The sequence below is a fragment of the Rhynchophorus ferrugineus genome, unplaced genomic scaffold (assembly GCF_030347505.1).
Source record: "Rhynchophorus ferrugineus isolate W39M unplaced genomic scaffold, kcgeb_rfMv2 rfM10, whole genome shotgun sequence".
In the NCBI taxonomy this organism is placed as follows: Eukaryota; Metazoa; Arthropoda; class Insecta; order Coleoptera; family Curculionidae; genus Rhynchophorus; species Rhynchophorus ferrugineus.
Genome location: NW_027472589.1, coordinates 6343594 through 6587386, shown reverse-complemented (window position 1 = coordinate 6587386; position 243793 = coordinate 6343594). Strand labels below are relative to the sequence as shown.

The 243793-nt window shown below is 33.6% G+C and overlaps 10 protein-coding genes and 1 long non-coding RNA gene across 21 annotated transcripts in view; 5 read left to right on the top strand and 6 right to left on the bottom strand.

The window, feature by feature from the left end:
• Positions 1-4417: 4417 nt before the first annotated feature.
• Positions 4418-5036, bottom strand: LOC143203676 (uncharacterized). The gene is made up of 3 exons (XR_013007399.1): positions 4691-5036; positions 4576-4627; positions 4418-4491 (listed from the first exon to the last, which is right to left on the bottom strand). It is a non-coding gene; the product is annotated as an uncharacterized LOC143203676 (long non-coding RNA).
• Positions 5037-17297: 12261 nt separating this feature from the next.
• LOC143203696 (serine protease HTRA2, mitochondrial) lies at positions 17298-22216 on the top strand. Of its 3 annotated transcripts, XM_076415941.1 has the most exons (9): positions 17298-17739; positions 18037-18257; positions 18340-18524; positions 18610-18793; positions 19040-19253; positions 19313-19415; positions 19601-19744; positions 19792-19933; positions 21710-22216. In XM_076415941.1, the coding sequence occupies exons 1-7, from the start codon at positions 17393-17395 to the stop codon at positions 19637-19639; spliced, it is 1293 nt and encodes a 430-aa protein (XP_076272056.1). In that variant the 5' UTR covers positions 17298-17392; the 3' UTR covers positions 19640-19744; positions 19792-19933; positions 21710-22216. The 3 variants fall into 3 exon arrangements, with proteins under 3 accessions (XP_076272056.1, XP_076272058.1, XP_076272055.1); XM_076415943.1 differs by lacking the exons at positions 19792-19933; positions 21710-22216 and having other exon boundaries at positions 19587-19740; XM_076415940.1 differs by lacking the exons at positions 19792-19933; positions 21710-22216 and having other exon boundaries at positions 19313-19545; positions 19601-19691.
• Positions 22217-27697: 5481 nt separating this feature from the next.
• On the top strand, positions 27698-29841 carry LOC143203695 (zinc finger protein 639). 2 transcript variants are annotated; one of them, XM_076415938.1, is made up of 4 exons: positions 27698-27895; positions 27948-28670; positions 28722-29160; positions 29324-29841. In XM_076415938.1, exons 1-4 carry the CDS (start codon positions 27788-27790, stop codon positions 29740-29742), a joined length of 1689 nt encoding a protein of 562 aa, XP_076272053.1. In that variant the 5' UTR covers positions 27698-27787; the 3' UTR covers positions 29743-29841. The 2 variants fall into 2 exon arrangements, with proteins under 2 accessions (XP_076272053.1, XP_076272054.1); XM_076415939.1 differs by having other exon boundaries at positions 27712-27857; positions 27931-28670.
• Positions 29836-32124, bottom strand: LOC143203693 (uncharacterized). Its single transcript, XM_076415937.1, has 7 exons — positions 31727-32124; positions 31425-31670; positions 31032-31374; positions 30825-30979; positions 30570-30774; positions 30248-30517; positions 29836-30192 (listed from the first exon to the last, which is right to left on the bottom strand). Exons 1-7 carry the CDS (start codon positions 32034-32036, stop codon positions 29904-29906), a joined length of 1818 nt encoding a protein of 605 aa, XP_076272052.1. The 5' UTR covers positions 32037-32124; the 3' UTR covers positions 29836-29903.
• Positions 32125-32304: 180 nt separating this feature from the next.
• On the top strand, positions 32305-41142 carry Ars2 (Arsenic resistance protein 2). Of its 6 annotated transcripts, none has more exons than XM_076416161.1 (17): positions 32305-32434; positions 32585-32789; positions 33159-33293; positions 33672-33857; positions 37069-37135; positions 37197-37362; positions 37416-37610; positions 37675-37944; positions 39056-39198; positions 39262-39383; positions 39436-39621; positions 39686-39821; positions 39887-40045; positions 40105-40459; positions 40524-40692; positions 40752-40850; positions 40908-41142. In XM_076416161.1, exons 2-17 carry the CDS (start codon positions 32668-32670, stop codon positions 40990-40992), a joined length of 2595 nt encoding a protein of 864 aa, XP_076272276.1. In that variant the 5' UTR covers positions 32305-32434; positions 32585-32667; the 3' UTR covers positions 40993-41142. The 6 variants fall into 6 exon arrangements, with proteins under 6 accessions (XP_076272276.1, XP_076272274.1, XP_076272275.1 ...); XM_076416159.1 differs by having other exon boundaries at positions 33648-33857; XM_076416160.1 differs by having other exon boundaries at positions 33138-33293.
• Positions 41143-41617: 475 nt separating this feature from the next.
• On the bottom strand, positions 41618-43291 carry LOC143204324 (leukocyte receptor cluster member 1 homolog). Its single transcript, XM_076416915.1, has 3 exons — positions 43134-43291; positions 42978-43077; positions 41618-42918 (listed from the first exon to the last, which is right to left on the bottom strand). The coding sequence occupies exons 1-3, from the start codon at positions 43154-43156 to the stop codon at positions 42040-42042; spliced, it is 1002 nt and encodes a 333-aa protein (XP_076273030.1). The 5' UTR covers positions 43157-43291; the 3' UTR covers positions 41618-42039.
• A 476-nt stretch (positions 43292-43767) lies between these two features.
• RhoGAP1A (Rho GTPase activating protein at 1A) lies at positions 43768-53168 on the top strand. Its single transcript, XM_076416150.1, has 17 exons — positions 43768-44182; positions 44759-45006; positions 45068-45349; positions 45951-46104; positions 46159-46257; positions 47611-47790; positions 47845-48023; positions 48081-48228; positions 48292-48414; positions 48468-48656; positions 49235-49426; positions 49493-49691; positions 49746-49993; positions 50861-50979; positions 51047-51186; positions 51245-51491; positions 51541-53168. Exons 1-17 carry the CDS (start codon positions 43886-43888, stop codon positions 51767-51769), a joined length of 3273 nt encoding a protein of 1090 aa, XP_076272265.1. The 5' UTR covers positions 43768-43885; the 3' UTR covers positions 51770-53168.
• A 1527-nt stretch (positions 53169-54695) lies between these two features.
• Positions 54696-157262, bottom strand: Pxn (Peroxidasin). Of its 2 annotated transcripts, XM_076415493.1 has the most exons (18): positions 156824-157262; positions 86434-86649; positions 86177-86248; positions 70790-71025; positions 68981-69286; positions 68657-68929; positions 67878-68002; positions 67676-67819; positions 67417-67617; positions 67109-67359; positions 63067-63469; positions 62793-63013; positions 61505-61628; positions 61184-61449; positions 59061-59300; positions 58505-59005; positions 55079-55288; positions 54696-55018 (listed from the first exon to the last, which is right to left on the bottom strand). In XM_076415493.1, the coding sequence occupies exons 1-18, from the start codon at positions 156997-156999 to the stop codon at positions 54856-54858; spliced, it is 4128 nt and encodes a 1375-aa protein (XP_076271608.1). In that variant the 5' UTR covers positions 157000-157262; the 3' UTR covers positions 54696-54855. The 2 variants fall into 2 exon arrangements, with proteins under 2 accessions (XP_076271608.1, XP_076271607.1); XM_076415492.1 differs by having other exon boundaries at positions 68657-69286; positions 156824-157248.
• Positions 157263-167875: 10613 nt separating this feature from the next.
• LOC143203394 (E3 ubiquitin-protein ligase ZNRF1) lies at positions 167876-207797 on the bottom strand. The gene is made up of 5 exons (XM_076415511.1): positions 207306-207797; positions 206679-206914; positions 170079-170174; positions 169854-169959; positions 167876-169794 (listed from the first exon to the last, which is right to left on the bottom strand). Exons 1-5 carry the CDS (start codon positions 207452-207454, stop codon positions 169737-169739), a joined length of 645 nt encoding a protein of 214 aa, XP_076271626.1. The 5' UTR covers positions 207455-207797; the 3' UTR covers positions 167876-169736.
• Positions 207798-208160: 363 nt separating this feature from the next.
• On the top strand, positions 208161-218437 carry Ent3 (Equilibrative nucleoside transporter 3). 2 transcript variants are annotated; one of them, XM_076415508.1, is made up of 11 exons: positions 208161-208299; positions 208402-208702; positions 210337-210491; positions 212551-212679; positions 212741-212815; positions 212874-213100; positions 213155-213347; positions 214276-214483; positions 214538-214758; positions 214819-214937; positions 217790-218437. In XM_076415508.1, exons 2-11 carry the CDS (start codon positions 208512-208514, stop codon positions 217937-217939), a joined length of 1668 nt encoding a protein of 555 aa, XP_076271623.1. In that variant the 5' UTR covers positions 208161-208299; positions 208402-208511; the 3' UTR covers positions 217940-218437. The 2 variants fall into 2 exon arrangements, with proteins under 2 accessions (XP_076271623.1, XP_076271622.1); XM_076415507.1 differs by having other exon boundaries at positions 214276-214487; positions 214542-214758; positions 217790-218091.
• A 4523-nt stretch (positions 218438-222960) lies between these two features.
• Positions 222961-243793, bottom strand: part of LOC143203393 (uncharacterized) — a 22442-nt gene continuing 1609 nt past the window's right edge. The window contains exons 4-7 of the mRNA XM_076415510.1: positions 234575-234654; positions 226835-227152; positions 224205-224281; positions 222961-223196 (exon numbers count right to left, since the gene is read on the bottom strand). Of these exons, the coding sequence (XP_076271625.1) occupies positions 223091-223196; positions 224205-224281; positions 226835-227152; positions 234575-234654 (581 nt within the window). The 3' untranslated portion in view covers positions 222961-223090. The remainder of the gene's footprint in view (positions 223197-224204; positions 224282-226834; positions 227153-234574; positions 234655-243793) is intronic.

The following is a 243793-nucleotide window of genomic DNA, read 5'->3' as shown; positions in this document are numbered from 1 at the left end:
TAGTATAGGTTTCGACCCACTGTAGGCGAAAATACTGTTGCAAAAATAATTAAATAAATAGAGAAGAAACGCAGCGAATTAGAACTTATAGTTGCTACTGGGGCATACTGTGAATACAGTAGCCTATATTACATAAGAGAAATAGACAAACTAGAAGAAAACAAGGTAATTAGTATAGGTTTCGGCCCACTGTAGGCGAAAATACTGTTGCAAATATAATTAAATAAATAGAGAAGAAACGCAGCGAATTAGAACTTATAGTTTCTACTGGGGCATACTGTGAATACAGTAGCCTATATTACATAAGAGAAATAGACAAACTAGAAGAAAACAAGGTAATTAGTATAGGTTTCGGCCCACTGTAGGCGAAAATACTGTTGCAAAAATAATTAAATAAATAGAGAAGAAACGCAGCGAATTAGAACTTATAGTTTCTACTGGGGCATACTGTGAATACAGTAGCCTATATTACATAAGAGAAATAGACAAACTAGAAGAAAACAAGGTAATTAGTATAGGTTTCGGCCCACTGTAGGCGAAAATACTGTTGCAAAAATAATTAAATAAATAGAGAAGAAACGCAGCGAATTAGAACTTATAGTTTCTACTGGGGCATACTGTGAATACAGTAGCCTATATTACATAAGACAAATAGACAAACTAGAAGAAAACAAGGTAATTAGTATAGGTTTCGGCCCACTGTAGGCGAAAATACTGTTGCAAAAATAATTAAATAAATAGAGAAGAAACGCAGCGAATTAGAACTTATAGTTTCTACTGGGGCATACTGTGAATACAGTAGCCTATATTACATAAGACAAATAGACAAACTAGAAGAAAACAAGGTAATTAGTATAGGTTTCGGCCCACTGTAGGCGAAAATACTGTTGCAAAAATAATTAAATAAATAGAGAAGAAACGCAGCGAATTAGAACTTATAGTTTCTACTGGGGCATACTGTGAATACAGTAGCCTATATTACATAAGAGAAATAGACAAACTAGAAGAAAACAAGGTAATTAATATAGGTTTCGGCCCACTGTAGGCGAAAATACTGTTGCAAAAATAATTAAATAAATAGAGAAGAAACGCAGCGAATTAGAACTTATAGTTTCTACTGGGGCATACTGTGAATACAGTAGCCTATATTACATAAGAGAAATAGACAAACTAGAAGAAAACAAGGTAATTAGTATAGGTTTCGGCCCACTGTAGGCGAAAATACTGTTGCAAAAATAATTAAATAAATAGAGAAGAAACGCAGCGAATTAGAACTTATAGTTTCTACTGGGGCATACTGTGAATACAGTAGCCTATATTACATAAGACAAATAGACAAACTAGAAGAAAACAAGGTAATTAGTATAGGTTTCGGCCCACTGTAGGCGAAAATACTGTTGCAAAAATAATTAAATAAATAGAGAAGAAACGCAGCGAATTAGAACTTATAGTTTCTACTGGGGCATACTGTGAATACAGTAGCCAATATTACTTAAGAGAAATAGACAAACTAGAAGAAAACAAGGCAATTAGTATAGGTTTCGGCCCACTGTAGGCGAAAATACTGTTGCAAAAATAATTAAATAAATAGAGAAGAAACGCAGCGAATTAGAACTTATAGTTTCTTCTGGGGCATACTGTGAATACAGTAGCCAATATTACTTAAGAGAAATAGACAAACTAGAAGAAAACAAGGCAATTAGTATAGGTTTCGGCCCACTGTAGGCGAAAATACTGTTTCAAAAATAATTAAATAAATAGAGAAGAAACGCAGCGAATTAGAACTTATAGTTGCTACTGGGGCATACTGTGAATACAGTAGCCAATATTACTTAAGAGAAATAGACAAACTAGAAGAAAACAAGGCAATTAGTATAGGTTTCGGCCCACTGTAGGCGAAAATACTGTTGCAAAAATAATTAAATAAATAGAGAAGAAACGCAGCGAATTAGAACTTATAGTTTCTACTGGGGCATACTGTGAATACAGTAGCCAATATTACTTAAGAGAAATAGACAAACTAGAAGAAAACAAGGCAATTAGTATAGGTTTCGGCCCACTGTAGGCGAAAATACTGTTGCAAAAATAATTAAATAAATAGAGAAGAAACGCAGCGAATTAGAACTTATAGTTGCTACTGGGGCATACTGTGAATACAGTATGCCAATATTACTTAAGAGAAATAGACAAACTAGAAGAAAACAAGGCAATTAGTATAGGTTTCGGCCCACTGTAGGCGAAAATACTGTTGCAAAAATAATTAAATAAATAGAGAAGAAACGCAGCGAATTAGAACTTATAGTTTCTACTGGGGCATACTGTGAATACAGTAGCCAATATTACTTAAGAGAAATAGACAAACTAGAAGAAAACAAGGCAATTAGTATAGGTTTCGGCCCACTGTAGGCGAAAATACTGTTGCAAAAATAATTAAATAAATAGAGAAGAAACGCAGCGAATTAGAACTTATAGTTTCTACTGGGGCATACTGTGAATACAGTAGCCTATATTACATAAGACAAATAGACAAAATAGAAGAACATAAGGAAATTAGTATAGGTTTTGGCCCACTGCAGGCGAAAATACTGCTGCACAAATAATTAAAAAAATAGAGAAGAAACGCAGCGGATTAGAACTTATAGTTTCTACTGGGGCATCCTGTGAATACAGTAGCCTATATTACATAAGACAAATAGACAAACTAGAAGAAAACAAGGTAATTAGTATAGGTTTCGGCCCACTGTAGGCGAAAATACTGTTGCACAAATAATTAAAAAAATAGAGAAGAAACGCAGCGGATTAGAACTTATAGTTTCTACTGGGGCATACTGTGAATACAGTAGCCAGTACTACATAACAAAACTACAGCAAACAGAAGAACCCAAGGAAAATAGTGTAGGTTTCGATCCACTGTAAGCGAAAATAATTCTGCCAAGGCATTCATTCAGTAGCCAATATTACTTAATAGGACCTGAGTAAATAGAAAAAATTATGAAAAGTAATGTTTGTTGTGAGCCACCGCAGATGTTAACACTACTTCAAATATAATTAACTAATACTTCAGGAAAGGAAATGCAAGAAGTTACGACGCATAGTTTGAGTTGAGACCTAATGTAGATGCAGTAGCTAAAATAAGCTCATAGGGCTAGAGAAAGAAGTTAAAAAAATTACTATATGTTTCAGTCCAGTGTAGGTACTGCAAACATAATTAACACAAGAGGTAGAAACGTGTTACATCTGCAGCTAAAAGAGAGTTTATCTCTCAGGCATGCCTTACAGTAATAATACCATAATTATAACACCAAGTCTTCTATGTAAACAGAAAATTATTAAAAAATAAACAGATATCAAACACTAAATAAAAGTATGATACTAATAATCGTAGATAGGAAAACTTAAGAGGTTTTATTAAAACAAACGAAACAAGCCACGAGCAACAACAGAATGCGAATTAATTATGAAACAAAAAGATATAAGTAGATATGAAAAGAACAAAATGATGAAATAATAAATTGGAAAAATGGAGCGGAAAACTTTCAATGTTGACTTCAGGATGTGTATCAAAGGTTTAAAGAAAAAAGAACGACATATATAGAGATATTTGCATAGAGTGAAACGAAATAAAAATATTTGTTGTACATAGGAATATGAGCGGATGAGATAAGAAACTTAAACACTAAATAGCAAGTTTCTTCTTTGGTAGCCAAATTTATCATCGAAGCTGGTTAAAATTCTAACTGCAAACAAAATAAAAAGTTATTATTTACATTAATAAATAACTACTTTTAATAGAATAATAAATACTTTTAATAGAATACCCACCCTGAATAGCCACACCTGATAGGTAAGGCCTCGAGCGCATTTGCTTCAGCACCCAAAGCGTGAAGAATCGGCCTCAAGAGCGGACGTTAGCCGCCCCTGATGGCAAGGGCCTCGGGTGCATTTTCTTCAGCACTCAAGGCACGACGAATCTGTGTCAAGGGTGGACGTTAGCCACCCCTGATAGTATGGCCTCGAGTGGGTTTGCTTCAGCACCCAAAGCGTGAAGAATCGGCCTCAAGAGCGGACGTTAGCCGCTCCTGATGGCAAGGGCCTCGGGTGCATTTTCTTCAGCACTCAAGGCTCGACGAATCTGTGTCAAGGGCGGACGTTAGCCACCCCTGATAGTATGGCCTTGAGTGGGTTTGCTTCAGCACCAAAAGCATGAAGAATCGGCCTCAAGAGCGGACGTTAGCCGCTCCTGATGGCAAAGGCCTCTGGTGCACTTTCCTCGCCACTCAAAGCATGACGAGTCTGTGCCAAGGGTGGACGTTAGCCACCCCTGATTATCCCTCGACGATCTTCGTACCTACCTAGAATAGAAAAACAAATCATCATAAATATCTTCAATATAAATCTTTTTAAATATCTTAAATCATACCTTAGTTCAAATTCAATGAAACATTTCTTCTCATATACTCCCGTCACTTATTCTCCACCAACACCATCACTCTAAAACCAATAAATGAACCGTAAATATCGCTTATACGACTTAAAGCCAACTAATAATACATAATGATATATAATGATACTTACCATGCACTATACCGTATCACTATTGCTCAAATCGCGTGGAAAGTTGATATCCCTGAATCAAAATAAATAACATCACTTAAAATATCTCGATATATTTTTGGTAAAATTAACTTACCACACGAAAGTAGCTTAACTGTAAAGGCACTACAATAGTTCACTAATTGTTCATATCACTCGCGTATCCCGAACCGCGAACTAACGAGAACTATTTCACTTGTAAATAAACCGAATCACTACGATTATAGCAAATCTATTCGAAATGAACGGACTGCACCTCCACAAGGAGTGAACTCCAGGTGGTTATGCAGCTCAGGCCTTACTTTCCTATGTTATAGTGAAGCAAACCGAAATTTGCAACACTATAACTGAAAAACCTTGTCCTAAATCCGTCCCGAATAGATCGCATTCATCACTCCCGAAAAAGGTTTCTTACATAATGATAACGACAACGGAAAAGCGAGATCACGTACCTGAAACAGAAAAGACGACTTCAGTATACACACCACGACACTTACTGCAAAAGAAATGTAAAAAAAGATATAACAGAAAACTAAAACATTCCTGAATGTTAAAATCGATTTTTCTACTCGTACAATCTCTCTTTAATTTGAATTATTTCTACGTCAAAATATACACATTATACATTATATAAGAATTAGAACATATGTTATTGAAATAAATTTATAATTATATAATATCAAATCCATTTCAATTCATCAGGCTTATGTTTTGATAATTTGCTGTTATTTAAAATATATGCGTTGTTAAACTTACCTTTATATTACCTTGTACGGACTTTTTGAATGTACCTCTGTCTGAAACAGTCAATGGTAAAATAATTTTAAAGTTAAAGTAGATAATGGTGAATGAAGAAATGACTACTTTATTGAATTATTTCTCTCTTCAATGTCTTCAGTGTGGATTTATTTCTTTTTTTGTCCTTCGAAATTATATCTCTTATATCTCAATAGGGCAAGCTGCAAGAAATGTTGAATTATAACATTTTAATTAATGTTTCTTAAAATATATTATTCAAAGGATACTACTATTCAAAAGATACATCCGGTATATTTCTGGACCGATTCTTAGTAACCTAAAAAATATATTAATATGTTTTTCTTCCTTATAATTGCCAGATGGCATTCAAACACAGAGTGTATTGTAATTTATTCCTAAAAACAAAACAATAACAATTAAAGACTGACTTTGATAATTATATGATTTATAAATATATTTGAAGTAGTTACTTGATAATATGAAAGTATATTCTTCAGCACCTAAAGCACGACGAATCGGCCTCAAGGGCGAACATTAGTCGCCCCTGATGGCTAAAGCCTCAGGTGCACTTTCTTCAACAACCCAGGACGAATCTGTGTCAAGGGTGGACGTTAGCCACCCCTGATAGGTAAGGCCTCGAGCGCATTTACTTCAGCACCCAAAGCGTGAAGAATCGGCCTCAAGAGCGGACGTTAGCCGCCCCTGATGGCAAGGGCCTCGGGTGCATTTTCTTCAGCACTCAAGGCACGACGAATCTGTGTCAAGGGTGGACGTTAGCCACCCCTGATAGTATGGCCTCGAGTGGGTTTGCTTCAGCACCAAAAGCGTGAAGAATCGGCCTCAAGAGCGGACGTTAGCCGCTCCTGATGGCAAAGGCCTCTGGTGCACTTTCTTCGCCACTCAAAGCATGACGAGTCTGTGCCAAGGGTGGACGTTAGCCACCCCTGATTATCCCTCGACGGTCTTCGTACCTACCTGAAATTAAAAATCGAACTATAGTAAACATTATAATATTGATATTAAATTACCACTTTTTTATTTTAACTTATTTTCAAAACAACAAATGATCTCTTACCTTATATTAATGTCAACGAAGTATTTCTTCTGGCTTATCCAAATGATTTCTTTTGCGAACACCATCACTATCACACTGAAATTAAATATTGGACCGAATAAATTTAAACAGTAAAAACTTTATATCAAATTATACATATTAAACACTTAAAAAGTTATTACAAAACTACTTTCGTTGATATCAATTATGTTGCGAACAATAAAGCTACTCATATATTAACGCAAAACTCACCACAAATCATATTCATATAAAAGTTGAGATATTCGGCAACCAATCTCCGACAGGTGAAGTAGCGAAGCCATCGCTGCACATACCGGACAGAACTTCCTTTATTTTTCATCATATACGCGAGTCCCGATATGTACCGATCGCGAACAAAACAAATTAGGAATGTCAATCCATACAGAACTGTTGACGTAATCGCGAATCTATCCGAAACGAAAAGACCACACCTCCACAAAGAGAGAACTCCAGGTGGTTATGCAGCTCAGGCCTTACTTTCCTATGTTATAGTGAGGCGAACCGAAATTTGCAACGCTATAACTGAAAAACCTTGTCCTAAATCCGTCTCGAACAGATCGCATCACTCCCGAAAATGATCATTATATTGACGACGTATTATGCTGAGAAGTTTCTCATAAGATCAACACACCACGGGACGAAGAGAGGCCAATCTGAAACAATAAGAAACGGGTATGAAAATCAATTAAAATAAAACAATTGAGTTTTAAATTCGGGATAGAAATCTGCAGTATCCGAAATTAATTTTCAGTTGAGTTTTGCTAACTACGGAGAGAAACACAAAAGGTATCATCAGAACAGTCACAACATAACGAAACCGACGCAGTAAACAGGCTAAAATAAATAATTTTTTTTTTCATCAACAGAAGTAAAATATTGAAAGCACTGAAATGGATGTACATCAGCTAGGCTAAAAAAACCCACAATGATAACAGTAATAGATAGCAGAGCCAGTTTAAAAACGCATAAAAAAATAAACTAAAAAATATACAATAAATAAAGAAGTAAAGAAAGGACGTGCTGGAAGTGGATGTGAAATAAACAATATCAGATGGTGAGCTATTAACATATGCATTATAAAGTATATTCAAAGTTTTTTTAGTAATGCATCATGGATATTTGTGACGTCGAGATATTGCAATGTTGCCGAATTAACTCTGAGTTTCAGTACAGTTTGGCTTTGACACACACAAAAATTAACTAACTAAATAAAATAATTGAACAAAAATATTATGAAATATAAGTTATTTTAACATTATAGTAAATCTAATACATATATAATCGAAGGACTTAAAACTACAATTAAAACACAGCTATAATAGTTTGTAGGTTAGATTTGTTTTAATTACATTGGACTCTTTTCCACACCACCCACGAGGTAGAGTTTATAGACGCGTTTTTTATGTAGTGGTATACACCTGGAGGCCTAATCCACCTAATTAACAATTGTATATCTGAGAAACGTATTTTACTTTCATTCGAGAGCATATTTACTTTTTTCATTTAGTTCTTGTTTCCTTCAATGGTGTGTTTACTTATCAAGTCATCTTGAATTCTGTCTAATGCAGACGTATGCAAAATTCTTGAAAGTAATAGTGACAAGAAGTTATAACTCTAACCTATAAACTATTGTGGTTGTATAAAACTGAAGTTGTAGATGTACTATAATGTTAAAGTAAACTATATTTGATAACGTTTTTGTTTTAACAATTATTTTAACAATTTCAATTAACTAAAACTCAGAGTTGATGCAGCAACATTGCGACGTTTAGACAATCTTGAATATCATAGGGTTATAGGTCAGGAGGTGAAGACAATATAAAAATAAAGAACCAATTAATAAGACCGATCGTGAAGTATGGCGCAAAGGTATTGAATATGCTAAAAACACTACTGTTAGAGAGACGAATAAAAGAAAGATATTGCATAAATTAGATTTGTTGAAAAAATATAGCTGCCTTAGTTATACTTTTCAACACACGCATAGAACAGCTGTGAATATAAATACAGCAAAAGGAAATGAGTAATCATCATAATATTCGGATGACCTACATATAATAATCACTGACCTTATAATCAATAAAGAATATAAACTAAGAGTAGTGAAAATAAGTATATTAAAAGCAACACTAGAACGAATAAAAATTGTTGAAAATAAATACAGAATACGAAATAATTATGTAATACGGAAAGAGATTTTGTTGATTTCATCAATCCACCGTACTTTAGTCACTGAATAAAATATTTACTGCATCTGTAGTTCCCTTAACCTTTTTTCCTCATGCATATTTCCTCATTATAACATGGTTTTGTTATTTTAAGCTTATTATAATTCTAAGTCTTTTGCATTCTCCCTTTATCTCTTTAGCAAGAAAAATAAAACAATCAAGAGTAGCATATCTGGAGAGAAGCGATCAGAGAGGTGCTCCGAATATAATAGAAATGATGTCAATAGGAGACATGATAAATAAAGATTAAGTTGGTTAGCTGAAGTGAAACATAATTTATTAGAGATAATAACAATATTTGATGGAATATAATTGAAAATGCATCAAAAATTAAATCAAAAGACAAGAACTGAACCAAAAAACTTTTGAAGTGTTTATTTATGAAGCAGCCATACTATTTCATTAAAAGATATTAAGATTAAAGACACTAGCACTTGCCACATCTATTATAAAAGGATTTACAACAAATATTAAATCGCATCGAGTATATTTGTAAGCAACCTCATGTCGTATCCTTACCTTATATAATAATGGTAATTTTGACACCGAAGACAAAGACGTTCTGCACAGCAAAAAAAATTGAAGACCAGAATTTGAAGCCAGTACTCGATGGTGATCCATGTAAAACCCAAGAAGAACATGCAGAATTATTGAGAGTGACACAAGAAACCATTTCCAATACCTTGAAGAACATGGGAATGACCCGCAAGCTTGGATATTTTGTGTCGTTTGAAATTCTAGAATTTTTTGAATTTTTAGGCAATGAATGAATAAATAAATATGTTGTAATAAATCGGAAAACGCTCGAATGAAATAACCAAAAATTACATGTCGGATCGGTGACACAAAATATATAAACAAACCTAGCAGGTAGCCGTGCGGGTCAAGAATGTAGCTCGCCGACGATAACGTATTGGAATCGAATCTTACCGGGACTTAAAAGGTATTTTAAAAAAGTTTATAAAATAAAATAAAGGATAGTGTTTGTTAATATGTAAAAAGTGAATGTTTGTTTTTACCTTTGAAACGATATTAAATCGAAAATCGCGTGATTACAACATTATTAAACGAAGTTATTTGATTTTAAACAATATTTTGTGTTACTTTCGGTTATTTTCATATTATTGGAATTATTAACGAGCTACGGCAAGTTTGGATAAAAAACGATTAAGAATAGCGTGTTCGCGTAAAGTTATGATTTATATTTTTTGCAGAGAAAATAAAATAAATGTGCCCCCTTTATTGGTAGGTACATACAGCTGTGAAAGAAAAACCAGACATACGTGAAAATTTTATCCGAATATAAATTAACAAAATTCGAAAATAACAAAAAGAAAAAAAGTATAGTCTGTTTAAAGTTATTTTGTAGGCACACCAATTAAATTTGTGACATCAAAACGTCGCAATATTGCCACTTGAACTCTGAGTTTTAGTTCAATTTGGCTTTGACATAGTACAACAAAATTCTAATCTAAATAAAATAATTAAAAATGTTATCTTTATTTTAACATTACAATACTTCTAAAAACCACAGTTAATTATACAGCCACAATAGTTTATAGGTTAGAGTTATAACCTCTTATCTGGCAACCGGACAACCTTGACAGGCTCACTATATCTCTTTTTAATTAGAATAAAATAAGAAGGAAAATATTGTCTGATTCTAAAACGTATTTACAAATTGCGATAGGCAATACATTAAACATCTTGAATAGACTATATATATATATATACATTTCTTAACAAAGTATTAACCGAATATTGCAGGCAATATATACGTTAATTTGTGCATCAAGACTTAAAATGAATATTGTACAGAATATCAACAGTTATAAAATGGTTTGACAGAATTATAAGTGAAACACGTGGGGCATGAATAGTAGACAAAGTAGAAAGCAATAAATCAATAAATACCTATTAAAAACAACCTAAGGATGAGCTATCTGCAAGGGAGAGATCGAAGAATGAAATAAATAAGCAAAGAACAATGCAATTTTACTTAAAAAGTTAGGAAAAGAAATTATTCTTTTAACCAGTCTGGCGTATTCATAGTGTTTGTAATATATATTTTAGATGAGAATTATGGATAAAAAATAAGGACTATATGAATATATAAATGAAAATATGCAGGATTTAATATAAAACTAACTGGAAATTTGCATGGATGGAAAACATAAGACAAATAGAAGAAATTATGAATTACTAACAGTACATTTGTAAATATTTAAAAGCATTGATAAATATTAAGGTCTTTAATGATTAATACAATAAGAGATGTGACTATATGACAAGTTATTCTTTCAAGAAATTATAAATTATTAACAGTACATTTAACAGTACACCGTAAATATCGCTTATACGACTTAAAGCCAACTAATAATAATAAGAAAACATAAAGCATAAGACAACAACATTGCGACGTCTTGACGATCAGACATTGCGACGTTTAGACAATCTTGAATATCACAGAGTTATAGTATCAGGAGGTGAAGACAATATAAAAATAAAGAACCAATTAATAAGACCGATCGTGAAGTATGGTGCAAAGGCATTGGATATGCTAAAAACACTACTGTTAGAGAGACGAATAAAAGAAAGATATTGCATAAATTAGATTTGTTGAAAAAATATAGCTGCCTTAGTTATACTTTTCAACACACGCATAGAACAGCTGTGAATATAAATACAGCAAAAGGAAATGAGTAATCATCATAGTATTCGGATGACCTACATATAATAATCACTGACCTTATAATCAACAAAGAATATAAACTAAGAGTAGTGAAAATAAGTATATTAAAAGCAACACTAGAACGAATAAAAATTATTGAAAATAAATACAGAATACGAAATAATTATGTAATAGGGAAAGAGATTTTGTTGATTTCATCAATCCACCGTACTTTAGTCACTGAATAAAATATTTACTGCATCTGTAGTTCCCTTAACCTTTTTTCCTCATGCATATTTCCTCATTATAACATGGTTTTGTTATTTTAAGCTTATTATAATTCTAAGTCTTTTGCATTCTCCCTTTATCTCTTTAGCAAGAAAAATACAACAATCAAGAGTAGCATATCTGGAGAGAAGCGATCAGAGAAGTGCTCCGAATATAATAGAAATGATGTCACTAGGAGACATGATAAATAAAGATTAAGTTGGTTAGCTGAAGTGAAACATAATTTATTAGAGATAATAACAATATTTGATGGAATATAATTGAAAATGCATCAAAAATTAAATCAAAAGACAAGAACTGAACCAAAAAACTTTTGAAGTGTTTATTTATGAAGCAGCCATACTATTTCATTAAAAGATATTAAGATTAAAGACACTAGCACTTGCCACATCTATTATAAAAGGATTTACAACAAATATTAAATCGCATCGAGTATATTTGTAAGCAACCTCATGTCGTATCCTTACCTTATATAATAATGGTAATTTTGACACCGAAGACAAAGACGTTCTGCACAGCAAAAAAAAATTGAAGACCAGAATTTGAAGCCAGTACTCGATGGTGATCCATGTAAAACCCAAGAAGAACATGCAGAATTATTGAGAGTGACACAAGAAACCATTTCCAATATCTTGAAGAACATGGGAATGACCCGCAAGCTTGGATATTTTGTGTCGTTTGAAATTCTAGAATTTTTTGAATTTTTATGCAATGAATGAATAAATAAATATGTTGTAATAAATCGGAAAACGCCCGAATGAAATAATCAAAAATTACATGTCCGATCGGTGACACAAAATATATAAACAAACCTAGCAGGTAGCCGTGCGGGTCAAGAATGTAGCTCGCCGACGATAACGTATTGGAATCGAATCTTACCTGGACTTAAAAGGTATTTTAAAAAAGTTTATAAAATAAAATAAAGGATAGTGTTTGTTAATATGTAAAAAGTGAATGTTTGTTTTTACCTTTGAAACGATATTAAATCGAAAATCGCGTGATTACAACATTATTAAACTAAGTTATTTGATTTTAAACAATATTTTGTGTTACTTTCGGTTATTTTCATATTATTGGAATTATTAACGAGCTACGGCAAGTTTGGATAAAAAACGATTAAGAATAGCGTGTTCGCGTAAAGTTATGATTTATATTTTTTGCAGAGAAAATAAAATAAATGTGCCCGCTTTATTGGTAGGTACATACAGCTGTGAAAGAAAAACCAGACATACGTGAAAATTTTATCCGAACATAAATTAACAAAATTCGAAAATAACAAAAAGAAAAAAAGTATAGTCTGTTTAAAGTTATTTTGTAGGCACACCAATTAAATTTGTGACATCAAAACGTCGCTATGTTGCCACATAAAATCTGAGTTTTAGTTCAATTTGGCTTTGACATAGTACAACAAAATTCTAATCTAAATAAAATAATTAAAAATGTTATCTTTATTTTAACATTACAATACTTCTAAAAACCACAGTTAATTATACAGCCACAATAGTTTATAGGTTAGAGTTATAACCTCTTATCTGGCAACCGGACAACCTTGACAGGCTCACTATATCTCTTTTTAATTAGAATAAAATAAGAAGGAAAATATTGTCTGATTCTAAAACGTAGTTACAAATTGCGATAGGCAATACATTAAACATCTTGAATAGAATGAGAAAAACTTTGAATAGACTATATATATATATACATTTCTTAACAAAGTATTAACCGAATATTGCAGGCAATAAATACGTTAATTTGTGCATCAAGAGTTAAAATGAATATTGTATAGAATATTAACAGTTATAAAATGATTTCACAGAATTATAAGTGGAACACGTGGGGCATGAGTAGTAGACAAAGTAGAAAGCAATAAATCAATGAAAACCTATGAAAAACAACCTAAAGATGAGCTATCTGCAAGGGAGAGGAGAGATCGAAGAATGAAATAAATAAGCAAAGAACAATGCAATTTTACTTAAAAAGTTAGGAAAAGAAATTATTCTTAAATTATCGGTCTGGCGTATTCATAGTGTTTGTAACATATATTTTAGATGAGAATTATGGATAAGAAATAAGGACTATATGAATATATAAATGAAAATATGCAGAATTTAATATAAAACTAACTGGAAATTTACATGGATGGAAAACATAAGACAAATAGAAGAAATTATGAATTACTAACAGTACATTTGTAAATATTTAAAAGCATTGATAAATATTAAGGTCTTTAATGATTAATACAATAAGAGATGTGACTATATGACAAGTTATTCTTTCAAGAAATTATAAATTATTAACAGTACATTTGTAAATATTTAAAAGCATTGATAAATATTAAGGTCTTTAATGATTAATACAATAAGAGATGTGACTATATGACAAGTTATTCTTTCAAGAAATTATGAATTACTAACAGTACATTTGTAAATATTTAAAAGCACTGATTAATATTAAGGTCTTTAATGATTAATACAATAAGAGATGTGACTATATGACAAGTTATTCTTTCAAGAAATTATAAATTATTAACAGTACATTTGTAAATATTTAAAAGCATTGATAAATATTAAGGTCTTTAATGATTAATACAATAAGAGATGTGACTATATGACAAGTTATTCTTTCAAGAAATTATGAATTACTAACAGTACATTTGTAAATATTTAAAAGCATTGATAAATATTAAGGTCTTTAATGATTAATACAATAAGAGATGTGACTATATGACAAGTTATTCTTTCAAGAAATTATGAATTACTAACAGTACATTTGTAAATATTTAAAAGCATTGATAAATATTAAGGTCTTTAATGATTAATACAATAAGAGATGTGACTATATGACAAGTTATTCTTTCAAGAAATTATGAATTACTAACAGTACATTTGTAAATATTTAAAAGCATTGATAAATATTAAGGTCTTTAATGATTAATACAATAAGAGATGTGACTATATGACAAGTTATTCTTTCAAGAAATTATAAATTGTTAACAGTACATTTGTAAATATTTAAAAGCATTGATAAATATTAAGGTCTTTAATGATTAATACAATAACTTTAATATACATTTCCAAATTGTAAAAAATAAATTACCTAATATATATTATATGTATTAATATTATATAAAATTATATATTATCATTATATGTATATTATATATATATATATATATATATATATATATATATATATATATATATATATATATATATATGTCTATAATATAACGGTAAAGAATAATCTGAAGTTGTTATATTTCTGAAATTAATCTTACTTGTAATCTTGTGTAGTTACACTACTATATTTTGATTACTTAAACATAAATGGAAATTAGATTTAATTAAATGCAATTTAAAAATGTTACTAAATCTTTATTCTTATGTTGTTAAGTAAGTGTTGTTAATATGTTTCAATATACAGACATGTTATTCTAATTAATTTTATATACCAAATACATTTCTGATCATCTACTAAAAGTACTGTGAAAACAAATTTTAGTAACATATCGTAGTCTTTATTCTATTGTAAGAGAAACGTGATTAATTTAATACAGGATGACCGAATTTCGACCACAGACCGATCTCTAGTTATTACCAATAAGCAATGTTCGCTTTTTTTTACAAAAAAAAAACTGAAAAAATCGTTTCAATTCGTAAGTATAGGGACTAGCACGAGCGACTCTCATTTTTTAAACCCAATTGACTATCATATCATTGCATCTTGCAAATGGTCGACATTATTCAACCAACAAAAGGTTATTTTCTCGAAACGAAACAATTTATATTGTACGGGCGACATTTACAACTCAATAGCGGTACGAGAAAACGCATCCACTCGAAAGTTCATTTCGAGCTTTTGTTCGGTTTCCACATCGTAGAGGCCTCATTCAGAGACTGCATCGTACGCCGTCGTACACAGTCAGTTTCGAAGACGCGCCAGAAATTCGCAGTCTCGAAATCCCGGTGGTACCTGTTACCGAAATTGTATCCTTTTCATTTATTGTTGGTTGGATAATCTCTATTATTCAGGGACCGTTTGTATTCTATGTCTTCTGGGGGTTTCTCCCTTTTTTTTTTCATTCGAGAAACGGGTATTGTTCAAAGTTCCGGGCGCCACTAACTCTATTTAACAATACGAGTATTGACCAACGAACAACGCAGTAACAATACCACAATACTCTGCCTTTTTGTAGCTCAGCTTTTGAACTATTACTGAAACACAACAACTGGCTGACACCCTATAGTGACAGAAGAGTATTTTAAATTAAATTTTCAATGTCAGATACAATACGTAATCTATTGATGATTCTTTGGTAAAATAGATCATACATACAACAACGAAAATATCGTGACCACAAATAAAAACTCTTATCTTATCATGAAATAAATTATGTAGAACTACAGGGATCACAAATCTATCAATTCAATGTTTTATAAGAATCAAAAGTCGTCGTATGAGTAGCCAACCCGAAATATAATTGAATTATTATTAGTTTTATTGAGTATTAGTGCGCAAGCACTCAACTAGCCAGTCGTATACTAGATCTTGTTCACTTCCCTGTAGTCTGAAAAGCCAAAGAGAAGGTCTGCTTGGCTATATTCTTGGATCAAGTAGGCGAGAAACTATTCAGAAACCTGAACTAGTAGCACACAAAAATGTATGGGACATATTTAGTAACCTATATTTATTTATCCTTAAAAATTTTAGCAGGTCGATATCACAGAAACGAAAGGCATGTCTTAAAAGCGATGGATTTATTATATTCGGCTGATTGTTTAGTTTTTCTCTCTAGAAAAAATGTATATTTATTACTAATCCGCTGTACTATAAACGCCAATTAGGCCAAGCATTATCCTCAATCAAGACAAACTTACACAATTGGCCCATTATTCAATAAGAGTCGTTCTACGAGCAAAGACCTTTGTTTGAAACATGGCGTAGTGCGCGTGCACCCAGAGACGCACTCGAAAATTGTTCTAAAAATTACCATTTTAATAAGGTTTATTGATGACAGCGCTTCTTTCTTAGAAATCGTTCTTGGCGAAAACAGTTGAAATTCTACCTACCCACTACGGTTAATTAAGGAGTTGCATGGATTTAAAAGTTAAAAATAGTCTCATTCGACTAATTATTAACTTATATATGATACTATCCTGTTAATATATATGTTAAAATGTAAGTTGGTAGTACAACTACTCAAAATAGTTATAATAAATAATAATGGATCTGACAAATCGCATTCACCATCCACCCTGAGTGTACATGCTCCCTAATATAATTTTAGTGTTACTAACACTTGCCTAGAAAAGATAGGGAAGCAATAACAAAAGATATAGTAGCGCTCATTAATAAATAATATATGCCTTCAATAAAAAAGGAAATAAATATTAAGAAATACACAAGATTAATTTATTAACAATGGTGGTATTGAAACAACTACATCAAGAGACAAGGCAAGAAAATTAAGAAATGATGAAGTATATAGAAAAAGATACTGAAGTGTGGAATAAAAGATGAAATTATAGTCTTTGATTTTGTGTAGTGAGGTCAGGGGAGGAAAAGAAGGTATATAGTTACCAGAAAACATAAATATACTAGAAGAATTAATAAGAGTCAAAAGTCTTCATTATTGTCGAACCAAAACGTCTCCTTGACGTCGCTGTCATTCAATCTATCATGTTCCCACTACTCCAATAGACCAAATTCTCGATAAACAATCCAAATTCCCAGTGCAACAAATATCCCCGCGACCGAATGTACCAGATCGTACCCTGCGGCTTGCTGAAGCCGTCCGCCAATTTCCTCAACAAGAACTTTTCGAAAGTCCTGTCCACCAGAAAATACGCGACCGAAAACTCGAAGAAAAACCCACGACGCAAGAGGAACGATCCGCTGTCCAGCACGCTGACGAAATTGAATCTTCTCGGCACCATCGGCATTACGTCGGCCTTGTTGGCGTCGTACGTACTCGTCAAGAATTCCCACCGCAAGGACGAAGATGGAAATTTGATGGATACCGCCTCGTTTCAGCCGAGAATCATGGACCAAAATTTACTTCAAAAGCAACCGGAAATAATTGACGAGAAAGAGGAACACATGAGGTAACGATGTAGCAATCTAACTGAATTTTATTTTAATTAATTGGAAATAAATATTGATAATTATATTTCCCTGACCAAATAGTAAATCTGTAACTAAAATAACTAGTATAACTAACTTCACGTAAACTGACACTAACCTTCCTGTTATTGAAAAATAATTTTCTAGCAATAATTCCAATAAAGTCCTTAAACCAGATTCAACTGAAATTAATAGTGATTAATATATATTAGTTAAGTGATGGTGAAGGTGGAAATTACAAAGATAGTACCATACCATAAAACTTTAAAATTTTGCAGGAAACAGTACAACTTCATAAAAAAAGTGGTGAATAACTGTGCAAGTGCAGTATTCTACTTGGAACTAAGAGACCCGAATATCAAGGACCCAGAAACCCAACAACCAATCATCATGTCGAATGGCTCTGGCTTTATCATAAGCGAAGATGGATGGGCGTTGACTAACGCTCATGTAGTGTTGAACAAGCCCCATACTACAATAACAGCAATTATGAGAGATGGTAAGTTTCTTCCAGTACAACAGGAGAGATACAAAACACCATATAGTGGGACAGAAAAGAAATGCAAGAAATCATTTTTCAGGTCGAAGATTCAATGTAAACGTTGAAGATGCTGACATGAATGTAGACCTAGCATTATTAAAACTGGAGGCAGAAGAGAAACTACCTAGTTTAGATTTTGCTGAGTCAGGCGACACTGCTGTAGGAGAATGGGTTGTAGCACTTGGTAGTCCTTTATCACTTAGTAATTCAGTAACAGTTGGAATTGTAAGTTTATGACATATAGTTTAAATTATAAGTAAATATTTAAGAAATCGTTCAACATTAATCAAAACTATGGAATAAATTACAGATCAGCAGTGTTGACCGACCAGCTGAAGAACTGGGATTAAAAAACTATTCTATGACATATATACAAACTGATGCCAGCATAACATTTGGAAATTCTGGGGGACCTCTGGTGAATCTTGATGGCAATGTCATCGGAATAAATAATTTGAGATTAACATCTGGTATATCATTTGCTATTCCCATTGGTAAGTATTTACACAGTTTCAGATATAGTATGAATAATTATATGAATAATTATATGTTTATAATGTGCAATGAATACATTAATTTATTAACTAAATGAGATTATTGACTACTAATAATTAACACTCAATCATATTATGGTGGAGGAACCTTATTATGTTTTAGAAAAAATGGTGAAGGAATTATTATAATATTCTTATTACTAATTAATGTTTTATCCTCAAACTCAAAGCCCTAATTTATTTTAGAGTATGTAAAGAAATTTCTACAAAACACTAAATACCGCATGGATAATTTATTAATGGGAGGAAACAGAGCTCTCAAGACCTTATTCGGTATAACCACCATCGCAATAACTCCAGAGATGTTAACTGACTTGAGAAAAGAAGACTCAAACATACCAAAGGACTTAACATACGGACTTTTGGTCTGGAAAATAATTCCTGATACACCAGCAGAACGGTATTTAAAGTTTTTTGTTGACTCCAGTTTTCAATTTATTATTTTCTATGGGTTTTTAGGGGAGGCTTGCAAGTCGGTGATATAATTACAGAAGTCAATGGAATACCCGTTAAAAAACCCGCTGAATTATATAACTTTTCTTCAACGAGGACATCATTAGAAGTGGGTATTATAAATAAAGGCCAACACAAGAAAGTTACATTAACAATCGATTAAGAATATCTGTGAACTTATATAATATAATTGTTCTTATATTCCAAATAATCAAAACCACAAAAATAAACTAGTATACGTATGGCATCTTTTAATTTGACTAATAAATTATATCCTCAGAATTATTTGCCTAGGGATTCCCACAGGTGAAAAAGAAGAACAGGCACAAGTGAGGTTATGTTAAGGACTCTTTAATTATGTAATCATAGGATAAAAAGACTATATCGAATTAAAGCACAATGATATACTGATTTCCTAATCACCTACATGAATCTCAGGTAATAGTATTGAAAGTATTTTATTTTTCTAGTTTTATGTATTTTAGGTTGATGGGAAAGATAATCTGCCTAAAACGCCTGCATGTATTAACGAAATAGCTTAAAACAAGCTTAATTCTGTTGGGAAAAATTTTAGAATAGAGGTCATAAAATGTTAGGTCAAAATGGAAGATCGATAAAATTAAAATGGTAAGAATTACTGTTTGTTTCCTAATTGTTGCATAAAGAGATATTACAAGAATCCATCTAGTGAATCTTAAATCAAAAAATATCATTAAAAACAGAAATTCTGTATACGAAAAGCAATATGAATATATAGGTGCTCGTAAAATGCATTATGTATTACAGCATTGGAATGCTTTAGGTAGTAAATATATAAAGGCCCAAAAAATATCACTCACAATAATAATACAAAAGAATCAATTATATTATAGTGATTTACATAAACACCTAAAGAAACGTATGCCATGGTGTTAGCGAAAACCAGCCTAAGAAAGAAAAATACGAACTGTGCACAGTATAATAAAATATAAAGTAATAAAATTATAATATTTGATCACAGACAACGAAAGCATATCTAAGTGGAATTCTCAGTATAATGAATGAAAGCCAACACCATAACTGATGAAAACTGGTTTTGGTATTCTTATTTCAGTTATGGCAATATTATAATTATATATATATGGAAAATAGTTAAATCCCAAAAAGATATGGAAAAAACATGTAAAAACTTACATTTAACTGGCTCTACCACTTCTGAGAAATCTTGATTTTGAATAACAATGGCCTCAATGGAAAATACTGTCTGGACTGCAAAAGTGTCTTGTTGATGAAAATAAGCACTGAAAAAAGAATACCGCATTGAAAAACATTATAAACTGTAAGAACTTTTTTTATAAAATAAAATACATAAGCCACATTCAAAAACTGAGAGAACCGCCGATCATGGCGCGAAATTTGTAAAAACCGCGAAAGTTTGAAAAAACACAAGTATTATACTCACAATACCAATCAATATATAGGTGCAGGTCTAACAACAATTTCAAAACTGTTTTCTATAAATTTGGAGGGCATTTTCTTTCAAAATATTACTATAAAGCTACACCGCCCCACTAAACAACCTGTTAATAATGACGCCGACGCTTAAAATAAAAACCGCGGTGTTTTGTTTTTTAAAATGACATTATTGAAAGCAAAGCCTCCCTGGATGCCTTAGCCGCCTATGATAGTATAATCACAGGTATTAATGTACAATTAATTTTAATTTTATTTCTATGGAAATATAATATTTTATATATATTAATTAATAAAGAAGCATAATTAGACAGAAATATATATGGAATATCTAGTTATTTACTAATATATTTCTTATATAGCCTAAGAATTATTGTTTTTCAAGTGCAATTTCCGATTTCATATAAATAAAAATATATGGAAATAATCAACAAAACAACGTGATATTATGGCGAAGGAAGGTTTATTATATATTTTAAAGATATTTTAATCTGTCGTTATTAATAAATGTTTTATTTTATAAATATCTAAACTATCAGAACGTAAAGTTAGGTATAGAGAAGAGTAAGTGCAAATTATATCAACTAAATAATTTAAAATTATGAAGTAGGAATTTTTGTTATTTTTTTTTAATGATGAAGAATCTTTATAAATATTAAAGACATTTTTACAAAATACTGAATATCCTATTGATTATTTATTAATAAGGAAACGCAAAGTACATAATCAGTATATTAAACCTACTATACCAATAACTTGAAAGTTAGTTGTAGTTGACCCATTTGTGAAAAGAAGACAGAAACGTAACCTGAATATTAAACATAGAGAATTCAAATCTGCAAGATCTTATTATATCTATATGTGATAAGTGTGCATGTAAATCAACCATTTGAATAATATTAAAGTAAAATAATATCGAAATCGTGTTTTCTCTCTGTTATCTCTTTTTAGGTTGCTGAGGAAGATAATTTATAAGAATGCCTGTCAACATGGATAAAATAGCTTAAGATAAGCTAATTCTATTAAGGAAAACTGTTGCGGCTAACAAACTACTATACAAAAAATGCAGTAACTCAAAAATTGAAATATTATAATAGCAAGAAACATTAGAAGTTTGTTAATTATCAAAAAAGATCATAATAATAATCGATCTACTGAATCACAGAAAGACAAATTGTTAGAAATAAACCTGTGGTGTGCGAAATGCTATACAAATATTTGATTACTCTTATAAAGTATTTTATATTACTGCATTAAATAAATTGTTAATATAAATATAGAAACTAGTAAAATAGCAGCAATAATAATACTGTACAATAATTAAATAATAATATATCATAGAAAATTCTGATGGTAATGTTAACATGTGTTGAGATGAGAATGAATGCACATATCAATGAAATAAATACCTGAAAAATGTATAGAATATAAAAATATATACAAGTTTATTTAAATATACTTCTTGTTTTCAAAGAAATCATGGCAAATAATTTAGATAGTACATCGGGTAAAAATTAGCAGGCATGACATACACCCCACATAAATAATGACACCGATGGAATACAGGAATGCCCTATTTGTCTTCAAACTTTGAAATATAAAAATCTTTAAAATGTCATGTATATACTTTCGATAATCACAGTAGTAATCATACAATCAACATGTACTGACAAAAATTGTTCGATGAATAATTCATTAATATTATTATTTTCTCTCATCTGTTATATACATGGAATAATCATAAATATGTATGAATAATAATAGGACATGTTAAAGACTTACATTTGACTAATTATGTGGCATCTGAAGAAAACTGATCTTCTAAAACTCGGTAGTACCAGTGTTCTGGGAAAAATATCTGTCTGATGTTAGAGATCTAGAAAAAAGAATACCCCATATGAAAAATGCTATAAAAATTATTAATTATAAACCTAAGCAAACCCGTAAAACTACATTTTGATGGTTTAGAAAATCGCCGATTATGGAGCACCAAGAAAACCGCGAAAGTTTGGAAGAACATAAATATAATACTCACAGTGCCAACTAATATGTACGTGCACGTCTGATAACAATTTTAAACATGTTTCCTATAAATTTAGAGGGCATTTTCTTTCAAAATATTAATACAAAGTTGCACCGCGCCACTAAACAACCTGTTGATAATGATGGCGACGCTTAAAATAAAAACGGCGGTGTTTTGTTTTTTAAAATGACATTATTGAAAGCAAAGCCTCCCTGGATGCCTTAGCCGCCTATGATAGTATAATTCCAGGTATTAATGTACAATTAATTTTAAAGAGATATTACAAGAATCCATCTGATGAATCTTAAATCAAAAAATATCAATCATTAAAAACAGAAATTCTGCATACGAAAAGCAATATGAATATGTAGGTGCTCTTAAAATGCATAATGTATTACAGCAACACCATAACTGATGAAAACTAGTTTTGGTATTCTTATTTCAGTTATGGTAATATTATAATTATATATATGGAAAATAGTTAAATCCCAAAAAGATATAGAAAAACATGTAAAAACTTACATTTAACTGACTCTACCACTTCTGAGAAATCTTGATTTTGAATAACAATGGCCTCAATGGAAAATACTGTCTGGACTGCAAAAGTATCTTGTTGATGAAAATAAGCACTGAAAAAAGAATACCGCATTGAAAAACATTATAAACTGTAAGAACTTTTTTTATAAAATAAAATACATAAGCCACATTCAAAAACTGAGAGAACCGCCGATCATGGCGCGAAATTTGTAAAAACCGCGAAAGTTTGAAAAAACACAAGTATTATACTCACAATGCCAATCAATATATAGGTGCAGGTCTAACAACAATTTCAAACCCATTTTCTATAAATTTGGAGGGCATTTTCTTTCAAAATATTACTATAAAGCTGCATCGCCCCACTAAACAACCTGTTGATAATGACGCCGACGCTTAAAATAAAAACGGGGGTGTTTTGTTTTTTAAAATGACATTATTGAAAGCAAAGCCTCCCTGGATGCCTTAGCCGCCTATGATAGTATAATCGCAGGTGTTAATGTAGAATTAATTTTAATTTTATTTCTATGGAAATATAATATTTTATATATATTAATTAATAGAGAAGCATAATTAGACAGAAATATATATGGAATATCTAGTTATTTACTAATATATTTCTTATATAGCCTAAGAATTATTGTTTTTTCAAGTGCAATTTCCCATTTCATATAAATAAAAATATATGGAAATAATCAACAAAACATCGTGATATTATGGCGAAGGAAGGTTTATTATATATTTTAAAGATATTTTAATCTGTGGTTATTAATAAATGTTTTATTTTATAAATATCTAAACTATCAGAAGTTACGTATGGAGAAGAGTAAGTGCAAATTATGTCAACTAAATAATTTAAAATTATGAAGCAGGAATTTTTGCTATTTTTTTTAATGATGAAGAATATTTATAAATATTAAAGACATTTTTACAAAATACTGAATATCCTATTAATTATTTATTAATAAGGAAACGCAAAGTACATAATCAGTATATTAAACCTACTAACCCAATAACTTGAAAGTTAGTTGTAGTTGACCCATTTGTGAAAAGAAGACAGAAACGTAACCTGAATATTAAACATAGAGAATTCAAATCTGCAAGAAAATATCTGATTATTATATCTATATGTGATAAGTGTGCATGTAAATCAACCATTTAAATAATATTACAGTAAAATAATATCGAAATCTTGTTTTCTCTCTGTTATCTCTTTTTAGGTTGCTGAGGAAGATAATCTACAAGAATGCCTGTCAACATGGATAAAATAGCTTAAGATAAGCTAATTCTATTAAGGAGAACTGTTGCGGCTAACAAACTACTATACAAAAAATGCAGTAACTCAAAAATTGAAATATTATAATAGCAAGAAACATTAGAAGTTTGTTAATTATCAAAAAAGATCATAATAATAATCTATCTACTGAATCACAGGAAGACAAATTGTTAGAAATAAACCTGTGGTGTGCGAATTGCTATACAAATATTTGATTACTCTTATAAAGCATTTTATATTACTGCATTAAATAAATTGTTGATATAAATATAGAAACTAGTAAAATAGCAGCAATAATAATGCTCTAGAATAATTAAATAATAATATATCATAGAAAATTCTGATGGTAATGTTAACATGTGTTGAGATGAGAATGAACGCACATATCAATGAAATAAATACCTGAAAAATGTATAGAATATAAAAATATATACAAGTTTATTTAAATCTACTTCTTGCTTTTCAAAGAAATCATGACAAATAATTTAGATAGTATATCGGGTAAAAATTAGCAGGCATGACATACACCCCCACATAAATAATGATACCGATGGAATACAGAAATGCCCTATTTGTCTTCAAACTTTGAAATGTAAAAATCTTTAAAATGTCATGTATATACTTTCGATAATCACAGTAGTAATCATACAATCAACATGTACTGACAAAAATTGTTCGATGAAAAATATATCGATATTATTATTTTCTCTCATCTGTTATATACATGGAATAATCATAAATATGTATGAATAATAATAGGACATGTTAAAGACTTACATTTGACTAATTATGTGGCATCTGAAGAAACCTGATCTTCTAAAACTCGGTAGGACCAGTGTTCTGGGAAAAATATCTGTCTGATGTAGAGATCTAGAAAAAAGAATATCCCATATGAAAAATGCTATAAAAATTATTAATTATAAACCTAAGCAAACCCGTAAAACTACATTTTGATGGTTTAGAAAATCGCCGATTATGGGGCACCAAAAAATCGCGAAAGTTTGAAAGAACATAAGTATTATACTCACAGTGCCAAGTAATATATACGTGCACGTCTGATAACAATTTTAAACATGTTTCCTATAAATTTAGAGAGCATTTTCTTTCAAAATATTAATACAAAGTTGCATCGCGCCACTTAACAACCTGTTGATAATGATGGCGACGCTTAAAATAAAAACGGCGGTCTTTTGTTTTTTAAAATGACGTTATTGAAAGCAAAGCCACCTTGGGTGCCTTAGCCTTAGCCTATGATGGTATAATAATTCTAGGTATTAATATGTTATTAATTTTAATTTTATTTCTATGAAAATGTAATATTTTAATAAATAATATTTAATAAAAAGGCACAATTAAACAGAAATATAGATATAATATCTAGTTATTTACTAATAAATATATTATATAACGAAATAAATATTGTTTTTTTTTCAATTGTCATTTCTTATTTGGTATAAATAAATGTCATGGAATAAATCAACCAAACAAATTGATATAATGGTGAAGGTAATTTTTATATTATTCTTCAAATGTTAAAAAATTATTTAAAGATATTGTCATCTGCGATTACTAATAAATTTGTTATTTTATTTTATATTGAAATATATATAAACATTAACAGTACATGTGAAAAACTTACATTTAACTGATTATATGGTGGTGGATATGGCTCTGGTGTACCAATGTTCTTGCAAAAATATCTGTCTGATGTAGATAACTAGAAAGAAATAATTCTCCATATAGAAAATTCTGTAAAAATTACTAACTATAAAGCTAAGCAAACTGCTAAGACAACATTTTGAAGATCATGAAAACCGCGAATTGTAGGGCAGAACAAAACCCGCGAAAGTTTGAAAAGCGATATGTTATACTCACAATAGCAAGGAATGAATAGGTAACGTGTGATAAGTTTGTGAAAATATATGTAAAGCTGCACCACAAACAACTTGTTGATAATGAGGAAGACGCTTAAAATAAAAGCGGATGTTTTGTTTTTAAAAATGACATTACTCAATGCAAAGCCCCCTTGAATATCATTTTGAGAAACGCCGCCTATAAAAAAATGCTAGGTATTAACGTATATTTGAATTTAATATTTCTATGGAAATGTAATATTTTTAACTTATATTTTCTATTTAAATATAATAAAACAGCAATATATAGGAAAATATGACCATATGTATATTACAAAATATCTTATACACTTTGTAATATATCGAAAATGACCCTTATTATTAATATGAATTGGACGTTAATTTTACTTCTATAAAAATCTTAATTTTTAATATAATTAATAAATGAATCATGCGTTTAATTTCCTTTGATGTATTAGTGCCCCAAGAGAGAATAGTATATTCACAGATGTAAACTAAAACTTCAAGCAATATTATGGCGAAGTAGTAGTATAGATTTATAGATATGTTGAAGAAAATTTTATTCTTGGATGTTCACCTACCATTACTATTAGTGTATTACTATACTTTAAAATATATAAAAGGCTTTTCTATAATACACTCTACACCTCCTGGATAACCGGGAAATTATAATACTGAATACCTTATTAATACAACATATCATTATGGTGAAGGTACTTATTATATTTCTATAAATGGCGGAGGAGCGTTTATTAAAACAACTTGGTCAATTATTACTATTTATAAATTTTTATTTCAAAATGTATTAAATAAAGATTGTTAATATTATCTATATTAAAATATGGTAACAGCACCTATGTAAAAAGTGTAATTAATGTTGAGGCACTATTACATTGAAAATCTTTTTTTATATTTATGTATTTGCTCTTTTTTTGATTATTAAGAAAGATACAATTCATGACATGGTAATAGAAAGGCATTAACATTTTCTATTAATTGTTTAGTTCAGTTCTGTATATTTTTTGGGAATTGAAGGAGATCTGCAAGTATAATCACGAATATCAACAGAATACTCGTTTAATAACTGGGAATTATATATTTTTCTTAAATATGTAGATCCGTAGTAGTTGATTACCATTTATAAATTTGCGCTTACAAAAGAAAATTAGTCTGCTTATATTAATTTAATTTGAATATTTATAAATTAGTTATATGCAGATGGCAGTGATTCCATCAGGTCATTACAAAAAAGTCAAATGCAAAGGCAAGTGAGGTTATGTCCCTATTTAAATTTATTTATTCTGTTTTGAATTTTCAAGAAAATGGATATTTTAAATGTATGCCGATTGTGTGGAAAGGAAAAATCGTTCTTATTATCTCTATTAGAAAATGGTGGTAATACCTACATGAAATCTCTAATTAATGTTGAAGTAACATAGTATTGGAAGTGTTATTTCCTTTTTAGTTTTTTATATATTTCAGATTGACGAGAAAGATGGTCTGCCTAAAAAAGCCTGTATGATTTGTTGGAATAGCTTAAAACAAGCTTATTATATTCAGCAAAATTTTAAAGAAGCTGATAGATTATTACATGAAAAATGCAATGGCTCAGAGATTACCGTGATTAAAATAGGGAGTGATAGTAAGAGTTTATTGATTACTAAGGAAAGACACAATGAGAATTCACCTACTGAATCTGAGGGGTATAAACCAATCATTAAAAATAAATGTGCCATGTGTGGAAAGCAATATAAATATTTAACTACTCTTAAAAGGCATTTTATATTACAACATGCAGACAGTTTTGGTAATAAAAATACCAAAAATGAAGGAACATCTGCAGTATTAAGTAATAATCATAGTACAGAAGAAACAAAATATCATGAAACTAACATGAATATAGCTGGAGATAATGATGATTGCATGTCTAAGAAAGAAGTAAATGAACTGAAATGTACAGAATGTAGTAAAATATGTAGTAATAAAAATGTACTCCTTGCTCATAAAAGAAATCACATCCAAATGGAGTGCACAGTGTGTGGAGCAAAAGTTGGTAGATACTACTTACCCATCCACATGAAAAGTCATACCGATGGTTCACAGAAGTGCCCTATTTGCCAACAAGTATTAAAAAATAAAAGAACTCTAAAATTTCATATAGATACTGTTCATAATTGCAATACCAATCATACTAATAGTCAACAGGTAATGATAATAAGGATTCATTTAAAAATATTTCATATTTTTTTGTTTTAGATCTGTTATGTATGTGGAAAGAATCTTAAATGTGCGAGGATATTAAAAAGGCATCTAAGAAATTTACATAAAATTGGTTATACAAAACTGATATCGAAAGAAACCCCATCATCAAGTCCCCTAGAGTACCAGTGTTCGGAATGTGGCAAACAGTTTTTGGACCGTCAAAAATACATGTCCCATTTTAATAATCATCGGAAAGAAGAATGCCCTATTTGTAAACAAACTGTATCTCGTTTTAATTACACCAAACACGTTAGATTACATTCGGAAGGTCCGGAGAATTGCAGATTGTGCGGCGTCACTTGTAAAAACAGCGAAAGTTTAAGAGGACATATGTATTATACTCACAGTACCAAGGAATACACATGTAGCACATGTGATAAGTGTTTCAAAAGCAATTTTTATAGAAAAATGCATATAAAGCTTCATCATACAGGTGAGCTAATTATTATAGTCATGGCTACGTTTAAAATAAAAACTAATTTAGTCTATTAAAATTCCGTTATTAAAAGCACAGCCTTCTTTGATATTGTAGTAACCAATGATAATGTTTTTATAGAATATATTTTTTGGAATAATATAATTAAATATATTTTTAGGAGAAAGAAATCATATCTGCGATTATTGTGGGAAAGGTTTTATCACTTTGCATCACCTAAAAAGCCACATCAAAATCCACCATTCTCAATCCAAGCCATACACCTGTATTAGTTGTGATAAATGTTTCACGAACATCAAAGCCCTTTTACAACACGAGCGTAGACATTCGCCGGAAGGTAATTATACCTGTGGTATATGCCTGGAAAAGTTTGCGAAAAAAACTGATCTACGAACTCACAAGTCAGCACTACATAAAATTGTAGAGATGAAGAGATGTGAGTGTATGAAGTGTGGGAAAATATTTTCTAGCGAGTTTGCTTTAAAGAAACATATACAAAGCAATCATGGGAATATAGAAAATCCTGGTGAAAACTGTCGAGAATCACAGTTAACTAATAATTTGGTCAGTAAAAAGTGAATACGATGTCGCTCAAATGATATCTGTTTAAAGGAATGAAATACAAATGATATTTAAAAACTAGATTATAAAAATTAATAAATAGGTAATATATATGTAGTATATCATTTTTATTAAAAAGAATTATACACAATTTCAATTTGTATATTAATAAATAATATTTATAATGAATCTTCAATTGCTTCAACCAACACTTCATTTTGTACTTCATATGTTTTCACAATCAGATCTGACATGGCTCCCTCTTCGACACTCACAAAATCATCTTCCATGATAAAATATTCCTCTTCCAGAACTTGCCCGTCGATCAGAGTACCAGCCTCGCCGTGGACAGCTTCAAACTGATCAGTTGCTTCGATGTCATCCTCATCTATAGGCGTCTCATAGGATTCAGTCTTGTCATTCATTTGATCAGTTTGCTTTATTTGGTGTTTGTTTTGTAGATGGAATCTAGGCGAAATAATCGGTTAATTCTCAGCGAATGTATCAATATGGAGGTACTTACTTTAATATATCTTCATCCGCAAAATTTTTAATACAATAGTTGCATTGAAAATCACCGGAATGTGTCATCAAATGTACTTTTAAATTGTGCATCTGTATGAAGGTCATGTTGCAATATTTGCAATGATATGGGCGCTCACCCGTATGTAAAAATTGGTGTTTCTTCACTTCGCCCAGAGATCTGAATTTTTTATCACAAAATTTACAGTCATATGGCCTGGCTCCTGTGTGGGTTAATTCATGCCGCTTAACCGAATTCTTGGTGTAGAAACTATAAAAGTAACATTGATTTTTAACTATATGTAAGTATTTTTTATTATTACCTTCTAGGACAGTAAACACATTTATAATTCCTTTCATTAGTATGAATTTTCATATGATAAAACAATCCGCTCTGATAATGAAAACCTTTTCCACATATAGGGCAAATCACCAGAGTCTTGTCTCTGTTATGGATTTGTTTATGAATATCAACCTGATTTTTTGTGTAAAACCATTTATCACAAATATCACAGTTATATCTTCTACCTACAGGTCACAACTGTTAAAAATTGTTGAAAATTTGTTAAAATTACTACCTTGATGTTTACTCATATGATATGCTAAACTTCCATAACTCGAAAATATCTGGTTGCATATGTAGCATTCATGTTTTCCAATCTTATTTGTTTTGTCCTTACTAATATTAATAACATGAGCAGTCTTTAAGTGTTGCAACAATTCTTTCCGTAGTCTAAAATATTCAAATTGAATATAGCCATTTGCAAAATAGATATTTTACATACGGAAATTGCTCTCCACAGACATAACACTTAGCACTTTTCTTTTTACCACAATTTTGAGCATGTATTTTAGCTTTTGGCAAAGAAAGCATGAGTTTACCACAAACAGGACATTTATATTTCATGTTTAAATCGATGCTTGATATATCCCTTTCATTATCTGTTTCAGATGTGAGATTTTCAAAGTCATTTTCATCAATATTATTAACCATAATAATATTACTATCAAAATTGACATTTTTTGGCTCTTCAGTTTGTATGTCCTCAATTTTCTCTTCTTGTTCTTCTATGATTGTACTAGCATCATTATTTACTAAACTTTCATTGTGAGTTGATTCTTTAACAGCTATCAAAAGAAAAATATAGAATAAGAATGTTATTTTCAAATCTCCCTACCTTCATTGACTTTTTCAATAACCAAATGAGGTGGTTCAACACTCAGCTTTGGTCTGTAATCTTTGTTTACATAAGAAGCAGTAATGTTTGTCCCTAAATTGTCAAGAAATGCATCATAGTTTTCAACCTTTTCATCATCATCTTCTACAATTAATACATTTTGTATATCAAATTTCTGTGATCCTACCACTATTTCCACAGAAGCTTCCTTATCTTCATTATTAGTGGCAGTTACCTGAGTGGAGCCTGAAAACAATCAGGTAATGATCGATGTTGAAATATTAATATTTTCAAGTACTTGCAATTTTTTTCTTTCTCTGAGCTTTTAAAACAATTTTTCAATTGTTCTTGCGATTCTTTATACTGAACCTTTAAATCATAAGAAATCTTTAAGAACTCCCTACACATCGCGCACATTGAGTTGGGATATTTCTTATCCTTGTCAACATATTCATCCATAACTAGTTCCAAAGCATCTAAGAGTGTAGGGCTCGTACCTAATTCGGGCTTCAAGGGAGATATTAATTCCGTCATTGTACCTACAGTTTGCGTCAAACATATTCGACAATTAGTTTGTAAATTAAATTTATTATATCTTTTCACATATTTCATTTTAGTTTCTTGTCATTAAAATCAAACAATCACTAAAACAATTACAAAAACAAGGAGGGTTAAATATAATATTTCTTCTTCCTTAGATGTCAATACAAGAAACTAGGGATGCAGAAAACTATCAACAGATTAATCTATTTAAATCGATATTATTTTAATATCGATACTTCTACCATTTATATCTAAATTAATTGAAATGATGTTTGATTTAGCTCTTTCATTGTTGCCAATCGTAAACAAAGTTACTTAATGTTGCCACCTTTTAAATATTCTGACAGGTCTGTCAAAATATATTCTGTAAAGCTTGTTAGAAACGTCTTTTGACGTGTCCTGTGCTCTTATAATTTTGTAATTTTTTTTAAAAAGTATATAAGTCAATATCAAATATATTTATACATGTAAGTAAATTCTAAAGATGTTTTAATATATTGATAAAAGAAACTAATATTTAATGAAACAAATCTGGATATCACAATTGATGTATACTTGATTTTTACCTACTTTCTCTTTATATGTGAGTTATTTTACGCTAAGTATTTGTTTTTTAGGTAAAACAAGTTACAATTTGCAATTTTATCATAAGTAACTACTTTTAAGAACTCTAAAGCCGATTTAACTACCTAACCTAAAAATGGGCGATAGCGACGATGAATATGACAGAAAAAGAAGGGACAAATTTCGAGGCGAAAGGGCAGAAGCGAGTTATAGGGGCGCAGAACGAGTAGCCCGACCGAGAGATGATTGGCCTGAACGGTAAGTTATATATGTGCCGTAGCTGTTGGCTTCATTGACATTGTAGTAATTTCAAGTTCCTTCCTAAGTTGTTTTTGTTAGTAAGTTAGTGAAGTTAACTTAATTATGATTAGAACATGATGTTGAATGTGGAGATCTAATTTATTGAGAGAGTATTTTAGTTAGTATAGCCTTAAACAAATATTCAATGATTTTCAATAATGTGTTCTATATTTAATATGTATATGGTACTCTTGTAATTATCTGGATATTTTATTTTGAAAATAAATAATTTATCCACGCGAAGGAATTTTAAGTTGCTATAAACTTTGGCTGAATGTTGGCTTTTTTTCTTGAAACCTCATTTAGTGAGACTTGGTCTCGACCCAGGCCGAGAGAATATCGGCCAAGAGACCGTGGATATTCACCCAGTATGGAACCATCACCGAAGAGAATACGCCACGATTATTATGGAGGCGAGGGATATTATAATCACTATGCTCCTTATCATCAAGCAGCTCACAGGTGTGTATATATTGATTATTTAGAGAATGTTAATTTTACTTTGATGTTTTGCTAGTTATTCATGTTGGTTTTTCTTATTTTGGTTAGTATTTTCTTATTAAAGGATATTTTATTGTTTCAGTTTCCTTTTACCTTGAAACAATAAATTATTAAAGAATTAAATTAGATGATTATAGTATGATATAAACATACATTTAAAATTTTATTATTTAAGACAATGCATTAAAGAACAATACTAATATATAATTCGTTTGATTTTGTTATGTTAATGTGATTTTATTTCTTTAGATTTCCTTTTTTTTGTCAATTGTTCAATATTAACCAAAAGTCTGATTAACTTATTTGCTCCCTTAGTTTTCAACGAAGTTTTTTCTTCAGAGAGCCCCCAGGCGTGCCTCAGATTGAGGGGCAACAGCCTCCTATGATGTCTTTCAAAGCCTTCTTAGCTACTCAGGATGATAACATTTCGGACAGTGAAGCTATCGAAAAGTATAACGACTACAAATTAGAGTTTCAGAGACAGCAGCTGAACGAATTCTTTGTCGCGCATAAAGATGACGAATGGTGAGTGTTACACACTTTTGAGGATTTACTGCATAATTTGTTGTAATAATGATTCGAAGCAGCAGAATATAATATATATATATATATAGAAATGTGAGGTACTGCCTAAATTTATAAATACAAAGGAATATATGTTAGCTGTATGGAAAAGTAATTCACTTTGAAAATATTTAAATATATCATTTATTCATCAAAAATAAGCATTATTGGAAGGAACAACTTTTAAAAAACAATACGTGTTTTGCACATCCCAGTTTTCTGGCATAGCCCAGTTAATTTTCCAATATTTTCTCTATTTTCTTGACCTTCTGGAATTATTAATTTGATATTAATCAAATTAAAAATAGATGGGTCAACAAATGTAATGCTTACTAATAAAAAAGATAGATAAAGATATGAGGCATTGTTTTGTATTCTTTAGTTACTTCATACTTATATTTTTATTATTATACGCACTATTATACCAAGCAAATGCCCGAGAATGTTAAGCTACGATTACACTGGATAGCAGAAAAAATTCTGTCACTGGGTTTTTACTATTTACTAAATTTTTCTTGTACTTCCTCATTATAATAGCTAAAATAATTTTCTTAAAAAATATATTTATTAACAAAACAAAAATCATTTGGTTTAGAGGGGAAATAGTTCTTAATAGTAAATTTTATTGTTGTAACCAAAAGGTTGAACTTTGACATATTTGAAATAATTTTGTTCACTTTGATTTATGGATTATATTTCGTCAGTTAGAGGTAGTCAATGTTGAAAATTCTGATTCTATGTTGTGCTCTGCATCATTTTCCTTCAGTGGAAACTGCGATTATGGGCAATATTCAGTATGAAGATATAATGTTTTTTTTTTATTCTCCTCCAAACTACTACTCATCTGCCTCTATAACATTTTCTTAAGAACTAATGTGAGCGGAAACTATATAAAACAAAACTTGTCAAAGTTAACAACCATTGAAAAAAGCACAATAAAACTTTTTTAGTTAAACGTTTGTAGTAGGTGTTGTAGCAATATTGAACTTCAATGAATCTACAATATTGTAATAAAAACATATAAGTATGAGCAATGCCTCTTTTTGTTAGTTGGCCAGTCACGATACTACTTTTTCGATGTAATAGAATTTTTTAAATATTTTTTCATAGAAAATCTTCCAGTGTTTTATTATTACTTTTAAATAATCAGAGATCTAACAGTATCTTTAGGTATACATAATGTAGAAAATGTGGATTACTATTTCACGCATCTGATGTATAGATAGAGTATTTTTGTTATATGAACAAGATAATAATCATATTTTGAAGACTATTCCGATGTTTCCTCATCAGTTCAGTATAATCAGGCTATGTTTGGAGAATGGGTATAAGTATTGTATAGGTATTGTTTTATGTTTTATGGTATTTCCTTAGACAAAAGTATTATCCATCACAAATGTGTTTTAAAATTTAGGCAGCTCACGATGTATACGGATCAGCAACACCGTTCCGCTAAAAGTAACTAGGAAAATTTAATGTAAATTTGTTAATCAAACAAACAAGCAACCTGGTCAATAAAGTAACCCAAACCTTTTTTCTGCAGCATCGTAGTACACACCGAGCCGCACAAATCTGGCGTCGATGCAAAATATGATTTGCACGTGTGTGTATATGTGATAGCTCTATTCGCGTTTTTTAAACTCGTCTAACAGTATTGAAACAGAGCTCGAAATATTGTGGATTTTCGTTTTTCGTTTTGTGAGACGTGCGCGCAATGCACGATCTCCCGCGCGCTTTTGATTTTATACTGGGTAATAGATGGCAGGTGAGATGATTAAATAAGTCGTCAAATGACAGGTTTTTGACACACATTCACTTAAGGCCCCCATGGGCGCCTGGGCGACTGGATGCGTGACTGCTTGTCGTTTAATAGATACAAATTTGTTTCTTGGTTCATCGATACAGTGTAACTAACAGCTATTATACGGTAATCGAGACATTTCTCACAACACGAAATGAAATAATTAAAAGTAAACAAAACAATAACATATCAACATTTATATTGTATGTTATATAAATAAGATAGTTATTCACTTACCTTTTATAAACACACTGAGAGCAGTAGTTTCCCAATTATCTGTATATTTTTGTTCGTCTATATATCAGGCCCACAAAGCCTTTGATGTTACATCCCTACTCTATTGCTTGTTGCATATATACAACTATGTATGGAAAGGTTAATGTTGTATTCTAACTTTTTCCTTTTATAAAACATCGTCATTACGCTGATATATACGAGGCGTCTCAAACAAAGTTTATATTTATTTTGCTTGTTGGGAGAAAGCAACGAATTGGACGGGTTAATCAATATTCTGATCAACATCTGTAACGATCCTAACTCATCATTTCGGAAAACCTGAAGCAGCCCCGGAGCGATCATGTCCCAATGAATTGAGTTCAGTTCAGTTTTTTCTCAGTCGGGTTGCATATAGAAAAATCCCCTTCATTCTCCTAACGTAGTCTGGTATAGGCACCGGCATTGGTGCAGAGCAGTAAACGACTTCTTCAACCAAATGATATGGTCAAGCAAGACGTAGCCACGTCACACACGGCCAATACGTCTCTTATACGTTTCCCGGTAAATTGATCCTCAGGAAAAATGGCACAAAGTGGCCTCCATTCGGTCCTGATTTAATCCCCAGATATTTTTTCTTGCTATCAAGAATCTAAATTTAACGCTAATAAAACTTCCCTGACGCATTTAAAAGAAAGTATCTGTCTGAAAACGGCAGCCATAGTGGAATCTGTCGACCGTTCATAAGAAATAAATACATACCCAAATTGTCTAATATTTTAACATTTATAAACATTTTTTCGATAGACTTTAGAAAAATCAATCCACTAAATGTAACTTTTCTTTTGAGATACCTTCTGTCTTCCCATCATTTGCAAAATTAGGAAATACATAAGATAAACCAAGAAAATGGAACCCTGTATATGTGAGAAACTAAAAAAAAGCGCAAACTTGTATCTATTAAGGGATGTCCCAAAAAGATTTTTGAATAATAAACAATAACAGCATCAAATATACTTATGTGTCTCAAATGAATGTCATTTTATTATTCATGAATTTTTAGAATGCAAAGTGGTGTGGCCGTTTTTTTCTATTTCCTGCGATCCGCTTCTTAATAATCTCGTATTTTTCTTCTCTTTTCCCTGGAATTTATCATAGGTTCAGAATGAAATACCACCCAGAAGATTCCGTTAAAAGGAAAGCCGAACAAGCCGCCGCTTTGCAGGTAGGTTTATCATCGTTTAGTTGGGTGTGGAACCGTTATTTCATTCGCATTTTGATTCTAGAGAAGACTATCGGTATTCAACGATTTATTGAAGGCGGGAAAGATCGATAGCACCGTTATAGATTGCTCTCAGACGACCAATCTCCTGAAGCTTTTGGATACCGTTGTCATTAAACTCGAGGGCGGTAGCGATGAGGACCTGGAACTCCTGGAAAAAGAATATGAAGGTATGCTATTCATCGGGTCATTCGGTACTGTTCACCGTAACGGTTGATTTCAGAAATGGAGGCGAAGTACAGGGAGCAGAAGGAGAAGGAAGCGGCCGCCGAGAAGGCCAGAGAGGCGAAGGCCGCCGAGGACGCGAGGAAAAAAGAAGAGAGGGAGGCCGAAGAAATCAAAATAAAACAGGAGCAGGATGAGAAGAAAACGAACGGGGAGGAGATCGGCGACAAGAACGATGAAGACGATAAATCGGGTAAGTCGTTGAGTTGATTTCGATTGAGACCGTTATGGTTTACTATGAATCGCCACGTATCCAGATAAGGAGGAGGGAGAAACGGATGACCGACTGGAGAGCGAATCGAATGAACCAAACGATCAAAATGAGGAGGAGAAGGAGGACGTCCAGGAGGAACAAGAACCGGAACAGAAAGATGAGTCGGTCGAGGTTGATGATGACAAACCCGACGAACCGACAGAGGCCAATCCTGCGGAGGCTAATGAGGAAAAGGAGGAGCCGAAAGAGGTAGAGGAGCCTGAAAAGAAAGCTGCGAAAGACAAAAAGAGGAAGCGCTCATATTCAGGTAGTGGTATGTACATCTTATCTTATATTTGAGTATTAAATGTGTAAATGATTTATGTCTTTTAAGAGGGGAACGCTTTTCAAGGATTTAGAATGAGTCATATGTGATTATTTCTTTCAAAGGTGATAAAATAGCCCTCAGTCATTTTATCATAACATAAAAATGTTTGTTTTAATAAAATGGCGCCTCTGTAAATATATAGTTCTATTCCTAGTGATCTCTTCTATTGAAATCAAATAACAGGGGAAAGATTAACCTATACAATTAAAAATGATATTAAAACTCAAACCACTTACCCACCAATCTGTGATCCCAGATGCTTGTAGTAAGTCTTCAGCGTCATCGGTCATATTTTCTTCTAACTGATGCAGTTTTAGGACTGTGGCTTAAATTGCTTTAATGGCTTTTGTCTAAACAAAAATTCTGTAGTTATTTTCTCCGCTCATCCGTGTTTTAGGACAAATCATCGTGTTAAACATTTCGTTAGTGTTTTTACTATGCCTTCTCAAGCGTCTTAATTCATCTATATTCTCAAACGAATTAAATCATCCCTAGATAAATATTTGTTTCACTTACATTTGCGTCTGCGTCTCAACATAATATAAATGAATATGGTGTCCACTATCGTGATTTAGACTACTTCCAGTTTAATTCTTAATAAATTTGATATTCCATTAAACTTGTCAGCAGACTCAGATCACCAGCAATTGTATGCATCTAATTAGAAGTATCTTACTTAAACACTTTAATAGTCTGGTATCTGTATCAGAATCTTGAAGTATTCAATATGCCAGTATAAGAACCATTATCAATTGATAATTAGATTATGTTAAAGCAGATTGTTTCGTTTGGAAAATGATCAATCAACATCATATACTTGTTTGGTAAACCTGGCATCTTACAGGGGCCTGAAACCAAAAAATGAACAGTATTTGAGACAAGAACAGTTGCTGATGGAGAACAATGACGTCATTACTTGAAAGCTTGTCAAAACACTTGGGTATCAAGTACTTGAGACGCAGATACTTCTTGCTAATAATCCACTTTTGAAATTACATTTTAAGAGAAACAGAATATTTAATTACGAATCTGTTTAATATTGTTTTCGCTCTAATAGGAAGTAGCAGTTCATCATCAGGCTCTAGCAGTTCCAGTGATGAAGAGTTGGAGGAAAAAGAGGAGAAGAAGGTCCAAGAAAAAGAAAAAAAGGCCGAGGAAGAAGACAGGACTCAGAACAATGAACGAGTTATTGTCGAGACGGTAAGGGTCAATAGGTTTTCGCCTGTATATTTAACAATCAACTTATCTAACTCCTTAAATTAGATTGAGCTTGTATCTGATGATAAGCCAGAGAAACCCAAAGCGCTGCATAAGACTACTTCAATTTTCTTGAGAAACCTGGCTCCTACCATCACCAAACAGGAAGTAGAAGCCATTTGCTCGAGGTATTGCGGTCCATCGCCCTCGTGGGTGTATTGTTAACGTTTTATTTTTTAGATATTCCGGTTTTCTTCGGGTAGCCCTGGCCGACCCTCAGCCAGAGCGTAGATGGTTACGTAGAGGGTGGGTTACCTTCAAACGAGAAGCGAACATCAAAGAAATTTGTTGGAACTTGAACAATATTCGATTAAGGGAATGCGAGTTGGGAGCCATCGTTAATAGAGATTTAAGCAGGAGGATCAGGTAAGGATGGATGTTATCACTTAGCGCTGAGACTGAGAGCTTAACGTGTATTTATTTATTGTAGGCCAGTAAACGGAATTGTAGCACACAAACAGGTGGTGAGATCCGATATAAGGATAGCTGCAAAGGTCACCTTGCACTTGGATTCCAAAGCTAACTTGTGGGTGGAGGAAGATGAAAAGAAAGACAAGCCCCAACAGGTAAACAATATTTTTTCGTGCTCTGGTACAATTTTTTATTATTGCCTAATACATTTTCTTGGTAGACATTTGGATTAGTCTCAAACAATCCCGTACTTCACAATATCACTGATTATCTTATTGAAGAAGCCAGCGCTGAAGAGGAGGAACTCTTGGGCTTGGAACCAACGTCAGAAAATCAAGAAACTGTGTCTACGGTCGATCGTGATGAAAATTTGATCAAGGTAAGTAAATAATTATAATATGGTCGATTCGTTTTAATCTACTTATTGAAAATTGATAGGTTTTGGACAGAATCATATTATATCTAAGGATTGTGCATTCTGTCGACTACTACAACCATTGCGAATATCCGAATGAAGACGAAATGCCGAACAGGTGCGGTATATTGCACGCTAGGGGACCACCACCCACGTCTAAAACTGATATGACCCAATTTATCGGCGCCCCCGTTGAGGCCAAGATGTCCAACTTCTTACCGGAAAAACCAAAAGAGGATAAAGACAAGAACGAGGCTAAACTGGTATCTATGGCTTTGAAAGACGTCGATACGGAGGTGGATAAGTTTGTTCAGGCCAATACCAGAGAACTGTCGAAGGATAAATGGTTGTGTCCATTATCCGGAAAGAAATTCAAGGGTAAGTTCGACTGTAATTTTTCCCGAAATTCGCCGGCCGTATCAACTCATCACTTTCCTTGCAGGGCCTGACTTCGTACGCAAGCACATATTCAACAAGCACGCGGAGAAAATCGAAGAAGTGAAGAAAGAGGTGGAGTTTTTCAATAACTACCTGAGGGATTCTAAAAGGCCGATGCTGGCTGAAGCGCCACAACCCAAGAGAGAAGAAGCGCCATCTTACAGCCATCAAAGGTACGGGAATGCGTTTATATATTTTCCATAATTGTTATAGCCCTTTCTTTTGTTTTCAGTTATGGTAGTTATGGGGGATTGGGTGGTTTCAGCAGACCTCAGCCTTTTTACAATCAGGGTTTTACTCAAAGACCGAGAGGTTACGCTCCAAGACCTAGGTAAAACGATAAACCGATCATATAATTTGAATAACTTATCTCAACGCGATCTTCCAGAAGTGGACCGGGAACAGACTTTGGTAGACCTATCATCCACTACAGAGACTTGGATGCTCCTAGAGAACCAGAAGAATTCATTTAAGATACCACTCTATCTTATTAGTTAACAAATAGTCTAAAAGCCAAGCAAAAAAAGCCCGTTTATCATTTCTATGTTTGTGAATAATTTTTGTATGTTTGTTTTTTTATTTGTAATCGACTTTATAAATAAATATAATAGATCCATCGTGTAGTTTCGTATTTTACTTTACTCTCCCCTAACTACTTTTCTTTACATACTTCTTTTGTATGAGTGTGTTACCGAATTCCTGAATCGCTGGGACGATTTTGATTATATTTGTGCTTGAGAGGGGATTCAGTGAGTTTTCTTCACAATTGGACCCATTTAAATAAATTTATTATTTTTCAAGTTGGTTCTTCTCAAAATGCTTGCAAATCTCATTGCCTGTACAACTATTTCAACGGAAAATCGATGAGAGAATTGTGGCTATTTTGGAACCATTTATGTTAAATCACAGTGTGTTTGTATTAAGCGTTTATTTTTGTTCAAATACAAATGTGTAGTATTGTTATTGCCTTTTAATTGCAGATTTAACGTGTAACCGTTTTTTATTCTTGAAATAAAATTGCTTTAGAGTAAAATAAAACTTATTTGCTTATGCCTTAATACAATATGGTAAAGGTACTAAATAAAACAATTTATATCCAGTGAAATAATTTATATATTTTCTCATGGAAAACCCAATGGTTGGGTGTAGCTTAATGAAAATGATTTATTAGTGATTACAGATAAAAATAATCAATGTTATTATTATTCTTTAACCTTCTAGTTTCTATAACAAAATCCTATGTGAAGTTTCTCTTGTGTCTTTCTCTGTTCCAGCTTTTGGTCTTCAAAATCACTAAGAGACCTAAAGGTAGTGTCGTTAAAGCTTAATGTAGAAGCCATGCTTTGACCACATCATATGTTTGTTCTTTTATTGGATGTTTAGCTCTTGTGTTGGATAAAAATGATCTATATTATTATTTATTATTTGGAGACAATTTCATAGTTAGATACAGAGTATCAGCATATTAGAAATCTGCATTTCATGAAAATAAATAATTTTATAGTAACTACTAAATTATATCACATATAGTTTTGTTTTGCTAACTCTGGATTAAATTGTGAATTATATTTCCTCTTTGGGCCTTTTGTTTCTGAAGGCTTTTCTTTTGTGCTGTCACCTCGTATCTTAGATAAAAGTGCTTCAGTTTTTCTTTTTTCTTCCTTCTCTCTTTGAAGTCTCTCTGCTCTTAATTGTTCCAATTTTCTATGCGTTTCTGCCTTCCTCAGCTTTTCATCCTCAGAATCACTGTCTGAGTGATTCTCTTCTGGCCGAGGGGGTGTGTCATTGGAGGCTGAAGATGAAGTCCTACTTCTGCTTCTGTGTTTCTTCTCACTTTTTTTCGATTTTTTACTTGCATGTTCTTTCTTTCTCCTTTTTGGTTCTTCGCTAGATTCTCTTTGATGTCTTTTTTTCTTTTTTGATGACTTATATACACTCTTATTTGACAGTAATGATTTATACTCTTTAAATTTAGATACAGTTTCTTCATTATGATTGGATTTACTTATGTTAGTATATTTTTTTATAATATTCAAGGGATCCTCACGAGTTTTACTCTTAAGATTTACTTCCCCTTTATTATTTTGTAATCTTTCTGGTAACACTTCATACCAACTCTTTTTGCCTAATGCCTCATTTGTATCTTGTCCTAAATATGTTAGATATCCTATTTGTTTCTCATATTTTTCTTTTTCCTTTTTAATTTCCTCATCATGCTCTTTATTTGTTTTATTCTGATTAGCAGTACCCTCTTCTAGTTCTTTAAAAAAATTAACATGTTCAGTATTTACTGATACATATGATGATGTAGATTCATTTGAATCTAACGGAATGAATGTGTCTGTTGCAAATTTTTTACGTGACTTCTCAAGTAAAAATTGTCTTCTAGCTTCACTTTCCTGAAAATTAAAAGGCATAGATATATATTTATTTTAAAAATATAATTGAAAATACTTACAGCTAATTTGGCTCGTTCTTGTCGAACCCGTTCTTCTTCGGCTGCTTTTGCTTCATCTTTACGGACTCTGGCGATGTTTTCCTTAGTTCGAACGTGCCATCTGCAATATATAACAGTTAATTCAATAGAGAAAAAGCCAATATTTTATAAACATACCTTTTTTTGGGTAATATATTCATTTTTAAAAATAACTTGAATATTAATTATATATAATAAACGTAAAGTATTATTTTATATTTTCTATAACTCATTGACAACAAACGTAACAATGATACATAACCTACAAAAAATATTTCGACAGCTGACTAGTTCAATTGTCAGAGATAATAACCATATATAATTTTTTTTTCTCAATATCGACGAGAAAAATATCGATATATCGGATTGCATATTTTTAAATAAATATCTATATATAAAAAAAAATTCGTTATTTTTTTGCAGTATATTAAATAGTTTCCTTATAATGTTTAAGAAATATATTTTTTTAAAAATATATATCGACCCAAAATATCGATATAAATATATATTGATACATTTTCGGCATCCCTAGTTACATATATTCTTTTTTATAACAACCGATATAATAAATATATATGACAAACATAATACAATATAATATATAACAAATATATATATATATATATATATATATATCACTTTATCATACACATCATACTTTATCACATAAATTTAACTAAAAAAAATAAGTTTGACCACTAAGTAGTTTAATCTCTATTGCATAACGATTGGTTATTAAAACTAGTTTCCTTTCCTTCGGCCTCTTCACAACATTGAATGAAAATTATCTGTCATAAGAAATGTCAAGTGAGTGTCAGTTTTAGACAAAAATACTTTTATAGTTTTGTGAACTGTGTTTTATTAGAAATTATGTAGAAAAGTGTGCGAAGATGAGTGTTTTTGGTGATTTTCAACAGGTGTGGCTACAAAGGTTTCCAGAAAGTCCTCTTCCAGGCGCTTGGGAGGAAGATGTCCGTGCAAATTTAGCTAAGCATAAACAAAAAGTCGCCCTGTTGAAGGAAGAACTGGAACATGAAGAATTCTATGTTGAGTATCTTGAAAGATTACTTTCGGATGTTGAACAACACAAGAAAAAATTAGCAAAGGAGAAGGTTCCTAATGAAGATGGGCAGTCAGAACAATTGGGTGTTGACGCGAACGTAGGTGGGGAGGATTCCTTATCAAAGGTAAATATTTATCTTTTTTCTGTTTTGTGCAATTGGCTAACGAACAATTTTTTACGGTAAATGATTATCTAGTGCTGGTTTAGCAATGTACGGTAATTCACATTTCACAATTACCTGAGTCATCCAGGAGGAAAAATAAATTTGTATGGAAACATGGAAGCAAAAGAAAAGTGATTTCTTTAACGTTTTTTTTTTTATAAATTATGTATGATTCATTGATTTTCAAGATAAATATTTCACATTACATTATTGATATATCTTATTTTATTTTCTAACAATCAATAGGAAATATGAATTAATTTTTGCAAAATACATGACTGAAATCATAAGTATTGTCTAGAGTGTATCAGTATATAATTTTCTATTCGAATGCTTGTTTATAGTTACATAATTTACACCATATGAATATTTAATGTTTAGTTTTTTTTATTTTCAACGTCAATGTACTTATGAAAATTAAATATTCAGGTATGGTAATATGCCTACTAAATGTTCAAACAGGAATTATCAACATAGCTATTGGTGTATTAATCTTTTGTTTGTATAGACACCCAAATAAAATATCTGTCTTTTCAGAGAGCATCTCTTGACTTATCATTGCCATCCCAAGAGAATCAAATTAGCAATGAATCATTTTCTGCACATATGTGCATAAATGAAATATCAAAAAATCTTAAGAAATCTCAGTCAGACATCTCAGATAAAACTGGTTCTGAGGCTGAAACACCTCAAGATCACGAAGCAACATTTGTTACTGTAATAGAAGTTAACGGATTGAACAAGAAAGATGGAAGAGATTCGCCTTTAACAAAGAAACCCCCAGTGTAAGTTAGATTCATTATTAAACAGTAAGAGAATGTAATATCGATGCGTTATCTCCTACAGGATACCAGCTAGGCCAGATTCCTTAAAAAATACACTTTTTGATACCAATAGAAGCAATAGCGGATCGGTATCGTCCAGTTCAGAGATTCTTAACAATCCCGACGAGCCGTATTACGATAGCGTTGCTCCCGAGGAAGATTTTCTGGCCAGAAGTACCAATTCGAGTACAGAAAATGTTTTCGGATCGAGCAGCACCCTGCCGTTGGATCTCAAGACTCAGCATTCAATTGAGCCTCAAAGCCCCGGTGCCTCCAACTACGTTAATATAGAGTATTTTATACAGTAAGTACATTAATTATTATATGAAACGTTATTTTTGATTCCAAATGCTAATAATTTTATTATATTTTAACTTAATTATTTATTATTTTTTTAATCAATGAAAATCGTTTTGCGTGCATGTATTTCCTGAGATGTGAAATCAGCAAGATATCAGAGGTATCTAAATCTGGCCAGTAGGGTCTATGTTGCAATAATTTATAGTTTAATTCAAATATTTTTGCGATTGTTTCTGTTTTGATAAAAAACAATTTTTTCTAAACTTTAAACCAGGTCTTTTTGCACGAATTCTTATATGCGTCAAGTTTTTTTTACTTATTTGGTAGTAATCCACTCACACAATTATTGTTGTTCAAATTTCAATAATATTTTATGTAAAGTTGTAAAACATAAACTGATCTTATATAACTACATATCGGCGACTGTTCTTGGAATTTTTAACCATAGACAGGATACACAAATCTAACCAATACATCTGTTGTATCTCTCGCTTATTTCAGAAGAAAAATGTGTTATATGTCGTTATTTAATTGTATAATTTTAACAATTATTCTGTGTGTTTGATGTTACTTTTACAGTTTATATTTTTATGATTGTTTTTTAGTAATCCTAAAAAGAATGGAAATGATCATAGCAGCAGTGAAGACGAGCAGGAAGAACAAGGGCCACTAAAAAGACCTACTAACGATAACAGTTCGTATGCCAGTTCAAGTTCGTTAGAATCCACAACACCCGCAACCAGAAGGAAATATAGCCACGTAAATTACGGAGTGATTAAAAAATAAGGATACAATACAATTGATATTTTTTAGGATGGAGATTCGTCGGGTGACAAAATGTACAGGAGTATTTTGGGCAATATTATTGATAGCGAAACGAATTACGTCAATTGGCTCAGTGTTCTTATCAAGGTAAGTTGTGAGAAACATAAAAAGGCTTGATTTATCGAAGTTTATTTTATCCTAATTACTAACCGTTTCCACTGATTTATTAAAATTATTTAATATAACTTCACTGAACAAAATCAAATGGTTTTAGTTTCTTTAATCTTCCTACTAAGCTATCATTGTTTAGGGGCTGGATAACCTCAACATTTATGTGCCGCTTGAACCGCTCTTATTCTGATTCATTTTTCTGTTCAACATTATATTTTGGCAATAGCTTTTTGTAACTTTTCGCCAATGCCAAACTTTGTCGGAAGATTAAAAAATATATTGCAGAACAAACTTTATTTTCTTCTAGTGATTTCTTCTATGATTCTGGTGATTCTGAAAACCTGATCAATTGTGGAATGTTATTTCCTGAAATAAAATGGATGATCCGAAGTACGATGTTTTTTCTCAATGATTGGTTTTATCCTTTTCAAGGGAAGTTTTTTGAATAATTTGGACATTGTCAGCAGTATTGATATTGGCCTGTATAACTGTTTCATGAGGTGACTTTCCTGATTTAGGAATCATAATTGCTTCCGTAATAACACCTTCCACAGTTGTGGTATGTATTGTAGTTCGAATGAAGCATTTATTAGGTTAATGATATTAATTAGTGCTTTTCTTGGAACTTCCTTTAATATTTTCCAGGTAATAAAATTAAAACCAGGAGCCTTTCATGCTCTAACCAGACTGCAATTATTTACAGCAGTTTCTGATGACCTAGAAATCCAGCAGGTCTGGGATTTTATCTGGACACTTTGGCCAATATGTGGGATTATCTGTCGAAATAGTTCGCCATACAACCATATGCCCGAATAGCCCTTAACAATTCCCCAACCTTTCTTGGAATTAGTCTCAATTCCCAATTTGTATGTTTGACAAATTCTTAGATTTTTCAATTTTATGCTGTTTCGGTAGGCTATATAAACCGGCTACTTTGATGGCGTCGTTCTTAGTTATAATATTCACAGCTCAGATATGAATTTAATTTCCTCAAAATGATGAATGTTTTCTTTTATTTATTACCGCATTTCCTCCTTTTGCTGCGTTTTCTGGATGATTTCTCCAATATGTTTTACAGACTCTGAATTTAGCAAAAGATTGCTTGGTAAAATATATTTCTGATATCAGGCATGAATATATCTTGCTTATAACAACAACCATATATTTCCACTGAAAACAATGTCGGTTTCTGTACTGCATCCAATATCTCTTAACAGTATCATATTACTCATAAGCCATCCTGTGTTTATGGCAAACTACTATTTTTAGGAATGTTTAATATGTTTTAACTCGATAAGAATTACATCGATTATTCTTCGGAAATTTCAGTACATGAAGGCCATCCAAGCGACCGTGGGCACTTCCCAGCCTATCGTTACCGAGGCAGAACTGAACACGATTTTCTACAAAATTCCCGAGCTCCACTCGCTGCACGAGAGCTTTCTGGAAGCTCTGAAGAAGCATTCGCAGAAATGGGACACGCGAATCGGGGATCACTTTAAGATAATGGTAGGTTTTTTTTGTTATCGATATAATTACGTTATTATACCTAATTTCGAATAGGCCTCAAACATATCTTTGTATGGCGCCTTCCTGAGTAATTATGGACAAGCGTTGGACACCATCACTAAGTGTTGCGCGAACAACGTGCAGTTCGCCGAGATTGCTAAAAATGTCACGTGTAAGGACCTTTCTAATCAGCCTATTACACTTGAGGATCTTCTCTACAGGCCAGTCGCGAGGTCAGTGAATCTTTGTTTATTTATATTAATGAGCAGTGTTTTATAATGATTTCATAGGGTACAAAAAAACGCACTCGTCTTACACGATTTATTAAAATGCATCCCAGCAAGTCACCCGGACCACAATAGTATTACTGACGCGTTGAACTTGACGCAGAACTTCCTGGACCAGTTCAACATGATTCATACCAAATCAATGTTCCCGGTTAGTTGTAGCACTTGAGGTTACACACCCACATAAAGAATTAAATTACGTTTTATGTTATAGTCGAACGATAGAGCCCAAAGACGACTGGTGAAGAATTCCTTTATCGTCGAGTTTGTTGATGGCCATAGGAAGTTGAGGCACTTGTTTCTGTTCAATGATGTCATAGCCTGTGCGAAATATAAGGTAATGGGAAAGAGTACTTGGCCGTGTTACATAACAAGTTGAGTTGTTTTCAGTCGTCGGGGAGAAATGAAAAATACACCTTTGAGCTGAAGTGGTTCATTCCCGTTGAGTGTATCATGATTTTGGAGGAGACCACTGCCAATTTATACGAAATATCGCAGTCGAACATCGTTGCGTTAAAATCTCAAGCTGCCAACGTTCGAGACCAGTTGAGACAGGAGGAGAAACTTAACGAGGAAAAGGTATGTTTGTTTATGGGCGTAGATGGCCGACATTTCAACAAAATTTCGACAAAAGCAAGTAAATTAAATATTTACAAAATATTAAACACATTTATTTAGCTCTAGGATATAATAGATAACAGAATAATGAGTTGAGAAAAAATAATGTCCGGTTTTTCCATGTTTTATAATTCATGCGGAATATCGGGCGTCTTTTGATATGCAGTCTTATTATGGCTTATGCAAGTAGGTCAAAATGGTCTATCTAATTTCGTGCCTTTATGTGCCTTTTAAGCCTATGTAGTATGAATAAAAGGATATTATTTATTATTGATGATCATAATGTCTAATGCAAATGTCTTGCCATTCGCAAACATATATTGGCCAGTAAAATATCTTTATCTTTATATGTAGAAATAAGACATTTTACTATAGAGAATAACAGTATTATCTTGGTAAATTGAGTAGTTGGAATTCTAAATGAAAGGCTGCATATGGCATTCTTTGTTTTCCATAGCAAGTTGCTAACTTATTTAATGAATGAATTACTGCTCACCTTTGGTTGTTGAATAACCATTTTCTCCACTTATGTTTTCTAGCATCGATCAAAAGCGAGTAGGGGATCCGATAAATTTAGAAAAAGATTGATGGAACTCGAGAGCCAGCTGGTGTTGGTATCTCCGAATCTGGTTTATCGTATCAAGCACCGGTCGCATCCGCGCATCTATGCGTTTTTCTTGTCGAGCGATTTCGAGAGGACCCAATGGGTTGAAGCTATCCAAACGTTACAGGTAATGCAATAAATGCTTTCGTCGTGCGGTGTGTTCTTCAAATTGTGTGTTTTTTTCTTCACATAGAGAACAGAACGAACTGGGAAGGTACTGAATAACGTACAGTACAGCATGTTTGAGCTACAGACGTGGATCACCGCGTGCAGACAGTTTTTGAAGACCAACATGGGATCCTACCTGTTGAGGAGCGGTAACGACGAAAGTCTTCTCGTCGGTGATCTGCACGTTCATATTTTCGACATAACCGGATTGGATTACCCTTGCGGTGCGTCATAAAAAGCCCTTTAACGATCTTGTTTGAAATCACATTTTCTTTTAGATCTCTATGTGTGCTTAGAAGTAGATTTCTATGGCCACTTCTTCCAAAAAGCCAAAACCAAAGTGTCGAAGAACTCGATGACGCCCCACTGGAACGAGAACTTTGTCATCGATCTGGAGGGATGCGAGAACCTGAGAATCCTGGTATACAGAGAGAACCAATCTCACGACCAGCTATTCGGCAAGCATACCATGAAGCTGTCCAGGAAGTGGTTGAATGAACAAAAGACAGTCGAAAGACAAATTACCGTAAGTCGTTGTTTACCCAGTATATTGTTTGGTTTTTCAATAAGGACGAGTCGATGTGGAGACGAAATGAAATAGCACTACGCCATTTTAGCAATACGCATCAAACAATATTGTCTTTCTTGTACTAGGGTTTATTGTATCATTCGTCTTAAATTTGGCAATCAGAGGTTGGACAACCAGCAGAGGACTGAAGGATCACTGCTTTACTGTTTTTTTTTATTTAGTTTAGTAAATTATATTTTCCATTTGATCTGCTTGTCGCCTGTTCAGGTTCGTCCATCGATCGATGGACGAACCTCCAAGGGAAGACGATGAATGCTTGATTATTAAGTTTTTGTAAATTTTAGGCCTCGTTGCATTAATAGCAATTTAATTTTCTCGCGAAATATCTTAGTCTAATTAAATCTAACTAGTCTTTATCTCGTTTTAATAGTTTTGTGACTTCAGTGTCAGTCTGTTTTGCCAAAGAGTTACAAATTACAACCACAAGCACTATTCTCTTGTTCCTTGGAGAATCATCACTGGTAGTTAGCCAGACTTAAATTTGATAATGCTGAATGTGCCAATTTCCCTGTGAATCTGAGTGTTCCCGTACCATGAACCCTTCAGGGCCTTATTTGCGCTTTTGGTGCTTGGCTGTCCGATTTGGAAAGGTTTGTTTTGTGTCTGGTCATCAAGGTCTTGTATAGAAGAGTCTAATAGTAATTGCTAGTTTGCTGCAGTAGATCGCCTGTTATGTAATGACTGAATAATAAACAAGTTAGCCAAACAGGCGAAATAATAAACTCCGCGGAAAACAACATTGACTCGTTCCAATTAAGAACCCATTTAGAAATGTTTGTGTAACGTTTTCTTGAAATAATTTAGATTAACGGATCTGTGTTGAGAATGGAGCTTCGTTTCGCTCCTTGCGAGGTAAGTTTAAGGCGGGTTCCTGCCGGGAAAGTCGGTTCCCTATTTGGAGAAAAATTCCACGTTGTCTGCAAGTAAGTTTATGATACCATTTTCGGTAAAGAACACCATTATTAACCATTTCTCTATCATCATCGTTAGAAGACAAAAGAGGGACGTTCCCTTCATAATAACGGCTTGTATCAGGGAGGTGGAGAGAAGGGGAATGTCGGAGGTCGGAGTATACAGGGTCTCCGGCTCGGCCAGCGACATACTGAAGCTGAAAAAGTCATTCGAGACGAGTAAGATCACTGGCATCTCGGGTAACCGTTACTTTTAACCGGGGCGGGATTGTTACAGATTCCTACGAGGCCGAGCAACTTCTGAAGGAGGTGGATATCCATTCAGTAACTGGTATACTGAAACTATATCTACGCGAACTGCCAGAGGCCCTCTTCACCGACCAGCTCTATCCGGAACTGCTGGAGGCGTTCAACCAAAGCAACGGGAACTTGATAAGGAGAACGGAGTTGTTGAAGTCATGTCTTGAGAAGCTCCCTAAAGAGAATAGGTTTACGATACAGAGAATATTGGATCATCTCATAAAGTTCGTATTTATATGCGGTAGTGTCGTTTGTTCTATTTCTTTGCTTTAGGGTTCACGCCTACGAGGATGATAACAAGATGTCCCTACACAATTTGGCAACAGTTTTCGGCCCGACTCTGCTGCGTCCCGCGTCAAGCAAGGGCGACAGTTCCAAGAAAGACGGCCAAAAGCAGCGAGAGAGTTTAGCCACGGGAACTGTCGACGTGATGGCGCAGGCGGGCATCCTGTACTGTTACCTGCAGGATCTAAACAGTACCCAGAGAGGGAACAGGAGGTAGTTTACCACCTGTCGCGACCCCTCTATCGATTTCCAGTATGTAACATGTACCTTTCCGTTAAGCTAAGTTTTTTTTAATTTGAGAAAACATAACGACTGTGTTACATCATTGCTTCTATGATGTTAGAAATATTCCACTAGCCTGTAGGTTCACTATTGAAAATGTGTTTAATGCAACTGATAGATGAGATGGTTAAATACAGTACAAATTTACACCATCGTGGCAAAATATACATTATATATTTTGCTTGTGACAATTTATGTCTGGTTAAAATATCCTAGCACCACACCAGATAATGTTCCGACATGATACGGACCTAAACTTTGTGTTAGTAATTTGTCTTAGGGTAATTTATCATGAGCTTTATAGTATTTCCGTTTAGTATTTATTCCGTGAGGTCTCGGACGCAGTTTCAAACATCCACCGGCCAGCGTCCCATTATCTGAGTGTAGCGCCGGAGTTTCTGTGTTGCCAAATTTTTCCCTATCTTCTAGGATAAGAGCTAGTTCAGTAAGATTGTCTTAATAATTGAGGATAGCATATCTAATGCGGCAGATCAAGATGGCTGAAACCAGTACAAATTTGTACCATCCTAAACGTTAGAACTAAACACATGCATCGAATTTGAATTCTAGTCCAAAATTGATGAAGTAATGTTGAACAAAACGAGTTGCAATAAGGATAACGATAACTTCTAAACAAATATCTAGTCAAGTAGCATTTTCATCAAGCGATTCGGGATATATCCGGCATTAGACACTTTTTTAAAAGGAAATTCCATACCAACCTAGTTTTAGGATGTACAATAGATTTGATTCTAGACGGCATTATAATATATGCGATTTTTTATACTAATATTTTCTAGATTAACTGATAACTATAACTGATATATTTATATATATTGGTTTAGTATTCTGAATACTAGAGCCAGCCCATATATCTGTCTAATATATCCTGTGGATTCCACAGGTGGTGATAAATCTGTTTAGGTATTTTACATAATACATATGTCTTCTAATGGGCTGCGTTTGGTGTTATAACTTCGCCGATATGCGTATAATAGCAACACGAGGCGGTATAGTTCTTAGTAAGTTCTATTATAACTATTAGGTCTTAGTAAGTTGTATTATTACTATTAGTTATTAGTAAGTCTGAATTATTTGTTTCCATATGGGCGTATTCTTCGCCTATTGGGGTAACGCCTAAAATATCATTTTCTTTTGTGTATATATAATAAGCGTGTGCTTCGCTTCCCTATGTCCAACTTTTTTGTATATGTGCGTGTGAATGTGTGTATTTATTAACTCAACCATTTGACGTAGTGGTTACACCTTTAATGTAAACTTATATTTTATATACATTTTGTAAACTACAGTAGCAATAAATCGATTACCTGTTATCTCTTTTGTGTGTTTTCATGATACCAATCCAATCATCGTCGAGAATTCGCTATGAATGGCTATGAAAATTTGTTAATTTTCTACGCCAATTCAAATTTTTTACACGATAGGGCTCAGCCAAACCTAGTAGTTGCGAAGATGCCGCATTGCAATGTGTGTAGGAAGTTCTCTCTACTAAGAAGCTCTGTAGCCAGTGTACTTATTAAACCTGGAGCATTCTGGTTATTATTTGTTCAGAGAATTGCAGCTTAGGCCGAAAGCTTTTGAATGTATAGTCTAAAAAAGCATGGTATAGAATTACCAGACTGTTACATACACTATTACCCAAAAAATAAGAATTCATTTTTAAAGGTCGGTTTAGTTTGAATTGAGCATGTTATATTGTTCCATTCAATTTGTACTAGAGTCATAACGTTTCAGCCAATTATAGGATTTTAAGGGAATCATGTCAGCTTTAGTAGGATGATTATATTCATCATCCACTGTAAATAGTTAATCAGCAGAGTATGAATCTTATGATTTACTGCAGTATGCAAAGATTTTTATGATTATATGTGATATATCTTAAATCTTCTAAGGGCGAATCAGTTTAATAAATATTTGTAAATGATGATGGTCACAAATACATTGGCAAGCTTTCTAGACTGGTGTTAAATTAAATCCCTTCATTCAGCGGTGGAAGTAGTTGTTGAGAAGGAGAGGGGTATATTTCTAAACATAATGGAACACTTTAATGAATCCTTTTGGATAAACCTGATGGAGAACCCGATTCTCCTATTTAGTTTTTGTTATCTGCATTAGTAAATTGTGCTTTTGTGTGGAATGTTGAGGCTTCGTCTTCAAGGATTATAAATTGTAAAAAATACTAGTTTTTTAGTCATTTATAGTAGGATGCTCAAAAATCATTATATAACTTAATGTTACTACTGAAATCACTGTTAATTTAAAGGTTATAGTGGTTTCAAATGACTGCAGGCCTCAAGAAAGTACCATATGGAAAGAGCCCATTTTAAAGACAACGACAAATTGTACCAAAAAGGTACAAAAAAGCATTGGACTAATCCTGATGTATCCCTCTTGAGAATAACTTGATAAATAAAGAATTTTCTTTAAAGCTTTGTTCACTTATTGAGTGCTGTATCCTCAATCCTTATATTTTGACCAACCTTACCACAATTTTTAAATTACTAAGGTGTATTTCTTTTCATTATTGATGAACCACTATGAATATATGAACTGATACCTAACTAAAAGGTTTATGTAGTATTCTGATTACTTTCTTCATAATTGGCGCAATGAATGAACAGGTTGTGTTGCTTGGGATATGAGATTAATAACACCTTCAGATTTTTTTAAGACTTTTTATTTTATCTCGTTATATCAGATTGTTAGAGGTAACATTACAAAAGCATCGATTTTAGTAACTACTAACATAACGTCACTTGTGTTAAAAGAATTGTTTCTGTACGGGAAAGGGGGATAAATGGCACATGGTTAAAGAGAGAAATCGCTAACAGAAACAGGCATTGTTAGATATTCGGTATATATCCCGAATTATATTACGTAATGTCTAATCAGGTAAGTTCTAATTCAGATGTTATAAGTACGTAGGTGAACACTCGGATATATGCTGATTGGATTCGTACAAAAATACATACATACAACCGTACTTTATTTGTTAATAATTTAAAGCTCGTCCAGTTTCCTTAACGCTAATCCTAACTTATCCTCCAGGTCCGCGACCCGCTTCCTCAGACGGTGGATCTCCTTGTCGTGTTTCTCTTCGCTTTCCGCGTTTCTTCGACTTCGCGCGTTCAATCTACTGATGGTGTTCAGTTGTCCGGTGAATCTACACAAAATAAGGATGGTACCAGTGAGGATTATGTAGATAAGGAGATGAATAATTTACCGGCAATCTGTGCAACACTCGCTCCATAATTTGAGATCGACTTTTGGAATTTCCTCGCAATTAATAAGGCCTCCCTGCAGTTCCGGCAGTATGAAGACGTCTTTGGTGATCTTGGTGATGTTATCTCCATTATCGCACAGCACCTGAGCCAACGAGTACTGTTTGATTTGTGTTAGCTGCTCGGGTTTGAACACCAATGGATTTTCATACCTGGAAAATACGATCACTGTACCTCATGCATAATTCTTCCGCGCCCTTGGCAAATGTTTGTATGTTAATTCCTCTCCAATCATAACAATAATGTTTTTATAATTTTTATATTTTAAGTTATACAAGTTTTTGAGTACAGTTCGGTCCCGACCTTCATAGAGTCAAGACGTGTTTTTTCGTATTGTTAACACTGGGCGCGACAATCCTAAGAAAAACAAATAAGCCCAATCTTACCAACAAATTATACCGACTGGGACAAATTCAGATTATACTGAAGGAACAAATCAGTTTAAAAGTAAGACTTAAAAGTATAGATGATCTTGAGCAACAAACCAAACAGACGAATCAAAAGATAAAAGAATATAAACAGAATTGCTTTCAAAAATACGTAAGTGAATTAAGCTCAGAAGCAGATAAAGATTATTCGCTATGGAAAATAACACGAAGATTAAAAAGACCAATTATTCGAGTATCGCCAATTAAAAACGATAGAAATGACTGGGTTCGACGCAACGATGAAAAAGCTGAATTGTTTACACAATACTTAGCTAACATATTTCAAACTAATGATATAGAATCTAGAATGGATACATCTCCTGTTTATCAATCCGATGTAGGTCTAAATCTAATTTATCCATTGGAAGTTGCTAATGAAATTGATAACCTCAATCCTAAAAAGCCACCTGGAATAGATGACGTTTCATCTGGATTATTGAAAGAACTGCCACGAAAAGCAATCATCATGTTGACACATATATTTATGCCTGTTTACGACTGAAACATGTTTTGGAATGCTTTAAAGTGGCACAAATAATTATGTTCAAGAAACTTGACAAACCTGCTGAACAAGTCGAATGTCACAGGCCTATTTTGCTGCTACCTGCAATATCAAAGCTATTTGAGAAACTGATATTTAAACGTGTTAAACATTTGGTAACAATACCAGATTTCCAGTTTGATTTTCGAAATCACCATTCAACAATCGATCAAGTGCACAGAGTACCTGCGGCTATTGAAAAAGCGTTTGAGGAAAAGAAATACTGCCTTGCAATATTCCTGGATGTCTCACAAGCTTTTGATCGGGTTTGGCATTTAGGATTAATCGGTAGGATAAGTAAATTGTTACGGCGTAACTATAGTCAATTGCTTGAGTCATATCTTTTCGGAAGAGAATTTAGTCTCGCCCGAAATGGTAGCGTCTTAGGACCTCTCCTATATCTGCTCTACCCTGCTGACATCCCAATAACAAAAGAAACCCTGCTTGGAACCTTTGCTGACAATACAATTATTATGGCAAACTATATATCTGCTCAGGGCAGTAGAAAAAGTACAAGTGGCAGTCAACAAAATCTACAAATGGACGAAAGATTGGATAATTCAATTTAATAGCTCCAAATCAGTTCATGTTAATTTTGCATTGCGGCGAAATAATAAAAACTTAATTATATCACTCAATGGACGCCCGATTTGTCAAGTAGAATCAGTTAAATACTTCGACATCCATCTTGACGGTGGATTAAATTGGAAACATCATGAAGAACTGCAGGATGGCCTGGAAATCAAGTAGATTTACGAAGTTATCCAAGATTTCGTCTCAAAACACGAAAGAAGATTACTAAATCATACTAACGTGGAAGCAATACAACTACTGGACAACGCGCGGGATATCAGAAGATTGAAACGAACCAAACCATTCGAACTTATATAAAGTGTATGCCTTTAGTGTGAACTATATCTTAAGTTATTATAATTTTATAATTGAGGAATACATATTAATGTATTTAAAGTTACAAATGAAATGTAATAATAAATTAATTTATAATTAAGATTGTACTAACTATATCTAATAAAGATGTTATAAAAAAAAGAAAAGTTTTTATGTAATTTTTCCGTCCCCTTGACAATTTTTGTTATGTCAATTCCTTAAAAATAATCGCAGGTTAATGAAAATCCCAGGGATTACTTACATTTTTCCGTTGATTTGAATGGTGGTACAATAATGTTTGTACAGTTTTTATTTTTTAAGTTATACAAGTTTTCGAAAAATTCTAAAACAATTTAACGAGGATTTTCGTTTCTTTTACCTGAAAATACTAAAGTTGAGAGTGTTTTCCTCATTGGAGGATTATAAGAGTTTTCTGTACATAGCTCGTTAAATAAAACAGCCAATGTACGTAATCAAAATCAGCACGGTGCAATGTTGTCGCATCAAATCTAATTTTTGATTGACGTTTGTCGGTTTATAACCTCTAATTGTAATTACTAATGTTTTAAAGAATTTCGCACACAATTGACAATCAGGCGAATTTTATAGTATCTTGTATTCGGTTACGTGTTCGGACGCATCGGGCAGCGTTGTATCTCTTTTTAATTAGAGTCAAATGGGAGGAAAATATACGGTCTGATTTTAAAACTAATTTACAAACTACAGTTGGTAATAAATTGACGAAGAGAAAATAATAGAAAAAGATATAGTGAGAAAATAAAAGGATTGAGAATAAAATTGTTATGGTATATGTTGTAGAAATGACGAGAGAGACATTACAAATATTATTATAGGAAGTATGACAGTAGGAAAAAGAAACTCAACTCATCTTTTGATGGTGAAATGAAAAACATAATTAGTGTGGGGAAATGTTTACTAAAAAAACTGGACAAAGATTAACTTTAAAAGATATAGAAAGTTGTTTTAGAAGTGGCCATAGTAGTTGCTGAAGTGAGTTCACTGCTATTTTGGAGGGACTACAGATATTATATAGTCGTAAAGATTTTGCATGTTCAAAATAATAGCCCTTCTTTCAAATAATCGCATATGAATGAAAATTGCATAGTTTTTAAATAGTTATACCTTGAACCGAACGATAAGTGTTGTAAATATTGTTATACAACTTTTGGGTTTTAAATTTTAACTAAAAAAACAGCGAATGTCTTAAGAATCAGGAATTCTAAAGCAATTTAACATGGACTATTGTTTCTCCTGTTAAATATCTGTTCTATATCGATATATGAGACTATTCCTAATATGTAGAAAAAGAGGAAGAGCCATTGGCTGTTCAAAAGCTCATATAAATACAGTTTATCTATTGTTCCAAAGCCGAAATCCAGTTACTCGAATTAAAAGTAATTCCTAACATATTTCACCTAGAAGAACATATATTTTGAGTGTATTCAATGGGACTTGTGATTGAATGGAGAGTAACAGATGATGGGACTTACCAAAATCTATCACCGTCCCTTAGTTTTCTAAACTGTTCCAGGAGCAGGCACTTGAACAGCGGTCCCACTCTGCCCCCCTCCACGGGATCCTCCAGGATGCCACCAACGAAGACGTCCACGTTATCCGGATGCCCGTACAGTTTTTCCATCTTCTCGCGCACTTCGTCGTCCGATATCTCCGTCGCGAAGTCGTCGAAACTGGTCACGTTCTTCATCCCGCAGAAGTTACGGAACGCCACGTATCCCGGGAGGGCGTGGTCCCTGGACCGGTGGATGTTCATCGCCGCCAGATCTAGAGCCACCGCGTGAGCCGTCTTGAACAGCTGCTCGGTCAGTTCCGTGTTCAAGTTCTCCCTGGGCATCTTCTTCTTGGCTGCCGTGACGAACATGCCCCTCAACAGGGGGTCAACGCCTCCTTCCTCCACGATTCTCCAGGGGGAGAAGAACGCTTTGTGTAGCGCCAGATGGCCGTCTCTGATTGGCTTGAAATCCCAGTCATACCTAAAAGGGATATTCTGTAATTTACTCTTTTAATTCGCCTCAGTTGGCGACAAACCTGTGCAGAATCGGATTGATGAGCGTGTGACCGAACCGAAGAGCGGCCGTGGCGAAGACATTGGAGATGCTTGGGTTTATTTGGGGGTCGTATTCCTTGTAGTCTCCGAATTCTTCCATCCCCTTGGACCCAACCACGAATCGCAGCCAATGTTTATAAGTTATGTGCTGGATAGCGGCTCCGACGATTTTTCTTGCTTCATAATAGATCATGTCACTATCCCAATGTGGGTTCAAATATCTGTAAATTGATACGTATAGATACTTTCTATCTTCATGTTAAAACCGTAAAGCACAAAAGTGATATCTGTATATAGGTTAGTAATATAATTAGTCAAGAGATGTCAGCAAAAAGAAATGATGGTCCTAGCCGGTAATCGGCAAACAGTTTCCTCCTAATTTTGCGACGTTGCCATTTTTATTTTGACCCTGGCGCTGGTAATGGTAGCAGTTCTAGAATGTCTATATCTGTTTATAGTTTATTCATTCCTGTACCGTTCATATTTCTACTATAAATCGTAGACAGTAATGGATAAACTAGTGAATAGTGTCCAGAAAGCTTTTGTTGTAAGAGTGTGAAGAAGAAGTAACTATTCAATTTCGATTTTTATTTTACAAATTGGATTCAATTTTATACGAAATTCATCATATTTTTGGCAACATTAACGCTACGAAAATAAAGGTTCAGGTAAATTCCACAGCTCTATAGCTCGTTGATCATATAGAGTCATTCCATATAATTAAAATTGAACAAGAAACATTGAAGTTTGACTCGCTTGAAGAGTTTTAGCGATTTTACCGTTCAATGAGTTGACCATTGGAATCTGCGGTCGAACTGGGGACCGAGGTATGATACTTTCTGGAGCCTGGGGATAGGGACTTTATCAATTTTGAGGCGTTAAAGTTTGTGAAAAAAGCGGTATCATCTGCATAAAATGCTGTGTGGGAATGTTTGTGGTGTGGTAAGTTAGCCATGTAAAAGTTGAACAGGGCAGAGGCTAGTGGAGCACCTTGCAGGACTCCTCAAGCAGCATAAAAGGTTCAGTTCAACCTCCGTTCATTTCCGATTTATACATCTTAATTCAATAAAGGGCCGTTAATGGTCAAAATTAGTAACTATTTTGAAAACTAGAACCAATTTTAAAAACGGACTGCTGATTTGGATTCATTCCATCAATTTGCTTTTTGGCTGTTCGTGTCCAAAATCGTGTGTAGTGCGTAGCGTATATTCTGAGTATGATAAAAGGCCAAAACATACAGATACACCTTACAGTTTTATTTGTGATACAATTGTAAATAAGTTAGTGGAACTTTGGTTAGTATTTGCAGACATCTGATTTGCCTGCTGGTGTTTTGACAAAAGGTTGGACTAAAATTTCGATTTTTTTATATCACGCCTATAAATTAATTCGAAAGGATTTACAACAGATGGTGTTACTGTGTATTACATCGCATCGGGTATTTTTGTTGGACCTAACCAAAGCCTTTGACAAGGTTTGGCGAAGAGTTAGTGGCGAAATGCATCCGATTGGGTCTACCCGATGACTTAACAGCTCTTATCAAATCATTTTTGCAGGACGATCGTTCCAGGTGAATATTAATCATTGGCGATCGCTATCGACAACAATTGATGGGTTTGAACCGAAAGCTGCGTGAAAAACAGCCGGAACACAAGCAAATACACAGCAATGTTTTTCTTCAGGATGACAACCCTCGACCACATGTTGCAAAGCCGTTGAGAACACATTTAGAAACATTAAAATGGTGCTAACAAATCCGCCGTATTCCCCAGACCTTGCCCCTTTTGATTACTACTTGTTATGACATATGAGTCGTGACCTGTCTTAGCAGCGCTTCTCTTCTTGTGAAGATGTCAAAAAATAGGTCGATTCGTGGATAATCTCAAAAGATACAGTGTTCTTTCGGTATAGAATTTGTAAATTACTTGAAAAATAGAAAAAAGTATCGACTATCGACGCCCAATACCTTCAATAAAATACATTGTAACGATTTTTTAACAATAAAGTTTCAAATAAAAATACCTTCAAAACTAATTTATAGAACTGATAGATATGCTCCGCATAAACCATAGACCTTTTATCATTTTCGTGCTAGTCTCCGTACCGTAATTCAGTAGCCAGCCTATTATGCTCCCTCATCCAGATGGTATGCATGGCGGTTAAGCCATTCTGCTCGTTCACCCTGATATCGCCGGCAAGGAAACAGTTGACGTCGCTCTCGGATAAGTTCCTCCTACAGTCCATTCCCTGACCTCCGGCATACGGCAACAGCGCCTTCCTCCCGTCGAATATGGGCCCTTCTTTGAGTTTGCCCAGCGGGGCGTCCAGGTCTCGAATTTCCCTGGCTAATTCTTCGGAGAAACCATAGACCTGTAACACGTTCGTATACAATAACATTCCGGATTGGTTCCCGCGATTGAAATACCATCGAAGCGTCGATGTATGAAGTGAGTTGGTTTATCTGTTCCCTGTGTTGGACCTCGTTGAAAAATATGGACGTCATTCCGGATCCACAGATGGCGCTGGTTCTGACAAAATCTATGCAGCGTCTGTGGAAGGAAATCGTTAATATATACGTGTCAACACATGGGCTGGAAAGTCCCGGGCTTAACGCATAGATGGGGCTAGCTGTATTGCACTTACCACTTTTTCAGTTAGTACTAACCTTCAAAAGATGTTCTACTCATAAGTTTGTGAGTTATTGTAAGAGTGACACTATTGATATTTTCAATAATGGATTAAAACAATTTCGTGTTTTAAATGTACACTGCTTCTTGAGGGGAAAAATGCAATTCAAGTGAAGCAATGGCTTGAAAGTGTTATAAGGACTTCGCTCTCCATCGGAAACAACAATAAAATGTTGGTTTGTTGACTTCGAACGTGGTCGTAGAGACACCGATGGTGCAGAACACAGTGGACGTTCAAATGAGGTGGTAACACTGGAAAAACGCCAAAAATATCCACAAAATCGTTTTGAATGATCGAAAAGTGTTGGTTTTATATTACATGAGCATTTGACTATGAGAAAGCTCTGTTTAAAGAGGGTGGTGCCGCGTTTGATTACTGTTGACCAAAAACAAGAACGTGTTGATGATTCTGAGCAGTGTTTGACCATATTTAAACGTAACAAACCGGCATCACCTCACTCCGGAATAAAAACGTTGGTCATCCGAGTGGACAGCGACAGGTAAACCCCGCCCAAAGCGCCTGAAAGCACAACGATAGGCTGGAAAGGTTATGGCCTCGGTATTTTGGAATATTCATCGACTATCTTGAGGAGATAGCGTTACTGGAGCGTTTGAAGAAAGCATATGGCAAAGAAATTTTTTTTTGTTTCATCAAGACAACGCACCGTATCACACGTCAATCAAAACAATGGCAATACTACATGAATTGAACTTGCTGAATGCTCCCACATCCACCGTATTCGCCAGATTTGGCTGTTCGCAGACCTTAAAAATAACCACCGGCAAGAAATTTCGCTCAAATGGAGTGGAGAGGAAACTGAGGCCTATTTTGAGGCGAAAGATAAATCGTTCAGCAAAAGTGGCATTGAAATGTTAGAGCGACGCTGGAATGATTGTGTGACTCTTGATGGAGATTATGTCGACGAATAAAGCCAATATCGGACAAGAAAAAGCGCGTTTTCTTTGTTACACCGCGGACTTTTCAGCTCACGTGTTAGATTCGGTAAAACGTCATCATCAACATGCCTGTTTGTTATCCTAGGATCATCCTCCGGGACATCCATGGGGTAACAGGGAGCAGCGTAGTCGCAGGACTTCTTGCAATCGATACCGTCCCAAGTTTCCGAACTGACGCTGGGAAGGGCGTGATCTAGGTCATGATCCAGGAACTGTCCCCATTGCATCACCATGTGGGTAATTTCTTGATCCTGGGTGATGGTGGCGGTGGATATTAAACTGGTTGAGACCTAGAGTTGCGCGTTTTAACATACGGTATTATTTTGGGTTTTTTTGTTTTTACTTTTCTCGAAGCAGGCTTGGCGTAACCGTTGTAAAGGCGCTCTTTGTCCCACCCGACCGGCTTGGCGAACCCATCCTCGTATATCGGTTTCAACACCCTACGGAAACCCGTTAAACTGGCGCCCCACGTGGGATGCTGCAAGTTGTTGCAGGTTCCGTCGATGCTCCTGTACTTGGAATGGAAGCACATATCCGAACAGTTGTTTGTGTGACGGTGAGTGGTACAACCGGACAATCTGGCTATGAGATCCAGCTTATCCGGTGAGAGGATTTCCCTGTAGTTGAAGTCTTTGGTCTGGTTCATGTTGACGTGCCCTTTCTGGATGTGCTTCCTGATATTGACCAGGGTTCTTTCGTAGACCTCGGCGGCCCTGGCTAGTTCTCGAGCAGGCGCGTTTGGATATCTAAAGAAAATACCTTCATTATTAATTTTATCGTACTAGTCATAGATATGAAAAGGCTCTTTACTCATGACATTGTGTTCTAAATTAAAAATTTGAATTTGAGATACACTTCCGTACTAGCAATGAATGTTCTAATTTCAAATAAAGATAAACTGCCAGAGCTTTGGCGTATAGTAGTATCTAGCAGTTATAGTATCGATAAATGGAGATATGGAGAAAACAAAGACTTACAGATTTAGAAACAATAAGTACATAGATTTATATATAAACAAGATAAATATTTACTTAAATGCTAAAATATATTTTTCGGCTGCATTCCTCGACATATCTCAGACTTTTGATGAAGTATGGCACACAGGGTTGCAAATTAAAGAATCTCCTCCCTCATTCACATTTCCATCAGTTATAAAAATATTATCTCACAGATACGGCATTTCACTATAAAATAAGACGATGGACTAATTGAATTACAGCAACTATCTTCAGGAGTTCCGCATATGAGTGTACTGGGCCCGATACTGTACCGCTTACAAAAATCACCACTGTGACAACATATGCTGACGACATAGCCATCTTAGCATCTCACGAAGAACCTCCAAATACATCTTGATAAAATACAACTATAGCTGCAGACATGACGTACGTATAAAGGCAAATTAAACAAAATCTACACATGTAACATTCACTCTGTGTAGAACATGCTCACTAGTCTGATATCAAATCTAAATAGTCTCAAGCATTCGAAATATCTTGGTATGCATCTGGACCGACACTAAACCTGGAACTTCAAACATGCTAAACGAATACTTGAATTTAAACTTATCATTAAATAACAAACTATCGCTATATTAATCAATACTTTAGACTATTTGGTCATATGGAGAACCTAAATCTAACTATGGAGAACCGCTAACAAGTCTAATATAGCCATCATGCAATGGTTGCAAAGTGTTGATACATCGATATACCTGCAAAACTCATATTGATTGCGATTCAAAATATTTGTGTTAAGTACTTTACAAGAGTGTTAGTGTTTTCGCTAATCAGTTAAGTCTTCGACATAATAGTGAAGTCCGTAGACTAAAACTTTTCACACCATCCAATTTGGTTTTAGGACATATATAGATTTCAAAAATAACCTTTATAATTTAACTAACTACTTAAGATAATATTTTACACAAGAGGTCAGTTAATAAAGTGATTTTCTACATGTCATGTACATATTCTACTCATAAGAAATTATTATTGTCCACTGCGTAGATTGTTGAACCACTAAGAGTAATGAAAACATTTCCTCCAGTCAGTTATGATCAAATTTTCATCTTCTGACTGAACCAATATAGTACTCTAACAAGACTAATAATAATGAATATTACAGAAACAATGCCAATAAAACAAGCCAAACAAAAAAAACTATATAGAAGAATTGGAAGTATTAACAGTCATATTAAGAGCAATTACATTAGCAGAAAACTAATACAGAAAGAAAATCACGATGTCGAATTGCTTATTGTAATTTGTAGATTGTTCTTAAAATCAGACAATATTTTATTTCTATTTTCATTCTGATTAAAAAGAGATACAATGCTTACTATTACGTTGAAGTATGTAAACGTATTAGCCTACAAACGTCATATAGTTGTCAAACGTCTACGCAATTCTTTCAAAATATGAATGACAATAATTACTGCTTATAAATCGGCAAACGTTGTTATGGTACTTTGCTTGTTTTGATATATTTCAATTTGTTGTTTGTTAATACTCTGATTGAAAATGCTGAAGCCATTAGATTGTCATTTATGTCACTAAGAATCCTAACCTACAAACTTTTTTGACTGTGTAATTAACTGTAGTTTAAATCTTTCGGATAATATATGCATTAGATGTACTAGATGTTAAAATAAATGCAATTGCAAACGGGCTCTATAAGCCCGTCAAATAAAACAGCCTATGCACGTCATCGAAATGTATGATGACAGCACCTAGTAATATTCCCGCATCAACTTAGAATTTTGGTTTACGTCATGGAGAAATAGAGATTTAACTTCATAGGAAATTTTGGTGAAATGTTTCGCGACGTCCAACATGTAGATGTCGCTACCTTTAACATATTACTTATTTTATTCGCTATGCTAAGATCCGCGACGGGATCTGATTGGTTCATTTCGTTCTACGGTTTGTTTATTTTGTGATACATTTAAACTTTCCTTTAAGTACTTATGAACAACTTGTGAACAACAGTGATGGTGAAAATAACACCACGAGTCCAGAATATGAACAAATGTAAGTGGATCAAAATCAAAATGATATAGAAGGTAAATTGAAGAAGTCAGTCACTTTTCTGTTCATAATTGTTACCGTTAATTTCTAAACTGCCTCACTTTATTTGTAGTGCCTATTTCCATCGTTCTAGGTCCACAACCAGGGTGTTTGAAGTAAGTATCATCGATATTTGAACAAACACCAGAAGGTAATGGTAAAGTTTGTATTCATTCAGCCAGTATCCCCCTTTCTGCTCATTCTTACCCTTAATTACTTGACTCTATAACTTCAGTCCAGATGTTCCTAGATGAGCAAACAAAGTTTTACGTTGTACCGTAGTGTACATCTCGGATTATTTAGTAAAACTTTTGAAAAAAGAAATTAAGTGTGACATACAATTATGAATAAATCAGTGAACCCACAAACTGAGACTGATTCTATAGAGGCAAGACAATATCTGGTGCAGTAGGTCAATAGGTCTTTGAGCTATGTCTTATTTTATTCAGCGATTTTGCCACGTCGATAATATAACGAAATTTTTGTCAAATGTTTAAAAAGAAGTAAATTTAAAACCCTTCGCTTGTACATTTCATAATGATCTTTGGGATAAAATATTAAAAGTACTAACAAGGTACAAGTACAAGAAACAACAGAATAGTAAGAGGGAAAGACTCAAAGTTTGGTTTCAGTATAAGAAAACAAAAAGACAGCACTCTGATAGATCCTATTAAGTTGATGGCACTAAACAAATATGAAAAAGAAAAAAGACGGAAGAGATAATTTTGATTTGCAATGCACCAAAGTTTGTTGTTATACCAAAGTTGATATATATATATATATATATATTGTATATAAATTTACATTATATATTTATATTTAGTTGAATTTTATTTAATGAATTTATTTCAGAAAAAAATTGTTTTTTATTTAAATTTCATTGGTCAATGAAACACGACGTCAAGGCTGTCACGTGCCAAACATTACTAATGAGCCAATCAAATGTTTTCACAGTAAAATATTTTTCTTACGGGTGCGGATGATACGATATGGACATTTAAATTGACCAATTAAATTACTTAAATCGCCCATTATGGCGCCCTCTGGATATTGGGCAAAGCAGAACTTTGCGCCAGAGTTCCTTATTGAGTTACATCTCTATTACTGTATGGTTTACGTTTACCGGTTCATAACCACTAATTATTAGCATGTATTAAAGAATTTTGTATATATTTCACAACCAAGCGAATTTTACTGGCTGATTCGGTAATTACAGATGTCCTAAATACAGAGGCAGTTACAAACATTGTTAAAGTTGTGAATGGAATAGGATGAGAAGGTTTTTGAACATTACCACAGTTTTGAGTATGTTATACGAACCTGATGATTCTGAAAAGTTCCGAGGAAGAAGGGTTTTTGTTATTCAAGAAGTTCTTGATGGTATTGTTGATGGCCTTGTCGATTTCACTGGAAGCTTCTGTGAATGCTATCTTGATGAACCTATCTCCGATGTTACCGACTGCCCCAGTCGATACGACTGGGTCTTTGACTGTTATATAACCGGAGGCTGAGTCTCTGCCGTGCTCATTTTGGGCGATGCATTCGTACCTGCCTTGATCTTCAGCTGCAACCTGTAAATATGTACGTGAGTTATCGATGACGGACTTTTTAGCGCAAGAACTATCGACCTTATAAATATACAGGTTACCAGTCAGACTGATTTTGAATCTACCGGTTCTCTGCATCCTAGCCCCGTCTTTCTGCCACGTAATGCCGGGATTGGGGTCACCAACAGCCTTGCACGGTAGTTCAATAGTACTGCCCACCAAAGCCTCGATGTGGTACGGCTTGTAGACCAATCTAGGAGGCTTGGTGTTGTATCCGGAGACCTGAACGTCACGGGATTTGTCATTATCTCATTCGATTTATTTAAAATCGAGTCATTACCGTAACTTTGGCGCTAACTTCTCGTGTACCTATCGGGTTCCTAGCCTCGCAGACGTATAGACCGGAGTCCTCCTCCTTGGCGTAGGTGATCTGTAAACTAGTTCGATCCGCGTTGTATACCACACGCTCATCACTAGGAAGGACCTGAAAATAGCAATTGTTTTAATTCGCTTGGTTTTTTTTAGTAATCAGTAATAGTCACCTCCAAGTCATCCTTAAACCAAGTTATTTCAGGAGTAGGCGTTCCCGATGCCGTACATTCTAGTTTTATCGAAGATCCCACAACGGCATCTACGTTTTCTGGATGTATGGTGAAAATAGGAGCAACTGGAATTGATAGAATAAGAAGATTGTAGCCATGGAATATTGTCGATCTGGTGTATGTGCCAGATTTGCCCTATTTTATTAATCAATTGTATATCGATTAATTGATATAATAATAGGAATATTCCTAATAATAGGAATATATTCATCAGTGTATTACGGGCGGTATTATGAAAAATGCTTAATTTATTGTTGTTTAAAATAGGAGTAACTGGAATTGATAAAATAACAAAATTAGTCATTGAATATGACGGATATGGTGCATGCGCTGGTATGTGCGATTTTACTCAATGCAGATGCTTTAGTTTATATAATAGATATATAATTATTTTCTTGTGCTATAAAATATATTCATCAAGATATTATGGGTGATATTATAGAGAAATACTTAATACCTTGCTGTATAAAATAGGGGCAACTGGAATTGATAGAATAACAAAATTAGTCATTGAATATCACGGATATGGTGCATGCGCTGGTAAGTGCGATTTTACCAATAACTAATTGATATAATTATAACTACATGTTCATAAATGTAGATGCTTTGCTTTATGTCATGGAGAAATAATGAATTTCTTCTTGTATAAACCAGTTCCCAGATATAATCTCTGTTTTATTCATATGGTGACTAATCGATCTCATCAACATTTAACTCACCATTAATTAAGACGTTGGCGTCAGCGAAGACGCGCCCGTTATAATTAGAGGCTTCACATCTATACGTTCCGTGATCGGATGGTTCTATTTTTCTTATTACAAGGCTACCGTCCGGGAGGATGGTGTATTTCGGTGAGGGTGGTATTTGGCGTCCGTTCTGCGACCACGTGATTTGGGGGGCGGGGTATCCCGCGGCCTGGCATTGCAGGAGGACTTGGGGAGTGTTCAAGTTCACGTTGACAGTTTTTGGGGTTCGTATGAGTTTGGGCATGTCTGAAATACGACGGTATAAAGACGAATACTGTTCTAGAAAGTGTGTTTTACCGAAGTTGTTGGCTTCTTCGTTCTGTCCCGGGTACACCACCATCCTGGCCGGCCTCGAGCGGACCTCGCCCTCCGGGTTCTTCGCCAGGCATTCGTAGAACCCGTTGTCGCTCTCCTCGGTGTTCTGGATCATGAGGGTTCCGTTGTCCATCATCTTGTATTTCTCGTCGTCCGGTACCAGTTCCTTGTCGCCTTTCATCCAGACGATGGTGGGTTCCTCCTCGCTCTGCACGATGCAGGAGAAGGTGGCCACGCCTCCTATGGTTATTTCCAGGTCTTCGGGGCTCTTGAGTATTCTGGGTGGTTCTGAAATAGTTGTAAAGTTGCAAGATGATTTTTAATGAATTTCGGAAGATTATTAGTTGTAATAGCTAATAGTACTTATTGAGTGTTAAATATCTGTTTTATATTAATAAAAGAGCCCATTCCTAATATGTAGGAAAGAAGAATAAGAATACCTAATAGAGGACGTTGTAGTCTAGTTTAGGCAGCTGTTCAAAAAGTATAAGAAGATCGCAATATAAATAAAGTTTCTCTCTTATTCCAAAACCTAAAGTGATGATATTAATTATCCCCAGTCAAGGATTAAAGGTAATTCAAAACATTAAGTTGATAAAAGAGTAATTACGGCAGACATCTTCAGAAAAAAGTCTGCGGTAAATTTGGGTATATTTTGGAACAATAATAGCGGATCAGGAGGCGTACAGGAGGCCCCAGCCTCCGAAAAGTCTCTCAGATCTCCTACGAACAATCTGAAATAAAACTTGATATTATTATCAGAGCATTCAACTCTCCTTAAGCTAAAATCCTGGATCACCTAAAACGCTACCTCATATTTCAATAATTTGATAGCTTTGATTGGATCACGATCGTTTTCTCAGTCAGGATGTTTAGAGTTCAATAAGAAGCTTGCTCGGCAATAAAAGAAACAAAAGCTGGTGTACCAAGCAGGTGTGCAAGGGTGTGTTTTGGACCCTGTTCTTTACCTACTCTATACATGTGACATACCACAAATTAAAAATGTTACTATAACTATATTTGCTGATAACAGACATTGCGATACTTGCTATTGGAGGCAATAGTGAAGAAACAACCAGAAAACTTCTGCAGGCAAGTCATTATATAAATAAGTGGACAGTCAATGAGAGTAAATTAGTACATATTGAATTCAGCTACAACCACACTGTTCATATACCAATAAATATGAATAATACTATTATCCAATTCAGTAACAATGCTAAGTATATTGGGATGAATCTTGATGCAAAAATTCGTTGAAAGAAACATGTCAAAACGAAAAGAAAATAACCTGAATTAAAATTTTAAAAAATGTATTGGTTATTTGGAAGAAACTCTAAATAATCAGTACATTATAATTTGTTGCTGTCCAAGCAAATACTGAAACCTGTGGAAATTAGATATGGAGGTAGTTTGCGAGAAATATCATCAAAGAATAAGAATTAAGATAATCATAACAAGATATGAGGAAAGACCCATTCTCATGTTAACATCCAAGTGCTGCAACTCTTAGACAATACTAGCAACTAGCACGCAGATTCAAGAGAACCTAACCCTGTGATCTTGCATGGTTGAGTAGTGGACTTAATACAAGTGGTACTATTGAAAAGTGCTACTAACTTTTATTTTATTAGATATTAAGTAAGGTCCAAGAAAAGTACAAGTTTTTAAGTCACTGTACACTAGTAACAATATATTAATAAAGATATCATTCTAATTATGGAATGAATACTTCTATTACCAACTGAATATACCGAATTATCCAGTATTGATACACTTTTCTCATCTTACCACAATGGAAATATTTGTGATCCATTCCGATGATGCTTTTTCCGTACATTTCGGTGGGAGACGCGCAATTGGCCGACACCTGCATCATGGACTTGTCGTGGGTCATCATCTTGCTGAACCAGGCCATCTTGCAATCGCATATCAAGGCGTTGTGGTCCAGACGCAGCCGTTGAAGCTTGGGCAAGTTTCGGAACGCACCTTTTGGTATACTCTTGATGTGATTATTAAAAATGTACCTGAAACAATAATCAGTTTCGATGATGAGGAGAAATTATAGAATTACAATCGTTAATTGTTCGTATTAAATTGATAACATTTGGTTTTTTGTTACTTTTACAGAAGCGTTCTCACTGTTGAGTATCATATATCCTATTTCAACTTAATAAAATGATAAGTTACATTTTCTTTTGATCTTTTAATTTCAATAATGTTGTGTTTATGTCTTCTAACTACTTATTTCTAGTATGGTTTGTAGATTTTCTTTAGTTGTTTTTGATGGATGGAAAATGTTTACAAAACTAAGAACAACTTAATCTAGGAATCTCCATCTAAACCGATGCTTAAATTGGAAGAAATATGTACTAAGAAAGCGTAAACAGCTTGATCATAACGAAGAACATATATGGACCTATGAAATTCAGTTATGAGAATGTTCGAAGAGAAGTAATAACTCTCGTAGAAATCCTGAGACAGAATGCTACAAATTCAATGTGGGAGACAGGGAATGGTAGCAGCATTCAGAGCTTGCTGAAGCGCTTGAGGACATCAAGTGACTGTTCGACAAGTAACAGTGTTCCAGTCTCTGTAAAAAGAACAGGAGGAGACATTGTGGAGTTTAATTTATAAGAATTCATATTGCATTGATAACACTTGGTTTTGGTACTTTTACAGAAGCATTCTCACTGTTGTTGATTTTTTATTTCAATAATGTTGTGTTTATGTCTTCTTACTACATATTTCTAGTACTGTTTGTAAATTATCTTTAGTTGTCTTTGATGGTTGACTTTTATCAATTTTATTTTTATATATTATTGTGCATTCTGAAGATATCTGTTCAGTCCAATGATTTTATGGGCCACACGGAATATATCACAAATTCAATGTCAGGTCGTTGGCAGTGATTTACAAATTAAAAAAAAAATGCTTTGAGCGGTTTGATGTTTAATTATATATTGTTGCTGAATTCGGTATATTTAATGGCGTCTAATATGTACTGAAATGACTGGCACTCTTAACGCTGAAACAATGATAAAATACTGCCCAACACTATAATTTCTATAGTGGTGACACCTTGCAGTAAAATTCACTTCAATAATGTAACAAGCAAATTTTTATCGTCAGTTTGCGCTAAATAAATGAAAAAAAATCCTAAATAAAGATGTCTGTTCAGTCCAATGATTTTATGGACCACACGGAATATATCACAAAACTCTGAAATCCTGCAATCGCAACATGAAAGGCGACGTAGAAACGAGAAAAGCTTCACCGTCAGGTCGTTGGCAGTGATTTACAAATTAAAAAAAAACGCTTTGCGTGGTTTGATGTTTAATTATATATTGTTGCCCAATTCGGTATATTTAATGGCGTCTAATATGTACTGAAATGACTGGCACTCTTGACGCTGAAACAATGATGCTGGTAATTTTTAATTAGTAGTTGAATGTTTTATTGATACGGCAGCTCCGGGGTGTACTTTCGAATCTGTGTTGTCAATTTTACGACCTATGTGGCTTGTTATTACTGTAATAGTTCGTGTTCGAAAAGCTTATATTATGTTTAGGGTGTGGACACCTTTGGTTTATTGTTTTTACTACTTAATTGCCATGGAACACGACACTTCTCTGCTATATAGTATCATAAAATAATTTTATAACCATTAGAGTTGAGTATTTTCATAATGAATGTGGGAAGTGTTGCTCACTCAGCCAGGCGTAGCGTCATTGATCGGAGAGGATGATAATCAAAAAGGGCAATGTCGGGTGGATATTTCGGATAGTAGTGAGCGTCGGTAATTACTTTCCGGTGTTCGTAGGAGATTCCACTAGCCATAAGTATGCATTATAATGTATGGTTTGATTCATATATCACTGTATCCTTCTGACATTAGGATCAAAACGGCACAAGTTACGTTTCGCCAAAATAACCTGAAAAGATGCCTCTTTAGCACGCATTACTTTTCTTGTTTCATCAAAAGGAAAAAGCCGTTGAAAATCATCGTTTGCTGATAGAGTGGTATTCAAATGTGGCAATTTCATCATTCAGGACATAGAAATCAGGAAGAATTCGTGGAAAAGCTAAAGTCGCAATTTGAGAACAATGGAAAAGATCTAAAAGATGGAAAAATGGGGGCTACGTGAATTGAATAACGGCCAATCAAAAAATCGGAAATTGCTCAAAAGTATGAGAGGACATCGACTGCAAGACCAAATCGGTTTGGTCTCAAGACTAGGTTGGTGTTGTAGTTATGAAGTGTTGAAACTTGTAGAAACAGTTAATACAATACCTAAACCTCTAAACCTTTATCTATTTACAATATTATTTTAACTACTATGAACTTATTAGTTAGAAGTTGGTTCCGAGCCTAAAGAATACAAAAATAATAATATAATTTTGTGACATATTTTGTGTATATTAAATTACGAACAAAACAAATCTGGTTTGTTTCTCGGCACTGATTTCAAAGTGATTAGTTAGTAGTAGTTAAAATAATATTGTAAATAGTTAAGTAGGTTTAGGTAGGTATTAAGCTACATTGTGTGTATATAGTAGAATATAAAATACGTGCAGAAGATAAGTTAAATAAGTTTTTTGTTTATTTTTATTTAGTTATTACAACGATTATTATGTACATATTTTATTTTAACACGTTTTTTTTTGTGGTTAATCTAAGTTTGATTATTTTTTACTTTTTAGTGAGTTTCTTATTTATTTTTTGAACTCGGTTCAATTTTTTTTGTTAAAATATTTTATTTTATTAAACATTAAGTAAGGGTCTTTCTAGATAAGTACCTAGTTTAAGTTACTGTAGATACAAAATGTAAGTTATTCGTTAAAAAAAATAATAATTAATTAATAAATAATCAAACTTATACATACTATACACAATTTAGCTTAATACCTATCTAAACCTCTTTATCTATTTACAATATTAATTTAACTACTACTAACTGACTACTTCCAAGTCGGTGCTGAACCCAAACAGTTGTATTAACTTAGATTTGGTTTGTTGGTGATTTAATTTTTTGTGTCACAAAATTATATTCTCATTTTTGTATTTTTTGGGTTCGGCACGGACTTCAAAGTGATCAATTGGTAGTAGTTAAAATAATATTGTAAATAGTTAAATATAAATTTAATTTTTTATATAAATTGTGTGTATATAGTAGAATATAAAATACGTATAGTAGATAGGTTAAATAAGGTTTTTGATTATTTTTATTTAGTTATTACAACGATTATTATGTACATATTTTAATCTAAAATGTTTTTTTTGTGTTAAAAATCTAAGGTTTAGGTCGGTATTAACCTACATTGTGTGTATATAGTAGAATATAAAATACGTGTAGTAGATAGGTTAAATAATGTTTTTGATTATTTTTATTTGGTTGTTACAATGATTATTATGTACATATTTTATTCTAAAATGTTTTTTTGTGTTAAAAATCTAAGGTTTAGGTAGTTATTAAGCTACATTGTGTTTATATAGTAGAATATAAAATACGTGGAGAAGATAAGTTAAATAAGTTTTTTGTTTATTTTTATTTACTTATTACAAGGATTATTATGTACATATTTTATTTTAACACGTTTTTTTGTGTGTTTAATCTAAGTTTGATTATTTTTTAATTTTTAGTGAATTTCTTACTTATTTTTTGAAGTCGGTTCAATTTTTTTGTTAAAATATTTTATTTTATTAAACACTAAGATCATTCTAGATATGTACCTAGTTTAAGTTACTGTGGATACAAATTGTAGGTTATTCGTTAAAAAATATTGCGAACACCGAGGTAACCCTACTACGTAATAAATGGGAAACAAAATCGTGTTGTTGACAGTATAACAAACACACTCATTCAATATTTACAAGATAAAGACGGACTATCGACGAGATTTTTCCTCTAATAAACATAAGACATAAATTAAGTCATATAGCTTAAGTACGATGTTTGCTTGACCATGTTTGAAATAAGTGTGATCTTCACCAAGCAGCGCGGGCTTATACCAACACTCATTGATGATAGTTTCGTCTTTGTTCAACAGATTACGCTATTTCGGAGGAAGATGGAAAGCAAACACAATCATCGAGGTGCCTAATAAGGGAAGAGCAATAATAGTTTAGCGGTACAAACAGCTATTATAGTCTCATAAATATTAATATACCGAATAATGAATGACCGAACATGTTCATAGTAAGATTAAGAACTGTCTAGTATTTTCTCCTTTGTTCTTTTTTATAACAACGTTTAAGGATACAAATATTTTCGAGTATTAATAGTTGGTGACGTGAAATTCCTCCAGTTTTGGTAATTAAAAAAAACATTTCTTGATAACAAATGAAACTTAACGACTATTTGAAGTACCGACTTCAGTGATCAGTTGGTGGTAATTAAAAGTTTGATTAATTTTTAATTTTTAGTGAGTTCCTTATTTATTTTTTGAAGTTTTGATTTTTTTTTTGTTAAAAATGTTTTATTTTACATTTATTATTGATTCTCTTACATACGAGGGTCACTATTTATATTTCGGGAATAGGAAAAAAACAAATAGTTAAGCTGCGAATATATTTTTATTGTTTTTCAAAATTTTTTTCAAAAATTTGCATACGCTTAAATCAATTTTTAAAGCATTTATTCCATTCCGAATGAGATATCTTCAAAACATGATTTTGAACGCAGTTTATTCTTCACGGATGAAAACAAAAAGAAGTCATTGGGTGCCAAATCAGGGCTGTACGGCAGATGACCTATCAATTCGATGTTTTGAGTGATCAACTAGTCTCTTGTTTGAGCCGATGTGTGAAAGCTCGCATTGTGGCAAACACATGGTTGTGTACCAATCAGAATTTACTGTTCTACGATCTTCCAGAGGCACTGTTGCAATATGACCAGTTTTCCCGAAGGAACAGGCCACCATTTTGTTTGAAGTTGTTCGTTCGCGAACAATTTTTGTTGGATTTGGTTCATCTTGCAACACCCATACAGTCGACTACTGCTTACTTTCGGGCTCATACGAATATATCCATGATTCGTCACCTGTCACGATTTTATAAACGTCTTTCGAAGAACCGCGATTGAATTTCTTAAGCATTTCTTTGCACCAATCGACACGAGCCTTTTTTTGAGCGATTGTCAAATTGTGTGGGATCCAACGCGAACATAACTTTCGCACAGCTAAGTGTTCATGTAAAGTCGCATATATGCTGATGGAACTAATACTTAGGGATGCCTCAATCTCACAATAGGTGACATGACGATCTTACTTAATCATTTCGCATATAGTATCGACGATTTCTGGCACAACAGCCGATTTTGGAAGACCTTCACAAAACTTGTCGGACAGCGAACTACGACCACCATGAAAATTTTTCTTGAAATATTATAGATTTCTTATTTGTATTGAGTGAGCAATAGCAAAGATCCAATTTTATAAATACATTTTTCACCAGTATATTAACAATTTTATTCCATTCAGTCGTCGAAATCTCGCCAGCCTGTTCCTGATTGACCCCATTAAATCACGAGAGAAAAAATCCGAAACATTCGGGGCGTCGGATTTGTTCGATCTAGACCAGAATGTTAAAAATAATTTATCGGTCTCGAGTGTTATTGATAAATGCTCGTTCCCCGCTCGTCTCAATTAATCACCGAAAAATTAATATATACTTCAGAACGAATTAATTGTTGTTTATAAATATGAAAAAAAATGGCCCGCCTTATATATGGGACGCGATACATCATTTTGTATCGCATATGGCGCTGGTGCTGGTGATGTTTATGATGCGAGCGATAAATGTGAATTATTTATTAGCTGGCAACGTTTCGAAGGTCCATATTTGATAAAGCAATTGAAGTGCATTAAGAAACTATTCGGTCTCGTGACTGTTGGTTCTGCGTCTCATGCCGTTTCCATATATGAACGCAAAGAACGACTTGGGGCGCGGACTGGCCGAAATATGGACGCATGAAGGTCGATTATGTACCAGGTGTATCAGAAAGTCACCTTTATTTTTATAACTGTTTGTAACTTTTGGCTGATGCAGTGGTATTATCTCCAATGGCTAGTTATCATGGCCAGATTTCAGTGTCATCTAATGTAAACGCAGCAACAATATCTTCATTGAGTATCGGCAAGTCAACATTGTACAGCAGATAAAGGACTCGTCTTAATACAATTATTTGGGTGTTATAATCAAACCATATTTTGTTAAAGTACAAGAGGACATCTGTTGGCTATACTGATGACTAAAAAGGACATTGTGATGCCATTGCCTTAATTCTAATTTATAATCACCAGCCAACATCGATAGAATTCATAACACCCGACATGGCGTACACCGTGTGACGTTAATTTTGGGTATCATATTTATATTCAGCCGATGCAAGCATCACGTGTTCCTTAATGACAGACCCATACGTTATGCGACCAAGTCACACGGCTCCATCTGTTCGATGGCCAAGGCCGTGAGTCACGGGTCGCTCTCGCCTGAGTGTCGGTGACGAAAAGTGAGATCCCGAAACGGTTAAATCGTATTTCGGATGACCTGCGAGATCGAAAGAACCGCGCCGCCAAGATACAAATCGGAGTTTTGTAACCGTCGGTTAATTGGACCCACCACGGGACTGACAACGCGCGATTATCGGGGTTACGTAACCACGTGAGCTATACTTCCTCGCAGGTCTTCGAACTCTTATGCGAAAACGTATAAATAAAGTGTCTTGTGACTTGGTGTTTATCAGGAATAATAATTGATATTTATTTAAAACAATATGCAAAATATGTGAACGCAATGTCCAAAAAATATAAAGCGGTATTCTAGTCTATGAATTTGAAAAAATCGATTTATTTTCATATTTTCAAAACTTAACGATTAGCACAAAAAGGTTCCTGGTCTTGACGACCTTTTCATCAGAAAAATATTAAAGGAATTTTCAAAAAAAAAACACTAATTAAGATCATCAACCTAATAAAATAAATGCACCATTCAGACTACAATATATATTACAACTGTGGAAGGTAACTGAAGCAATTATGATGCCTAAAACCAAGAAAGCCACCTCATAAAACAACTTCATGCCGGCTAATATCACTATCGCTGATAATGTCCAAATTATTTGAAAAACTTCTATTGAAAAGGATAAAACCAATGTTGAGGAAAATCATATTTCCGGATCAAATATATATCGTATATAAGTGAGCAATAGTTCTAACAAAAAGATGCCTGTTCTAACTTGAGGAAAATACAAGCATGTGTGCCACAGGAAACTGTATTGGGTCCCGTCTATCTGCTGTACACTGGAGACTTCCTTACATTCATTGAAAAATTTGATGGTACATTTACAGATGACTGGCAGTCCTAGCCATTGGAGATCATATTAGACAGATAATACTGGACAGAAAAATGGCGTGTCAAAAGTGCATTTAGGTGGAGGCTACATGTTAACAGGAAATGTGAAGAACCCAAGTTGATGTACAAAAAGCGTACTGGTTATTGGGTAGGTATTCAGCACTACACAGTATATAATCAACATATTTTTCACCAACAAACAGCAAGCTTTCAAATCAAAGTAATGAGGAATGCTCTTAAAACCCCTTGGTAATTCATAAATAGTGATCGACATAGAGACTTGGAAAGGGACATCATCAACGAGGCCGCTAAAAAAACTCCTCTTAACTTGAGTCATGAACAAATACTTCTTCTCCATGTCAATAATGAAGCAGTTTAGCTTCTCTGACAAGAGCTGATGTAGTATGATGTTATTGCAGAAGCAGAGCACAGCGCTAGTGTACAGTAAGATGATGGAAACTAAAATATAATGCGAAATATCTTAGATTAAGTATTGTTTTTAACCAGGCTATTAAAAAACTTGCCTTGATTTGAGACATTAACAAAGAGCTCTTCACCATGTTGAGGCATTATAGAGAGAAAAAACCTAATACTGATACACCAGTTTGGGTTTATTAACAAACATTCAATAACTGACCAGGTGCATAGAGCAACAAATGTAATTGAAAAAGCTTATGCAGGTAAAAAGGTTCAGCTACATTATTTGATGTAGCACAAGCTTTCGTTAAGGTATGACATGAGGGTCTTGTTCATTAGCTACAGAAAATTTTACCGAAACAACACCTTGTCCTATTAAAATATTACTTTACAGCCAGAAAGTCAAACAAGAAGAAGTCTACTGTACAATAAAAGAAGCTAAAGCAGATGTATCACAAGGAAGTGTGCTGAGGCCAATTATTTACCTATTCTGCACGTGTGTCGGAGACGATAACGAAGAAACCACACCAAAATTACAACCAGCAAGTGATAATATAAATAAATGGACACAAACCTGGAAATCAGATCGCACAAGCACCAATAGCAATAAATAATAATATCATTCCATATAGCAACAATGCTAAGTATCTCGGAATAAATCTTGATGCAAAACTTCGCTGGAAGTAACATAAAGAAAAGGAAAGAACTGGAGTTAAATATAGAAAAATATATTGGTTAATTGGAAGAAAACCACAAATATCAGTACATAGCAAATTGCTATTATATAAGCAAGTATTGAAACCTATGATGGTTACTCCGGGAAAAGTTATATCCTGCCTTGAGAAGTATTGTCTGATTACTTACGCCGAAACCTTGATTCTTCCAGTTATTAGGTCAAAACCAGGAGCTTTTTAGCATTGATTTCTTTATGTATTGTTTGTTTTACTTCCTTACCAGTAAATTTCTCATGTGGCAGATCCATTTGAAACGGAGTGGTAAGAAAGTTAACTATGTTATTTTCTTCTGTTGTGGATATTTCAGATGGGTACGGATTAAATATTGTTTTTAAATGTTTAGATAAAACTTCCGCTTTATCTTTATCATTCCTAGCCCAGGTATTGTTGTCAATTATATATATATATATATATATATATATATATATATATATATATATATATATATATATATATTTTTTTTTTAATTATTTAATTAATACATTGTTACTAGTCGTTTCCATCTAACTTACAATTTGTCTTTGTGCTAACTTAAATCTAGGTATATAACTAGGAGGACCCATCGGCCCTAACTCAGTCTCTGGTGAAATAATGTTTATACATGTCACTGCTGAATTTTTTAATATATGCACCTCATTACACAACACTACACAAGATCAGATGGTTTGATTCTTTTGAGTCTGTGTCCTGTTTTGGTGGTATCCAAAAGTTGCTATTCTCATGAGAATAGTCTTTCCTCATGCCCCCTTGAAATTCTCCTGATTTCTTGACTGACTGTGAGTATCTGAAGGTCTCGATGTAGGTAATCAGTCCTATAGTATTTGGGTGCACCCACAATACCTCTCAGGACTTTGTTCTGAAAAATTTGTATTTTATTAATGTTGTTACTCTTTGCAGAACATCCCCATAATTGAACTCCGTATGTTCACATAAGTTTCAGTATTTGCTTATATAATAGCAATTTATTATGTACTGATAATTGTGATTTTCTTTTCTTTTCTTCTTTATATGTTCCTTCCAGCGAAGTTTTGCATCGAGAGTCAATTATAATGGGTGGATTATGTTGTTGAGGTTTTTTAATCTTTTTTCTTACTTTCCAGAGAGAATATTCCGTTGCATCAGTTGGCGTTAAGTTTCCTAAATAGTTTTGAATTCCTTGATTTTGTTTCTCATTGGCCAGTTCTTTCAGCTCTTTTGTGGCCTTGTTGAATTTTCTTCTGTTCTGATTTCTTGACAAGTTTTTCGCAGTTTTCTGTTTTCGGCAATTTTTCGTTTAATTGTAGATGAAATATAATTAAACTTTTGATATGTCACGTTATTAGGAGTTGCGTACCATGCGGCCTCTTGTATAGATTTTGTTATATTTTTTGCTGCTATTTCTGTGTCTCTTTCTGTTTTGAGAGGTAAATTTAGAGATATTAAACTGTCTAATTTCTCTCTAAATTATGGCAACAACATCATGAGCTAGTAAAGAGAGTTTAGAAGAATTCTCTTTTTCTTTATGGTATTTTTTCTACATTTCTGTGTCAGATAGTTCACCTAAGATACCAGAAATGGTAAAAGTAGTTCGTAGGAGAAATGAAACCGGGTTAGATGATGATAAATCGGGTATTGTTCCGACTGCAGCGCTTTATCGCGGTGGATTTGCGTCGCGGAACGCTATAGCCGTGGGAACAAAGGCCCCCGAAGACTTTTCCATCGTGAAAAATAGAATGGACCGGCCGCGAGCTACGGGAGTGCCGCCGTTGTGACGCAATCGGCGGGGCGTTACGGTCGAGAGCCGTTTTCGGCGGCGATGTTGTTTTGTTCGCGGCGAAATTTTGACAGGCGCGGATCTTTACAACGATAATTGTTTACCGTCCGTTGACAATAACCCCATTGTTCCGAATTATAAGCGTAAGGGTCACCGTAATGACTTACTTCCAATCAAGAGCGAACTGTTCGTAAGTCAGACGTCGTTTCTTTAACTATGTTACGAATAAACTTGTTTGTTATTCAATAATGAACGACTGTTAACTATTTGGTGTTGATTTGTTCTTTAGGCCTTAGTAGCATAACCCAACTCTTAAAAAAATTATAATGATTGGGCTAGAAGCAATAAAGGCAAGGCTGACATTTTCTCAAAAGGTGTAAAGGCAATAGTACGTAGCAAAAATTATTCTCAAACTAGGAAAAACATCAAAAATGTCACCTCCTACTGGCCTAAGAGGTCAATTGAAAAGTCCCCGGCCTACCATGGTAAAACACATTTTTTTGGCAAAATTAGTTTGTTTTATTCAACATAATTCCCTTCAGAGGTGATGCACTGATTATAGCGACCCTCCAACTTTTCGATACCATTTTTGTAGTAGGATTTATCCTTTGCTTCAAAATAGGCCTGAATTTCGGCGATCACCTCTTCATTCAAATGACGAAAATTTCTTCGCAGTGAGCATTCTTTGATATCTAAGAACAGGAAATAGTCGCTGGGGGTCAGGTCTGGAGTATACGGTGGATGAGGAAGCAATTCGAAGCCCAATTCATGGATTTTTGATACGGTGCATGGTCTTGGTGAAGCAGCACTTTATTTTTCTTCAAACGCGGCTGTTTTCGGCGATTTCGTCCTTAAAACTGTCCAATAACGCTATGTAGTAGTCGGTGTTGATGGTTCTTCCTTTATCAAGGTAGTCAATGAAAATTATTCCATCCTCATCCCAAAATACACACGCCATAAACTTGCCAGCCGGCTGTTGCGTCTTTCCACCCTTTGGAGCGGGTTCATCGTGTGCAGTCGACTCGGATCGCTGTCGATTGAACTTCGGAGTGAAATAATGGAGCCACGTTTCACCCATTGTCACATGTCGATGGAAAAACTGGGGTTTATTACGGTTGATCATCTTCAAACATTATCAACTCGTCGTTGTTTTTAGTCAAAAGTGAGCGTGCGCGGCACCCACTTCGTACAGAGCTTTCTCATACCCAAATAATCTTGAATGATATGATGTATACGTTTAGTTGATATCGCTAGAGTGTCTGCTATTCATTCAGTTTCAATTTACGGTCATTTTAAATATTATCGTCAGTAACAACCTCTTTTGAGCATCCACTGCGTTCACCTTCTTCGGTGCTCGTTTCACCACGTCTAAACTTATCATAACAATCCTTGGTGGTTGATTATTCTGGGCCTGTGTCCAGAAACTCGGCACCAAGCCAAGTTTTTTCTTCAACAGTACTTTTTTCCTTCAGAAAGTAACATTTTATCCACACGCGAAATTCCTTTGTATCGATTTTTTTCACAATAACAAAAGTTGCTTCACTCAAAATGCTATAATTCACAAACTAATGATTCGACAGCTGTCAAATTTATACATGCATCTTTTGAGGGTTAGGGCTAACTAAAAAACATATGTATTTAATTGTACTAGCGCCATCTATGTATCAGGCTGGGGACTTTTCAATTCACCTGTTGTAAGTTTACTTTATACTTTATACCGATAATCTCAAACGTTTCTAATAAATAATACATAAAGAGGCTTAAGAAGAAATAAGGAAGATTATTTCAGAACATCAGTTTGGTTTTCGTAATAAGCACGGAACTATAGAACAAATGCATAAACAAAGTAATATTGACTTAAGTGCCGAAATATATTGTTCGACTGCATTCCTGGACATATCTCAGGATTTTGATAAAGCATGGCACACGGGGTTGCAGGTTAAATTAAATAAACTCCTCTCTTACTAACATTTCCATCATACAGTTACTAAAATCTTATCTCACAGATAGATAGACATTTTATTATAAAACAAGACGATTAACTCACTGAATTACTTCCAATATATTCAGGAGACTACAAAAATCACTACAGTGGCAAGATGTTCAGACGACACGACATATTAGCATCTCAGGAAGATCCAACAATAGCATCAAAAAACCTCCAAATACAGCTGTTACTGAAGACAAGGCGTTTAAATCAAATGAAACAAAATCTACCCATGTAACATTTACGCGTGGAAGAAAATACCCATTAATGAATATTATATTAACTTCGCCAAGTTGCAGATGCTAAATATCTAGGCCGGCGCCTAATCTGGAAGGACATATTTAATAAATGAAAACAACTTGGACTTATATCAATATCTTATTACAAATGTATTGGCTTATGGAGCGCAAATCCAAGGTATTATATAACAAGGTATTACTATTTCTCTCTCTATTCATTAATATAATTATATATATATATATATATATATATATATATATATATATATATATATATATATATGATAATATTATAATTCATATAATATATAGATTTTGGTCTATATAAGTTTTGATAGCATCAGTTTTGTTATACAAATTTTAAGACATTTATGCTAGGATAATATTAATTTTTCAGATATTTCAAAATTATATATTGAAGAACATTGTCACTGCATCTTGTTATAATTTATTGGAAGCAGTGACGTCCATTTGAAGGTCTCGACGCTAACAGACATACAATAGACCAAAACACCAGCAGGATACTGAAAGTAAGTAAGAGTTAATTTTTTTTAGATGGGTTGGGTTAAAATAAAGACTATAATTTAAATAAGGTCCAACTCATTTGTCCTTCACCAAAAGATAGCATTCAACATCCATAGTTCCACATCAGATAACAATAAAGCCCACAAATTAAACGTATATCATGTCATGTAGATCGAGTTAATTATAATCAGGATAGAAATCTTTACGGTTGAAATATACGGTTCTTCAATTCAGCATCAGCTGAGTTGGTTAAAAACAGCATTATCTACAGCACACAGTTTACGGATAAACTTAGGTAGAAAAACTTCGATACAATCTTCTAAAATATACGATATGGTTTGCTGTATCGGATATCATTAGATATTTACTTTCGTATTTATTTTTCGATCTGTTTCAGGCACATCTCACAGTCTCACGCAAGTTAATAGAAACTAAATATATAATAAAGATATTTCTTCATGGACTGTGAAGTAATTTAAAGAGACTTGTAATAGATAGTGTAAGATCTGGTGATTTCTATATGTTTGTCACAAATGTCTTGATCAAAATAATGGCTTAGAAGAGCGACACTTTAGGGCATTGAAAAAAGGAGACGACTAAACTCTTTGTCTGGAAAAAATGTCTGTTTGTTGTATCTCTTCAATTATTTTAATTTTATAGTCAGTGCGAACTTCAGGTTTTTCCAGGTTGTTTGAACGTTTGATTGTTTTACTGAGTTTGTAGAGGATCAGACATCAGTTATACACTTTGAAATTCATAATTAATACACATAATTAATAACTTTGATACTTTCGCGCCCAATTTCATCATTTCTTATCTGTATACTGACGTTATATGGTACAGCTAAGTGATTTCTTCCTGAGAACTTTTATTTTCTACTGAAATAATATATTTTTATGACTTTCCATCTCAGTTTTTGTCACATTTGCACAGATGGAGTAATGAGTGCTTTTCATCGTTATAAGTTAATCTAAGATTATCTCAAGATTTCTTTTGGCTTTAATGTATGTTGGCACCTGTGTAAAAGTTAATATTTTCATTAGGAATGCATTTTCCGCTTTTTGTTTCAGATTCATTAATATTTGTTAATTAATGTTAGATTATAACAAATGTTTAACTACCTAGTTCTGACTGATTTAACACGAATACTGTTAATAATAACTGTAGATAGTACCTGTCTTATTAATCATAAACGATTAGATTGATGAAGACGTTTATTATGAATTATAGATGTTATAGTTACAATTATTGGTCTTCAGCGTTTAAAGCATTCGAAGACCGACTGTAATTCTTTTGTTGCGTAATTTTTTGTTCCAAAAAATATTATTTTGTATTGCGTTAGATATTATTGTAGCTGATAATACCGCAGGATAATTTTCTGTTTTTCTGATCTTGTTTTTTGACCATTCTACTCAGGCAAAACTTCTTGCAATAACATGTCTTTCAATTTATTTAATCTATTTTAGCAACTGGCAATATACTACACATTGCTGAATGAATATTCTGCTTGGGTGTCGAGGTGGATTGTTTTCCTAAACTAATGCATGACTTTTTGCGTTTCGAATTGTCATGGTAGATCCACCTTTCTTTACCAGCCAAAATGTGTCATATAAAACTCATCTGTTTTTGTCTGGAAAACAATGAAACCGATATGTTAAAATATTTTTAACAAAAAAATTGAACCGACGTCGAAAAATAAATAAGGATTTTACTAAAAAGTAAAGTATAATCAAATTATAATTTTAACACGAAAAAATAATAAAATAAAACATGTACATAATAATCGTTGTAATAACTAAATTAAAATAAACAAAAACCTTATTTAACCGATCTACTACATGTATTTTATATTCTACTATATACACACAATTTAGCTTAATACCTACCTAATACCTGTTTGGTTTCGGTTTAGGTAGGTGTTAAGCTAAATTATGTGATCGCAGAGACGATGACGGAAGCGAAGAAAGACCGTCGTTGTAAAGCAGAACTGTTTTAAGGTCTCCTTTTAATTAATTTATGAATAGACGATCCTTTATCCTCCAGGAACTATTCCCAATATTATTTTCACTTTCATCATACCAATATACATATAAAATAATCATAACAGTTTTATTGTTGCAGACCAGTGCCATTTATCGACGTTTTAAGATCATTACAACGATACTTACAGTCGATCCAAATTCGGCAGATTGGAGAAGGTACTGGCTTTGAACTCGTACAAGTCGTTGCCGTGTAGATACCTGCGAAAATGCACCATATAGACCGGATATCAACGAATTCCCGAATGGAAAGCCGACACCCGACAAAGATAACCGCCACTGGCACCGACGTCGTATTCCAAGGGCTTCATCTTCGATTACCGGGCATGTGTTCGACTTCAGACCGGTCGGAAACAAAAAACTATAGTCGGGAAAAGACCACTTACAGCCTCTCGAGCCGGGCGAGATGGACGAAAGTGCCGCTCTCGATGTCGCTGATGCGATTCTTGTACAAGTAGAGGTTCTGCAGGTTGTGCAGGCCTCGGAACGTCTCGTTCCTGAGCCGTTTCAGGTCGTTGTTGTTGAGGAGCAGGGTGATCATCCGCTGGGCGCCCTGGAAAGTGCCGCTCGGTATGTCACGGATTCTGTTAAAACGCAGATCCCTGAAAAGAGAAATGAAGTGGATTAAAAAAAAATGTTTATTCCTATCGTGTTATATTTAAATATCAGAGACCCGTTAACTTAGATAAATGAATACTATTTCAATTTAGTTTGATTATGTATGAGGTTTTCATAGTTTTCAAGCTAGTATTCCGTTAAGAAATAAATCTAAATCTACTATTTCTCTTTAAAAAACTATTCATTACGATGCAATTACAATTATCAATATTTTAGGCCAGTTAATGGAATTAAAACTTAACTGAAAACAAAATCAAACTTATATCCATAGATAACAGGTCAATTGAAAAGTCCCCGGCCTGACACATAGATGGCGCTACTGGAATTACATCCATATGTTTTTAGTTAGCCCTAACCCTCAAAAGATGTGTGTATAAATTTGATAACTGTCGCATCATTAGTTTGTGAATTATAGCATTTTGTGTGAAACAACTTTTGTTATTTTGAAAAAAATGGATAAAAAGGAATTTCGCGTATTGCCGAAATATTGGTTTTTGAATGGAAAAATACTGTTGAAGCAAAAACCTGGCTTGATGCCGGGTTTCCGAGACACTGCTCCAGTAAAATCAACCATCAAGGATTGGTATGCTAAGATTAGACGTGGTGAAATGAGCACCGAAGACGGTGAACGCAGTGGACGCTCAAAAGAGGTTGTTACCGACGAAAACATTTTAAAAATTCACAAAATGATTTTGAATGACCGTAAATTAAAACTGAATGAAATAGCAGATACTCGAAAAATATCAATTGAATGTGTACATCATTCACGAATATTTGGGTATGAGAAAGCTCTGTGGAAAGTCTGTGGGTGCCGCGCAACCTCACTTTTGACCAAAAACAACGACGTGTTGATGATTCGGAGCAGTGTTTGAAGATGATCAAGCGTAATAAATCCGAGTTTTGCATCGATATGTGACAATGGATGAAACACGGCTCCATCATTTCACTCCGTCATTCGACTGGACTGTACACGATGAACCCGCTCCAAAGCGTGGAAAAAAACGCAACAGTCGGCTTGCAAGGTTATGGTGTCTGTATTTTTGAATGCGCATGGAATAATTTTCTTTGACTACCTTGAAAAAGGAAAGACCATCAACAGCGATTTTTACATAGCGTTATTGAACTGTTTGAAGGACGAAATCGGCTGCTGCTTCACCAAGACCATGCACCGTGTAAAAAATCCATGAATTGGGCTTCGAATTGCTTCCTTATCCACCCTATTTTCCAGATCTGGCCACCAGCGACTGTTTCCTGTTCTCAGATCTCAAAAGCATGTTCGCTGGGAAGAAATTTTTATCAAATGAAGAGGTGATCGACGAAACTGAGGCCTATTTTGAAGCGAAGGACAAATCGTACTACAAAAATGGTATCAAAAAGTTGGACGGTCGATATAATCAGTGTATCACCCATGAAGGGAATTATGTTGAATAAAAAAGAAATAATTTTGCCAAAAAAATCTGTTTTACTATGGAAGGCCGGGGATATTTGAAATGACTATTTTTGTATTATGATATATTCATATAGTATTAATGTGTTTTCTTTGAATTTAGTTTTTCACACTACCAATGTGCTCTAAATGTTTCTTGTATGTAGGGATTACTTTCTTGTAGCTCTATTTTCACCTACTAGCACCGATTCATTTGTCATACTTCAAACATATACAATATTGTCTGCATCAATGTCAGTACCGATTCCTTGCATATTCATTATCAACCGTGTATGCTTACATAACCTATTTCTATAATCATTAGGAACTATGATATTAATATTGACATAAACAAATTTAATATGTGTGCCATTATATGAACTTACTTTAACCTAATTTTAATTATGTTTTCGAATGAATTTTGTCCCATTAATATATAGTTTGTTAACAGGCACTGGGATTAATATGAAAAACTCATAAACTCGATTTGTCATCTCAGATTCCCTATAGTTCGTTCATTTCTTCGATTACCAATAAAAAAAGTTAATGTTTTGTTAGTTTTTCTGAGTATCATTAAATGTTCGCAACTATACGTAATAAATTCGCAAGTAAGTGATAACATAGCCATAGAATTAGCAAATAATAAACTTAACCAGAACTGACCATTACCATTCATCTATACACGGTTGGGTAGTATTTGAATTACTTGTAATTGAAATAAGCATTTGAAACACAAATACTTATTTTGTGTTTGTATTTCAAATACCTGACGCTGATGTATTTTGTAATTAGTATTTCAAATGGATATTTCAATATATCGATATTTAAAAAACATCGATATATCGTTTTCGTTTCATAGTAATACATTTTATTAGTACTTCATAGTAAAAAATTTAAGCACCTATAATGGGGATGGTATAATGGACCATTATAACACCGTCATGATATTGGACGTAGCGAAACTTTTCTCCGTATTGAATTCCCTCCATTACTCTCTGGAATAGTTTCGTTGAACACCAAGAAACATTAGAAATAGGTGTTTCTGTTCTTTGTACTGGTAATTAGAAAGAAGAAACCGTTACAACACCATCTTTATGATAATAAACCCGAGAGAAAGCAACACAGACTGGGATAAACACGTTCAATTAAGACAAATAACATTATTGCATTTCTAAATTAAGTCACTGATGCAAGAGCGGATCTGAACAACAATCAATCGCCGATTGCGGATCGAATCTCGACAATTAGCGCTTATGTAACGCCGAACGATCTAACGAAAACGAATCGGCAGCGATGAATGGCCGAGCGATCGGGTTCCGTCCATAAATATCACACGTCGTGTACTAATTTACGACGATTTCGTTCGGTAATTGGTCGAAATCGGGTAAATTACCTCTGAAAAGCGTGTTACGAGATCGGTTCTTTGTCTGAGCGGGTGTACGACGCTGATATTTCCGACAGCGGATATCCCCGACCGCTATAGACACAGTGGATAATAAAATACGAGAAAGAGTAGGTCTCGTCGTTATAAATGTCAAAAAGGTATGTTTACTACCTTTTTAGTGTCGGCAATCTCTGCTTGTTGGTTAATTTCATCAATATTCGTATTGGGTGCTTGCCACTATTTTATTCAGCGATATCTGTTGGTTAACATGGAAGTATCCGCGTAAATCACTGTTAAACAATCTAGCCTAACTGTCAAACTCGTCAACTTTGATGATGATTTCTCCGCCTAAAATAACCGTTTTCCATCATAGAGTAATATATATAGTATTAATAATAATTAGTATAAATAATTGTATAAGTAGTAGGTAAAAGCAATGCTGGGCCACACGCACATCCTTAATCTAGCCAGCTTGGGTTGCTTCTTCCAACGAAAGCGACGTCTGTTTTTTTATTTCCGCTTATACACTCTATACAGATCGCTTTTGAGAATGAAGATGCATTATAATCAAATACTAGTGATTATAATTAAGGCACAAAAATGCTGATTGCACTCAATGTCAGACACACAAATGTACCGTCATAAACAAACCATAGAAACAAACAATCGGGTTATAGAAATTAGCCAATCAAATACCTTTGTAGAGAAATTCAAATGAACCAATCAATAAAGTGGTCTCAGAGCCATCATTAGTTGGACCACGCAAAACATTTCCTCGGTTTCGCACATTTAAGTAAAACCTTATATAGTCTATGTTCTCCATTTACTATTATTGAATTATACAGTGTATACAGACTCTAAGATTATTCAATTGAATGAATAAACAAAAACAGATGTGCCGCAAGGCAGCATTTTGAGTCTTGTTCTTTTCCGATGTCTTTTAAGAAATCTAAGTTATCACAAGTAATACTACACACTACAGATACTACAGGAACAATTACTAACTTAATAACTTACATCGAGACCTTCGGATTCCAAATGTCACGGGGGAATTAGGTGATTAGCGAGAAGAGGTGAGGAAAGTCTCGACTCCCACATAAATATCGAAGTTCTGCAACTGGTCAGGGTGTAACGCCACCAAAGGCGAATTGAAGTAACTTCGTTTTATAGCCGTATACTACTGCAATCTGTAGACGTTTCCATAGAGGGATACGAGGGTCACTATTTATATTTCGGGAATTGGCAACACTGTTGTCATGTGGGTCTATCTGACGGTTCCACCGTAAAGTTTGACATTTTTGACGATATACGTACTCAGAACATTTCGTCGCATGGACGCTATTTGTTTATTTTATATTTAGTTGAAAGTTTCGTCTCGGCAAAAAATAGAACTGAATCGTGAACATTTTCGTGCGATGATTTTTTACTATTTTCGACGTGGATTATCACAACAAGAGTGCATCAATCAACTTAATTTGACTTTCGGCGATGAAGCTCCACCGTGTATCGCTGGTTTAGTGAATTCAATCGTGGTTGTGGTTCGCTGTCCGACGAGTTTCGTGAAGGTCGTCCATAATAGTCTGTTGTGCTGTAAAACATCGATGCTGTGTGCGAAATGATTAAGCAAGATCATCATGTCACCTATTGTGAGATTGAGGCATCCCTAAGCATTAGTTCCACCGGCATATATCCGATATCACATGAACACTTATCTGTGTGAAGTTATATTCGCGTTGGATCCCACACAATTTGACAATCGCTCAAGAAAGGGTCGTGTCGTTTGGGCAAAGAAATGCTTAAGAAATTCAATCACGGTGCTTCGAAAGACGTTTATAAAATCGTGACAGGTGACGAATCATGGATATATTCGTATGAGCCCGAAAGTAAGCAGCAGTCGACTGTATGTGTGTTCCAAGATGAACCAAATTTAACAAAACTGGTTCGCGCACGAAGCACTTCAAAGAAAATGGTGGCCTGTTTCTTTCTTCTGCCTCCAGAGGATCGTAGAATAGTAAATTCTGATTGGTACACAACCATTTGTTTGCCAGAAGCCTTTGGTGGAATAATGAAAACGAGCAAGAGACGACGGATTGTTGTTCATTATGACAATGCGAGCTCTCACACATCGGCTCAAACAAGAGACTATTTGTAAACTCAAAACGTCGAATTGATGGGTCATCCACCGTACAGCCCTGATTTGGCACCCAATGACTTCTTTTTGTCTCCATCCGTGAAGGATGAACTGCGTGATCAACGATTTTCATCGCCCGAAGAAGCTATTGAAGCGTTCAAAAATCATGTTTTGAAGATATCTCATTCGGAATGGAATAAATGCTTTCAAAATTCGTTTGAGCGTATGCAAAAGTGTATCGATTATCGTGGCGAGTACTTTGAAAAACAATAAAAATATATTCGCAGCTTAACTATTTGTTTTTTTTCATATTACCGAAATATAAATATGGACCGTGGTATTATGGAAATTTGGGTTGAAACAGTACCATTTCTAACATTTTCAAAGGCTATCCATCTGTTTTTTGACTACCTGAATGGTGAACGAGTGAGATGGGTTGTTTTTACCCTCAATGTCGCTTTTACCCTCGGTATCGCTGTTGAACCAATCGCTTCTTCTTTTCAAGTAAATTAATAATTTTTATTTTCTAAACCTTTTCACATATTTTAACTTGAAACATATGTAAATTGAAATGTAACATATTTTCTGTTTCACATTAAACTCGTGTACTATACGTTATTTTAAAATTAAATTAAGCCGCCGACAGTCCACGTCGTCTGCAGATTCGATTTGTCTGTCTGGCAGTTCGGAGTGTGAGGTTTAATTGTTGTCATAAATTCGGCCATTGAATTGATATATACGAACCAATCCTTTGAAAGCGAAAAAAGTTAGTTCTTGAATGAGCGGCATTCGTGAACACCGTCTGGACCATTCCAACAAAAAAAAACGATTTTAATACGTGGCCTTTCTGGATTTTCCTCTGAATAGTCTATATTGTAATCATTGACAGCACATAAAAAATATCTAGTTTTATTTAGTCAAAAAATTTGTTTTTTATTTTATTGAGAAAGTTCTTAGCATTTGGAAAGTGGCCCAAATCATTATGATTCTCAAATCGGGGATAAAATCACAAGACGTCTCTTCCTAGGGTCCTATAAGTCTGTTACTTGTGATATCCAAAGTTTTGGAGATATTATATATGACGAGGCTCAAAATAATCCCAGAAAAAAAGCCGTGTTTCTCTGTAAAAAGCTCGGGTGTATTTCTTGATACATCTTAAATTTTTGATACCACTGCTGCAAGTTTCTGTGTCATCCGCAATTCCAACTACTAAAGTAATATCTCACAGATAAACATTTTACACTGAGACAGGGTAACGAATACACTGAACTACATTTAATATATAGTAGATTGCCAAATTATCAGGGACATTAACTCGTACATATACGAGTAACAAATTAGATTTGTTTTGTTCGTAATTTAATATCGTGTATATGACACAAATTGTATTGTTTGGGCTCGGCACCGACTTCAAACTGATCAGTTGGTAGTAGTTAACATAATATTGTAAATAGACACATAGGCTTAAGTAGGTATTAAGCTGAATTGTGTGTATATAGTTGAATATAACATACGTGTAGTAGATAGGTTAAATAAGGTTTTTGTTTATTTTTATTTAATTATTACAACGATTACATGTACATATTTTATATTCGAAGCGTTATATATACATATATATATATATATATATATATATATATATATATATATATATATATATATATTTTTTTTTTTAAAGTCTCCTTTTACCAACTATGAGTTTATCTGGACCGGGCCTAAAGTTTAACGTGGGCCCCGAACGACGGTCCTCAGCATTAAGCCTACCGACTGGCGAGTGACCAACTTTAGAAATCATCCCAGAAGACATCCGGTCTTACCCAGCCTGGTTACTGGCGTGACTGGGATCATTTTCCTTGTCGGATTTTATACTCTTGCCTAGAACATTCACAAATTTTAAACAGTCACAAACATAAATTTACGACCATGCCCCAGCAGGATTCGAACCCGCGGCTATCGTAACAGTAGGAGGATCGTCCCATCTCCTTTACCACTGCGCCACCAAGCCGGCTTTTATAACGTTTTGTTTTTGTTTTAAATATCCAAGTTTAATTATTTTTTTACTTTTTAGTCGTTTAGTTTTATTTTGAAGTCGGTTATAAATTGATTTTAAATATTTTATTTTTCTCTTTTTAGTGTTAGATATTTACTCGATAAATTACGCAGTTATTTTATTCAATACTAGCGACCCGCCCCGGCTTCGCACGGGTGCAATGCTGATACTAAATTAAATACACTACAGAAAAAATATGAACGTTGTATAGAAAAACATAGCGGCCCGCTCCGACTTTGCACGGGCATAAAATATATATGCCTATGTCACTCAATGAAAACATGATTAAAATCGATCCAGTATTTTTGGTTCATTCATTACTGCCCTTGGCCTGCACGCATTAAATTTGGAGTAAAACAATTCCTCTTCCCCTATACTTACTATGAAGATTTCCTGCTATCTTTGGAATATCTAAATTCATACAATTTTTATTACATTACACATTTTTAAACGCAAATTTTAGATTTGTAATATCTCCGAAAATATTTGTTTAATTTACATGCTGTAAGGAACCATATTGATCTATATTAATTGCACACTGTATTTAAGGTACTTAATTCGTTAAGGATTAAGGCCGTATTGCTTAAAATAGCTTCGTAAATAAGCCATTTTCTCACGTAAAAAGTAAACAATAAAAATGGTTAATGTGGGTTATCCCTAAAAGATAAACATATACCATCGCGGACTTTTTGTAGACCTTTTTATGGTGTACAATACTGTAGTACATTAATTTGATCTAACTCGTAGGGTTAGGCAGCGTTTTTGCTAATTGCTAAATTAGCCTAAAAAAATAGGTTAATTTACGACATCACGTTAGAAACCTCTAAAATTAGCAATGTTGCCTTAGTATATTATGCATGTATTATACATATAAACCTTCCTCTTGAATCACTCTATCTATTGAAAAAAACCGCATCAAAATCCGTTGAGTAGTTTTAAAGATTTAAGCGCACATAGGGATATAGGGACAGAAAAGGCGACTTTGTTTTATACTATGTAGTGATTACAATGGGTAATAGGAAAAATAGGAATAAAAAACAATGATTGAAAATAAGGAACGATTAGTAGTGATTTGACACATGTTCTAACCAAACTGGAACAACACCAAGAAGCCATTGCTCCCGCCGGGAATCGAACACACGACCTCCGTTTGGGAGCTGAACGCTCTAACCATTATACACCACCCATCGAAGTAGTTGCCGTCACGAGTTCAGCAATAACACTAATACACAAATATCAGATTATTTTAGGCAAAAAAAATATGTGAAAATATTGTACGTGTCTTTGAAATTTGAAGGTTTCACTCGATTCGCCACCGCCCCCCCCACCCCTTTTTCTCAACAGATCCTGATTTGGTTCCAGTGGGACCATCTCGGAAGTGCATTTTGAAAATCGGTCCATAATTGACGGAGAAATCGGTGAACATATATTAAAAATATATAGAGTCGAATATAGAACTTGCTCCTTTTTTGAAGTCGGTTAAAAAATATCGAAAATAACGAATTTGAAAGGCGTCAAAACATCATGGCGACGATTATGACGCGAATCTGTTTTCTTTTCGATATTTGCGGTTTCATTCAAACCGACTGTTCTGATATTAACCCGGCATCCTCGAAGGACATCGATTGGACTCGCTCTACCCACACTTTGTTCTTATGCCGTCGGTTAGCTCGTTATTCCGGTAAAGTGATGTGGCACTTCTTTTTTGTTCTGTTTCACGCCGATTTCAAGCTGAATTAACTCGGAACACAATCCAGCGTAACCGTAGATAAGTGTCCGATCCGACTTATATTTAGCGCCATCAACATTCCACGCTCGTTTCGCCACCACGCACATATTTTTTCTTCGTTCTGTTTATCTCGACCGTTACTAATAAATTATTAAATTTGATCAATCCAATTGCTTAATCTTTGTTAATTGCGATTTGATGTTAATGTAAAGGCGTTTACGAGATGTTTCAACGCTGTATGTTCCTGGTAAATATCTTTGATATATTATTACAAGCTAGATGGCTCGATTAACTTCGTGTCAGCTGCATCTATCTTGAAAATGTCCTCCGACAATAACAATAGCTATCAGGTGTTTCGTCAGGTCTGATGCTGATTCGTTTGGATTAAATAGTTGTTGATGAAGAAACGATTTTAGTTCTTGGACAATAGTTCGAAATTCGAATTATAGTATTGAACTGTAGTACTAGCAAATGGGGTACTACTAGCAATACTGGGGTACTTACTACTAGCAAATCCAGCATAACAGGGCAATTGAAAAGTCCCTGGCCTGACCCATAGATGGCACTAGTAGAATTAACTCCATATATTTTTTAGTTAGCCCTAACCCTCGAAAGAGGCGTGTAGAAATTTGACAGCCGTCTAATCATTAGTTTGTGAATCATAGCATTTTGAGTGAAGCAACTTTTGTTATTGTGAAAAAAATGGATAAAAAGGAATTTCGCGTGTTGATAAAATATTGCTCTTTGAAGGGAAAAAATACAGTTGAAGCAAAAACTTGGCTTGATGCCGAATTTCTAGATACCTCACCAGGAAAATGAACCATCAAGGATTGATATACTAAATTTAGACGTGGCGAAATGAACACCAAAGACGGTGAACGCAGAGGACGCCCAAAAGAGGTTGTTACCGACGAAACCATTAAAAAAACCTTTTTTTGCAAAATTCAAGCAATTATCTCCGTCTTTTTCTCTCTCATAATTTATACAGCAAAAGGGTTTGTACATCTTCGTCTGGCATCACCAATTGAAATAAAAAACAGTAGTAATAACTATTTTCAGTCGCTAGTTTTCTGAGTATCGACTGTTTCGACTGTTTTCAGTTGATAATTCCCAACGCTAGATACAAGCTATGACATGCGTAGCGTTTAAAACAAAAAAATTAAAATTAGTGTATTTTATGGCATGAAATGACGACTTGTTGAACGGCGACACAAAACGACACTGAGGGTTTAAATCTATTATAACATAGCCCAAATTCCTAACTCTAGATACCTCTAGTCTCATAAACACACAGTCTTGTTCCTTTGATGCAAAAGGTTGTATCAGTCGCATGATATAACACTTTTCTTCTAAAGACACGACCAAAGGGATGTAAGTGGTCGTTATTAACTTACCATGGCATTTTTGCTTATACTTTCATTTTGTAATTTGTAAATTCTTATGATTTTTATGTACCTTTCTTTGTTAATTGTTTTTGTTGTGCAGATTCAATGTATTCTCTTATTGTCGTCACTACTAAGTACTGATCCCTTCCTATTTTCACGTCACACTAAACATGGTAATTTGGTATACAAAACATGGAAAAAAGCATCATCGGCGAGGAGGAATAATTCTCTCTACCAACATATGTTCTAAGATTTATTGTTCATTTAAATGTAAATACTTTATTTATTGTTTTTTCCATTTTGGAAGCAAATTGCAGAAACGTATAAACTTTATTATACATCCAGACATTATTTAATAACAATAGAGACGTAACATGAATTTACAATCATCTGTTGGTCATAATAGTGTTAATACGCATGGTAATTACTCTTTAACAATTCCAATTATTTATTAATAACAATTATTAAAGGTTCTCGCAATTGCGTTCACGTATAACACATTATTAACGATAAACCTTGATGTAATCGTAATGCGTTTGAAGTTCCATTTCAACTATTCTATACTGCACGAATTGCTATTTTTTTACGCAGTCGTACGTATGGTGATAATTGCTTTTCGGCGCCAATAATTTCGAGATAAACTCAATAATTGCACTAATGTATTTCGCCAATAAAAGTCCCATGTAATAGCTGCATTATAGTGTCATTTTTCATAGGTATGCAGTTGATACAAAGAGCAAATCTAGTTTGCCATTATATATACGTGTACTAGGTGATTAGTAATAAATTGTATCTTAAAATTAATTAAATATAATGTCTTATTTTAGGGTCTGAAAACGATCATAAATCAGGGGGAGTTAAATCTGGCTAATAGGGCGAATGTTGCTGTAATATATATTTTAATTCGCTGATTTTCGTCTTTTGTACTACGAGAGAAGGCTGTTTTATTCATTAAATTAAACGTTTCTTGCATACAGCTGATTCAAAAGCTTGCAATTGTTTATTGTTTTAGTAATTCGGGTGTAATCTACTAACTAAATTCCTTTTATATTCTAATAGTCGTTTGAATTAATATTCTATTACAAATTAGTTTGTGTAAAAGCGATTTATTTTTTAATATAATTTTTTAAATTCAAAACGAACAAAAAAGAAACACTTGCGGTTCGAGGAGTTGGAAATCTCAGAATCGACCGTTAGAAAGTTTAAGTTAGGTAATTTGATATTTTATTGGTGTGTTTTATGGGAAAATTGAGATACGGGTAAAGAAACTAAAAGAGCGTGATTGTCACCTCTGCTTGATTGGGATCTGCCATCCTTGCAGACACCTAGCACCAAAAACAATTGCCATAATTGGCAACATGTTTAGCCCCTCCTCGAACTGAAGTTGTCAAATGTGATAACGTAAGATGCTCAAGGGATTTTCAAGCTCTATGAAAGTCCGTTTATGCAGCCGTAACCGTCAGAGTAACTACGTTTTTCAATCGTGCCGATTATACAGTGTTTTATGCTGCACAACCCGAGTTCTTCAAGTATTCATTTATGTATTCAGTTTTCTATTTATTTATCTATTCAGTTACCTATTCATTTATCTATTCAGTTATCTATTCATTTATCTATTCAGTTATCTATTCATTTATCTATTCAGTTATCAATTTACTCTGAACATTCCCCGCTATTTACTTATTTAATTATTATAACTCATAATCACTATAAATCAAAGGTAATAGTTTTATGGTTGCAACTGTAAATATAAATTGTAGCTATCTTATAAACCAGAGGCTAATGCCAAAGTGGCCAAAGTTTCTGATGTGTAGTTATGATCTATGGATAATTTCAAGCATACATAAACTCCACTGAAAGTGGTTCCTACTGGCTCTTGATGGCAGCGTTATCTAGCGTGTGGCTTTTAGCTTTCTCTCTTGTACGCATTGCACGTCCATCATAGCTGGAGCTGGAGAAGTGAGTGCACTAGTAACAGTACTGTTCATTTGTTAATTTGTTTATTTATTTTAAAAATTCAGTTTAATCCTAGCGAGGCCTACAAACCTTAGTGATAGTAGATCTCGCGCTTTATCCCTTGATCACATTGCACGTCATTGCTAGTGTTACGATATAAGCTGGTACGTCGTGCTATCCTTTCGTACCGTGTGCACATATCATACTTCATCAAGCATAGTTTATCATTGCTATCAAATATCGCTATTGTCTTTCATTATTATTCTGTTATGACACGTTTAGGCAATGTTATCACTATCGGCACTGAAAACTCAACAGACCGACGTACAAATTTAGTTACCAGTCAATTGGCCCTAATTATCAGTATCATCACGGGTGTTAATCAACCTGGCCAATAATTCCTTTAATAATTATACGGCTGATTTAACGTTCTTTATATCTTACTCTTTTTCTCGAAAATTGGTTGCCCAGGTACTTTTTTTCAGAACTGTCGCCCCACTATTTCCTCAATCGACGTTTCCTTTTTAACTTTAGTTTAATCGATTTATTGTTGTTTGTAAGTACATTACATGATGTTTGTTTTATTGTGTATATATTTTTCTGTAACTAAAATAAACAAATGTCCTTTAAAAATAATTAATTTTTTTAATTTATGCCCACATCGTAAAATTCGTTCTACATTTGTTACTAAGATTTTAACAAGCGTATCTAACAACATGTCATATTTAAAAAATGACCTAATGTTATATAATGAATTATGGAATAAGATTTCATTGAACATCCTCTCTTATTCAACCGGTAAAAATAAAACGTTTTTTAAGAGTGTGTATGAATGTATTCCAAGTTGACAACAAATGTAAAACTTCACACATGTATGTAATTAGTAAATTTATATCATCAATTATGTCACAATGAACGAGATTAATAAAGCTTTTTCGATTTAATGGCCAGAACTGTTAATAGGCAGTTCAGGCGGCAGTACCGACAACAACAACCAATATAGGACCTAAAAATAGTGAGAAATTAGAAATTATATTGGGTCCTAGAACTAACGCGATAATTAGTATTAGGTGCTTTTATCTGTTCTCAAAATTTATTCAGATACTTATTGAATATTTTATACAGAAGATTGCTTAATGAAGTGATTTTCTACATGCCATGTATATATAATATAGACAGAAGAAATACTTATTGCCAATAGGGCAGATTGTGGACTTACGAAGAGTAATAAAAAAAATGTGTATATTAACAAAAAAAAAACTTATTGAGACACTTTCCTATTTTGCCTGGCAAACTATCTATAACCAGAAAGATGAATTTATTTTTTTATTTTTCCCTCTAATGTAAATATAAATGTCTCGAAACATCAAATGCCAAGCAGTTTCAAAATTATTTTTGTAACATCTTTATTAGATGCGCTTAGTACAATTTTAATTTACAATTAATTTATTACTACATTTCATTTGTGCTTGGATTAATTAACAAGCAAAACGAGTGCGAGGAAATACATCAATATGTATTCCTCAATTATAAAATTATAATTACTTATAGCTACAGTTTACACTAAAGGTATACACTTTATATAAGTTCGTATGGTTTTGTTACCTTCAATCTCCTGACATCCTGCGCGCTGTCCAGCAGTCGTATTGCTTCCACGTTAGTATGATTTAGTAATCTTCTTTCGTGTTTCAAGGCGAAATCTTGGATAACTTCACAAATCCATTTGATTTCCGGGTCATCGTGCAATTCTTTGTTGGTTACGTAGCGATAGGCATTGATAATCAATCGAAGAACCTTGTTTTGACAGCGTTGTATGACTAGTTGATTTGAATTTTTAGTGCAACCCCATATTTGCACCCCATAGGTCCAAATTGGCTTTATGATTGTATTATAGATCAACCTCTTTGATTTTAGACTAAGTTGAGAGTATCTTCCGGCTAACACCAGTATAGTTGTTTTATTTTGGTTCTAATGTGTTTTGCTTTTTGTCTAACGTGATATTTTCAATTTAATCTACCGTCAAGGTGAAAATTTTTTTGAGGGTTTAAAATGGGTTTTCGTCCAAGAAATCTTACAGCTGCTTGCTCTACCTTTTTTGATCATCCAGATCATTTTTGGCCATTGACATCAAAATTATTACTTTTAAATCATTGAAATCAAAACCAACAAATGGGATATCACCACCACCATCGTCATAAGTTTCTAAAAGTGTTTGAGGTCGATAGGTTAGCTGTATACAATAGATATAACAATGGACCAAGAACACTGCCCTGCGAAACACCCGAATACATTGGGGGTAGGTCAGTGTATTCATCACCCTGATTGACAATGAAATGTCTGTCTGTGAGGTACGATTTCAGCAGTTGAAAGTGCGTATGGGGCAAAAGCTTTTTCAATTTAACATGCAGTCCAGTGTGCTACACCTAGTCGAAGGCGTGAGAAATATCAAGAAATACAGCGGAGCAATATTTTTTATCGTTTAAGTTTTTGTTAATTTTTATAACTAAAATAAAATGAGAAGGAAATACAAATTTCGACAGACAATACATTAAATATCTTGATGACGTATGTATAAAATTTCTTTGGAGAGACTATACCTCTTTTGAATATCTAGATGATTTAACAAAATATTTTGTAAGAAAAATAAATTTAGCTAATCTACCTCGAACCAATAACCATAAATAGAGTAACTAACGGTTATTAGTTGCACAATAAAATTAATTAATGACAGTACCAGCTACTGGATGTTGATGTAGACGTGAATTATGATGGAGTAAACCGCCATTCTACGTGCCCGTTCTATCAATAAACTACAAGAGGAACGAAACACTGGAACAGTATCAAATAGATTAATTAATCGCATAAAAAACCGACGAGAATTTATCCGAGCTACATTTTCAGACGTTTCCCATGACCGGCCGGTGAGTTTGGCTCCGGGCCAAAATCGAAAACGTACCTACCGTAACCTTGATACGAAATGTATCTCTTCTAATTTTTATTGGCAAAACACGTCAATCTAGTAGCACTGTCTTACATATATGTATGTAACTCCATCATTTACTACATGAATAAATTGTGTGCCATGATTTCGTCGCTAGCAAACCGTTGGGTTGTTGTGAAATTGAAAAACGATTATATAAACTGAACGCAATAAGAATTTCAGAAATATATTTAATATGGTAATGTTGATTCGGTGTATGATGTGACGAAACAACCAGAGTCCGGATTTCAAGGCATTATTACATATTTTATAAATAGATCTATGTTTGTTGTAATGACACATGTCAAAATAATCGGATTTTTTTTCAAAATAACATGTTGATTTACGGTTATTCCGAGTTCGAAAGGATCCAAGTAGTGATGGGAGCTATCTACTATTTTACTACTATACATATATATATATATATATATATATATATATATATATATATATATATATTTTTTTTTACTGGCTATTTTCTACTATTGACTGTTTTCAGGCGCTATTTTCGGTCCGACTGATTTTTAACGTACTGGCTCTGTCATTAACAAAAATGTATTCAATTTATGCTTTCATAGAGAGATTTATAGGTAATATATATATATATATATATATATATATATATATATATATATATATATATATATATAATTTAAAATTTAATTTAATAAAAATAATTTTGACTATTTTTATTTAATTTTTGTTACAAAATATTGCATTTTCTTTATTTATATATAAAGCTATTTAATAAAACATTTACTTTATTTAAAAAGCTCTAGTAATTATTACGCGATCATTTTTAATTATGTTATGAATTAGTTTTTTTTCTATGATTAGGTATATGTTTAATTTTTATTTAGTATTTATGGTTATTGTACATCTTTAGTTTTTAGGTTTTATTTAAGTTATATTGTATTTTTGTTTGTTTGTTTGTTCAAAAAACTGTTGTTGTTTAAAATGTCAATTTGTTGACCTTTAGAATGTATTTCTTGCTTAAAAATCTTATTCTATTGCTATGAGGAATTGGTGGCCGACATTAAAAATCCCTTTCAACTACCCACTGTTTGTTGTATTAACCCGATTTAGCAACATTGGTAGTGTTTATTTATTCGTAATAATATATATGCAAAAAAAATAACCAAAATATACAAAGAAACTCTGATACTGATATGATTGAATGATTGGTTAAACTTTCATTCAACAGGCATGTTTAAATCTTAGCCGTTTGCGTTTATGAACTTGTTTTTCAACTCTGCACTGACAGTGGCACCTTAAATGAATTCCTAATACGGTCTCAGAGAGAAAAATGATAGACTTTTTCTTAAGACTGTAATGACGTCCAAGTCTCGAAGCTATACAGATGGATTGACAAGAAGGCTTTCAAAAAAGCTCCCCCACACCTACCATCTTACCTACCAGCTCAGCCAAGTACTTGAACTAATGCGTTTGCTGTTTGTAACCCTTGTTAACCACCCACCGATACCAATGTCTTCTATACCTACAAACCAACATCATACAATGCAGCGTGAGTAAAAATCCATAAGATCATCTCGGATCTAAGAGAAAAAACGTCTTGCCGATATTATTGTAAGGAGTAACCAGTGTTTCTATCACTCTGTAAACTTCAAAAATGACAGGGAATAGCCTTTGTTGTGTCAAGAAAATAAGGCATTCGCTACATTCGCCACGTCCGAAAAGAAGGACACGAAAATCTTTTATTGTCCTATAGTCGTCCTTCAGAACTCGAAAATATGTATATTGTAGTATTATCAGATATTGTTACCTCATAAATTTAATAAATTAGCTAAAAATCCTTCATTTTCTTGCACACTGCTCTTCATTCTCTGTATTTTGCACTAAATATAACTACCCGAATTTTTAGTACACCGTTCAATGTTAATTATGAGATCTATATTTAGAATAAACAAATTAAATTGCAAATATAATGACCGCGGTGTATTCAAAATGGGCGTACTAATTCATATGTCCTTCAGAAATAGTTGGCAAGCGTATAACGTGAACCGAAAAATGGACATGCAGATTTTTACCAGAGTTCTTCGTTTTCGTGTATGATATCATACTAAAATTCTCAGTTGTATTGCAATAAAAACACGTTTTGGTAGTTTAATTTACTATATAAGCGTTTTTTTTCTGAAATAATATATGTTTTTGTGCTTCACCAGAAATAGTAACTGCAAGAAAAGCTAAAAAGTTTGCTTTCGAATAGAAATGCTCGTGTCGGCATTTTAAAGCAAACGATTAAGTATCAGTGCGGTGAAAAACTAGCTAAATGTAAAAATCGTTTATTTCAACATTACCATCATACGTTATAGGTTACCATTATACGTATAGAGTTTTTCGCATCGTTAGCTGATATGGCTGAGCTTTCTGCGACATCTACTATTGTCTAAACTCAAGCAAAATTGCCTCAAGGACATCGTGTTATAACGTAATTGGGGAAATTTAAAGGAGTGCTTTCAAATTCTCCATGTCTTCGTTGGTTCAAAAAAATATTGACCTGTAAGAAACACTTACAAGGAAGAGAAGACTTGGGACTATTATTTAAGGAGTTATTACAGGTTTTTGACTAAAATGAAAGCCCGTAGCTATAAACTTATTGTAGTTAATATAGTTAATTTGAGAAGATTATTACTGGTTATTTCACAGAAGTCAATTTATGTAAATATATAAAATGATATTAAACAAACTATGAATTCAATTTTAATATAGCAATATAAAATTAAAAATTTTAACAATAACTTATATTATAATCTTCTGCACCTAAAACTATATTATAATGATTTTGAAAACTTTTTTTTTGTTTTTTTTTTTATCACGCTATCCTATTGTTATGCCTGTATGTGTCTTTAATATGTTAGATTTAATTTTACTTGCATTAATCTTATTTTTATCTCTCATTGTTTGAATTACTTATGACTTTATAAAATATATTATAATATAAATCTTTTTGTTTAACCTATTTTATATTGATTGGTAGGCAATTTTATATTTTTAAATTCGCGCCAAAACCACCTTAGTCCAACATCTGCTATGGATTATGTTATAATCCTGATCTACAGTAATCTTTCAGTACAAAACCTGGTACCATCTGTCTTTCCTCACTCATTCAAGTTAGCTAAAACGCAATAAATATTAAATAGATAAAGAACAATTTCGAATTTGTGTATTGTTATTTAAAAACATTTAATACAAACTTTAATTTTCTGAACAGACGTCATCACATCAGACAAAAAACGGAGCAGAACTGACTCAAAATCAAATAACTATACTGGTTAGTCTGAAGATACTCCTAATTTGACCTAAGATCAAAGAGATTTCAGTTTTCATTCAATTATCAAACCTATTTGGGCTTGTAGGGTGTGAATATAGCGATCCAAAGCTCCTAAAACAAAGTTTTTCCTTTAACTAACAATGATTTTCATTACCTAATCAAAGGACTGCACAGTGACCCCGATATTAAATTAATCTACGAAGTTATTCAAGATTTCGACTTAAAATATAAAAAAAGTTTTGGGAAATATATACAGACGTATTTTTCCTGCACTAGTCTAACTTGTATATTGATACATGCTCAACAGAACAATAGTAATAAATTGTTTTGTTGTTTCCCAGTTATACATTTCTGTACGCAGTTTAAGGCGAATTTTGAAAACTGATTTGAAAATGTTCCCGTACTAAATTCAATTAGTCCAAAAATTGCCATCGAGAGATCTTGATCAACAAGTTGAGTACAGTAATGCAACCCTAAGGCTGTCCAATGAACAGAACAGTTAGTTTTGGGAAACACAGAATCCTCAATTAATTCATGAAACACCATTTACTAAAAACAACTGTATGGTGTGGTATTCATGCTGGAAACATCATTAGTCCATATTTATTTCAAAATTACCAAGGTGTTGCAGTTACTGTTACTGCTGAACGGTACCAAGACATGATTCGAAATTTTCTTGTGTCCGAAATGAAAGAGCAAGGACTAGAGGACATGTGGTTCAGCAAGATAGGGCCACAGCACACACAGCTCGTTCAATAATTCAATTATTGAATGACGTTTTTCCACGAAGACTAATTTCACGAACTGGCGATTTATCATGGCAAGCCAGATCTCCGGATTTAACAGCAACAGACTTTTTCTTATGGGTTTTTTTTAACAATAAAAGTGTTTATGTGAATAAGCCCCCAACGATTCAACATCTTAAAGACAATATTGGTCACGAAATTGAAGAAATTCAGCCTCAGATGTTGCACGATGCCATGAAAAATGCCTTAAAAAGAACCGAAAGTTGCATAACGAATCGCGGTCACCATTTAGCCGATATAATTTTTTAATCATAACGAAAAAGAAAGACCAAATAAACTTTTTATGAAAACCAAACTTACTTATGTTTTCTTTGAGCAAACTTATATGCAATCAAACTGGTAGCGGGTCTTTTGCCCTACGATGTACAAGCTGCAACTAAAATAATTCTAAACGCTGAAGTCACCAAATAATTAATGCACTAGTGCTGTAATTATTACAATTGCTCTTTACTGGTGAATATTATGTTAAATGGAGTTTTATTTGATACTCCAAATGATCTGCTAATTTTTTAGGCAAATTTTTAACATCGCTCATTTTGTTAATAGGTTAACTGAATAAAAACTAATTATAAACATCCAAAAGTTCATTCTTGGATGAAATGGTCGATAGTCAAACGAAATCTTGGCCAATCTGGAGACTTACTGAGTTGGTGGAAAATGAGAAAAAAATTAACTACCTGATAATAATAACATCCAGCTGTCATATCAACAACACCAAACATATTTTTAGCGGGCACACTATTATTTTCACAGCCCGTAGGTGTCCGTGCTTCTAAAAATAGTCGACAATTAACAAAATAGTTTAATTTACATAATAAAAGATGTGAAACCATTTAAACAGTACCATCCAGGAAGTGAAAAAATAAACACGCCTCCATTTTATAGCGTTAGAAACGTTATATAATCGGTTCAGGATTATTATTACTGTCGACTGATTTGATGTGTTACCCATCGCGTTATTTATTTTATTTTCGGCTTTTTTGCTGTTATGGCTGGTTTTGATTTAATTCTTTTTTGATGTTTTAACATAAATACCGACAACCGTTATATATATATTATATTTTTAATTTCTGCTTGATTATATACTTCGATTTCAAAAAATTGTTCACATCTTGAGATATTTCTATCATTCTCTTCTTGCAGCGTTTGTCAGCTACTGATATTCAGTGATAGATTGTTTTTTAGTATGGCCTGCCGCAATTTGTAAATTCGTTTCAGAATCAAACAATATTTTCCTTCTCATTTTATTCTAGTTAGAAAGAGACACAAGATTGTCTGATTAGTTCGAGCACGTAAACGAATGAGCCTGTCAAAGTCGTTCAGTTGTCAGACGTATGCAAAATTATTGAAAGCAATAGTGATAAGAGGTTATAACTCTAACCTATAAACTATTGTGGCCGTATAATTAACTGTAACTTTTAGATGTACTATAATGTTAAAATAAATTATATTTGACAATTTTGGTTCAATTATTTTCTCTAGATTAGAATTTTGTTGTATATCAATACCTAACTGAACAAAAACTCAGAGTTGACGCGGCAACATTGCGACGTTTTGACGTCGCAAATTTAGATGATGTATGTACAAAATAACTTTGAATAGACCATAACTGATATTTGGTATTAATTTCTTTTATAGCCAGATTATTTGGTTAAATGAATCATGTACATATACATTGAAACAGTCAACAAACTAATAATGTTAATTGACTATTTTAAAATACGACATTTTAAAATAATATGAATATGAAAAAAAAGACAGATGACAGAGAAATTATTTCAGATCAATTCACATCATTCAATTACATTATCTATGCATTTATCCGCAAATAATCATTGGTTGCAATAATAAAATCTGGTTTCTTGGTCTGGCTCATGCAACAACGACCTTGTAAACTGTTTTCATTTTTGTCAGTTTAAAACGATTATAAACAAAGTTGATTTAAACTGGATTTTGTTTATACTCTCGTATCTCATTTCGTTTTTAAATACATTAGGTGATTATTTTTACAAGTATACTTTTTTAATTAACATGTTGCACTATTTCAAATATTATTATTACAGTGAATTGCTACTTGTTGTCTCGCTAAAACTCTATAACGATTATATAGATTTGGATAATTCAGGTTTTGAAATATTTGTAGAAGTTCAAGAAAAGCTTATATGGCGATTCGTCGAAAAGTAAAAAGGATAATTTTGTTTTACCATTATTATCAAGCTGCGACATAAGATACAGATCCTACAAATTTGTGAGCGATAGGTGTGGTAGGATATTAGGATATATATGTATATATATATATATATATATATATATATATATATATATATATATATATATATATATATATATATATATATATATATATATATGGTGCCTCTTACTAGTATTCAAAGAAAATGTAGATAACGAATAATGTCAAATTGTGATAAGCATATATTTAGGCATAAGGAACTCCATAATAAGTTTCGTAATATCTTAACATCACGACTTGGTGTGCTTTATACAATTAATTTACATACAAAGTTGATCTTCAGTGACCCGAAAGTAACTGTTACCGACTGTTTAAGTTTGGAAGTTTTACCCCCCATTGTTAAATTAGTACGGCCGAATAATTACCTGACTAATGGATTATTAATCACCATAGTTTCGTTGCAAGTCGTCGAAATTTAATTTATGAAAGGCGAATTAACATGAAAGCAATTAAAATAAAGGACAATGGGGACAGTACATTAATAACTAATAGAAACATAATAACATGCATTGCTTTTGCTGTTTAATTTTAATAATCTATTGCCGAAGCTTTTCAAACACTTTTAGAAACTTACGGTGATGCCGCTCCATCATATTCCGGTTGTCGATTTTGGTTTCAATGATTTAAATGTGTTGATTTCGATGTTAATGTTGAATAATAGCTGGGAGGACTGATTGATTGATATTGTTAGTTATTACTATTATATTGACTTATTAACGAAAGCGCGTTATAAGTTCGAAGGAATCCCAAAGTAATACGCACTATAACAATAACGCAGTTATGTTTTGAATTTTAAAAAATCATATAAATATTGAAACAAAACAAATATCTAAACAAAGAAATAAATAATTAAATTGTGTATAGATAAAAGTCATCTTAAAATGAAGCTATTTATGGAATAAAATTATAATTTAAAATAAATATTGATTTTCTTGAGCAAGTATATAATTCGCAGGCATGACTTCCTCTCATAGTTAGTAATTTTTGAGTTATTGACTGATATTATTGGTTTAAAGTCTTCCTTTAAGGTTTAGCTTTAGTCTCTAAAAAAGCTTCAAAAGACTATCAACGCATACCAAGAATAATTAACGACAACGGAAGTTAAATACCCTCCGTCAGTTGCGCGTTCTAAGAAATTATAAAACAATAAGCTAATTAACAGTTACAATGTACAGAATTTTAAAAAAATCGGTTAAATAGGTCAACAATGAAACCTATACAGCAAAAATCGAGACAAGACAAATAACTGGACAAGCAAATAAATAATAACAATTTCTATGGATGAAAGTCGTCCTAAAATAAGGAAATTGAGGAAATCTAACGATTTAGGTAGGTTTTGAGGCAAGAACAAATCCTTCTATGAATCAGGTAAGTCATAAATTTATCTGACAGTTAATAAATTTCTGCATTTTACGAAAACATGGGAAACTCTCAGTTCGATATATTAGGAATGAATGGGTGAATTGGCGGCAGTGACCATTCAGTAGCCTGTTTAATATTACTTGCAAATCTCTATTCCTTAAACAGGTAGCAGGGGAAAAGAAGTGCTTTTTAATGGTCCCAAGCTTGTTTTCCTCCTCCAACAGGTCCTACTGAAGCTGCACCAGGCTATCTTACGATGTATAAATGGGGGAAGATCTTTATAATAGACGTATTTATAGTTCATTGACCGCATATCCAAAAATGATCATTTTCTGGATGAAAATCTCGTTTAAACTCAAAAAAAACTCTCAACAAATGAGCAGCTGATGAATCATACGTTTATGTGTGATGGGGGCCTTGAACAAGAAAAATGAAGATGAAAAGCCTTAATTAATAAGTAATCCTGGGAAATTAACGTAAACCAGCCCAGTAAAATTTCAATCATAATTAATGAAGTATAATAACCGATATATCTTCGTAATTAATACGTGATGGACACACAAAGCAGCAACATTTTCGGCTCTTTATGATAATTAATAATATTCGATATAATAATATGAAGCCGTCGTAAAAATAAACAAGTTCACAAGACATGTTAGTCGTCGCCTTTCGTTTGTTTTCTCGTCCAGTTCAAACAAAGTATATAGACGCGGAATGGAGTGAAACTTCCAGACTCTGTTTGCGAACGAGTGCGAGGCGAATGACCAGCCGAGTATTGGCCGTGGTCCAAGCGCCAAAAATGCTCTAGCGAAGGCCTTGGTATACACAATTTCTTTTTATATATACATTTTTCTATTATCAAAGCTGACGCACCGAACGCAGTCCATCAATTATGTCGAAATGTTTATGATTTCACCACGATTGTAGTTTGTTCGTATACAGCGCGAGAGTGAGGCGATAATGACAGGGAAACGATGAAAGTAATTAAGGAAGAAAATGATGTATGAGGTTATACTGGCAGTATTTGTAATTCATTTACATTAAAAAAAATGTAATTTATAATTAGTAATAGGTCAATTGAAGAATCCCCAGCCTACCATAGTAAAACACATTTTTTGGCAAAATTAGTTTTTTTTATTTAACATAATTTCCTTCAAGGGTGATACACTGATTATAGCGACCCTCCAACTTTTCGATGCCATTTTTATAGTACAATTTGTCCTTAGTTTCAAAATAGGCCTCAGTTTCGGCGATCACCTCTTCATTCGACGAAAATTTCTTCCCAGCGAGCATTCTTTTGAAACCTGAGAACAGGAAGTAGTCGCTGGGGTCAGATCTGGAGAATACGGTGGATGACGAAACAATTCGAAGCCCAATTAATGTATTTTTGACACGGTGCATTGTCTTGGTGAAGCAGCACTTTCTTTTTCTTCAAATGCGGCCGTTTTTCGACCATTTTGTCCTTTAAATAGTCCAGTAATGCTATGTAATAGTCGCTGTTTGATGGTCCTTTATTTTTCAAGGTAGCCAATGAAAATTATTCCATGCGCATCCCAAATACAGACGCCACAACCTTGCCAGTCGACTGTTGCGATTTCCCACGTTTTGGAGCGGGTTCATCTTGTGCAGTTCACTCGGTTGACTGTCGATTGCACTTCGGAGTGAAATGATGGAGCCATGTTTCATCCATTGTCGACGCAAAAACTCAGGTTTATTACGCTTGATCATCTTCGTGGCACCCACTTTATACAGAGCTTTCTCATACCCAAATATTCGTGAATGATATGATGTACACGTTCAGTTGATATCTTTAGAACCCCTGCTATTTTATTCAGTTTCAATTTACGGTCATTGAAAATCAGTTTGTGGATTTTTTAAATGTTTTCGTCGGTAACAACCTCTTTTGAGCATCCACTGCGTTCACGCGTCTGGTCTTCGGTGCTCATTTCATCACGTCTAAATTTAGTATACCAATCCTTGATGGTTGATTTTACTGGCAACATCAAGGCAAGTTTTTGCTTCAACTGTATTTCTGTCCCTTCAAAAAGCAATATTTTATCAACACGCGAAATTCCTTTTTATCCAATTTTTTTTCACAATAACAAAAGTTGCTTCACTCAAAATGCTATAATTTACAAACTAATGATTCGACAGCTGTCAAATTTATACACACATCTTTTGAGAGTTAGGGCTAACTAAAAAAATATATGTATTTAATTCTAGTAGCGCCATCCATGCGTCAGGCCAGGGACTTTTGAATTGACCTGTTATTTATCTACAATATTATTTTAACTACTTCGCCGATTCTCGTCAATTATGGACCGATTTTCAAAATTCTTTTTTTTGTTCAAAAGTGTGTGCTTCCGAAGTGTTCCATTGGAACCAAGTTAGGATCTGGTGGGGAAACGGGGGAAATCGAAGGAAACCGTCAGTTTCAAAGGCACGTACAATTACTTCACATATTTTTTTATTTAAAATAATCAGATATTTGCGTATAATGTTATTCCTCCGAGCCCAAACAATACGAAAATAATAATATAATTTTGTGACATATACACAAAATTAAATTACGAACAAAATAAGTCTAATTTGTTGCTCGTACCGACTTCAAAATGATCGGCGTCAGTTGGTAGTAGTTAAAATAATATTGTAAGCAGATAAATAGGTTTAGGGAGGTATTAAGCTAAATTGTGTGTATATAGTAGAATATAAAATACGTGTAGTATATAGGATAAATAAGGTTTCTGTTTATTTTTATTGGTTATTACGATTATTAAGTACATATTTTATTTTAAAACGTTTTTTTTTGTGCTAAAAATCTAAGTTTGATTATTTTTTCCTTTTTACTTAGTTCCTTATTTATTTTTTGAACTCGGTTCAATTTTTTTGTTAAAAATGTATTTAAAGAACGCAAAACGTCGTTTGGTAAATTCGTTGCTCCTCCTTATTTCATAATTTAAAAATCTGGGTAATTAATATGATTATCTGATATTTTATTTCTATTGTAGGAATGTTCGTCGGGTCGGTCGGTCGGTCGAAATGTGTGGCTGCCGCTACGATTATTTGTCAGAACACTCACTACTATCTTTGGAAGGAATTTGCACGGGAACTAAAAACACTGGTTGAATCAAAGTTGTTTATTTCAACTTGCGATTGATACATGTGGTCGATGGGAGGATTGACAGGATATTAGGTTAAGGTGAAGGAAGTACGGTAGCGCTGTGGAAGTGGTACTGTTACAGGGGGACGGTGATAAGAAAAGGGAGCGAGACGTCGTCGTGATGGTCTTTTATACTCCAGAACTGCATGGTACCAATCCACCGGCGTTGCCAACCTTTGTAGTTGTTGATGGTGAATTGGTGGTGGCCTAAAGGGTCGTGGCGGTCGCCACATAACTCCCCTCCTAGTGGAACAGCCGTGGAACGTACCTATATGTGGTGCAAGTTCCGGAATGCACCCGCAATCACGCAAACAAACGCCCGGGGACTGCTGATGAGATGGGGATCCCAACCTGAGCGAGGAGTTTTACGGGATCAGCTGCCATCGGAGCTGTAGCAGGACGTCGTTCGTCTTGAGGCGTTTAGCTTTGTTTGAGGGTACCTGTAAATATGTTACGTGTCCCGTTTCGTGATGCGAGGGTGCTCATGTGTTGCTGGTATACATGATGGGCTTCTGTGGTTTTCGTCCATCAGGCTAGTCTCGTGGGATGTCGTCGATCACGTGATGTTGATGAGTTCTGTTCCTCGTGCTATCCTTCCATGCACGTGTCAAGCACCTGTCGAGTGGCTTATATTGAGTCGATTTACCTGTTAGGCACTTTGATCACGTCGGGGTCACCAATTGTAGGAATGTTCGTCGGGTCGGTCGGTCGGTCGAAATGTGTGGCTGCCGCTACGATTATTTGTCAGAACACTCACTACTATCTTTGGAAGGAATTTGCACGGGAACTAAAAACACTGGTTGAATCAAAGTTGTTTATTTCAACTTGCGATTGATACATGTGGTCGATGGGAGGATTGACAGGATATTAGGTTAAGGTGAAGGAAGTACGGTAGCGCTGTGGAAGTGGTACTGTTACAGGGGGACGGTGATAAGAAAAGGGAGCGAGACGTCGTCGTGATGGCCTTTTATACTCCAGAACTGCATGGTACCAATCCACCGGCGTTGCCAACCTTTGTAGTTGTTGATGGTGAATTGGTGGTGGCCTAAAGGGTCGTGGCGGTCGCCACACTATATTTTAAACATTGCGAAGTAATATTAGCTACAAAACCGATCGAAGAAAACATCTCTATACTTTTCATCTTGATATAAATGAACATTAATCTATGTGTCACCAAATATGTTTACAAATTATTTGCTTATTTAATTACACTCGAGACAGCCAGTGATGGATGGCATATTGATGGCCAGATACACTCTTGATTGTTTTTAATTGGAATATTGAGTTTCATCCCTGTCGATAATAAGGACAAGCGTTCGGATCGATGTTTTATTTATATAGACCCATTGAAATCGTCTAAACACAGATATGTTCTGCAGACACGTCGGAAATGCATCACTCAGGAAGTCTATGAAGTGTGTTTTATTATTAGCATAAGAATATATCTGTTTTAAGAATGCCGTATATACATTACCGTTCAAAAGTTTGGAAACAAGGTTGTTTTAGAAAAAAGTGATGAAAATAAAATCGATAAGTTATGATTTATTACACACATATCTTCGACCAATATTTAGTTTAAGTGAAATTAATAAAATTGAATACATTTTTCGTTAGATTTTAACCTCGTCGAAATGACTACTTTTATTTTTATTTACCTTATTGTTCACAAATTTTGTTCATTCTTTTTATTGATTTATTTAAGTGTTCGAAGCCTAGTAGCAGCAGTGTTCGAAGTGTAGCACTTAAGTAAGTATTCCCACAACTATGCTGAGCTCGATTCTTCACTGTTCTATCAAATTCATATTAATTTCATATGAGAGATGTCCAGCGAGCATAATGACCACTTCATTATTTGCGAAATTTCTTCGTCTCGTTTTCGATCTAGGAACCTCAAGGGAAGCCAAAACTTCTTTATTCATTTTTTCATCAATTTTAATCGTATACTTAACAGTCTGCGCTTGACGGTCTGCTATACTACACGCTTCTGAAGCCGCTTTTAGATCCAAAAATCTGATATTTGGGACTTATCCCTCCATAGTATATTTTTCCAGTTTTTTAGGCTAGTTTTTATGTGTTTTAGTCCACTTCAGTCTGCTTCTCTTATGAGTACTAGTTGGTTTCGTTTCTTTAGGTGTTGAGCATACTCTCAGGTCAGCAGACAGTAAAATTCTCTTGTACAGTTATAGTTGAAACTTGCTGTTCTCGTGTTTCATTTAGTTCTCCTTTGTAGTAAATTTGGGACGTCCAAATCCATTTCGGTCTTGATTTCCTTCAATAGCGCGCTTTCTTATAAGAGTATAATATACCTTTGCTGCAATTTGGCGAATATATTATCCTTTCTGCCTCGAAATGTATATAGCACTGCCACTGTTTTTGCTCCATTCTTGCCATTACATGCGCTTATGAACTGTTGTAACTATTATATGAGCGTTACACTTCAAACTTTAAATCAATAGTTCTTGATATTGTGAACTCATATTATATAGATTAGTCTACATTGAAAATAAACGCAATGACTAAAACCGGAAATTCTAAAATATCAACAATTGGCGGTATAGTAACCTTTGTGGTTATAAAACACGTGTACTGGTAATCTTGTTGATTATTGTTATAAGCACGATTATAGACATCACAAACTTCAATACCAACAGGTTTATTTAAAGATTTATTGCAGCATTTTTATCGTGTCAATAAAAAATACGGTGTTTCCAAACTTTTGAACGGTAGTGTATGTATATATGTAAAGTAAATAATGTAGGCTAAGAACGTAAGAGTTTAGTACCATTCAGCTTATGCAAAATACCGAATATTTTAAGATGTGTCTGACAATATATATGAATGCTGTCTGTTTAAGTCTGAATTATAATCTCAACAGAATATTATTTCGTGACTGAGACATTAAATATGAGTGACAGTATCATACTTTACATGTAATACAGTAATAATAAATTGATAATCTAATAATAGACTGACAGATTTGCAATTCAAAAGGCATATAAATATACTAGAATCAAAGCTGTTAATTGTATATATATATATATATATATAATGATTACAGGTACAGTCAATGGGAAAAGGGATATAACGAATTGAGATGCATAGATATCTAAACATATGAAAAAAAAGTCTGGATATTGAATAAAGTAATGAAGAAAATACGTGAAAAATTCAATACAATAGGAACAATTATTTGCTAAAAAAATCAATAAATGATGCAATCAAGCAAGTATGAATTATTATTAATTATTTTCCCTGAGTATTTTTAGGATTTATTCTTTTTGAGAAGTGACAGTGAAGTGCGTAGACTAAAACACCATCCGATCTGATTATTGGACATATATAGATATTAAAATAAGCTTTAGAATAAGACTAATTTATTAAAATGGTATTTTATAGATGAGATCACTTAATGAAGTGATTTTCTACATGCCATTATTGTCCCCTGGGCAAATTGTAGAACTACTAAATGTAAAATTTGTCTAATTGGATTGTTTTTTCTGTTGTCATGATAATATGTTAGTTCTGAACAGAAGCAACACACGAAGTACAATCTTTGTTATCTTTGTACTGGCTACTAATTTATATTGTTCAGTGCTTAATAAAAGTGATAGGAAGATATTTAAAATTGAAATATTGAAATACATTTTTTTGTTGTTTACCATTTTAATAACCAAGAAAACTGACTCGTCCTTTTATTTAAATGTACTTCTAGATGAAATGAATTAAATCATAGAAACTATATTGTTCTATTAGTTCAAAATTGACAAAATTAAATATACCCTATAATATATATGATAGATGTTTATATGTATTTTGATCAGCCATATCAACTGGTGAAAGTATCAACGTAAACAATTGTTAAGTGGTGAAATGTAGGGTCGTTCAGATGTCGATTAACGTTTCACGAGCGAGAGCAGCCAGGGTAATGACAGTATACACAAAACGTAGTAAACAAATTGGCTGACAGAAACCGACCAAGAACTGGTGCAACTATTATAAAACTTGGACACTTGATGGTTGGAAGTATGTGGTATGGTCCATTGAATCATTACATTTATAGCGATCGCTACGACACTTTAGGCCACCACGCTTTCACCTATAGACAGTTCAAAGGTTGGCAACGCCGGTGGATTGATACCATGCGGTTCCCGGCTATAAAAGACCACCACGACGACGTTTCGCTCTCTTTTCTTTTCTCTACCCCCTTGTAACAGTACCATTTCCACAGCGCTACCGTAGTTCCTTCACCTTAACCTAATATCCTGTTCCTGCCCACTTCCTACCGTCAATCATGGAGGAAGTTCCGTTATGATTTTAGATATTCAGAGTAGAGAACCAGTTTCATTTACATCACCGTCCGGATTAATGAATGAATATCTCAACATCCTCAATGTTTAAGTTCTTACTATGACTAGCATATTGCTGTCATATTCCAAAATGATAGTGCACCCATACATGCAGGCAAAAAGGTCAAGTCTTGATTTCAGACTTCAGAACAATATTCCGTTGAAAATTATTCAACCACTTTAATAATGAGCAGATTAAGTTCAAAGTCAAGCAACTGTACAAGTTGGTCGGAAAATACTCTCAACTTGACCTAAAATCAAAGAGATTGGTTTTTCAGCCAACCAGAGAGCTAATTTGGACCTATGGAGTGCAAATATGGGGTTGTACTAAGACGTCAAACCAATAAGTAATCGAACGCACCCAAAACAAAGTTCTACAATTTATTACCAATGCTTATCACTACTTAATCAACGAAGAGCTGCGCGATGACCTCTAAATCAAATGGATATACGAAGTGATCCAAGATTTCGCCTTAAAACTTGAAATAAGTTTGCTAAATCACAGTAACGTGGAGGCAATACAGCTACTGGACAACACGCAGGAAGTTAGAAGATTGAAGCGAACCAAACAACACGAACTTGTTTAGTGTTTGGGGTAAATTGATACGGCTCGGTGAATGGAGGTAAAACGAAATGAAACAGTGGTATTTACATTATGTGCGTTATTTATTGGCAATATAAAAAAATGTAAAAAAATACAAATAATAAAACGGATGACAGCGGTGTTACCTGGAGACGAAGCTTGGGCAGTCGATGGTGGCACGTCTAAACCAAACGATGGTCGGTTACTGAATGGCGGAAATACCCTTCAATAACATCCCAGATTAACGTCTCGGGGTTGCCAGCTATTCGTTATCGTGTTCTAATTGTCGCTGCTGGCACGCCCCGCCCGTGTTCAACATCTGGGATTATATTTCAGGGTACTTTGTTGACCGTTATTCCACGATGTAAAATTCGACATGTTTCAAAGTCGCTACAAGTGTATAAATGTATTCTTACAGTATTATTACAGTATTGTATTATCAGTAAAGACATTTGTCTACGTTGGGTGTTCATATTATTTTATCCATCCCCTGTATATATAAACAAGACATATCCAGATATATATGATCTAGAACAACTACGTAAGAAATTCTTCGAAAAAACGATAATAGTAACTGATATTATAATAAAATAGTGGCATACTTGCTGTCAGTTTCTCCGTAATAAATCAGGAATGTTAAAAATGTAAATAATTAGTTAAAACGGCAAGCGGTGTGACCTACATTTAATATTAATTTTTGATTTATTTTGTTTACTCGAGCCAGTTGGCCTTATCTAGCGAGCGGATACAAGTTCGATAATTTTCTCCTTAATATGTCATCTATTGACAGGCTGTTTACATCAAAAATTATATAACATTGTTTTAATTGAATTAGAATGATAATCAGTTATGGTTACAGGGTTCATATCGTGGTATTGATGTAATGAGTTGTTCTGATATATCTTATGATAGCACAGTAATAGGACTGTTTATCGCTTTGGCAATGGTCGAACTGACCAATACTTCAGAGTCAAACAATAAGGTACCTATTCTGATTCGAGAAAAATACAAGCAGGTGTGCCACAGGGAAATTTACTGGGACGAGTGATTGATCTGCTGTAACCTCAGACCTACATTCAATGAAAATGCTATTGCTACATTTACAGATGGAGATAATAACAGAAAAGTTAGAAACAGCTTTTGACGAAATACAGTGCTGGGCAGAAAAATAGCAAAATAAATCAGTGCATATTGATTTCACCAACAAATTATCTTGGCATGACCCTTGATGTTAAACTCAGATAGAAGCGACCACTTACCCAAGAAAAAATGTGAGGAACTAAAGCTGTAAAATTATTACAAAATGTACTTTTTACTGGGTATATATATATATATATATATATATATATATATATATATATATATATATATAATATATTTCTGCCTTACCAACTAGTCTTGAAACCAGTGGTGCCAGCAGCGACAACTAGAACACGATAACGAATGGCTGGTAATCCCGAGACTTTTATCTGGGATGTTATTGAAGGGTATTTCGATCATTCAGTAACCGATCGTCGTTTGATTCAGACGTGCCACTATCGACTGCCCAAGCCTCGTCAACAGGTAACACCGCTGCCAGCCTTTTTTTATCATTTGTATTTTTATATTTTTATATTACTCCAATAAATAACGGTCACATAACGTAAACACCACTGTTTTATTTCGTTTTACCTCTATTCACTGAGCCATATCGTTTACCCTACACCAGTGTAGACTTGTGGTGTTTAACTCTGTAGTTGTACCATCTGGAATAATATAAATATTATGCAAAGATTCCAAAACAAGGTACTACCAGGTACCGTTGATGCTCCATGGTGCGCATTCGTAACGATAATCTGCATAAGAACAAGACTAGGCAAAATAAACTTCTCTTCTTGGACATCCTCCTTCTTATATATATATATATATTGTTCTATCTATTGTTCATCTCATCTAGTGACCAACAAAGGGGTAGTGGAGGTAAAAATATTGGCAAGGGTATAAATCCAAAAAGTGTTGACTACAGTACAAAAGGATTATTACCGCAAGGCCAATCAACATTTACAGAGTGTCAAATTGTATTGCCCTTCAAAAACTAGAATTGTTCTTTCAATATGAATTGTCAGACCAAATAGATAATCAGACCCCTTCATCTAGTGTACTATTTAAAGAGGCACAATTTAATGTTGGTGATTAATTATTTTTCAACAAAAGATTTTGTAGATACCTCTAGGAATAATATTTACAGGATTTTCGAATACACGTGATTGTTTTCATAAAATAATATTATAAATTCGCACCGGCTAGAGTTTCGTCGTAGTTTTCCAGTTGCCACGGGCTTTAGACTAAATATTCTCGCACTTCCTAGTGAGAACAACATCGTTCATGGAGTATCAAAGTTTAAGGGGATATTTTAGTCCCAGAATTTGAAAGCAAAATATTTTTTTTTCCATATCATAAAAGTTTAACCCTTTAGAAACACGCCATTAAGAGAAAATTTAAGTTATTCGGAAGTTATAGCTGTTTTAGTGACGCGGCACCTAATCTAAAATTAAAACCAAATTTAAAAGCATTTAACATGCTATTTCAAGTTCTAGTGAATCGATTTAGTTGAAATTCGGCGCGAGCCTCTTAGCTCTTAAAGCAAGTTAGTTTCGAGTTTTGAAGTTTAGTTTTTAGATTCCGCTTCACCAAACAGCAAAAACAACCGTATCTTTGAAAATAATTTAAATTTTGATAAATCCTCTTAAAGGCATGTTCATAGAGTTTTCTGCTATAGAAAATATGAAAAATCAAATGTTTTTTTTTACAAATTTCTGGACTAGAATAACCCCTTAAAGAAACAACGTCCGATCAACTGGCGAGCGCGAAATGCGTATTTTTAAAACGATATCCTTGAAACTCAAAAATATTCTGTTTTTAAGAGGCTTTCGTGCTCTTTTCTCGCTAGATGAAATAATATTGTTGAGTATTTATATTTAATGGTTGAAAATTCGGAGAAATGCAGTTTGAGCTTAATGTAAACGTAAGTCTGCTTTTATAATTTTTAATTCAGATGTTATTTTGCGCGATGACAGTGAAGTGCGTAGGCTCAAACGCAAACTGCCATAAAAACTGATTAATAGACACATAGAGTGATATATAATAATCTCTAGAATAAGTTAGAATAGTATTTAGAATAAGATTTAGATTATAAGTTGTACAGTAGGTCACTTACTGAAGTGATCTACTACATGTCAGGATAGTTATATTATATAACTGAAATCATATAATAATACTTATTGCCCACGGGAAGATTATTGGCGTTCTAGGAGATTAATTAAAAAAGAGGTTATTTTTAATATTTTTCTTGAAGGAATATATAAAATGAAATACGTTAATTATTTTATAGAAATACAATCAGAACAAATGTGAGCAAACCTATTATTATGACACCGAAACTTGCAAAACCGTCAAATAAGTTAAAGTCTTATCGATTGATTTTACTGGTACCTCTAATAGCTAAGATCTTTCAAAAAAAACCCAACTAAATAAATCTAACCTAACATAACTGTTAAATTCGATGGTTTTTGATATTAGTCCACAACAATCTTCGACATTACAGCCTAAGCCCATCAAAGTCAAACTTATGGTGATGCTGCTCTCTCATATCTTAGTTATCGGTGTTGGTTTCAACGATGTAATAGTAAAGATTTTGATGTCGATGACAAGGAATGGCTCCTAAGACCAAACAAGTTTCAAGACAACGATTTATTGGGCGATTTAACATAGATCAAACTTTCAGTTCTACCAATATCACGGTTTCATTGCTTGTCAAGCAAACAGAAGGGGTTTCTGTGTAATTTTCTTCATATTGTGACTGCCGATGAAATGTGAGTCTTCTGCGATAATCTCTAGCGCCAAAAATCATGGATTAGTCCAGGTCGCTATCCACAATGACACCAAAGTATGTTTATGACCATGAATATAGTCTTGTTGTACTGGTAGGATCAGTAAGACTAAGCAAATTTTTAAAGTCGATTGAAGCTGTTGCTGTACAAAACATTCAGCAATGATCTATTACGGTCAATTGAAAAGTAAAAAAATTTGGCAAAATTAGCTTTTTTTATTCAACATAATTCCCTACAAGGGTGATACACTGATTATAGCGACCCTCCAACTTTTCGATAACAATTCTGTAGTACGATTTATCCTTTGCTTCAAAATAGGACTCAGTTCCGCCGATTACCTCTTCATTCGCCAAATATTTCTTCCCAGCGAGCATTCTTTTGAGATCTGAGAACAGGAAATAGTCGCTGGGGTCCAGATCTGGAGAATACGGTGGATGAGGAAGCAATTCGAAGCCCAATTCATGGATTTTTGTCATAATTTTTACTGACTTGGTGAAGTAGCACTTTCTTTTTCTTCAAATGCGGCCGTTCTCGGCGATTTCGTCCTACACACGGTTCAATAATACTATGTAATAGTCGCTGTTGATGGTCCTTCCTTTTTCAAGGTAGTCAATGGAAATTATTCCATGCGCATCCCAAAATGCAAACGCCATAACTTTGCCAGCCGACTGTTGCGTTCTCTAACTGATTGATAACTGATTGGACTTCGGAGTGAAATGATGGAGCCATGTTTCATCCATGATCACATATCGACGCAAAAACTCGGGTTTATTATGCCTGGTCATCTTAAAACACTGCTCTGAAGCATCAACTCGTCCTTGTTTTTGGTAAAAAGCGAGCACCCACTTTGCACAGAGCTTTCTCATACCCAAATATTCGTGAATGATATGAGGTACACGTTCAGTTGATATCTTTAGAGTGTCTGATATTTCATTGAATCTCAATTTACGGTCATTCCAAACATTTTGTGGGTTTTTTAAATGTTTTCGTCGGTAACAACCTCTTTTGGGCGTCCAGTGCGTTCACCGTTTTCGGTGCTCGTTTCACCACGTCTAAACATAGCATACCAATCCTTGATGGTTAATTTTCCTGGGGCAGTGTCCGGAAACTTAGCATGAAGCCAAGGTTTTGATTCAACTGTTTTTCTTTTCTTCAAAAAGCAATATTTTTCAACACGCGAATCATTCTTATCAATTTTTTCACAATAACTAAAATTGTTTCACTCAAAATGCTATAATTCACAAACTAATGATCCGACAACTCAAATTTATATACGCATCTTTTGAAGATTAGGGCTAACTAAAAAACATATGGATTTAATTTTAGTAGCGTCATCTATGTGTCAGGCCGGGGACTTTTGACCTGTTATTGTTCACTGTCACTGTGTAAATGAACATACAACAATTGAGCATAATTCGCCATATATTTGTTGTAAATATAAATTATATTAAATAACAAAACGCAAATTCAACAATACTGATTTATAATTACTATAATATATGTTTAATTGATTGTGAATACAGTATGATAACTGCATTAACCATTTATATCTATAAATAAGGATGATTGTTGTTCTCCGACCATTCTAACCGCACATGCAGTTGTTAGAAAGCAGAGACAGTTTTATGGCTTGATTTTGCTTCATGTTATGCACCACATATTTAGCCTGGGCGTGCATACGTATTCGTGAAACATAACCCAACCCTGGATATATATCACGTAAAATATTACAAAGATGAATACCAGTTCCACTTTTAATTAATTTAAATTTTCACGTAATGTAAACAATGACAAATGAGAAATGATATTGTTTTAAAAGAACATTTTTTTTCGATATTTTCAGATTTATCTAAAGCAGATGAAATTTCGCGCTTTTTTAGTCGAAATATTACAGAAGAGTTACTCTATATCATCCTGCTTAGCCGTCAACCTCTTTACCTGAAGTTAACATCCCCAAATCGACAAATAGAAATTTCTCAGTCTGTATTACTATTTCAGAAGAGACATTTTTTTGGATATTCTCGGAAATATCTGAAGTAAAGTGAAACCGCGAATTCTCGACAGTTGCAGAATCTCGTATGAGATGTACAAAATGCAACAAACACGATGTGTGTTCGAAAAGAACCAGGAATTTTAAAACTTCATTGATGCTATTGTAGGAATGTTCGAATTGGAAATAGTATCAATATATCATTTCGACTCGAAGAGCACCTAGCAAAAAAGTACATATTATCAACGGTTTCTTGAAAACCTATAGTTTTTGTTCCTTATCGATACGCATAAGAAAAATATCGATAGTCTGAAAATAATGTCGATATTTTACACGTTTGTTATGCCGAAGATCAAAAAACGTCATTGATCTGTAAAATATATCGATTTGTTGATGTCCAACAACTGTCTGAGAGATCATTGAGACGATATCTTTTGTAATTTTTCTTCATCTCTTTATTGTGTTCCTAAAATCGTTCACTCTGCCTTTCAAAGTGGAGACTAGAGCACGACGGGATAGCGCCGGCTGCGATAGAATAAGTCAACGAAGAACCGGATGATGTTATTAGCCTAAACTATCGGCCAGACTACTAATATATCTATTATCCGAGAGACGAAGAATGGAGGACCATGGAATTTGGGCGTTCTTGATTTTAAGAAGCGAAATGCTCGGTGTAAAACTCTTCTTGTAGAAGAAGATGGCCTGGGTTTTCTGTGGGTTGACTTGGGCAACGTTCAGAAATGTAAACACTGGGTGTTAACATTTCCGAAGTTACAGTTATTTCTGGAGTATGCCTTGGATATACGATGCTACCATTAAAGAAGCAAAATAAGCAGTGTTGTCTGCGTAAAAAGCTGCTTCAACTTGTGGTTAGGTCTCTACGACGACCGATGGTTCGGTTGGTATTCCCAAATCCAGAAAGGTTCGGGGATAGCAAACCTGCTATGTTCTCTTCTAACAGACTTCACATCTCCATCAAGTACTTATTTTACAAGATGTTAATTCGGTCCGTACTCCTCTACGGATCTAAAGTCTACTTCAAGTTTGTTACACCCAACCAGGTGACACGGCTGCAAGTTTTCCAAAATAAGCTCCTCGGGAGAGTTTTAAACGCTTCATGGTTTGTCAAAAATAATCAAATTCACAAGGAATCGCCTGGTTTTAGGCCAAAACAAAAAAATCAACGTGTGGTCTCCCACTTATATCTGAAAGGAAAGGGATAAATTAAGAGGGTGCCAGTTGGGAACCTGTGATATAATCGAGCCGTGTAGACAAACTAGATGGCAGATGACATTCAAATTCTCCATCAGTATAGAGCAAAATTCTGTTACCTTAGCGACTACTACATCTTTTAAATGGATCTTTCAAACGATCAATTCCTGCTAGTTTTTTTACGTATTGTATGTCAAGACAGAGATTATTATCGAACATATTCGTATATATCAACACACGGCATAAATAAACAAAAGAATTACGTTTCTAATTATGCTTATCTGCTACCGATTGTTTCAGTAATGAGCTCCGAACCCGATACCTCTTGCCCAAGCGATACTATCTGACATGTCCGCGCTGACATATATATAACTCGCCGGCTGAATGAATCCAATCAATCAATTTTAACCCCATACAATCGGTTAATTATTTAAAAACGATAGCGTGTTAAAAAAAATGGATAACAATCGACGCCCGAGGCGTAACATTAAACGGTTAAGGAGATCTTGATCTTTGGGCCGATATTATAGCCGAGCCGAAGCCGTAAGTAGGCCTCACTGTTGCCATTCGAGCCGGTAATCGAAAGGTCATACCGGCAAGCCCAACACGAGAACGCCTTTCCCCTCTTTCTCACTCTAACACACACGCACACTATCGCGCCTCACTTCCTGTCACCTAGTGGAACTTATATCGACGGGCCTTTTTTCGGGACCTAATTTTCTCCGCGTTCTGCGACCTTGAGAGATAATGAACTCCGAATGTACGGGATCTTTCGGCGTGGAACTATTTTTAAAGTAGTTCTTGTTTTTTGTTTTAAAATGATTAATATGTCATACAGGGCAGTGTTGTTGGCCCATTGTTATATCTATTGTATACAGTTGACCTACCGACCTCAAGAAACACTACTGTTGTAACATATACTGACAATACAGCGGTTTTATCATCACACGAGGATTCAATATCAGCCACAAGAAACCTCTAACTTCATATTAACAAAGACGAATTGTGTTTGAAAACGTGGCGTATGAAAGTAAATGAGACAAAATCTACCCATGTGACATTCACTCTTTGTAGAATAACTTGAATAATCATGAACGCAATCTATAAATCGTAAATCTAAATTATCATTTGATAACAAGGTTTTGCTGTATAAGTCAATACTTAGGCCCATTTGGACATGGTATTGAATTGTGGGGTACAATTAGCAAATTTAACATAGCTATCCTCCAGAGGTTCCAGAATAAAGTGTTGCGAGTCATCGTCGATGCTCCATATTACATCCCCAACAAACTGATTGATATTCCCTTAGAGCCCATAACGAGGTTTGGTGCGAAGTACTCTGAAAGACTATTAGTGCATCCCAATGCACTCGCCAAACAGTTAAATGTGCTCGATAACAGAGTAGTGTATAGACTCAAACGCAAACAACCATACGAACTTTTTAATAGACACATAGAGTGAGATTTAATAATCTCTAGAGTAAGTTAGAATAGTCTTTAGAATAAGTTAAGATAGACTTTAAAATAAGTTAGAATAGCATATTATAAGTTGGACAGCAGATCACTGAAGCGATCTTCTACATGTTAGGATAGTTATATTATCTAACGGAAAACATTTAATAATACTTATTATGTCCACGGGCAGATTGTTGAAGTTCTAAGAGATTATTAAAAAATAATTAATATGTCAACTGTTAGAATGTCCTGACAAAGCGTTCCATATAGCTTTGTGTCATTTTAATTTTTAATGCTTTCATATAAGAACAGTGTGTAAATTGGATTGAAAATCAGACAGTATTTTTCCTTCTTATTTTGTTGTAGTTAAAAGGTCTCTAGACGAGACATGGATATTTTAAAATGGTATTCTGAGCCATGTTTACAAAAGTTAAAGGAAAGAAGGTAAATTTGGTTTTGTTAGTCATTACTATTTTTTAATAATTCATTGCAGATATATTGTTCTTCATGCTGGAAACAGGAATGGTTTTAGTCCTAAACCAGAGTACCTCCAAGTCCAAGAGCGTCCAAGGCAATCATTAATTATTTTTGCACACTAGTGGAAAAGATCTCAACAGGTGAAGTGACAGAGGATGTAAATTAAGGGGTGGATTGCAAAACATAAAGTAAGTTTTGAAGATACTATGCTAAGAATGGAACTATTTAAATTTAAATAAAAATAAAAGTAGGTCAAGATAGTTGAACAATATGACCACACATGGTTTTCTTCCCTATCACTGCATATTGAATTCAATTGAATTGATATGGGGTGTGGCAAAGAATTACTACAATAGACATGCAGGTTGAGAATGATATACAAGTAGGAACTGTTTGGCATCTGGAAAGAAGTATTGTTTACAATACTACCTTTAGTATGGACTCCATTAGGCAAACATCAACAAACAGACATCAGAAACAAGACAGGGTGATGAGAGTTGAAACTGTAAAGAATCGTATTGTAGAGTTTGACAGATTTGTGTGCAATAGATACATGTGTAATTGCTAGGAATATACGCGAGCATGTATGAGTAGAGAATAAATATTAATTGTTTGCAAATATGTCAAATGCACTAGGGAGAATGCAATGATTAAATCTAATTTTATCAAGAAAAATATGCAGCGGTAGTAACAGAAGAAATTAAGGAGAAATACAGTGACAGAAAAATTCCGTGACAAGGAAACACTGCAATGAATGAAACAAGGTAAATATGCTAAATAAAATAAAATACACTTGGATATACAGCAATTGTAATTATGTGGATTAGGTGGTAAGATTAGAGGTTTAGGGTAAATGATGTGGCTCGGTGAATGGAGGTAAAACGAAATGAAACAGTGGTATTTACATTATGTGCGTTATTTATTGGCTATATAAAAAAATGTGAAAAATACAAATGATAAAAAGGTGGCAGCGGAGTTACCTGGAGGCGAGGCTTGGGCAGTCGATGGTGGCACTTGGTCTAAAACAAACGCTAGTCGAGTACTGAGTGACCGAAATACCCTTCAATAACATCCCAGATAAACGTCTCGGGGTTGCCACCAGCTATTCCTTGTCGGGTTCTAGTTGGCGCTGCTGGCTGCATTCGACATGCCTCAAGGTCGCTACAGAGGATATCACTATATAAAAAACGGGTCTACAATATGTAAATATTTTTTGTTTTTTTTTATTACTCTTCGAGTGTCCACAATCTGCCCTATTGGCAATAAGTATTTCTTCTGTCTATATTATATATACACGGAATGTAGAAAATCACTTCATTAAGCAATCTTCTGTATAAAATATTATCTTAATTAATTAGTCTTATTCTAATGCTTATTCTAAAGTCTACATATGTCCAGTAATCAGATCAGGTGGTGTTAAACGTTTAAGTCTATGCACTTCACTATCACGTCGCATATTTAGCTGATTAGCAAGTACATTGGGATGCACTGACACTCTTTCGAAGTACTTCACACAAACACGTTGAATTACACTCGTTATAAGTTCTAGAGGAATATCGCGTTGTATCACTTTATTTGAAATATAGTACGGAGCATCAACAATGGCACGCAACACCTTATTTTGGAACCGTTGAATGATGGATATATTAGATTTGCTAGCGGTACCCCATAGTTGAATTCCATATGTCCAAATGGGCTTGAGTATAGACTCATACAGCAATACCTTGTTATCTAATGATAACTTGGATTTGCGCCCAATGAGCCAATACATTTGATATTATTTTAGTCCCAGTTGTTTTCGTTTAGAGAGTATGTGCTTCTTCCAGGTTAGGCGTCGATCTAAATGCATACCAAGATATTTAACATGCTCTGCTTGGGGGAGTTGACGATGATTGATATTCATTGGTGGACATGTCCTTCTACGCAGGGTAAACGTTATATGCGTAGATTTTGATTCATTGGCTTTAATGCGCCATGTCTTCAACCATAATTGTATTTTCTCCAGGTGGGTTTGTAGGTTTATTGATGCTGTGACTGGATCTTCATGGGATGCTAAGATTGCTGTATCGTCTGCATATGTTGCCACAGTAGTTATTTTTGTGGTGAGCAGATCAGCCGTATACAGAAGATACAGTACTGGACCCAGTACACTACCTTGCGGAACTCCTGAATATATGGGATTTAATTCGGTATGTTCATCGCCTTGATTTACAATAAAATGTCTGTCAGTGAGATACGATTTTAGTAGCTGATAGTCCGGGTGAGGGAGAAGTTTCTTCAGTTTAACCTGCAAGCCCGTATGCCATACATTGTCAAAAGCCTGAGATATGTCTAGGAAAGCAGCCGAACAATATCTTTTGGCATTTAGGTCAGCGTTTATTTTGTTTACAAGTCTATGCACTTGTTCTATATGTAAATATAATAAAACACACTAAATAGACGAAACCAAGACTGACCACTGGGAATGACGGTGCAGCATAATCTTAAGATTATAAAAGTGCTTGATGGGCCTCGGCAGCAAATTCTTTGAAATAAAACAAGAAAAATAATCTTGAGAATTCATTTTTGACCATTTTATTGCTAGAAAATATAATTCTGATCGGTAATTTCTGTTTCCTAATTAACTAACAACTAATGACGTGATGAACCATTAATTTTCCCTGAAATGAATTGCATTTCTTTCTTTCCTCCAAAGCCAGTTCAGTACATAATATTTGCTCTCTAAGGCTTAAATTCATTTCAACTTTTCTTACGTCGTGATGATAATACTTATATGCATTTAAGAAACAATATTGCTCTTTAAACTACGAAACTCCTTAAAGAACTCGTTATGACTGAAAATTGTTGGAGTAAGGCAGCACGTGCTGTTTAATTAAATGATAAACAATTTTTCGTTGTTGAAGAACTAAAAAATGTTATCCAAAATGAATGGAAAAAGTTTCATCAAAGTTATCTTAAAACCTATATGAAACGCTTTTTAAATGACTTATTGAATTTGTGAAAAATAGTTGTAATATGTGTAAAAAAAGATCGACGAAAAATCGGTGATGTGCTAAAGTTTTGTCGTGGTCCGCACGCAACATCTATTGTGTACGTTATTCGGCCGGCGTTGCTTCATCTGCCGCATTATCGGGATAGATCGACCGCGAAAAACAATTGATCGCGACGAGCGGCACCCACTGCGCTCCGCGACGACCCCGTCCGAACGACAACGGAAAATAAACAATCACAAGTAATTGGGAGGTCATAAAAAATCGTTCAACCAGTCGCTAATTGCCGCCTTAAATGGTTATTAATTTACGAGGGACCCATTCGGATCGTCAGCTTCGTTTATTATTCATGACTTAAACAACTTAAATATAGGGCGTTAAGTAATCAGACGGATTCGTCTCTTGGAAATGGCCACGAAAAGCGGGCTTCGTCGATAATGAGAGGCGAAGGCCGCTGTTGTTTGCATATGTCCACGATTTCGGTTTAAGGTCTGAATGGGTTGATGAATAAATGGTTTAGCATCTCGTGAAGATCCTTGTAGATGTCTCGGTACGGATCAGTTTCTGTTCAGTTTTCATTTTAATTGCCTACACACTTTATTCGCCATTTCTCATGAAAAACATAAGAAGTCACGAAGGTGAATAAGCCGCTAGAAGTAGCGGCTTATAAATTTGCTATTGATAATCTCGAAAGTTTTTGATAAATTATACATGAAGAAGCTTAAGAATATAATAGAAAAAAAATTATACCAAAACTTCAATATTGGGTTTTGTAATAAGCACAGAGTATAGAACAAGTGCATAAACAAAATAAATATGAACTTAAATGCCAAAAGATATTGTTTGGCTACATTCCTAGACGTATCTTAGGATAAAACAAGACGATGAACTCAGTGAATTGCATCTAATCTATTCAGTACACTATATCTCCTATATATAGCCGATCTACCGACCACAAAAATCACTATTGTGGCAACATATTCAGACGACACAGTCATCTTTAATTGTCAACTGAGGAAGATCCAATAACAGCATCAAAAACCTGCAAAAACACCTTGATAAAATACAAAAAAGGCTGAAGACATGGCGTTTTAAAGAAAATTAAACAAAATCTACCCACGTAACATTCACTCTGCGTGGAAGAACATGACGACCAGTGAATCTCAGTAACTGTAAACTTCCCCGAAATCGAAGATGTTAAATATTTTGGTTTGCAACTGGACCGACGACCAATCTGGAAGAAGTACATACTTTTATTTTTTTTTAATTTCCGTATTGGCCTATCATTTTCCCAACCCTTCTGATTTCATATTCATTCTTCCCCATTATTTTAACACAGCTTAACTTGAATTTATACAATTCTGATATGTTTGATATTCAGTTATTATTCTGTGGTTGTAAATCGTACTCATAATTTTTGCTTTATTTTTATTTGTTCTTAACTCAACCTGTTGCTGTTTTTTGTATGGAATTTTTACTATGTATTATCAAGAATGTCGATTGTTTTGTCTATAGATAATTAATCATTCGCGTAGACAATTATTTATCCTCTTTATGAACTTCATGACTCAAAAACAGAGCAGATCAAATTTAAAATCAAGCAAATCTACTAGTTAGTCGGATGAAAATCTCAACTTGGTCTAAAATCAAAGATATTGGTAGATTAATATCTGATTATTTTAGATAAAAAAATATGTGAAAACATCGTACGTGTCTTTGAAATTTGAGGTTTTTCCACGATTTCCACCTCTTCCCCTATCAGATCCTAACTTGGTTCCAACGGGACCACCTCGGAAGCGCACTCTTTCGAATAAAAAAAGAATTTTGAAAATCGATCCATAATTGACGAAGAAATCGGCGAATACATATTTAAAAAAATATACAGCCGATGATAGAACCTCTTCCTTTTTCGAAGTCGGTTAAAAAGTGGTAAAATTTGTATCTAATTCATTTAAAATATCTTATTTTCTGTTAAAATTCCCATCAATCCAATAAATAACACTCAGTATACCATCAGTACAGTTGAGACCATCAGTGTGTACATAATGAGGTATAACTTCAGATAACAGTCTAAGTTTGAAGATTGTTGTATGGAAATAACTTGAACATTCCAGAAAGTATCTATTGTTAATGTTGAAAAACAACAGGTTGCATTAAAAGACATTCATTTTCAAAGTACTTATGTAAAAATACTTGGAATGGTGATAATAAATAATATGTTCGAAAAAAGCCTGAAATGAATTGACCAGACCAAAGTTTTAAAATTGAATACTAATAAATGTATGTTAATAAAATGATACTGTATATTTAAATTGAACATATATTCACTAAGAGAATACACACTGAGAATGATAAGTGTCTCATTCTTAGAATCTTTATAAATATAAATATTGCATTATTTATCAAACTAATCTCTATATTTGGGATAAATGATTTTAAAAATTATTGGCAATAAAGAACGTCAATTTCGCCACAATTTCCTGTTGAGAATATAAAGTTCACAGAATATAGCTAGTTTTTTTTTTCATGTTAAATCGTTAGTAATGAATTATTTTTATGTATAAATACGGATATGGAAGTTCTAATTATTTATGATAATTATACATTTTGTAAATGAGTGGACATTTTATTTTAAACAATATTTCCAGTATTACCTGGTGATTCCTATCCCTTTTCTCCAGAAGTCTCATACCTCGGTCTCCAGTTCGACCGCAGACTTCAATGGTCTGCCCAAATCCAGCACGCCATTTGCAAAGGAAATGGCGTGTACAGCCTATTATTTCCTCTACTCTGCAGAAAAAGTAAACTCCCAATCCCACAGAAAGCGACTCTGTATAAAATAATAGTCAAGTGCTTTGTACCAATTTCTTTCAACAAATTTGGAAAAACCACAACCTATTTGTATATCTAATAAATATCTGACCATTCCATTTCTGTATATCTGTAGTATATGGGTTTATAAATATTTAAGTAAAAGACAACTTTCATTATTTAATACCGAGAACCTAGCCAACGCCAAATATGGATTCATCGTATCTGATGACCGAGCTTCGTTTGGTGAATATTAAAACCGATCCAGCGTCTGAATTTTAATTGTTTAAAGTACGAACTTTCGGCTGGTAGACAGACGGTAAATGTAAAATATCTGCCGTATTAAACTGTCTATAAATTATTGAGTTAAATCCTTAATAACCCGAGACGTTCCGGGTTGTGTAGATCGCGTTACTCACGCTTCGCATATAAAAAAAACGAGTATTTTTATGACGTTAAGCACCGAAAGCGTCGGGGATTTTCTTTAAGGTCTTACGGTCCTGGTTAAAACCGGCACCACTACTGCGCGCTATAAATAGTGGTTATTAGAATCAACTCTAAACCGGTGTATTATTTTAATACTTGTGCATGAGAAGGATATGAGCTGGATAATTATATACAATATAGACCTCTCTATGAAGGTTCTGAATAAGGAAACAAATAGTTCTTCTACAATAAAAAGCTTCTTTAGACAGATAATCGAAGAGAACTATTCAAATCATTTTATCATCTATGCGGATGGTTCAAAACGTGAGAACTTTGTGGGTGTTGCTTATACGTCTAGTCTACTCGAGAGACACTTTTGGCTTCCATCATTGACTAGCATTTTCACCGCGGAGCTGCTGGCTATATATATGGCCCTATTTGCCTTGGAAGAACCACAGATTAGCGAATCCATACTAGTAGTATCGGATTCTATGAGTTTAAGATCGGCAAGGACACCCTCTGGTCACATACATCAGAGAGATACAGACAAAGTTACAATTTAGGGGAGTAAGAATCCTCTGGGTCCCCTCCTATAAAGGAATATCTGGAAATGAAAGAGCCGACCATCTGGCAAGTAGGGAAGAGGAGTCGATCAAGTTAAATGAACTGTTTAGCAAAAAAGGTGCCAAAGTTTATACGAAGGGCCTAAATATGCAATTGACCCAATTAAAATGGAACCTTCTCATAAGAAACAGTAAATTATGGGAAGTCAAGAGAATCTTTTATCAATCGATAGACCATAATAGCATCAGTACACTGCGAATGGGACACTGTAAACTGACACATGAATATTTGTTGAAGGGACAAAGCCCGCCCTTATGTGATTTATGCCAGATTCAACTTAGCATCAGACACATCCTACTGGACTGCCAAAAATATGATGATTTGAGGAGACAACTTGAGACGCTGACAACACTGGAATAATTGGTCCAACCTGAGCAACTGAATCTGCTGATTGACTATCTAAAGAACATAGACCTACTTCAACACTTGTAACATACATTTATTATTGTGTAATTGAAAAATTTTATTGTATATATTCTACTGTTCATAATCTACTGTGTAGTATTTTAAGATGTTAATGTTCATATAATGTATTGTAATTCACCCTAAATAGCCCAAGAGGCTGATGGGTATAAATAAATAAATAAATAAATAAATAAATACAATGAATAATGAATACTGTTATTTTGGACCAGAAGGCTGTAGTTTGATCCGAAATAACTGACAGGATCAGACTTCCTACGAGGTCTGCATAAGAATGATCAGTTCAAAGCTTCATTAACAATTAAGTATATTCTGGGAAACGACAGAAAAATTAATATGTTCATCAAAACTTGCATTATCCAAACAGAGTTTGGTCTAATACGACTGTCTGAAGACAAAAACTAGCCATGTAACATTCACTCTTTGTAGAAGAACATGTCCACCAGTGAATATCAATCATCGTCAACTCCCCCAAGCAGAGCATGTTAAATATCTGGGTATGCATCTCGATCGACGCTTAATCTGGAAGAAGAATATTGTTAGTAAACAAAAACAACTTCGACTGAAATTATATCAAATGTATTGGCTCATCGGGCGCCAATCAAAGTCATCATTAGATAACAAGGTTATATAGAATCCAACTATGGGGTACTGCAATATATCATATAACATAACTAATATATCATATAACGGTTCCCTCTACAACCTATAACGAGTGTTGTTCAAAATGCTTATGTTAAGTACTTTAAAATGTTAGTGCACCTCAATGTGCTCGCTAATCAGCAAATATGCGACGTGATAGTGAAATGAATAGCCTAAAATATTTAACACCATTCTATCTAGTTATATTAACCAATTAAGATGATATCAGGTGTACTAGAAAGTCATTACCGTTTTTTTTTCGGAAACAAAAAGACATTCTCAAACTGTTATGTCGAGGGCATTTGAACTACTTTCAAACCATAGTAAAAATAAATATTGCCCACCGACGTATACAACATAAATAATAAGAGCACCTTTAAATATAAAGACACAACACAAACATTTCAAAAACAAAAACATAATTTTAAAAAGTATTGTAAAAAGTATTGGAAATTTGATTCTATACATCTTGCCCATGTTACAGACAATTTATCAATGCATTGTTGCATGTAAAAACTGTTTGTCCTTTGAGCAAAAGTGTTCATCGAGCCATTTTCTAACTTCTTCGAAATTAGCTAGGTACTGCTCTGTAAGCGCGTGTCCCATTCGTACCAAAAGTTAATAGTCGGACGGGGCAATGTCTGGAGAATACGGCGGGTGTGATAAGATACAAGTGCTTTCAACGCTTCTTCTGAATCAGATTTGTTATATTAGAAGTGTCTCCGGGCCCATTTTGGATGTTTTTCGATTAATGAATACTTCAAATTGATCATTTATTGTCGATAGCGATCACCATTAACTGTTTTACCAGGTGTCAACAGTTCGTAATATACCACGCCACTCTGCTCCCACAAAACACAGAGGATTTGTTTTTCAACCAAAACGATTTGGCCTTGGAATCGATCGGCCGGCTTCGCCAGGTGACAACCATGATTTTTTGCGCTTAGTGTCTTCAAAGTAAATCCATTTTTCATCACCGGTCGCTATTCGATGCAGAAATAACTTCCGATCATACCTTCGAAGCAGCATTTCACAGAGTTTTTTCGATTTTCCATTTGCCTGTCATTCAATTGATGTGGCACCCATCTTTCCATCTTTTGGACTTTCCCTATTGCTTGTAATCGTTTCTTGGGCCACATTTAATACTTATGTCAATTGTTTTTGGGAGTTTGAGTTGGGTCTCCAGCCAAAAACTAATGTTTCTACCAACAAACGATGACTTTCGGCGGCTTTTTTCGTTTGATAAAATAAAAAGTAATGTGTGTCTCGAATGCACCTGTCCAGGTACGAAACTTGACATTTTCAGAGGGATATATATCTACGAAGGCGTTACTTTCGCAAAATAGAACATGTATAGCTTTGAAGCTTGATGTCAGTCGAATAAAATCATATAAGTGTCAAATCATAACATTGCATACTTATGCCTAGCAACATCTGTTAGAAAAACCGGTAATTAATTTCCGGTACACCTGTTATTATCATTTTCTATCTTTCCCTGATCATCAGTGCGGATATCACGTGATATATCTCGCCGCACATTGGATTGCCTTCGACGGCCGTAGTTAGCTCGTCTTTTCCTTACCGTTGTTAATAATAAATGTGAAATACATTGACAAAGTACGTCAATAAACAGTCGCTACCTATTTGAATTCGATTCTTGGTAAATATTTACTCGACCGCAGTTAGAATACGTTGGTATTCATTGTCATCACTTGATTTTGACTTTCACTTGAATTGTTTTTACTATTTTCATCGCAATCATTATTTTCGCACCATATAAACCTTCCCTGGACTTATAAACAAAATTAGTCAAATAGGTCCAGACGTACTCGAATGTTAACGAGATTAAATTTTTTTATATATAGATTATGGTAATACAGATATGACATTATAAAATATCTCATAATATTAATGTTACTAATAACAATATATATTATTATGACATAATCATAAACATTAATTGACAAAACCCAAATAATCACCACAGCGAAATTATTTTTCAAGGTATCGCGTGTTCTTATTTTTTATCTATAATATCTTTATTACACATATACACAATTATTTATATATAATATTACGGTACCAGCATTTTTTTCAACAACTAATATTTATTACATATTATTGCGTAAAATACCCGTATAAATGAAGCAGTTACAGCTCACACGTGTATATTTAAGTGAATGGTTTTTATGTCAACCGTAAAATGTTTGAATTACTCGTTTGAAAGCCTCGTAGTCCTCAGTACTGTATAAATAACAATTCAACTCATATTCACCTCCTTAAACGATGCCCCAATACCAGGGGACCCGATGCTATTACCAATAATATCAACAAACAAACAAACACGCATCTTCGCTTATACCGAACATAAGACTTATTCATAATGAATCAAACAGTCCCGGTATTTATATAAATGTTTCCGTTCTTTTAACTCCGACCAGCTCATAACAAGAAACACGTTTTGTAAGGATGCCTTGTATTATAGGCCAGCCGAAGAATTCCTCCGACCCGGTGTAATAAGATGAAGAGGAAAAAAAAACTAAAGAACGAAAATAGAAGGCGTGGAGCGGAACAAGCGTAAAAAAAATCACCATTACGTCGCTTTCTATGGTACTACCACATGTCCGACCGTAATAAAGAACCGCTGAATGAATGGTCTTTTTATATCGACCCACCTGATTCTTTGTTGTTCGCGTTCTCTTATGTGAGGCTCGTTTCGCGCGGCCTTCCTTGACTCTGCGTTTGTCGTTCGTTCTCGTATTTGGTTTCTGATTGATTTGAAACTCGCTGGTCAATGTTAAAAAGCTGGGTTCGCTTCGGGAGTAGTTGGGAACAATGATGGATATTTTTGACCTAGACTTATTCTTACTTTCATTTATATTTTACTATTGAATATTCATAAAGCATTAACTATCTCTATAGGTCGAATATGGAAGCCAGTGTCATCAGCCAATTTTTTGCGGCTCCTTCCCATATAAACAAATTGAACCCTATACATAATACAGTTATAAGGCTAGTCCTGGGTATATTCCAGTTAAATCTAGTATGGAGCATGTACTGCGAGGCCAAAATGTCCCCTTTGGAGAACAGACAGAAATTAAATAAAACTTGTGCTCTCGCCGTCCTTAGAGAACTTTCTCAATGGCTTCCATAGCAAAGTGCCTTTTATAACAGATCAATTGAAAAGTCGCTGGCCTAACACATATGTTCTTTAGTTAGCCCTAACCCCCTGAAGATGAGTGTATACATTTAGCAACTTTTGTTATTGTGAAAAAATGGATAAAAAGGAATTTCGCGTATTGATAAAATATTGCTTTTTGAAGGGAAAACAGTTGAACCAAAAACTTGGCTTGATGCCAAGTTTCTGGACACTGCCCCAGGAAAATCAACCATCAAGGATTGGTATGCTAAGTTTAGACGTGGTGAAATGAGCATCGAAGACGGTGAACGCAGTGGACGCCGAAAAGAGGTTGTTACCGACGAAAACATTTAAAAGACCCACAAAATGGTTCGGAATGGCCGTAAATTGAAATTGAATGAAATAGAAGACACTCTAAAGATATTAACTGAACGTGTACATCATATCATTCACGAATATTTGAGTATGAGAAAGCTCTGTGGTAAGCGGATGAGGCGCGAGCTCATTTTTTATCAAAAACAACGACGAGTTAATGATTCAGAGCAATGTTTGAACATGATTAACCGTAATAGACACAAGTTTTTGCGATATGTGATAATAGATGAAACATGGCTCCATCATTTCACACCGAAGTCTAATCGACGGTCATCCGAGTAGACTGCACACGATGAAGCCGCTCTAAAGCGTGGGAAAACGCAGCAGTCGGCTGGCAAGGTTATGACGTCTGTATTTTGGGATGCGCATGGAATAATTTTAATTGAAAAAGACGGACCATCAATAGCGACTATTACATAGCGTTATTGGACCCTTTGAAGGACGAAATCACCGAAAAACGGCCGCATTTGAAGAAAAAGAAAGTGCTGCTTCACCAAGACAATGCACTGTGTCTCAAGTCAGTGAAAACGATGGCAAAAATCCATGAATTGGGCTTCGAATTGGTTCCTCATCCACCGTATTCTTCAGATCTGGCTTCGAGCGATTATTTCCTGTTTTTAGATCTCAAAAGAATGCTCGTTGAGAAAGAAATTTTCGTCGAATGAAGAGGTGATCGCCGAAACTGAGGCCTATTTTGAAGCAAAGGATAAATCGTACTACAAGAATGGTATCTGAAAAGTTGGAGTTTGTTCTTTGTTCCTTAACAATCTACAAAATTAGCAAATTTTACCTATAATTCACTATACACGCGTATCGTGCCCTGCTAAAATTCTCTGTTAAGTAATAAATAATTATAAGTAAACATATAATTAACAAAAAAGAAACACCTAACCACTACAACACCAAACTGCACGTTAGTCGACAGCGGCTTGTATTAATATATTAATAAATTCAAAAAATAAACATATCTGAGCCATAGAACAAAACCAAAAGCCAAGACCTCAAGATGACGGATGAATTCCTGCCAAAACGAAAAGTCCTGTCGAAAAAATTCCTTTGGCGACCAATCGAATCTAAAATTAAATACGAATGATTTCGGTGGCTTTATATCGACAGCAAACAGGTTGAAAACCGCAGATTAAAGACCGACACCGACGAAGTATGATCATATTAAAGATTAATATCTCGCTTAACATTTTCACTGGCTCTGCATTTAAATTACGCGCCTTCATTGTTGTCGCTCATCGGTCGTTGGGACGTTTATGTCAATTTGAAGGTCCACGATTGATTTAAACGAGATGAATTTAGGAAGGAAGTGTCCTTGAGAAGGTAATTCTTCAGACTTCAAAACAGAGATAATGTTATTCATACCGCTGTTTTATTTTTGGAGATTGTTATCGTCGATAAGCTCATTTGCATTATATATAGAAAGATGGTTAACAATGATTACACGACTACTGGTTAAACATATCTTTGATCTATAACATCTTCGTTATTTTGTATTTTGTGTTGAATCGGTTTGATGGAATATCTAAATTATATAATAAAATGCAAATATCGTTTAAAGTACATTTAAATATCCATTAGATATGAATCACTCCATTGAATTTCAGAATATTAAATACTTTGATTTATACTATATATTTTTATCTAACAGCATACATATCGCGACTAGGTGACAGAACAGAACATAATAATGCACTATATTATTTGATAAAAACAAAATAAGAACTGCTTTTTTTGTAGAATTACGTATTCTTACTTTTTATCTATAATATCTTATCTTTATTACCTACATACACAATTATTTATCTATAATACCCGTCTACAGCATTTGCGTATAGAACATGTGTACCTAATTTGTATTGTTTTTATACCTAGAAATAAGAATAAGAACAAGAAATAATTTTGTTAATAATGTTGAAAACCAACTCTATATAAAATTTGCACCTAAAAATAATTTATTAAAAATAACGAATTTTCATTTATGATTTATTTGTCTTAAAATAGTGTATAAATATTTAAAAATGCACAGTTTTATTTTTCCTGTTATGTTTAACAGAAGTTTCTCTTTCTCTCAGCCACCAAATATTCCGAATTTATAATTCGGAATATACAGATAAAAATTAACTCCGTGATGGATGGCTATCTTGAGAGAGTAGTTGATTTTCCAATAAAAGAGACAGGTACAGGTTTTTTTCCTGTATGGGATATTGGAGCGGATGTCGATGGTATATCAGAATAAGATGTTTTCTTTGCATTATTACCTTTCAGTTGATTTTTATAATTCGGAATGTACAGATAAAAATTAACTCCGTGATGGATGGCTATCTTGAAAGTCTGGTAGATTTTCCAATAAAAGAGACAGGTACAGGTTTTTTTCCTGTATGGGATATTAGAGCGGATGTCGATGGTATATCAGAATAAAATGTTTTCTTTGCATTTTTACCTTTCAGTCGACTTACAATGCAAAAATAACAATCTGTGTGATGGTCACTTGGTTCGCTCCAAATTATTGGCACTGCAAACTTCATTGCTATTTTTTCATCTCTATATCAGCCTACAATAAGGCGTAAAACATAACTTGATGAATGGTTCCATACAATAAAAAAAGAAAATAAAATAAACTCACCCTCCAGAACATATCTGCAAGAGTTACATGATACATGTGCAGGCCATTTTTGTCTTCACTTTTAACGGGTAATAGGTCGCTAGAAATACGACCCACCGCCCTCTTATAACTCTTTAGCCTGCGATAGCATATATATATATATATATATATATATATATATATATATATATATATATATATATATACTAAGTAATACTCATGCGCAAGAATGAATTTTAATTTTTTGTAGACCGGAGAGATGAGGAAACGTTACTTTAAAATGGTTAGTGGAAACCATTCCTCAAAACATAACCAGTGGAACCATTAGGGAAGATTTGCATGTCATACATAAGAAGTACCAAAGATAAGGTCAGAAGAATATTCAATACGGACAAGAAGATTAGAGCATTCCTACCACCCTTACAAACCAAGGTCGAGTTCATAAATGTACAAAAAGTTACAAAATTCCTTGCCACCAATGTGAATATCTTTACAAGCGACAAAAGATCAGAAAGATAGATGTACGACGGAAACATTCTAATGAAGTCAATAAAAAGGAAAAGCGGGAAGCATTAGAAATCGATATATATATATATATATATATATATATATATATATATATATATATATATATATATATATATATATATATATATATATATATATATACATATATATATATAGTGATTGACTGCACTGAGTAGCGCTAGTTTGCAATTCTTGGATTCTTGGGATATTTTTCGATTTCTAATGCTTCCCGCTTTTCGTTTTTATTAACTTCATTAGAATGTTTCCTTCGTACGTCTGTCTTTATGATCTGATCTGATCTGTGTGTATGAGCATCCATCCTGTATCAGAACAATTAGCGAACAATTAACAATCTGAATTGGTCTTTGTAAATAGTATGGTATTCCCCAGAAGACAAAAGGATTTTGCAGAATGGAGTTCCCAACAGAACAAAACAGAAAACACCCAAGTCCCGCCCTCAATCGACGACCCAACGAGACGGTCTCTTCTTCTCCGGGCTCCCTCGAATAGCTATGTCGTCAACTGTAAATTGTCAATCACTCGAATAAACCGTAAATAATTACGTTAGTTTCTATCATTTTACAACGTGATCATCCTCAATTCTTGCATATATGTAGTATTTTTCATACAGTTTAATTCGTAACGAGACTGTTTAATTCATAGAACAAAATTAACCAAAACCTGAAGAAGGCAGATGATATTCTGCTGAAACGTCATCAAGACATCAAAGGTTATTTTAAGATCCAAACGCTGATGAAAGGCTAAAATACTGTTGCAACATATATATGTATATTCTGTTATATTCTTCTAACTTCTAACATTTTACTACGCTCTAAGGAATACTGTTGATGTGTCCTGAACAGTCCTGGTACGACGAACTAACAACGCTTAATTAGACAAATACAGGCTTCAGTACAGCCAGCTGAAGCCCAATCCGCATTATCCGCTTTATCTGCCCGATCCGACGCCTTGTCAATAACGCTGGATTTAACCGGCATATCATTAAGATTAGTGATAGAGAGAATGTTTTTGAAAGTGTTGAAAATCACCGTGATTTTTTCTTGATATCCCATTTATGTAAATAACTGCAGATATTATATTTATTTTCCTTGGTGTTCTTATCATAAGTCATGAGGATATTTTAAAATTATTAATATTATGATAGATATATTTATTGAAGGCTTATCAATATCAGTTTTACAGTGATACACCAGCTGTGTCGATAATTCATTCCCGTTTCGTTCACTAAAGTAAACATGTTATTTATAATAGCTAATTAAAATTTATTTTTTCATAGTATTGGCCATTTGATTCTATATACATCGCCCATCTGCCAGGCAACTCATGGGTATCGTTCCAAACGAACATTTTTTCCTTTGACCTTAACCACTCATCAAACTGTTTTTTAACTTCTTCAAAATCGGCGTATTCTTCTGCAGGGTAGTGATGAAACCAGGCCTGGAGAGTACGGCTGGTGTGATATAACTTCCCATCCAAGTAATTTAAATACTTCTCTGGTTGATTTTGATGTATGAGACGTCGCGTGGTCATATCTTTCAGAGTATTGCTAACGTTTTTCTATCAATGCACGGTTCAAATTAAACATTTCTTGTCGCCAGTCAGTATTAACTGTTTCTATAAATTTCTAACAGTTTATAATGTATGTCAGCAATTTAGTCAGCCACGCCAGGTGATAACCATTCATTTTCGCTTGAGATATGCGAGTAAAAACCCATTTTTCATAACCGTTACAATTTCATGAAAAAATTACCCCCTTTCATACCTTTGAAGCACCATTTCAGTGATGATTTTCCGATTATCTAACTGCCTGTCACTCAATTCGCGTGGGATCCATCTTCCCATTATTTGTAATTGTTCACAAATTGTGACTCGATTACCATTTCTGCAAATTTTTTTTTGTGACATTGTCAACACAATGTCACACATCATTGGTCTTCATCCAATAACTCCTGCAATTCGGCAGCTTCAAACCATTTCGGCCTACCTGGACATTCTTTGTTTTGAACGTTATATGCGCTTTTATATATATGTATAGCATCAGTCTGAAATTTTGGGGCCATAAAATTAACTGACATTAAATTTCTCCAATTTCGAAGTTATGGAGAGTGACTGTGAAGTCGTGTCATTAAAACTAACGGTGGTTAGACGGCATTTCCAGAACAAAATACCAAGGGCTTCTGGGATTCTTGATGGACATTGTTCAAAACACTACCGAATCATTGAATCATCAACCAATTTTGAACTTCTAACAAAAAGTCATGTATAACAGTAATACTGATGCTAAAAATTTCCTATAGAGACTTGAGAACGGTAAAAACGGTAATTTGCCTTATTTGAGTAGCCCATCTACTTTTGCCACTAGCTAGAACATCGAAAAGTTAACAAGAATGTGCTCGAAGATCACCATGTGAGCATCAAGGTGTTAGAAGCTGTTCTTCATGTTTTATTCGGATTTGTATGACGTGTTAGCGTGAATGCTGCAAAGAGAAAGAATTTGTGGAATAAATAACATATTATTGTTGTTGAGGAAATGTTTCATTTTGGCGAAAATATAAAAGAAAGCACTATTCACGGAAGAGCGCGTTATCTAAGAATGAATTGAATATTGAGTTGTCAAAAGAAGAATTTGTAGAAAGAGTTGAAGAATGTTTTAAAATTGATCTATGAAAATCATTTAAAATATTAGAAAGGGAACTGTTGTAAAGAATACTTTGGAAAGAATGAAATAAGTTGCATTTTGACCAATTTTTAAAAAGTTACGAATATCTATGTTCATGATGGGATTCAACCAACAACATTCGTGGCAACAGTATAAGGGAACCTACTTTTCTTACACCACCAATACCAAAAGAGCATTAACTTATTCAAAAAAAATTTTTTTTTACTCTTTGAGATTCCACAATCTGCCCTATAGGCAATAAATATTTCTTATGTTTATATTATATTTACATGGCATGCAGAAAATCACTTCATTAAGCGATCTTCTGTATAAAATATTACCTTAATTAATTAGTCTTATTCTAAAGTTTATATATGTCCAGTAATCAGATCAGGTGGTGTTAATTCAAAAATAATGTTTCTTTTGTAAGAATTTTGTATAAATTAAACTTATTTATTGCTGGAAGATACTAGGTTGTAATTAATTAAAAATTATATATGTAGGCCCAAATTACCGTAGTATTACGAGATATATTTTTGAAAAAAAAACATATCAGAAGCTCATTATGTAGATTTTATTACCTACACAAGGACAGTCGTGGCCAAAAATATAGACAATAATTGCTATAATATCGATAATGGATTATGTAAATTTAATTTTAGTAAAATAGTCGTTGTTTGTCTATATTTTTATAAACATTAGCATGTTTTAATAGTTTCTCGTTATTATGTTAGCCCAACGGACAGAACGTGAAGTGAATGGTAAGCGTTATTAATTGTTTATCACTGAGGAACGGTAGGGAACAGTTATAACATCTCGCCGCTTTTGTTTTTAATTATTTCCTTCGACTAGATAGTATATTTCTTAATTAAAATAACTTTGGGATTATTCACAAATATTTATAATTATTATAATCTCGTTTAACAGATATAAACTAGTAATATAAACATTGAAATACCAAACCAGAGTAAAAAATTACAGAAATAGTTTGAGGTTTGGTTCTATTTTTTCATCACTTATTCCATTATAGTAAATATACTATATATATGAACATTAAACAGTGAAATAATATAACGAAGTATGAACCAGGCCTATGTCAGGAGAGTAAAATCAATCGACAGCTCCATTGATCATATTACTACCGAGAAAATTTGTTTTTAAGAAAGTTTAACAACCTACTTTTTATAATAACAAAAAAAATTGATGTATTGATTAATTATTAGTTTTTAATGAGTTATACAGAGTGACTTTGTACACACGTCATCTAAATTTGTGATGTCAAAACATCGCAATGTTGCCGCATCAACTCTGAGTTTTAGTTCAGTTGGGCTTTGATATACAACAAAATTATAATCCAGACAAAATAATTGAACAAAAATGTTATAAAATATAATTTATTTTAACATTATAGTACATAAAAAACTACAGTTAATTATACAGCGACAATAGTTTATAAGTTAGAGTTATAACCTCTTATCACAATTGGTTTCAAGAATTTGAAAATTTGTTCACACATTGTGTCTCCTTTTAACAAGAATAAAATGAGAAGGAAAATATTATCTGATTCTAAAACGAATTTACAAACTGCGGCAGGCAATACATTAAACATCTTGATGACGTAAATAGAAAACAACTTTGAATCGACTATATAAAATGGCAATATAATATGTTTTTGATGTTAAAATTGAATTGAGAAATCATTTAAACTGAACCTTTAATACCTGATGATCCACTATATTTGTTAGATCTAACCTTCAGAGATTAATTTTTGTTAATATATTATTCTAGTCGTTGCCAACTAACTTACAATGTGTTTATATATTGATTTAAAACTAGATACATATCTGGTAAGACTCACTGTCCCATACTTAGTCTTCATAAAATAAGTTAGTGGCATTTTTCAGTGCTTTTATCATTTAGTATACTTACAACACAAGATCACACGGTTTGGTTCACTTGAGTTTAGTGTTGTCATCATCTGTCTAACATCTGTTAGGATCTGTTTGCAATTCATTTTTTGTATTTTAATTCAAACTTTTTTCTCTTCTTTTTGATATGTTCCTTCCAATGAAGTTTTGCGTCAATACTCATTCGGTAAGTATTTAGCAGTGTTACTGTATGAGATAATAGTATTATTCATATTTATTGGTATTTAAATAATGTAATTCATTGTAGGTCACATCACGTTATATAAAAAGCACAGAAGTCAAGCAACTGTAGTGGTTAGTCGGAAGATATTGCTTTATCAGTCAATCATAGAGCCAATGGACAATATGGGGTGTAAATATGGGGTTGCACTAAGATATCAAACCAACTAGTAATCCAACGCACCCAAAACAAAATTCTACGATTAATTATCAATGTTCATCGCTACGTAAGTAACGAAGAGCTGTACGATGACCTCGAAATCAAATGGATACATGAAGCTTTATGAAGTTAAATATTAATCCCTAAAAATGCTAACGACTCTAAACCACTAATATCTTGAGGAAAACTGTTTGCGATTGTTACATTGTTAAATGAATTATCATACTGGATACTTTCAGTCATGTACCATTAAGATTTTTTCGTTGCACTAAGACATCAAACCAACTAGTAATCCAACGCACCCAAAACAAAATTCTACGATTAATTATCAATGTTCATCGCTACGTAAGTAACGAAGAGCTGTACGATGACCTCGAAATCAAATGGATACATGAAGCTTTATGAAGTTAAATATTAATCCCTAAAAATGCTAACGACTCTAAACCACTAATATCTTGAGGAAAACTGTTTGCGATTGTTACGTTGTTAAATGAATTATCATACTGGATACTTTCAGTCATGTACCATGAAGATTTTTTCGTTGCACTAAGACATCAAACCAACTAGTAATCCAACGCACCCAAAACAAAATTCTACGATTAATTATCAATGTTCGTCGCTACGTAACCAACGAAGAGCTGTACGATGACCTCGAAATCAAATGGATACATGAAGCTGCATCATATGGATACACAAGCACGTACTGCTTCGGTAACCTTTTATGAAGTTAAATATTAATCCCTAAAAATGCTAACGACTCTAAACCACTAATATCTTGAGGAAAACTGTTTGCGATTGTTACATTGTTAAATGAATTATCATACTGGATACTTTCAGTCATGTACCATGAAGATTTTTTCGTTGCACTAAGACATCAAACCAACTAGTAATCCAACGCACCCAAAACAAAATTCTACGATTAATTATCAATGTTCGTCGCTACGTAACCAACGAAGAGCTGTACGATGACCTCGAAATCAAATGGATACATGAAGCTGCATCATATGGATACACAAGCACGTACTGCTTCGGTAACCTTTTATGAAGTTAAATATTAATCCCTAAAAATGCTAACGACTCTAAACCACTAATATCTTGAGGAAAACTGTTTGCGATTGTTACATTGTTAAATGAATTATCATACTGGATACTTTCAGTCATGTACCATGAAGATTTTTTCGTTGCACTAAGACATCAAACCAACTAGTAATCCAACGCACCCAAAACAAAATTCTACGATTAATTATCAATGTTCGTCGCTACGTAACCAACGAAGAGCTGTACGATGACCTCGAAATCAAATGGATACATGAAGCTGCATCATATGGATACACAAGCACGTACTGCTTCGGTAACCCTTTATGAAGTTAAATATTAATCCCTAAAAATGCTAACGACTCTAAACCACTAATATCTTGAGGAAAACTGTTTGCGATTGTTACATTGTTAAATGAATTATCATACTGGATACTTTCAGTCATGTACCATTAAGATTTTTTCCTATTTATATCAATTATTGTAATTGGAAGCCATTTTACCGCTATCGCAATTAGAGCAATCGATCAATTTACACAACAGCTTCATTAATTCAAACATTGACACCAGCATGGGTTGGTTGATATGCCGTATATCGCACGAGGCGACATTAAAGTTAATTTAAAAATTAAAAAATAATTGAAAAGGGTATTACGTGTGACAAGGCGATGAGATAAATTTTAAAATGCCATATATCAATTTTATTAGTTGTTATTCTGAAATTAACAAAACTATTGTTGTTAGATCGGCGGTGAGAACAAGTTAGGCGATATTTCTTTTACATATTACAATATTACTGCATGATTATTAGAAGAGATACATAATATAAATATATATATATACATATATATATATATATATATATATATATATATATATGTATATATATATATATATATATATATGTATATATATGTATATATAAGCTTGAATACGTACACACTATATAATAAAAAATATATAAATAAAATAAAACTATTTTGATGGAGTTGCTGAATGTGCATGAGATATTTACCTTGCCTTTACAAACTTCTCTACAAATAAAAATTTCACTTAACTTTACATAATTGTTAATAAATCTTGGTTAAGTAGCATTGTGCCACAATATATTAATTTCCAGTAGCAAACTTTAATGTATAAATCTTCTTGTAGTGTAGTCATTTCAATTTTCAAGTTTTTGACATTGATCCATTTGAATATATTTTGGGCTTTAACTCCGGCCAATGTTTTCACAACAATGGCCCATTTGTTTGTAACAAGGTGAAAAATAGGTAAACTTTCTAAAAAGCAGTATATGTATATAAATATGCAGTATATATATATATATATATATATATATATATATATATATATATATATATATATATATATATATATATGTAATTGTATACATTCCAGGCAAAAATAAGGCTGAATCATACACTACAAACGCTTAATCCAAATAATTTGAGATTTTTTACATGACCTATCTATTTTTCAATAAGAACTTGAAACTTCTTGAAAGGAAAACTATGTATCATTAGTTTGCTTTCTGGTTTACGGTTGGTTACACTTGTTAGAACAAATATGCAGTATAACGAACTAATTTTGTTTATAATTTAATCATTGAAACGCAGAAAAATGCTAAGAGCATTGTTATTTACTTCTGCAACAAAATGAACCAATCAAATGCCTTTGCTAATCTTAGCATAGCGATTAAAACAAGAAATATGTTAAAGGTAGCGAGATCTACATGTTGGACGTCGCGAAATAGTTCTCCAAATTTAGTAGTTTAACAAATTGAACGAGGTATCGTTGCAAAAAGACCAGCAATACCGAATAAGACACAAGAAATCATCCTCTTGCACTATAACACTTAGCCACACGTAACTAGAAATGTGAAGGATGCAATGTTTCATATCAAATGGGAAGTTTTGCCGCAGTTAGCATACTCACCATATATATAGCACTCTGAGTATCAGTTGTTCAGATCGAGGTAGTATGGCTTGGAAATTCTCAAGACATGGTATCACCATGTTGGCAGAAACATGGCAAAAATTGTAGCAGTTTTTCTTAGTATTTTTCTGAATATACCGGAAATAAATCTGTTGCTTATTCAGTTCATATCGCAGAGTTCAAATTATCTTCATGCTCCATAATCATACGGAGCAAGATATTGACGGTGGTACACAAAAACAGTGGTTAGTATAAAAACTTGGAAGAAGCTTGCAAGAAGAACATTTTGCATAAAATATTAGTAAACGCCAAAACGATACTTCTAACACCAGTACATTTCAAGTTAGGACAAATTATTAAACAATTTGTAAGAGCTTTGACTAAAAGCCGGTCCCCTCAATATCCAAAAATGTCTCGATTTTCCAATATATCTCACACGACGGTTTTCACTATCAGTTAACACGCAACATCAATATTTACGAGAACAATAACGGATTTTGGACGACCTTTACGAAATTCGTCGTTAAAAAAACGTCAGTAACAACAGTAATCAATAAATCATAGATAAACAGTCAGCCTTGATGGTGCTTCATCTCCAAAAACCAAATTAGCTTATCGATGCACCGCGTGCGAGTTAATCCAGTTCGAAAGTTGTACAAATAATGGCTCGAGATTGTTTATAGAAATCTTTAATTCGATTTACCAGAGACTAAATTTGAAATTATTCGAAAATACGAAGGAGCTACAATTAGTACATGTAAGTACAATGGTTATTGATTAAATAGTGCACAAGTCTTCTTTATGTCTATACCAGCTAAGAACCATGAAGCTTAAACTCGCTAAAATATGTCATTAATAGCATTAAATAACAGCAGAATTAGTTGGTGTGAACATCGGTCGTAAAAGAAGTAAAACACCTAGTTGTACCATACCACTTGCTACAAAAAGTCTTGGTTCTGATTTTATGCTAACTAGAGTGTGTATATCCTGAAACATGTTATTTTATGTTCAATTCATTATATTGTACTTATGTATTCGCTACATCCTTCAGTTATAAGAAAATATAGTATAACAGGTAAATTGAAAAGTCCTCGGCCTGACACATAGATGGCGCTACTAGAATCAAATACATATGTCCATATCCATATTTTTTAGTTAGCCCTAACCCTCAAAAGATGCGTGTGTAAATCTGACAGCCGTCGTATCATTAGTTTGTGAATTATAGCATTTTGAGTGAAGCAACTTTTGTTATTCTGAAAAAAAAATGGATAAAAACGAATTTCGCGTGTTGATAAAATATTGCTTTCTGAAGGGAAAAAATACAGCTGAAGCAAAAACTTGGCTTGATGCCGAGTTTCCTGATACTGCCCCAGGAAAATCAACCATCAAGGATTGGTATGCTAAGTTTAGACGTGGTGAAATGAGCACCGAAAACGGTAAACGCAGTAAGCGCACAAAAGAGGTTGTTACTGACGAAAACATTTTAAAAATCCACATAATGATTTTGAATGACCGTAAATTGAAATTGAATGAAATAGCAGACACTCTAAAGATATCAACTGAACGTGTACATCATATCATTTACGAATATTTGGGTATGGGAAAGTTCTGTGCAAAGCGGGGGCCGCGCGAGCTCACTTTTGACTAAAAACAACGACGAGTTGATGATTCGGAGCAGTGTTTGAAGAGTCAAGTGTAATAAACCCGAGTTTTGCGTCGATATGTGACAATGGATGAGACATGGCTCCCATCATTTAACTCCGAAGTCCAATCGAGAGTCACCCGAGTGGATTGCACACGATGAACCCGCTCCAAAGTGTGGAAAAACGTAATAGTCGGTTGTCACAAGTCAGTGAAAACGATGGAAAGAATCCATGAATTGGGCTTCGAATTGCTTCCTCATCCACCGTATTCTCCAGATCTGGCACCCAGCGACTATTTCCTGTTCTCAGATCTCAAAAGAATGCACGCTGGGAAGAAATTTTCATTGAATGAAAAGGGAATCGCCGAAACTGAGGCCTATTTTGAAGCAAAGGACAAATCGTATCACAAAAATGGTATCGAAAAGTTGGACGGTCGCTATAATCACCCTTGAAGGGAATTATGTTGAATAAAAAAAAACTAATTTTGACAAAAAAATGTGTTTTACTATTGTAGGCCCGGGACTTTTGAAATGACCTGTTATTTATGAGTTTAGAGCAATCATATATACTTTTTTACAAGTTTGATTTGGTATAACCAATGAAGTTTGGACAAGATTGTTATTTTATGTTTATGCTTTTATAACTTATTTTTCGATAGAAAATGTCTTCGAACTTCTTTATTTGTTCATAATCCTGAAGATATAATCGTATGTATACGATATATAAAATAGGTCGTAATTGATAATGACAAAAATACAGATTTTGTCTCAGATTCAAAAAAATATTTGCCAACCGTCTGAGAACACCCTCTTGGCTGTCTTGGTCTTTCTGATGAAACATGATATCACCCAGTTTGAACGTCCACTTTATGACTCAGATGTTTCTCCAAATTTCATTCTCCTCTCTCAACTGAAAGGAGACACGAACGAATGCTACCAAGACCAGTTTCTGACCCCCAATGAGCATTCAATAATTATCAAAGTCTCTGGCAATATTAATATATTTATTAGGTTGATACTTTTTCTTAAATACCAAAACTATATGTTAATTTTCAGATAGCTTAGCAGCTAATGAATCAATTGTTTGTAGGCATTTACATAGGATGAGAAAGAAGAAATGAGGAGAACGTTGGCAGCATGTTAATTAAGTGTTAAATATTAAAACAATATAAACAGTTTCATTATTTTTTCAATCTCAATCCCGTTACTTTTCGAGCAGACCCCATAGAGCCCAAACAGTAAAAAATTTGATTCAGAATATAATTCTGAACTTTAATTACTTTGAGCATATCCAAAACAAAAATTTCAAAACTTGTGACAATTTTTCTATTCCTAATAATTGTTGATCGACCCTTGTAAAAACAAATAAACCTCTTATTATCCTCAGTGTTAATTAACGACCGAAAAATCTGAAAAACCTTCCAACCAATCCCGGTAAACTCGACATTATCCGAAGCACTTTAGATAAGTTTATTGAAAACGCAAAGAATTATGTCCAGATAAACAACACTAAATATATTATATTCATATTTATTCCCAGCATAAATTAGGGCTTTATTATAATTAGTGACATTATTAAAACGAAATTTATTGTACGCGTAAGATCGAGCCAGCTGGGAACTTGTCCGATTAACAACTGAACAGAAAAGGGTAATATCGTAAAGATTTTTTTCGTTCTTTTGGAAATCGTTATTTAAATTTTATCGTCTATGTGTATATATTATATATATATACTTTTTATATGGAAATATCCTCCGTGTTTGGACAGAGTTTTATTTATATATACAACTCATTTTTATATTCGATCAAAATATATGAATATATTTTGTCGGAGGGGTCTTTCGTATATCAGTTTTTTATTTAGATTCATTCATATAATTTTAATATATTTTTCGGGTATTTTTATATAGTTTGTTATTATTTTCTTTCTATTGTTATGAATGATTTATGGACTAAGTTCAATAAGTTTGTAGAGCACCTTTCATAACTATATATAATTATATTAGTTATAAGATAACTTATCTGCTATACAGCTAAAGAACCTAGTACAAGGGTTGCATAATAAGTATATAAGTAATAATAACAAATAAGATTAAGATTTTAAGAGAACTGAAGCGAAATGTATGAGTATTCTGCATCTTTATCATATTTAATTGCGTTACAATTTATTGTTTTTAAAATATGTCACATAAACTTAGAAAAATTACTTGGGAGGAAATAACAATGCGCTAGAGTGCATCTGACTGGTGCTATACCTCTAGTGGATGCCTGTTTCTTTCAGGTATGCATTATTTTTTATTAGTTCTTTTACTGATATTTTTTAATTATTTAAAAATCACTTGAGTACAAAATATAATGATGGTAAAAAATCACTAATTATCACATCTATATATATTTAGAAAAACTGCTGACAATTTTTTTATCTCTTGAATAAAAATAAAATATGTTCCAAAATATATAATTGCTTTATATTCACAATATATACATTGAAAATATGTTATATACACTGACACCTATTCATTGTTTGAAAATATACTTTTCATTATATAGCTTAAAAAAATTGTTGTACAAAAATTATTATACTATTATTGGATTCAACATAAAATTCTTCACAATTCCTGCAAATTCCATGAACCTGCAATTACTTGAATGGAAATGATACCAACATATTTGAGAATGGCAAAAAAATCGCAAATTTTCTCGACTATATATATATATGGAAAAAGCGCCAACATTTTTGAACTCTCATATAAAGATCTCAACTCTTAAAATATACGTATTATGGGGTAAAAGAAACGAAAATCCATGTTAAATAGCCTTACAATATTTAATTTTATAACTATGTAGTACAAACCGAAATCCATTGATTTTTACAAAATATGCTTTTGTATATATGGCGCTTTGTCTTTCATTAATCTGTGATTATTGGGCAAAAAATAGCAAAAACATTTGGAAAATGATAAAAGTATAGTCCTGTTATAACACCCAGCGACTTATTTTTAACCGACTTCGAAAAAGGAGTCTAATATACTAATAATAATTCTATGGTTTATACAATTAAGTTTTGCATTTGCTTATCTAATAACATCATAAAAATTTAATGAAATATCATGTTATATTGTCAAGATTTAAAAAATGTTATAAAACATCACAATTTACGTAGATATTTTTATCAGTCTACTGTACGTTGTAATATATCATTATATAATTACATATATATTATTTTAACAGCTTCAAGTTCAAAATATACGAAGAATTTTTTAATGTAAATCTGCAGTTACTCATATTCATATTATTTCTGATATGAATTAAATGTTATCTTCTATAATTAGTTATTTTTTGTTCAGTAGATCCATTTTTATTAAAAATATCTTTTCGGTGCTACAAACTTATTACGTTAGATAAAAATCAGAGCAAAACAGACTCAAATTCAAGAAACTGTATTGGTTAGTCAGAAGACACTCCCAACTTGACCTAAGATCAAAGAGAACGGCAACTATAAAGTCTATTTGAACTTATGCACTAAAACATCAATCCTACTAGTAATACAATGATACCAAAACAAAGTTTTTCAATTGATTACCCATGCTTATCGCTACGTAACCAATGAAGAACTGCACGATGACCTCGAAATCAAATAGATTAGCGAAGTTATCCAAAATTTCGTCTTAAAACATGAAATAATTAACTACATCACAGCAATATGGAGGCAACACAACTAGGGATACCGAAAAAAGATCGATATATGGATATTTTTTTCTAAAATTAAATTCATATTTTTAGCCAATATTTATCGATATTAAAAAAAATTAAATATATTTCGTAAACATTATAAAAAAACAATTTAATTATTTTTAATTAGCCTTTAAAATTAGTACTTAATTTTAAAACTTTAGGTGTATTCTGGCACTTAATTTTTAAAGGATGAGTATATTTTAGTACTTACTTGTAAGGGTTTATTAAAACTATCAATAATATTATCGATATATCGGGCCGATACCCCTAAACACAACTACTGAATAAAGCAAAGGAGAAGAGAAGTGGAAGTGTTACTCTTAATTTTAGTTCAACTAGTCTAATTTAATTTTAATTTGGGAAATACATATACATATACAACTGAACAACAATAAACAATGTGTAAATTAAGATTGCAATAAGCATACCTAACGTCACTACATAGTATAAAACAAAGTCGCCTTTTCTGTCCCTATATCCCTATGTGCGCTTAAATCTTTAAAACTACGCAACCGATTTTGATGCGGTTTTTTTCAATAGATAGAGTGATTCAAGAGGAAGGTTTATATGTATAATACATGCATAATATACTAAGGCAACATTGCTAATTTTAGAGGTTTCTAACGTGATGTCGTAAATTAACCTATTTTTTTAGGCTTATTTAGCAATTAGCAAAAACGCTGCCTAACCCTACGAGTTAGATCAAATTAATGTACTACAGTATTGTACACCATAAAAAGGTCTACAAAAAAGCCCGCGATGGTATATGTTTATCTTTTAGGGATAACCCACATTAACCATTTTTATTGTTTACTTTTTACTTGAGAAAATGGCTTATTTACGAAGCTATTTTAAGCAATACGGCATTAATCCTTATCGAATTAAGTACCTTAAATACAGTGTGCAATTAATATAGATCAATATGGTTCCTTACAGCATGTAAATTAAACAAATATTTTCGGAGATATTACAAATTTAAAATTTGCGTTTAAAAATGTGTAATGTAATAAAAATTGTATGAATTTAGATATTCCAAAGATAGCAGGAAATCTTCATAGTAAGTATAGGGGAAGAGGAATTGTTTTACTCCAAATTTAATGCGTGCAGGCCAAGGGCAGTAATGAATGAACCAAAAATACTGGATCGATTTTAATCATGTTTTCATTGAGTGACATAGGCATATATATTTTATGCCCGTGCAAAGTCGGAGCGGGCCGCTATGTTTTTATATACAACGTTCATATTTTTTCAGTAGTGTATTTAATTTAGTATCAGCATTGCACCCGTCCGAAGCCGGGGCGGGTCGCTAGTAAGATATAATTTTAAAAAAATTAAAAAAGGAACCCTACAAAAATAATTTGCATTGTAGTTTATTGTAAATGTATAATACGTTTATTGTTCTGGATAAGAAAAAATTAAAATCTCTTGTCTTGTTTAACGTATATAAAAGTGGAATATGATAATGAATCTGTTATTTATGTAATTTGTGTTTATTATTTGCTATATTACACGATATATTAATTACCCAATGTTTGATGTAACAGAGATTGGGTTTGTATTTAAATATCTCGTAAAATGACTGTATTTGCTGAACTTATTCACTTGTTTAGTTCAATACAAAAAGCTAAACTGACTATATAATTTAACATGGTAGCAATTATGACATGGTCAAAGTGTATATTAATATAGTGAATATAAACTTTATTTTGTGTTAAAATTGTTATAAAATTTATATGTCTTTTATATTTAATATATTCTCAAAAATATTTAATATATTTGCATATATATTTTGTTATAATTTGATCAACTTCTAATCTTTTCTCTTGTTTAATATATGTTTAAAATTGGAATACGATAATGAATCTGCTATTTATGTAATTTGTGTTTATTTTTTGCTATACGACACGATATATTAATTACACAGTATTTGATATGACAGAGAATGGGTTTGCTTTTAAATATCTCATAAACTGAATCTTTATTAGTTCAATAAATTCAGTTATTTCGTTCAATAAGACGAGTAATTCCATATTAAATATATTTTATATATCTTAAAATTTTATTAAATATGTTATATATTTTATATTATTTTTTGTATATTTAAAATATATAATTATATATTGTAAATGTAATATCATATATTATACATTTTTTTGTTGTATGATAATTTGTTATATATTGCTATAATTTATTGTATGTTTTTATGTGTTTGATTATTAAAAACCGTTATGATTTTATTGTTCACATATATATCTTTATCAGTGTGTATGGTATGATTTAACATTATATAATAACATCTAATTGTAGCCGTATTTTAATTAAGTTGGTAACAAATAAGGAATATTAGGTGGAAAGAGCATGAAGGAATTTAATTGTTGTTATTGTTTTAAATTAAAGAAAAAAACTACTTACAATGTTGATGTGGTCTGTGAAAATTTGGGAACTTCCTTGAGGTTCAATTGCATACACCGCACGGTCCTCCTGAAGCAGTAACAATTCTTCGGACAGTTGGGCCCCACATACTGTCTGTTCTGGACCAGGGGAGCCGCCAGCAACAGCAAGAAAACCAGCAGGTGCATTCCCGACATCGTTCGGACGAAACCCCGTTCGAGTCCACCCGCGCGTCACCACACCACCCGGGACAACGGCGATCGGTCCGAATAAAATGCACCAAGTCGGCAGGAAAGGTTCCGACACGGTCGAAAACGTAATTTTTTTTCGGTTTGCGCCCGTCGCCACGGCTCTCTGTCGGCTTCCGGCGTCTGACTGAGAGAGAAAACTTCTCACGAAAGTGAGATTGGCGCGCGTCCGCTCGCTCCACGACGTAAACGGAGATTGTCGAGCTGGGAGTGATGGAAGGTGCGGAAGGTTCTCTTCAGCTACTATCCGAAACCCGGCAAGGGTTGTAGGACCGACTCAGGACTGTCCAGAGGTCATTTACCAGAATGTAACAAACAGCCAGAAGACATAGATTTCCGTATTTTTTATTATAACTTTTTTCTATTTAATGTTAATTTTGTAATTGCATTTAACATTAGACATGCTCAAAGCTATACAAAAGGCATGCTTTGCTATAATTAACATACAAGCCGGCTTGGTGGCGCAGTGGTAAAGACGATAGGACGGTCCAATTTATGTTTGTGATTGTCCTAGGCAAGAGTGTAAAATCCGGCAAGAAAAATGATCCCAGTCACGCCAGTAACCAGGCTGGGTAAGACCGGATGTCTTCTGGGATGATTTCTAAAGGTGGTCACTCGGCAGTCGACAGGCTTAATGCTGAGGACCGTGATTCGGAACCTACGTTAAACTGTAGGTCCAGTCCCATAGTTGGTAAAAGGATATATAAAAAAATAACATACAAATTAATATACAAAAATATTTTTAACAAAAAAACTGAACCGACTTCAAAAAATAAATAAGGAACTCGCTAAAAATTAAAAAAGAATCAAACTTATATTTTTAACACAAAAAACCCGTTTTAAAACAAAATATGTACATAATAATCGTTATAATAACTAAACAAAAATAAACAGAAACCTTATTTAACCTTTCTACTACATGTATTTTATATTCTACTATATACACATAATTTAGCTTAATACCTACCTAAACCTATTTATTTATTTACAATGTTATTTTAACTACTACCAAATTATCAGTTTGAAATCGGTGCCGAGCCCAAACAATACAACAGTAATATAATTTTGTGAGATATACACAAAATTAAAACATATTTATCTATTTGCAGTATTATTTTAACTACTACTAACTGATCAGTTTGAAGTTGGTACGAGCAACAAATTAGGTTTGTTTTGTTCGTAATTTTTTTTTTGTACATGTCACAAAATTACATTATTTTGTGGTCAGCACCAACTTCGAAGTTAAAATAATATTGTAAATAGATAAATATGTTTAGCTAGGTATTCAGCTAAATTGTGTATATATAGTAGAATATAAAATAAGTGTGGTAGGGTATTACAATGGGTAGGTCAAGTAAAGGTGCAGTCCATATGAAGAAAAATCGGAATAAGGAAACAATGATTGAAAATAAGGAGTGCTTCAAGCCCCGGGGTGCGCTACCTAACCTAGGTGATTTGTCAAATGTTCTAACCAAATTAGAACAACAAAAAGTTCTCCCGCCAAGAATCGAACCCACGATCTCCGCGTGTGAGCCGAACGCTCTAATCATCACACTATAGAAGCAGTTGCAATACTTCTACGGCTTCTCATATGATATGGTTAGCGCTTAAAATGCAAACTGATCGGCTTTTGTAGCGAACGACTTTCGATCTTCCGTCACATTAGTTCAGCAATAACATTATATTCAAATATCTGATTACTTTAGATAAAAAAATATGTGAAAATTTTGTACGTGTCTTTGAAATTTTAGGATTTCCCTCGAATTCCCCCCTTCCCCCCAAATGATCCTGACTTGACTCCAATGGGACCACTTAGGAACTGCACTTTTTCGAATAAAAAATAATTTTGAAAATCGGTCCAAATTGACGGAGAAATCGTGAACGTAGAACCTCCTTTTTTGAAATCTGTTAAAAATACGAAATATTTTTAAGACGTGTATTTAAATAAAGAGATTTTTTTATTAATTACATCTTACATTAAATATATATATTGTATACATACAATATTGTATACAATACAATACTTGTATTAATATACAAGTAAAACATTAAAATAACAATAATTTATTTAAGCTAAAGTTAAGAATACACATAAGCTGTAAGTTCGTGTGCTTTGGTTCGCTTCAATCTTCTGATTTCCTGCGTGTTTTCTAGTAGCTGCATCGCTTCCACGTTACTGTGATTTAGCTGCCTTATTAAGCACTACAACAGCCATTTTGGATTTGACCCTGGTACTGGTAGAAGCTATCTTTTCTTGTTTATAGTTTATTTGTTCTTGTACTGTCCATATTTTGGTTATAAATGGTAGGCAGTAATGGATAAATCGTGGATTTGTGAATATTGTCAAAATAGCTATTATAACACATTTAATGTGAACAGATGTATGAGAACATTCCATCCAGGTATGTATCCATTCAATTTTTATTTTAATAACGGGTTTCGCAATAAGCATGGGACTATAGAACAAATGCACAGACTTGTAAACAAAATAAACGCTGACCAAAATGCCAAAAGATATTGTTCGGCAGCTTTTCTAGATATATCTCAGGCTTTTGACAAAGTATGGCATACGGGCTTGCAAGTTAAACTAAAGAAACTTCTCCCTCATCCGGACTATCAGTTACTAAAATCGTAACTCACTGATAGACATTTTATTATAAATCAAGGCGATGAACATACCGAATTAAATCCCATATATTCAGGAGTTCCGCAAGGTAGTGTACTGGGTCCAGTACAGTACTTTCTGTATACGGCCGATTTGCCCACCACAAAAATAACTACTGTGTCAACAAACGCAGACGACACATCAATCTTGGCATCCCATGAAGATCCCAGTCACAGCATCAATAAACCTACAAACCCACCTGGAGCAAATACAATTATGGTTGAAGACATGGCGCATTAAGAAGTCAATGAAACAAAATTCACCCATGTAGCGTTTACCCTGCGTAGAAGAACATGTCCACCAGTGAATATCAATCATCGTCAACTCCTCCAAGCAGAGCAAGTTAAATATCTTGGTATGCACTTAGATCGACCCCTAGCCTGGAAGAAGCACATACTCTATGAACGAAAACAACTTCGACTGAAATTATATCAAATGTATTGGCTCATCGGGCGCAAATCCAAGTTATCATTAGATAACAAGGTGTTGCTGTATGAGTCTATACTCAAGCCTATTTGGTCATATGGAATCCAACTATGGGGTACCGCTAGCAAATATGATATATCCATCATTCAACGGTTCCAAAATAAAGTGTTGCGTGCCATTGTTGATGCTCCGTACTATATTTCAAATAAAGTGATACAACGCAATATTCCTCTAGAACCTATAACGAGTGTAATTCAACGTGTTTGTGTGAAGTACTTCGAAAGAGTGTCAGTGCATCCCAATGTACTCGCTAATCAGCTAAATATGCGACGTGATAGTGAAGTGCGTAAACTAAAACGTTTAACACCACCTGATCTGATTACTGGACATATGTAGACTTTAGAATAAGACTAATTAATTAAGATAATATTTTATACAGAAGATCGCTTCTGAGGCAGATTGTGGAATCACAAAGAGTAAAAAAAAAGAAAAAAATTAATATTGCAAATTGGATTCAGTTCTATACCAAATTCATTATATTTTAGTAAAAATACAGATAAATATGACTGGATGTCCTTTATGTGAGTAAATATCATCAAAATCAGAGCTCGTTGATCATATAGTCAATCCACAGCATTTAAATTGAACAAGAAACAATTTGGCCCGCTAGAAAATTTTTAAGGTAGGAGTTTCTTATTTTGATAAGAATATTACTACTTCTAAATTTGAGTGTAGTCGATCAGGAATTGATAAGAATTCATCACTTTTAAGTCACTGCCGAATCCAGACAATACAAAAATAATAATATAATTTTGTGACATATACAAAAAATTAAATTATCAACAAAACCAATCTAAATTAATATAAGTGTTTGGGTTCGTCACCGACTTCAAAGTAGTTAGTTGGTAATAGTTAAAAAAATATTGTAAATAGATAAATCGGTTTAGGTAGGTATTAAGCTAAATTGTGTGTATATAGTAGAATATAAAATACCGACAGTAGATAGGTTCAATAACGTTTTTGATTATTTTTATTTAGTTATACAACGATTATTATGTACATATGTTATTTTTAAATGTTTTATTTTTTGAAGTCGGTTCAATTTTTTTATTAAAAATATTTTTAATGTCTATGCTTGTTCACAAAACCAATAAAACCTTGGTCTTCTTTACCATGTACTATATTACCGTTAGTAACAAGAAAAAATCCTTGAATATTATTCGTAAAGCGCTGTTCTTCGGTCTCCCGCTATTGGCAGTTTTCGTTTGTCCATCGCACGTAAATATTCCGACAAATATCCGCGAAAGCCGTAAAGAAGGCAGAAGAAAATCTGATCACGTGCCTTTTCGGAGTCTCGCGTTGTCTGTCTCTTTCGCGCCTACGCGTTTAACGGCTCCACGTTATTTTTAATAAAGAAAAGAAGCTATTCCTCGAGTTCGCGTTAATAGAGTTGGCAACACTCAGTATACGTTGCTGTTGTAAAATTATAATGTTATATTCGCAGATAATTTAGTTATTACCAAAATCAATAAAAATTACTATCTATCATGAAGCCTTCTTCAAGCACATGTTTTATATTCAATATATATATATATATATATATATATATATATATATATATATATATATATATATATATATATATATATATATATATATATATATATATATATATATATATCTGTGTGTGTGTGTACAACGAAAATTTTTTGGTGCAAGAGTATGTTAAAATATAGAGAGACTATTTGTTTATAACCACAACAGTTATATTAACCTCGATTTGTCTTTTTGGTAATTTAATTTTTATCATATACACATATACATCAGAAAATTATGTTATTATTTTTGTTTTGTTTGGGCTCGGCACCGACTTCTAAGTGATCAGTTGGTAGTAGTTAAAATAATGTTGTAAATAGATAAATAGGTTTGGGTAGGTATTAAGCTAAAGTATGTGTATATAGTAGAATATAAAATACGTGTACTAGATAGGTTAAATAAGTTCTATGTTTATTTTTATTTAGTTACTACAACGATTATTGTGTACATATTTTATTTTAAAATGTTTCTTTTGGTGTTAAAAACCTAAGTTTAATTATATTTTAATTTTTAGGGAATTTCTTATTTATTTTTTGAAGTCGGTTCAATTTCTTGTTAAAAATATTTTATTTTTCTCTTTTTAGCGTTAAATATTTACTCCTTAAATTAGGCAATTATTTTATTAAATATTACATTGGGTAGGCCAAGTAAATGTATGAGGAAAATAGGAATAAAGGAATAATGATTGAAAATAAGAAGCGCTTCAGGCCCCAGGATCCACTGACTAGCTTAGGCTATTTGACAAATGTTTTATCTAAACGACAAAAAGTTATTGACCACGCCGGGAATCGAACCCGCGACCTCCGTTTGGGAGCTAAACGCTTTAACCATTACATCAAACAAGCAGTTGTCTACAATATTTCTACGAGTTCTTATATGCTATAGTTAGTACTTAAAAAGCAAATTGAATGACTTTTGAACTGAACGACTTCCGATTTTCCGTCATATCAGCTCAGCAATAACATTATGCACAAATATCTGATTATTTAAAAAAATGTGAAAACTTTGTACATGCTTTTGAGATTTGAGCGTTTCCCTCAATTAAGCGGACAACCGTGATATGAACGATATAATTAGCTTTTTGTCATTTAACTGTATTAACGAAGTGTTGATAAAAATACGGAAAAGTACTAATTTTGATTGATTTTTTAAGACAAAGTAAAGGCCAATGGATCTTCCTACAGAAGAACCGAGTTTTAAGTCACTGTAGAGACACATTGTAAGTTAGTAGGCAATTTTATTGAGTTTTTCTATAAAATGTCTTTGTAAAAGAAGCCCGACTCATAGTTATGTACACAACGACCAAAAAAAAACCATTTTTGTTTTCATGTAAACGGCGTTATGAGGATGACCATCACGTAGACTGGCCCTTGTCTACATCGACAAATTCTACATCGGGACTTCCTAGAATCGCCCTCGACCATCCGAAATAAGAGGTTTCACGCTTGTCTAATAAATAATGAACCCACGAAAACTGGCCTTTATTTCGGGCACCGAGACGGCCTTTTAAGATTATGAAAAAATATATTTAGAGATCGAATTAACGGAGGTCGCATTGTATAATGAACGTTAATATATTTCGTTTGGAGGGAATCCTAATGAAGCGTAAATCGTTCGCGTTATTTATTGTTTCGTTGCAGGAATTGGGTCTTTGTTAGAGATTGATAACATTAAGAAAACATCGCTCAGTTGGTGACGAGGGTTCAATAGTTCAGAATCATAAATATCCAGGCAGTTTCTATTGTTTAAGTATTTATATTTACTGTTAACTCATCGAAGTTTTTTCTAAATTTATTTATTAATTTATTGCTATTTAATAATACCATCACACCAGTTTGGGTTTATTAACAAACATTCAACCATTGATCAGGTGTATAGAGTAACAAATGTCACTGAAAAACCCTAGGAAGATAATATAAAATAAGGTATGATCTGCTATATTCTTATTCCTGCTATATTCCTAGATGTAGTACAAGCTTTCGATAAAGTTTGGTAAGATGGCCTCGTTCATAAATAACCTGCAGAAAATGTTACCGAAGCTACATACTAAACTATTAAAACTTAGAGTCAAATAAGAGAAAACCCTCTACAGAATAAAAGAAGCTAAAGCAAGTGTACCACAAGGAAGTCTATTAGATCCAATTCTTTACCTGGTCAACATATGTGACGTACCACAAAGGGAAAATATCAAAAGAGCTACATTTGCTTTCAAGAGTAAACTTTGTTATTATATCTAGCAGAGACGAATTACCAGCACCAACAATGAAATAAATGTTTATATTTATAGAATTAGAATTTATAAGCAAATAGGCTTAATGATTATTAATTCCAAAACAACTAGGCAATGAGAACGACGGAATGAACGAGAATGGAGCAGAAACGTCCTGAATATGCCACAAGACATAGCAGAGTACTTTTTGTGCAACTACACTTGATTATACGTTGTTAGATTAATTAAAAGTGTATAGCAATCGCTGCGTGACAATGAAACAATATTAACATCACTTGTTTCCAGCAACAGGATCTAATTCAGATGAAGAACTATGAAAAGTGGTCAAAAACTGGTCGGCTTTAACATATATACAATGCTTCCAAACAGAAGTCGGAATATTGTGAAAAAGTGGTAGAAACGCATCCCAAAAGAATCCAGACACTCCTAACCTGGAGAGGGTAGGATCACAGATCAAACCATACGAACTTGTATAGTGTATAAATGTTACTCTTAAGTTTGGTCTAATTAAATAAATATTGATGTATTTATCTCGCACTTATCCTGTTTAGGCATCGATGCCAGTAGAACAACAGAAGAATAGTAATTAAGATTCTAATAAGCATATCTAACGCAAGATGTGGAAAAAGTTTGAAGGAAAGCAAATAATTACAGGTCTTTGTTTAATGAGCCTTTTAGAAGTCTCCTCTAGAACCTTTCAGGATCAATTGATTTAAGTAACTGTTAATGAATGAAACATCAAATATTTTATGATTAAATTAAGTCAAATTATTCATAATTACATTATATGATATCCTATTTAATATAGGATATGCTATAATTAATTTAATTTTGCAAATAAATATCTACGTTAAGTCTTAATGAAGGCTTGTTATATATAAAAATAAACGTAGAGGAAATAATAAGCAATTTTAGTTTACCTAATTCAGATTTTTCGTACATAAATAGTTCATTACTTATTTTCTCTTAATAATGAAGATAATAACATAGATCAATTAATGAAGAATATTTTTATTAGGTCATATTTTAATTTATTAAAATACATATAGATTAGTATATTAGTCCATATAGATTTATATATGTTTATTATAAATATATATATATATATATATATATATATATATATATATATATATATATATGTATATATATATATATATATATATATATATATATATATATGTATATATATATATATATATATATATATATATATATATATATATTTAGGGTAAAAATGATGTGGCTCGGTGAATGGAGGTAAATCGAAATGAAACAGTGGTGTTTACATAATGTGACCGTTATTTATTGGCAAAATAAAAAAGACCGCTATTCCACGATGTAAAATTCGACATGCCTCAATTCGCTACATATATATATATATATATATATATATATATATATATATATATATATATATATATATATATATATATATATATATATATATATATATATAATGATATCTAGCTCCCAGTGGTAGATACAAAATATTCTGGTAAGTTCTTTCTGTCAAGATGTTGGTTTAAGTTACATCCATAATATCTGAAAGGGTCGCAGAGACTATCACGGACACTATTTATTTTTATATCTTAATACTTAAATACATGGTCATAAAATAGAAATCAGCTGGCCGACAGTGTTGAAAAGAACCTTTTTGTGTTCTTCTTTATTGGTTTACGATACCAACAGTGCTATGAGATGGAGGGTAAGATAGCTGTTCAACGCCCCTTATTTTTCATTGCTTCTGTATTATCATCTTCATATAACAGTGGTATCATTTGATTTATATATAATCAAAATGAAATAACGTAATTTTCTAGAATAACTTTTCATATAATTGCTTTTAACGTTTTTTCTCAATCAATGGCACTGAACGACACTAATTCCTAAACTTGTTGCTTCAAATTTAACAAGGTGGCGATAGGATTTCAAAACTCAAATCATCAAAATTGCATATCCAAGTAACATATATAGAAACAAGGAACCACACTTTTGAACAAGAATTAGCAATCTCGCAATCAGAAATCGTCATACCCCATATCTAAAAGACTTAAACCCATTATAGAAGAAAACGAAAAAAGCTAATAATCACTATTAATTTCATAACATTCACCATTTACTAAGTAATACATCACACTGCCTATCCGCGGCAACCCATATTCCATGAAGGAGGGAAATTATAATTTTTTATCAATTAAATTGTATAAATAAAATATCAAATGCGGGCGCATTCACCATTTCGTAAAGCTAGTAGTTCAAGTAATAATTTTATTATATATGTTTGCAACAAATTACTTAGAATGGGGATTGGATATTATTAAGAAACCTTCTGCCTAAATTGCGAAGTATATTGCTACGTTTTATGGGGTATTAAACTAAATGCTAAATCTTTATAACTGAGATTATGGGATACTGTTTAATGTCTTCGGAGCTATTTCAATTAATAATTTTATGACCACTGTAAAACAACTGTAAATTCTGGTTACCTTTAAGAAGCAGCAATGTTCTATTGATGTATAATTAATTTTATGTCTTGAGATAATCATGTAGCATAATACGTACTTAGTGTTTTTTGTTTATTTTTATTCTTCAGACAATGTTCTAACCCATGAGAGAAATATATTTATTTTAAATATATTTAGTGGTTGTTTAATGAGAAAATGTTACAAATTACTAATGAAATCGTAATTTATTGACAATTATAAATCATAAAAAAGTCTACAATACCAACATTGAGTAATATCATAAATGCTTGTTTTTAATATCAACAATTTTTATCCGAATACCATAACATATTTTATCGCAAAATATAAACGTAGGATTAAATTGTTAGAAATGCGTTTAGTCATAAAAAATAAGGATTCGTTCATGTATTACTTTAATTATCAACTTCTCGTGGATTTTAGTAAATGGTGAATGTGCTGGTACATGTAATAAAATAAAACAATCCCTAAACATAAACAGATAATCTGACGTTCACTATAACAAAAAGACGGTAACATATATCAAAATGTTATTTCATTTGTGTGAATACACCAACCATCTTTATCGAAATAAAAATGTCATTAATAGCTTAATAAATGGTGAGAAAATTTAACAATAAAAATATTCTTTTGGAAAAATATTACTTATTCGACTGATATTTATTGTTATGGTGGTAAATAAAAGTATGCTAGGGCACACAGATATGTTGCAAGGACACATATAATAAAATTATTTCCACAATAAAAAAATTAATTGTATACAGCATGTACATAAAACTTGTGAATAGTCACTTTTTTTAACTGATAATATAATCATCTTATAATTTAACATATTTGAAAACAAGCTATTTCTGTATGAATCAATACTTAAACCTATTTGGTCACATGAAATCCAGTAATAAAGTATTGCTAGCAAGTCTAACGTGACCATCACTCAATAGTTCCAAAGTGTAATAAAGTGATACAGCGCGACATCCCTTTAGAACCCATAAAGAGTGAAAGTAGTAAGGGAAAAATATCCTACTTATTCAAATTCTTTTAAACACAAATTCTTCAATTGTGCTACACATACGAAATAATTTTTAATTGTTTTGTATTGTGTCTAAAACTGTCCATTCAACTTTTAAGTCAATCCACAGACTATTTTTTTAATTTTGTGAACAAAAATATAAGTAAACTAGATGTATGTAAGTAAAAAATAATTGAAATTGTCTGTTTTTATCAAAACTTTAGAGTAGTAAGTACATAAAAACACTCACCTGTTAAAATGCAATGTTATACAAAAATATATCAATACGTTGATTACTTTCAGAGTTGAACATTTTTGCCCAGGTCTTAGTAAATGGTGAATGCGCTGTCGTTTTTATTTATTAAATTATTGTAGGGAAAGGACTCTGGTAATAGGTAACATAAAAAAAACTGTTTGTAAATGTATCACTTTATTTTTAATAAACTAGTGACTATTATACCTATGTAAGGGTAATTAACATTTCATACTGGAAAATATGGCACTTCTATCGAAGTTTGCAAAAAGGAAATCTCTCTTTTCGCCGTCTATGGCGCATTATTTGTCCCGATTCGTGGAAGGACTTTAATCAATGTGACAAAAATCAGAAGAAGCCTTCGGGAAATCTCGCTTGTCGTTCGAAAAAAACAAGGTTTTAAGTATCTCCGGAAACAAAACAATTACAACGTTTTTATCAAGCAATCGGCGAAATTCCCCGTACGAAATATAACGCTAGCTAATAAATAACAACAGAAAAACCGGAAAGCAAACCTAACTTCAACTATCGCAGTTCCTTGGATCATCGGCAAGACACCAACAAAGGAATCAATCAATCAATCGTCACAGTATTTATTATTTTAGCACCTCGTCCTTCGTCTTCACCATTTCAGTCACAAAACATTGTCCAACAAAATGAAAAATCAACAGTAAAACACATGCTTCAGTTCATGCCGTTATTCTTATATTTAACAGTTTCATCGCATATCAAAATAACTTCTCCAAATACAACATTAGCACTAGTTTTTTTAATCTTTTTTTTTTATTATATTTACTTTAGTTGTTGATATCCGAATAATTTTTATTATAGTACAATTCATTACTTAAAATGTAATCCCAACAATAAAATCTTTGGAGAAATATAACTTAATTTACGTAAGTAGCGTTTGGTATAAAAAAACACACCAACAGGATACCTGCATATTTATTTGCAGTGTGTTCCCAAAGGTACCAGCCTTTATATATTGCTCATTATCAAAACAAACGAAACAGCCTCTTAACAACCATTAATTTATATTTAGAACACAAAAATATAATGATTTTAAATTGAGTCTTAGTTGTTGATGATAAAAACAATTGAGAAGGCCACAGGCAGGTTTTTGACCAATATTACAACAATAGTTGGTAACTGTAAATAATTATTTTGGTCCCAATACATTATATCTAACACTAAGATTAAGTTTGAATTACCAGCAGTTTTAAATATGGGAAAATAATGAAATGTTATCACATCAAAATTTCTAGTATTTTGTATATTTGTAGAAATGATAATCAAATAAAATTTGGTCGCAGTTGGCTTTTCTCGGTAATGTTAATAATTGTTTTCCTAATAACCTGAGTCTCGTGCTTTTTGAAGGTGTCGCTTAACAGTTACGTACACAAATGAAGATATATCTCTCCAAGAGAAAAGTAGCGAAAAACAGGTCAAACAAAACAGAATCTCGATTAAGAGAAAATATTTTCTTTAATTAATAAAACGTAACAGTGAAAATATGACTAATATCGATTAATATCTACATATGACACAATTTCCTCCGCGTGTAACTCATTAACGGGAAACAGAAAAATGGCTGCCCATTGGCGGACGTCCTCTCGGCTAAAAGAAAAGGGTAAACAAAACAAGGGGGAAACAAGTCACTAGATGAACCTCGCCCGGCGTAACGCAGTTTCGAGATAGAAAAGCTAAGGAACCGTACCCGCCAATGGTCGTTCAAATGTGGTTCGATCTTCTTCGGTGTGATATGCTGCGATATACCAAAGACAGCACAAGGTTGTTAGAACTGGGCCCCGGGTCTTTCTCTAACTCGGGGCGGTACTATAAATGTTTTTTTTTTTGTTTCATCTTCATCTGGTTTATTCAGTCTATTCCATTTAGATTATTAGTTCATTTTACACCTAAATATTTATACACAATATGTACAGAGTCTTAACGAAAACGTAGTGAAACGAGCAACTAAGGAGAACGGTGATGTGAAGCCCGTGCGGTGGTCGAGCTTATTGCTAATCCCCTGGATGTTCTGGACACGATCTGTTCACCTCGAACCACTGGTCTATACATCTGGAACAAACGAACGGATTAGGGACAATGTTATACGTCATAATGCAGCTTCAGCTTACGTTTTGTGATATATACATAAGCAGGGCAGCCTGGCGATGACGTCTCCTTGGCTCAGTTCCTCCAGGCATATGACGCATTCTCCTTTATCGTCAGTCAGAACGTCTTCTGCAACGTGAGAAAGGAAAGGGGGCTTGAGTGGGGCTATATATATATATATATATATATATATATATATATATATATATATATATATATATATATATATTGTGGCAACGTCGACTTACCGTTGTAGGAAAGGCGGGGCTTGGTGAGGCACATGACAAGATGACATTCAATATCATCGGGAACCACGAACTTGCTGCATACGGGACATTTGATGCCTGAAAGAAAACGACCACTGTAAGCTGAGTGATGTTACTGGATTGGTACAATATCAGTGTCAGTTGGACAAAAATATATTTAAACTACTACTATGTTTGATCTTTGATTTATACATTCAGAAATATATTGGCTAGGTTTGTTCAGTTATACTTTTACCTTAACATTGATTGAAAAATCTTTTAATTATGAAACGACACGTTTATTTTTGCTGGGAGACACTGAGAAGTAATGTGTTTTGCTAATTGCTGGAGGCTATTTTAGGCTATACAACGCTTTCGTGCAAAATGCATCTATGATCGCATAGTATATATAGGTGTAATTTTTTGCACAATTTATACCTATAACTTAATGAGAATTAAACGATTCTATCGATTTTGATGGCTTTGTGTGTGTGTGTTCTTCTGGATTCCAAACTGGTTTATGATGAGGGGCTGCGTAGATTTGTTATCTTTTAAACATTTTTCATACTGCTATTTACGACATGCTATCGTGTTTTGTTTTTAAACTTTTTATTGTTATTTTTATCAGAAAATATTGTTTCAGTTCCATTTTTATAGTAACTAAAAAACACTTTGGATTGTCAAGTATGTTTTATGACAATACTATGATGATCAGTAAAATAATTACTCATAAAGTACTTATATAGTATTTATGTTTTTATTACATCTTTCGGTTCTAAGGAGATAATATTTTCTTAGAAAAAAAAACTAGAAATAAAGGATTTAATGATTCCCTATAATTTAATAATAAATAATTAAGGTAAAACAATACATATATATATATATATATATATATATATATATATATATATAATGCCTCGCTGTGTAAACATTTCAAGGAAATTAATCGACTATTTCCTAAATTTTATGGGCACAAATACATGGAAGCCGATTTTTAATATTTATAGCTTAACTTTATAAAATTCATATAAAAGTTTAAAAATATAATATATTAAAATATGTCCTTAATCTTTAATATTTGAAAACAAATTAGAACAATATTTGAGTAAGAAAATTAGTTAAATTTCTTGCCTCTTTCTTTTTTTAGAAGAGAGCCGGAAGACACCCTCCGTAGATCCCCCCGTCTATTCAGACATTCAGAAAGTTCCAACAAATCTCAAACAACTGCCAACAATGTCTCTAATTGAAAAATAAATGAAAAGAAACTTACATATAACGTATCTTCTTTATATGTGAGTAACTATCCCTTAAACTCAGAAAAAGTAAAAATGATTCTAATTTGGTCTATTTTCAAAGTACGACTTATTTCTTCATCCGGCTTATTGGCCAGATTTATCTCCCTTCCTCTTCTGACTTTTCTTAAACGAAGAGAAATCTACACGTGAAAAATTAATGTAGAGAAAGAAGTCAAAGCAAATATCAGCCAGATCACATCAAATTTACAAACAGTAATTGAGATTGCGATCTAATAAAATTTTAATATTCATAACGTTTCTATAATTTACCTGTTTTAAACATGGCGAATTACTTATAAATTTTAACCACCAGTTAAAATATTATCTCGTCCAGTGGGTAAAACCAGAGAGAAATAAATAAACCTTTCGCCGGATATAAATGATGAATTATAAAGCACTGGCTATCACGACTGCACAACTAACTTAATAATGTATTATTTTTGACAGCAATAAGCGGAGTGCTCATATAAACCAAATAAAACCGTACAAAACCAGTCACTCTACGTTACGGAATAAAAAAACACGGCATCAAGAACCGTGATGGACGTATAATATACCTGCTCATGGAATAAAACGTGTTAAGGCACTACCACTGTCTTGCAATAACAATAAAGCGATTACATAACTGATAGCAAGTCTGAGTAGTCATGATTATTAAAAAAAAAACAATAGAAATAATTCTGATTATAATAATTAAATGACTCACTGATTTGTTTATGAATTTACGATAATGTCATTCATTTTGATGCCATCAATGATTAATATTTCATTGCTTGTTGCTTGTAAATCATTAAAATAATTGTTCTTCCGATATAGGGTTTTTATTTAGAACGATGAAAGGATAATTCTATTCGTGAACGTTAACAAATCATTATCAATTTACGAAAATTATTGAGAAATTATTATATTGAAGTTAACTTGCTAAATAAATATGTAGAAGTGCCAAATTTGACGTAATTTTTTCTAAGAGGATCCTCAGGTAATACAGCTGCGTGGTATATGGAGCTTCGAGATATATAAAGAATGGTTAATTTTTTTTTAGTAAAATTGAAAAAATAAAAATAGAACATTAACAGGGGCTTCTATTATGTTAAAAACGTGCAACATTTCAATAAAGGTAAGTTATGGTGAACGAATTCAAACAAATTTCAATATGGGAATACTGGTTATATGTTACTGGATGCCTGTGGGAGAATTAATGGACGAAGAACACGTTGTAAAAGTATTCAATGCTAGTCTAAAATGGGTGGGTAAACGTATAACAAAGGAATAAATGATACCATTAGATTGAACAGGAGGAAGTGTAGAAAAAACTAATATTGATTCGAAAAAATTGTAACAATGATGAAAAATGAAGAACATTAGAAGAACAGAACATTGAAGTAAAAAAAATATTATAATGTAAATTAGAACTAAGGAAGATCTACAAAATATGTAGAAAAAAAAAGAAAATAATTAATGGAGAACGAACCAAAAATAAAAGAAATAAAGGTAACACAGTTTAATGTGTAAAAACATAAAGAAAAAGTTGATTGCACACGCACAATGAACACAATGAACAATGAAAAAAAAAGCATCAGTCTTATGAAACATTAAAAACAATACATGATAAATATACAGAATATGGTTAGATATAGCAATACATATTTGTTGCAGGTAAGACTAGAGAAGTTTGTGGAGTTGTTAACAAGTAAAAAAATGGACAAAACTATTCAGTGAGGATGTCGGTAGTTAACGATCTAGTGGTATCTGACGAATATTTTGTTTTAGTGATTGTTCAATAGCAGAAACTATTACACACCAAACTCACATACTGTATTCACCAAACATTGTTCCTGTATCTCGTAAAGTATAACTAATAACATCTCAGTAAGAATTAATCTTAGTTTTAAAGACTAAAATTCATCAAATAATATTCAGAAATTAAAGGAAAAACGAATTATTCTAATTTAACCCACCAAAGAGATGGATGCCAAGGTATTTAGCTGATTCTGCTTGACGAATCGGGCATTCGCCAAGTGATATAATTAGGTTTATATCTGTATTTTCCAGTCCCTACTCCATTGGTAGAACTTGTTGACTGCCAATTGCATTTTTCAATATGGAAATACTGGTTATATGTTACTGGATGCCTGTGGGTGAATTAATGGAGGAAGAACACGTTGTAAAAGCATTTAAAGCTAGTCTAAAAAGGATGGGTAAACGTATAACAAAGGAATAAATGATACCATTAGATTAGATCTACAAAATATGTAGAAAAAAAAAGAAAATAATTAATGGAGAACGAACCAAAAATAAAAGAAATAAAGGTAACACAGTTCAATGTGTAAAAACATAAAGAAAAAGTTGATTGCACACGCACAATGAACACAATGAACAATGAAAAAAAAAAAGCATCAGTCTTATAAAACATTAAAAACAATACATGATAAATATACAGAATATGGTTAGATATAGCAATATATATTTGTTGCAGGTAAGACTAGAGAAGTTTGTGGAGTTGTTAACAAGTAAAAAAATGGACAAAAACTATTCAGTGCGGATGTTGGTTTTAGTGATTGTTCAATAGCAGAAACTATTACACACCAAACTCACATGCTGTTTTCACCAAACATTGTTCTTGTATTTCGTAAAGTATAACTAACAACATCTTCAGTTTTACAAATAAGAGAAACTCTGTATCAAAGTCTAAAATGCATCAAATAATATTCAGAAATTAAAGGAAAAACGAATTATTCTAATTTAACCAACCATCGAGATGGATGCCAAGGTATTTAGCTGATTCTGCTTGAGGAATCGGGCATTCGCCAACTGATATAATTAGGTTTATATCTGTATTTTCCAGTCCCTACTCCATTGGTAGAACTTATTGACTGTCAATAGCATTTTTCTGCAGCCTTAGGCAGATATATATCTTTTCCAACAACAACCTCACCAATAATCATAAAGCTCGAGTTTGATGAAACATATCGGATGGTCTAAAATCTTCAGCAATATCTGAAGTATCAATAAAATTAGTCGCTGTAGCAAAACCTATCGCAAAATACCACTGTATGTGTTGAACCATCGAATAATATTCATCTGTTACCACAAAACAACAGAAGAGTTACACAAACAATGTCTGGGTTGGAATGGAATGTACTTCTCTCTAAATCATAGTTATGTTTCAATTAACAAATAATTTAATATGAACTACGATGTCTAACGTACAACAATAGCGTAGGATTAAGGAAAATATTTACGAATGAAATAAGTTTATTAATTTCTCCGAAAGTTGGTGTTCAGTGAAAAGAGGTTATGTATATAAAAAAAACATCGTCATGATTGTTATAAATTGTAAGAAATCGATACAATCGAGGTGTTATTATATAAATTGCGGCCGATGTTCGATTTTTTTTTTGAATCGTGACTAAAGGTCATGTCGCCTTTATATAACAGTGACGCTAAAACCGCCGCCATGCCCATTATCCATCAACATATTTTAACTAGATCGCTTTCTAATAATTAATTAGCTTATTCATGTATGTTGTGATCGTCATTTTCAATTTCAGCACAGGAATATGTCGACATTTTGTAGCTAATTCTTGTTCTGAACTGAAAACTTGACTATTTACAGTGCGGCAACCACTTGAGTTTTTTTAATTATATTTCAGAGTATCCTTTTTACCAACTAGGGTTTTTCTAGACTGGACCTACTCTTTAAGGTGGGTTCCGAACCCCGGAGATCACCTCTGAAGACATCCGGTCTTACCCAGCCCGGTTACTGGCTTGACTTAATCATTTTCCTTGTCGGATTTTACATTCTTGCCTTTCTGGACAATCACAAACATAAATCTACGACCATGCGAAGGTTGTCACGCTGAATAACAACATTGCTGTGTCTTTACTCGTATTCCGCCGGTTTTCAGCACTGTGTTAGGTTTAAACGCATTAATTGTAGTCAATAGCGATTCTCATTGATGGTTTCGTTAGGTTTTAGCAGCTTATAGTATACCACATCAAGCATAATTTATAATAGCAAATTAAATGTGAAGTAGTTTTTTTTTGGTACAAGATTTAATTTGAACTATTAGAGATAACACGAAATCTTAAACAGTGAACAGGAAGTAGGTTGTAAAATAATATAAGTAATTTATTTGCTCCTAGTTCATTAAATCATTCGGTACAACAATTACGCAGTATTCGTCAAACTGTTATCTCGGCTTTTCAAAAATTATCGAGTTTATTAGTATCAGAATAAAATTTAAAAATACGAAGTATGACGACGGATAATAGCAATCCAAGCAAACAAAGATGTAAACAATTAGCTATTGAGGTGAAGATAGGGTGGTATAATTAATATATCATCAGTAGTACATATAATTATACCTCAATGTTATTTTCTCTGATTATTTCAAACAATTATTGTATATATAGGAGTACACACTCCGCTCAATCTTTTAGTTAACTTCCATGTAGTAAAATGGTAAAAATCTTCAGCATTTCCTTCAGTCCTAATATTCTTTTTTTCTTGTTCCGAATAACCAGCTAGAAAGAACCAAATGGTCTTTTGCTGATGTCGCTTCGGGTTCGGATAGTGAAGTGTTTTGCGGGCGACAGAGACCCTGGGTTACGACTGGGATTGTCGTAGTTTGTTTACTACCGAGGTTTGTGGATGGGTAGGTATTTGATCAAGGTGTTGTCGAGTTCTAAGGCGCATATGGAGAACTATACACTGAGCATGCTCTTGAAACTCTTCACGAACGGGATGCCTGGTTCGAGGGGAGTGTTGACGTTCCTCAAAAACCATGGGGCATTGTAACGCGCGGATTTTTTTGGTCTGGAACACTTGAATTAGTGCAAGTTGTCTTTCAGAGACGTACCTGTACCACACCTGTGCTCCAAAGAGACAGACTTTTATAGTGTCGCTTTCTGGGGGATTGACAGTTTATTTTCTCTGCAGAGGAGTGGGAAGAGACTGTACACCCCAATGCCTTTGCAGATAGCGTGTTGGATTTGAGCTGACCATTGGAAACTGCGGTCGAACTGGAGACCGAGGTTTGATACCTTCTAATACTCTTCTAATAGTCCTAATATTCTTTCAAATTATTATATCACCTTCTTCAATGTCTTCAACGTCATATTGCATTTGTAAAAATAATGTCGTCGTTACCTTAAATTATTTTTCTATAAGAATATTCCTATCCCATGAAAATGTCTGGAAAGAGTTAAATTACCAGTCAAGCTCCTTGAAAATTCTTTGACAGTCTGAATTTGCAATTCATTGTCCTTGACATTTCTTGGATCTCCGGACAGTTCTTTGCTATTGACATCAAAATCACCACTTTCAAATCATTGAAACCAAAACTGTTTGTTGGGCTTCGATAGCGGATTCTTTAAAAATCAAACAACAAAAGTAATAGAAGTGGAAAATGCAATTTTGAACGTTTAATTCGAGCTTCGCATTCTCATCAGTATCACTAATTAAAATACGTGTAAGGACCTAATGTTTTTTCGAACGTCTGTTGCTGTTACAAATTAGTGAATTAGTCGTTATTAGTTACATCTACAATTTTCAGGTTTCTTGACTTCCGTATCTTATCACCATGACGTTGAATGATCAGAAAACATGAGCATAAATATATTATGTTACTTTGATAGTTTAAGCAGAAACGGTTAAATTGTTCTAAAGAAGAGTTAAAAGTAAATCTACTAACTATAACACAAAGTATTTGGAAATAAACCGACATACAATTTTCGTATTTCCTGATGCCTTGAACAAAATAATTTGTGTAATTACAAATAGAGGTGAAGAAATTCGAAGGCCAATTCATTAATAATTCACTAAATACGTTGTAGTACAACAAGCGATTATAACTCTCAAACAATATCTGTCATTTTATGGGACATTAAATTAAAAGTTCAACGATAACTCGGCCAGTTACACAGCCAGATAGTAACAGAAAGAAATAAATTATTTAGCGCTGCATTAGATATGAGTTCATACTGGAAAATGCTCTGCATAAGTATTAGTATCGATTCGTTTTTGTTCCTTGTTGAGTTCAATTCGTGGATGTCATGGAAGCAAGTGGGTGACAATGAATCAGTGACTATGTAAATGATTTAAATAAATAATGGATATATATATATATATATATATATATATATATATATATATATAGTTAGAAAATTATAAAATATATAATATTTATTTCCTTTTTCTTATGATTTTTCTCTGTATCAATTTTTCATATCTATGACAGTTATAGAAACAAAAACAAATAAAAATATTAATATATGAAATAAAAGTGATAAATAGACGAGTATATTATATAAAACGAAAACACAGAAAAACTACAACAAATAAAAGAAATGAAGTGGCAGGGAATCAAAAGAAAAATATTTAAACTTTTTAATAATTGTGTGATTAAATAGTCTTAATTTTCTTTAGTTATGTTTTCTACATACACGCCTTCATGTCTTTAATTTGAATATTTAATTTTCATAAAAATCAGTTGATCAAGAGACAATGGTTAAGGATAATCTAAGGATATCTCAAATGAGGTAATAATTATTGTGGTGAATAAAACCTTTCAGATACAGAATTTCACTGTCAGAAACTAGAAATATGTTGACCGAGTACTATACGTTAAATTGCCGGCTTGGTGGCGCAGTGGTAAAGGCGACAACTGGGGCTGGGGCATGTTCGTAAATTTATGTTTGTGATTGTTTAATATTTATGATTGTCCTAGGCAAGAGTGCAAAATGCGACAAGGATAATGATCCCCGTCACGCCAATAACCAGGCTGGGTAAGATGTCTTCTGGGATGATTTCTAAGTTGGTTACTCGCCAGTCGGTAGGCTTAATGTCGAAGACCTTGGTTCACGTTAAACTGTAGGTCCAGTACAGATAAACCCCTAGTTCGTAAAAGGATACTTGATGACTTTCATTTGCAAAATATATTATAAAGAATTAATAATTAAAGAACAGTTAAAATACTGACCGAGAAGCAACTCGTATGGATATCTCGAATGAAGAATTATATCTTCACAATTTTTGCGGTGCATTAGATTTTTTAGTTGTAGAGTTCAACCGTCGGGAACTAGAAATATGTTGACTGAGTTAAAGCATTGTTTAAGCTGAAAGTCTAAAGATGTAGCCATAATAACTGTGATTGATAGTCAAGATTGAGAGTCCTAAGAGCAGGATATAGGTTAAAGAAAAAGAACATAAATCACAATATAGATGTTCTTACATGTTTCAAATTAAAAATGTATGAACGTTTTTTATATATCTGTTTGTATGCATATACCGACTTATTTATGTTAATAATTTTTCTAGGCATTTGTGCACGTAAATGTTTCTTAACTAATTATTAATATTTCCATATTTTTTACTTTTTGTGTTCTATATTTTATTAGGTGGTTGCGTATTCTGGCCAAAAAGTGGTATTTCAAATTCCAATTTAACAGTTTTATTCAGTTTTAACAACTCGTAATGCACAACACCTTGCTGGTCCCACAATATGCACGGTAAGAATTTGGCCATGAATATTCCGTTTTGGTGTCGATCTGGATAACTCTCCCGGACTAACCGATGACCTTTGAGCTAGATTTTTTCGCCAGTAATCAAACCGCGATGTTGGAACGTTTTGAAATGAGAGTGTTTGGCCTTAGTTTTTGTCCAAGAAGACTTACAAATAATTATCTTCGAACCGTTAGGGTATTCCAGGTCGTTCTTGGGACTTGGAACGGAAACTCGACCGTTGGGATATGACGAAACAGCATCACCATAAGCTAATAAAATGTTTGGAGGGCCTCAGTATCCGACTCTTTCAAATCAGTCAACAGAAGTAAGCGTCTGTATGAACTGAATAATACTAAATGGAAAACTAATATTTTATTTATTTCGCATTTTCACCAATAGGTATCACTGATCGAAATACGCGCTAGTACCTAATATTATTCTATATCTGCAGGCTTTATGTTTTCTATAACCTCTCTGTATTATTATTATTATTGGTGCATATTTACTACTAATAACATATGTACTTTGTCTTGCTATTATCGCATATCTTGACCACTAATAAATATCTCTGTACATGTATCTATTGACGAATCTATTAAAAAACAATATTTTGACTTTATGTAAAGGTTTCGTTACTATCACATATGATTACCATAACAGTTAGATACCATAACGATAGCATACATATATCACAATAAGTTATGTCCAGTATGGACACATCGTTAATTGTCGCTATTATGATTAATATTAAATAAACGATATATTTACCGTAGACAACTCTATGAAAAGGCTGACCGTTGTCCTGTTCATCTTCAGGCAAACACGAACCGATCGTGACGCCCATGGCCGTAGGACTAAAAAGGTTAAAGGTCGAATCTACAGATACTAAACCGCGATATTGGGATCGTGTGTGGCATTTGGACGAATATCCGTGCCTGTACGGGGGTTTATGCTATCGTGTACCCAAAAAGAAGCTCGTCGACTAAGTAAACTCGACGACACTCTCGATAATTACGGTTGATCGGTTTGTGTCGGTCGATCGGTGAACTTTACGCCGACCAAAAACATTTCGCCACTTGTTTACTATCTGGCTGGAGGCACGAAAATAGGACGATACCGGTCGGGTCGGGATAACGGTAAAGGTTACGGTGGGAATTTTTGGCAACCGATACACACACTCGCATAGCACGCTGCAAATAGGCGTCCGGAAACGGAGTCGTCCCGTGGCGTCGCGATGCCTCTCGAACGCCGGCGCTAACTTCTCGATATATACCGCGTACCAAAAATTAACCTACATTAAGTCTTTTAACGAAAATTGTTAACAGTGAATAATTACAAACTCATTCAATTGATCCTTTTTATATAACAGATGCAATTGTATATAAATAAATACAGGACTTTTGTTTTAACAGGTCAATTCATAATAGACAGTTTTTTTTAGTCAATATAATTCCCTTCAAGGGTGATACACTGATTACAATTTTTCGATACCATTTTTGTAATACAGACAAAAAGCAAAACACATTAGAACCAAAATAAAACAACTATACTGGTTAGTCGGAAGATACTCTCAACTTGATCTAAAATCAAAGAGGTTGATCTATAAGATAATTATAAAGCCAATTTGGACCGATGGGGTACAAATATGGGGTTGCACTAAAAATTCAAATCAACTAGTCATACAACGCTGTCAAAACAAGGTTCTTCGAATAATTGCCAATACCTAGCTTTAGTGTAAACTATAGCTATAAGTTGTTATAATTTTATAATTGAGGAATACATATTGATGTATTCTCTCGCACTCGTTTTGTTTGTGAATTAAACCAAGTACATAAAAAAAGTAGTAATAAATTAATTGTAAATTAAGATTGTACTAAGCGTATCTAATAAATATGTTATAACAAAAAATGGTAGTACGATTTGTTCTTTGCTTCAAAATAGGCCTCAGTTTTGGCGATCACCTATTCATTCGACGAAAATGTCTTCCCAGATCTGGAGAATACAGTGGATGAGGAAGCAATTTGAAGTTCAATTCATGGATTTTTGCTATCGTTGTCACTGACTTTTGACACGGTGCATTGTCTTGGTGAAGCAGCACTTTTTTTCAAATGCGGCCGCTTTTGGGCGGTTTCGTCCTTCAATCGGTCCAATAACGCTATGTAATAGTCGCTGTTGTAATGGTCCTTCCTTTTTCAAGGTAGTCAATGAAAATTATTCCATGCTCATCCCAAAATACAGACGCCATAACCTTGCCAGCCGACTGTTGCGTTTTCCCACGCTTTGGAGCGGGTTCATCGTGTGCAATCCACTCGGATAACTATCGATTGGACTTCGGAGTGAAATGATGGAGCCATGTTTCATTCATTGCCACAAATCGACGCAAAAACTGGGGTTTATTACGCTTGATCATCTTCAAACAATGCTCCGAATCATCAACTCGTCGTTGTTTTTGGTCAAAAGTGAACTCGCGCGACACCCACTTTGCACAGAGCTTTCTTATACCCAAAATATTCGTGAATTATATGATGTATACGTTCAGATGATATCTTTAGAGTGTCTGCTATTTCATTCAATTTCAATTTACGGTCATTGAAAATCATTTTATGGATTTTTTAAAATGTTTTCGTCGGTAACAACTTCTTTTGGGCGTCCACTGCGTTCACCGTCTTCGGTGCTCATTTCACCACGTCTAAACTTAGTATACCAATCCCTGATGGTTGATTTTCCTGGGGCAGTGTCCGGAAACTCGGTATCAAGCCAAGTCTTTGCTTCAACTGTATTTTTCCCCTTCAAAAAGCAATATTTTATCAACACGCGAAATTCCGTTTTATCCATTTATTCACAATAACAAAAGTTGCTTCACTCAAAGTGCTATAATTCACAAAGTAATGATCCGATTGCTGTCAAATGTAAACACGCATGTTTTGAGGCTTAGAGCTAACTAAAACATATGGATTTAATTCTCGTAGCGCCATCTATGTGTCAGGGCGGGGACTTCTCAATTGACCTGTTATATGTTATTTTGTACAATTATACAGTAGGTAAGTGTAACTGAGTTTATAAATATTCATCATAATATAATCAGTGTATATTTTGTATTAAACAATACATCACACTATATTTTATATTATTTACCCAAATCTTTAAAATTATAAAATAACAAACGAGTATTTTTCACACCACTTTTATATGTATGTTTGCAATAAAAATGGTTTATTATCAACGCATGAATAATTTTAATATCTACAAATTATCTGACTCAGGTGCCATAGCTATAAATTCGTCATGCAAGCTATTATAGTATTAGATATTAAATTATAACAAATAAATGTTAGACTATTCTATTTTTGTGGTATTAATTTAATAATTACTGTTATCATATTCTCTGTGGCTATTTTTGATACAATTCAGGGAAATAAAGACCCAGTATAGATAGAGTGAGTCCTTATAATTCATATGGACCAGGTATTTATAAAGATATACCCTTCAACATCACTTATGGTGTCACAATTTATATACAAGCCATTACTATATTGTATATTTATTTTCTCCCTTTTTGATATTAAGCTAATCTTGATAACTTTGCATTGATTTGGCATAAAGATATTTGCAAACAGTGGGTATGGGAGGCACATCCAGTATATCCAAAGAAAATTCTTACTTTAAAAGCCTTGAAAAGCTTTGAAGCACTGGAAAAATTTCTTTGTTATTTTATGAAAGCAATTCGAGACTATTTTAAGAAATATAGTCTGAACTACCTTTTCGGCATTTTGTGCAATGGACATAAATCCATACCATCGTGGTAAAAATCGTAGAATAGAAAGTACAAAGAGGCTGAAGATTGTGAGATTAAACTCTACTTTTGTAGATAGGCGGATAAATAAGATACACAATTACACATCTTTTATGTAACACGAACTTTAAGATTTTAAACTTCTATTTGTAAAAATTAAACTTAAATACATAAAGAGAATATCTAGAAAATATTCTAGTAATTGGTAATCTCAAAACCGTTATCGCAAAATTATTTTTAAAAGTTTAACGTTTATCGCACTCTTTTGACCTGGATATCTGTGCAACTGTATGCGATATTATAAGAACTTATTAAATAAAACGTGTCAGATACACAGATCATAAATCAATAATAATTATCACAGATTATGATGTAAATATTTTCGTTATTTTATATCAGAGCGTTGTAATAAAATAGTTAGGGCGTAATGATTGGGTGAATTATTGTTATTGTGTACTACACAATTCGCTTTAGTTTTAACTTGCGTTTGGAATAAGGATGGAAAGATCATGTTAAAATAATACCTTTTAAAAGGTAGTCAATGAAGAGTCAAGAATTCCACGCGCATCACAAAATACAGACGCCATAAACTTGCCAGCCGACTATTGCGTTTTCCCACGTTTTGGAGCAGGTTCATCGTATGCAGTCCACTCGGATGACTGAGGATTGGACTTCGGAGTAAAATGATGGAGTCATGTTTCATCCATTGTCACATATCGACGCAAAAAGTAGTGTTTATTACGCTTACCTTCAAACACTTCTCCGAATCATCAACTCGTCGTAGTTTTTAGTCACAGAGCTTTCTAATATCGAAAAGTTCGTGATAGATATGATGTACACATTCAGTTGATATCTTTAGAGTGTCTGCTATTTCATTCAGTTACAATTTACGGCGATTCAAAATTATTTTGTGAGTTTTTTAAATGTTTTCGTCGGTAACAACCTCTTTTGGGCGTCCATTGTCTTCAATCCTTGATGGTTGATTTTCCTGGGGCAGTGTCCGGAAACTCGGCATTAAGCCAAGTTTTTGCTTCAAATGTATTTTTTCTCTTCAAAAAACAATATTTTATCAATACGCCAAATTCCTTTTTATCAATTTTTTTCACAATAACAAAAGTTGCTTCACTAAAAATGCTATAATTCACAAACTAATGATCCGAGAGCTGTCAAATTTATACATGCATCTTTTGACGGTTAGAGCTAACTAAAAACATATGCATTAATTATAGTAGCGCCATTTATGTGTCAGGCAGGGGACTTTTCAGTTGACCTGTTATCTCCTAATAATCTACGAGCTAATATAACTTGTTGGGACATTTTAGTTGTGCACTTGAACACTCAAAACAATGGTTTAAATGATCTGAATCAGGAAAAAATTCAAAAAATCTAATGTTTAATTGAGCAACAATTACGACAGTTTCAAGGTTCATTTTTTTCGTACAAAAGCGTTTATATTTCGATAATAATCGCATTGTAGTAATAGTAACTGAAATGACTGTGGTAAACGTCAACTAAATTGCCAAGTAAACAATGTTCCTGTGCGTGACCAACTCAATCATTTAGCAATCTCGAACAGGGGAAAAAACACGGGCATAAATAAATCCATTTCCCCGAAATTATAGGGATGGGAATAAGAAATCTGATGAATAAGTAAGATATAGAAAAATGTATAAAGAAAAGTGAAGCCCCAGATAAATAACAAGAAATATACGCTACTATTAGGCATTAAAAGAGAATTATTTGTCGATAATGTGTCGAAAGAACGATATTGGCCATGAATATACTGCTTCAACGTGGAAGGTTCTCTTGGGCGAACTAATGATTTTGTTGTTTAAAATTGTCGTAATAAATCCAGTTTTCATCGCTAGTCACAATACTCTACAGAAAACTGTTGTTGGTACCTGGCAAGCAACGAAACCACGGTGTCAAAACGGTTCGAAATGTCATTTTCAGTATCAATTCGTGTAATGGTCATTTTTCCTTCGTTGGGGTCTTTGCTATCGCATGTAAATATGTCTGAAAATTCTTTGAGATTTTGAGCTAGGTTTTCAGCCAATAAGTCTTGCAATTCATCGTCTTCGAACTTTTTGGTCCTCCAGGCCGTTTTTTGTCATTGAAATCAAAACCACTTTTAAGTCGTTGGAATCAATTTCAGAAATGCAATATTAGGAATTCCATGATTAGCATTTATGTTTATTGAGTATTGTTAAGTCATAATACGGAATTAAACTCTGTTATTACATATAGGTTTAAAATTTTATGGTTTGTACAAGGACATTGATGTTCACCAATAAATATCCCTGATCAAAAAACATGCAAGTACCTAATATATACCCATTTTATACAAAATATTTATATCTCTATTAAAAGTATGGTAATATACTTATAAAAATGAATTCTTATTAAGGCATATAAAAAAACTACTGCATTTTTATCATTTCCAGAAAAATACAGAATATACATATACGAAACATATCACTCTTATCATCACGCAAAGAAATAAGAGTAATGAACCTGAAACAAAATTACAGACCTACAATAGCAGTAGTTAATATATGTAATTTAGTTTTCGCCTCTCTATACAGTTTAATTTAAATACTGGACATCTTTCGATATTCCATCATCATTAACAAGAGCTTTAACGTTGCATTAGATCTAATTTCAACATTTTAAGACAATATTCATTCGTTAACTACCATATTCGTAATAATAAAAAAACACACCAGTGATATTTAAAAATTACTAAAAAAACTTTGCACATCTTTTAAATATAATGGCAGTCTACCAGTATTCCCCATATAAAAATATAAAAATCAGAGGCTAAACCATATATATACATACATATATATATATATACATACATATATATATACATACATATATATATATACATACATATATATATATATATATATATATATATATATATATATATATATATAATAAATATAAATATATAACATTTGGAACACATTGTATGCTAAAATTCCTGGAAAGAAACTTGGTCCGCAGATGAAATATATATATATAATATACTGCTTATAAAGCCAATGAATTGGTACATCTTATCTGCCAGGTTTAGTTCTCTCTGACTTCTAGCTCAATGATTTCATTTTTAAAACTAGGACTATATATATCCGGACTAAACTATATATATATATATATATATATATATATATATATATATATATATATATATATATATATATATATATATATATATTAAAGATACTAAAGGGCCTTACTTCCTGAATATCTATGCTACATGTTCAACAATGAAACTAACAATTAAAATGAAAAAAAAACTTTGAACAAATCACAGTTGGCCCGATTTTGGGAATAAAAGTCTGATTTTAGTAAAAAAATTGGACAAATTAAAAAATTAAAAATCACCGCAGTATTAATAACAAGACGTTTTCGAGTTCCTTATTAACACAGTTTAAAATCCCATCGGTTATAATATTAAATCTATTTAAATTGTTTCCCTTGCATTTGTATCGAAATGTAAAAGCTACGTAAGAAAATGTTCCAATAACCTTCGCCGTTGCAGTCTATTCTAATTGCAGCAATTTCAGTAATGGCATTAGTTGGTAAATAAAGTTTTATTACGTCACCTCACCCACCTGCCCGTTTATTCTTTTCCTGCAACACGGTGGAAATAATATCCAGTTTAAAATATTCTCGATACATTTACTTGATAATTAATATAGGTTTATATAAGTTATAAATAAAAAGAAAACAAATTCGCAGTTTTACAGTATGCTAGTAACAAAAGAATATCATCGGGTGGAAGCGGTATCAACGAACTGATGTGTAGACATATTCATACTTTGACCTTGGTGATGACCAACTAAATATATCGAGACGGAATTAATTTGCATTTTTAATGTTTAAACTTTAAATAGAATATTATTGCTAAAGGAATTTTCTATTGTTCCACCATTGTTAAAATAAGTTTTACATATATTAAATCGATACAGATATGACGAAAAATGGTTGCCAATTGTGGAAGATTATCTTGACATATTATTTGTTAACATTTATGTACAGGAGATAGATAAAACAATTTGAAAACAAAGTCATATGGTATATCAGATTGTATTCTCATTCATAAAACTAGTGAGATTCGCAGTAGAATGAATATCTCGTCTCAGTGATGACGTTCTTACTATGACTAGCATATCTCCCAAACACGGCCATATTCCATAATGTGGTCATAAACACAACCAAAAGGGTTAACTCTTGGTCTGAGGAGCATTAGAACATCAACAAACATCTCCCTGGCGAGCACATTACTCATGTCTTAACATAACTGAATCATTATGGAGAGTTTTAGAGGACCGAGTGAGTAGATGTACATCTCCGACGTCATCTAAACAAAGTGATTCAAAACATAGTGATGAGAGGTTATAAACCGGCAAATATTATTTTAATGCTTCGCTTGTTTTGATAAATTTCAAATTGCTGCTTATTGTTACTCTGATTGAAAATTCTGAAGCCAGGCAGAACAGATTGCGTCCCTAATCAGTTACTTTGAACAGTAAGAAGATAATGGAGGCACAATCTTGCCAGTAAAATTTGTTAGAGAGATAAGTATTTTTACTGTTAAATATTAATTTGTTTGTTCAAAATATTTTTAGCGTGTTGCAGCTGCACTGAATATTAGTATAGACATCAAAAAATTAGCAAGAAAAAGCATATAATAAAATGAAGGAAGACTTATTGTTTCAATTTATGTATATAGATGAGACATGGATATTTCAGAATGGGAAATATACCCAACAGTCACTCATGACAAGATGATAATAAAAATAGTGTTATGACAACAAAAGTTGATAGTCATAAGAGTCGATAACATTTATTAATTCATTGCAGATATATTGTACCTCATCCTGGAAACAGGAATGGTTAATAACAGCTTCGGTTTGGATGAACTCCATCAGACACATTGAAGAAGAAATTGACAAATGATGAAACTTTCTGAATATGATATGATTAAATTCTGCCAAATTGTAAGACAATGTCATTAGAATGGAAACAGGTAGGGTGTAACAGATTTAAGTGCACAGATATGTGTGTAATTGTTCATAATGTACATGAACATTTTGTTAAAATGTGTCAGGAGAGAAAGAATAGCAATTGTTTTGCAGATATGGTAAATGCGTTAAGTAGAATGCAATGATAAAATCTAATTTTATCAAGAAAGATGTATACAAGTATTAACAGAACAAAAAAAGGGGAAATACAGTGATATCAAAATGTCTTCACAGATAAACACTGTACCGAAGGACACAAGAACTAAGCGTAAAAGGTAAATATACTCTCTATAGAAGTAAAGCATATTACTTGGATATACAATTGTAAATTAGGCCTCCAGGGGATACAACTACAGACACGCCTAGAACTATAACTCATGGGTGGTAAAAGAGTTCAATGTAAATATAATCAAACACAACCCCAACCTACAAACTATTATAACTGTGTACGTAATTGTAGTTGCATATATATATATATAAATATATAATATATATATATATATATATATATATATATATATATATAAATATATATGTATAAATGCATTATATTTACCATAATGTTAAAATAAATTATATTTGATTATGTTATTTAGATTAGAATTTGGTTGTATGTCAAAGCCAAACCGAACTAAACTCAGAGTTGATATGGCAACATTGCGACGTTTTGACGTCTGGTATCCATATTATTTTTTCCATCCTCTGTACACACATCGTTATTAGTGATATCTCTTTAAAAACAAGTCGAAAGTTTTATTAGTCATTATTCATCATCTTCATTTCACTGCTCAATTAAAATTTAATCGATTGCGCATCATTTGGAATTCGTACTTACTATTTTGTACGTTGAAACGTAAAAGTAAATATATCATTAGAAATACTGTAAAAAATATTCCCTGTTACAGTCCATTCTAATTACGGTAATTTGAGGTAATACCACAGTTGGTAAATATTATTTTCTTACGTCAGCTCCCTGTTAATCACAACTAATCACCTCGTGATCTACTAAATATTAAATAAATATATTTCGATTCAGATATTTCAGGAAAAATTAATCAGAACCTTGTTTAGTTACCAATTTATTATATTTGCAACACGTTAGATTACACATATATAAATATAACAATGATTGTTTGCAGTGAATTGTTCAATAAGTTCGTTGAACACCATTTACTCATGAACAGTAGTAGTTATAATTAATAAAAATTAATAAAAATATAATTAATAAAAATATTAATAATTAAAAATATTTTTAACAAAAAAATTGAACCGACTTCAAAAACTAAATAAGGAACTCACTGAAAAGTAATTTTTGACAGTACTTGCATTTTTAACACAAAATAAACAAAATATGTACATAATAATCGTTATAAGTAGTAATCGTTCCTGTTCTCCGATCTCAAAAGAATGTTAGCTGGGAAGAAATGTTCGTCGAATGAAGAGGTGATCGCCGAAACTGAGGCCTATTTTGAAGCAAAGGACAAATCGTACTACAAAAACGGTATCGAAAAGTTGGCGGGTCGCTGTAATCAGTGCATCACCCCTGAAGGGAATTATGTTGAATAAAAACAAACTAATTTTGCCAAAAAAATGTGTTTTACTATGATAGGCCAGGGACTTTTCAATTGACCTGTTACTCCATGAACAAATGGAACCAGTTGTTGATATATTTTCTCTTTGTGTTATAAGAATACTTAATGAATGAATCTAAAAATACAGGGTTACCGTTAAGTAAGTTTCTGCTGAATATTTGGGGTGGAAGTCTATAAACACCAGTGATAATGGCTGGAACCAAACATGGAGAGCATATATATTTGATGATCTGGTAAAAACTTTGTGGTTTACACTAGAAGCTCTGGCACATCTGCCATATTGACACTATATCACCACGTCTTTTAGAGTGACGATCCATTTTTAAATAAATAAGGAACGAGGATGGTTCCAGAAGATTCCTGAAAATGCAATGGTGCCCGGTGAAATTCTTGAGCACCCCTCCCACTCACTACAAATTCATTCAATGCTAAGGCATCAATTTTTCCAAGATAATTTATTATATTTGTAAAAATTACTTGTTTTTAACACAAAATCGATTAAAACAGTATAAATCACTCTACAAGTAGAACAAAAAAAAAATGTTAAAAAGCTGTTGAACCGTACATTCCTAATAAAATCGTCGAAAGTCATCGAAAAACCTAATCCTCACGATCTTATCGGGCCTGTCGTTGGGCGAATTCCACATTACAGTTCTTATAACCGAGGCGATAGCACTCGATGAAGTGAATTGCTACTATTTTTAATTTCTCGAACAAAGCACTCAACGCGTTAAAACGGATCATATAGTCCGTGTTATTTTTAGAGAATTGTTCGCGATAGAATTATGAATATTGGTGAACGTATTTTTTTTCGCTAACCAAAACATTTCGAATACGTCTCACGAATGTTGGAAGCTTCGGAATGTATGTTAAACGGACAGGAAACGAGAGACCTATTTAAAATATGTTATTGTGTATTGTATCTCGATGATTTTTAACCATTTCTTTAGCTCATAATTAGCGTTGGGTAGTCAAAAAACTAGCGACTGAAAATAGTAATTACTATTTTCAGTCAAATGCACGGTTCGACTGTTTTGATTTCTATTCGTAATGTCAGACGAAGATGTACGAAGCTTTTCCTGTATAAATTGTGAGAGAGGAAAGGACGGAGATAATTCCTTGGACCAGTTAATTTTATGTGCTTATATTTTCCAACGGTAGTATAAGTGAGATGGAGATGTACATATTCCTTCGCGTATTAACTTTAAAAAATATTAATTACTGAATACTATTAACATGCAATTAACAATTTCATTTTAAAGGAAGTAGAATTACTTTTATATTTCATGTTCTGTGTATCTGTAAAAAGGAATAGAATAATACCCCCAAATGTTTTATCGTATTTTAATATGTTAATTGATATTCTTAAATAATTTGCTATAATAAATATAGACAATACAATGGAACTTAAACAAAAACTAAAGATGTACAATAACCATAAATACTAAATAAAAATTAAACATATACCTAATCATACGAATCCATTACATAATTAAAAAGTATCGCACAATAACTATAAGAGCTTTTTAAAAAAAAGTAAATGCTTTATCTATTATAGAAGGGAAATATTTTTTAACAAAAATCTAGAGAGTAACCGAAACATTACCTATTATTCCCATAAAACGGTCAAAAGTATTTTATTTTTTATCATTCACAATTTTAATCTTTTTACATTAACAATCTTGAAAAATATCGTTCCAAAATGCTGCTATATTAATATAAAATATATTGTTATTTACACGGAAACTACCAAAAGAAATCTTAAAATTGTATATATTACATATAAATCTATATAAGCATAAATTGGGTACATTATTGTCAAGGTTGCAGCTAGGACGACAGAACCAGAACGTTAAAAATCAGTCGAATGAAACTAATAGTAGTATATGACTGAAACAGTCGATAGTAAATAGTAATAAAATCAGTCAGACCGAAAATAGCATCTGAAAACAGTCGATAGTAAAAAGTAGTTAATTACTAAACAGTCGATAGTTCCCAATGCTACTCATAATCTATTATTTTTCAGAAAATTGGATTGCATTTGGCAATTCGTGTTGCAAAGTCCTACATGATATAATTTTTTTATTTAAAATTTTAAATTTTTTTTCATTGTTTATTAAAACTAAAAAAAAAGTGTAAGATCAACACTGGCTTCGAAATTTGTCTAACAACAGTTTTTTGAGCATTATACAAAGTTGTGCTTTTTTTGCTGCCAACAGTGTCTGGCGTTTAATAACAATTCCTTAAAAATGCGAAAGCGGGCATTATGATTCATACGTGAGCATTTATCATTAAATGTAGCCGAAAATTATTCAGAGTTAATATTTAAAATACACGTGTTTTATCTACAAATACGTGTTGGCTTAGTTTAGTAGTAGAACAGACTTTTAGGAAAACACCGATATATTTAGTAACACACAATGGGTTCAATCATGTTGAAAAATAAATAGTGGTGATTCTGATGGCGATGGTGATGATGATAAAGAATAGTTACATTTTTCTTTATAAATAAAATTAAATTGAACGAGTGTTGTTATTTATATTTTTAAATAATGAAAAGACTCTATACTTTAGATTATTTTTTGAAGTATTTTCCTTCTCTCAATACAGAGTTATGCGAAACCCAACGTAAATAAATTTTTCACCCTAAATATTCATTCAATATCTTATTAACCCTTCACGAGTTAACTCAATTTTTCTCGACGTGACAAAATTGTGCTCAAATGATGAAACGTTCTCAGGAAGGTTATGGTTAAAAAGATCAAACTTTCAATTGGAAACGTCAGATGGAGCCTAACACCACTTCGTACCGTATTTAGTGACACAACGCATTTATATCAACTTTTATTGTTTTATTTAGAAAATAGTCGTAAGTGCTACGGAGTTAAATCAGACTATAGACTAGATATGAAAAATGGAAAGAAAAAAAATTACTATGAATACACTGAAAGAATATACTGTGGCATAATATTATGGACCAGGAAGGGGTACCTACAGGGTTACGAAAACTGACAATACTTTAACTGAATCTAAATGAAGGAGATGTAAGAAATTACAAAAGTGCAAAATTGTTATTATGGTAATATATTGAAGTTGCGGTATTGAATTGTGAACAATTTTTTCCTACCTCTTGCTTACGACCTAGTTCTTAAATAGCATTGGACATTTCACCAAACAATATAATCGAAAAAATCGTTTTGAATAATCAAATGATTCAATTGCAAATTTCGATTATTAAACTTGTTTTTTAACCAAAGTCTAAAAAATCGCTTTCAAAACACATATTTGTCTATTGTAATCTCATAATGTATCTAAAAAAAATCTGGGTCATGATAATCGATACATTTTGATCATATTATTTATAGTCAAATAACAATAGTTTGTACCATTCTGTTACAATACTTCGTACGCTGTTGTGACCTAAACGCTTTCTTTTTTGCTCTTTTCTGACCATTCTCTTCTGCAGAAAAAGCGTTGTTTGTGTCCCAAGATCCCAGGACAGATTCCCAGGACTCTCTGTGATGTTATTTAATTTTTTTTCACTATTCAGGTTACTTTTTTCTACTGCTACTACCCTTCTTAACTCACCCTATACTACTGTTATTCGTATATTTTTATCACAGTAGTCCCTCTATTCGGTCTAACAAACACATCTTTAGAAATTAGACTTTACACATTAACATGCCGAAGTTACCAGAAATATATTGATACCTATAGTTAGGTGGTGAGTACCACAAAGGCCTCGCAACCATGGCGTAACAAAGACAACAGCCAGTAGTCGCTGGAAGCCAAATCTGGAGAATACGGAGCTCCATTCATTCGAAGTTCAATTCATGTAATTTTGCCATTGTTTTGATTGACTTGTGACAGGGTGCGTTGTCTTGATTTAAGATGTTAGCTAACTCACGCAACTTCACTTTTCGATCACTCAAAACGATATTGTGGATTTTTTTTATATTTTCTGGTGATACCACCTCATTTGTCGTCCATTTCGTTCTGCATCATCGGAATCTCTACTACCCCATTTCAGCAAACCAACGTTTCACTGTTCTGTTTGATGGAACGGAGTCCTAATAATACTTTTCAAGCCATTGATTCGCTTGAACAGTATTTTTTTCCTATCAAGAAGCAGTGTAAAATAAAACACGAAACTGTTTTTGGTCCATTATTTTGAAAATAACAAAAGTAGTGTCATTCAGTAGCAGAATAACTTACAAACTTATATATAACGTAGAATATCATGAAATTTTAACAGCTTTCTTTTGAAAGTTACTACTAACTAAAACAACGATGAAAACAATAAAATTAGCGCCATCTATGTGTTGGGCCGAGGGCTTTTCATATATGTTATAACGTCCCAGACCCAAATGTATTCAGTGTTAATAATTAATAACTAACGATATTAAGGCGATTTTCCGTCAATGTCTGGCTGATCAAAAAATAGTTTGACTCAAAAAATTAATATAGTTTACACACATCTGATAACAACAATGAATATGTTATTATTATTGTTCTTATAACGAATAAAAAAAACCGATGTAGTTCACAGTGCTATTTGATATCTACGTCGCACTTTAATAATACGCGAGGACAAAATCCACCAGCACCTCGTTATACGATACAAAAAAACCGAATGTTTCAAGCCAGTTAATGTCCATAACTTAATAAATTAAATTTCTTAAATATACGTATAGAATATTACACACATCAAGAAATATCCATGAAACCAATGTAGGCAATAAATTAAAATTAGAAAGTCTATAAATAAAGCAATATTAAGAAAGACAGAGAGAAAGAACGATTGTGTGCAGTACATGTGGTACAATACTGATAGGTTAATATATGTTAAAAGAGTAAAGGTAGACAAACAACAAACTGAACTGAAACTCGATTTTTTTTATTAGACAATCGACTGGTTGAAAATAAAATAATTGAAATGTGACTTTAAACTATAAACAAGTAAGACTAAACATGTTTTATCAGTACTTAATGCGAAACGTTATTAATTATTTTTAATTATTTATCAATAGTACGACTCGAACTTTGTCAACAACAAGAATATAAAGTCATAACTCCTTACAAGGACCTTGAAAATACCAACCGAATAATCTTATTTGTATGAACCGTTTTTGAAATAAAAAGGACGTGGGGATAAATATTGACGTGATAGACATATAAAAAATGTGATTGGTACATAAAATTGTACTATGAGTTGAATAAATAGTTTATAAGCAACAAATAAATGACAAAAACAATTCATATAAATGTTTGCAAAACTATTTTCGGCTTAGTGTTGACATTGGCTGTTATAGGTTCGAAAAATAAGAAAAAAAAGATGAAGACTCAAGCCATGTACATTACAGTATCTTACAAGAGCTGGAGAATTTTGAAGAAGGAATAGAATACAAAATACGAAAGACCTTGAATTTATCAATCCAATAGGACAAAGACAAAGAACGACTAGCAATAAAGAAATTAGAAAGGCTTGGTTGATGGAAAAGTTGCTAAAGTAAATGAGAAAGATCTAGACAAAGCTAAAAATAAAATGATTTGAAAATTAATATACAAATGTTATTATTTTGTATCAGGTTATATACGTGTGATATGTGAATGTAATGAATTTGGCAACTATCTTTTTATAAGTAAATATTATAGCCAATTATTAATTTTTTTATAAGCTAATAAAGTAAGGTAATGTACCTTTTATATTTTAGATTTCTTAGGGAAAAAGAAGATGAAGTGATATAAATATGAGGTCAAGTATTAGATAAGTCTTGAGATATAGTATACTGAACTAGATATAAAACGGTTTCCGGATTTGTGTAGCTAAAAAATTACATATTAATACAATCCAGAACTTTTTCATCGAGACCAAGAGTTAGAAGAAGTTACATTCGAATATTTAGGAGATTCAATTTCAGAAATATTTCCAATTCAATCAGAAGACTGAAGAGAGCACAAACTTATAACCATGATAATCTTAGTGCAGTATATATAGTGTATTCAAAGTTTTTTTGTACATACGTCATCAAGATGTTTAATGTATTGCCTGCCGCAATTTTCAAATTCGTTTTAAAATCAGACAATGTTTTCCTTCTCATTTTATTCTAGTTAAAAAGAAACACAATGCCATCTGACTAGTTCGAACGCGTAAACTAATGAGCCTGTCAAAGTCGTCCAGTTGTCAGATGTATACAAGAGGTTATAACTCTAACCTATAAACTATCGTGGCCGTATAATTAAATGTAGTTTTTAGATGTACTATAATGTTAAAATAAATGATATTTGATCAACGTTTTGATGTCACAAATTTAAATAACGTATATACAAAATAACTTTGAAAAGACTATAGTAGTAGAACTCTACTGAACAATTATTGGCTGAATCCTTTATCAGATTGTAATAGTAGTCATGTCATATCAATAATGTTAACATAAATAAAACACAATACATAACAGCAGAATGTAATAAATTTAATGTAGATCAGTACTGACTCAATGATAAACATTAAAAAATTATACATCTGCTAAAATATTATCACAAACGTGGATATCTTCAGGATGTTTATGTTATTTAAACAGTTTAGTTACATTACCAAAAAATTATAATGTAAATATTTTAGGATAATTCGAGCATATATTAGAAATCGACAATTTATTGAAGTTGTAGACATTATTTTAACGAAATCCAATTGGATTTTGTCATTTCAAACAATCACAACAGAACGCAGTTATTTGATAACTAATAACACGAAATGACCAATGTTTTGTTTTATAATATACACAATAATCGAGATACGCTGCACCGTAATAATTGTTTTGAAACTATACCACTAAAAACATATTCAAACAGCGTTTCCAATCGCTAGTTGTTGCTTTTTTGGATGTCATTTGAAAGACGTCAATATATATTATGTTTATTTTTTATTTACCTGCGATTTTTGTGTTATTTTATGTAGATACATTGACATCATGTTTAGTTTTATTATCTAGGTTAAAAATATGATTTAAATCGGGAAGATAAGGATCAAAAATAATGCCAAATGTTCACCAGCATCTTAATGTTGAGGTAGTAACATTGTTTCTCAAAGTCTGACGGCTTAGGATAGTTAGTCCAGTATTACAAAAGAACACTGCGATTTCGTGTAATGGTACAGCGTATACCAAAGGCTATTTGCTAACCAGTTTCCTTAAAGCCTCTGTAAGCAGACCATTTCATCTCAGCAGTATATCAATTTTTTTAATGATAATAAAGGATCAAGGCGTTCAAGAAGGCTCCAGAGATCTTCCAAGACATCTTCCCTCATTCTAGACCACCTTCTACCATGTAAATTCATGAAAAAATTATTCGATAGTCGTCATTTTAGTTTGAAGGCCACAGCGGAGCTTCGTGGAAGAATCATTTGTGGATTTTGAACGATTTTCCCGATATATTGTAATATTCCTAGAAGGAGTGTGAATATATAACGGAGAGAGCATACAAATATTATATCGAAACTTGGAAAAACCGTTAATACGACAGTCTGTACTAAACGTATTTTAAAGTCAACGCAATATTTTTTATAATTAAGTTGAACTTGAGTTGTTTTAGATAACAATTTTTGCACTTTTTAAGGAAAACGTAAATTACAGAGTACTCCATTTTTTCCACTATTAGGAAATGTTATAATGCTGTTTTCGAACAGAAGAACCTTTTGGCACCTAGGTACGACTTCGCATAATTCACATTGTCTACATTTACTTTGCAATTATCTAAAGACTAATATCTAAAGACTAGAGTAATATACGCTTGGTTATTCAATAAGTTCACGCAGCAACATCTATTCGTTAATGGATGATTTTTGGACTAATCGGAGACAGAAACAAAGAAAATAATCTTCCTGCTCGTCACCGAATTAAAATTAAAATTTAGACGCCTTCGACCTCTGGCAAAAATTCGGCCGGGGTCCGTGCATTATTTTCCTCGTATTTGTGGTATTTCGCTACTATCTTTCTCCAGATTCGTTCAGGTTGCCCTTTGGTCCTTTTCCTTTCCATCCTTGCCTCCCAAACTGTCTTAACCAGTTTTATTTCTTCCATGCTCTTTCAATGATTTCCTCCGGGCTATTCTTGTTACTTTTCTCACTTTCTGAGTTTCATTTCCAATCTTGGATATTATTTCTCTTATTTTGTGTATTTCCAGTTCAGCTTAACTTGACATATCTTCTTTATTATTCATAGATCTTATAAATGTTATTAACAACATTGAACTTAGACCTGCTTGAGTTCTAAAAGTGTTTTCTTATTGTTTATTGATTTTAGTCGATTAATTGTTGTTGAGCTAATATAGATATTTATCATGGTCTGACCAACAAGAAGACTCCAGCTAATTATTCCAGTGGTATAATAGAACATTATGCAACTTAGTGTTATTGCATTTCAGTAGTATATCAAGGTTTTTCTAATGATAAAAAAGAAACAAAGTGGTCAAGAAAGCATCAAATATATATTTTTTTAGTTCTAGACGACCTTCTACCATTTTAATTAATGCGCTTAAAGTTCTTCCTTGTCTTAATCCCGTTTGATCTGATATCTTTTCGTCAATTTTATTTTCGCAGAGAAATCTCCCTATTGTTATTGCAGTCCCTTTTGTTAGCCTTATTATGTGATGGAACAATAGTACCATTTGCCATTCTTGTGGGTTTCGTTCTTCTTCCCACAGTCTATTGTAAATTTCTAATAATACCTCAAATGTTTTTGCCCTTCTCAACGTTTTCGGTACTATTATATTTAGGCTTACTGTTTTCCTGTTATTCAGTTTCTCATGCTGTAAGTCTCACTACATTTTGTAATTCTTTTTAATTTATAATTAATTAATATTTAACGTAATATTTTTATATCTTATTGATCGAGATGTTTTTGCGCATATTTTGTCTTTTATCAAGCAATTTCTGAAAGTAATCCTTCCTCTCTATTACTTTCTCATCGTCTCTTTCTTACACATAGACGATACCCTATAGTTCCCTCTACATTATCCTTAAAACATTTTTTTTTAACATAAACAAGCCAAAATTAAGAGGTCTAAAATATCGAATTACCAGATGTGGTAGTCAGTGGAATATTAGATATTTGGAACAATCTATGATTTCCTTGAATGGTACTACATGTCTTTGACTGTATTTTAAGGGAAACAATCGAGTAAATATAAACAAATAAAACTGGCTTGGGAAAATGGACCGAACATGTTACCATTCATGGTAATTATTTCTGCTACTAGGTATCCGCAAAGGTGACAAAGCCCAAACTAAAAGGAAGCGGCAATCTCGCCCAATTTCCTTTACATTATCGTTCAAACCCTTTAAAAAAACATAAACGACCCAAAATTAAAAGGTCTAAAATATGGAATTACCAGATGGAGTCGAAAGTACCGTCGATATTTTGCACGGTCTATGATTTCCTTGAATGGTACACGCGTGTTTGTATTTTAAACAGACAAAATAAAACTTGCTTTTACATAAATATGAGTGCATATAAATTCTAAACATTAATGAAACAACAAAACAGCACAAAGCCGGTATCCATACGGACCTGGCAACAACGCGCGGTACTTACTACGTGACAAACGAGACCAGCCTCGTGTAATTGCAAAACGAACACAGATAAAGCGATAGCCGTTACGCCAAAAAATCAACTCTATTTACCTCTCTCGTTGAAAAGCAGGTTCCCCATAAAGTTCCGGTGGTAGTTCTTCTCGCGGACGGGTTCGCGATGCTGCCCGCTCGAGAAACTGCTTCCCATCTTCACCGGGGGGGATACGCGAGAAAACGCACAGACAAAGAAAGAACAGCTCCGCGCCGGAGACACGATCTCGCCGAATTCGCAATCGAAACTCGCGCCTCGTACACACGCCGATTCCTGTTGCGTGTGTGAGTGTGCGAGCGTGTCGTTGACGCTAATTACTCGGCCGATTTTCTCCACACCACGACGAACCGATCCGTTCGGCCACTTCCGATCAACTATCGCGACGAAATACAACAGCTAAACCGTCCGGGACGATAACCGATCTCCTTCTGTTATCCGCACCGAGTGCAACGTAACTATTCATTCGTGGATTCGAAGGAGGAAAATTATATCGCCATTGTTCTCCTTATCGGCGGAGATGGGAGAAAGGACGAGGGAATACTGCGGTCCCCGTCTTATCTTCGGTAAATACCATCGAAGATGTTTTAAAAAAGATCCTCTGCGGCACGACGTTTGTTTAATCATTTGTGGATTTGTGTTTACCGATTAAGTGGACCCCTTAATGAGTCAATATTATAAATACATTAGGTTGTATGGCCAGAATTATTTTTGTATATTTATCAATGATTATCTCGTGAAAAAAGGTCCCAAAACACAAGAACTCGAATTCACTTCGCAATGAAAAGTAAACAGACATTAAATCAGGATAATTGAGTCGATAAACATTCAATGTTTATTACCAATAAACGTCCAATAAAAATGTTTATTAATAACATATTTATTAATAATTTAAAATTATTAAATAAGTCTATTTAATAATAAAAAGAAGAATAGAATAGTGTCAAATGCAAACGCAAAAATATTTCTTATTAGTCTTATAAATAGTATAGTTCTAAAGTTACCCCTATTATAGTTCTAAATGATTTTATAGTGAAAAATCGGTATATAGTATATTCAAAGTTTTTTTGTATATACGTCATCAAGATGTTTAATGTATTGCCTGCCGCAATTTGTAAATTCGTTTTAGAATCAGACAATATTTACCTTCTCATGTTATTCTAGTTAAAAGAGACGATAAGTTTGAACACGTTAACGAATGAGCCTGTTCAAGTCGTCGGGTTGTCAGACGTATGCAAAATTCTTGAAAGCAATAGTGAAAGAGATTATAACTCTAACCTATAAACTATCGTGGCTGTATAACTAACTGTAGTTTTTAGATGTACCATAATGTTAAAATAAATTATATTTCATCAACATTTTGATGTCACAAATAGTAATACTGATAAGAGGCTATAACTCTAACCTATAAACTATTGTGGCTGTATAATTAAATGTAGTTTTTAAATGTACTATAATGTTAAAATCAATTATATTTGATAACATTTTTGTTCAATTATTTTATTTAGATTAGAATTTTGTTATATGTCAAAGCTAAACTGAAATAAAACTCAGAGTTCATGCGATAACATTGCGACGTTTTGACGACACACATTTAGATGACGTATGTACAAAATAACTTTGAATAGACTATATAATTGTAGCGACCTTGAGGCATGTCGAATTTTACATCGTGGAATAACTGTCTACAAAATACCCAGAGATAAAATCACAGATGTCGAATACGGGCGGGGTGCTAGCAGCGCCAACTATGAAATGATAACGATCTTCTGGCAACCCCGAGACGTTTATCTGGGATTCTATTGAAGGGTACTTTCGATCATTCGGTATCTGACCAGCGACCAGAGTTCAGACGTGCCACCATCGACTGCCCAAGCCTCGTCAATAGGTAAACCCAGCGCCGACCCTTTTTATCACTACTATTTTCCACATTTTATTTTATATAGTCAATAAATAACGGCCACATAATGTAAACACCACTGTTTCATTTCGTTTTTACTTCCATTCACCAAGCCCTAAATAATGTATTCGAAGTATTGTCCATCTCGAAAGAACGATGTATCTTTTGTGGCTATCCAGGACTTCAAATCCTCATCTTCTATTAATTTTGGCTGTGCAGAACGCTTTCGGTCTTCGGTATCCAAATCACCACTTTTAAAACGTCTCAACCAACATTTACATGTTGAAATCGATGGAGCATGGTTGCCATAAATTTCACACAGCATTGGATGACTTTCAGCCGCCTTTATCTTCAAATTACATTACATTAAAAAAAAACTTCCCGCAAAAGCGAGTTACTCTGTATAAATTCAGACATTTCCAATGTACTTAAAAAAAAATAACTACTTGACGTACCAATAAATCTGATGAAATACTAAAATAAAAGCATTAGACTATATATCATCAGTTGTTCTCATATTTTTAGCAATGATTTTGGGATGATTATTTCATAAAAAAAATCCAAAACTCGAACAAGAACTTGAAATCACTTTATGCTGTTATAACGTTACACTGTTGCGTCTTTAGATAAAAAGATAAAAAAGGTATAGTATAGAAATAGACAAAGTATAGTTTAGACTATAATTAGACGTGTGTATAAATGATCCTAGAGACTTTGTCACTTCTTCTAATCAGTTATCTGCTCCAGCTATTTAGAACTCTAGGAAATCTGCATATTTGTATCTTCTTAAGCGCCATTACCAACATAAAACAAATTATTTATATTCAAACGAAATCGCAAATTACAATGCACGGGCCACGGTTAGTTATATATTGACCATTCGTATGAAAAAAAGAGAGTAAGACATCAATCACTCTCTGAGAAGAATCAATAAAACTTGACATTCATCACACAAAATTATTTTAAAACAATTTTTGTCAGAAAACTACGATAAATTTTACGATCCTTTGTTCGGTGCGACGTGGCTATATCCGACATAGTAATTGGTGTAGTTGAAGAACATTATCTCCACAAACACACGATCACGTTTGAATGCTATTAGTTTGACATGAAAGTATTTTCCGTTTTCATACACAGTAATTGTTAGTTTACAGTTAATTTTCATAAGCAATATATACACAAACATCTTCAACGTATTTAACATTTCATTATTTCGATAAAAGTAGATTTTTACTGGGCAGATACGTGATATTCGATCGTATGAAAATAGTTAAAATCAAATATTATGTAAACAATTCACGATTGATTCAAAATTATTGAAGTTTAACTGGTCTAATGTTGCTATCTTAATATTGCTATTGCCTAAAGCCATCATCATTCAGGTCATTTGTACATTATAAGTAAAATATTACCGCAGAACTATTGTCAACTGCTGGAGTCATATCTTTTAGGACATAATCTATATTCTCGAACTCTTAACACTTAAACCCATTTCTGCTGGAGTTCCCCAGGATAGTGTCTTGGGACCACTCCTGTATCTCCTCTATACTGCTGATATCCCAACAATAAAGGAAACAGTAATTGGAACAGTTGGCAACGACACAGTTTTTATGGCAAAAAACATATGCTGCCCAAGGCTATAGAAGAAAAAGTACAAGTGGTACAAGTACAATCAACAAGACCTACAAATGGATTAGAAACTGCAAAATACAGCTTAATAGCTCCAAATCTGTTCTAATATCACTTGACGGATGCCCGCTCATCCAAACAAGATGAGCTGAATACTTCGACATCCATATTGATAGTAAGTTAAATTGGAAACTTCATGCTAGACATAAACCAGATCAGACGCAAAATCATGCAACCAACTGGTATCATCCGACTGATACTGTCAAATTGACCAAAAATCAAAGAGATTTATTTATCAGTCAATCATAAAGCCACTTTGGACATATGGGGTTCAAATATGAGGTTGAACTAAATCATCAAACCAACTAGTAATTCAACACTGCCAAAACAGACTTCCTCGATTAATTACCAATGTTTATCGCTACGTAACCAACAAAGAGTTTGGTTAGGGCATTATAATTCGGCAAAGCCTTCTAGTGAATTGTAAAGTATTTTAAGATAAATTAGATAAGTAAGTAACATTCATCAAGAAATATGTACGATAAGTACCTATTAAATATTATGTGCATTATGAAATCATGCACTTTTCTGTAGTAAAACAAACATTTCAATTATCAGACACCCTCTGATTTTTAACAATGGAAAGAGAGAAAATATTGTCTTAGACTGTGTTAAAAGTAACGAGATTGTACTGCATTGTAAATCAGTTCATAACATAAAAAAAGAACTCGTTAATTGGAAGAAAATCTAAATGAGGATGTTCTGCGAGAAGTAATATCAACATAATACAAGCAATTCTGAAGAAGTCCTGAGAAGTATTGTGGATGCACCCAGATACTATAGGAATAAATACTTACACTGGGATCTTGGAATTCCAACTGTCACAGAGGAAATTAAGAGATTCGCAACAAAACACGAGGAAAGACTCCACTCCTATTTCAACACCGAGTGTTGCAATCCAACCGAACAAGGGCACAGGCTCAACAGAAGAAGTGTACTAGATGGTAAAAACACGGAAAAGTGCTACTAATTGGTATTTTATTTTATTTCATCGAACACTGAGTAAGCCAGTGATCCTTCCGAGATAAGTATAAAGTTTTAAGTCTCCGCAGGGACTAATTGTAAGTTAGTCGACAACGGCTAGTAATAATATATTAATAAATAAACAAAGTTAATGACTTTAAAACCACTTGTAACATTTAAACCTGATATGTCATCGTTATTGCAAGAGTTTTTGGCGAGAAACAATATTACACATAAAATTGTATTACTCATTATAAAAAATATAAGTACACGCTTGCTTCAGATAGTACATAATTCTTATTTCACACTGTACCATTAAAATCATTTTCTAGCTAACCACCCCACGTCGTTGACTGACAATGACCCTCCTTTCATTCCGCAAAATAGAGAGAACCCTTTCCGAAAATAGTTCTGTATTCCAATAAACAAAAGCGCGGGTTGTGCCAATTTGTCCGAAGCGTCTATTGATTGGCAGTGGCGCTCCTCGCAGAAATAAAACCGGAACATTAACCCCGATATCCCGTACATAAAAGAAAAATCGCTATATATAACCCGGCAAAAGCAGATGGGACACCGCGAAGAAATAACAAATACGAAAAGAACGTGTAGATCATCGGAACGGCAACAATGACTTCATACGCACGGTCTAATTGCCGATTTGCTTATTATTATTATCATCATCATTCTCGACGCCGCGAGGGGGATTCTTCCTCGAGCATTCTCCTATTTTTAAAACCGCCGAAAAGTCCGACGCGTTCTTTGCCTGTAAACAACGCGGGATTCGGGATTTCTCAGAACCGAGCCCGCCACAAGTGTAAAATTAACATTTTTCAATGTCACCCAGTACGCACAAAGATCTTAACAGATGGATACGGCGAAATTGTATGTATCCAGATGTGGTAAATCACCAAAATCAAAAAGAATATAAAATTACATTAAAAAAGGGTCTGGATATATAACAAAACAACTATGTCAGTATTTTGTTAAAATGGTTGGTTACATCAACAGATACGAAGAACAATTATTGGAGCTCAAAAATTGGAGTTCAAAAATGCACTGATGCTGAAAAAACTTTATAACTCACAATACGTATACAGAGTGGCATACTTCAAAATACGCTTTCGATGATACATATTTAAGACTCAAATGTCAACAAACCGGCACAAAAAATGCACAACATCTGGCAACAAAAATATCGATATTCAATATTTTTTTCCGTATCCCTATCAAATACAGAAAAACGTATTAAAACCTTACATATTTCGCAAAAATTTTATATAACTGATAAAAAAATATATAGGCCGTCAAAAAATCAATTATAATAAAAACCTTTTTAAATTACCGCCTGTATTTGTACATGTACCTTCCACCAGGTATAATGTGTAACCAACTGGAACTCTTATCTCTATCAATGTTTGCTTATTCTTACGAGACTTGTTCATCACCCAGTTTGGTTAGAATAACAAATATTTGAATATTTTCACACGTTTTCATGTTTGCCTTAACTATGTTATTATTTATGCGCTCGTTTCAGCCACATTAACATATTGCACTGTTCGCTTCATATGTCGCCATATCGTTAGCAACATCTTAACCGACTCCTAATATTTCTTTGGTCTTATCACATTACGGACCTATCTGTTCTCACAAAATAATCGGCTTATCGTTCGGCGACCGACCTAGAGATAGCGAAGGACCCCCGAGACCCGCAGGCCTTTTTCAGGCTAACTAAGAAAATCGCATCTGGTGGGTATTCCTAAATTTATCCGTTCGAAATATGCGAGACATTATTCGTCGGACGGCCTTGGGCGTAGGCTTGCGGTGTTCCCGGTTATTAAACCCACCGAGCTAAAATACTTTCCGATGGTAATAATGGATCTGCAACGCCTACTTTGATGTGGGCCATAAACGTAAACTTTCTAAGATGTTTAGGGGGGTATTACGGTCTAGAAATTTGAAAAATACTCCGAGCTCGAGAGGAATTTTCAAAATTGGGATTATTTTCGCAGTTCACTCAGGTAGACGTTGCTGGACTACCTGTGGACCCTCGTCATATTCAACTCAATAAATACTCAGAAACTCAAAACAATAATGGACCATTAAATCTATGAAATTTTGCTTCAAAGCATAAACACGTCGGAACAGGAATAATCCTAATTGCTAATTATTTAGCTGTTATCACTTTTAAAGTAGGCTTCCACTGGTTGTCAAAACTAGAACAACTAGTTTAGCTTCAGAACTTCTGAAAATGTTGATGTTAAAGAAGAAAACCCATATATGCCAATATCTGGACTCCAGTTAATCAAATATGTGAGTTAACTATCATACTATTACACTCCCAGCAACTTTATCAACAAACTTAGACCACTAGATTAAAATACCTCCTTAATTTCAACTATTTTCTGTGGACGATAATATTAAGACCACAACAAACTCAAAAACCAGACTAAGTCGTATGATGCAAAGCCAAAAAAAGAGAGACTCACCACTGCCATACAATTCTAACATATCATTTAATATTTCTTGGTCCATTGATAAAAAAAAGTCAATAATCCCGCAAAATATTCAAAATAAAACGCTATAAACACTGTTCATCAATCACTAAATTCTATCTATTAATTCGATGGTTAAACGCTGCCATATATAAGAAAGATAAGGTCCTAAAAATATTTATAAACATGATATATGTGTATAAAAGAAAGACCCAGACATATATTAATATTAATGTAAGAATCCTCGCGAAAATCATAAATAATTAATGGCGAAGTTATCAACAGTACATAAAAGATAAAGAGACTGGTGTTAGACAGTGTTTATGTGCAGTGTTACAACTTTCAATAAGAGTAGTTTATCTTTAAAGGTAATGACATTTCCATTTCCCTAATTAAATTTAATTAGGTTGCTTAATTATGAGAGAAAAAAAAAGGAAAAAATCCAAAGGTCTAAAGAACGATTCTAAATTGATGACACACAATAGCCATACGCTGAATGTGAATAATTAATAATATTTCTGTCCATTAGAACTGTGTTTTAGTTGTGTCACCATAGCGACACATTAAAAAAGCGTCCTTGAACAAAATGCATAACGACAATGTTTGATAAATTATTTTATTGATTTTACAAGGTCCTCCCAATAGAGCATTTAATCTACCTATTGGCTTTTGATGCCACCATGGTTTACATGACTGAAATGGGAAGAAAATGCGCTCACCATTCAAGCTCCATATGTGACCGGGCAGGGAATGTGCAGCATAAACTCTGGTGAGAGCAGCCGCAGCAGCATGCCCTATAAAGCCTCCTTGTGCGCCCTCATCTCCGGCACTGCTATCAGTATCAGCCCCTGGGCTACCGGCCATGGATCCCTCTCCCAAATTTGGCCCTCCATTCTCTGCACGATGTGATTCGGTACCTGAGTTGCCATGAAGATCTGGTACACTTGATAGAGATCTAGAAACAGTGGAAGAGAATATGAAATACTAACCATAGTTTTAAAATGACATATACTAAGTTGTTGTCTTAAGTACTTATTATTATCCATGAAGCACGTTTTAAAATAGCAACAAAGCAATGGCAAATCTGTACAAGGTGTTTATATTTGTTCTAATATTGAATATATATATATATATATATATATATATATATATATATATATATATATATATATATATATATATTGTTGTTATTTTCAATATTGAAAGTGAAAGATAACACTACGCTTTATCTCTGAGTAGGTAAACTATCTCAGATAAAGTAGAATATAAAAATAACAAATAAGAATATGATATTAAATCGTGTCGTAAAAACTGCCAAATAACAAGGTTACCAGAGCGGTACTCACCGTGCCCGTTGCCTATCACTTTCCATTCCCAAAGACCTCATAAATCTGAACCCCGGGGGGGTTACCACCTCGGTGCTGCTGCTGGTCGAAAAGGCTCTGGTCCGAGGACTTTGCGAACCCCCGTTGGCAGTGCTCAATTTCGCCCCCATGGCTAGAGTAGCGTAAAAAAAACTTCCTCGGAAAACGGTCGGTCTCACAACACACCGCACGCTACATATTCCGTATCGTTTCGCAAAATAATTCGCACGAGCAAAAAGAATCCGAATGAATATGGTCGCTTGTTCCAGTACATACCATGAATTCCACGCGATTTACCGAATAAATACGGCTTGTTCGTGTTACATTTTACGGCCAACCGGCGCGGCGAAATATTAAAACCGAGGATATTGCTTCAAATCAAGTTGTTAAACGTCCAATCTTATAAAAATAACGAAAAAGTATCAAAATTTTGACATTTGCGATATATGATAATCGGCCATGGCGAGACTGTCAGCGGGGTTCGTCGCACAGTACAAAGAGGGCGACACTAGCTTAACTTATATATTTTGTATTACTGGTTATCCACAACATAGTGTATTTTCATATTCATTTTCGGTTTTAATGTGTCTAACATTTATTTAAATAACGCAAAAAACGAAAACAAAAATTTAAATTTAAAGATTTAAAGTTCCCAAATCATAAATTATTACAGTAATAATACAAATTGTAAATAATACTAGAATAAATTTATTTTAAGTCAGTTGGGAAAAGTATAAATTATATAAAATATGCAGTGACAATTGTTTTAGAATATCCTACGAGTGTCATAATAATATTTAAAATTGAAATAAATACATTGCGCGCATACCGGGATGCAAAATCAATAGTCTTCTATCGCCAGTGACGTCAGAATGGTTAAACGACCGCTATACCTTGACAAAAATCCATAAAGCTGAAAGTACGAAGTAAACATTCGGAAAATGAAACTGTAAAATTCCTTCCAGACAAACAGCACGTAAGTTTAATTGAATATTAGTCTCGAGCAACCGTATATAGACTCTCGCCATAAATCAGAGTTATACGCTAACCGATATCGTTTTGTTTTGGACATTTTTAGTGTCGGTCTCCTTGCCAATAAACAACAACATGTAAACGAATATCGATTCTTAAGCTTAACGTACAAATCTGACTATATTCAACGGGAGATAACATCAGAACACGGTGAAAATGGCCGATGAAGCGAATTTGGACGCTCACGGATATTCCAAGCTGGTGGGCAGACCCAGGAAGAGAGCCAGCGACGGCTTTTCCAGCGCCAGAGCCACCTTCGGTAACATCTCGCCTCCCATAGATTCTTTCAATGTTATCTATTTGTCGTTTGTGCTTGGTGGGATGGGATTCTTGTTACCATATAACAGGTAATATTTTAATTGTGTATACGGGGACTGTGAATTAATTTTGAAGTATTTTCGTGTACAATTTTGTGAATTGAATGAATCGTGTTTATTATGTTATTTTTTGTAATATCTATCTTTGCTAGTGATTGCATTTTCCTATTCTTCTGTTATTCTGTATGTTGACAATGGGCAGCGTCTGGAAAATAGGTCTAGTAAGGGTAAAACTTATCTGTATACAAATACGATCTGGCTTTTTTCGGATGAATAAGGGACGTTTGTTTTCAATTTGTTTTGCTGGACTAAGAATTTTCTGACTTGCATGCTGTTTAATATTATTACAAGCTATATAACAAACTGATAAAGATATCTTCATGTTGAGTCAATGACTATATATTCTGAGCTGTGTTTTAATAATGCTTTTGGAGTAGAGGCAAATAGGACATGTGAAGGTTCCCTTTAAGTTTAGGCACATGAAGCTGATTCATCATATTGTGTTACAGATCATGGGAAAGTCTGTTTAATTTTGGCTGCCTTCGCATAGTTGAGATGAGTGACTTGTATGAGACATTTGGCCTTTGGAATCTTTGAGGTTGAAGGTTATGTTATGTTGATGGACAGTTTGGAATGCTTGCGTGTTACTCCTTGGTGTTTGAGATGTTCTAAACTTTTCTCCTCAGATCAAACGTCCTTACTAGAAATCACCTCCTTGCAAAAAAAGTGTGAAGAGTTACCTATACTTCTATATTATAGGCCTATAAATTAATTTTAAAGGATTTACAACAGATGGTGTTACTGTGTATTAAATCGCATCGGGTAAATTTGTAACCAACTTCATATTGAAGCCTCTCTGACAAGCTTCACTTTTTAGTATGTGTCATTTCATCAAAGTGTAAACAAAAAATGTTTTCAGTGCGTTGAAAATGTCTGATTTTTACCGAGTAAATCGCATTTGTCAGAAGTTTAATGATATAGGCGGCTGAACATTACCTATCTTTGCCATAAAAACAGTCAAAAGTATTTTACTATTTATCATTCACAATTTTAATATTTTTACCCTATTACATTACAATCTTGAAAAATATAGTTCCAAATGCTGCAATACAATATATTGTTATTTACAAGCAAACTACCAAAAAAGTCAATAAAACTATATATATTACATATAAATCTATGTAGGAACGTTAAAAATCAGTCGAATGAAACTAGTAGAACCAAAAATAGTAACTAAATGTACGACTGAAACAGTCGATAGTAAATAGTAACAAAATCAGTCGGACTGAAAATAGCGACTGAAAACAGTCGACTGAAACAGTCAAGGTGAAAGGTAGTAAAATCAGTCGAACTAAAAATTGCGATTGAAACAGTCGATAGTAAAAAGTAGTCTATTACTAAATTGTCGATAGTTCCCAAGACTAGTTAATATATATTAGTACAATATATGTACTAATTTCTTTCAATAAATGCCTTTAATGCGTAGAAATAATCAGAATACATGTTAAAAAGTTCTTGAGGTCAATTAGTCTAATCTCTATATCTCTCATTCTATGATATAGCATAGGTTAGGCGACCTATCGTGTTTATTTCGAAATTAATTCACAGTCCTACTAAACCACCTGACTTTGGTATCATTTGTTAACAAAAAGTTTTTATCACAGCTTCATAATGGCGATGGATTACTTTAAAGTAAGATATCCAGGAACACCGGTCGTATTCGACATGTCTCTCGTCTATATAGTGGTGGCCCTACTCACCGTCCTCGCCAATAATCTTCTGGTGGAGACCTTCTCCCTAAACTCGCGCATAAACTTCGGTAAGTCCATCATTTAACTCATAAAAAGAGACTACAGGGAAGCGAACAAGATGGAGGATATAATTGGTTCGTTCTGCGCACGCGTGTTATGATAAAAAACATATGGTTACCCTGATTTTATGGTTTATCACTAGTTTTTTTCATTGATAATCGAAGATATGAATAAATTACAGGGAATTTAAGTTAAAAAGTTGATCCTATGAACATATATTAATTCTAGTGTATGTTATATATTACTGGTATAAAATTAATTTAAAAAGGTAACTGAATTTTTTCTTATTATTTAATTATTACATTGTTACTAGTCGTTTCTGACTAACCTACAATTTGTTTTTATTATAACTTAAATCTAGGTATATAACTAGGACGACCCATCGGCCCTATCTCAGCCTCTGGTGAGATAATGTTTATACATGTCACTGCTGTATTTTTTATTATATGCACCTCACTACACAAGATAAGATGGTTTGATTGATGAGTCTGTGTCCTGTTCTGGTGGTATCCAAAAGCTGCAATACTTCAATATTCTCATGAGAATGGAGTCTTTCCTCATGCCCCTTAGCATTTCTCTTGATTTCTTGACTGACTGTGGGTATCTGAAGATTTCGATATAGGTAATCAGTCTTATAGTATTTGGGTGCGCCCACAATACCTGTCACGACTTTGTTCTGAAAAATTTGTATTATATTTATGTTGCTCTTTGCAGAACATTCTCATAATTGAACTCCTTATGTCCATATATATATTGCCACTTGACTGTTGTAATATTCGTGAGGCTTCTTCACTATTGTCTCCGACAGCTATAATGGCAGTGTCATCAGCAAATCTAACAATCCTAAAATTCTCCATCTGTGGTACATCACAAGTGTAAAGTAGATAAAACATTGGTCCCAGTACACTTCCATGTGGTACATCTGCTTTAGCTTCTTTTATTGTAGAGTAAACTTCTTCCTGTTTGACTCTAATCATTCTGGTTGTAATGTATGATTGTAATAGTCCAGTGTGTTTTTTTAGTAACATTTTCTGTAGTTTATGAACAAGACATTCATGATAAGCCTTATGATCGAAGGCTTGTGCTACATATAAGAATATAGCTGAGCATACTTTTTTACTTTCGTAGGTTTTTCCAATAACATCTGTTATTCTGTGGACCTGGTCAATTGTTGAATGATGGTTAATAAACCCAAACTGGTGTGCTAGTGTTAGATTTTTTCTCCCTATGAAGTGTAAAATTAAAACAGGAAATTGTTTTTGATCCATTGTTTTGAAAATAACAAAATTACTGTTACTCTTAGCACAATAACTCACAAACTTATGAGTAGAATATAAGAGCTTTCTTTTGAAAGTTGCTACTAATTAAAATAGCAACGAATGCAATAAGACTAGCGTCATCTATGTGTCAGGCCCGGGATTTTTTAGCCCATGTGTTAGAGTAGTCTTTAAAGCTCATCGGTTTTACCGCTTCTTTTCCTATTTGTAGTCAATTCGTGGACGACTGGTCCCAACGGTTGTTGATGTTATGCCGAGTTAAGGCTTTCCAGGGAGTTTATCGACTCAGAAACAATTACTATAAAAAAATTTTTGTACAATTTTGTGCAATTTTACAGCTTTGTAGATGATTGATATTCTAGACGATGAGGGTAATTTCAAGTGCAATAGCAATAGTTTGAGATAAAAGAAATGGTAATTATCTATCAGTTTTCATTTGGTTGAAGTGGTAGCCAATACTGTGGGACCTATGATGTCTCTTGAGAAGATTCCTTATGGAGGGATCAACAGTTACAGGTAGTAGTTGTCAGGGATTTGATAGGACATTCCAGAGATAGATGATCACAGACTGTGCAGATCGTTAATTTAGATAATTTTAATTGGATTGTGATGAATTGTTTTTCAAAGAGAAACGACATCCTTAGATAAACCTACTTATCAATGAATTCCGGGTATATACACAATAAAATCCTTGTTATTAAAGTGCCTTGTATCTGCATCTCGCATCTTGTCACGTTTCGTTTTAGTCTCATAACAGCGCCAAAACCAACGCCGGCTCCACGTTTTCCAGGTTACGTGATGTCGTTCGTCACGCTCATCTTCGTGGTGGTGTGCGAGGTGTGGTGGGAGGCCTGGGGCACCGCCACCTCCTACACCGTCAACCTGGCAGCGGTGGCCGTGGTCTCTGTGGGATGTACAGGTATTGTCGATCCATTTCTTAAACACTGACACGGTATCTTGACGCAACGCTTTTAACGCAGTTCAACAGTCGAGTTTCTACGGCTACACCAGCATGTTGCCGTCGAAATACACCCAAGCGGTGATGGTAGGGGAGAGTAAGTCCGACCGCCGCCCGGCGGAAACCCGGAGATAATGTAGTGACGCGATTTCCAGGTACCTCAGGCGTCTTCACGTCTATCGTCCGGGTCATAACGAAGTTCATCGTCAACGAACTGAGAGGCAGTACCGTTTATTTCTTCACGGTGTCCGTGTCCACGGTACTGACCTGTTTCGCCATGTATCACCTGATCAGGAGGTCGGATTTCATCCAGTTCTACATAGCGTTGTGCGAGCGAGCCAAAACCAGGATCACCCTGGAACCCACCGAGGATGCCGGACTTGTAAGTAAGGAAAATTCACGAGGGGCCGAGAAGAAAGGACATTTTCGTGCTTAGATTGAGACTAGTGATGCCCAATATGGAATCCTGAAGCTACAAACTAGTCCCCCACCCACGGGCATCCAGTTGAGTTTTGCGAACCCGGCTTACGAACCGTCGGCGCCGGTACCAACGTATAAGGTCGAGGACGTGGTCGTCAGAGGGCGCCATAGCGTGAGCGCGAACACTGTTGGTATAAATGCGTTTAAACGTAAGTCTTTCAACTATATATTTTTTATTACATTAAATATGCCCAGTGCAAGTTTAATTTACAAGTTAATATGTAGGATGGGGCAAAAGCCCCGCTACCATTTTGATTGCGCGCCATCTTTGTTATGAGACGTGTTTATGTGATGTGATGTTTCGCTTTAACTATTGTGTTGTGTGGACGTCCAAATTTTATTACGGATAAATATACCCCACAATAACGAGCGGAAATAGTGACAATATTTATTGATAATAACCGTTCCATTGCTAATGGTAACGTGACTTTTGCCCCACCCTATATTACTATTGTTCTGTTGTCTGTTGTACTTTCCAATTTCTAGTCCACTTGCGGATCTGACACTGTCTTTTGCAGTTTTTCTATAGCTTTAACTTCTAGACAGTCATATGTCATTTGTCAGGATGACTGTTTCTTTGGCAAATGTTTTGAGAACCGCTAAATTTTTATTTCAAAAAGCTACGATCCCAGTCATTGATAATAGACCCAACAGTAATAATACTAGGTAACAGTTTGCCCATTTTTAAATGCTTGTGAGATGACCAGTAACAGCGTGGAGCAATGTTTTTTTTCTTCAAGCGCCTTTTCAATAGCCACTGTCGTAGAAATTAGTTTAGGTATCTAATGTGTTTGTGTTCGGTGTTACTACATGTACTTTGTGGATTGTTGAGTGATGATCTCGAAGTCCAAACTGGAAATATGGTATTTCTGTAGAAGCATATATATAATTGTTATTTTAATCGTCCAATATGGATTGCGCCAACTATCAAGACAAGCTATTTTCATTATATTTTTAATTTTCAATATTTATATAGGTTGTTCAACACGTCTTTTATTCAATAAGATATCATACTATTAAACCGAGTACTTAGTAAATACTGATTTTTTGAAGAAATTAGATCACGTACTGTTCCAGGTGGTATCCAAGCACGTTGGGAAGTGACAAAATCCACTTACCCGTACATGATTTCGATATGTCTGGTGTATTTCGCCACGTTATGTATCTACCCCGGCGTGGCTTCGGAGATAGTGAGCTGTACCCTGGGTTCCTGGATGCCAATCTTGATGATGGCGTTGTTTAACGCGTCAGACTTGATCGGTAAAATGATCGCCAGCGGGGCTAGGTACCTTGCGTCGATTCGACATCAATAACGATCACCAACAGGACGTAATTTCAGGTACTGGACCGGGTCGAGGTTGGTGAAGTGTTCGGTGATACGACTGATACTGATTCCGCTGATGATAATGTGCGTAGCTCCGAGGCAGAGCCCGAAGTTCTCTGCGGAGATAACAGCATTCATCTTTTCCGTGATGTTGGGGTTGAGTAACGGAATCCTGGGAAGCGTCCCCATGATACAGGCTCCTAGCAAAGTGGACGATAGGCATCGAGAACTCACCGGTAAGATTCCAGCAAATTTAAAGCTTTTTCGTGCGGATATCGAAGTGATTTTTCCGATAGGAAACATGATGACCTTGATGTATATGTTTGGGTTGGCGTCTGGCTCTCTGGTGGCGTATTCCATCGAAAACGCATTGGGTTCCATTGAGGAGCATCGATGTGGACCGGTACCATTCAAGGTAAGACTTTTTTTTTAAATTAAAATATAGAAATATGGATGGAAATATAGTCTGTTCAATATAAGAGGGAAGTCACGTCATCAAAATGTATGTTGCAAGTTTTCGCATCAGCTTTAACTTTTAGTTTATTTTGGCTTTGACATATAATACAATTCTAATGCAAATAATGCTAAATATATGATTTATTGTGGATACAAGTGCCAATGTATAAAAGAAGGAGAACAACTAGTAGAGGGCGCTGTAATTTGTATCGAGGCTGTTCGAGATGGTATAAAAGACCAGCGATGTAAATAAAGTTTCACTCCAAACTTGCCGAAAAAGCGACATTAGACGTTTTAGACAACTTCACAGACGCACACCACAGAATCCCGAACGAACAATTCGGTTCCCGTGCCAAACATCCAAGCTTCCATCAAGCTGCTTGCGTCGCAGCAACAATCGACCAGGAATTAAGAAAAGGTCGCAAAGATGGAGCCCTCTTTTTACATGTTTCCAAAGCTTTCGATCAAGTATGGCCCTACTGTCTTATTCTCAAAGAAAAACAGCTTGGTCTACCGAATGACCTAATCTCCCTGATATATTCATTCTTAGACGGTCGGTCCCGCAAGGTGCTCCATTAGCCCCAGCCCTATTCAACCTCTACATGATTGATTTTCCACTCCACAAACATTTCCACACAGTATTTTATGCAGATTATACCGCTGCTTTTACAACCGTTTATAGTCCCGACGCTATTCGCGACAGATTTCAAGTCCAAGTGAGCCAGGCGATTTCGTGGTAAAAATTCTGCCGGCTGCAGATAAACCCGAGCAAAACTCAGGCTATTCTGTTCCACCGCAAGAAGGAGTTCCGCGCCTATCGCCTCCAAATTGATAAAGTCTCTATACCCTGGCTCCAGAGAGTATCATATCTTGGTCTCCAGTTCGACCGCATTCCAAGTGTTCCATTCCAAAAAAGCCTTACTCAATGCCCCATGGTTTGTGAGGAATGTCAAAACTCACCATTTGTGAAGAATTTCACGAACATGTTCAGTGTAAGGTTCTCCATATGCGCCTTAGAACACGACAACACCTTGATTAAATCCCTACCCACCCACAAACATCGGTAGTAAACCAACTATGACAGTCCCAATCGTAACCCAGGGTCTCTGTCGCCCGCAAAACACCTCACCATCCCGAATCCGAAGCAATATCAGCACAAGACCACTTGGTTCTAGCTGGTTATCATGGAATAAGAAAAAAAAGTTTCTGTTTTGTTCCAAAACCATAAATGGTGTTATTAATTCCGTCCCGTCCCGAACCATAAGTGATTCATAACAAATAAGACAATTAAACAAAAATAATATTATCGAATATTATTTATTTTAAAATTATAGTATATCTGATGTATATAATATCGAGGGACTTAAACTACAGTTAATTATACAGCCGAAAAAGTTTCTAATGTAGGCCTGTTTTAATATATTTACATTGAAGCAGAGTTTTAGTCGCGTTTTTTTTATCCGGTGGTATGCCCTGGTCAGTTTTTTCTTCAGTGTTTCTGATGTTCATCCAACACTTCTCTCTGCAAGTCCAGAAAGTTCCTTATTGTATGTTATTCTCGACCAGCATGGCCATTATAATAATACATTGCAAACAAATTTAATGTTATTCTAATTTTTAGCTTTTTCCATTATCTTTTGTTATCTTTACGCTATTTTTATTATCGTCTTCCTAATGGCCCAATGTTCTATTTTGAAATATCTGAGTTTCATCTGGGATTATGAAATTATATAACGAATCTGCCTTTAATTTGATGATTACACATGCTTTTGGATTAAAAGCAATATCTGGAAGTTCTATTAGCCTTCCTCGCGTGTTTTCTTTAAACCTTTTAAAACTAAAATGACCTACATCCTTCAAAGACCTGCATATTCCTGAGTTTTGTAAGAATACTTCCCAGATTAACAGATTCCTCTGAAATAATTGTGTTAAATTATGATTATACAATGGGATACAAAAGGGACTACTCATTATATTGTTCCTGTTCGAAGTAACTGATTAAATACTGTCTGTCTTTATACCGTCTGATTTTACACGAATTTACAAACGGCAATTGACAGTGAATCCGACATCATGATGACGTGAGTTCACTGCTTCTTTGGACGAATTTTCGATGCTCTTATTAATTAGAAGTCTGCTGCTGGAGCCCATCAAACATACTTAAAAATATATGGCGATGTCAATGACTAAGTCAAGACAAGATCTCAATGATTGACAAAAAACCGGCCTAGAGAACCAAAAAAAAAACAAGTAATTGCTGGGCTGGAAATGGAAAGCAGGTGCATCAAATATGCAAGCCCAGCTTAAACTCATGACAACGCTCGGCCACAAGACTGGTGGAAAATACACTGTTGCAGCTTGAATGGGAAGTTCTCTCGATACGAAAAATGGTAAAAATGATGGAAAATAATTTGATTAATATGTATTGTACCAATTTTTCTCGACAAATGCCTTTTAAAGTGAAATAACGATCAGAATACATGCAAATACCTAAGAGAATCATCAGAATAAAAAATTATATCATGTTTTATCAACAAAAGCCATTTTATAGTGAAAAAAAAATGATTAGAATACATTCAAACGCCTAACAGAATTCGTAAGATAAAAAATTATACCAATTATTCTAAACAAGTGCCTTTTAAAAGTGAAAAAATGATCAAAATACCTGCAAACGCCTAACAGAATCCTTAGGATAAAAAATTATACCAATTCTTCTCAACAAATGCCTTTTAAAAGTAAAACTGGGATCAAAATATATGCAAGCACCTAACAGAATCCTAAGAATAATAAAATAAACTATTATTTTTCCAGGTAACGCCTCTAGTTGCTCTCAACTCGACGCTGGACCAGACCCACCCCTCCACCACCACCATGGTGCATCTCCTCTCCACGCTCTTTCCTTCCACGTCCACAATGACGATAATCAACGGGGAGAACTCCACGGAGACCAGTCTGATTTAGACAATGGAGGGGTCCTCCACCGCACCTCCAAGGATCGCGGATGGCCATGGTGCTGTGAACGATACAGAGAATGATGTTACTCGTTAAGTTCTCACGATATAGCTTTAATCGTTATGTTTGTTGGTCGTTCCACGAGACTTCAGATCAAATATCGTTTCGACGTTACTTTCGTAGAGCTCTAACGCTGGGGGGAACAGAGCACGAGCGTCTCGCCATCTCCCCCTATTCTCCCCCCATAGCTTCAGTTGTCGCTTCCGAGAAGAAAATTCTACGTTGATCGTTCCTCATTGATTGTCCCCTCTTTTCGTAGAGACTACTCGAACTCGAAGCATATCTTTTTCTATAAGGGAATCTGCAATTGAATGTGAATTTATCGAAAAAAGAAAAACTAAACAAAAAAAGACTATACACAATATACCAAAATCAACATTCATATATAAAAAATGGGCAAAAATACTTTTATTGTAATATTACAGAAATATATATATATAAATATCACACCCGCTTTTTCTAGATTTAGAAATCCTTCCATGAATATATGAAATAAAATTTTCTTAATATATGCAACCAGAAAATCACTCAAAACATTAAAGAAAGATCAACCGAGTTCTCGTATGCTTGTATTTAATTCGTATCCTAGTTGGGCATAAAAATTCTGATTTCAATAAAGGTTTGAAAAGTTTTTTTGTATGTGCCGATTTATAGTAACTATTTAAAGTTTCAATATATACATTAAAATAAATTATTGGTTAAACGGCCAAAGTATTATTATATCATTTTTTATTACTTCTAGATGAAAAAATTTAAAAAATATATATTAATTTAGCCAAACTAACAAGGAATTAACATCTACAACGATGTCGAATGGGTTGTCTAACACAGATTGTAAATTTAGTTAAAATGAGACAGTATGTTTGATAGGTTGGTTATTAAATGTCAAATTTTTCAAAACATTAGTGATAATAATTAGAGGTTATAAGCCGGCAAACGTTGCTTTGACTTTTTGCTTGTTCTGATAAATTTCAAATCGCTGCTTAATGTTTGTGATTACTTTGATTAAAAATGCTCAATAAATAATGTTTGTTAGTGGGTTGTTATGTTAATAAAATACGTTAGAGAGGTAAGTATTGATACTATTAAATATTAGGTTGTTGCCGTTTTATTGTAAATATTTATTGGCGTGTTACAGTTGTACCGAATATTAGTATGCGCATTGTGACTAAAAGCTCACAAAAGAATCAAATAAATTGGAATTACCGAAATGGTAACGTCCACTTACAAAGCCTGCGACGAATCAATCTGCTTGATGTTAGCTTTATTCCAGATCAAATTTATCCGAACATTGAATAGTTTTTCCAATATAAACATAATTTTTTAAGTATCCATAGAAATCCTAGGGATATTCAGCTGTTTGAGGTATGTAAGTCATCTCTTCATATGCTATTAAGAAACATAGGATTTAAATGGTGAGAAATTAACCTATCAAGAGGTCTAATCGAATTTTTCGACATTGCTTTTAAAGAAATACAATTTTTAGTACCATATAATATAATTAAGGAAGATTTGTTATTTCAGTTTGTATATCTAGAGACATGGATATTTCAATATGGAACATTCTACCACTTTTGGTAAGGTGCTAATAAAAAGAGTGTAAAGGCAACAAAATTAATAAGCTTTGTTAATAATAACAGTTTTTTATTAAATAATTCATTGCAGATATATTATTCTTCATGCTGGAAACAGGAATGTTTTTATTATTGGAGCAGAGTTGATGTTTTCTTGAAGTCAAAGTTACTATTTGCAAATTTGTTATGACAGTATACTTTTATGTAGTTAGTTGTTGAGAAATAGGTTTGAATATCGATGAATACTATCTGTTTTGTAGATAGGACATTGACAGGCATTGAGGAAAATGCAGTGATTAAATCTAATTTTATCAAGGAAAAAGTCTAGTAAAAGTAGCAAAAAAATAAGGAGTCATGCAGTGATATCAAAATGACTTGACATTAAAACAGCCACAAAGGAATCAAGAAGTAAAAAGAATCAGAATGTAAAAAGGTAAATATGCTCTCTAATGAAGATAATATTTAGATAATAAGATAAGTGTTAATTAGATGAATTAGGCCCTCAGAGATACCGATAAGCTACAAATTATTGTGGCTGTGTAATTATAGTAGTAATTTATAGTATTTACCTTAATATTTCATCAACAGATTTTACTAATAATTGTTTATTATCTATTATTTGTACTCAACATATTATATGTAATGTAATTTAATTTTACAGATTTTTTTTGTATACTGTGAAATGGTAGGTACAATATTATTTTTAAAAATATGCTAAAATATTACTACCAAGTTTTTGATAATACTTGGTAACCTTCCACAGAACTTTTCTTTAAATTATGGTTTTACTCCTTTTTTAAATAATCTGTATGTTTTGATTCAATTAAATTAGACTTGATCTATATATTTCAGAAAATTTCAATGTTTTAAAACTATTTTATATCGAAACTGCATGATTAGGATTTGTAGTTGAATTATTGTGTTTTTGATTATTTGGTTGTTTTTGATGTTAATGTGAAAAAATGGAGTGGAACACTCAAAAACAAAATCATATATGTTTTATGTAGATTTATCTAAATCAACCATTGCAATTTTGTTGAGAAAATGAAGAAAGCAATTTAGGAACAAAATTGGTATTATTTTTTTACGATATGCATGGTATATTGTAAAATTTTCTATTTTTTATTTTGATAATCTTAAGTTTGTTCAAATTAAGCTTTAAAATGTTGTTGAATGTTTAAAAAGTGAATGAATATAATAAACAGAATTGATAGTTTATATATCCTTATTGTTAGAGCCGATATAGTATAATCCTCTGATCTATTGATCTAACATACCTTATTTATTGTGATTACCCCTTAATTCGAATAATCCTGGTTTTGTGTAAATGGAGTTTTCAAATTCTGATGATAAAATGGTGAAGGGTCTTTTCAAAGATAATTTTTAGTTTACTTATTCTCCGAGATCACAAGTACTATAATCTATTCTTTTGAGATATACGTTACATATTGCGATTGTTTTTGGTAATCTTAGATTTTTATCAATGAAGCTTTAGTGTTGTTAAGAAAATGGCGAAGGATTTTAAGAAAAAAAAATGATAATTGATTGTTTAGTCTCTGAAACCAAAACTAGTATAATCCTTTAATATATTCATATACACGTTGTATATTGTGATTATTTTTTAATTTGATCATCATACGTTTGTGTAAATTAAGCTTTCATATTTTTATGAGGAAATAACCAAGGTTTCTTTGAATTGATTTTTTGTTATTTCGAGATCAGAAATAGTAAATTCCCTTGATTTTTAAAAATATACGTTGCAATTTGCCAGTACCATTAAACTTGAGAATCTTAAATTTGCGTATATGAAGTTGATATTTGTTAATGATTTTTATTAGGTAATTATTTTCTCGTCGAAAAATTAATATTGATATAAATAGCCAACTTTTATTTCATGTCAAACATATTAAAATGATAATGAGACGTCTAATTAGTTATATAAACGAATTTTAAACAAAACGAAATGCCAGAAAAGGATACCATGATACAGCTGTTGCGGCTGGGTCTACATGACAAACAACACGTCTCTGTTCGTCGGCCATCTGACCAAATCGAGCTGGAATAAGAGAATCAAGGAACCGACCAATGCGGAAGTTACTTTATCGTTTATGTATGTTTTTTGAACAAAGCGATTTTTATATATATTAAATATGTTATTGGAGATGGGTTTATTGAATACTAAAAGCCTTAACATTTTAAGTTTTATATATAACTGTAGCGTAACCTTAAGAAATAAGGTGTTATTTATTCAGTTATTTTAATTAAACATCTATTCTTACTGAGGAAGCTCTTTGTATATAGTCGAAAGCAAGGAGAACATCAATAAAAATGACAATCTTCTTTTTAATCTAACATGGGCCTCCATAAACTGGTGGTACGTGAACATACCATCAGGAGAGTAAATTGGCTATTGTAGGTTTTGAGGAAATGCTTCGGCAAGTACAATCTGGGGCGCTAAAAGCGCGACATGTGATTGGTTAGTTGTCATTTGATTTTTAAAGTAAGATAATAAACATAAAATATATTAACAAATATAAGCATGCAAATAAATATAACAAGAATAAAGCTATATAACATATACTTATAAATTTAAATAAAAAATTTAAGAGCTCAGTACTCCAGCCAATATAAATAATATATTCTTCTATAACGCCTTCCAGCTTTTACATTTCTTTAGCGTCTTTAATTTTATGGAATCTTCTAGTTTTCTTATACTGAATTTAAGTCTTTTCCTGTTAATATTTTATTTAGGTACTTGTTTGTCCCAAGAATACAATGGACAACTAACAATAATTTTTAAAATTTTAACTAGAAAATCATTATGGATTGGACAATTAAAACCATGAAAATATATGTGCTTTTTTTAGATGTCTCTCAATATAAATCCCCTTAATATAGTAACCTAATTAACTATGACCTTTTACACATTAACTATGAGACTTCAAATTAATATTTTCATCACTATCAATTATGTCTTGATAAGAAGTATGTTGACTTTCTGTAAAAAAACAATATATACGAATAATAAGCATATAATAAATACATAATTGTATATGTATCTGATAAAAACAATGGTGGATGGGCATTTACCCTAAGACCTGCTTGTGAAGGAAGGGTGATACTGAATTTGTATCTATATAATTATTATGTATGTAATGATGATAAATTTGTATTGTGCTTAATCTAGGTAATTTAGTATGGTTTTTTTGATCAACTCATTTTAGGAAAAAGCTGGATTACTCTTTGGAAAACGATATATCGTTTTTATAGTATCTTTACATATAGGTACATAACATGTTTTATGGATTAATTGACTTTGCTAATGCCAGAAGGCTTATGATTAGACATGAAGTCATGAAATAACAGGAACTTGAGGAAGTTGCAATTGTGCATGAGTTCTGTTATGTCATTTATTGTAAATCCTTCAAAATTAATTCGCAATCTTAGTATCTAATAATTAAAATAAGTTGCTCAAGACGAGTTTTTCATTATTTTTTTGACATAAAAACAAATATATCGAAAAATATCAGTGTTGACCACAATATGGGTTCGTACAGACGGGAGTGCACACACTCCAGCTGTTTCCGGCCTTGCTTCTGCTGGCACTAGCATACGAGGAAGGGTATGTTGCTCTGAAAGAAATTCGTAATCCTTTAACAAATTAATAACATAAATAGTGATGATAATATCTAAGAGAATAAGAGTGATAGATGAATATTTGTTATATGGCATTTTCTTCTAATAGGTGTGGTTGCTATTTTCTCTCCTTGTGTGTCTTTGCCATCGCATGTTTAGTTGTACGAAAGTTTTTTGAGAGTTCATCGTCTTCGGAGTTTTTGTGGTTCTCCAGAACACTCTTTGGAAAAATGGACTTGGAGTGCAAAATATAGTCTATTCAAAGTTTTTTTGTACGAACGTCATCAAGATGTTTAATGTATTGTCTGCTGCAATTTGTATATTAGTTTCAGAATCAGATAATATTTTCCTTTGCGTTTTGTTCTAGTTATAAAGAGACACAATGCTGTCTGATACGTTCGAACACGTAAATGAATGTGCCTGTCAACGTCGTCGGGTTGTCAGACGTATGTAAAATTCTTTAAAGCAATAGTGATAAGAGGTTATAACTCTAACCTATAAACTATTGTCGCTGTATAACCGTAGTTTTTACAGGTACTGTAATGTTAAAATAAATTATATTTGACAACATTTTTGTTCAATTATTTTATTTAGTTTAGAATTTTGTTGTATGTCAGAGCCCAACTGAACTAAAACTCACAGTTCATGCAAAAACATTGCGACGTTTTGACGTCATAAATTTAGATGACGTATGTACAAAACAACTTTGAATAGACTGTATGTAAAATGAGCGAAATCTTTTTTTTTTAATTGCGCGGAAAAGCCACAAAGGTCCTCCTTTGGCAAAGGGTGGGGCGATCATAGAACATTTTAAAGATGTTGAAAGTCGTCAGAAACTAATGAACCTAAGTGAAAACTGATAACAAGAATGTTTTATTAAGGAAGCTTTGGCATCAGTGATTGAATAATAAACAATGCCGCCAAATTAAAATGGCTGCTAATATTGACCCGGCCCTGTTAATCATTATACCATGAAAAATTGTAAGAAAAACACCGAATACTACCTGGGGCTTTGCTGATATCTGGGTTGTGGAGCTCTAACTGTTGATGGCGTAGCATAAGATCTGTCGGGAGATTGAGCCTAAAAGCAATATAAATTATTTTTTTGCATATTCACATAGAACTAATTATTTCAAGTCCCTCTTACTGCATTACTCTTTTTGCTGCTAAGTTGATACAACTGTCCTTTATACTGACGCCTACTTTTAATATCGTTTGTTATTTAGATTACCTTAAGTGTGATTTACGATTTTTATAATGGATACAAATATTGAATAAATAATTAAAAACGTCTTGAATCTTATATCGCTATTCTTCCTACTACTTTCTACTACTGTCCTACAACTGTTGCGATAGTCGCGGGTTCGAATCCTTATACAGCAATACCTTATTATCTAAAGATAATTTGGATCTACGCTCTATAAGCCAACACATCGGGTTCAGTTTAAGCCCAAGTTATTTACGCTTTATTAGTATAACAGGTCAGTTGGAAAGTCCCCAGCCTACCATAGTAAAACACATTTTTTTTGGCAAAATTAGTTTTTTTATTCAACATAATTCGATTTGTCCTTTGCTTCAAAATAGGTTTCAGTTTCGTCGATTATCTTTTCATTTGACGAAAATTTCTTTCCAGCGAGTCTTCTTTTGAGATCTGAGAACAGGAAATAGTCGCTGGGAGCCAGATCTGAAGAATACGGCGTATGAGGAAGCAATTCGAAGCTCAGTTCATAGATTTTTGACATAGTGTATTGTCTTGGTGAAGCAGCACTTTCTTTTTCTTCCAATGCGGCCTTTTTTGGTGATTTCGTCCTTCAAACGGTCCAATTTTATATTATAGTAGCTATTGATGATCTTTCCTTTTTCAAGGTAGTGAATAAAAATCATTCCATGCGCATCCCAAAATACAGACGCCATTACTTTGCCAGTCGACTGTTGCATTTTCCCACGCTTTGGAGCGGGTTTATCGTGTGCAGTCCACTTGGATGACTTGATGAAATGATGGAGCCATGTTTCATTCATTGTCACATATCAATGCAAGAACTCGGGTTTATTACGCTTGATCATCTTCAAACACTGCTCCGAATCATCAGCTCGTTGTTGTTTTTGGTCAAAAGTGAGCTCGCGCGGAACCCACTTTACACAGAACTTTCTCATACCTATATATTCGTGAATGATATGATGTAAACGTTCAGTTGATATCTTTAGAGTGTCTGCTATTTCATTCAATTTCAATTTACGGTCATTCAAAATAATTTTGTGGATTTTTTAAATGTATTCGTCGGTAACAACCTCTTTGGGGCATCCACAGCGTTCACCGTGTTCGATGCTCATTTCACCATGTCTAAACTTAGCATTTCAATCCTTGATGGTAGATTTTCCTGTGGCAGTGTCCTGAAACTCGGCATCAAGCCAAGTTTTTGCTTCAACATCATTTTTTCCGTTCAAAAAGCGATATTTTATCAACGTGAAATTCCTTTTATCCATTTTTTTTTCACAATAACAAAAGTTGCTTTACTCAAAATTCTATAATTCACAAACTAATTATCCGACAGCTGCCAAATTTATACACGCATCCTTTGAGGGTTAGAACTAACTGAAAAACATAAGGATTTAATTCTAGTGGCGCCATCTATGTGCCATGCCGGGGACTTTTCAATTGATCTGTTATATTACTTCCAAGTTAAGCGTCGATTCCGATGCTTTCTCAGATATTTAACTTTATCTGCTTGTCTTTAATTGCTGAAATTGATTAATTCAAAGTATTGGACATTTGATTCTATATATTTTGCCCCATTCTCGGGTAATATATGGGTGAAACTCCAAAAGAACAGTTTTTTCTTTGAGCTAAATCATATATCGAGTCTTTGAGCGTATTGTGGACGTTTTTTTAATAAACGCACAGTTCAAATCCTATAAGTATCAACTGTTTTTCGAGTTTTCAACAGCTTTGGCGTTGCAGCGGATAGGCCCGCATTGCCAGATGATAACCAGATTTTTTTATTGAGTGGGATTTTCGAAATAGATCAATTTCCCATCATCCATTACCATTCCACGCAGAAATGACTTCCCTTTCATACCTTTGAAGCAGCATTTCACTGACGGTTTTTCGATCTTCCATTTGCCTGTCATTCAGTTCACGTGGCACCCACCTTCTCATCTTTTTCATCTTTCCCATTGCTTGAAATCGTTCAAATTGTGACTCGGTTTACATTTAACTTTTCTGTCAATTGTTTTTGAGTTTGAGACCGGTCTTCATCCATTAACTCCTACAATTCCGCATCATTAAACGTGTTCGGCCTACCAGGACATTCTTATTAATCGTAAATGTACGTTTTCAGCCACAAAACTCGAGATTTTGAAAAAATTATAAATCTGTGAAGCTATTGTTTTGGTACCATCATTTTGAAAATCAATTTCCGACCAAAAATGAACAAACATTATGGAAAAAGTACTATATTCATGTAATACGACTCCAGGCAACTTGTGCTTGCTTCTAGAACTTTTGTTTGCAGTCGACAGAAGACATATTACGTACTTTATTGACGAATTGAATACTTTTTTGACAAAACGAAGAGCTTCTATTCTAATTTAACTTATATCTAAGTTAAAAGGACATTAACAGTATCCGACTCACCCTTGCGGTTCTAGCGCCGGGCGCGTATATAGAATCTCCTGGTCTTATTGTGGTGTTCATCAGGGACGCGTCTCCCGACGTCACGGCAGTGTTGAGCATATCGGCCTCCCGTAAAGCGATGTTGTGGATCGCGTCCTCCCCAGGTCTTATGGTGGTGTTCAGGAGGGTATTGTCTCCCGTCCTTCTGGTCGTGTTGAGGACAGTGTCACCGGGCCGAGTCGTATCCGCGGACTTGGTACTGGTGGTGAGGATGGACGACATAAGGGTTGAGTTTACGGCGGGGTCGGTACATGGGTCGCATTCACAGTCTCCTGATTTCTACAAGAAGAAGAAACAAAATAGGTTAATAATATTGATTTACTATGAGACAATTTTGCAATATATTAATATATTGTCCAAACCAGACAAACCTCCACAGAAAAGAACGTATAAGTGTACTATCAGTAAAGGATAATCTAACGAAAAAATCCTTCTAAATAGAATGAAAGAGCACCTAAACAACACAATCCCCAGCCACCAATTTGGATTCTGAGAGGACCATGGAATGGCCAAACACGTACATCATACTGTAGACGCCATTATAGATGCTTGGTTGCGTTTTTGAATATCAGTCGAGCCCTTGACAGAGTCTGGTATGAAGGACTGGCGTACAGACTAAAAAATGCGCTTCCAGACACATACTATGAATATTCTGATTATATTTACACGAAATACGCTCGGGTGTCTCACACGGCAGCGTAATTGAACCGGAATTGTACTTGATTTACACTGTGGATCTTCCAGCTGATGAATAAGGACACAATCACTACGACATACACTGAAGACACTGCCGTCCTGTCGGTGTATTCTGATCCAAAATCTTAAATTAACCAGTGGAGAATAAAAGTAAACCAAGTTCACTTATGTTACCAACACTCTGAGAAGAGAAAACTGTCCCACAAGATGAACATACAAAATTCTTGGACCATTATTTGGATTGTAGATTTACCTGACAGAAGTACATCTGGCCGATGCATAAACTTACTATTCCCATTTAAGCAATGAGAGTAAAATGATGAGATACAAAACCATCATCAAGCCATTCTGGACATATGGCATTCAACTATGGAATACAGCAAGTAACAGTGAAAACGTCACGCAAAATCAAACTGAATTGAAATGTTATTAAGCACTCTACTAGCCAATCATATAAAATATCTTCTTCATTTCCATGTTGTCTAATAAAGGGAAATATAACGAAAATGGCGTTCTGGAACCTATATTTTCACAAAAGTCCGCCAGTCAAATTATATAACGAAGACATCCTACAAGATGAACTTGGAAAATTCTTGGACTTTTACGTGGATTGTACATTTACATGACGGAAGAACATCTGGCCGAAGCATAAACTTACTATTCCCATTTAAGCAATGAGATAACAATGATGATAACAAAACTATCATCAAGCCAATCTGGACATATGGCATTCAACTATGGAATACAGCAAGTAACAGTGAAAACGTCACGCAAAATCAAACTGAATTGAAATGTTATTCAGCACTCTACTAGCCAATCATATAAAACATCTTCTTCACTTCCATGTTGTCTAATAAAGGGAAATATAACGAAAATGGCGTTCTGGAACCTATATTTTCACAAAAGTCCGCCAGTCAAATTATATAACGAAGACATCCTACAAGATGAACTTGGAAAATTCTTGGACTTTTACGTGGATTGTACATTTACATGACGGAAGAACATCTGGCCGAAGCATAAACTTACTATTCCCATTTAAGCAATGAGATAACAATGATGATAACAAAACTATCATCAAGCCAATCTGGACATATGGCATTCAACTATGGAATACAGCAAGTAACAGTGAAAACGTCACGCAAAATCAAACTGAATTGAAATGTTATTCAGCACTCTACTAGCCAATCATATAAAACATCTTCTTCACTTCCATGTTGTCTAATAAAGGGAAATATAACGAAAATGGCGTTCTGGAACCTATATTTTCACAAAGGTCCGCCAGTAAAATTATATAACGAAGACATCCTATAAGATGAACTTGCAAAATTCTTGGACTTTTACGTGGATTGTAGATTTACATGACGGAAGAACATCTGGCCCAATCATAAACTTACTAGTCCCATTTAAGCAATGAGATAACAATGATGATAACAAAACTATCATCAAGCCAATCTGGACATACGGCATTCAACTATGGAATACAGCAAGTAACAGTGAAAACGTCACGCAAAATCAAACTGAATTGAGATGTTATTAAGCACTTTACTAGTCAATCATATAAAACATCTTCTTCATTTGCATGTTGTCTAATAAAGGGAAATATAACGAAAATGGCGTTCTGGAACCTATATTTTCACAAAAGTCCGCCAGTAAAATTATATAACGAAGACATCCTACAAGATGAACTTGGAAAATTCTTGGACTTTTACGTGGATTGTACATTTACATGACGGAAGAACATCTGGCCCAATCATAAACTTACTATTCCCATTTAAGCAATGAGATAACAATGATGATAACAAAACTATCATCAAGCCAATCTGAACATACGGCATTCAACTATGGAATACAGCAAGTAACAGTGAAAACGTCAAGCAAAATCAAACTAAATTGAAATGTTATTATGCGCTCAACTAGCTTTGTATAGTCTTTGTATTTGTTTGACGACAGCCTGTCAAATATTTTACACGCGTCGTAGAACCATTTTCTGGTTTTTCAAGGAGAAGCGAGCACAAAAGTCGAAAAAATTGGCGAACAGTGCTATAATTTACACTACCGACGCACTATCCCGCCCGATATCGGGCGCAGCTACGTGATAGTCAAACGGCTGGCGTTTTTGCCCGTACGACTGATTGAAGTTGAGGCATTACAACATCGCGTGACGGTTTTTTTTTATTAATATAGATCTGTTATAGTTATTGCGGTTATTTTAATTGGCAGCCAGTGGTTTTCACCAAGGTTGTGCGTGTGAATATATTATCTGTCCGTCGCAAAAACCACTAGAGGACATCGCGGTATGAATTCGGACCGGGATCAGCGCCATCTGGTGCCCGTAATCGTAATATAGATGTTCCACAGTCTAAACAGAACATAACATAAAAGATTTCCACTTAGTATTATTGTTAAAATTGAAGAATTCTGCCCATCAAACACTTGTAGAAACCGATTGTGATGCTGGTCTATCATGTCAACATTCTAATTGTCTTAACGCTTTAACATTTTTCGGAGCATTTTTCAAAGCAGACGAAGAAACATTAACGAAAATTGAGAGGCTAAAACCTTTCCGCCAGTTGCGCATTCCAAGGACTCGCAAAAACAACAAGTTATAATGTTTAGAATTCAAAAATAATTAAATAAAATCAATAACCAACCTTATATACCAGATATAGAAACAAGCAAATGTCTAGACATATAAATAAACAATAAAATTGTGTATAGATAGCCGTTGTCTTAAAATAAAGTTATATACGAGGTAAAATTAGGTTTTGAAATAAAAACCGATTTCTTTCATGGATATTTTGGGAAAAGAACACATTTTATGATGGATCAGACAAGCTGTGACTTCTTTTAATAGTTTATACGTTTCTGCATTTCGTTTCAATATGAGAGACTTGCCATCTCGACAATCGGGACGCAGAGGTCTCGCAGTTCAATCCATCAAGAAGAAATTAATAAATTGCCAGTGACTAATCAGTAGCCTGTTTAATTTTATTATTAAATATCTTTTTTAAGAGGTGTCAGGGAAAGGAAGTCCTTCCTAAAGTCCAGTGCCTACGGCGGCTTGGTTTCCCGCTGTAGCAGCTCCCACTTAAGCTGCACTAGGCCGTCTTCTTACGATCTATATATGGAGAAATATTTACAATATTATGTATTTTTAATTATTTTTCATAGTATTAAATATAGCTCATAATATGGTGGTATACACTAACTGGCATATTTTGTATCGAAACTTAAATTAATTAACTTACAGGTCAATTGAAAAGTCCCCAGCTTGACACATAGATGGCGGTACTAGAATTAAATCCATATGTTCTTCAGTCAGCCCTAACCCTCAAACGATGCGTGTATAAATTTGACAGCTGTCGGATCATTACTTTGTGAGTTATAGCATTTTGAGTGAAGCAAGTTTTGTTTTTGTGAAAAAATTGATAAAAAGTAATTTCGCGTGCGCTTTTTGAAGGAAAAAATACAGTTGAAGCAAAAAATTGGCTCGATGCTGAGTTTCCGGATACTGTCCCAGCAAAATTAACCATTAAGGATTGCTATGCTAAGTTTAGACGTGGTGAAATGAGCACCGAGGACGATGAACGCAGTGGACGGCCAAAAGAGGTTGTTACCGACAAAAACATTAAAAAAATCCACAAAATGAATTTGAATGACCGTAAAGTGAATTTGAATGAAATAGCAGACACTTTAAAGATATCAACTGAACGTGTACATCATATCATTCACGAATATTTGGGTATGAGACAGACCTGTGCAAAGTGAGTGCTGCGCGAGCTTACTTTTGACCAAAAACGACTAGTTGATGATTCGAAGCACTGTTTGAATATGATCAGGTGTAATAAACCCGAGGTTTTGCGTCGATATGTGACAATGGATGAAACATGGCTCCATCATTTCATTCCGAAGTCCAATCGACAGTCATCTGAGTGGACTGCACATGATGAACGCGCTCCAAAGTGTGAGAAAACCCAACAGTCGCCTGGCAAGGTTATGGCGTCTGTATTTTAGGATGCGCATGGAATAATTTTCATTGACTACCTTGAAAAAGGAAGGATCATCAACAGCGACTATTAGATAGCGTTATTGGACTGTTTGAAGGACGAAATCGCCGAAAAACGGCCGCATTTGAAAAAAAAGATAGTGCTGTTTCACCAAGAGAATGCACCGTGTCACAATTCAGTGAAACGATGGCAAAATCCATCCATCCATTCTCCGTATTCTTCAGATTTGGCCCCCAGAGACTATTTCCTGTTCTCAGATCTCAAAAGAATGCTCGCTGGAAGGAAACTTTCGTCGAATGAAGGGTTAATCGCCGAAACTATAGCCTATTTTGAAGCAAAGGCAAATCGTACTACAAAAATCAGATAGAAAAGTTGGAGGGTCGCTATAATCAGTGTATCACCGTTGAAGGGAATTATGTTGAATAAAAAAAACTAATTTTACCAAAAAAAAAATGTGTTTTGCTATAGTAGGCCGGGGACTTTTCAATTGACCTGTTATATATATAAATATATACAACTTTATCAACAACTTTACCAAAGAACCAATCAAATGACTTCATAGCAAAATCAAATCAATCAATTTACTTGAATGTTCGATTATATCCCCATCTAGATATTGGACGTAGCGAAACTTCTCTCCAGGGACCCCTGTTGGGTTTTCTCTCTATTACTCTATGGTCTTAAATATGCTTCGGTTCTGAACTTGAAGTTTTTGATTTCATGTTGTTTCATTGACAGTATTTTTAATAACGTTTTGATTTTAAATTTGCTATTTTTTATTTAAATTTGTTACGAATTGATTCCAACGCGTAATATATAGCAAAATTATTGTAAAATCGTATGAGCGTAAATAAACAGATGCTGAATGGTTGACCAATTGTCAGGAAGTCGAGCGGTTTTCGGACTTCGGTCCGCGGTTTAGGCCGCGGTCTTGATCCGATTTTCACCCAGGATATTTCGTTTTCGAAATCGGCCGGCTACGGCCAATGGCGACGCGCGATCGGCATGACGCAACAAACGAAATTATTGAGATAGGATTTGAAAAACTACACGAATCCGATCGCCGACAGAAACAATAGCGCAATCACTTTTGTTTTATACGTAAAACGAGAATTGATCGCGGTAGGTTATTGGCGCGTTTAACCACGCGAAGGCAATCTTTTTGACGTTCGGTCGATGGTACGTCAAGGTCGAATATCATGGGGCCGGTTTCGTTTCATCTTTTCTTAAAATAATAGGCGCAGCAACAGAAATCCATTATTTTTTACTGAAACTGAAGGATTTACTTAAATGACGCGTAGCAATATCGCTGAGTATCTTGGAACACTTCTTGTTGCAAAGCTATTTTCGTATTCTCTTGAAACAATCTTTAAAACAGTTATTGAAACTCTATGTCTGAAGCTTTGATGATATGTTCGTTTTGTGGTATCAATGCCGCTCGCGTAATTTATTGGTGCTATTAGGTAATAATGATACTGATTCGTGTGTTGAATGTTTCGACGTTGAATATTATGATTAACGCTGATTTAATTATATTTTTAATGGATATTGTTTCGAATTTGTAACACAAACGAAGTTTATTTGTTAAACAATCCTTACTGTCAACAATGATACATTTTACTGATATTAACCCTTAGTGTTTTAGCAAAATCTCGAAATATAAGGGACAACCCCAGAATGGGTTTTTCTCGGTAATATTTGCGATTTCCATTACGTATTGTTTGTGTTATTTGAGTTAAGAAAAAGAAACAGAATTAAGGTAAAAGACAGAAAGTAAGAAAAAATCCTTAGTGGCAACACTGCTACATCGAGAGCTGCTGTATTGGTAGTCAACAATTGTTTTAGCGAAATACCGAAATATAAAAGACAACCCCTGTGTTTATTTCCCAATTTGCATTACATTGGTGTGAGATTTGACTTATGGCTGAGTGTTGCGTGGTTTGAGTTATTCATATTGGAAGAACTACTGTAGTAGTAGTAGTCAACAACTGTTTTAGAAAAATCTTGAAAAATTGTATTGAATTATTCGTGACAATCGCTGAGTATCTTGGAATAACTCTTGTTGCAAAAATTTGCTGGAAGGAACAAAAGTAGGAGGAATTAACTCGACTTGAAATATAGAAAAATGTGTATGTGGATAATTGGAGGAAAATCACAATTATCAGTACATAATAAATTACCACTATATAAGCAAGTGTTGATTGAAGATGATATTCTGCGAAAAGCAAACATAAGTTTTCCAGAACAAAGTCCTAAGTGCATCCAAGGTACTATAGGGCTGGTTATCTACACCTCAGATACCGAATGATACTTAAAAAATCAAGAGAATCACAAACAGACATGACGAGAGACCGCATTCTTATGTCAACATCACTTTTTCATCGCCAGTCACTACCTATTTCAGAAATGTGTCAATTTTATTGCGATTCGTAGATATAAAATTGACCCATGATGTTTTTTTTTCGGTTTAACTCGCGTGGCACTCATGTACCCAGCTTCTTTTTGCGGCCAAAAAAGTGGTATTTTCCAAATAGTTACACGTTTAACTTTTGGAAAGTATAAACTGGGCATGTATGATGGTTCAACTCAATACATTTTCGACAATCTCTGGAAGGCCACAGTGGCGCATTTTTGATATTGGAAAACTTCCTTGGATTTGACATCCTTCGCTGTTCTGCTCTTTAAGAAACTGGATCAGCTTGGGTGGGACCCAATATGCAGGAGCACCTAATAATCTTAATATCCTAAGATATAAATTTTTAACTTTGACGAAACTGTGGGGATGGAATCAATGAATCCAAATCTGCGCTCGATTGCTTGTTGTAGTATCAGAATCATAAACACTATTTACGTTTCAGTAATTTGACTTTACTTATACTAAAGGAAAACTGCAAAACGTAGCGCATTTCCTTTTTATTGGTAACCATTCTTGTCAAGCGTTCAAAAAAAAAACATCAAACTATATTTTCAGTGCTAACAATAAAAATTATATGCTTACCGATGACTCGTTTAAATGCTCTGTCATCGTTTCCAGAATCATATTCATCTTCTGTTTTTTGTCTTCTTCCGGCATTTTAACTAGAACATGTTAAATAAACAAGATATTATAGGTATCAGATAGCGTGGAAATATTAAAACTATCGTTATAAGGGCAGTTAAAGTAGAAAATCCGACATAATTTCAGTCACGCCCAGTTCTTTATTGAATTCTCGGTAAAAATACGTACAAATGTTGACCTTTGCCGTAGCCTTTGTAGTATAGATGCTTTATAGAGTAGCAAATATCCCGAAATCAAGAAATTGAGCGAAGAACTTAATCAAAACAGTTTATTGCTGAGAAAGAACGTAAGCGGTCATACTACTGCGGTGCAACCCGATCTCAGGTTGCAGGAAGTCCCTTTTGTGCATCTGTTTCGGTGACTTTCGTATGTTTAGCAAATTATGATGGTGCAAAATCATATGAAAACAATTTGAAAACAACAAACAAACAAACCGGCAGACCGATAGAGCAATACTATTAAAAAAGACTAGAAGAGAAGAGAGACTACTATTAAAACATCTGCTGCCCTGCATTTTTCCTGGACGTCTCACCGGCATTTGACCGGGTTTGGTATCGGGACTAATTCACAACATGAGCAATTTGTTACTTAACAACTTGCAAATTGTTGCAATCATATATTTTTGAAAGAAAATGTAGCATTTTCAACATATGAAGCTATTTCTGCGTTCCACTCCTGTATTCTCTACTATCTCTACTTCTCTATCTTGGTCTTGGTCTATCTTGGTCTTGATCTACTACTTGGATCATTTAACAAAAACAATCTTTATTGCAAAATGCATATCCCATCTTAGGGCTATAGAAAAAGTACAACTGCAATATTGATAAATGGATTGGAGACTGGGGAATACAGTTTAATAGCTGGAAATCTGGTCATGCCAATTTTGCTTTACGACAAAGTGGCGAAAACCTAATTATATCACTTGAAGACTGTCTAGTTCCTCAAATAGAATCAGCGAAATATTAAAGAACAATACTGGTGAGTAGATACTTTTAGCATGACCTAAGATCAAATATTTTGGTTTATTAGCTACTTATAAACCCTATTTAGACTTAAGGAATTGTACTAAGACATCAAACCTACTAGTAGTTTAACACTGTCAAATCAAAGTTCGATTAATTACCAATGTGTATTGCTACGTAACCAGTTAAGATTTCGCCTTAAAACATGAAATAAGGATGCTAAATCACAGCAATGTGGAGGCAATGCAGCTAATGGACAACGCGCAGGAAAGGAGAAAATTGAAGCAAATCAAGCCAGAGGAACTTGTAAAGTGCTTAAGTGTCTTAAATTTAGCTGAAGTGGTGTAATTTAATTTTAATTCGATTTGAATGCATACTTAGGTATTTGTTCCTCACTCTTGCAAATGTTGATGCAAGTACAACAGAACAGTGAATTAATCAGTGAATTTGCAAATTAAGTATGTTATCTAATTATAGTATCCTGATTCTTACTCGGCGATGAACAGGTAAGTGATATTCCCGAACGTTCCTTCACCTGCAGCATCAGAACAGCGGCCTCGTTCAAAAAATTCATCAGCGACTCCATAAAGCTGTTGTAATTGGATATATCTTCGTAGGTGGTCGAGAGACCGAAGGGTCTACTAGTGGTGTTTTGATCTGGGTGTGTTGACATCTTCACGGGAATTTACAAAAATATTTTTGTTGATTTATCGCAGAATTAAACTGAGATACGTCAAATTTTATATACTGATTGATGTGCTGGTATTGCAGGTTGTCATATCGTTGAATTGATTTATTCAGGTATTGCAACTAAGTATTATTTTGTACTTTATTACAAGGTATCACAGATTAGTTGCTATAGATAAATAAAATGATCAATATTCGGTAAGCTACTGCTTAGGTCGCATTTTATATTTCGAGATTATTTATAATAACATCATTAAAATGATATAATCAGATGTTATAATTTAATTTTATCCTGTATTTTTATTATAATACGTCACAGCAGCTTAGAACAGCAGATTGGTTGCCATTGGTAATGAGAAGTAATAGAGGTACGCCTGGCAAAGCTCTAGTAAGGTTGCCCTTTATAATTCAAGATCATTCGTGAAAATATGCCATTATTTTTCTAAACTATTTTTTCATGAAACGAAATGATAAAGGTTCAAATTTGAAACTTCTTTATGCGGGTGTACCACCAGGTAGTATTCTTGGACCAAAGTTGTATTTGCTTCATACCATTTTCTTTTTAATTAATTACATCTTACATTAGATACGATTAGTAGAATCTTAATTTATAAATTCGTTCATTACTACTGTTTTGTTATACTTGCATTAATATTCAAGCACGGTGGGTACGGGATAAATAGATCAGTATGTATTTTTCAAATTGTGGATACATTCCGATACTACAGGAGTAGTTACTTACACTGAGCCCTTCGTATTTTAGCCGCTACAGATCGAATTAAGAGATTGGCAACAAGACATGAGGAAGGCCTCCACTCACATGTTGGCACCGAAGTTCTGTAACTCTTGGATAGCATTGAGCTAGGACTCAAAAGAACCAAACTGTATGACCTTGGGTAGTTGGGTTAGCCACCATTTTGATTGTGCCCCATCTTGGGTATCTGACTTTTAGCTCAGTTTCGCTTTAACCATTGTGTTGTGTAGATGTCCACATTTTACTACGGATAAATATACGCCACAAGAACGAGCAGAGATTGTGACAATATTTATTTAATCTTTTGCGTCTAAATTAATAATGAGCAATTAAGTCAATTTTCTTCTCAGTGGCCACGTCAATAAACAGAATAGTCGGTTTTGGCGAACACATACTCCTCAATTAACTCATGAAACATTGCATCCACTAAAAGCAACTATATGGTGTGGTATTCATGCTGGAAACATCATTAGTCCCTTTTTTTTACTGTTTTGTTACACTTGCATTAATATTCAAGCAAGGTGGGTACGGGATTAATACATCAGTATGCATTTCCCAAATTGTGGATACATTCAAATACTAGAGGAGTACTTACATTGAGCCCTTCGTATTTTAGCTGCTACAGATTACGAATTAAGAGATTGGCAACAAGACATGAGGAAGGACTCCACTCCCATGTTGTCACCGAAGTTGTGTAACTCTTGGATAGCATTGAACTAGGACGCAGACTCAAAAGAACCAAATTTTATGACCTTGGGTAGTTGTCTGGTGATATTCACTTAATGGTAAAGGCACTGAAAGGTGCCACTAACCTTTTTTTTATTTTATTAGAGACTAAGTAAGGACCAATGGGTCTTAGATAAGTACCTAATTTTAAATTTTGATTATAATTTAGTTGGCAACGTCTAGTAATATATTAATTAAAAAAAAATCTTATTGGAAAATACTTACCTGACAGAAGACCTGCCACATCTTTGAATTTTTTTCTTATTAGTAATGATAATAAAAAGCAACCAAAGTACTTCTTGTACTAGGGTTTCTTTTTATATTTTAGGATAATTTATTAAAGTGGTTGGCTTCCCACCGAAAGATTTCTATAATTAACGTAAACTTAAATTTACACGGCTGCCTAAATATAAATAATTAAATTTTCTTCGCAACAATCTCTGTTCATGCTGTTCTACCCCTGTCGCTGGTCATCTTGCCAATGAGCAATTTTTAAAAAATCAAACACCTTTCGTTCGAGCACCATATATTTAGAATATTTCAAAACGTACCGACACACAACGATGAAAACGACATATTGAACAAGCCCTCGAGTCCCCTTCCTACGTAACAGGTCGTCGATCCTCCAGTTTCGCGGTCAATTTAATCGCGCTGCGCCGATTTCGAATGGACATCATGATGGAGAAATTGAGGTTCCCCGTCGCTCCTAGAATCCGTAGTCCAGGTCGTGGTTCTGATAACCTCCGGAGGAATTCTGAAAATTCGCGTGCGAATTACTCCAGTCTTCGGTTACGTTAACGCTACGTTACCGTGGAAGAATATCTGCCGCTGCAAGCAGGGGCACAGTTCGAGGAGGCGCCCTGGTTCTGGCTGTACTGAAGTCGTCTCCGTGCTGCGGCGGTTGGGCTGCTCGGGTACGAGCCGGATGGCCAATATGACGCGCTACCACCGCCTGAAACACGTTCAAGGCTTTGAGTGATTTATTTATATCGAATCATCGAACGAACGTACGATCCGAGGTACTAGTACGGCCACCTAGTGCTTTGTTGAGCTGATTATTTTCAAAATCTACAGAAGAAAACAAACTTGAGTTTTCTTATTCAATACTAATTATAATTCTTCTAATAATTCTAGTTATTTTATAACAGGCCAATTGAGAAGGCCCCGGCCTAACACATAGATAGCCCTAACCCTCAAAAGATGGGTGTATAAATTGGCAACTGTCGGTTAGTTTATGAAAACTTTTATTGTTGTGAAAAAAATTTATAAAAAGAAATTTCGCGTGTTGCTTTTTGAGCAAAAACTTGGCTTGATGCCGACTTTGCGGACACCGCCCCAGAAAAATCAACCATCAACGAACCGACGAAAATATTTAAAAAATCGACAAAATGATTTTGAATGACCGTATGAAAATTGAAATTGAATGAATTAGCAGACACTCTAAGGATATCAATTGAACGTGCACATCATATCATTCACGAATATTTGGGTATGAGAAAGTTCTGTGCAAAGTGGGTGCCGCGCGAGCTCACTTTTGACCAAAAAACAACGACGTGTTGATGATTTTGAGCAATGTTTGGCCATATTGAAACGTAACAAACGAGAATTTTTGCGTGGATATGTGACAATGGATAAAATATGGCTTCATCATTTCACTCCGAAGTCCAGTCGACAGTCATCCAAGTAGACTGCATACGATGAACCTGCTCCAAAACGTGGGAAAACGCAACAGTCGCCTGGTAGGGTTATGGCGTCCGTATTTTGAGATGCGTATGGAACAATTTTCATTGATTATCTTGAAATAGAAAGGACCATCAACAGCGACTATTACACAGCGTTATTGGACCGTTTGAAGGACGAAATCGCCGAAAAACGGGCGCATTTAAAGAAGAAGAAAGTGCTGTTTCACCAAGACAATGCACCGTGTCACAAGTCACTGACGATAGCAACAATCCATGAATTGGGCTTCGAATTGTTTCCCCATCTACCGTATTCTCCAGATCTGGCCTCCAGCCACTATTTCCTATTCTCAGATCTCAAAAGAATGCTCGCTGGGAAGACATTTTCGTGGAATGAAGAGGTGATCGCCGAAACTGAGGCCTATTTTGAAGCAAAGGACAAATCGTACTACAAAAATGGTATCGAAAAGTTGGAAGGTCGCTATAATCAGTGTATCATCTTGAACATAATTCCTATGTTGAATAAAAAAAACTGATTTTGCCAAAAAATGTGTTTTACTTTGGTAGGGCAGGACTTTTCAATTGACCTATTATGATTAGTTAAGCTCAGAACTGGGCAAAATTCATGTTTTGTTTTATTAATTAAAATACAAATTACAAAATATACTCAGGTACACTAATTCAGTCTAGCCTATTAATCAGCAAAAGGAGATTTTCCTTTCATAAACACATGTTTTCTGATCTCTCGATTGGGAATGAATAAAACCTACTAAAGAAAACAATCTTCCTATAGGTCCTGATAAGCAAAAACTTGTGTTATATTGTATGAAAATATTTTCAGAACAGGTGGGGCAAAAGTTCCGCCACCATTTTGATTGCGCCCCATTTTGGTTATGTAACTTTTAGCTCAGTTTCGCTTTAACCATTGTGTTGTGTAGATGTCCGCATTTTACTACGGATAAATATACGCCACAAGAAAGAGCAGAGATTGTGACAATATTTAATTTTTTTCCTCTAAATTGATAATGAGCAATTAAGCCAATTTTCTTTTCAGTGGCTACGTCAATAAACAGAATAGTCGGTTTTGGCGAACACAGAATCCTCAATTAACTCGTGAAACATTGCATCCACTAAAAACAACTTTAGTCCCCTTTTTTTTTAAACAACCAATGTGTTCCTTTACTGTTACTGCTAAATGGTACCAAGACATGATTCGAAATTTTCTTGTGCCTGAAATGGAAGAGCAAGCTCTAGAGGACATGTGGTTTCACCAAGATGAGGCCACAGCACACGTAGCTCGTTCAACAATTCAATTATTGAATGACGTTTTTCCACGAAGACTAATTTCGCGAAGTGGCGATTTAGCATGACCAGCCAGATCTCCGGATTTAACAGCACCAGACTTTTTCTTATGGGTTTTTTTAAAATCGAAAGTTTATGTGAATAAACACTAAACGATCATTTAAAGACAATATTCGTCACGAAATTGAAGAAATTCAGCCTCAGATATTGCGGAATGTCATGAAAAATGCCATAAAATTAGCCGAAAATTGCATAGCGAATGGATGTCACCATTTAACCGGTATAATTTTTCAATCATAACGAAAAAAAAAACGTAAAGTTCAAATAAACTTTCAATGAAAACGAAACTTACTTATCTTTTCTTTGAGAACTTTTCTCAAAGGCAATCCAAATGGTAACGTTATTTTTGCCCCACTTGTTATTTGGATATCGTACAAGGATGGTTTGCTTTTGTCGTTTAGGAAGCTGACTAATTCTAACTCCATTTTTGATGCTTATCTGGCGTATTCTCATCTGGTATATTTCAGGTGACAGTTACCGAAAATTAACAATTTAATGTATAGTATGGAAGCACTATCACCAAGTTTAAAAATTCACAAAAGTAGCTATCGCCATTTTGCTTACGAAAGCTATGGAGCGGTATTTTCTGCAGCAACTGTTAGTAAGACCGCTACGTTCTAATACATTTTAGAGCCATAACTATTTGAAATACTATTATAATTACAAAATACCTCAGTATCAGGCATTTTAAATACCGTTAACGAATTATATTTTTGAGAAGTAACTGAAATACAAATTGTATTTAAATTATGCATTTTAATTACAAGTAATTGAAATACTGCCCACCTCTATATTTACTATATCTACGATAGATAAAATTTGTACATTAATATTATACGAAAGTACGTACAAAACCCAAATATTGTATCAAACGATGGAAGCCGACCATTTCAAGAAAACTAATAAATAAAAAATGGAACGTACGCAGAACAAAATAAAGAGGGAGTGAGAGTCTCCAATGGCTTCAGAAACGAAGTTGAAGTTAGATAGAGGGATTTGTTATTAACGGTAATAGTCTGGTTTAGTAACCTGTGAATACTAAGTAATAATAATGGGATCGAGGAACTAACCTGAAGTATTCTGTAAAGTTATCAATCAACGCATCAATGAACAAATCAAAATAAAGTAATAATACATTAAGCAAGAAAAATTATAAAAACAATAGTGAGTGTTGTGGACCACTTTGTGGACTCAAGGGTTTGGATTTTTGGTTGCCTCTTTTATGGAAGTATTTGTTGGAATCGTGCACCTCTGGTAAATCTATCATAAAAACACCAAGAAGAAAATTATGGCAACTTGTTGTTTAATGAAAATTGGAGTATTAGAACCAAAATGCAGTTGAAAATGATAAATCCCTGTTAGCCTTTGAAAAATAATACCAAATATTCAAGATTTTCCGGTCGTCAACACACAAAACTTTAAATAATCAAACAATCAAGTATACTGTAGTGTTATAAAGTCTATATTTTGAAGTTGTGCTGAAAAAACCGTCGTAGGTGTGCTAATGATAACTTATAGTTGCTATCTCGATCTACGAACATCTGGGAGTGTTTACTGTTGAGCAAATATCAGAGGACAGAGGAGAGAATTTGAATGTCAAATTGAGATTCGCTTATTTGTAACATAATGAATAGGCAAAATGGTACTAGCAAGTACTCCGAATATATTTTTTTAATATATGTTAACCGAATAAATTTCCATAATTTTCTACAACTCTTTCCTATTTTTCTGGCCACATGCCGATATATTGTCGAAAGAGAGATGATGGTATGACAGCGATCCAATGATTGATCAAATTTCGAAATTTTTCCCTAACAAACAATGAAATCGCGATGATGAAATGTTTTTTAAAATTATTTATTTGTTACATTGTTGCTTGGTCATCTCTTGGTCTCAAATCTTGATATATATCCAGAAAGAGCCATCGGCCCTGGTGTAATAATATTTATGTATAAACACTGCTGATTTTGAATCTGTGTCCTGTTTTGGTGTTTTCCAAGTATTGTATTACTTCGATATTTCCATGAGAATGGGGCCTATAATCACATCTCCTTGCAATTCTCTTGATCTTCTGAATGACAGTCGGTATCTGAAGGTTTCGGTGTGAGTAATCAGTCCTGTAGTATCTGGGTGCACCTACAATACTTCTCAGGAGTTTGTTCTTCAAAATTTGTGTTGTATTAATATTACTTTTCGCGTAAAATCGCCATAAGTGGATTCTGTGTATCCATATAGGTTTCATTACTCGCTTATTCTTTTCAACTGAAGTTTTTTAAATACCTTATTATGATATTACTGTAAGCAGTGGGATAGGTCTATAGGTTTCTATTTACTTTGGTGATCATGATAATCTCTGCCAGCTTCGGACATGTCGTAGTCGAGATGCTACGTTGATCAAGTTGGTGAGTTTTATAATTCCCTTTCTTGGCAATTTTTGCATCAGTTGTCTTGTTATTAAGTAATTTTCGGTTTACTTCTTTCGGCATGACTAACTGAGTAGTCGAATTTTCAGTTTAAAGGTTTTTCCCACATGTTAAGCAAATGATTTCGCTTTTTGTTTCAATTTCCACGTAGTTCTCTTTTAGGTGGACTGTGTAGACGCGCTTGTTTTAGGTATTTTGGTGGCTTTCCCTGCTCTGAATCCCGTTTCAACCTTTGGGTTATATTGTTTAAAATATAATTATTTTCAGGCGTTCTATTTTGTTGCCATTTCTTTTGCAACTTTCGTTTCATTCAGTAATATAACATTCTTTAATAGTACCCACTGCATGTAAATGTCTAGAAACAGTTGATTCATAAACTGCTAAAATGTAACTGATGTAATGATAAACTGCTAAGTCGAAAACGTTATTTTCACCATGAGCACTGAATAACTCCATAATCCTAAATAGAGAACTGTTATTTTATGTAGGGAAATATTAAAACCATTCAATTTAACAGTTAGGATTGTTTACATAATACTTCGCATTTTCAACAATGTATATCGCTG

Excerpts from the sequence above, each read along its gene's own strand:
- LOC143203696 (XM_076415940.1), top strand. The coding sequence starts at position 17,393 with ATGTACCAGATCGTACCCTGCGGCTTGCTGAAGCCGTCCGCCAATTTC. Across the intron at positions 18,258-18,339 it reads AACAGCAATTATGAGAGATG|GTCGAAGATTCAATGTAAAC; the intron begins GTAAGTTTCTTC and ends ATCATTTTTCAG. Across the intron at positions 19,254-19,312 it reads CCTGATACACCAGCAGAACG|GGGAGGCTTGCAAGTCGGTG; the intron begins GTATTTAAAGTT and ends ATGGGTTTTTAG.
- LOC143203695 (XM_076415938.1), top strand. The coding sequence starts at position 27,788 with ATGGATATTTTAAATGTATGCCGATTGTGTGGAAAGGAAAAATCGTTC. Across the intron at positions 28,671-28,721 it reads ATCATACTAATAGTCAACAG|ATCTGTTATGTATGTGGAAA; the intron begins GTAATGATAATA and ends TTTTTGTTTTAG. Across the intron at positions 29,161-29,323 it reads TATAAAGCTTCATCATACAG|GAGAAAGAAATCATATCTGC; the intron begins GTGAGCTAATTA and ends ATATATTTTTAG.
- LOC143203693 (XM_076415937.1), bottom strand. The coding sequence starts at position 32,036 with ATGAAATATGTGAAAAGATATAATAAATTTAATTTACAAACTAATTGT. Across the intron at positions 30,775-30,824 it reads TCATATGAGTAAACATCAAG|GTAGAAGATATAACTGTGAT; the intron begins GTAGTAATTTTA and ends TGTGACCTGTAG. Across the intron at positions 30,193-30,247 it reads GCGGATGAAGATATATTAAA|ATTCCATCTACAAAACAAAC; the intron begins GTAAGTACCTCC and ends TATTTCGCCTAG.
- Ars2 (XM_076416157.1), top strand. The coding sequence starts at position 32,668 with ATGGGCGATAGCGACGATGAATATGACAGAAAAAGAAGGGACAAATTT. Across the intron at positions 39,199-39,261 it reads AACGAGTTATTGTCGAGACG|ATTGAGCTTGTATCTGATGA; the intron begins GTAAGGGTCAAT and ends TCCTTAAATTAG. Across the intron at positions 40,693-40,751 it reads CCATCTTACAGCCATCAAAG|TTATGGTAGTTATGGGGGAT; the intron begins GTACGGGAATGC and ends TTTTGTTTTCAG.
- LOC143204324 (XM_076416915.1), bottom strand. The coding sequence starts at position 43,156 with ATGAATATATTACCCAAAAAAAG. Across the intron at positions 43,078-43,133 it reads AATATATTACCCAAAAAAAG|ATGGCACGTTCGAACTAAGG; the intron begins GTATGTTTATAA and ends TATATATTGCAG. Across the intron at positions 42,919-42,977 it reads AAGAACGAGCCAAATTAGCT|GAAAGTGAAGCTAGAAGACA; the intron begins GTAAGTATTTTC and ends TTTAATTTTCAG.
- RhoGAP1A (XM_076416150.1), top strand. The coding sequence starts at position 43,886 with ATGAGTGTTTTTGGTGATTTTCAACAGGTGTGGCTACAAAGGTTTCCA. Across the intron at positions 49,427-49,492 it reads AAGCTATCCAAACGTTACAG|AGAACAGAACGAACTGGGAA; the intron begins GTAATGCAATAA and ends TTCTTCACATAG. Across the intron at positions 49,692-49,745 it reads CGGATTGGATTACCCTTGCG|ATCTCTATGTGTGCTTAGAA; the intron begins GTGCGTCATAAA and ends ATTTTCTTTTAG.
- Pxn (XM_076415492.1), bottom strand. The coding sequence starts at position 156,999 with ATGTCGGGAATGCACCTGCTGGTTTTCTTGCTGTTGCTGGCGGCTCCC. Across the intron at positions 86,249-86,433 it reads CTCGCCCGGCTCGAGAGGCT|GTATCTACACGGCAACGACT; the intron begins GTAAGTGGTCTT and ends GCATTTTCGCAG. Across the intron at positions 61,450-61,504 it reads CATACATCGACGCTTCGATG|GTCTATGGTTTCTCCGAAGA; the intron begins GTATTTCAATCG and ends AACGTGTTACAG.
- LOC143203394 (XM_076415511.1), bottom strand. The coding sequence starts at position 207,454 with ATGGGGGCGAAATTGAGCACTGCCAACGGGGGTTCGCAAAGTCCTCGG. Across the intron at positions 169,960-170,078 it reads GCCCCGCCTTTCCTACAACG|AAGACGTTCTGACTGACGAT; the intron begins GTAAGTCGACGT and ends CTCACGTTGCAG. Across the intron at positions 169,795-169,853 it reads TTATGTATATATCACAAAAC|ATGTATAGACCAGTGGTTCG; the intron begins GTAAGCTGAAGC and ends CGTTTGTTCCAG.
- Ent3 (XM_076415508.1), top strand. The coding sequence starts at position 208,512 with ATGGCCGATGAAGCGAATTTGGACGCTCACGGATATTCCAAGCTGGTG. Across the intron at positions 210,492-212,550 it reads AAACTCGCGCATAAACTTCG|GTTACGTGATGTCGTTCGTC; the intron begins GTAAGTCCATCA and ends CACGTTTTCCAG. Across the intron at positions 214,759-214,818 it reads TAGGCATCGAGAACTCACCG|GAAACATGATGACCTTGATG; the intron begins GTAAGATTCCAG and ends TTTTTCCGATAG.